The sequence below is a fragment of the Misgurnus anguillicaudatus genome, chromosome 21 (assembly GCF_027580225.2).
Source record: "Misgurnus anguillicaudatus chromosome 21, ASM2758022v2, whole genome shotgun sequence".
Lineage (NCBI taxonomy): Eukaryota > Metazoa > Chordata > Actinopteri > Cypriniformes > Cobitidae > Misgurnus > Misgurnus anguillicaudatus.
The window spans coordinates 61,625,786-61,914,143 of NC_073357.2; the positions used below are offsets into that span (position 1 = coordinate 61,625,786).

At 37.8% G+C, this 288,358-nt stretch overlaps 7 protein-coding genes across 18 annotated transcripts in view; 3 read left to right on the forward strand and 4 right to left on the reverse strand.

Moving 5' to 3' along the window:
• The first annotated feature begins 8,669 nt into the window (after positions 1-8,669).
• On the forward strand, positions 8,670-107,290 carry LOC129438701 (macrophage mannose receptor 1). Its single transcript, XM_073858848.1, is given in 46 exon segments — positions 8,670-8,893; positions 9,206-9,607; positions 10,468-10,641; positions 11,578-11,733; positions 11,816-11,929; positions 15,773-15,913; positions 18,219-18,401; positions 23,844-24,001; positions 24,107-24,220; positions 24,323-24,424; positions 24,641-24,756; positions 33,421-33,502; positions 33,591-33,735; positions 37,325-37,363; positions 38,159-38,322; positions 39,558-39,628; positions 43,848-43,948; positions 44,281-44,420; positions 45,100-45,202; positions 45,527-45,669; positions 54,472-54,577; positions 54,672-54,904; positions 55,018-55,183; positions 56,736-56,888; positions 59,156-59,266; positions 59,542-59,703; positions 59,790-59,822; positions 67,234-67,325; positions 67,542-67,657; positions 70,506-70,686; positions 70,812-70,956; positions 74,549-74,587; positions 79,203-79,387; positions 82,088-82,128; positions 88,055-88,155; positions 88,489-88,628; positions 94,122-94,224; positions 94,525-94,667; positions 100,570-100,675; positions 100,821-101,053; positions 101,167-101,332; positions 102,030-102,182; positions 103,717-103,833; positions 103,913-104,074; positions 104,161-104,193; positions 106,640-107,290. Coding segments are annotated over 46 exon segments (5,949 nt in total). The 5' UTR covers positions 8,670-8,820; the 3' UTR covers positions 106,648-107,290.
• Positions 107,291-119,839: 12,549 nt separating this feature from the next.
• Positions 119,840-178,409, forward strand: cacnb2a (calcium channel, voltage-dependent, beta 2a). Of its 5 annotated transcripts, none has more exons than XM_055217701.2 (14): positions 119,840-120,104; positions 121,523-121,606; positions 152,333-152,452; positions 158,405-158,527; positions 158,947-159,083; positions 159,343-159,419; positions 161,885-162,018; positions 163,819-163,899; positions 165,741-165,799; positions 166,323-166,432; positions 169,042-169,193; positions 169,370-169,465; positions 172,246-172,437; positions 177,229-178,409. In XM_055217701.2, the coding sequence occupies exons 1-14, from the start codon at positions 120,039-120,041 to the stop codon at positions 177,733-177,735; spliced, it is 1,938 nt and encodes a 645-aa protein (XP_055073676.2). In that variant the 5' UTR covers positions 119,840-120,038; the 3' UTR covers positions 177,736-178,409. The 5 variants fall into 5 exon arrangements, with proteins under 5 accessions (XP_055073676.2, XP_055073696.2, XP_055073690.2 ...); XM_055217721.2 differs by lacking the exon at positions 161,885-162,018 and adding an exon at positions 162,268-162,287; XM_055217715.2 differs by lacking the exons at positions 119,840-120,104; positions 121,523-121,606 and adding an exon at positions 137,176-137,321.
• A 228-nt stretch (positions 178,410-178,637) lies between these two features.
• Positions 178,638-185,807, reverse strand: LOC129453537 (fucolectin-4). The gene is made up of 5 exons (XM_055217820.2): positions 184,315-185,807; positions 184,084-184,223; positions 183,323-183,405; positions 180,686-180,785; positions 178,638-179,960 (listed from the first exon to the last, which is right to left on the reverse strand). Exons 1-5 carry the CDS (start codon positions 184,479-184,481, stop codon positions 179,935-179,937), a joined length of 516 nt encoding a protein of 171 aa, XP_055073795.2. The 5' UTR covers positions 184,482-185,807; the 3' UTR covers positions 178,638-179,934.
• Positions 185,808-200,808: 15,001 nt separating this feature from the next.
• Positions 200,809-208,674, reverse strand: nsun6 (NOP2/Sun RNA methyltransferase 6). Of its 2 annotated transcripts, none has more exons than XM_073859597.1 (12): positions 208,524-208,674; positions 208,017-208,095; positions 207,770-207,925; positions 207,604-207,695; positions 205,954-206,060; positions 205,347-205,500; positions 204,573-204,654; positions 204,305-204,432; positions 204,021-204,160; positions 201,493-201,641; positions 201,286-201,411; positions 200,809-201,211 (listed from the first exon to the last, which is right to left on the reverse strand). In XM_073859597.1, exons 2-12 carry the CDS (start codon positions 208,089-208,091, stop codon positions 201,023-201,025), a joined length of 1,398 nt encoding a protein of 465 aa, XP_073715698.1. In that variant the 5' UTR covers positions 208,092-208,095; positions 208,524-208,674; the 3' UTR covers positions 200,809-201,022. The 2 variants fall into 2 exon arrangements, with proteins under 2 accessions (XP_073715698.1, XP_073715697.1); XM_073859596.1 differs by having other exon boundaries at positions 207,604-207,698.
• Positions 208,675-208,678: 4 nt separating this feature from the next.
• LOC129453431 (C-myc promoter-binding protein-like) lies at positions 208,679-234,526 on the forward strand. Of its 4 annotated transcripts, none has more exons than XM_055217677.2 (32): positions 208,679-208,787; positions 209,040-209,473; positions 211,096-211,415; positions 211,818-212,058; positions 212,139-212,205; positions 213,190-213,359; positions 213,490-213,764; positions 213,866-213,932; positions 214,001-214,059; positions 214,244-214,388; positions 217,055-217,230; positions 217,304-217,404; positions 217,615-217,824; positions 217,900-218,045; positions 218,151-218,186; positions 221,308-221,441; positions 221,818-221,950; positions 222,059-222,265; positions 224,713-224,841; positions 225,277-225,421; positions 226,297-226,350; positions 229,001-229,791; positions 230,812-230,998; positions 231,065-231,144; positions 231,352-231,527; positions 231,699-231,788; positions 232,009-232,165; positions 232,414-232,668; positions 233,594-233,711; positions 233,923-234,076; positions 234,150-234,214; positions 234,305-234,526. In XM_055217677.2, the coding sequence occupies exons 3-32, from the start codon at positions 211,105-211,107 to the stop codon at positions 234,445-234,447; spliced, it is 5,022 nt and encodes a 1,673-aa protein (XP_055073652.2). In that variant the 5' UTR covers positions 208,679-208,787; positions 209,040-209,473; positions 211,096-211,104; the 3' UTR covers positions 234,448-234,526. The 4 variants fall into 4 exon arrangements, with proteins under 4 accessions (XP_055073652.2, XP_073715692.1, XP_073715693.1 ...); XM_073859591.1 differs by having other exon boundaries at positions 230,812-230,986; XM_073859592.1 differs by lacking the exons at positions 208,679-208,787; positions 209,040-209,473 and adding an exon at positions 211,505-211,623 and having other exon boundaries at positions 211,279-211,415.
• A 977-nt stretch (positions 234,527-235,503) lies between these two features.
• On the reverse strand, positions 235,504-241,160 carry LOC129453469 (sodium/potassium/calcium exchanger 1). The gene is made up of 8 exons (XM_055217744.2): positions 241,107-241,160; positions 239,935-240,980; positions 237,964-238,072; positions 237,791-237,873; positions 237,430-237,675; positions 237,090-237,179; positions 235,799-235,965; positions 235,504-235,723 (listed from the first exon to the last, which is right to left on the reverse strand). Exons 2-8 carry the CDS (start codon positions 240,910-240,912, stop codon positions 235,504-235,506), a joined length of 1,893 nt encoding a protein of 630 aa, XP_055073719.2. The 5' UTR covers positions 240,913-240,980; positions 241,107-241,160.
• A 1,729-nt stretch (positions 241,161-242,889) lies between these two features.
• Positions 242,890-288,358, reverse strand: part of lrp4 (low density lipoprotein receptor-related protein 4) — a 117,806-nt gene continuing 72,337 nt past the window's right edge. The window contains exons 6-39 of one of the 4 annotated variants that reach the window (XM_073859590.1): positions 285,868-285,996; positions 285,398-285,517; positions 283,146-283,271; positions 282,940-283,065; positions 282,670-282,804; positions 282,289-282,414; positions 279,924-280,154; positions 279,233-279,389; positions 277,273-277,490; positions 268,018-268,194; positions 266,495-266,620; positions 265,844-266,052; positions 265,673-265,754; positions 265,485-265,590; positions 265,203-265,404; positions 264,896-265,085; positions 263,312-263,444; positions 262,047-262,186; positions 260,966-261,052; positions 260,684-260,855; positions 260,042-260,204; positions 257,537-257,762; positions 256,972-257,275; positions 256,595-256,813; positions 253,499-253,633; positions 253,170-253,278; positions 252,812-253,004; positions 251,310-251,423; positions 250,486-250,591; positions 250,295-250,353; positions 250,116-250,203; positions 249,884-250,028; positions 249,606-249,687; positions 245,780-245,916 (exon numbers count right to left, since the gene is read on the reverse strand). In XM_073859590.1, the coding sequence (XP_073715691.1) occupies positions 249,643-249,687; positions 249,884-250,028; positions 250,116-250,203; positions 250,295-250,353; positions 250,486-250,591; positions 251,310-251,423; positions 252,812-253,004; positions 253,170-253,278; positions 253,499-253,633; positions 256,595-256,813; positions 256,972-257,275; positions 257,537-257,762; positions 260,042-260,204; positions 260,684-260,855; positions 260,966-261,052; positions 262,047-262,186; positions 263,312-263,444; positions 264,896-265,085; positions 265,203-265,404; positions 265,485-265,590; positions 265,673-265,754; positions 265,844-266,052; positions 266,495-266,620; positions 268,018-268,194; positions 277,273-277,490; positions 279,233-279,389; positions 279,924-280,154; positions 282,289-282,414; positions 282,670-282,804; positions 282,940-283,065; positions 283,146-283,271; positions 285,398-285,517; positions 285,868-285,996 (4,898 nt within the window). In that variant the 3' untranslated portion in view covers positions 245,780-245,916; positions 249,606-249,642. Of the gene's footprint in view, positions 245,917-249,605; positions 249,688-249,883; positions 250,029-250,115; positions 250,204-250,294; positions 250,354-250,485; positions 250,592-251,309; positions 251,424-252,811; positions 253,005-253,169; positions 253,279-253,498; positions 253,634-256,594; positions 256,814-256,971; positions 257,276-257,536; positions 257,763-260,041; positions 260,205-260,683; positions 260,856-260,965; positions 261,053-262,046; positions 262,187-263,311; positions 263,445-264,895; positions 265,086-265,202; positions 265,405-265,484; positions 265,591-265,672; positions 265,755-265,843; positions 266,053-266,494; positions 266,621-268,017; positions 268,195-277,272; positions 277,491-279,232; positions 279,390-279,923; positions 280,155-282,288; positions 282,415-282,669; positions 282,805-282,939; positions 283,066-283,145; positions 283,272-285,397; positions 285,518-285,867; positions 285,997-288,358 lie in introns of those variants that run through there. The other 3 variants (XM_073859589.1, XM_073859588.1, XR_012360143.1) reach the window with 3 other exon arrangements.

A 288,358-nucleotide genomic window follows, 5' to 3' on the forward strand; every position in this document is an offset into this window, starting at 1 on the left:
AATAACCAGTATAAGTTTCCCGTATCCGTAATTGTAACTCCTCTGTGTTATAGTCACCAGTCGACAGCGAGTGAGAACCTGAGTACAATACCTGTGAAGTACTTACCTGTATGTCGTCACGAGCCAACTAGGTGAGAGTGAAAGTCCCAGTGTCTCCCAAGTAATCCTCTGTGTTACAGCTAAAAGCCTGCAGAAGGAGAGAGCCTGAATTCAATACCTGTGAGATACTTACCGTTGGAAGTCTGTAGAAGGAGAGAGCCCGAGCCTGCAGAAGGAGAGAACCTGAGTACAATACCTGTGAAGTACTTACCGTATGTCGTCACGAGCCAACTAGGTGAGAGTGAAAGTCCCAGTGTCTGCCAAGTAATCCTCTGTGTTACAGCTAAAAGCCTGCAGAAGGAGAGAACCTAAGTACAATACCTGTGAAGTACTTACCTGTATGTCGTCACGAGCCAACTAGGGGAGAGTGAAAGTCCCAGTGTCTGCCAAGTAATCCTCTGTGTTACAGCTAAACGCCTGCAGAAGGAGAGAGCCTGAATTCAATACCTGTGAGATACTTACCGTTGGAAGTCTGTAGAAGGAGAGAGCCCGAGTCCGACGTCGGTGGTGAGCTGGAGGTGCACACTGCCACGGGTACCTGGTTGAGAGCAAGAGCCTTGGTTATTGACAAGAAATACTCTGTGTTTACAGTGGAGAGTCTGAGGACGAAGAGGGTGCGAGCCTAGCTGTCAGAGAGAAACCTACCTGATACCACCCTAGGGTAGCGTCAAGGAACATACCATCCTGTTACCGGAAAGACCCCCAGGTATTCACGACACTGAGCTACCACTTACTGCACTTGTTTTAATCTGCCTCCAGGAGAAGAGGAGGGCGCCACGGGATCAAGAGAACAAGGCATAGGAGCCTTGCCATGTTGTCTTCCCCCTGCCCTCAGTGGTGCCTTGGATCCCCGGCACCTGGTCTCTTTTTCCCCCTCCCCCCTCTGGCACGGCCCACCTGGAGAGCAGACAGATCTTTTTTAACTTACCCTTGCCCCTTTCCCTATACATTTTAAATAAATTAAATAAAGTTCATTTTAAATTATACGTACGCTTGTGTTGTCTGGTCACTGGGTTGACTTTGGGACCTCCTCGAGGTGGAAACTAGGAAGGGGCATGGCTTGTTTACATCTGTGGTCCGCCCCGACCTGTGACAATGACATCTTCATGAAAATTTATCACATATCCTCAAGAAAGAGTGTGTGTATTTTGCTTAAAGGAAAATACCGGTATTTAGCACTTTGAGTCTCTTCTGGTTTGTTTTGGATGAACTAGAGTGGTGGACACCAACATTTTGATAATAGGTCATGTCTTGAGACTCAAAGTGCTAAATATCACAATTTTCTTTTAAAACCAAAATATGTAAAGGTATGACAAGACTTTTGTCAGTGACTGTACATGTAGGCAGTGTATGCAAAGCTGTCTGGATATCCACCCTTCATTTATCCACTACTGTAAATGCCAACCTACAATGAGGTTAGAAAGAGTGTGCCATGGTTGTACAATCCCATTATTTGCTGATCTGCTGATTTTTGCAGAAGAAAATCAAGAGAACTGAAACTACAAAAGAGGATCTTCTAGAGAAATCTTCTGATTCAGATGCAGCACCTGCTGACTCAGTCCAGGCAACTCATGAAAGCATAAGCTGCTACCTGCCCAGACATGACATCTTCATAAAAATGTACCATCAAACTCCAAAAGTGTGTGTATTTTGCTTAAAGGAAAATACAGATATTTAGCACTTTGAGTCTCTATTGGTTTGTTTTGGATGAACTAGAGCGGTGGACACGACATTTTGACAATAGGTTCTGTCTCGAGACTCAAAATGCTAAATAACATAATTTTTAAAAAAAAACAAAATATCTAAAGGGATGACACCCATCGATTTATCCACTACTGAAAATGTCAACCCACAATGAGGTTAGAAAGAGTGTGCCATGGTTGTACAATCCCATTATTTGCTGATTTTTGCAGAAGAAAACCAAAAGGACTGAAACTACAAAAGATAAATCTTTTGATTCATATGCAGCACTTACTGACTCAGTCCAGGCAACTCCTGAAAGCTTAAGCTCCAGTAGATATAAGCAAGCCTACATTTTTACTGACCCAATCTGAGATATGTTGTGCAGTCTTCAACAAATGCAGTGTCAGGCTTTGCCTCCCCCTCATTCATTAATACTGTTTAACAGGACACCTCGGCAGCCATTATCACTTACTTAAATATCTTGCCACCATTGACGAGTTATCTCATCAATTATGAGTTAAAGGTGGAAAAGGGGATGTTTGTTTTATACATTTTTGCAATATTACTTGAAACTGTCATTACTAAATGATAAAAGACTATTTATTAGGTGCACTGAAAGTAATAATATTAATATACGTCATCTGTGCACAAGATAAGGCCTTAAAAACATCAGCCAATTGCTCTTGCGGTCATCGCAATCATCATTGGCCCTCTGGCTTGTCAATCACTGCCATTACGATCCTTGTGAGATACGTGCGCGCTCCAGTAACTTTACACAGGCGACGCATGCGCATAGCGCATGAAACTCCGTCTTAAGTTTCGTTTTGTTTTCATTGTCGATCCTGCTTTCCTCCTCGAATTATCACCATGGAAGAGAAAAAACTTTTTTAAAGCCGCTGAGAATAGGAGAAAATTGTCAGAAGAACGTAACTTAATGTAACCAGAGTCGTTAATGGAGAAACATTTAAACGCTGGAGAGCAATGAAGGTACAGAGAGGTGTCAAGCCAGACGCGCAGTTTGCAAAAAATCTTCTCAACAGGTAACAGTGATTATTCTTTCTTTGTGGATGTAATTATTGTTGTACTGTTATTCAGGTATATTGACGTTGTTATTGTACTGTAGTTGTAAGGCAGTGACCAGTCTCTGCTACATGCTAGTTGAAATGAGAGTAAGTTAGCGTCGACTGATCTAACGTTTTAACGTCTTATGTGTTTATTATCATATCATTTCACATAATGAATTCACTGACGCGACACAGCATATGCCTATGGCAAACAAACACTCGTTCGTGCACGAGTTTTGGAAGGCGTTAAATGTGTGAAGGCGGGAGGCTGTTCTTATGCATGCGCTCATTTAAAAAACTCAGTAACCGTTTTTGGATTCTCGGTCGGCGAAAAACATCCTCTTTTGCGCCTTTAATATTTACCTGATTATAGCAGTATTACGGCTCTTTAGCGGCTCCCTGGCTTTCTCTACAAATGGCAGTTTTAAAATGTTTTTAACAATTTCATAGAGTCGTTAAAGCGATTGTATTGTGATTCACTATTGTAATTAATGACTCACCCTCATTTCGTTCCAAACTCATAAGACCTCCATTCATCTTTAGAAACACAGTTTAAGATATTTTAGATTTAGTCTGAGATATTTCTGACCCTCCATTGAAAATGTATGTACGGTATACTGTTCATGTCTAGAATAATAAAAACATCATCAAGTAGTCCATGTGGCATCAGTGGGTCAGTTATAATGTTTTGAACTTTATTCAGCATTGTCTTCTCTTCCGGTCTGTTTTGAATCTCGTGTTCCCAAGACTGCAGTGACGCTGATGACGTAGACCTGCTGACGTGTTATCTGGTGTGCCCGAGCTTCGTTTACTGTCTGATGGAGACACATGCTGTATTCAAGCTGTTCTACATTGTTTTTGTTTAGTATTGCTCTATTTTATTAAAATTGTGGATATGTGTGCATGTCGCGGATGTCCTAATCCCTCAATAATTTGTGTGGTTGAAGTCGCAGGCCTTTTGCACACACTTGTGGAATTACCAGAGGTGGGGACAAGTCACACATGGTCAAGTCCAAGCAAGTCTCAAGTCTTAAACCATCAAGTCAAAGTCACAGTTCAGATAAATCAAGCAAGTCAAGTCAAGGGTTCACCCTAAGCAAGTCAATTCGAGTCCTGAAAAGTCACAGTACTAAAACAAATAGGGGTACATTTTTAGATGGGTCTAAAATTAGCATTAGGTAAAGAAATTGAATTAAATGAATAATAACACTGTCTTTATTGCATTAATTAAATATAATTATGTTTTTTTTAGAGCTACAGAATTTATTTGATTTTGTTTGATTAACTGACTTGAGGAGGTTAATTGAGGTCACTGTCTCTTTAGCACAGGCTGCTTTCTGCCTCTAATCTATACATACATTTAAGGATTAATTAAAAAATTATTAGAAAAAGAATACTGTAGATATAATATTTTTGTGCACTGTCAAGAACCGAAAGATTTTATGTTCGCTTGTTTTTTGAAATGTTTCTCTCTCACAAACGGAGGACGAATTGCAAACATCGCAGCAAATGATAATGGTTACATTTCTAATAAGAAAACCCATATTAATATGCAACCAAGGCCAAATTATGACAAACAGGAAAGATTAACGTTAATTTATTGCATTAGTAATCGTTACAGAGTAAAACTGACTATAAAGAGATGACTTTCTTACCTTATGGTTCTTGACGTTCTGGTTGTCCTGTCGGATATTCTTGAGTTGCAAATTTTTTTTATTGGCACGGTCCAGTTCAAAGTCTTTATAGCCAAACGAGACTATTTGTGGACTAACTACTGTCTGCCATGTTGGCGCGGTTTAAGTACCGTCAAAGGAACGGACGCTGACGTCACAATTATATTTTTTATTTAAAAAAAATAAATTTTATTGCTGTTTGTTTATTGTTTTTAAGTTCAAGTCATTGTCAAGTCTTCCCAGTCAAGTCAAGTCATTTTCAAGTAACTTGTTCTCAAGTCAAAGTCAAGTCATTTTCATACTTTAATCAACCAAGTTCCAATTCCTGAAAATTGTGACTCGAGACAGACTCGAGTCAAGTCACGTGACTCGAGTCCCCCACCTCTGGGAATTACCATGCACCTACAGCACATACCCCGAATTTCGAACAGAATTTGACTGTGTGTTGTCTGGTGATTGTTTCACAATGGATTTGGATGAAGTTACTTTTCACTTTTCTGCTAATAACAATCAATAGTTTCTCATTCACACATAAATGTTAATCTTAAAAGTGAATCTTAAAAAGAAGTTAAAACATGAGATAGCTGTTGCCAATCAATGTTTGTTGTTGTAATTGATGTAAGAAATGTCACACTTACTTCTTTATTAATAAGCACCAATGCCTGTTTTGTAATGTATTGACACATGAGATTTTGCAGATTTGCATGTAACTGTTCATGAAAAGGTTTGGACAGTAATGATGTCTAGAGAAGTCTGCTGTCCTGTTGTGTTTTTGTAATGGAAGTAATCTATAGCAGAATAAAAGTTTTTGTTTATTTCATATGTGTGTGAACTATAACTGTATAGATAAATGCACACACAATATATTTAAGAAATGTTTACATGTGTATATACATTTGTATATTTATGTATAATTAATATATAAATTCTTAAAATATACATTTTTTTCTTAAAATTATACATGCATGTGTGCATATTTATATAAACATAATTATTATAATTATACACAGTTCACACACATATATGATGTAAAAAAAAACCTTTTGTTCTGCTATAAATTAATCGCGATGAATCGTCCTTAAATGAAAGTAAAATTGTTAAACTTTTACTTATTTGTTATTAAGCATCAATGCTTGTTCTGTAATATGAGTTTTTGCAGATTTGCATGTAGCACTTAAATGCTGTTCATGAGAACGTTTGGACAGTGATTATTAAGATACATTTTTGTTATATTTATGTTATGCCTTTTCAGGGAAGCTTTTTTTACTGTACAATACTGCAGAATATTGCATTTCACATGTAGTGGGATTGCCCCTTTAATAATAGTTGGTGTAGCCCTTTAAAAGAGCGGACCGATGGCACCAGGTGCGTGGTTACGTACGTCAGGTAATCACATAGCTATAGGCACAGGTGAGTTCGCTTTCTTCATGACATTGAACCGATGTGACCTGTTGCAACCCATACTTGACTTTATATATAAAAATATCATAACTGCAGGGAAACAGATCAAATCCCACTCCATATTTCAAGGTGATATTTCAAGGACAGACAGACTGTTTTAAAAATCCAACAGTTGTAATTTTAAAACATCTCTTTTTCTCTTCTCTCTTTTTCTGTCTCTCATACATGTTGTACAGTGCTAAATAGAAATGATCAAGGTACAATACAACAAGCACAAATGTATTTGTGAGATTGTAAGCGTAAACTAGAGTAAATTATAATATTAATTGATGAAAAACACATGATTTTGAAATATCTGTTCCTGTTCCTTTTTGTTTTAGAAATCAGGAACCAAAACTGTTCACGTGCAGAATTATGCTGTTGGTATTACCAAAAAGTTCCTCGAAGAAATTTGCTGACTTATCAAAATCACAACATCGAGTATACACTGCAAAAAATAATTTTCAAGAAAAAATATTCTTAGTATTTTTGTCTTGTTTTCAGTAAAAATATCTAAAAATCCTTAATCTAAGATGCTTTTTCTTGCATAAAACAAGCAAAAAAATCTGCCAATGGGGTAAGCCAATTTTGCCAAAATGTTCAAGATTTTTTTGCTTACCCATTGGCAGATCTTATGCTTGTTTTATGCACCAAAGCTCTTAAATGTGATATTTTTGGTCTAAAAACTCAACCCAGTCTCACGGCAAGTCGTGTTATAGTAACGAAAATTTTGATTAATTTATTCGTGTTTGATGACACGAATTTCCACTGTTTTTCGTGTCTCTGGAGACGAATGTCTTTTTCGTCCTTCCCAGCACGAATTTCTATCAATGGCTGTTCGTGTCTGTGGCACGACTTTCTTTATCGCGTCATTTTGTGTTTTGTTTTCTCATCGTTGTTTTCTATTTTTTGACCATTGTCGCTTGGGGTTTGGGTTAGAATCACTTTCTGCGACTTCCTAACCCAAACCCCAGCTCTAACCCCAACTCCAGGCGAGAATAGTTTTAAAAGTGGACGAAAAACATGTAGAAACCAATGCAAAAAATAACATCCTAACGCAAACCCCGGATCTAACCCTAACCCCAAGCGACAATGATTTAAAAATAGGAAACAACGATGAGAAAACAAAATATAAAATGACGCGATAAAGAAAGTCGTGCCACAGACACGAACAGCCATTGATAGAAATTCGTGCTGGGAAGGACGAAAAAGACATTCGTCTCCAGAGACACGAAAAACAGCGGAGATTCGTGTCATCAAACACGAATAAATTGATCAAAAATTTTCGTTGCCATAACACGACTTCCTGTGAGACTGTGTTGAAAAACTAGACTTATTTTCCTAGGTCATTTTGCACATCAAGAAAATACATCTTAATTTAAGAATTTTTAGATATTTGTACTGAAAACAAGACAACAATACTAAGAAATATGTTTTCTTGGTTAGTATTTTTGTTTTGTTTTCAGCAAAAATATCTAAAAATTTTTAAATTAAGATGTATTTTCTTGATGTGCAAAATGACCCAGGACAGTAAGTCTAGTTTTTAGACATTAAATATAACATTGAAGCGAATTTGTGCTTAAAACAAGCAAAAAAAAAGTGTTTATGATAAGGTAACCTTATTTAAAGAAACCTTTTCTAATTCCATTGGCAGATTCTTTTAATAAATTGGCACTCTTACCCAATTTATAAAAACTGAAGCTAATTCTGAGCTGAACTCAACAACATTGTAAACTCTGTGTATGTTTGATCATTAATCTGAATCTGATCTCTAACAAAAGTCCTTTACAAAAATGCTATTTTTTCCACTTTGTTTGTTTGAAAGCAGAGGACCTGTTCTTTCATTTGATATGTTGTATTTTTATATATGTATAGAAGAGAATTTTCCTGGAAGGCATTTTGTGAAACTTGTGAAAATCACAAAAAAATACTTTTTAAAAAAAGTCTGGCGGGAATGAGTTCAATTATTTTTTGGTTTTAAGGATATTTTAGTAATAATTTATTAAAGCATTATTAGTTTATTTTATTATTATATTGTAGTCTAATAATGCCGTACATTTTCTGATTTATATTCTAAAGATGTGTTATATAAAGTTACCATTGTAGGGTTCAGTGGTGTTGTTCCTGTGAGCAAAATACTGCTAAAGAGAGCTTTTACTTGCATAAGTAAATGACCAAATTCACAGAGCAGATATTTTGTCTTAAATAATAAGATCACCCAATCACCATACAATTGGGAGGGGGGAGTGCTGCCCCCTAAAACCCCTCCTTACGACGGGCCAAAGGGTATTGGTATTGATCAAGGTATTGATGCAATGTAAAAAATGCAGCATGAAGTTAAAACTTGGTTTTGCAAGTCAATTCAATTTGCTAAGTTTTGGCTTGTAAAAATTTTACATAACTTAAAAAAACTATTTGAAATTGAAATATTGAATTGTTAATTTGTTAAGTTAAGGTAACATAAAAATAAATGTTGATTTGACAAAAATGCTGCATATTCTTTACAGTGTGTGTGAATGATATCTTAGTGGAAAAAACTAATGTAGTTGCATGTGTGAACAGCACATTTTTTTTATTTACTTGCAAAGTAATTTTGATAATTTACTGAAATAACTGTGTGAAAGAGGCTGTGCCACTGAATCATCTACTTAAATATCATGTTTGGAGAAACCACTAAAGGCATTTAGATGCATGTAAGGAAAAAGGAATAAGTCCCTAAGATAAGGAAGAAACTTTGGACACTTGTAAGCCAGAACCCTTCAAACACATGACTGTATAGAAACTTTAGCAGGAGTGTATATAAGTGTCTCACTCCTCAAACACACGCTGGATTTCTTCATGTGTGGATCACAAGTTCAGATATGAAGATGTTTTGTGTTCAACTGTTTGTTTTGATTTGTTTGTATGCTGCAGTACAGCCGTCCAGTCAAACAGGTACATTGGTTTATTTTCAACATTTATTTTGAATGTAAGATATTACTATTGTATAATGGACACTTAAATATTTAATATCTTTTTTCACTTTTCATTACAGTAACATTAAAAAATGACAAATATCCATCTATCTGTCTATCTAGATGTGATGTTAAAGGTTGAGCATCATTCTAAACCAAATACAGTAGATATAAATAATGTAGATGCTTTATGAGTTCTGCATGTCAGTGACACTTCAGGTTTAGTAAATGACTTAAATAACTTGGTCAGTGTAATTGAATATCATTAACATTGTCTAATATTAATTTTTAGACACCAGCTCTTTTCTCATCTACAATGAGGATCACAACAGATGTGTGAATGTTATTAATGCCAGTGTTATACAGACGGCACCGTGTGATGTATCTTCTGATGCTCAGCGTTTCCGATGGGTTTCTTCTTCAAGAATTATCAGCGTCTCTCTTAAACTCTGTTTGGGAGCTCAAAGACTTAAAGACTGGCAGAAAGTGATTCTTCTGCCCTGTAAAGAGCTCAATCGTCTACAGACCTGGGAATGTAAGAATGAGACCTTGTTTGGCTTAAAGGGAAAACCGTTACATCTGAACTACGGCAATAATGAAGAGACAAATGTGGTGCTGTTTAAGGGAAATGGATCTTGGAGTCGCTGGCAGATTTATGGGACTACAGACAATCTGTGTTCTCATGGATATCAAGGTACATCTACAATATGAAGTAATAAATACAAAATTTGGATAGCAACTAAGAACTGAGTAAATGCAAACACAAATATTATTATTGTGCATTTTATTTATATGTGTCTTTCTAGACACTCAAGGACATCGTACAATAAAATAATACTAGGTTTCTTAGGTATTGGAGTAATTACAGCAGTTTTGTAATCATAAAGAACCAATTTTAGTGCCATATAGCACCTGTGTAGCACCTGTGTAGAACCATATAGGGGCCATGTGGCACCACATATGGTTCTGCATGGCACCATATGGTTCTGCACGGGTGCTATATGGCACAAAAATGGTTCTTCTATGATTACGAGCAAAGAACCACTTTTGGTGAACTTAAAAGACCCCACATCTAAAGTGCCAATCTGCTGATGGATATGTTTTATTTTTCTATATAAAATTATACAAAATCCTCACAGAGACTGATTGAGCACAGATGTGAGGAGAAAATATCAGGTGGTCTTAAGATGTCATTTATCACAGAAAATTGGTTTTTTTTGTATTGCAATCACTAGAGCTGGTTGATCTTGCAAAGTGATCTGTTCTTGCTACACAAAGAGTATGTTTATAAGTCTGTATGTGTTCAGCATACAAGTCTTTATGTGCTGTGAGCCCAGTTTTAAAACACAGATGACGACCCTTGCCACATTTTTTTTACTTGACTTTTAGGTTATAGTAAAAACATAGTTGCATTATAAATTTAGCATTGTTTATTGCCCTGCTGCCCACATCAGAAAAAAAACTTCTGATCCAGTTTTGAGTCACAACCCATCAGATTCACTCGTTCACTACATCAATATTTCTCTGTCTTTCCTCTAATTTTGTGTCCTGTAGAGATTTATACTCTGGATGGGAATTCATTTGGAAAGCCATGTCAGTTTCCCTTTAAGTTTAATGACAAGTGGTACGCTGAGTGCATCACGGAGGGAAGATCAGACAGCAAACTGTGGTGTTCAACTGAGACAGATTATGATACAAAGAAGAAGTGGGGCTTCTGTCCAGACGAACGTAAGACCATAAATATAATACAGCAAATATAATGATAAAATGCATGCAAAAGCACATAAAGCTTTTAACTTTTTCCCTGCCAGCATTTTTTTTATTTGCCAACCAGCGCAGATTTCTGCTTTCAAACAAAAAAAGTTTCATCCTACCTTCATTAGTTCTCTTTTTATCACCTCTTTAATATGGGTAGGTTTCTTCAAAAACACCAAATTAAGATAATTCCATTTTTGTGAAGGACTTTTGATGGAGATCAGATGCAGAGCGATCCTCAAAACTTTTACAGACATACAGCTGTTTGCCCTAGGGTGATACTTCTGGGTTTTATAATTTGGGTTAGAGCAGAGGTGGACACTACTCGAGTACTTTGAGTAAATTTTTTCAAACATCTGTGCTTTATCAGAGTGTTTGTCTTGGGAAAACATTTACTTTACTTTACTAAAAATGTTCACTACATTCTAAAGCACAGAATTATACTGTTTATTCCTTTTATATTGCATTAAAATTGATTTAATACCTAATTACATAAAAAATTTTTACTTTTACTTTCTTGAGTAAAAGTACAAAAGTACTTTTTAATTAAGTAAAATAAAAAATACTAGATGTTTAATGTACTTAAATATTAAATATAAACCAAAAACTTGAAATTATGTAGTGGAGTAAAAATTATGATAATATGCTTTAGAATGTATGTTTTCCAAAGAAAAACACTAATAAAACTAGAATACATGAAAATGTACTTTTATGTAGAAAGTAAAAATACTTAAGTAGTGTCCGCCTCTGGGTTAGAGTATTATAGTTGGGATAATAGCGGTATTGCGGAAAGTCGGAAATACTCGTCATTGGGAGGGAAGCGTTTTCTCTTAATTGATAAGTTAATTCGTCAATGGCGGGAAAAAAGTGAAGGCTGATAATAATTTAAATTATTGTTTGACTTAATAGGCGTCTCAGGATGGGACAGTGATCCAGTAACTGGTGTATTATATCAGAGAAACACACAATCGGCACTGACCTGGCATCAAGCTCGAGCCAGCTGCCAACAACAAGATGCAGATCTTCTCAGTATATCAGAACTACATGAACAGTCTTATATATCAGGTACAAAGATCCCACTATTATCATAAACTAAAATGATTTCATCCACTAAACAACGTAACATTTCATGAACTTTATATATCAGGCTTGACAGATCTCTTGGGTTCAGCTTTATGGATCGGACTCAACAGTCTTGACTTTGAGAGTGGATGGCAATGGAGTAATGGAAACCCCTTCAGATATCTCAACTGGGCTCCTGGTAACTAACATTCATGATGACACAGCAAAATCCCCAGTGTTAAATTAACAATGCTCGGTGTTTATATAAGTCCACACTACAGAGTGTTATAAAGCAATCTGTGACTTTATCATCTCTATCGCCATCTCTGTTTGAAACCAAAAATTGCATTTTACACCTTACTTGTAGAGTTATTTGTTAACTTAGATTATTTGGCTTTGTTTTATTTCAAGTCACCATTATGGTGATCAGTGTTTGTTTTAAGTGTAATCTTGATTCTTGGGCCCCTATTTTAATGATCTAAGCGCATGGTCTAAAGAGCACAGCGCACGGCCTAAGTGGGCATGTCCGAATCCTCTTATGCTAATTTAACGATAGGAAAAATGGTTTGTGCACCGAGCGCATGGTCGAAAAGGGTTGTTCCTATTCTTGTAATGAGTAATGGGTGTGTTTTGGGCGTAACGTGCAATAAACCAATGAGAGTCTCAGCTCTCATCTCCTTTACAAGCCAGTTGCGCTGGCACTATGTCTAATCCCTACTTAGATGATGGACTTTGTAAATTGAAAAACTAAGCGAAGGAAGAAGACCCTCAGTTTAAGATTAATGTTAAAAAAATTGTTTTTTACTTGTATTGAAATTTTTATTTTTTGGATTAAAACCTTTAAAACCTGTTTTCTTTTAGTCATGGAAGTAAAAATAGCAAAAATTTAATTGCTGTAAATTTATGGCTGTCCAATAGCATAAAAAGTTGTTTACAAGTATGTAAGAAAAGGTTTGCACTCTAAAAATATTTTATTTGTAACAAACAGGAGATAAAGAATTTACAAATGTGCGAAGAGCATATTTCTAACGTGCTCATTAAATAGCAAAAACATATTGCGCTATTGACTTTAGACCAGGTTTTTGTTGGTCAATGGCGTAGTCTATTTTAGTTGCCTCCAAATAGCAAAGCGCCAACAATGCGCCTGAACACACCTCGTTTTTAGATCCGAAGACCCATGGGCGCAAAATTGGGCGCAAATGCATTTGCTATTTAAACAACTTGGTGCTAAACGTGAAAATAATCATTGCGCCTGGTTGAAACTAGCAAAAGACACTTGCGTCGCGGGTATGATAGAGCCCTTTGCGTGTTTAAAACATGTTTGTTGTTGCAAAAAATGAGACAGTAGTGCAATTCTATGGTGGTGGTTAGAATATAATGTTAAACATCATCATCTAAAAAACATATTTATTATTTTAGTGTTTGCTTACCCACCAGAAGTATTTTTTTCTCTTAATAATGTGATACTAAAGTATGAGATCTGGCACTCTCATATCAGTTTGAAACAGTGACCATTAAAAATTAACTGTTGTCTAAATTTGACACACAAGCATTAGGAATCAAAACATGGATCTCAACAATGGTGACAATAAAATGCTTCATGCTGCAATGCATGTTGAGTATCAACAAATAATACATCTTTTCCAGAACTCCCAGAATGCACCCAGAATGTCGGGGAAAACAGAAAACACTTTTATTTTAACACTTAACAAAACAAAGACCCACGAGGGGGTGCAGAACATGAAACATAAAACTGACAGATAACACTGAGACTGAGACTATGACTATGACTATGACTATGACTATGACTATGACTATGACTATGACTATGACTATGACTATGACTATGACTATGACTATGACTATGACTATGACTAGATAACTTGAGTAGACTGCACACGAAACACGAGCACACAACACAATGATCCTGCACAGAACAAAAGAAACACTGACATTAAATAGAGAAAACCAAACAAGATAACGAGCAGGGAACAGGTGAAGGGAATAAGTGATAATTAACAATAAGCAGGAGGACGAGGGAGCGGGGACAAATGACAAGACACCGGAGGTACATGCCCAAACACAAAAACAAGGCATGAACCTCCACACAAGGCCAGGGACTGCCAGAACTCTGCCACCATGACAAAATACAAATTTAACAAGACTTCAAGGCAGAGTCCTGACAGTAGCCCTCTCTCAAAGGACGCCACCTGGCGTCCAAAAAGGGAACACACAAGACAAGAACACATGACAGATAATATACAAGACTAGACTAAGAACATATCAGAATAAGACATAACAAAAGGTGCCAAAAACAGGATAAAAAAACCAAACTAAATCATACACACATAAGTCCACGAGATACTAAACAGGACAGTCCACGGGGGTTTGGGGCGAGGACGCAGCTGGGACTGCGCGGGCTGAATCGACCGCGCGGGATGGGTCGGCGGCACGGGCTCTGTCGCCGGCACCGGCAGTGGCTGCGCGGAATGCGCGGGCTCAGTCTCTGGCTGCGCGGACTGCGCGGGCTCCGGCTCTGGCTTCGCGGACTGCGCGGGCTCCGGCTCTGGCTGCGCGGACTGCGCGGGCTCCGGCTCTGGCTGCGCGGACTGCGCGGGCTCGTTGGGCAGCGCGGACTCGGCCAGCCCAAGAGGAAACCACACAGCGGCCAAGCCGGAGATTGGGCCAAAAGAGGCCGCCAACTCCACAAGGTCCGGATCCGAATCTACGGCAGCCCTCCACAGCTCGGAGAAGAACCGGTCACGGACCCCTCTGGTAAGCCACTCCGGGAGAGGACGCACCACGACCGGCAACAAAACAAAAACGGGGGCTGCAGCTGCAGCTGACCCCGACACCGTCGCTGGGTTCAATGTTGGCAGGATCATTCTGTGAGGATTAGCTGAACAGATGAACCCAAATGCAGACGATGTCGGGGAAAACAGAAAACACTTTTATTTTAACACTTAACAAAACAAAGACCCACGAGGGGGTGCAGAACATGAAACATAAAACTGACAGATAACACTGAGACTGAGACTGAGACTATGACTATGACTATGACTATGACTATGACTATGACTATGACTATGACTATGACTATGACTATGACTATGACTATGACTAGATAACTTGAGTAGACCGCACACGAAACACGAGCACACAACACAATGATCCTGCACAGAACAAAAGAAACACTGACATTAAATAGAGAAAACCAAACAAGATAACGAGCAGGGAACAGGTGAAGGGAATAAGTGATAATTAACAATAAGCAGGAGGACGAGGGAGCGGGGACAAATGACAAGACACCGGAGGTACATGCCAAACACAAAAACTAGGCATGAACCTCCACACAAGGCCAGGGACTGCCAGAACTCTGCCACCATGACAAAATACAAATTTAACAAGACTTCAAGGCAGAGTCCTGACAAAAATCATGCTAGTATCACATCACTGAGAGAGAAGATACTTATGATGAATGAGCAAACACTTTCTAGATGATGATCACTTATGTATTGCTGTTTTAGTGTTGCTCTACTTGCTTCTATTGTTACCTCATTTGTAAGTGGCTTTGCAGAAAATGTAAATTATGATGTTTGACATTATGCATCAACCACCATTATAGGATTGCAACATGGTCTCTTTTTCACCATAACAAATATGCTTTAAACATACAAAGTTATAGCAGCCAGAAAAAAATTATTAAGATAAAAATCCAAACTCAAACTAATACAAACACGGATCACCATAATGGTTTTAAATAAAACAAAGCCAACATCTAAACCTAAGTTCACAAATAACTCTACAAGTAAGATGTAAAATGCAATTTTAGATTTCAAAAAGAAAAGGGGATAATGAGTATAAAGTCACAGATTGAAGACTGCTTCAGTGTTACTTATGAGTCTGTAGTGTGGACCCATATAAACACTGAGATTTTGTAAGGAAACACAGTGAACTTTACCCATGATTCAGTTGAAAAACAGCTGAATGGTTTACATTTAAATGCTTTTATTGTTTGAATGTCATCTTTATATTCCTGTAGGTAATCCCTCTCTGGAGCCGGGCCTTAACTGTGCTGCATTAAACGCTGGTAAAGCATCCAAGTGGGAAAGTTTGGCCTGCAGTAAGAAGTTAGGTTACATTTGCCGCAAGGGAAATTCAACAGATATCACACCTTCAACAGGTACATAGATTGACCTTTTGTGGTTTCATGGTTCCAAAAAAACCCAACACCTTTGTAAAGGTACAACTTTACTCAAAGAGTGCATATAAGTACCTCACAGTTACATAATGGTTCAAAATGAATACATCAATTGTTTAAAGACCTATAAAAAAGACACCGTCCCAGTAACAGCTTTTGAAAAAATTCTTCTGAGTGGTATTATATTATATATAGATATGATTAAAGGTGCAATTTGTAAGATATTTGCAGTAAAATCTCCAAAAACCCCTAGGCCAGTGTTATATATTTTGTCCAGCTGATTACTATCAATATCTGTAATGTTTTCAACTACTTGTAAATCGTGAGAAAATTTCCATTAAAAACATTGACACGGGGCAGTCCAGTCTCCTGTCAATGACGTTAATATCCATGTGACCCTTTGTCACCGCCTTTACTGACGTAACCCACATGAGAACACTGGTCGAGTTCGAAAAAATAAAATGGCGGCCAAGGAAGTGGCTGGAGCACAAATTTAGTGAAAATAAACGTATATTTTCACTTTTTAAGCATTTTAATTTCATTTCTAGCGAGAAATTAGTATTGTAGTTTTCAAATATGTGATTAGTTATCACAAAGGCGCTCTCTGTTCATATTTCAAACACGCTGCCTTTGAAGTGCGTCAGAGAGCCTTTCTCTGAGCGGCCTTCAGAAGTCATGTCCTCATGAGGCAGCGAGGCCACAAGTCCTCACAGTCCTCACAGTCTTGAGGTTTCGGACGCAGCCAGTGTTGTGGACAAATGCGGAACTATGCGCTTGCTTATGGACTTATGGATATCTCTGTACCGTCTGCCGCTGGTTGTGTCAGCTCCTGTAAGCGTACGGGCCAACCAAACGACCCAAGAAAAGTTTGGAACAAAACGAGGGAGGATCAATTTGGTGTTGCATTATCTGGATAGAGAGAGCTTCACGACAACATTTAACTAGACCGAGATTTTGATCCTGCTTGTGTTTTACGCGATGGGTGAGTTGTTTTGATTCGTAACCCTTCAAAAAACGTATGCTATTATATTAATCACAACATTAGTGTGTAGATTGTAATCAGCGCGTCTTCCCGCGGAGGATATGCACATCAAAAGGTATTGTACAGCAATATAAATGGTCATTTTAAGACACTTAACAATAAGATTTGTACTGTCAATACATTATGTGAAAAATAATTGTAGATTGTAAGTTGAAAACTTAATTCTGAGCTGTGTTTACCATCGAATTTGGACTAATACTGTAATATCAATATGACTAACAATTTCGTTTTGAACATCACATATAAACTTACATAATGAAATAAACGATGTCATCAAACGCAACATTTATAAGACTTGATTACCTTATCCATCAACGTGATTTCTCGTTCTCGTCTGATATGGCTAAAGTTAAAGACTACAAATCCCATAATTCCACGCTGCTCCAGAGCGTCAGTAAACAACATCATTGTTTTTGTTTGATCTGGCGCCATCTTTCGGCGCATTTTACAAATTGTATCTTTAACTGATTGTATGTCTAAATATTTTCCCCAATATTACATTGTACATTATGAAGTGCACTTGCACATGCTGATAAATTTTAAATGTTGATAAAAAAGCATGTCATCTGCAACTCTTAATGTAGGGCGTCTTTAACAAGAGAGAAACAACGGGCACACACAATTTCAGGTTTCCTAAATTTAGTGTTTTTGGGGCCATATAGAAATATATTGAACTAAAAGATCATCACAATAATTACCTGAGCATGAAGTTGAACGTTGTGTTGGTGTGCTGCTCATTTTTCTTTAATGGTTGTTTGTATCTCACAGTCTGTATCTGTACTGTTGTCCACCTGTTGAATACATATGCATGCCATCACCATGAAGAAACATTTAATTTAGCACTTTTTAAAGAGTGTATTGTGTTGTTCTAGTTAATAATACAGCACAATTTTAACATTTATAGCAATATAGTTTGCGACCCCCTGGGTATGGATCACGGACAACCAGGGGTCTCTCCACTTTGAAAACCCCTTGCCTAGAAAACGGGTTGGTTTCAACAGGTTCAGGGGAAATTTAAAACTGGGCATTGTCAGCATACTGTAACAATGAAAGCTGATGTTATGTTTTCTAATAATGTTTAGAGGTAGCATGCATAAAAAAAGAGGGTCGTGCCTAGAACTGATCCCTGTGGTATACCATACCTTGAATACCTCTTTCATTAGTTTTGTGGAAACACACACAGAGCCCATATTTGGTCAATGTTATATGTTTCTCTCTCTCTCTCTCTCTCTCTCTCTCTCTCAGGTGTAGATCAGCCTAACTTCTGTCCAGTGCCGTGGGTGCTGTACGCTGGTCACTGTTATTATCTGCAGCGCACAAATAAGACGTGGAGTGATGCTTTGACTGCATGTCACAGAGAAGGATCAGATCTGGCCAGCATTCACAATATTGAAGAACACAGTTTCATCATATCTCAGACTGGATACAGTACGTCTGCACAACTAAATAGTTTTAGTAACACACAAAAAAACTACACATTGTTGTCTGACAAAATAAATAAAAATATATAAATGGGAATAGCTGAGCATGGAAAGTAAATCTGATGCAATGACCTGTCCCACAACCCACTTTTGGCACCATATTGGACAGGACAGGACTGTCCTAAAACACAAACGTTGGAGCTGAGGCATTTCTAGATAGAAAGCACAATAATGTTAATATTTCCAAACCAGTGCTTGATGTAACAGGAAATATGATTATAGAAATCCCACAGCTCTTCTATTACTTCGGTTTGCTTGTTCAATTCAATTCAATTCAATTTTATTTATATAGCGCTTTTCACAAGTGTTAATTGTTGCAAAGCAGCTTTACATGAGAAGATGTAGAGGAGAACACAGAAAATCAATAGATAATATAAGAAGTAGAGAAAGCGGTTAAACCGTACAAGCGAGCATATTAATAAAGTAACGTATACTGTAAAGTGCTAAATTAAGCCAAAGTTGGCTGACTCTCCCTGGGATTAAAAACCCTCTAGGAAAAAAAAACCCAATGGGAAAAAGTCCTAGAAGGACAAAAACCCTTGGGAGGAATTAATATATATTTATATATATATATATATATAGAAACGGTAGGGATAGGAGGCGAGTAAGCGAATTAAACTGGTTTAGCCGGTGGTCGTTGGTCGGGCATCGGCTGGTCATCACGTTGAAGGACAGCCTGTGGATCAGTGATGCAATGATCTTCACAGCAACCGGAACTGGGTCTGTTTGTCTCATGGTCCTCGTGGTTGAGGACGAGACAGGGAGAGAAAAACAGAATTCTATTAGCGTAGGGGCCGTTCGCATGCAATGCAAGTGTCAAACATTATAGTGGTTCAAGTCGGCTCGGTTCCAGACAGGCTAACTATTGCGGCATAAGTATATTACCCATATGAGGTATGTGAGTGCTTTGTTCTGGACAAACTAACTACTGCGGGAAATGTACATTTACTGGACATTTTATGTGAATGCTTTGTTAAAGAAGAATGTCTTAAGTTTAGATTTAAATTGATCGACTGTGTCTGATACTCGAACATTGTTTGGTAAATCATTCCAGAGCTTAGGGGCTAAGTAGGAAAAGGATCTACCACCTTTAGACACTTTTGATATTCTAGGGATAATTAAGTGACCAGAATTTTGTGAGCGCAGTTTACGTGATGGATTGTATTCTGATAGTAGTTCTTTAATATACGAAGGCGCTAGGTCATTTAAGGCTTTGTAGGTGATTAGTAATATTTTAAATTGTATACGATATTTAACTGGTAGCCAGTGTAAAGATGCCAGAATTGGACTGATGCGGTCATACTTTTTAGATCGAGTAAGCACTCTTGCGGCGGCGTTTTGAACCAGCTGTAGCTTGTTTACCTGATTTGCATGGCATCCCCCGAGCAGTGATGCCGGTAACGCGTTACTTAGTAACGCGTTACTCTAATTTTACCACTTTTTTTAGTAACGAGTAATCTAACGCGTTAATATTTCCAAACCAGTAATCAGATTAAAGTTACTTATCCAAGTCACTGTGCGTTACTATTTTTGAAATTTTCCTTAGTAAAATATATATTTTCTTGTATATTTCTTCTTGCGTCTCGGGAAGTGAAGTCAGGTGTGCGACAAGTCACGTTTTCAGCACGAGGACAATTCAGGTCACGTGTAAGCGACACAAACGTAAACAACGTACAATGAAGAGAGAAGAGAGTTGCAGCTACAAAAACACTACGTCAAATTAAAAAAAAAAACCTTTGGAGTCGCAGCACGGCGCAGACAGTCAAACTAAGAGCAAGTCCCACATAGTCCCACCCGGTGATGCGAAGCAGTGAGCAGGAGTTCATCCACTAACCCAAACAACAAAAGCTGGACTTCAGTGCAAAACTAGTAAGTGTGGGAGAGTTGAAGAACGAAAGTAACAAAGCGATTTTCTCCGAGCCCTGATAACATCTAAATCTCACTATGACCGCATATTAGCACATAACCTCTGAAAGAGTTGACAAATATCGCGTTATTTACTCACCGATTTCCACGTGTAGATCCAGAACTGTGTTTTCAACCATGATAAGTACATTCCAAAAGCGGTCTTTTTTTCTTACAACGCGTTGTGTTTCTCGTTTCATGTGTTACAATACTGATAAATCTACAAGGTATTTAGTATATAACATCCTGAAGACTTCTCCGTTTTTCAAAATAAAAGTAAGTCGAGTTTATAGAGTAAGTAGATCCTGTCGGGTCAAAAGTAACACTTGTTAGTTTTGTCCAGCTGCTAATACTGTGTATAATATGGTAAAAAATTGATATTATTCTAATTTGATTTAATTTTATTTTCATAGTGTTTAAACTATTGAATATTTTTAGTCTCAGCAATTTAAGTTTGTACTGTTGGTTGCTTTTGAAACATTTGATAAAACTGAAATTTAAAATAAAAATGTAATTTAATTATTTTTTACAAAGATAAATGACAAAATAAGTTTGCAGTTACATATTAAAGAGGTCATAGTAATATATATTTAATAAAAACAAGTGTAACACAAAAATCTATCATGTTTTGTTGTGTTACTTTTGACCCACCTGTGTGTTACTTTCGTCCCTGCTGCCAAGGTCAAAAGTAACAATTCAGTACTCTTGTTTAAAGTGAAATTATACAGAAGTCGTTTTACATTTGTTCAAAATTCCAGCTGGTTTTGATAGACCACACTTGTGAGTTATTGACCACAACAAAAATATATCTCTGTCTAAAACATTAACTTTTAAAATTAAGTTTTTCTGAAAATGGCCCCTGCTCACCCCTATTTATGTTAAGTGAAGTCAAGAAAGACTCATATATATATATTTTAGTTTTTTAAAACACAACAGTTCAACTTAAAATGTCAGGAGATACATTGTTGACGTTACTGTTAAAAATGCACTTCCAATAAAGTGAGTGTTGGCAAAACCGGTTGTCATTTTTAATGTTGAGGCAGTGGGGGTGTTGGCAGCTACTGGAATGTAACTAACAAAGTAACTTGTAATCTAACTTAGTTACTTTTAAAATCAAGTAATCTGTAAAGTAACTTAGTTACTTTTTAAATGAGTAATCAGTAATCAGTAATCAGATTACTTTTTCAAAGTAACTGTGGCATCACTGCCCCCGAGTAACGAGTTACAATAGTCTATTCTAGAGGTCATAAAAGCATGTATAAGCTTTTCTGCGTCTGATGCAGACAGCATATGGCGTATTTTTGAGATATTTCTAAGATGGAAGAATGCTGTGCGGCAGATGTTGGCGATATGACTATCAAAAGATAGATTGCTGTTAGTGATGCACCGATGCATCGGCCGCCGATATTTATCGGCCGATTTTTGATGAATTTGAAACCATCGGCATATCGGCAATAGCACGAGAAAGGCCGATACCGATTGTTTATTAATTAACCGCATAAAGTCAATGAATTGCATGTTCAATTAAAATGATTTAATGTTTGGGTGTGCACTAGGGCTGTTCCGAATACCATTTTTTGAGCTTCAAAGCTCTAGTAGAAATCAAATCAAATATTCAAAGCTTCGGAAGTAGGGGCTGAACATATTTTTCTCTTTAATAAAGGCAGGAATCTGTGTGCGTATGTAGCGGCGTGCCTGTCACGCGTGCTGCGAGAACAGCATTAGTGAAACAAAACACGAGCAATACTTTTAATAAGGTAACGTTAGCCTAACATTTTTCTAACAAACAAACACTCCCGTATAAGAAATTAGAAGCATAGTAATTACTGATAACGTAAAGGGTAACTTAGCCCATTTAAATAAAACAACGTAAATAAATGAACGAATGAAGTTCAACAAACTGTAATAAAACGGTAGCATGCTTTTAAAATCAAGTTTATTTACTAACACTTACACCATCCAATATGTTTCTCATCAGTAGAACAATAAAGAAGATATTTTGCAGAAACCCCAGTGCTCCGTCATGCAAGTCAACCGATCCGCCACTTTAAACATGTATATCTAATACAAAAGTAATCCCCCATAACTCCGTGTGACATATTGATGTCTTGTAAAGCAAATCAATCAGTTTTTGCAAAAAACTGAACGTTATTTACAACACTATTAGTGTGAATGCCAAAGCAGGAAGCCCGCTTTGAGGCGATCTCTTTCTGATCTCTTCTACTGGTGCAGCTTGGTGCTGTTGGCTATGGATGTTGGTCTTTCTGCGCCACCTATAGAGCTGGAGCGTGAAGCGCACTTCCTGCTTGGCAAAAGCTCTGCATTAACGCTGTAAAATAATATATATTCGAATCTCAAAACTGAAAATCGAATGTCAACCAACGGAACGAATATTCGAACATTCTGGTCCAGCCCTAGTGTGCACTATACTTAAGCACCGACAGAAAACCTTTGTTGAGCTGGCTCAAATGTCTTGGACAATAAAAGAAACAGACTGCACTTTAGTGGGGCAAGAAGTCCAACTTTTTTGAAGTAGCAATATTTATACTCTGTTTAAAGCAATAGCACTGGCATTATTTATGTTTATTAAAGAAATCCATTATATGTAAAAAAAAAATTAGTTAATGTTGTTAATAAAAGAAATGCTGAATAGCAAAAACCACATTTGAAGGTTGTCATGTTGTCTTATTATATTTGTTTTAGCTTAATTTGTGCCTCTTATTATGTTGGTCAGTTGAATGTTAATTAGATACAATCCATGTTCAGTAAAAATAATTTGATGCAGAAATAAACTAGCTAATAGACCAACTGTATAGTGTTGTATAGTGTTTAATATCGGTATCGGCATCGGTATCGGCCAGAAGTTGTCTGCTTAAATCGGTATCGGTATCGGCCCAAAAAAATCCTATCGGTGCATCCCTAATTGCTGTCGAACATTACGCCTAAATTCTTAACCGTGGAAGATGGCACCACCGTGCAGCCATCTATGGGCAACTTGTAATCTGACATATTATGTTTGTAGCGATTCGGTTCAATAATAAGTATCTCTGTTTTATTGGAGTTTAGCATAAGAAAGGTTTGTGCCATCCAGTCCCTAATATCACTAATGCAGTCTGTTAGCTTAGAAAACTGGTGGGTTTCGCTAGGATGCGACGAGATGTAAAGCTGGGTATCATCCGCATAGCAGTGAAAACTTATGTTATGTTTCCTGATAATGTCTCCTAGAGGTAACATATATAACGAGAATAGGATAGGGCCTAAAACTGATCCCTGAGTTGTAGATCACTCTTGCCAGGTCCAATATGGTGGTGACCTTGACGATAAACTACATCATATGGCACCTGTTTAAAGGAGATTTTTGACAACATACAAATAAAGTAATCATTGATTGTTAGATTATTAAAATCTTTGTTATTGTTGCACCTCTAATATTTAAATATCAGTTGGTGGTATAAAATTGAATGTTGTTGTTGTTGTTGTGTAGTGTCAACTGATGAGCTCTGGATTGGTCTTAATGATCAAAGGATTCAGAATCTGTTTGAGTGGTCAGATAGATCACACGTCACCTTCACTAAATGGTTTGTTGGAGAACCTTCACACATCACAAATCGAATGGAGGATTGTGTTCTCATCAGAGGACAGGTGGGTGGTTTTTATTTTCTTTTTGCATCTTGTTCCCAATAGTTTCTTTCTGATTGTTTTATGATCATAATTCTTCATTAGTGATGTTTTACATTTGTGTAATAGGAGGGAAAGTGGTCAGATCATCTGTGTGAGTCAGCTCATGGTTTCATCTGTAAGAAGAAAGCTTCCATTAAACCTGAAGGATCTCCAGAGGTCATCAGTCCTGGATTTCCATCTGTGAGTCTGCATCACCTCATACTCTTTATTTTACTTCAATAAACAAACATTTAATAATAAAGATCCACTAATAAACATTACATCCACAAATACATCTGTAAGAAAATGGCAGAAGGACTCACTACAACCCGAGAGCCTCCGACCACACAACCTCCCAGCTGCCCGGATAATTGGATTAAAAAAGGTCCAGGAAGTTGTATTGGGGTAAATGTGAAGACACACGATTCTTCTGAAACACTGAGTGTCTGTAACAGCATTAACACACTTTTAAAAATGTCACAGAAAGCACCGAAAGAACACAAATGATAGAAATGTAACATTATAAGAATGCAACATTAATATTAATATAATTATTAACAAATAAAACACATCATATTATTTGTGTTGTGGACTATCATAGTTTTTATATGTATTTCTTAGATCTACAGAAATAAGAAGGAGAAGAAGAAGACGTGGTTTGAAGCGCGTGATTTCTGTCGAGCTATTGGTGGTGATTTAGCGAGCTTTCATTCAGAAGATGAAATGAATGTATTACCGTAAGTACTTACATGTTCTAACACACAGAATATATTCTTTATTATCATTATTATTATTTTGTAGGGTGATGCAAGCAGGGTTACATACAATTTTAAATCAGTTTATGGGTTAGGGTTAGGTTAGGCTGCGTCTGCAACACTGTTATTTCTACTGAAACTCAGACTTACAATTACGTCAAAGTCTTAACCTAATTCTTTAAGGAGCCAATCCCATGGAAAAAGATCGGCTTGGTTCATTTTAATCAAAAGGTTTTTTATTATTCTTAAAACTGTCTGATTGGTGGATCTCACGAATTGTTATATCTACAATGATTTGATAAATAAGCTAAATAAATGGCGGTTGACATTTCACATCTAACCCATACGGCAAAAAATACATTTGTAATATAATTTTAAATATATTTCAAAATATACATAAAAATGGCCAAAATGTGCTGAAATATATTTTGCAATATATTTACAAAAATGTAGTTTTACCAATATATTTTTTGACATTTTTTTGTATATTTTGAAATATATAAAAAATTATTTTAAAGCAGTTACATTCACGTCGCATTGGAAGAAAAACTTTGTATTTTACAAACCTGTAAACATAACAGGTTTGAAAAGGTTAAAAAAGGCCAGGAAAAATATAGTTTTAGCTGTTTGAGTTTTAAAATTAGAAATATATCTGTTGCCCCTCAAATAAATTTTTAAATATGTGTTAATATATGAAGATTAAAACTAAATATATTTAATTAAGCTTCACTTTCTACAAAATATTTTAGCATATGTTTAAGTATTTGCCATATATTTAAACATATTTTTGGCCAGAGAAATATATTTTTTGCTGAATGGAAAAATGTCTCGGTTATGACGGTAAACAAGACATTGCGTCACGAAATGACACTTTGGGGAGAAGAGCATGCAGTGTTCGCACATCTGAATAAACTTGTGAAACTAGTCCGTTTTATAGGCAGCGAGATGATGACATCACGAGCGTGATGGACCCCTAAAGGGTTAAAGGGGAAGTGCAAACAGCGCTTCTAAAAAAGTGAAGTAAGCGCTACAGCATCAATGAGTTATGGCAATGACACGCAGCGCTTTGTTCCCTATCTTAGTGAACAGAGGTTACAGTCATTATTGCATAATGAATTAACACTTTGGGGAATTAATGCCTTTGTATCCCTGAACAAGTGCCTTGGGAAAGAGTTGTGTCTGTCCTATTTTGAAAGGTGTCATGCACATATCCTGGTTACCAGGGGTCTTATTTATAAAACGTAGGATGTGCATAGGATCCCAACTAAAAGTTTATGTGGGCCCAAAACGCCAAAAATGACGTACGCCAAAAAATATTCTAATTTACAAAACCATGCGTATGCACACCTGTAGGAAATGTTTCCTTTATAAATCACAAAACAAGAGTGCGTACGTGAACCAGCCTTATGTCCCGTTCTGTACACGCCCATTTTTAACCATAAATAGTCAAAGCAAATCACCTCCTGAATGCTGATCCCCAAAGTTATGAGATGGTATGCACTCTGCCAATATAAGCCATTGTTGTAATCCTCCAGCATTATAATCACACAGTACTACACACAGGGCTCACCGCAGCATTTATATGTTTATCTTAATAACTTGCACATGTGTAAGTACATTTATTTTTTCAGTGTTATAGGCGAACACATGTTTTTTCATGCTGGTTTTGTTATGAACACTATAGTTAGCACGATTACAATGAGGACATAGAGAGTAGCCTAGCATTTGTTTGAGAGTTTAATGGCTGTATCTCCAGACTTTGAGATTTGGTAATAAAAGGCACATAATTAAGTTAAATATTCAATTCAATTTTATTTATTTTATATATATAGCGCTTTTCACAATTTGGTAATTGTATCAAAGCAGCTTTACATTAAAGGTGGAAAAGAGGATGTTTGTTTTATACATTTTTGCAATATTACTTGAAACTGTCTTTACTAAATGATAAAGACAATTTATTAGGTGCACTGAAAGTAATAATATTAATATACGTCATCTGTGCACAAGATAAGGCCTTAAAAACATCAGCCAATTGCTCTTGCGGTCATCGCAATCATCATTGGCCCTCTGGCTTGTCAATCACTGCCATTATGTTCCTTGTGAGAGATGTGCACGCTCCAGTAACTTTACACAGGCGACGCATGCGCATAGCGCATGAAACTCCGTCTTTAGCTTTGGTTTGTTTTCATTGTCGCTCCTGCTTTCTTCCTCGAATTTGCACCATGGAAGAAAAAAAAACCCGATGGAGGACGCAAAAGAAAGACTTTTTTAAAGTCGCTGGGAATAGGAGAAAATTGTCAAAATAACGTAACTTAATGTAACCAGAGTCGTTAATGGAGAAACATTTAAAAGCGGGAGAGCAATGAAGGAACAGAGAGGTGTCAAGACAGACGCGCAGTTCGCAAAAAATCTTCTCAACAGGTAACAGTGATTATTCTTTCTTTGTGGATGTAATTATTGTTGTACTGTTATTCAGGTATATTGACGTTGTTATTGTACTGTAGTTGTAAGGCTGTGACCAGTCTGCTACATGCTAACGTTAGTTGAAATGGGAGTAAGTTAGCATCGACTGATCTAACGTTTTAACGTCTTATGTGTTTATTATCATATCATTTCACATAATGAATCCACTGACGCAACAAAGCATATGCCAGTGGTAAACAAACACTCGTTCGTGCACGAGTTTTGGAAGGCGTTCCCTAGAAATGTTACCGTTTTTGGATTCTCGGTCGGCGAAAAACATCCTCTTTTGCGCCTTTAATAGGAGCAGTGAAAAGCACAGAAAATCGACAGATAGCACAACATAATACACGATAGCACAAGCAGCTAAATTTGCTGCGGCTATAAATCAACATTATAAGCAAGCGTGTTACTAATTTAACGTATAGAAGTTAAGCCCAAGAAGGCTGCCTCCCCAGGTTGAAAAACCCCCTAGGAGGAAAAAAACGTACTTTTTAGCCAGGGAAGTAAAAAAAAGTCCTAGGGAAAAACCCTTGGGATATATACAGTCTTGTTCAAAATAATAGCAGTACAATGTGACTAACCAGAATAATCAAGGTTTTTAGTATATTTTTTTATTGCTACGTGGCAAACAAGTTACCAGTAGGTTCAGTAGATTCTCAGAAAACAAATGAGACCCAGCATTCATGATATGCACGCTCTTAAGGCTGTGCAATTGGGCAATTAGTTGAATTAGTTGAAAGGGGTGTGTTCAAAAAAATAGCAGTGTGGCATTCAATCACTGAGGTCATCAATTTTGTGAAGAAACAGGTGTGAATCAGGTGGCCCCTATTTAAGGATGAAGCCAACACTTGTTTAACATGCATTTGAAAGCTGAGGAAAATGGGTCGTTCAAGACATTGTTCAGAAGAACAGCGTACTTTGATTAAAAAGTTGATTGGAGAGGGGGAAACCTATAAAGAGGTGCAAAAAATGATAGGCTGTTCAGCTACAATGATCTCCAATGCCTTAAAATGGAGAGCAAAATCAGAGAGACGTGGAAGAAAACGGAAGACAACCATCAAAATGGATAGAAGAATAACCAGAATGGCAAAGGCTCAGCCAATGATCACCTCCAGGATGATCAAAGACAGTCTGGAGTTACCTGTAAGTACTGTGACAGTTAGAAGACGTCTGTGTGAAGCTAATCTATTTTCAAGAATCCCCCGCAAAGTCCCTCTGTTAAAAAAAAGGCATGTGCAGAAGAGGTTACAATTTGCCAAAGAACACATCAACTGGCCTAAAGAGAAATGGAGGAACATTTTGTAGACTGATGAGAGTAAAATTGTTCTTTTGGGGTCCAAGGGCCACAGGCAGTTTGTGAGACGACCCCCAAACTCTGAATTCAAGCCACAGTACACAGTGAAGACAGTGAAGCATGGAGCATGATATGGGCATGTTTCTCCTACTATGGTGTTGGGCCTATTTATCGCATACCAGGGATCATGGATCAGTTTGCATATGTTAAAATACTTGAAGAGGTCATGTTTCCCTATGCTGAAGAGGACATGCCCTTGAAATGGTTGTTTCAACAAGACAATGACCCAAAATACACTAGTAAACGGGCAAAGTCTTGGTTCCAAACCAACAAAATGAATGTTATGGAGTGGCCAGCCCAATCTCCAGACCTTAATCCAATTGAGAACTTGTGGGGTGATATCAAAAATGCTGTAAAACCAAGAAATGTGAATGAATTGTGGAATGTTGTTAAAGAATCATGGAGTGGAATAACAGCTGAGAGGTGCTACAAGTTGGTTGACTCCATGCCACACAGATGTCAAGCAGTTTTAAAAAACTGTGGTCATACAACTAAATATTAGTTTAGTGATTCACAGGATTGCTAAATCCCAGAATTTTTTTTTTTGTACAAAATAGTTTTGAGTTTGTACAGTCAAAGGCAGACACTGCTATTTTTTTGAACACACCCCTTTCAACTAATTGCCCAATTGCACAGCCTTAAGAGCGTGCATATCATGAATGCTGGGTCTTGTTTGTTTTCTGAGAATCTACTGAACCTACTGGTAACTTGTTTGCCACCTAGCAATAAAAAATATACTAAAAACCTTGATTATTCTGGTTAGTCACATTGTACTGCTATTATTTTGAACAAGACTGTATATATACATTGTTATTTACACTGTTCTGTAGTTATTTAATGGTAGAGTGTTTGATGCCATCTTGTATTTAATTCAATCAGGCCATCTTCCCCTCTTTAAATTCACAACCTCACCATCTGTGTCACCAATTCCCGCCAAGTTTGCGTTGGAACTGGCGTACGCACGTTTCCAGACCCATTTTGTGCACGTTTCATAAATGAGGCCCCAGTTAAGGATGAGATGTCCAAACTATAGTACCTCATAAAAGTGTACGGGGTGAATTTCCCAGCAACATCGCACACATATTGCATGGAGGCCCCAGATTGAAGGGCCTGAGTAAATGCCATACTCCTAGTAAAATGTGCCCTGACTAGCAGAGGGGAAGACAATCTGCACACCTCATATACTAGCAAAAGAACTTCCACAATCAATTTACTAATGTCTGCTTGGAGGCGGGATGGCCCTTGTTAAAGACTCCAAAACAAACCAAAAATAATCAGATCTTCTTCATAGAAAAGACCTTCTCACATATTCTTCTAAGAATAATCTTGTTGATCCGCTGACTCGTAAGAAAAGAAAAAAGAAAGAGACATTCATAAGAAACTGCTCCACTTGATTACTGCTTGTACAGTAAAGTATCCAAGGTCAACACATTTCCACATTAAAATCTAATGCAATCATTTGATATGTTATATTTGAGGTAGATAGACAGGTGCTGCTCCAGAAATGCGACCATTTAGCTTTAACCTCACTGTAAATGCACTGCTTGCGCATCCAGTGTCCAAGCACAATAAACGCATGAACTAATGAACAACAGTTTGTTTTTATATATTTTATACAGCCAAGCCAGGTGCTTTGCACGTCCCACCTTATTTCCCTGTGGTGACTTGCATATTTTGCTAGAAATGCAATCTCTCATACTCAATTAAATATCTATTGTAGGACAAAAAATTTAAACGTTAAAAGTGAATGAATTGTGTTTATCCTACAGAATACAAATATGGAAACATTTCATAATTTATTTGTATTGGTATTTTAACTGTTGTTAAGTAGAGGGACATGACTTGCCACCACAAATAAAGAATGACCCATCTCATAATGCAACAAAGAACCTATTGCATAGAGTGAAAAACACAGTTTGGAAAATACGCCTAGAAAAAGTATTCCTGTATTAATATGCTCTTTTTTAATATGCGTTCATCAGCGATCTTGCGTCCTCAAAGACCCCTCAATAGGAGGGGAGCAAAAAACAGCTAAGGTTGCAATATATGCTCTTACCGTAGGAGGCGCAAGCCCTGACGGAAACCAATCTTGTAGAAATTCCACAACTGAAGCCAATGGGCAGTTACCTGGGTCAATATGCATTTCATTACACATGAATTGAAAACTTTCCACTTTGATGTATACAGTTTTCTGGGGGAGGTAGCTCTAGAGTTAAGTATGGTCTCAACAACCTCGGTTGAGAGACAGTGGTTCACAAACTAAAGGAGCCCAACCAACAATTTCCATATTCTCTGCAATATGTCACCCCCGGCCCGCATAAGAAGGTGCCTCCTCAGACAAACCTCCTATGGTTGACCTGCTAGGACAGGGGTGGGCATCGAGGGCCACAGTCCTGCAGAGTTTGGCTTCAACCTTAATCGAACACACCTGAATGTCATTTCCAAACAGTCCTGAAGACTTCAATTACATTTTTCAGCTGTGTTTGATTGGGGTTGGAGCGGAACTCTGCAGGGACACTGGCCTTCAGGACCAGGAGTTGCCCATCCCTGTGCTAGGAGAGCTAGAAAGTCTGAAATCCAAACTCGGGCCACAAAAGATGGGGCTATCAATTCTATAGAGCTTCCAGGAGCAGAACGATTGAGGAAGAAAGTGTATAGGCGTCGCCTCAGCCATTTATGGTACACACACGCACACACACACACACACACACACACACACACACACACACACACACACACACACACACACACACAAAATAATATGCTTTTATATGCCATTTAACTCAATGTACAAGCAGAAATTAAGATCTGTTTTGCACAGGCCTAGAAAAATCACATGGTCATCAACATTAAAAATGACACATTTTCCCACTTTGCAAAAGGGAAAACCACTAACAATCAAGAATGCATGATTATATGATGCCATGGCTTTGGAATAATTTTTTTTTTATAATGAAAGTCAATGGGGCATAAACAGTAAATGAGGGAGAAAAAAATTAAATCTGATGCTGTAAAAAAACTAAAAATAAATCAAAGCCAATGTTTTTGCTAATCTTTGACATTCCCAAGACTGTAAAAAATGTTTATAAAATCTAGTCCACAATCACTTTATATATTGGAAATCTCATTGCATCACTTATGAACTTGGTAATTAAAGAGTTAAAATCATGGAATATTTGGTAGTTTTGATCAGATTTATGCAAAAAAAAATATATATATATATTCATCTGATACATTTATCTGATTAATCTGACAACCTCCATTAATTCCTCATATCCGTGTGTGCATGTCTCTTTGAGTGTGATTTGTGTACACTAGTGTTGTAGTTCTCGAGACTGGTCTCAAGACCACCTTTTAAAGGTCTTGGTCTCGTCTCGGAATCTACTGCATTTTTACTCGGTCTCGTCTCGGTCTCAGACAAAGAGGACTCAGAATTCTATTTCAAGACCGGTCAAGACCACAACTGATGGCACATCATGAATTTATTTATCATTAATTTTATGCACTTTATTCAAGTTTGGCATATGATGTTGGCATTATTTAAGAATTGTTTAAGTTTCTCCCAATGACAATTTTTCTAATTTTATTACTAAAAATACCTGCATTGTTTTAAGGGGGACAGAGAATGAAAACCCATTTTTACCTTGTCTTTGTTAAATAATGGTAGTCTACCCCCATTCACGAACATACAAAAAGTGCTAAACGTGCTAAACATCTCAGTCTCATAGAAATTCCTCTTTTAGAAATGTCAGCCAGAAAACAGCCCAATCTGAAAAACTGATGCTTATGACATCACAGGCATCTAACTGCCCCTCCACTTTAAAATAATTGGCTACATTTTTTGAGTGGCAGCAAAGTCAGCCAATCAGTAATGAGATTGCAAGTTAAGCCAGTAGGGGGAGCCAAATAGATGCAAAACCACTTGTTTAAAATCCCCCACCAGAGCTATCAGAGAGAGGTTTTTAGGAAGCTTCTATGGCATTACAGACCCAAACTAAAAAAAATGTTGTCTACATGTCACATCACAGAACAAGGATAAATACTCCGTTCAATCATTCTATGTCACCTTTAAGTGAATGGCAAGCCATGGAAAGACAGATCAGAATAAATGGTTAAGTTGATTTCAGCTCTTTAGTGTTTGTTCACTTGTATTTGTTTAGACAAAGATAAATTAGCACATATCTGCAATGCCTTTGATTATTTTATCAACTTTACTGATGACATACACACACACACGCACGCACACACACAGACAATAAGTGCCTAATCATATGCATATTCCACATTTTATCATAAGTGTTTTAATGCAGTGACTTGCACTGGTCTTGGTCTTGTCTCTGTCTGTCTTGGTCATGACTTGTTCTCGGTTTAGGTGGTCTTGACACCAACACTAGTGTACACTCACAACATCCAACTCCTAAAAGGCGGCATAAAAAGACGCTCTGCAGGCTTTTAAACCCCTCCTGGGCGCAAAGAGACTAGACAGCGAGGGCTGAGAAAGAGCCAAAGCCATCTCAGACACCACAGCTAGCTCCATTTGCGATCCCCACAATGTGAGACACCGCACTACCTCAGTAAACACATGCCCTGCACTGCAAGGGGTGCTTGTATTGCCCTTATCATATAACAGAGCAGCCCGGGAACATAGCAACTTCAGCGAGAGATTCTCGCAATGGCGACAGGTATTTCCCCAAAGAGCAAATATGAAGTATATGCCCTCTGAGTGAAAAAACAACCCTGGTCGCAACTCGCAAAATTGGAAATACATAATGCAGACCATTAGCAAAGAGAGAAGAATTTCAGTTTTGTCACATGATATTTTTTTTCAGGTTTTTCACATCAGACCCAGCGTGGATCGGCTTCACTTCATTGGACAGTAATTCTGGTTTTGTGTGGTCAGATCAAACTCCTGTGAGTGATTTCTCATTATTTTCTGTCTATTTGTGTTGATTTGTTGAGGCTTTTCCTTCTAACATTATTTTTTTTGTTTCTGTTTTAGTCCGATTATCAGAACTGGTCCTATGGTGAACCAAACAATGTCAACAATAATGAGAACTGTGCTGAATTTGGCAGTAATTATGGACGCAAGTGGAATGATCGTGATTGTGATACTTATATGGACTGGATCTGTCAGATTCCAATAGGCACACATGCAGATATAAGCAAGTATATACAGTACAGAGTAAACAAAAAATATGTTAGTGAATGAATTGTCTTGATGAATATTAAAATTTATTACACGGCTCTCTGTAATGTGGGATTCTGATTGGTCAGCCGCAATATTTCAAAGTCGGTACATTGTAAAAAATTCGTTTCTGCCTTAAATTTTTTAGTTCACCTCAGATTTAAAAGTCTTCTTTCAACTACATTTTATCATTTATAACAACTCATCTCCAGTCAAGATAAATAATAGTTAAAGTTAAAATTACTTAAAAATTTTGAATTTAGTTGATTCAAGTAAAATAAAATTTTAAGGCAGCAAAGAATTTTCTACAGTAGTTTCAGTCCTAAATTCTGATCTTTATGATAAAACACAGCTGTGGCCGCTGCTCCCAGTGGTTTTGTGTATCACAGAACACAATGTAAACATTATGTGAAACACTGTGTGTCCCCCGTCTCTTTCAATGAGACATTTCTAAATCTGGTTATCTTAATCGGACGGGATTAGTTTTACATAGGGAGGTGAGGTAAAGCAATTTTTATCTGAGCTTCTCAATGAATTTAGTCCCTACTGAATGCTCCATGTCAGTAAAGATTACAGCGACTTTTACCTTCTGTAAAAAGGTCCGGAGAAAATAGCTCAGGTAATACTAATCCAGTGCGAATAGACCAGCTGTAAAAATGCTGATAATTTTCGTCATTTCCTGTTATTTTTTGTGTTTCTTTCTAATATAAAAGCACTTAAAGAAGCAATTACTTGCATTCTAGGCATACAAACAAGTCAGTGGCAAGTCAGTTCATGAATACAACTACACAGACTTTCTAAAAAAAAAAGTTTTTCTCGTTTGTGTCATGTTGTTTGCAAATGTGATATCAGGAAGCAAGATAATGTCCAGGGTGACGACAAGAGAGGTGACGCGCTGCGTAATTGAGTTATCCCTCCCACTTCTGAATGTTTTACTGAGATTTCTAATCCCGTCCGAATTGACCATCAATATTACAGACGTCCTGCTGTAAAATTCCATTACGCTATCTATCTCCATAAAACTAATCTCGTCCGAATAGGACTATAAACAAATGAGTACTGTCTACTCCAGTAACTGACGGTAGAAGGATGACAAGAACTCTGTTGCTTCGCTCCCTTTGGTAGTCACTGCTGAAAATCGCTCCCGAAAATTGCTCATCATTTGAAGAGTTTGGTACCAAGACGCAATAAATCCATTTTGACTCATTTCGGCTTTTTATGCAGTAGGCCTACCAAGAAAGTGACAAGATGAAAACCTCTATTTTCTATTACAATCTTTCACATAGCACCTTTAGGTTATAAAAAGTAATTCAAATCCATGATTAGATTTTTAAAGATTTATTATAAAAAATGATTATTTTTCCACAAAATGCAATAAATCCATGACGTTTTTTTCCAAAATGCTATAAATCTATTGAATCAATATATAAATGTGCATTCATCTTTGCCATGTTATATTCATTATGTTGACTAGTGGTATACACTGATTAAAAAAAATAAATGGCATTAATCAAAACACTTACTTTGTCATATTCATAACACTGTAATTGCTGCTGTCATCTTGGACGTCGTTGCTGAACTTTTTAACAGATATCAGCTGTAAAATGTTTTAGTTCTGCTCGATTTTCGTTAGCTTCGCGTAAAATAATGTAAAGTTTTTCATAAGATCCTCTGGGGTCAATGTGTTAGCATTACAGAAGCTTGATGCTGTCGGGAGAACAAGCAACCCAGTCCGAGTGCCTCTCGCGTAAATTATTACATGTTGATGGCTTACGTTTCTTGATGATGAGGTACAAGATGAGGAAAACTAGGATTCTGTGTGTATTCCGTGCCGCCATTGTTGTTTACAATGCATGGAATGGTGCGCTGTGATTTGTTGAGCGGATTTATTTCATTCTGCAGAAAAGGAGGACTGGCGTTTATTGCGTCTTGGAATAAAAGGGAGAAAAGATGACAGATAACACGGCGGATATTGTATTTTGCGTAAAATTAAGAATTAACTTTTTAATACTGACCTGGGCTGGGTTTCCCGATAACGATTGAACTTAGCACTTAAGAGCGCTTTCTACGAGCTACTTAGCGAACATTCGTTGTTCATTTACGTGCGTTTCCCAAAGATGCACTTGAAACGATCGCTCGCAGCTGGGTTTTAAGTGCTACTTACGAGTCGCTATCCATTTGTCAAGTGCTGAAATGTCACCAATAGAATGACTCGAATTTGTAGCAAAAGCTTGTTTAGGCTAAAGATCTTCAGCCGATGTGCACTAATATTTTTAATAATATATTTTCATTATTGTTCAATGACTTTTTAAATGTTTTAATAATTTATTAAATATTCTTTTCCGTATTTAGTTAGGACTCGTCCCACTGCGAAATGCCTTCTGCGTTTCTATTATAGTTTAGATTATTTTTATTATTATTTGTTGTTTATTATATATGTTTATTTATTATTATGGATTATTTGTAAATATTTATTTGGTTTCTTTAATTAGATGCTATTTTCCTTCAAAACAATGTTTAGATGAATTATAGCAGCAATCGGTATGAACCATTTATCAATTTGCTATACCAACTTTTACCAAAATACAAAAAACTTTTACCAATTTGTACAAAATACGTTTTCCTTCTTTATTAATTTATGCTTAGTCATTTAAATTTGATTTCTCATTTTAATTTTAAATATATTATATTATATATTTAATATAAAATAAACAAAGAAGAACCCAATAAATAAATAAACATTTAAAACATTACATTATCGTCATTGCAGGAGTGCAATTTGCTGGTTGTCCTGCAGGTGACCTTGTAACTTTGTTGTCTTACGATGCACTTATGAATGAACGATTACTCCAGAGCACTCGTAGATGTACGATGATTTTCAAGTGCAACTTAAGTTACGAAGCTTTTGGGAAACAGCCCGTAATTCTAAGATGATTCGTACAATCGTTTTTACGATCTACTTAGCTTTACGATGCTTTTGGGAAACCCGGCCCTGATACAATACTGATTTTGACAGTAACTATTTTTTTTTCTTTTAAATGGCGTTTATTGCGCTTTGGAACCAAACTCTTAATTTGCATAAAGTTCAACTTTTCTTAACTTTCCCCTGTTGCTGGACACACCCATTCGGTTGCCAACGGTCGTTCACTTTAACACGTGTCGCCAGAAGTCGCCAAGTTACCACTGAAATGAATCGCTCTGCTACTGCTAGTCACTGGCCGTCTGAATGGGGCGTTACCAGTCACAGTCGCTCAGGGAATATTTGTTCCAACAGAAGGAATTTATAAGGGATTTAAAAATATTTACGGCCAGTTATGCATTAATTTGGCTAGTAGCTGTATAATAAGTGGGATAATGTGTTGTTATTTCAGGACAAACACATTTAGATTGTAAGTCTTGATTTCCCTGCGTTAGTTTTATGATAACCTTTTCAGTCGCTTTGGATAAAAGCATCTGCATATACATTATCCTTAACAAACCTCTTTCAGATGCACGCAAGGACTTTGAAAAAACACCACAGAAAAAATATTAACTTTTTATTTTTACAGGCATAACTCCAAAATCTCCACCGACATCAGTCATTAAAGGTAAAGATTCACTTGTGTACAGTATTTGTTATACAACAGCATTCATCTGTTACTCGTGTTGCTCAACTTTGATCTATACGTAGCTCTCTAGTAGATTCATGTTTTAATGTGAGTTTCTGTGATATGGAGTGATACATTGTCCATATAACCTTATCTAACAGTTTACTAAACAACTAAAAAAACATTTAAGCATTTCAAGCTTGCAATTTCATGATCAAACATGTTAAAACTTATAAATCTTTTAAAGATTATGATTTTTAAATTATCAGTGCACAAACTTTAAGCAGCACTCTTAAAAATAAACGCGGAAGAATCATATTTGGCTTTACGGTCGAGTTGTTAAAGGGGTCATGACGTGAGAAATCAAGATTTCCATCAAACTGAAACTTTTATTACGCCACCAGGGGGAGAAAGACAATATAAGAGTTTTTTTTTCTGTTTATATATATTTTACTTGAGAGTAGGCCTACCCAATTGATGCTTAATATTTATTTTTCTTGAAAAAGTCTTTCACCCCTTTTTTATGCACCCCCTATGTAGCACGCCTCACTGGTTGAGAACTATTGTTCTAATCTAGACATTTTTGCATATGAAGAGTTCAGATGCAAAACCCGCTTAAGTGTATCTGGCATGATTTTTTTTTGTTAATTAGCTTTTTTATCAGATTTTTATCTTAGTGGATTCTATTATCGTATATTGTTGTATTATTGACATCACGTATGTTGAACAGAAATGTTTTGCAGCTATAGATCCAAAAAATGAAGATTTTTTTTCCCCATTTTCTTCTCACTATAGAATATAACAAGACGTCTGATGGCTGGATTCAGTATAATGGCAGTCAGTATTTCATCAATCTTGATTTTTACTCTATGGGAGAAGCTCGTGCCTTCTGTAAGAAGAATCATGCTGATCTTGTTGTCGTCACTGGTAATACTGAGAGGAGGTTTATATGGAAGCAGGTAAAATAAAATACTGACAATGTTTTCTAGTTTGACTTGTACTCTGCTGCTAAATGCTTTAAATTAAAATGCATGCTGGTGGATGACATGCATCCCTTTACAGTTCCATTTGCTTAGAAGAATCCTCAGGCGATATGCGAGACACACACGTCAACATCGGTTCCGAAGAACAGAAACTAAATAAAAACGCCTTTTGGCCTCCGTTTTATACCCGGATTCCCGGGTGGAGTCATGATTTGTAAATTCAATTCATATTTCCTTTGCCAATTTTCATTAGTCCATATATAGTGGTCTCCCAAGGTCGAACCCGTAGTGTCAATTCATCAACACAATATTGAGTGAGTGACAGAAAGGGGAACCCCTTTACAGTGACGTGACTCTGAATGCTTCTGTCTTCTGTTTTATCACCAAAAAAACACCAGCGACCCAGTGCCTTAGGAAAGCAAACATGGAAATGCAATCACACTGCCTGAACACTATTTTACTGAAGATGTTGTCTGCTCATATCATGAGATGTTCATAGCCTTCTCCATCACTTTTATTCTCATACATATTAGTTTTATTTCTCCAAAAGAAACCTTTATATCTTCTCTTTATTGTTTTGATTGACAATGCCATCTTTACCTCCTGGAAAGCCTTTTTCATTTGTCTGGCCATTGTTTAGAGGTTTTTCTTTATCATGTAGAGGATAATGCCCACCATTGGTATCTTATATAGAATTCCAGGATTTTTGTTGTTGCTGAGCTCACTAGTGCATTTTTATCTTCTGACTGATGGATTTTTTAAGATTTTGAAACTTAAATATGGTCTGGTGATGATCCATTTGTTCCATTTGCTTTGTTTGGTAATTGATAAATGACTGCCAGATACTTTAATTGTGGCCTCATGTTGCATCTATAAAGATATCGAGATGATTCTCACCATTGATGTCCTTTGAAAAAACAGCCACTAGGCCTCTCTTTGACACATGAGTATGTAGGATGTCCATCAGGGTGTTTATTCCTGCGGCCAGCATATGTTTGAAAGTTAGATGATTAGATTGATTATTGTTTTTTATAAAAAAAAAAAAACAGAATTTGCTCCTTGTGTTTGAGGTTCTTTTGTTTGGGCTTCACAATATTTAAGCTCACTCCTCAGTAGACTGAAGACACAGTTTATAGTTCAGAGGAGAGATAAACACTGAAGTCTTTTATTCACAAGCATTTGAGGAGGACTAAACTGATGCTGTTTCATAGATATCGAGACTTGGAGAATCACAAACTCAGTTCTACATCGGGATGACTGTAGCGTTGGACCAATCCTTTAGGTGAGTATGAAAGACTACAACATGGGGTGGATGCTAAACTAAGACCAAATAAACAAACCATTTAAACTTTTAAGTAAAAGATAATGTACAACAAAACCAGTTGTTTTCACAGAAAAAAACCCAGGTGATCGGGATCACATTTAAAGGATTTATTTGTGATGATAATCATCTGGGTGTACATACAGCTAATTGGCGGCACACAAGTAAATATATGGAAACGTTTACATAAAAAATATCATATTTAATTAGTTATGCAAATGTATATTAAATGCATTGGAAAGTATTAAACTGCATTTGTCAAGATGACTCTCAGTAACGCTTAGGTTACTCACGTAACCCCGGTTCCCTGAAACTTTATTTGAGGGAACTGGGGTTATGTGAGTAACCTAAGCGTTCCCTTTCAATACAGTTCACTTCGCATTGCGTCAGTTGCTGACGCTACGGGGGAATGTAATCCCATTACGCCGTGCATACACAACGGACTGAAGTGCCTTACCGGAGAGACACTGTATGTGCCCCTATATCCAGTATATTCACAGCTTTGAAGCAAAAGTGTAAGCACCATATAAAATGTTAACGCGCATAAGGTGGGGTATTAAACGCACCGGGAAGCACATAACATAGCACAAGATGGCGAGATACAGAGCGCGCCGCTGGTGTGCGAGAATAAGTAAGTCTAGAGTCACATTGGTGAGCTCGCTGAGCGCACCGCGGTGTACATATAAAGCGCATGAATGCACGTGCATGGTTAAGCCGAGAGAACCTGCGCTCGTAGGGCAGGGACATCTAAGCTGTAAAATCTGACAAACGTAGACCGCGAAGACCAACCGGCCACGTTGCAGATATCAAGAATAGATACTCCTGTAAACCAAGCCCATGATGAAGCCAACTTCGCAGAGAGTGGGCTCTAACATCATAGCTTATTGAGGAAGGCGTGAGCCAGCGCGATCCATCAACGATGAGGCTTCAACGATCCATCCAAATAGCCACTGTAGTAACCGGCATACTTAGTGAGTGATCTGCGAGGCTCACGAACGGCCGATCTGACTATAATATGCGGCAGAACGGTTCGTAGCATGGGATTATACAGATACCACAATAGTGTGAACCCAAGTGAGCCCTCGAGCGCATCGGAGATGCATATACAGTAGGTAATATTATAGTGCACAGGTCGGTGAGCTTCCAAGCACGCCGTAAATGTGTACTGACCATAAATTGCACAGACACAGGTGAACACTTGAATACATCGTGAATGCATATAGATGAATCAGAGTGTTATAGTGCACAGGCCGGCAAGATTCTTGAGCGCGCCGTCATGTGTTCTGATTATTAATTGTGCGCACACAGGTGAACCCTTCAGTGCACCGTGAATGCGCATAAATAAATCAGTGCACAGAACGCGCCGTGAATGTGTATGTACAGATATGATTGATGAACGTAACGGTGGGTACCCAGCGCACCGTGAACGTACACAGATAAACAACAATGTATGTGTCACAAAAGGATAACACAGCCGTGTATACAGGTGAGCTTCTCCAAGCGCATCTGTAGTGTAAACCGAAATCGTATAGCGTGCATAGGTGAGCTTCTGTAAGCGCACGGTGGACGCATATAATGTAAAACCATATCGTGCATACAGGTAAGCTTACGGGCGCACCTTTAATGCAACAAACCCCAGTAGTGCGCAAGGCAGCTCTACTAGCTTATAAAAGCTAAGCTAATAGCTTATAAAAGCGATGCAATGAGTTTATAAAGGAGATCACTCGTCAGCTTGTACAGGGGGCGAGATTTCAACCTGGCTCGGTGAATAATGAAAACCACCGTAATTTACTCGACTGCATTATCACAATAACACGGTCAAGAGTGCTGCAGTGCTAAAATCATCCCCTTAAATGGACTGTATGTACAGTACAAGGTGATGAGACAAGCGGGCGTTTCCAACCCACAGCAGATGCTGGGCGAGTTTGTAACGATAGCACTTCATGCAGCCGTGTGGGACCTTTGCTTAGTCAAACTGAAGTGGTCGTATGAACAGAATGCCACAATATTCAGCTTTTTCTAGGGGGGTACGTGAGCCCGCCTTAAACGAGATGCAGTGCGTCTGACTGTGAGCGCACTCTGGTGTTAGGCTCGCTTCCGAGCTTCATAAACGAAACTCATTGTGGCGGGTAGCAAGCTCACTTGAGGTTGATATTAACCTTAATTTCTACGAGTATTGGAGCGGAGCGGAGGTGTGAGCGTCTTCGGATCCACTGATATAAACCACCCATATGGCCGAAAAACGTCATAAACCGCTTGGTTGTAAGCTTTTGAGTGGCCGTCCAGAGAGGGCGCGATTCAAACGCTTGGAGCCATGAAAAAGTCTGAGGCTGCTGTCCCTCTAGGAAGAGAAAATAACAGCCGGAAGACTGCACCATCAGTATCGTAGCGGAAAAATTAGGTGGGCTGCGAGCGAATTTCAGCGAGAAAACGTCTGAATTATTGTTTAGAATCCAGCCCGGTGTCCCGGGAGTGGATCGCCAAACCAGGGTTTTTCGGCGAGCGTCAATACAATTATGGACGGGGGCCGTGTGTGCGTATATTGACTGTTTGTCGGTAGTCAAAAAAGTGTTTAGAGACACCGTACAGCCGTGGGGTGTCAATACACAGTATAGTAAGCACGGAAATTGCTCTTAGAGAGGAATTCAATACCGTTTGCCACTACAGTGAGGTTGCATAACCGACAGTATTACATGTGAATGTTTCTGGATAAACAGAGCACACAAAAAACATTTCAGGGCAGTCCGGCCGAGGCGCAACTTAACCCTTCCTCTCCCAGACAGTCTGCTCTCTGTCGACGCAGCTATGCTGTGAGTAAGACCAGAGCTTGGCCGTTCAGGTGCACGAGCCTCTGTAGTGACGGTGACCAGAGCGGCTCACAGCAGAGCAGTATGTCTAGGTGGTTTGATGTCAGACTGAACTCATACACAGAGAGGAAGTCTGCCGTGAGGCCCACGGTTTTGCCGTTTATTAAAAGGGCAGAAAAACCGGGTATGTAAGAATGTGCCAATATTCAGCGCACTGATATAGGACGGGACTGAATAAGGGAAGGTGTTCAGGCCTCAGCATATTATCAAACAAATTTGTTCTGCCTCTGACTCCGTCTAAGCCAGAGAGAAATGACCGGGCAGACAAACATAGTGAGCTCTACCGAAGTGAGACAGACTCAAGCCGGTTAGGATCTTATAATAAGTGTTCTTGGTGCTCCAATAGTGGCGTGTTTGCCCTATCGAGCAGACGAATGAGATTGCGCCACTCCAGAAGGAGAGGAGCATGAAGCTCTGTAATTGTTGAACACTAGACAGCTGCACTTTAGAGGCAAGGAGCCATAAGACCACGCACTGACTCTAAGAAGCCGCTAAGAGACCTCACTACTGCGGGGAAAGGAGTGAGGGACTCCGTGAGCGTAGAGCACGAGTGGCTGTGTTATGACAGAAAACAGGGGCCAGACCTGCCCGTGTTTGCTTGTCCTATGCATCTATTTTAGTTCTACGGCTCCGCCACTTGTTCATCTCAGCAAGAGAGGAACAGCAGAGGGGGGCATGTAACACAGATAGAACAGCCATGCATCGTATGAGCGGTCTTCACCCGGGGATGCACTTGGGGAATTCATATGAGGGTGCCAGAGATCTTGTGGCTGACTGTGTGAAGAGCAAGGGACTCTGTGAGTGTAAAGCATGAACGGTTGCGTTGTGACAGAACACAGGGGGGGGTAGCCTGTGTGCACTAGTCTATGCATCCATCTTAGTCTCACGGCTCGCCGTTTGAGGTTCTGTTATTATTGATATTTGTAAATAACACTCCAATGACCAATTAGAATCAAGCATCCCAGAGAATAGAAGTTTGGGTTCACTCTAAAAAACATTGTGTTAAAACAGCCCAAATATTAACCTTACTGATTGGGTTTCACAAAACTACCAAAAAAAGACCCACGACTCAGAAAATAACCGTATGTGACCCAAAAGGCTCAACCCAGCGTTTGGGTAGAAAATAACCCAGCATTTTGGGGAATTGTGATTGGGAAAAGAGTATGACCTGAGATTATGGGGGAGAGTTTAACATTTTAATGGCTGTTGGGAAAAGGTAATTCTGGTGATAATATTAGTTATTGGGTAACAGTGACCGTCCATTGAATTTGCAGGGCAAATAAAACATGTGACATTTTTTTGTCTGTTTGTAGTTGGGTGGACGGTTCACCTGTTGTATACACTGCATGGGAACAAAATGAACCAAATTTCGCTAACAATGATGAGAACTGTGTGACCGTTTTGAAAAGCTCAGGTAAGAACTTCTCATCACAGCTGTATATGATATAGCAAATAAATGAAGAACAACAGCCACTAATGCTGAGGCATCTATTCAGTCCTGCTCCAGAGACATCACATCTAGATTATAATCTATTGATTCAGATTGTATTAGTGTTGAAGCTGACCTCTGAGAAAGTTTTCTCATTTGCATTAAAACATAATGTTTACCATTAGGTTTAAAATTTCAAAAGCTTGTCATTGTACAGCAATATTATATGACACATATATAGTATACTCTATGTCTTATCTTATTGCTTTTTTAATGGTGCACATGATCTGATGGATAACATGTTTATGTTTCTGTAGGATTCTGGAATGATGTTAATTGTGGTTTATCGTTACCCTCTATCTGTAAAAGAAGTGCTGATTTTGTCAACACCACCATGTCTCCAACCACTGTAGCACCAGGCAGCTGCGCTCCTGAATGGACTCTGTTCAGAGGAAAAGTAAGAACCATTACTGTCCAAATACATTTGGGGACCAACATAAGCATTAACAGATGCCATGAGTCCCTAAAAACACCTGGGAATTCCTTGGTTTTCCATTAAAACTAGGACTATGTTTGTTAAATTATTGAAAGCAACACATTAGCTATGTTTACATGCACAAAATGTTGTCAATACGACTGAATTTTATCCGATTGCAGGTTAAGACATTACAGTTTACATGCACCCTAAACATCGCTTTGGTACGGATTACCAATTCGTCAGTCACGATGTGACGTCGTAGTGACTGACTGAAAGGAAACGTCTCGTGTCGTTTGTAACCCTTGTCCCCTGAAGGAAAAGAACGGAGGTCGGTCGGGCACTTGATGCTCGGCTTTCTTGGCGAAAATAGCTGATTTGGTATTACACTTGCTGCTCGTTTTATACTCGCAGGGCGGTGTCAGCAGATGCAAATACCTGCATGCCAAGTTCATTGGCATTTTATACGTTTCTCGAAGTTGATTGGTACCGCGAAGCGTGTTTCCAATTCGTTGATCACGACGTGATATCTTTATTCCGTTCCTTCAGGGAAAGAAGGTTAGATACATAACTGAGACATTTTTCTGCTATTTCCCTGACCAAGATACGTTGATAATCAAAGCTGCACACCTTAATTCTGAGCGTTTGTGTTTCCAAATAGTGTTACAAGTTTTTTGATGATAAGATGTATTGGGAACAAGCACGAGATCACTGCATTTCTAATGAAGGCAATCTGGTGTCTATTTGGAGTCGCACAGAGCAATGTAAGTAAGACACAAATATTGTTATCTGTTCATCCTTTACACCTGAATTTATTTATTTTTTATAAGAAATGAAACCTGCTGATATCATTGTGATGTTTAAAGAATTCAACATGAATTCGCTACTATTGAAGCTAGTTAACATGTTTGCAATTAAAAGTATTACTTTATTTAAATTTGTGACCTAGTGCTAAACCAGCACAGACAGTGGCTGTACTTTAAGTGGAGTGTGAAGTTTAACTAAATATATATTATATGTTAAATGTTAAATGAATATATATATATATATGCATTGCATTACAAAAAAACCTTTGTTTGCATTTTCAGTTTTTCTCACAACTTTAATGCTAAGTGCTGTTGATGACGTGTGGATCGGTGCAAATGACATTGCCTTGGATAAAAAATTTGTGTGGGCTGAACATCGAGCTGTCAAATACACAAATTGGCTCAAAGATGAACCTTCATCAATGGTAGGGTCAAGATACTTACAATCATCACTAGCACAATCATCAAAGCAAAGTTGTTCCTTATCTATGTCTAGATGTTCGTAGTACCGATAAACATAGTCCCTGTATGATAATCTTGGTCTACCCCGCCGGTTCAATGCGACTTCTGACTTGTAAATAACATATATCTGTGCTGGTTCATAGTTTCCCATGCGAAGGCAGTGTCCATGAACTGGTGCTGCCCTCTCCTGATGATATCACTAATTGGCTGTTGACCTGTTGTGCTGTATAATTGTTGATTTGTCATGTGAGATTCTGCTTGATTGATTCCCAACATGATTTGGTAGCATTTTCTAGCAAAGATGTTTATCTTTTCTTCAAGGGATTGAGTAAGCACCCATAATTCGCATCCATAGAGAAGCACTGATATACACGATGCATTGAATAGGCGCGTTTTAAACTTTCCATGTGGCTTGGGTGATCTCAGGATGGTCTTGAGTTTCGTAAATGCGACCCAAGCCAAAGCTATATGGTTGTTGACATCTTTTTTGGTCGACACTATGTATGATCCCAAGTACTTAAACTCATCCACAGTTGCAATCGGCTTTCCATCATTTGACAGGTTCGTTTTTATTTGGGACTTTTCATTTAATTGGATTTGGACAGTTTTCAATGATTATCTCAAGGCCGACAGTAGAGGCATTTTGCTGCATTGCTGTTAGCTGCTGTTGTGCCCGGTTTGGATCATTCTTGAGAAGTGCTATATCGTCTGCAAATGCAAGGTCGTTGAGTTTTCGTTCGATTGTTATCTCTTTTCAATTTTTAGCACAAGATCAATGTGGCCATGCATTTTCCGATCGTGCTGGGGTACCCTAGTGTGTTAGGTAACCAACATCGCCCGCAGATTGCTTTGAAACATAGTCAATGACAATTATAAATAGGTACGGTGCAAGTACGTCTCTCTGTAAAACTCCTATTGTGATTGCAAAGGGCTTTGAACACTCTCCTTCAATGTATACTTGGCTTGTCGACTTGTCATACATAATTCTGATTGCGTTTACAATTTCCGATGGAATTCCATAATGACGTAAGATGGCAAACATCATCTCTCGGTCAATTGAGTCAAACGCTTTCTTGAAGTCGATAAAGGAAGTATACATTGGGATGTCTTGTGTGCGTGCTACATCCATAATCCTACGGAGGATTTGAATTTGTTGAACACATCCTCGGCCTATTCTAAAGCCTGCTTGATTGCTTCTGAGCAGTTTATCGACCGGGCCTCTTATGCGATTGAGAATTACTCTGTTGTAGACTTTGGCTGCTATGGACATTAGGCTGATTCCTCGATAGTTGGTCATCAAAGTTGTGGGTTACCTTTCTTCGGTATTGGCTTTATCAAGCTTGATGTTCATTGTGTTGGTGCTATAAGATGATCATAGACCAACTGGCAGATGTTGTGAAGTTGATTTACCACAAATTTACCACCTCCATCTTTTAGTACTTTAGCTGTCATGGCATAATCTGGACCGGGTGCTTTATTATGGTTGAGTGTAATGATGGTATCGTCCCTTTCTGTTCTTGTTATTTTTCCACTTTTATACCTGGAATGTCTGTTGTTGGGAGTGGGCGGTTATTCTGATTTATTTTGGGACTCTTGTTGTTTAAGAGTATTGAGAAGTATTTGGCCCATTCTTTTAAAAGATCTTCGCTTGAATTTGGGATGTCGCCAATAAGTATTCTCGTTTTGATAGAGGAGGCATCTTTGGGCTTTTCACTGTTGTCATGAATAAATTTCCAAACTTGGTGATGTTCGTGTTTGTTAACTGCTCGCTCTAGTGCATCAAGTTTAGAGTTGATATGTGCTTCATTGTCCATATCGAATGCTTTCGAAACTTCTCTTTGTTTTTTTTTTGTTTGTTTTTTTTTGTTTATGCATCAAAAACAGTACACACATAATGCACGTACAGGACAAAACAAAGCCATGGTTGGGTCTGCCTCCTCCAAAGGCAGCACTTGCAAGTTCACCACCTGATCTCTGAAAGGACGTAGCCGGGCCGGGGTCTCAGTGTTATGCTGGATTCAGTGGGCCAGAATTGAAAGCACCAATCGTCAACCGAAAATGCATGAAGGTCCCCTGTCCTCTTATTGAAAGCCAATTTAAAGAGTGTTAAAGTTCTTATTGTGAGAAGTTTGATACTTACAGAATGCAGAGGCTCAAAGGAAATGTCCTGTAAGGCTTTCAGCACCACGGAGGAATAGAGGGAGGGCGCAAAGGATATAGCCTTCGAGCACCTCTGAGAAATCTAATGACCAGGTCGTGCTGACCCACAGATTTACCGTTTTACGGGTGTGTGGTGAACGGATATCGCAGTGATATCGACTTTAATAGTAGAAGGTGACAGCCTCCTCTCCAAACGATGCTGGAGATACGAGAGCACGATGCTAAGTGGGTATTCTCGGGGGTCTTCTTGTTGCATTGAGCTAGTAAGCCTGTCTTGTAGACGCAACTGCACTGCAACAGGGCGCTACACTAACGGGATAACAGTATACCCCTTGGCAGCTCCACCCCCGAGAGAGGTAAGCAGTGAGGGCTGATACAGGCGGTTCCAGATGGAAAATGGGGTTTTCTACGCCTGCATCAACTCCTCATGCACCTCGGGGAAGAAGGACACAGGGTAAGGACTAAGAAGCTTGAGCACCCCTGAAATACCAATCATCGAGGCAGGACAGGTCGGGTGGGGGAGGTTCAGTCCACTCCAAGCCAACCGCTGTCGCCAGAGCGAGTATGGCTGCCATCTTGGGGTTGAAAACAGGCTCACAACCCTAGCCAAAAGAGGGAGCAGATCTGCATCGGCGTCCGAGGTTGACAGCCAATGCTACGGAGGATATTGTCTATAGAGGAGGCCCAGTGGAAAGCGAGGACACTGTAGAACACAGGCCACTCATCTCCATCTGAATCTCCAGTGGAGCAGTTCAGCACTGTTATACGGAGATCGTCCTTCGCAAGTTTTGCACCCTTGGCAGCACTTGTCTTGAAAGGAGCGTGCTGGAGAAACTGCACCCGTCTCTAGAGATCCACCAAAGCCATGCCCTCACATATGGAGCATGAACTATCATGAAATGCAGCCTCAGGGTGTTGGAGACCCAAACACGAGAGACAGAGATCGTGGCCATCCCAAGGACCAATGAACACACCACATCCAGAAACGGAGCACAGATGAAATGCCATCTTTAAAAAGACACACCTCGTCGTGACATGAGTCAGTGGCTGTCTTCAGTAAGACACACAGCTCAAACGTGCTGCTCTTTTAGGGAAATCACTCTTTGTTTGCTCAGCTGATAAACCACGCATGGGAGAGGAAACGCACACACTCAAAGAAAATAAAGAGGTGGAAAAACCATGAGCCTCCGCTGTAGTGCCATCTGTTCCAACCAACTTCTCGCAAGCAGTGAACTTTCAGAGCAAAAAGAAATAGCTTCTCGTGAGCAGATGTCTGCTGGCTTTCGAAGCAAATAAAGCTGATTTTTTTATGTACCTGCTCCACATTAATTACCTGTGGGGCAAGGCGGCACCAGCAGATGCAAATACCTGCATGCCAAGTTCATTGCCCTTTTTTTAGTTTCCCTAAGTAGATTGGTCTCCACAACGTGACATTGTAGTGACCGTTTAAAAGGGAACTGATTTTGTTTTTGTGATTTATTCCTCTGTTATTTTATTTTAAGATATTTCATAAGTGTGCACTTACATCACTCCTCCTAGGCATTCCCCAGGGTCTTAATGCCTATAAGTTTACACGCATGCACACTTTTCAAAAACAGTGTTTTAAATCTGTTTACAAATTAAAAGAAGTATATTGGATTCTGTGTAATCTTACACTAAAAGCTTTGTGTTTGATCACAGCAGTTAACTCTTTCGCCGCCAGCGTTTTAAAAAAAAAAGTTGCCAGCGCCAGCGTTTTTCATGATTTTCACAAAAGTTTAATGCCTTCCAGAAAATGTTCTTCTTTAAATATATAAACATACCAAATGAAAGAACAGACCCTCTGCTTTCAATCAAAAAAAGCCGTTTCATCCTACCTTCAGTAGTTCTTTTGTAATCAGCTTTTGAAGCTTATGGTTAGATTTCTGCAAAAACACCACATTTTGAGCAAAAAGCAGAGATAATTCCATTTTTGTGATGGACTTTTTATAGAGATAATTTTTGCGGAAAGCTGGAAATACTCGTCATTGGCAAGGACGCGTTTTCTTTTGATTGACGAGATTTCGCCGCCATTGACGAGAAAGTTAATATAAGCATCTCATTATATTTTCTTCTCACTGACAGTGTGTTTCAGTTTAACTTCTGTTATGAGGTTTTGATTTTAGTTGTAAATGTTTGACCATTGCATAAACTCAATGCATCCTAAAGCTACAGTAGCCACCAAAGGACAAATATGCCAACGTCTGAGACAACTTAGGGATGAAATGCACTCTGTAGGAGGGGTGCACAAACTCAGTCCTGGAGGGCTGGTATCCTGCAGAGTTCAGCTCCAACTTGCCTCATCATACTGCCTAGAAGTGTTTAGTGCTTAGTAACACCCCACTCAGCCAGCCAGCGCAACCAGCAGTAGCAGAGCGACGCGATCTCATCCATTTCAATGGAAGCTTGGCGACTTCCGGCGACATGAGCGAAAGTGACCATTGGCGACAGTATGGGCGTGTCCAGCAATGTGCAAAAGTTAAGAAAAGTTTAACTCTATGCAAATGATGAACGAATTTCGGGAGCGACAACCAATGAGGGCAAAGCAGTGGAGTTCACGTCATCCTTTTCTCTGGAGTAGACAGTACTCATATGTTTATGACAACCAGATTTAGAAACGCCTCATTTAAAGAGACGAGCGACACACAGCGAGGAAATTGCTGGCTGTCTGTATGATGCTTAAAGGTCACGTTTTTCCTGATCCTATCAAACTATAGTTAGTGTGTAATGTTTCTGTTAGATCAGGGGTGTCCAGACTTTTTTGGGTGGCGATCTACTTTTAAAATGATAAAGCAGACAAGACCTACCTGCTAAAAAACACAGTTAAATCTTTTAATAACACTTTAAATGTGTGTTAGGACTATACTGCATGTATCTCTACTTTCAATTTAGGGCTGTCACCATTACTCCATTCTTTTTGTGGAGTTTAAAAAAAATCCTTGAGTACATGTTGAGTACTCCTTAAAATAAACAAACTAGAAAATGACAACAGTATCAGAAGCATATCTCTCTCTTTCTGTCTCTCTCTCTCTCTGTCTCTCTCTCTCTCTCTCGTTCGGTTGCGCACACATACACCATGCGTGTGGATCAGCTCCTGCATGAAGGCAAGAATGTTTATCCAAATTTCAGAAGTTAGACGACTGAGCTGCAGCGGGCAGGCATAAGACTTATAAAAACACACTTGAGAAGAAATGCACAGCAACACAAAATGACTGGTTTCTAAGACCATAATGCCAATTTCGTGCTTTTTCCGAAGCTCGTGGAGGCATGGAGCAGCATACACAGTTATTAACTTATGTGCTATCTACCGGCATTGCCTTTGCGATCGACTGGTCGCTTTTCAAAGCCTACAGCAAATGGACGGTTTGGACTACAGCCCTCTTTAACTAAACTTCGCCCTTAGGAATATGTTAGTCGCCAGCTACGGCTCAAATATCTGCTAAGTTGCTGTTGAATCACAACACACTAAAAAAACTACACAATCAGAACACGTTACGCATTTCTGAAGGAGGGACTTCATAGAACAAGGAAGACATCAGACCGTTTTTAGGACAGTAAAAACAGCGGTATACAGATAAGTAAATTGTGTAAAAATTACTGATTTTTTTTTACATGTGAAACATGAACACATGTTATAATGCGCACTGTAAACACAATCAAAGCTTTACAAACACAGAAAGAACGGGACCTTTAAGACTGTAGCTGCTTCAGGTGTGTTTTATTGGGGTTGGAGCTAAACTCTGCAGGACACCAGCCTCCAGGACTGTAGTTTAGGGCTACTATAGAAACATGGCAGCGGCTTCCATGTAAGGGGACCTGCGGTGTATGTAGATAAAAATGTCTCATTCTAAGGTAGCAATATACTTCATTATGTAAGGTCTTTATACACCTTTATACACCTTTATATACAGTGATGCTCTAATTTGACCACTTTTTTTAGTAACAAGTAATCTAACGCGTTAATATTTCCAAACCAGTAATCAGATTAAAGTTACTTATCCAAGTCACTGTGCGTTACTATTTTTGAAATTTTCCTTAGTAAAATATACATTTTCTTGTATATTTCTTCTTGCGTCTCGGGAAGTGAAGTGTGCGACAAGTCACGTTTTCAGCACGAGGACAACTCAGGTCACGTGTAAGCAACACAAACGTAAACAACGTACAATGGAGAGAGAAGAGAGATGCAGCTACAAAAACACTACGTCAAATAAAAAAAAAAACATTTGGAGTCGCAGCACGGCACAGACAGTCAAACTAAGAGCAAGTCCCACCCGGTGGTGAGAAGCAGTGAGCAGGAGGTCATCCACTACCCAAACAACAAAAGCTGGACTTCAGTGCAAAACCAGTAAGTGTGGGAGAGTTGAAGAACGAAAGTAACAAAGCGATTTTCTCAGAGCCTGATAACATCTGCATCTCACTATGACAGCATATTAGCACATTACCTCTGAAAGAGTTGACTAATATCGCGTTATTTACTCACCGATTTCCACGTGTAGATCCAGAACTGTGTTTTCAACCATGATAAGTACATTCCAAAAGCGGTCTTTTTTCTTACAACGCGTTGTGTTTCTCGTTTCATGTGTTACAATACTGATAAATCTACAAGGTATATAACATCCTGAAGACTCAGTTTTTCAAACTAAAAGTAAATCGAATTTTAAACTATATTTAAACTTATTTTGTGAGTAGATCCTGTCGGGTCAAAAGTAACACTTGTTAGTTTTGTCCCGCTGCTAATACTGTGTATAATATGTTAAAAAAAATTATATTATTCTAATTTTATTTAATTTTATTTTCATAGTGTTCAAAACTATTGCATTTTTTTTCTCAGCAATTTAAGTTTGTACTGTTGGTTGCTTTTGAAACATTTGATAAAACTGAAATTTAAAATAAAAATGTAATTTAATTATTTTTTACAAAGATAAATGACAAAATAAGTTTGCAGTTACATATTAAAGAGGTCATAGTGATATATATTTAATAAAAACAAGTGTAACACAAAAATCTATCATGTTTTGTTGTGTTACTTTTGACCCACCTGTGTGTTACTTTTGTCCCTGCTTGCAAGGTCAAAAGTAACAATTCACTTCTCTTGTTTAAAGTGAAATTATACAGAAGTCGTTTTACATTTGTTCAAAATTCCAGCTGGTTTTGATAGACCACACTTGTGAGTTATTGACCACAGCAAAAATATACAAATAATACAAAGCTGAATGCTAAATCGGTGAAGTATCCCTTTAAGTGAAGTGAAGAAAGACTCATATATATATATATTAGTTTTTTAAAACACAACAGTTCAACTTAAAATGTCAGGGGATACATTGTTGACGTTACTGTTAAAAATGCACTTCAAATAAAGTGAGTGTTGGCAAAACCGGTTGTCATTTTCAATGTTGAGGCAGTGTTGGCAGCTACTGGAATGTAACTAACAAAGTAACTTGTAATCTAACTTAGTTACTTTTTAAAGGAGTAATCAGTAATCAGTAATCAGATTACTTTTTCAAAGTAACTGTGGCATCACTGTTTATATATGATAATATAGTTGCATTTCTGTCAAGAGATCCTTCTAAAAGTTACACAATGAACCTTCAAGCTGACTTGATGCTCTTGTTAAGTGTCTGTGTTTTTAACCCTTATGGGTTGTTTTTGGCATTTTGGCCATTTGTATACCGCAGGCAAATTTATTACCTTTTTTGGGTTGTTTGTGTACAAAAAGGCCAACAAATTAAACGGCTGTAAAAAATGTATCAGATTAATATTCGTTTCATTTTTTTGCATAAACCTGTTAATCAGCCTCAGTACTGATCAAAACTAAATGATTACTATATATTCCAAACAACCTTATTTATTCCGTTTTTTAGATGATTTAGATTTAGATTTAGATTTATTTTCACAATATCACAATATCACAAATTACATATGTTGCATTGCAATCACTACATTTCAATGCAGCAGATACAAATAATACTATTGTGAAAAATGGACTCCCAAGAAGCAGTAGCTTATAAATAGGGGTCCATCCCACCACCAGACACCATCCCCCTAACCAAAAGTAAATAACAGTATCTATACCTTGCATCATGATTTACATTGATCCATGCACCAATATGAGAAGTTTAATCCTCAGCCGCAGATCCCTCAAGTCTGTATTTCTCCAGTAGTTGTTGCTTTAATTTCTTTTTAAATTTAGAAAATGTTTCAGATTGTTTTAAATTAGTATCCAGTTCATTCCATAATTTAGGACCTCTATAGCATACACTAAACCTAGCACTTGCTAAGTTCCTCCATTTCCCTTTTATAAGTAGTTTGTGTCTAGTGTGATGTGTGTGAGACGGTGTATATAATGGAATGAGTTCACATAATCTAGTATTTAACCTGTTGACCACCTTCTACATTATGCAAGCATTATGATAAAAGTTACATTCAGGAAGCTTTAATAGACCATATCCATGGAAGAGAGCATTTGTATGAGCATTGTATGTGGACCGAGAAATCATTGTAAAAATTGAAAAAAAATGATGTAAAAATTAACCCTTTTGGTTGTTTTTGTCCCAGTTTACAAATAATCTGAACTCTTTTCCATGTAGGGCAATGACTGTGTTGTGATGGTTAAACACCCAGAGAAGTCCACTGGTATGTGGAAAGTTGAAGACTGTGGAGATAAGAAAGGTTTCATTTGCAAGAGGAACACAGGTTAGATGAAGAAAATACCTCACTGCGTAAATGTTATAACTGATACTCAATCTAATCACACTGACTGAAGTAATCACATGAGTTTGTGTTTAAGACTCTCAGCTGTCCGCTCCCGTGACCACAGCAGTACCACAGAAATACTTCAGTCTGGGCAATGATTCATATAAGGTCCAGCTGGAGAAGATGAGCTGGGATGAAGCGAGAAGACAGTGTAAAGCTGATGATGCTGATCTTGCGAGTGTACTGAACTCCATCAGTCAGGCGTACACCAGCCTACAAGTCGACAAACTCAAAGAACCTTTGTGGATCGGACTCAACAGTAACCTGGTAATAAATTCATCTCTCTTCACAATAAACACATTCATGTAATATCATATACTGTATACACACTGCAGAAATGATTTGACTAACATATGAGTGTGGTAATGTGTTTTCTTCAGCCAGGTGGACGCTATCGCTGGGTGGATAACTGGTTTCAAAGATACAGTAAATGGGCTACAGGAGAACCCAAAAACAATTTAGCTTGTGTTTATATTGACACGGATGGAGACTGGAAAACTGCAGCGTGTAACAACAAATATTATTCCCTCTGTAAACGATCAACAGGTATTTCATTCTACATATAATCATTTATATTTAGATAATGTTTAGTTGTTTTGCTTCCAGAAATATTTCCCCATTTATTTTTACCATTTTAAGAAATTCCTTTACAGTCTCAATACAGTCCTTAAAAGATAAACTCCAGTAGCACAAACTTTGTCTTTTTTGATGATTTGAAAGATTTTAAAATCAAAGATACTTTAATGACATAAACTATATTTTTGTCTATAAAAGTAGTTTCACACATTAAAACATAAACCTTCAGATTAACTCTTTCCCCACCAGCATTTAAAAAAAGTTGCCAGCCAGCGCCACCATTTTTTATGATTCATCACAAAAATGTAATACCTTACAGAAAATGTTCTCCTTTAAATATATAAACATAAAATATATCAAATGAAAAAAAGTTTCATCCTACCTTCATTTGTTCACATCTCAAATATGGGAAGGTTCAAAAACACAAACTTTTGAGCAAAAACTCATCATTAGCAGGAAAGCGTTTTATCGCATTTGACGAGTTAACTTTTCAGTGGTGGGGAAAGAGTAACAAGATTTAAAATTCTGAGGTTTTAGGCTCGAATTTTGAGCCTCAATTTATATTTACAGTTTTTCTGAAATGCTAAAACACATTTTTAGAAACCATCACTCATTTTCTCAAAACCTTAAACACAAATCCCAATTTCAAACACAATTTACAGAATCCCTGACTCTTCCAGCAAAATCAAACAATTCCTTCAAACCCATTTCACTTGTACTCAAAATCAAACTAAGCTTTCAAATCATACACACATAAGTCTATAATATAAAACACTACAGAGCATCCATTAGACACTACCTTAAAAAATTGAAAACACAACATTCAGACATCTGCTTACAGAAAAATACATATTTATTGTACATAACAACACACTTGACAAATACTGTTAAAAATCTCTATTACTGTAATCACAAGTTTAGTTCAGTGAATATAGTGAATACTTTACTGTAAGTACTGCGAGTAATAGTAAGTTTTCAATATTACTGTAAGCAGCACTTGTATTTTGTAAAAAGTCAGCAATCCAACTGCAAATTTTGCCAATTGCATTATCTCTGGTGTCCTTTTCTTCCTCATACTCTTCATCTGGCTCTCAGAATGTTTTCAATCCACACAATTGGTAAAAAATACCATTAGATAAAAGTGTGTAGAATTTTGAGTTGTTGTGTTTACTCGATGATAACTGTGTTGTAGTTGTGTTCAACTTTTGCCTGCCTGTGTTTAGCATTTATAAAACAAGTGCATTGGAGTGTAAAATATGTGTTTTAGTGAGAAGTTTGTGTTTAGTGTTTTGCAAAAAGAGTGCATAATTTGACAGAAGTGTTTAGGCCACTATGAATTTGGTTCAGAGATTGGGGTTTAGTGTTTTAGCAATTCAGAAAAACTGTAAATTAGGAATATTTCAATTTGAAGCAGAATATGTCTATTGTTTACTAATATATTTAAAGTTTATCATATTTGGTTTTAATTGACAGTTTCAGTTTAAGAGAGATCTGATATACTAACCCCTCACACGGTCTACAGTTTTTGCCCCTACAGATCCTCCTCAGCTGCCGGGTAACTGCCCCGAATCAGATCAGAGAAACAGTTGGATCCCGTTTAGAGGACACTGCTATACATTCATGACCTCCGTAAAAGACATCTGGGTTCATGCCGCAGTAGAATGTATAAGAATGGGTAAGACACTTCATCCTCCTCCCAATGAGATTATTAAATTGCCGTAGGATGTAAAACTGTATTTATATAGACATAGATAATTAATAAAAGGTCTGTACATGGTTATGATGTATAGTGACCCTCAAACACGATTGTTTCCTCCTTCTTATGTAAATCTTGTGCATGAAAAAACTGCTGGAAAACATCACATAACACAGAGTGTAATTGAGATTGGAAGCCCCAACATTAAAAAAAACACATTAAATTAAAAACTAAGTTGTTACAATGCTAAACACAAAGTTGTGACTGCTGAGTCAGCGCTATATGCTAGTTCATGCTATATGCTAGCATTTAGGCTACTATTTACAGTTACGTTTTGCAGGTCCATACTGAAAAAAAACCACACAAACTTACCACTCAGAAACGTCCCTTAACAATATTCCAAAAATGTGTTGTGAATTTTTATGTGTGTGTGTGGATCTCCTGTCATGATTCTGCCATTTTATCCTTGTGTAATCTAGTCTTGTGGTAGGATCATGACAGGCCCATGTTTTGTGTGGGATCACGTGGTCTTAGTATTGGTTTTACTAAACCACGTGTTCCCAATGTCTTGTCACTTTTACCTCGCTCCCTTGTCACCCTCATTGTATTCATTAGTCCATGTCCATGTCACCGGCTGTATTCATTAGTTCTCCCCTATTTGTGTTTGTTACTCTGTGCCTGTTCATTGTTGTTTCATGTCTTGTTTTATGCTTCGTTACATCCGTGAGTACTTTGTCAGTTTAGTCTAGTTATCCCGTGTATTGTGTTCTATTAGTTTATTGTTCAGTGTTACCTAGCTTAGTGTCTCATCATATTCTGTTATCCTGTTTATGTTATTTTGCCCCCTCATGGGTTGTTTATGTGTTTCAATAAATCCTTATTTTGGTACCCACGAATGGTAATTTTTGGTCTTACGAATCGTGACATATCCTGCACGCATTTGTGAATTACCGTGCGTGCATCTGGATTTATTGTGTGTGTTTGTGAACTATGGTACTTTTGTGTGCATTTGTGAGAGGTTTTGATACTGTTTTCACTCCATATGATACATCCTCAACTATATAAGGCTTGTTTACTTAATGTGAGTTACTGACATGAGCCTCGCTGTGAAACAGCGAATTAGAGCAAATCTCAACATAATTATTCATGACTCTTCCTAATAAGGTAATATTAGACCATTTTATTCCACGGGCAAATCTTAGGATTGTAAATGGGCATGTAGAACTGTCTCTGGATCATTTTTGCCCTTAATAAAGTTACATGCCTTCTATATCAGAGAACAATTTAATAAATTAATGAAATGCATTCTTTGGCAAAAGATCACATGTTTTCCAAATATTTACATACATTTAAATCAGACACACACAGATTGAATTCACTCATTTTGAGATCAAGCTTTACTCACATCTGAATGTGTAGTGCAGTAAATGGACAAATGTTTTAATGTTACTGTGTTGTTGTTGTTTCTCATCTTTGGCAGCTGTAACATTCAGAACTTAAGGCTCTGTTTACACGTACATGGTTATTTTTAAATAAGATTTACCTTCGTTTGTGCCCTCGTTTACACGCAAATCTCTGGTTGCACTGTTGCATGTAAACTGAGACAAACGGATGTTTAATCAGGCAACGTCACAGAGTATGTGCCAGAGCTCGCACCTTCGTCAAAAGTGCGACTTATGTTTACATGTGACTGCTACTCTGAACGCTTCCAAGATCACATTTATGTTCGTCCAAACTTGTTTCGTGTGTTTGTATTTGCAAATACAGCTGCTCCATTATGTCGAGGAGCAGAGACGAGTGCTCGGAGGTCAGCAATTTTACACGTGTTTGACTTGCGGCGCTCCAAGAACCGACAGAAGGATGATGTCAAAGTACCGCGAGAGCGATTCGAAATTAGACCTCTACGTGTGATTCCTCAACTCGCTCTCGCGGTACTTTGACGTCATCGATCACCTACTGCAACAACTCCTCCCTCCAACATGAAGAACCAGTTCGCGTCACCACCAGTGCTGCCGGTGATTGGCTTACGTGGGCTTGAGCCTCTTTTATGACGGCATATATGTACGGGTATGTGTAAATAAACACTTTTCTAAAAAACTGACATGTGTGCACGATATTATTATTGAAACCGGAGAGGTTGAAATGTCCGTTTATGAAAATAACCGCCCACGTGTAAACATAGCCTTAGTTTAACATTTGAAGGATTGGTTTTAAAAGCAGATACAGTGAGTTATCTGTCATTTCAGGTGCATCTTTAGTGAGTGTTGAGGATCCAATAGAATCACAGTTTATCCGACAAAACCTGGAGATCCTGCAAGTCAAGTCCGCCTGGATTGGACTTCACCCCAGTAATAAGGGTTAGAATGAGCCTTCATCTAAACCAGGGGTGGGGAACCCTGGTCCTGGAGGGCCTGCAAAGTTTTGTTCCAACCCTAATTAAACACACCTAAAAAATCTAATTCAAGTCTTCACGATCACTTGGAAATGAAATTCAGGTGTGTTTGATTAGGGTTGGAACTAAACTCTGCAGGACAGTGGCCCTCCTGGACCCAGGGTTCCCCACTCCTGAATCTAAACGAATACAATACATTTAAAATCACAGAGATATTGAAGTGATGTTTGTGTGTGACAGGTAATTGGATGTGGATTGATAATACGGTTGTGGATTACATGAACTGGGAACCGCAGATGCCGGATAATGTTAGAATTTGTGTTGAAGTTCAGTCAGAGACTGGGATGTGGAGCACCACCAGCTGTATTAATCACAGAGGTTATATCTGCAAGACTGCTAAAGGTCTGACAAATACACTTACAAACAATCTGCATTAATATCACATCACCTTACTGTATGTTAATATCTACATGTGTCTTTATTAACAGTTATACCACCAACAGAGAAGCCATCAGTCTCAGGTATGATGAACTACATCTGCAGCGTTTCATTAAAACCTGTGAAAAGTGTTCATGAGTCACAGTTTTTTCAGTTGCTAACAAGTATTGTTCAGTACTGAAACCACATTTTCAAAACTCTTCACACAGTATGCACTACCAGAATGAATGTTGGCCAAACAGTTAATCTCACCTCCAAAACTCAGACCAGCATAACACTAGCAACAATTCTCATTCAAAAAACACAAATTCCCTTTCAGTCAGTCATTACAACTAGGAATGTCCCGATCCGATATGCTGGTTCGGTATCGGGGCCGATCCGGGCTTTTTGGCTGGATCGGACATCGGATTGACAACTGACAAAAGGACCGATCCAATTCAGATATGTGTGTTAGCCATGGTTGTTACTGACAAGCTTTTAAAAGGACAACATTTTATAAAAGCACCATAAACGTTTTATGCACTATATTCAAAGTCTTTTAATACACTCAATAGCTTCATGTGAAGGAACAAACGCATATTTGTGACCCGTCACGGAAAGTAGGGACACAAGTCGGCAGCACAAGTTCCGAGAAAATGAGAAACAAAGTTTTTTTTTCAAAATTTGTGATTTTCGTTTTATTGCAGAATCTGTTAGTTGAGATCACGAAGAAGCCTCTCCATGTTTGAGATAGCAGTTTGTGTATATTTAAAAGCGTACATTTTGCGGTTAAAATAGGCTTGTTTTTCCAGAGATTCTAGCATGCAGCGGGGGGCGTCATTGTCTGTGTGTATATTTACATACTGTATAAGCTTGTGTTTTCGCCTCCGCCCCCAAAGGGAACAGCGTGACTACTAAATAAGGATAGTTCGCCCAAAAAATGAAAATAATGTAATTAATGACTTACCCTTATGTCGTTCTAAACTCAAAAGACAGTTTAAGATGTTTTAACGTTAGATTTAGTCCGAGAGCTTTCTGCCCCATTCATTCAAAATCTATGTACGGTTTCCATGTCCAGAAAGGTAATAAAAACCTCATCAAAGTAGTCCATGTGACATCAGTGGGTAAGTTAGATTGTGTTGAAGCATCGAAAATACAGTTTGGTCCAAAAATAGCAGAATTACGACTTTATTCAGCATTGTCTTCTCTTCCGGCTCGAGCGTGAAGTCACGTGACTGCGGCTGCCCTGTTCCTCAGATATGTTTGCTAAGTTGTTGGTTTTTTCAAGCTTATAGCGTGCGTCTCCCCAGACTGTAAAACTCGTGCGCACAAAACAAAGGAAAAATAAAAGAAGCTGGGGCGGAACAAATAACAGTCAGCCGCATCGTACGTCAGCCGCGTCACTGACTTTATGCGGCGCCGCAGTCGGATGACGTCAAAGTACCGCGAGAGCTCTTCAAGAAATCTTACGGAGTAGTTTAATTTCGACTCGCTCTCGCGGTACTTTGTCGTCATCTCTTTGTCAGTTCCTGCAGCGCAGCATGAGTCCAAACACACAGAAGTTACACAGAGATTGTTGAATTCGTTATATAATTGGCTACATGTTTTGTCTATCAATATTTTCCATGAAGTCATTGGCTGATGGAGGAACGAGCGAGCGATTGGTAACATCTCTAAAGGACGTCACTTTTCGACGGCGCTGTTTGGATGATCTGTTATACTACCTATTTTAAATAAAAACTTTGAAGGCGGGTTCATGTGTTTAACGGAGTGTAATCATATACCCTTACATGTTACGATGTAAATAGTCCTCAGATTGTATATTATGTTGTATTACTAGACATTCATGCGAAATCTGATGAAAACAATATAGACTATACATCTATATTTCACGGATTATACGCATTTGTGGACAATATGGTCATTGGATAATCTGAAACAGACTGAATTCGACTTGTGATCAACACAAAGGTAAAAAGTCATGTTTATTTTTGCATGTTGTCATTTGGACTTCTGTCATAAAATACTACATATGATGCTACATCTGTATCTCAAAACGGCTTTACAGAGGGTATGGCTTAGCTTAATGAGATGTAAATGAGCCCTATTGTCTCCCCCAGTTGGAAAGAAGAGTCCCTTTCGTCACGATTTTCTCGGTTTGAGTATTTCTGAGTTCCTATATTCAAATGGTCACAACTTCTCCATATGTTATCAGATTTCCATGTGAATCTGCACTTTCAGAATCTGTGAATAACTCAAAATGGCCCAGATCCGACTTGTGTCCCTACTTTCCGTGACTGGTCACATTTAAAGATATTTCCGTTCACAGAAACACTCCGTATAACAGTGCTGATTCGGCTGTTGGCACTGACCAGTAACTCTCAGCATCCTGATCCACAGCCAGTTGGGTTGTTGCTGGAGACGGGTGGCGCGTGTTCTACATTGCCCTTGACCTCTTTTGGTCCTCACCATGATCTGTCTATTTCGAACGCCGACACGGACATGCTCCCTCCTTAAGGGAGGGTTTCGGAACCCATGTTCAACCCCGGGATGGTGGCCATGTTTGCTCGGGCTGCGGAGACGGTCAGCTGGAGTGCAGAACTCCTCATCCCGCCTCTTTGATTGGTACTTTGGGACTGCAAGTTCAGCGCACTCCTAACCACCCTTTCCTTTCTATCCTGAGGTTCATGATTTTTTCCTCCCGGAACAGACCGTTCAGCCATCACCTCTCACCTCTCCTGATGGTGGAGCCACTAAATGGTTACACTGGCATCCCAAGTGACCAGCAACTCTTCCCTCACGGGCCCACCGAGCCTGTGGGGAGGTACCTGCAGCAATGAACAATGATCGCTCAGAACATGCCGCGTTGTAAGCCAAAAGCTGGCTCCTTGACATCTGCCCCACAGTCTCCCTCTTTCCGAGACCGCACATTCTCTCTTGTCTTGTGTCCTTACGATAGTTGCCGAGGGGGTATTAAAACCCCTCAGAGAGAGCACTGTGTGCATTCTAGCGTATCTCGACGATTGGCTCATAATAGCCCAGTCTCGTCAGATGCTTTGCGATCACACAGATTGTGTGCTCAAACACCTTGCCCGTTTAGGTCTTCAGATCAACTGAGGAAAGAGAAAACTTTGCCCTACGCAGAGGATTTCTTTTCATGGCATGGAACTGGACTGTGTGGAACAGAAGAGCGTGTACAGTCGATTCTGACTTGTCTGAATACATTCAAAGACAAGAGCGCTGTCCTGCTGAAACAATTTCAGAAGCTCCTAGGTCATATGGCTGCAGCAGCAGCTGTGACACTGCTCGGTCTGCTCCATATAAGACTGCTTCAGCGTTGGCTTCACGACAGAGTCCCAAAGAAAGCGTGGCTCACTGTCTTGCACTGGGTAACAATCACACCAACGTGTCATCTCGCTTTTACTCTGTGGTCAGACGCCTCCATCACACAGTGGGGAGCCATGTACGAAGGGCTTGCAGTTGCGGATGTCTAAACGACATGATAGATGTGCTGGCATATAAACTGCCTCGAGTTGTATATCTTGCTCTCCTCCGTTTCAACAACAACTGCCTCGAGTTGTATATCTTGCTCTCCTCCGTTTCAACAACAACACTGACAATATTGTGACTGTTGCGTATTACAAATGGCCAAGGCGGTTTACGTTCTCGTCACCTGTCGCACCTCGCTCATTGCCTCCTCAGAAACATTTAGGCAGAGCACAGATAGATCTGTTTACTTCTCCAGAGATAACACATTATTCAATTCAATTCAATTTCAATTCAATTTTATTTATATAGCGCTTTTCACAATACTCAATTGTTTCAAAGCAGCTTTACATTAATAGAAGCAGTAAAAGCACAGAAAAACGGCAGATAGCACAACATAATACACAATAGCATAAGCAGTCAAATTTGCTGTGGCTATGACTCGACATTATGAGGGAGCGTATTACTAATGTAACGTCTAGGAGAAGAAGCTAAATTAAGCCCAAGCAGGCTACCTCCCCGGGGTAAAAAACCCCCTAGGAGAAAAAAAACAAAAACCCCGGGTTGTTTAGCCGAGGAAATAAAAAATAAAAAGTCCTAGGAGGGAAAAACCCTTGGGAGATATACTTGTATATAAACACATATAAACGGATAAGGAGATTAAGCGGGATTAAGCGGGTACTGCCGGTTATCGTTGGGCAGGCATCAGCTGGGCATCACATTGAGGGACGACCAGTAGATCAGAGGTGTGCCGACTTTCACATCTACCGGAACTGGGTCTGTTTGTCCCATTGTCCTCAGGGTCGAGGACAAGACAGGGAGAGAAAACAAAATCATATTAGCGTAGGGGCCGTTCACATGTAATGCAAGTGTCACAAAGTGATGTGGTTTAATCAGCTTAGTTTCAGACAGACTATCTATTGCGGCATAATTATATTATCCACAGTTGAGGATTTTGCAAATTGGGGGCCCACTGCAACGGTATATACTGTAACTAAGGGTCACCTTCCGATTTTAAGAGAAAATGAAACCTGTCGACCCGTTTGACTAAGGCCTGTAACCCCACTGTCGGCGTTATTGCAGGTTCAGTGGCAAACGGGTCTATATTGCATACTATTTACAAGATCACGAGAAAACACCAACATCGCAACCTGACCATACGTGTCAACCCGTTTGACTAAGGCTGGAGGCCCCACTGTCGTCGTTAATGCAGGTTCAGTGGCAAACGGGTTTGTATGGCATACTATTTACAAGACACACGAAAATTCCAAAATCACAACCCAACCATACGTGACAACCCGTTTGACTAAGGCTGGAGGCCCCACTGTCGTCGTTAATGCAGGTTCAGTGGCAAACGGGTTTGTATGGCATACTATTCACAAGAACACGAAAGTTCCAAAATCGCAATCCGACTATAGGTTAAGATAAGGTTTTTATTTATTTATTTGGTTGGTCTGTGTTATGACCGCGAGTGCTTTGTTCCGTACAAATAACTATTTCGAGTTAAGTACTTTTACTAGACAAATTATGCGAATGCTTTGTTGAAGAGAAAAGTTTTAAGTCTAGATTTAAAATTATCGGCTGTGTCTGATTCTCGGACATCGGTTGGTAAATCATTCCAGAGCTTAGGGGCTAAGTAGGAAAATGACCTTCCACTTTTAGACACTTTTGATAGTCTAGGGATAATAAAGAGACCAGAATTTTGCGACTGTAGTATGCGTGATGGATTGTATTCTGATAGTAATTCTCTAAGATATGAGGGTGCTAGGCCATTTAAAGCTTTGTAGGTGATTAGTGATATTTTAAATTGTATGCGATATTTAACTGGTAGCCAGTGTAAAGATGCCAGAATTGGGCTTATGTGGTCGTACTTTTTAGATCGAGTAAGTACCCTTGTGGAAGCGTTTTGAACTAGCTGAAGCTTGTTTACTTGATTTGCATGGCATCCCCCGAGTACCGAGTTACAATAGTCTATTCTAGAGGTCATAAAAGCATGGATAAGCTTCTCTGCGTCAGATGTAGACAGTATATGGCGTATTTTCGAGATATTTCTAAGATGGAAGAATGCTGTGCGGCAGACGTTGGCGATATGACTATCGAAGGATAAGTTGCTGTCGAACATCACACCTAAGTTCCTAACCGTGGAAGATGGCACCACAGTGCAGCCATCTATGTGCAACTTGTAATCTGACATATTATGTTTGTAGCGATTCGGTTCAATAATAAGTATCTCTGTCTTATTGGAGTTGAGCTTAAGAAAGTTATGTGCCATCCAGTCACTAACATCGCTAAGGCAGTCTGTTAGCTTAGAAAACGTGTGTGTTTCGCTGGGATGTGAGGAGATGTAAAGCTGGGTATCATCCGCATAGCAGTGAAAACTTATGTTATGTTTCCTGATAATGTCTCCTAGAGGTAACATGTATAACGAGAACAGGATAGGACCTAAAACCGATCCCTGCGGTACACCGTATTTAACCAGGGAGTGATATGACTCTTCCTCGTTTACATAAACAAAGTGATAGCGATTGGTTAGATACGACCTAAACCAGGCTAGCGCCTGACCACTGATACCAACATAGTTTTCTAGTCTATTGAGTAAGATTGTATGATCTATTGTGTCAAAGGCTGCACTAAGGTCTAATAATATAAGAATTGAGATTGCACCACGATCGGATGTTAATAGGAGGTCATTTGTAACTCTAAGCAACGCTGTCTCTGTGCTATGGTGGGGCCTGAATCCTGTTTGGAACTTTTCATATGTACTATTAATTGTCAAGAATGTGCGTAACTGGCTTGCCACTACCTTTTCTAATATTTTCAAAAGAAAATGGAGATTTGAGATTGGTCTAAAGTTATTAAGCTCTCCCTGATCAAGCTGTGGTTTTGCCTGTTTTGCGCTCCTGAGTCCTGACCTGTGGAACCTCCATGTGTTGTCTTTGAACAGGAGGCGGAGGCGATATCCACGCACCATGTGCCAGTAAACGGTAGATCAGTGGGTGACCACGACCTGGTCATTAGGTTTTTAAGATGTAAACGAAGGCTGAATCCTTTGCGCCCTCTCTCTATTCCTCCTTGGGACCTGTCTTTTGTGCTGAAAGCTCTTCAGGACCCCCCCCCCTTTGAGCCACTGCATACTGTATCAAGTTTCTTGCAATGAAAACTTTAACGCTCCTCGCATTGGCCTCTGTGAAGAGGATATGGGACCTATATGCATTTTCAGTCAATGATTTATTTTGGGCCTGCTGACTCCAGTATGACACTGAGACGCAGGCCCGGCTACCTGCCCAAGGTTCCCACCACTCCTTTTAGAGATCAGGTGGTGAACCTGCAAGCGCTGCCACCAGAGGAGTCAGACCCAACCATGGCTTTGTTATTTCCTGTGTTCTCATTGCAAAGATATGTGTACCAAACTCAAAGCATTAGGACCTCAGATCAGCTCTTTGTCTGCTGTAAGCCCAGGTTCTGCCTCTTTAAGATAGAAGTTGGAGGGCTTTACACAGGCACTGGAAGGGTCAGCTTCAGTGGCGCTTTGGTAGGGATTCCCAATTTGTCTGAAAGGGAACATCTCAGTTATGTATGTAACCCTAATTCCCTGGAGGAAGGGAACGTAGACGTTGCGTTCCCACGCCACAGTTTGCTGTTCCACTGCTGATATGGGCCGGGCACTGATGCTTGGCTTTCTTAGCGAAAACAGTGATTTGGTAACGCACCTGCCTTTCATTAAATACTTTTCTGAATTTTGTGTGGTCACTGAATGCATTTTGTCTGAAAGCAATGATAAATGGTTCACAGTTTGGTCTGCACTGACTTCTTTTTCCACTGACTATGTGAAGAGTTTTGAAAATGTGGTTCAAGTATTGAACAATGCTTGTTAGCAACTGAAAAAAACTGTAACAGTGCTGCAGAGGCATCATGCCCCCTTGATTTTTTGAAAAAAGTAATAATGTTTCCTAGAGGTAGCATGCAAAACAAAAAAGGATTGTGCCTAGAACTGATCCCTGTGGTATACCATACCTCTCTCAATGGCAGAAGGAGTCACTACAACCCGAGAGCCTCCGACCACACGACCTCTCAGCTGCCCGGATAATTGGATTAAAAAAGACCCAGGAAGTTGTGTTCGGGTAAATGTGAAGACACTTGATTCTCCTGAAACACTGAGTGTCTGTAACAGCATTGACTCACTTTTAAAAATGTCACAGAAAGCACAGAAAGAACACAAATGATAGAAATGTAACATTATAAGAATGCAACATTAATATTAATATAATTATTAACAAATAAAATACATCATATTATTTGTGTTGTGGACAATCACAGTTTTTATATGTATTTCTTAGATCTACAGAAAGGAGGAGGATGACAAGAAGACCTGGTTTGAAGCGCGTGACTTCTGTCGAGCTATTGGTGGTGATTTAGCGAGCTTTCATTCAGAAGATGAAATGAATGTGTTACCGTAAGTACTTACATGTTCTAACACACAGAATATATTCTTTATTATCATTATTATTAGTTTGTAGGGTGATGCAAGCAGGGTTACATACAATTTTAAATCAGTTTATGGGTTAGGGTTAGGTTAGGCTGCGTCTGCAACTCTGTTATTTCTACTGAAACTTCGCAGAAATATTTTTGTGAACTTCTCAGAATTACAGTTACGTCTAAGTCTTAACTTAATTCTTTATGGCAAACCATAGGAGCCGATCCCATAGGTGCTTCCATGCTTGAGCACCCACCAAATGGCTGAGCACACATGGAAAAAGATTGGCTTGGTTCATTTTAATCAAAATGTTTTTTTTTTTATTCTGTAACTGTTTGATTGGTGGATCTCGCGAGTTGTTACATCTACAATGATTTGATAAATAAGCTAAATAAATGGCGGTTGACATTTCACATCTATCCCACACGGCAAAAATATATTTGTAATATAATTTTAGATATATGTCAAAATAAACAAAAAAATTTGCAAAATGTGCTGAAATATATCTTGCAGTATATTTACAAAAATTTAGTTTTTACGAATATATTTTTTGACAATTTTTTATATATTTTGAAATATATTAAAAAAAATGGATTTTAAAGCAGTTACATTCATGTGGCATTGGAAGAAAAACTTTGTATTTTACAAACCTGTAAACATAACAGGTTTGAAAAGGTTAAAATTAAATATATTTTCAACAGCAAAAATATACTTATAATTTAATATTTTATACATATTTATACATTTTATAGTTATACTCTATACGTTTTATACCAACTTTAATATTTTGGCCAGGAAAATATAGTTTTAGCTGTTTGGGTTGTAAAATTAGAAATATATCTGTTGCCCCTGAAATACATTTTGAAATATGTGTTAAAATATGAAGATTAAAACTAAATATATTTAATTAAGCTTCACTTCAAAATATTTTAGCATATGTTTAAGTATTTGCCATATATTTTTGGCCAGAGAAATATATTTTTTGCTGAATGGGAAAACGTCTCGGTTATGACGGTAAACTCTGTTCCCTGACACAGGGAACGAGGCATTGCGTCATAAAATGACACTTGGGGGAGAAGAGCATGCAGTGTTTGCACATCTGAATAAACTTGTGAAACTAGTCCGTTTTATAGGCAGCAAGATGATGACATCACAAGCGTGATGGACCCCTAAAGTGTTAAAAGGGAAGTGCAACAGCGCTTCCGAAAATGTGAAGTGAGCGCTACAGCCTCAATGTGTTATGGCAATGAACTCATCTGTTCTTATGGAACAGAGATTACAGTCGTTATTGCATAATGAAATGACACTTTGAGGAACGAATGCCTTTGTATCCCTGAACAAGTGTCTTGGGAAAGAGTTATGTCTGTCCTATTTTAAAAGGTGTCATGCACATATCCTGGTTACCAGGGGTCTCATTTATAAAATGTAGGATGTGTGTAGGATCCCTACTAAAAGTTTATGTTTGCCCAAAAGCAAAAAATATTCCAATTTATAAAACCATGCGTACGCACACCTGAAATGTTTCCTTTATAAATCACAAAACAAGAGTGCGTACGTCACCAGCCTTAAGTCCCGTTCTGTACACGCCCATTTTTAACCATAAATAGTCAAAGCAAATCACCTCCTGAATGCTGATCCACAAAGTTATGAGACTGGCATCCAATTATGTTTGCAAGATGGTATGCGCTCTGCCAATAAATGTAAGCCATTGTTGTAATCCTCCAGCATTATAATCACACAGTATTACACACAGGGCTTAGCATTTATATGTTTATCCTAATAACTTGCACATGTGTAAGTAAATGTATTTTTTCAGTGTAATAGGCAAACGCATGTTTTTTCATTCCGGTTTTGTTATGAACATCATAGTTAGCACATAATTAAGGTAAATGAGGATATGAGGATGTGATGACCCTTGTTAAAAACTCCAAAACAAAATAGAGAAGAAGTTCTCACATATTTTTCTAACAATAATCTTGTTGATCCGTTGACTCGTGAGAAAAGAAAAAAGAAAGAGACATTCATAAGAAACTGCTCCACTTGATTACTGCTTGTATGGTAAAGTATCCAAGGTCAACACATTTCCACATTAAAATCTAATGCAATCATTTGATACGTTATATTTGAGGTAGACAGACAGGCGCTGCTCCAGAAATGCAGCCATTAAGCTTTAACCTGCTTGCGCATCCAGTGTCCAAGCACAATAAACGCATGAACTAATGAACAACAGTTTGTTTATTTTATATATGTAATGCACAGCCAAGCCAGGTGCTTTGCACGACCCACCTTATTTCCCTGTGCATATTTAGCTACAAATGCAATCTTTCATACTCAATTAAATATCTATTTTAAAACAAAAAATAATTTTTAAATTAAATGTTGTTTTATGGTCTTGGTCTTGACCCTTCAAAGACTCGGTCTTGACTCGGACTCGGCATCAGAATTTTCATTTTAAGGTGAACTATCCCTTTAAGAATGATAATAATAATATGAATAATTATACTTTTTAACCTTGTTTTTTTCTTGTTGACAAAAAGAAACTTGAATCAAATTCTGTCTTTCCCATCAACAATGCCTCATAACTTTCAGACACTGTGCACCAGAATACAAGAAATCCCATCTGAATTAAAAAAAATTGGGAGGATTTGGGACCTCACTTCACTTTTTTGCCTAGGGCCCCAAATATCTTGAAATGGCCCTGTGCTCAATACAGTCAAGTAGTCACACAAGATTTTAGAGATTTCTGTCTTTCTCGTCTCTCCACACTCAAGTAGACAGAACTTTAGTCTTATGTGACAAATATGAAGTATATGCCCTCTGAGTGAAGAAACAACCCTGGTCACAACTCGCAAAATGGGAAACACATACTGCAGACCATTAGCAAAGAGAGAAGAATTTCAGTTTTGTCACATGACATTTTTTTCAGGTATTACAAATCAGACCCAGCATGGATCGGCTTCACTTCATTGGACAGTAATTCTGGTTTTGTGTGGTCAGATCAAACTCCTGTGAGTGATTTCTCATTACTCTCTCTCTCTATTTGTGTTGATTCGTTGAGGCTTTTCCTTCTAACATTATTTTACATTTGTATCATGTTCTTCTGTCCGTGATTGTGTGTTTGTTTCTGTTTTAGTCCGATTATCAGAACTGGGCCTCTGGTGAACCAAACAACGTCAACAATAATGAGAACTGTGCTGAATATGGCACTACTTATAACCGCAGGTGGAATGATCGTGATTGTGATACTTATATGGACTGGATCTGTCAGATTCCAATAGGTACACATGCAGAGAGTAAACAAAAAAATGTGTTAGTGAATGAATTGTTTTGATGAAATATTTAGATTTATTACACGGCTCTCTGGAATGTGTGATTCTGATTGGTCAGCCGCAACATTTCGAAGTCGGTACATTGTAAAAAATTATTTGCTGCCTTAAATGTTTTAGTTCAACTCAGATTTACAAGTCTTCTTTTAACTTTTTATAAGTTATAACAACTCATCTCCAGTCAAGTTAAATAATAGTTAAAGTAAAATTACTTAAAAATCTGAGTTGATTCAACTAAAATAAAATTTTACGGAAGCAAAGAATTTTCTACAGTGTAGGCTAATCTCCTGTTATAAAACTGTTAGTTTCAGTCCTAAATTCTGATATTTACGATAAAACACAGCTGTGACCGCTGCTCCCAGTGATTGTGTGCTGTGTTCAGTGATACACAAAATGTAAACATTATGTGAAACACTGTGTGTCCCCCGTCTCTTTCAATGAGACATTTCTAAATCTGGTTAATTTATTCGGACGGGATTAGATTTACTGGGGTAGATGGCGTAATGTAATTTTACCGCAGGATATCTGTAATATTAATGGTCAATTCGGACGGGATTAGAAATCTCAGTAAAACATTCAAAAGTGGGAGGGGTAACTCAATTACGCAGCACGTCACCTCTCGTCATCACGTGCACTTTACCTTGCTTCCTGATATCACATGTGCAAACAACATGACACAGACGAAAAAACGCGAAACACAGTGATTAATTTCAGTTCGGGTGAGAATGTCAGTTTCAGAAACAGTTCCGTGCCTCTGAGAAGTAAGGTTTTTTTTTTTTTTAAAGAAAGTTTGTGTCGTGTTATTCAGGAGCTGACTTGCCACTGACTTGTTTTTATGCCTAGAATGCAAGTAATTACTTCTTTAAGCGCTTTTATATTTAAAAGAAACCCGCAAATGAAAAGGAAATGATGCAAATTATGTGTATTTTCCAGCTAGTCTATTCGCACTGGATTAGTATTACCTGAGGTAATTTCTTCGGACCTTTTTACAGAAGGTAAAAGTTGCCATAATCTTTACTGACATGGAGCCAGTGTTAATTTTAGCAGCAAATTCTGATTTAGTCTTAGTCTTAGTCTTTTGAATAACACACCATTTAGTTTTAGTCTTATTTTAGTCATCTGAAATCTTTTAGTCTTAGTCTAGTTTTAGTCGACGAAATATCATAAGAGTTTTAGTCTTAGTCTAGTCTTATGTTTTTTAGTCTGTTATGGAATGGTATTAAGGTTTGAATATGCAATACAGACACAGATTTAATGGTTGTTATAGAATACACTCATTTTATTTTATTCTTAATGTCAGAAAAACTGACCGTGGCTTTTTCTTACAAAAGATAATATCATATAAAATAAGCATAAGGCCCGCCCTACCTAAAAATATACATGGTCCGTGAAAAAGATATGCATTGTCCCTAAATGACATGCACACACAGACACACACGCACGCAGACACACAGACAGAGACACACACACGCACTTACGCATGCACTTTGTCCAGTCATGTAAAACCACAAGATCTACTATAATAGTAACGTTACACATTTCATTCAATTTGAGGACACTGAATATTTATACTCAGTAATAATTCAGACAATCCAATACAGTCAATACAGTTCAGATGTGTATTCCTATCGTTTCTATGTTATACCAAGTTTAGTGAAAACACAGTGGTTTATCTGATAAAATAACCTTAGCGTGTATGCTTACCTTCGCATGTATTTCTGGATGAGTCGTCTTTACAGGCTGTCCTCTTGTCATATTTGAAGTGTGACCAGATTAGACGGTAGCTCTGACATTTGTGTTGTTAATGAGACATGTCTTCGGACCGGGTGCACCGCAAAACGTTAGCGCGTTGCTAACGAGCGAAGTCAACTGAAATCATCCAAAGCTGGGTGACGAGGACTGTACAACTACATATAATGTAAACAACCTGTTGTGAAAACGAACTTTGCCGTGGGTTTTTGAAATGCCTCTACTGCCTGCTGCCTGCGTAGATCAACCTACCCTCAAAGATTCGCTCTGATTGGATTTCTTCCCAAATGTCCCACAAAATGAGAAAGCTCTGATTGGATCTCTTCGCCATTCGTCCCTCCCAAACATTGTCGTCTTATTTTTATTCGTTGACTAAAGTGTCAGTTATATTTCGTTACAGTCTTCGTCATCAAATATGATTTTATTTAGTTTTCGTCCGTGAAAAAGGTTCATTGACGAATATTTTTCGTCATCGTCTTCGTTAACGAAATTAACACTGCATGGAGCATTCAGAAAGGACTAAAATCACTGGGAAGCTCAGATAAAAATTGCTTTACCCCACCTCCCATGTAAAACGAATCCCGTCCGAATAGTACTAATGTCAGTTAAGATTACGGCAACTTTTACCTTCTGTCAAAAGGTCCGGAGAAATTACCTCAGGTAATAGTAATCCAGTGCGAATAGACCAGCTGTAAATATACACGTAAATTTGGTTATTTCTGTTATTTTGCGTGTTTCTTTCAAATATAAAAGCGCTTAAAGAAGCAATTACTTGCGTTCTAAAACAAGTCAGTGACAAGTCAGTTCATGAATAAAACTACACAGACTTTCTAAGAAAAAGTCAAATTCACTTCTCAGAAGCACAGAACTGTTTCTGAAACTGAAATTAAAGGTGCAGTGTGTAATTTTTTAGAAGGATCTCTTGACATAAATGCAAAATATTATACAAAACTATTTGAATAGGGGCGTATAAAGACCTTTCATAAATCACGGTTATGTTTTTATTACCTTAGAATGAGATGTTTATCTACATACAACGAGGGTCGCCTTACATGGAAGTCGCCATTTTGTGCTGCCATGTTTCTACAGAAGCCCTTAATGGACAAACTTTTTTTACCGGTGGCCGGTTTTGCGTTTTTTTTGTCTGTGTCATGTTGTTTGCACATGTGATATCAGGAAGCAAGATAATGTGCACGTGACGACAAAAGAGGTGACGCACTGCGTAATTTGCGAGTTACCCCTCCCACTTCTGAATGTTTTACTGAGATTTCTAATCCCGTCTGAATTGACCATCAATATTACAGATGTCCTGCTGTAAGTTTACATTACGCTATCTATCCCCGTAAAACTAAAAATATCGCTCCCGAAAATTGCTCATCATTTGAAGAGTTCCAAAACGCAATAAATCCATTTTGACTAATTTCAGCTTTCTATACCAAGAAAGTGACAAGATGAAAACCCCTATTTTCTATTACAATCTTTCACATAGCACCTTAGGTTATAAAAACATAAAAAATTCAAATTCATAATTTGATTTTAAAAGATTTATTATAAAAACTGATTCTTTTTTCCACAAAATGCAAAGGTTTTTTTCAAAATGCTATAAATCTATTGAATCAATATATAAATATGCATTCATCTTTGCCATATTATATTCATTTAGTTGACTAGTGGTATACACGGATTAAACATTAATGTCATTAATCAAAACACTTACTTTGTCAAATTAAGAACACTGTCATTGCTGCGGTTATACTTGGGACGTCGTCACTCAACTTTAAACATTTTTTTACAGGCATGACTCCAAAATCCCCACCGACATCAGTCATTCAAGGTAAAGATTCACTTGTGTACAGTATGTGTTATACAACAGCATTCATCTGTTTCTCGTGTTGCTCAACTTTAGATCTATACGAAGCTTTCTGACAGATTCATATGTGAGTTTTAATGTGAGTTTCTGTGATATGGAGTGATACATCTTTAATCTTTATTGTTGACCAGCTGAATATAGTGTGCAAACACGTCAATGGAATTGACCCGGAGGTATATAGCCTCGGTTGATGACAACATCACAGCGCACCCGATGCGAGGCTATAAAATAGATGAGTACCAGCTGTGTCATCAGGTCTTTTTTTTCTGACCAACTACTGAATGTGTGTGTGCTACACTGAAATGCAAATCTCTCTCTTACCTTTTGAACTTCACCTGAGATCTTTGTTAGGAGTTAGATTCCAACAAGAGTGCAGATTTTCTCTCATTCCGATTTTAAAAGAATTTAAGTTAAAAGGAAAATATGAGTAAGAAGAGTCACGAGCAGTCTAAGTCCTGTGTTTGTTTTCGCTTCATGGCGAAGCAGGACACACACACACTTACTGTTTTGTGTGTTTGGGGGAGGAGCATGCGGTCATGGCTTTACAGTCTGATGAGTGCGAGCATTGGGAATCATTCACAATAAAAATGCTTCGTGCTCGCTGTGATTATCCGCACCGTCAAATTTAAGATAGATTTCTTCGCGTGATTCCGAAGCGCACTCTGGTGTTTCTTCAGTTCATGTGGGGGATAATTATAATAATGACATTGATGATATCTCTCTCGGTTCTGCGGAGTTTGATAAACCAGCTTCCGAGCGTTCCTCGCACGATAAAAAGGAGGAGCTTCTCAGGGTGGTAACACGCGTGGTGGCAAGGTTGCAGATTGACTGGCCTCGCGAGTCAGAGAATCCCAAACAAAGCAAACTAGCAGATAGGTTTCTATCTAGTGACAAAAGGGAGAGGACGAAACATGAGCCTCTCCCCTTCTTTGAGGATCTCCATGGTGATTTAAATAAATCATGGGAGAGACCATACTCATCACGTGTTTTCATGCCCACAGGGTCAATTTATTTGACTATCATGGGTGCGAAGACGCGCGGAAATACCGAAATGCCACAGGTGGAAGAGGCGCCCGCGAGTCATCTCTCGCCTGGCTCTGCATCCTCATTAAAGAAGCCTTCCCTGCCCACGAAGCTGTGTAAAATCACTTCAGCTCTCATGGGCAAAGCTTATCAAGCTGCAGGTCAGGCTGGTACTGCGCTGCCTACTATGGCGATAATACAGGCATACCAGACTGATCTGTTAAAGGATTTGAGTGCAGGCGAGACGATAGAAAAAGAGACATTTGACGAGTTGCGTAGGGCTATAGATCTGTCTCTCCGTGTCATTAAACAAACGGCTCGCGCTATCGGCCTATCTATGTCTGCTCTGGTAAGCACAGAGAGGCATTTATGGCTATATCTGTCAGGCATAAATGAGAAGGATAAAACTTTTCTTTTAGATGCCCCTGTTTCCCCATTGGGTTTATTTGGTGATGCGCTTGACTCCATTGTCACGAAATTCACTGAAGTTAAAAGCATGAGGGAATATTCACACAGTTTTTGCCTCGCCGCACGCAAGGGGAGGAGCTGTCACTCACGGTCACCCGACCTCTTCCCGGTCTTTCAAAGCCGAGGAACAATAAAAAGGATAGCGTAGCGAATCGCGTTTCCCCGCTGCGGGCTTCGTACACTAACTATATGGATAAGACCCCGGTTTGTTGTCTTGGTTCCCACAATATGAGCAACTTGTCATCGCAGACTGCTAATGACAGAAACCTCCCTTATGGGCTGGGGTGTGACCTTAGATGGTTGTCCAGCTCAAGGAGAATGGTAGGGTCAATAGTAGGGAACCTGTATGTAGGACCGAATTTACTGTCCAGGCAGACACAGGGAATGGAAACTCCACCCAGACATAGTGTCTCAGATATGGACCTGATTTTACAGAGAGGAAGTGGACCTTTTAGCCTCTTTTCAGATAGCGCAATGTCTCCTTTACTTCTTTCTGAGTCCCCCAGTCCCCCTGGGTTTGGAGGCAATGGCACACACATGGCCGGGCAAGCGCCTATATGCGTTTCGTCCAGTGGTGCGGCTCCCACAGGTTCTAGCTAGAGTTCGCCAGCAAGGCTCTTGCCTCTTACTGATAGCACCGCGTTGGCCGAACAGAGTGTGGTTCTCATAGATAATATCTCTCCTGAGAGGAGTCCGGAGAAGAGGGACCTTCTGTCTCATATGATAATGCATCCCAGGCCCGACCTGTGGACTCTTCATGTTTGGCTCCTGAAGGATACCAACTGAGGGACACAGGTTTGTCGCCTGATGTTATTGACACTATTTTGAGTGCTAGGGCTCCTTCCACTAGTAAGAATTATGCCTTTGAACCTCTAGAGTCAGCGTCTGATAGACTTCTGACACTAAATATGTTTTTTCTAATGGCAATAACTTCTTTAAAAAGAATTGGGGATATGCAGGCTCTGGCGGTTTCGCCATCCTGTCTAGAGTTTGCCCCAGGAATGGTGAAGGTGATTTTGCATCCTTATCCTGATTACCTGCCTAAGGTTCCCTTTTCGACTGCACATCCGGTCGTTCTTGAGACTTTCTGCCCTCTGCCATTCACCACGCTGGAGCAGGAGTTATACCACAGATTGTGTCCAGACCGTGCTCTTCAGACTTATGTCCACCGCACTAGCCAGTGGCGTAAGCCAGATCAATTGTTGTCTGTTTTGGGGGCCGCAACAGAAGTGCTGCGGCCACCAGGCAGTCCATATCACATTGGGTGAGGGATGACATTGCTCTTGCCAATGAGGCGCGTGGTCAAGTCTCGCCAGCAGGTCTGAGAGCTCACTCCACCAGGGGATTAGCCTATTCTACTGCTTTAGTAAAAAGGGCCTCCTTGCATACATCCGCATACATTCATAAGATTTTATAGCTTGGATGCTCATGTCACTTCAGGATCTCATGTCCTCGAGTCAACATCTCAAGCTGATGTCTAAACCATTTGTTCCACAAAGGGGTATCCCCCACTGCTACTATTAGTGAGGGGTGCCTACTTATAGGTGTTTGTGAGGAAGCAAGAGCATCCTTTCCGCACACATCTACTATTTTTAGGTTGATTGTTTATGTCGGAGATTTCCTTGCGGTCCTTGTGCGCAAACTTACACATCCGTAAGGTGTCCAAACATCTCCAAGCACGGCAGCGTGGGTATTGTCGTTCCCCATAGCACATAACAGCACAGCATCGAGTATAGATTTTGATAGGAAACGGAGAGGTTACTTGAGTGTAACCTTGTTCCCTGAAAAAGCGGAACAAAATGCTGCGATGTCTTGCCGTACAGTAGATGTCCCAGGACTGGTCTTCAAACAAAAGATCTGATGACATAGCTGGTGCTCATCTATTTTATAGCCTCGCATCGGGTGCGCTGTGATGTCGTCATCAACCGAGGTTATATACCTCCGGCTCAATTCCATTGACGTATTTGCACACTATATTCAGCTGGTCAACAATAAAGACGTTTCTCCATAGCGTTTAGCAGCGCAGCATCTCGTTCCGCTTTCTCAGGGAACAAGGTTACACTCAAGTAACCCCTCCGATTTCCATCAAAAAACTTTATTACAACTGCCACTAGGGGTAGATTTAGAAAGACAATATAAGAGAGTTTTTTCAATTTCTGTATATTTTACTTGAGAGTACCTAATTGATGCTCTTTATCTCTTTTTCTTGAAAAAGTCTTTCATCTCTTTTTTTACTCACCCCCCCCCCCCCCCCCATGTAGCACGCCTCACTGATTGAGAACTACTGTTCTATTCTAGACATTTTTGCATATGAAGAGTTCAGATGCAAAGCCCGCTTAAGTGCATCTGGCATGTTTTTTTTGTTAATTAACATTATTTCAGACTCTTAGTGGATTCTGCCTAAAAAACTGTATTTCTGAATGGCCTGAGGGCGGAATTTAGCGAATTTGACATGAAAGTATTTGATGAACATTTAACTTATTAATGGGTGTGGCTGGTTTAGCGGCTTTTACATCTGAACTCTTCATAGATCAACAATATCACTTGCAGATTAAGGCATGGGTGGCAGCCGCCCAGGGTGGTATTTAGCTAGGGGCGACACGAGGCGCTTGCAAAAAAATGAAATATGCAGAAGGGAGTTTTACCGCTCGTTTCATGTCACCATGCTGTCAGTTATCGTGTTTGGGACTAAGAGCATGCACCCTGCTGCCCGGAATCCTGAGGCGGTGTGAAAATCAAAACACATTTTATAACAAATTTATTTATAAAACTATAAAACTTCAAAAGGTTCACATCCTTTTTTTTGCCACTGCACATGTGGATAAAGGGATAATTCAACCAAAAATTTGTGTTAATTGTATTCGTATTTGCCCCCCCCCCTGCAATACTGTTGTGGCCTATATGTTGAAAACATCTCTATAGCATTGCTGTGAAGAATCCTTACTAAACGTCTCCATAAATTATAATGGCTAATATCTTATAATGTTGTATTATTGACATCACGTATGTTGAACAGAAACATTTCAGAAATGTTTGGCAGCTATAGATCACATAAATTAACATTTTTCCCATTTTTTTCACACTATAGAATATAACAAGACATCTGATGGCTGGATTCAATACAATGGCAGTCAATATTTCATAAATCTTGATTTTTACTCTATGGGAGAAGCTCGTTACTTCTGTAAGAAGAATCATGCTGATCTTGTTGTCGTCACTGGTAATACTGAGAGGAGGTTCATATGGAAGCAGGTAAAATAAAATACTGACAATGTTTTCTAGTTTGACTTGTACTCTGCTGCTAAATGCTTTACATTAAAATGCATGCTGGTGGCTGACATCATAGTGTCATGCAGGTACGAGGCAGAGTTCATATCTGCAGCATAATGTACAGTCAGCTCGATAAATATTGGTGAGCTCAGCAACAAAAAAAATCATGAACGTCCATGTTATGGTTTACTGCACACAAAGACGACGAAGGACAACAGGATACAAAAACACAGAAATCTTTAATGATGATGATGATACACAACAAACACAGGATGAGATCTGAAGCACACGGGGGAAATATATTCACAGACTAACAATGAGGGAACAGGTGAGGACTGTGATACTGATTACAAGACACGGGTGACAATGACTAAACAACAATGACAATGATAATGAACATAATGAAAACTTAGACAATGATGAAAACACAATAAAAACTAAGACAATGTTAACAAAACCCTAACCGTACATCCTCCCACCGTAACCAAAACAACATCGAAGTGGTGAGGGGGGGGGGTGACGACAACCAAAAAGTCAATACACAGAAGGTGACAACGATGGGAGGAACCAGGGATCTTGGTAGTCCAGAGACCAGCAAGAGCGAAACCCCAGTGTGGAGTCGCTGGCGGAAAGAGCCAGGATGGTGGAACATCTTTCCCCACCCTGGGGATGGACGACGGGGAGCGATGCTATGCTGAGCCGAGCGGTCAGAGAGCAGTCCGGGGGAGCTGAGGGTCTTGAGGGCCGGGGAGGAGCCGGTGGGTCAGCCGACCGAGGTGAAGAAGGGGCTCCGGAAGACCAGAGTCCAGAGGGGAGTGTGTGACAAAGAGAGACCAGGGCGGAGCCAAAGGGAGCCTGGTGGAGCTGGTGGAGAGATGGGACCTGACGGAGAGGGTGGAGGAGAGAGGGAAGGCCACTGGATCAGAGGACCGAGCTGACCTCATGATCCTGGGGGACATTGGTGGAGAACAGAAGAACTCCGAGATAGCACACCTTGGCTCAACTGATCCAGTGATGCCAATGTGTTGAGGATGAGCTGGGGGGTGGCTGTTTGCCAGTTGTTCTGTGGCTGATGGACTGGTAACTGGAGAGGAGGGGAGGCTGGCCGGGACCAGCAGAGAGGCAGGAGGACTGGGCGGGACCAGCGGGATGAGGGGGAGCTGGATGGGACCCAGGATGGGACCAGTGGAGATGATGGGGAGAATAAAAGGTCAATTGCACAGTCCAGGAACAGGTGTATGCTCACCCTCAGCGGCGGGAGTGTGGATGGGGCTTTCCTTAATATCCACTTAGACTCCCACGACAATATACCTCGTTGCCGGCTCACGTACATGGTCAGGACAGGGGGCTTCCAGGTTGCCAGGTTGTCGCTGGGCTCGGGGGTTCCCTCTGGCTCGCAGGTGGCTGTTCCGGGCTCAGGCTCTGCTACACTGGGTGATGACAGGCCAGTCTCTGGCTTGGGAGTGGGGCTGGCAACGTTCTCCGAGATGGTGGTTGAGTCACAGCAAGCCAGTACCCACAAAGGCAGCAAAGTTTCCCTGAAGACCGTCTACTGGTAGCCATGCCTGACACATATTATTCAGGCTTCCACTATTAAGAAACACAGAGCAAGACATCCTTATAATGTATCCAACATGCCACGCTAACAAAATCTCTGTTGTGAAAAACCAGCGGACGTCCCTCTGCTCCAAGGTTAGGAAAAGGACGGCAGAGATGTCCATGGGGCAAACGTTAAACGAAAACTACTAATGAAACTGGTGAATGAAAAACAACAAACACTATATAGGAACAACCAGGAAACGAGACGCCGCCAAAACTTTTTGGTCAGATCTTATGCTGCGTTCCAGGCAGGCTTTTAATCCTGTGAGTTACGACTTCAAAACCACGACTCACGACCCTATGTGTTCCAGGCAGCCTGTATCTCGTGTTTTTACAACCTTCTACCGGTGAAAGTGCACTGGAACGGCAGTCAAACCCGTGACTTCCCACCCGTGAACTCGTACTAGATCGATGTACTCCCAGTTCAGAGTCGTGAGTCGTGGTTTTGAACTCGTGAGTTACGAGTTGAAGAGTTGCAAACTTGTATACTTTATTAAAGAGGTTCTTATTTATCATAGAGAGGATAATGCCATCATCCACCATTGGTATCTTATATGAAAGTCCATGATTTTTTTGTTGTTGCTGAGCTCACCAGTAAATTTTTACCTTCTGACTGATGGATTTGTTATGATTTTGAAACTTAAATATTGTCTGGTGAAGATGCATTTACAGTTTCATTTTGTTTGGCTATTGATATATGACTGCCAGGAACTTTATCTGTGGCCACATGTTGCATCTAATAAAGATGTCCAGATGATTCTAACCATTGATGTCCTTTGATAAGACAGTCACTAGGCCTCTCTTTGACACATGAGTATGTAGGATGTCCACAAGGGTGTTTATTCCTGCGGCCAGCATATGTTTTGGAAGTTAGATGATTAGATTGATTATTGTTTTTTTTTACAAAAACAGAATTTGCTCCTTGTATTTGAGGTTCTTTTGTTTGGGCTTCACAATATTTAAGCTCACTTCTCAGTAGACTGAAGACACAGTGTATAATTCAGAGGAGAGATAAACTCTTAAGTCTTTTATTCACAAGCATTTGAGGAGGACTAAACTGATGCTGTTTCATGGATATCTAGAAGTGGAGTATTACTAACTCAGTTCTACATCGGGATGACTGTAGAGTTGGACAAATCCTTTAGGTGAGTATGAAAGACTACAAAACGGGGTGGATGCTAAACTAAGACCAAATAAACAAACCATTTAAACTTTAAGTAAAAGATAATGTACAGCAAAACCAGTTGTTTTCACAGAATAAAACACAACAGGGTGATCTGGATCACATTAAGGGATTTATTTGTGATGATAATCATCTGGCAATATGTACAGCTAATTGGCGGCACATGAGTAAATATATGGAAATTAAATATTGATCATTTGTAAGAAAAAATACAAAAGTATACATGAAAAAATTGAATATTTTGTTAGTCATGCAAATGTATATTGAATGTATTTGAAAGTATTAAACTGCATTTGTCAAGATGACTCTCAGTACCCGGATGAGATTTTGTTATTATTGATATCTGTAAATAAGAAAGTTTGGGTACACTCTGAAAAACATTGTCTTAAAACAACCCGAGAGCAGAGTACACAGTTGAGGTGCAGGATAAGCAACTTTTAACCAGGAAGTATTGAGAGAGCTGCTTAAGCAGTTTATTCAACTTGTTTTATCTTGTTTTAAAAACTTTATTTGAAATTATCTGAAAAAAGCAGATTATGTGTGTTTACGGGCCTTTAATAATGTCATACGTCACTTATCTTGTTTTATTACATAATGCAATTTACTTAGGTTTTTCATAGGCTATGGAGTAAAAACCTCATTGAAGTCATATATTTATGATGAAAATGTCAGATTTTTATTAAAGGATTTAAACATCCAAAATGTTTTTGATCCAAAAAACCCCAGTGACCAACAAATTTACGATCCCGTGGGCACAACTTATCGCGTTATGTTCCCTTGCGTAGTAGTAAGACTGGGGGTAGTGGGTAGGTTAGGGATCAGGAAATTTCCTGTATTTTCAAATCCTAATGTTGACATATATGACTTCAGCTGCTTTCATAATATTGTAGAATTTAATATGAGTGGTTTGTACCTTGGACCAATCGAAATGTCCTCTTCTTCTCCGCTTTGACCCTGATGTTGGCCATAAAAGATGTCCGAGCAGCCTCTTATTTGCCTCGAACTGGACACCTGTTTGTGTTAACCCACCCCAATCCAGTCCAAATGTAGCAGTTGGGGAGTTGTCTTGAATGCTTGTTATCTGCTGTTCCTACAGATGATTGCCTGGAAATTTGACCCAGCATTTGGGTTGATGCGCCACGGGTGCATTCATTCAACTGTCAGTGAAAATTCAATTCAATTCAATTTTATTTATATAGCGCTTTTCACAATATTTAATTGTTTCAAAGCAGCTTTACATTAATAGAAGCAGTGAAAAGCACAGAAAAACGACAGATAGTACAACAAAATACACGATAGCATACACTCTAAAAATGGCTGGGTTATTTTTTAACCCAAAATGCTGGGTTAAGTCTGTTGGGTTGTTTTGCTGGGTTATTTTTTTACATTTTAAACACTTTTTGGGTAGTTTCAGTTTTCTAGGTGTTGGGTTAAAACTGCTGGGTTATTATGTTGGGTTGTTTGAAGAGGCTCATGTGCTTCGCGCCTTTGATGTTTGAATGTGTCGTCGTGAAAGGACAGAGTCTGGAAGCAGTTGTTTCAAGGTAAGTTTATATGTTTTTGTGAACATTTCATGAATATAAACAAGATTATAACATTTTGCGAGACAGCAACGTGTTAATTTATAGAGACTAAGACGACGGGTGTAATTTGGAGGAATGACGACTGTTACCACAGATCGCCATTTACACAAATTAACTCGAATAATCGTTCTAAGATGTTTGATATGGCATATTAATAAAATTAATAAAATAGATGTTACAAAATCCCCGTCACACGGTTGATTACGTTTACTCATGACAATTTCTGTAAGCCTTTAACAAAGCGAGTCAAAACCGGTACCGAGTCGACCTCCGCAACCCCACTTCGGCTTTTTGTGTCACACACGCGCAGTTTTCCCTTACCCAGCTTAACAAGCGATAGCGAAGCTGTTAAATTAAATTTAACGACAAACGAGTTGCTTTCTTGTCATTCAATATGTAAAGACAGACCGCGAGGCGCGAGCACATGTTAACCGGCTGCGGAGGATCACGGAGCCGGCGTCTCTGTCACTGAGGCAGGGTCAGGACAAGCAGCAAATTTACTTCACCGTCGGTACGGCAGATAATGCGTCGATAAATTAAAACGAAACAGCGTTTCCAAGAACCGGTGTCTTATATGTATTATTGGTCCTCTCTTTTAAAATGAAACAATAATTTAAGTGTTTGTACATGAACTTGAAAACATAAACGTATTTGTTACCAAGACGGAGGCTGCGTGGAAGTGACTATCAGTCAACAAACATGTAGCCTATATATGTTATATGAATTTAGATGTGTTATTGAGTCGTATTTAGTTACTATTTTATATTAATTTCATAATATTTTTGGTTTGTCTCCTGTGATTTCAAATTTATATTGACCAACCCTCTGATCTGTGGCTGATACTGTATCAGAGATGTTATGTTTTTAGCAAAGATTAGATGTGATGTTGTTTTCCAATTCTTTTTTTTAGAGTGTGCAGAGTTTTTATGTCCATCCATTGATGAGGCTAGCAAGACCTTCATACAACTTCAGCCAGTAAGTATAACATTTAATAATTCCTATTTAAAATATATTGAGAATGTCTTAATTATCTGCTACATTTTAGTTCTGCAGTACTTTATTCTGTATAGTCAGATCATCCTATTTGTCAGTCTGTGTGGTTTGCAGCCTTTGTTGTTGGCACAACAGTTAAAGGAGTGTAACACCAAAGTCTTATGCAAACCGACAACAGGCCATTGCATTTTTGGAAAAAAATCTCACACGTGGTGGTAATGCAGCCAGGGATGCAAAAGAAAGCCTTATAATTTTTATAAAATGTATAATTCACTTGGCACACATGGTTTTCTGAATACTTAAATCTGATAATTCAGTTCAGACCACTAAACGTTTTTTCCTCTTTTGTAGATTGCAACAAATGTGGTGGAATTTCTTCTCTGGACAGAATCCTCGAAACCCTTTCCTTTCGTCCTGGTCATGGGAAACATGCAGCAGATCTCTCAATCTTTTTTCTCAATCAGTCTCTCTGAATACGGAAGTGACTTAAACTGCAATTCGGCCAAGATGGCGACGGCACGCACCGCCTACTTTAAGCTTCAAAAATGCTCTTCACAAACCAATGGGTGACGTCACAGACACTACTTGCATATTTTTTACAGTCTCTGGTTTAAAGGCATTTTAAGTGCTTGAAAATAAATACCACAGTGCTTCTATGGGAATTCCTGTAGTCTGTCATTTTTCAAATGGATAAATCCTCTCCTGTTCGTTTCCTTTGTACATCTTTGTTCGCGACGAGTAACTTTAATAAATGAAGTATTTTTAGTCAAATACATTCCATTCTGTGAAACTTAAAACATTTGTTCTGTAAAAAACTTTACACATCTATGAATGATTTTACTTTTAATTTAACAATTACATTGTTTCTTTTCTTACACTGCTGTAGTTTTGTTTATGTACATTTCAGTATTTCATATACTGTAAAATTACAAATTCTGTCTTAAATTCAAACGAATTGATTCAACCTGTTACATTGTTACTTCAATGTGCATAATTTATGATATTTTATAAATATATTTATACTTGGGTCAGTAAGCAGTACTTTAAATGATTTTGCAACTTACAACTGTAAAAATGTAAGAGTTTGTAGTTATTTTGCAGTCAAATAAACATTTATTTGCTGTTAACAATGGTCTTGATTTACAATAAAGCACATGATAAAAATAACCCAGCAAGAATAACCCAAAACCCAGAATATTAATCCCATAAATGGTTAAAATGACTACATGTTGGGTTTTCTCAACAACCCAACCTGCTGGGTTAAAATGTGTTACCCAACGTGTTGGGTTACTTTAACCCAGCATGTGTTCTGTCCAATATTTACCCAGCGCTGGGTTGCCAATTGGGTTGTTTTTAACCCAACCATTTTTAGAGTGTAAGCAGTTAAATTTGCTGCGGCTATGACTCAACATTATAAGCGAGCGTATTACTAATGTAACGTCTATAAGAGGAGGCTAAGTTAAGCCCAAGAAGGCTGCCTCCCCGGGAAAAAAAACCCGGGCTTAGCCGAGGAAATAAAACAAGTCCTGGGAGGGAAAAATCCTTGGGAGATATATAATATATATATATATATATATATATATATATATATATATATATATATATATATATAATATATATATATATATATATATATATATATATATATATATATATATATATATATATATATATATATATATATATATATATATATACACACATATAAATGAATAAGGAGATTAAGTGGAGATTAAGCGGGTTCTGCCGGTGATCATTGGTCAGGCATCAGATGGGCATCAGGTTGAAGGACGGCCTGTAGATCAGAGGTGTGCCATCTTTCACATCTACCGGAACTGGGTCTGTTTGTCTCATGGTCCTCGGGGTCGAGGACGAGACAGGGAGAGAAAAACAAAATCATATTAGCGTAGGGGCCATTCACATGTAATGATGAAGTGTCACACAGTGATGTGATTTAAATCAGCTTAGTTCCAGACAGACTGACTAATTATGCTCGGCATAATTATGTTATCCACAGTTGAGAATTTTGCAAATTGGGGGCCCAATGCGAAGGTATATATGGTAACTAAGGGTCACCTTCCGATCTTTGAGAGAAAATGAAACTGAAACCTGTGGACCCGTTTGACTATGGCCTGAAGCCCCACTGTCGTCGTTAATGCAGGTTCAGTGGCAAACGGGGCTGTATGGCATACTATTCACAAGACACATGAAAGCGCCAAAATCGCAACCCGACTATAAGTGCCAACCCGTTTGACTAATGCGGCTTTCACATAGGATGCGGTGTGCGCTGCGCTATGAAACCCATTCATTTCAATGGCTTGCGCCGCGCGAGGGCGGTTTTTTGTTGCGCCGAGCAAAGTTCAAAATAGTTTAACTTTTGCGTTGCGCTCTGTGTCGATTACCCGCGCGGCCAATAGAAACAGGGCATCCAAACAAGCAAAATGGACGAAAGCTTATACTCGGGATTCTCAGAGCTTTATAATACAAGTTTATGCTCCTACAGAGACATCGGAAGGAAAGCCGTCTCATGGAAACACGTAGCAATTCAAGTTGGCATGTCAGGTGTGTTTTAAGTCAAGCAGCTTGTTGTGGTATGCTTAAAGTTGCGTGAAATGGAGACGAGCAACATCAGTCTCTGTATTCCTCGTCGACTTTTTAACGCAAATATAAACGCTGTAGTAATTTATTGAAAACCCCACCTACTTTGGTCTGGCCATCAGAGCACAAATCGCTTGGCTGCGCCGAACCCCGCGGCGAGCGCAGCGCACACTGCATCCTATGTGAAAGCCGCATAAGGCTGGAGGCCCCACTGTCGTCGTTAATGCAGGTTCAGTGGCAAACGAGTCTGTATGGCATACTTATTCACAAGACACATGAAAGCACCAAAATCGCAACCCGACCATACGTGCCAACCCGTTTGAATATGGCTGGAGGCCCCACTGTTGGTGTTAATGCAGGTTTAGTGGCAAACGGGTTTGTATGGCATAACTTGAACTTGTTGAAAACAGCCCAAATATTAACCTTACTGATTGGGTTACACCAAACTACCAAAAAAAGACCCAATACTGAGAAAATAACCCAATTATATGACCCAAAAGGCTTAACCCAGGGTTTGGGTAGAAAAATAACCCAGCATTTTTTAGAGTGTTATTGGGAAAAGAGTATGACCTGAGATTATGGGGAGAGTTTAAAATCTTTATGGCTGATGGGAAAAAGTAATTCTGGTGATAATATTAGTTGTTGGGTAACAGTGACCGTCCACTGAATTTGCAGGGCAAATAAAACATGTGACATGTTTTTGTCTGTTTGTAGTTGGGTGGACGGTTCACCTGTTGTATACACTGCATGGGAACAAGATGAACCAAATTTCGCCAACAATAATGAGAACTGTGTGACCGTTTTGAGAAGCTCAGGTAAGAACTTCTCATTACAGCTGTATATGATATAGCAAATAGATGAAGAACAACATCCACTAATGCTGAGGCAGCTATGCAGTCCTGCTTCAGAGACATCACATCTAGATTATAATCTATTGATTCAGATTAAATTAGTGTTGAAGCTGACCTCTGAGAAAGTTTTCTCATTTGCATTAAAACATAACGTTTACCATTAGGTTTAAAATTTCAAAAGCTTGTTATTGTTCAGCAATATTATATGACACATATATAGTATACTGTATGTCTTATCTAATTGCTTTTTTTAATGGTGCACATGATCTGATGCATAACATGTTTATGTTTCTGTAGGATTCTGGAATGATGTTAATTGTGGTTTATCGTTACCCTCGATCTGTAAAAGAAGTGCTGATTTTGTCAACACCACCGTGTCTCCAACCACTGTACCACCGGGGGGCTGCGCTCCTGAATGGACTCTGTTCAGAGGAAAAGTAAGAACCAATACTGTCCAAATACATTTGGGGACCCACATAAGCATTAAGAGATGCCATGAGTCCCCTCCCCCCAAAAAACTTGGGGATTCCTTGGTTTTCCATTAAAACTAGGACTATTTTTGTTAAATTATTGAAAGCAACACATTAGCTATGTTTACATGCACAAAATGTTGTCAATACGACTGAATTTAATCATATTGCAGGTTACGACATTACAGTTTACGTGCACTCTAAACATTGCAATCTGATTAAAATATTTGTTAACATGTACAATCTATATTATCCAAACCAAATGTCTGTGCAAGCGAGGTTGCCAGATTTGCGTATCAAACTCATCCCAATAGGCATTCAAAACCAGCCCTAAAGCATCTCAAAGACAATTCAAAGCCCAAATTTTAATAACTAATGAACAAAAGATGCGGACAACATCTCTCATCAAATAATAATAATAATAATTCGTTACATTTATATAGCGCTTTTCTCAGTGCTCAAAGCGCTTTACATATGAATGGGTGAATCTCCTCAACCACCACCAATGTGCAGCATCCACCTGGATGATGCGACGGCAGCCATATTGCGCCAGAACACCCACCACACACCAGCTTATTAGTGGAGAGGAGACAGAGTGATATAGCCAATTAGTATGAGGGATTATTAGTAGGCCAATGGGCAAGTTTGGCCAGGATGCCGGGCCACACCCCTACTCTTTGACAAGCAAATGACAAGCAAATGTCATTGAAATGAAATGAAATGAAATGAAATGAAATGAAATGAAAGCTTGCAATGAAAATACAATTTTCAGAAGGCATGACGCTATTTTATTGCTTTATGCAATGTTATGATAGACATGAGAATTATGTACAGCATGTGACCCCAATACCTTTATAATGCGTGTTGCCATCAGTGTTGGGGGTAAAGCATTACAAGTAACGTGCATTACGTAATAATATTACTTTTCTAAAGTAACGAGTAAAGTAACGCATTACTTTAAAAATGCACACATTATTATTTGAGTTACTTTTAAAAAAAGTAGTGCAAGTTACTTTTCAGTTAAATTAATATGATATAAAAGATATATAATGTACTGAATTAGAATTATGCACACTATGCGTGTGCGCCCGAGCGGGAATAGTTTAAAGGAACAGTATGTAGGATTGTGGTCAAAACTGGTACTGCAATCACAAAACTGAACATTAAATTGAACATTGAACAACATCAGTGAACATCAGTTGAGGGCTGCAACTCCACTTTTTAAATGATAATATCCTGGCCAGACCACTGTTGTCAGTGATATAAGTATTTGAAATGAAAATGATTTCGTAATGTCCAGTGAAATATCAGGGCCATTTTATGATTAATTAATATACATTTCTTACATACTGTTCATTTAAGTCAGAAAACAGAGATGGCAGGCCAGAGCTTGACATTTTTTGCGATGGAAAATGCAATTTCTGAATGCAAAACTTCTCAGTCATAAAAAACACCTGCAATGCCTGAAAGAGATCTAGCCTCAGCCAAGTAAGAAAAAGTAACGCAAAAGTAACTATAAAGTAATGTTAGCATTACTTTCCATTAAAGGTAACTAAGTAACACCACAATTAGTTACTTTTTTGGGGAGTAACTTAATATTGTAATGCATTACTTTTAAAAGTAACTATCCCCAACACTGGTTGCCATTGCCTTGCTATTGCATGTTTCTGTGACAAAAATCATGTGATCTGTTAATATGAGGTAAACATAAGATGTGAATTTAAAGCGTCCATAACACACGCTGTTTCTGCGTATCTGATGTTAATCTGGAGTAGCTATAGAGTAGTATTACATCCTTTTTTAACCATCGCACCATGACCTTTAAAATGACACCAAGCATGAAGCTGAAAACTTTGTAGCATCACAACACAGAATGTATATGACATTACATCAATTAATTAGACCTTCTGTGAACTGGAATTTGGGACAGGAAGACAGAGAGGTTGAGTCTTGGTTATCAGCACCTAGGAATTTTATTTCTTTATGGGTATCTCCACAAGCAAACCCAACGCTGATCTCTTGAACAGCTGTACTACATTTCTTATACGCCATCCAGTGTAAACCTTCTTAGGGTGTGGCTTCCCCAGCATTCCTAGTTCTGCCCAGACAAGATTGCTTCCCAGTTTTGCCTAGTTTCACTATTGTGGGTTAAGGAACAAGTAGTGACCGGCCTTCTGCAGTAAGCCCAGGTTCTGCTTCTTCAGATCTAGAGACAGGTGGTTTATGCAGACTCTGGAAGGGTCAGCTTCAGTGGCGCTTTGGTACAGATTCCCAATTCGTCAGTCACGATGTGACGTCGTAGTGACTGACTGAAAGGGAATGTCTCGTTGCGTATGTAACCCTCATTCCCTGAAGGAAAGGAACGGAGATGTCACGTCCCGTCACCACACTTTGCTGTACCATTGCTGAGGTCGGCCGTGCACTGGATGCTCGGCTTTCTTAGCAAAGTTAGCTGATTTGGTATTACACTTGCTGCTTGTTTTATGCTCGCATGCTAAATTCATTGGCATTTTACAAGTTTCTCAAAGTTGATTGGTCCCGCGAAGCATGTTTCCAATTCGTCGGTCACAACGTGATATCTTTATTCCCTTCCTTCAGGGAAAGAGGGTTGGATTCATAACTGAGACAGTGTTGCCAGATAGAGTTGATGGTTTCCAGCCCAAAACTGTTCCAAAACCAGCCCAAACGCACAAAAAATGCCCAAAATATTTAAATCTACATTTTGGTTTAGTTTGATCAGCATTTCGTTACTTTAACTTCCAAAATTAATGCACCATACTATAGCTAGCGACACCAGAACAGAACCACACACTAAAATGACAACTTGTCCACAAAAGCTACATTATGCCCCCTCGCCCACACGCACAATGCAATTTTACAGCGTATATTTAAGTGGTTTTATGATTATTCAAATACCCAATTTTTTAATAACAATTTCAACAATGTCTGTTTTTTATCTCTTTATATTATTATTAATAATGTATTTTTACTCCTGATAAATAGGTGTGTGTGAGAGAGAGATCGTAAATAGGCTTACCTTATGCAGTAAATGCAGAACAAAAATAGGATGTTGGCTGAACTTGCAAGGATGCTGAACACACTTTACATCTGAACTTTTCAGAACTATGTACAGTCTGGCTAGGGTTGCCAACTTTCTGAAATGGAAATAAGGAACGCCGGGGGGGGGGGGGATTTTGAAAAAAAAATAACCCCTTAAATGAAGACTTCTGGTGAAAATAGTGGAAACTAATTAATAAATTTAGATACATATATTTCATACAACTTCTTAGGCCTAAATATTTAATGAATAGCAAAGTATGCCTAATAAGTATACAAGACTGAACCACAGATGTGAAATATAAAGGCTATCATGATCATTTTGCCAACAATGAACCATGGTTTTGTTAAGTTTATAATACACCCTCTTCAAAGACCCCACCCCTTTTTAAACCTTGAGCTAAATCCATAATTATTTAATAAGAAACCCATCAGAAATGATTGACACATTATGAGACGAGGGGGAGCGGGACACAGGAAAGAGGGAGAGCACTGGAGAGATAGTACAGGTTTAGCCTATCACTTTCTTATCAACTATATTTGAGTTTTAAAAATCCACATAATTACATACCATATGAGCCTCTGGAGACGACTGACGGACAATGAACCTTGACATAGCTCCATCCTGTGCCCACAGCCTCTCGCTCCTCTTGCGTGCTGCTTAATATCACACACTCCGCCGTGACAAACAGAAAAAACGCGGCGGCATATGATACAATTGGCCTTGTATTCATTGCCCCTCACGCATCCCAGCCACAGGTAATCATTTTCCCATTCAATTTTATATTTTTGTGCTCGTTTCTTTTTCGCCGGCTGCTCGGATGCAGTCATTTTTACATTACCGCTGTTGTCACTTGTCGTCATCGTTGCTATGATACGTGACATCACAATGACTGAAACGACCAATTAAAAGGGCATTCCCTGATGGGGCTGCAAGATGTTAAAAGCGCTACGCTGATCATAGACAAACAGAGGGAGAAATGACCGCACCGTCAGGGTTTTCTTATACAAATGACGCGGTCTTCGTTCATGGCTGACATATTAGAAGCTATGTGTCTGTCATGTATTTGCACTGAATTAATTTTCATAAAATACGGAACAAACTGCGTTCCGTATCAGTTCAATATGGAACAAGAATTTTATGTGTCAAATACGGGACGATTCCGTATTATACGGAACGGTTGGCAACCCTAAGTCTGGCTGAAGTTCATGGTGCCAGAATTGACTTAATGACAGCCGAACATTTGGTTTTGTTCACCTGAAATGCTCCGATAATTCAGCCACGACTCAACCACATGTAATTGATGTCCATTTCTCACTCCGGCTGCAGCCTGCGGAGGTCGCATATGCAGGGTGCATACGTCATCAAGCCTAGTTTATTTTTGTTAACTGAGCATTACATTCGCAAGTTATAAGCATATTACAACAATTTACTATTAACTAAGAATAAAAGTCAACTTTATAATTGTTAAAGGGATACTTCACCGATTTAGCATTCAGCTTTGTATCTGTAGAAACCTGGCAGTATTACTGAATGACCATGTTTCCCTCCATCATTTCCCCCTGAGAGGAGAGATATCTGCATTTTGGTTCTGCAAAAAAGTCCTCCGATGATGCAAAAATCGTCATATTACATCATCGGAGGACTTTTTTGCAGAACCAAAATGCAGATATCTCTCCTCTCAGGGGGAAATGAGGGAGGGAAACATGGTCATTCAGTAATACTGCCGGGTTTCTACAGATACAAAGCTGAATGCTAAATCGGTGAAGTATCCCTTTAATATTCTGAAACAAGACAGTTAATGCGACCTCCGGAGGCTGCAGCATTCGCATTGAGACACGGCTGATGTGTGAGACAAGCAACGTATAAGTTGCAATCCGGAGTCCGTGTTGCAGAATTTGCAGTGCTATTTACCGATTTTAAAAGGCATTATCCATTGCTTCAGGCCCGGGTCACTCTCCCACTCCTAACTTTTTATATATTTTCCCACATCGACATCTTGATTTCCCGCTGAGACTGACAGAGCTGGCTGGCTGCTATCACTTGTGATTGGCTAAACGCGGACTCGTCATCGGCGTGGCGTTGACACAAACACATACAGTGGGCGTCTATTTAGTAACGTGAGATGAAATACATGCACACTTGGGTTTTTTGCTAAATAATTAGCCTATAAAATGCACGTTTCAAACCCGCCCAACTGATCCCAAACCAGCCCAATTTTTGCACACCCGCCCAAGCCATTTTTTACCCGCACAATCAAATTCAAAACCGCCCAATTGGGCGGGAACCCGCCCAATCTGGCAACACTGAACTGAGACTTTTTTTCTGCTATTTCCCTGAACAAGATAATTTGATAATCAAAGCTGCACACCTTAAATCTGAGCGTTTGTGTTTCCAAATAGTGTTACAAGTTTTTCGATATTAAGATGTATTGGGAACAAGCACGAGATCACTGCATTTCTAATAAAGGCAATCTGGTGTCTATTTGGAGTCGCACAGAGCAATGTAAGTATGACACAAATACTGTTATCTGTTTATCCTTTACACCTGAATTTATTTATTTTTATAAGAAATGAAACCTGCTGATATCATTGTGATGCTTAAAGAATTCAACATGTATTTGCTACTATTAAAGCTAGTTTACATGTTTGCAATTAAAAGTATTACATTGACTTTATTTAAATTTGTGACCTAGTGCTAAACCAGCACAGATAGTGGCTGTACTTTAGGTGGAGTGTGAAGTTTAACTGATGTTAAATGAATATATGCATTGCATTACATAAATACCTTTGTTTGCATTTTCAGCTTTTCTCACAACTTTAATGCTAAGTGCTGTTGATGACGTGTGGATCGGTGCAAGGGACATTACCTTAAAAAAAAAATTTGTGTGGGCTGAACGTCGAGCTGTCAAATACACAAACTGGCTCAAAGGTGAACCTTCATCAATGGTAGGGTCAAGATACTTACAATCATTACTAGCACAATAATCAAAGCTAATATTTTGTTTGTTGTGTATTTGTTTCACAAGTCAGTTTTCTGTGTTATCTTACATAAAAAACTTTGGGTTTGATCATAGCAGTAAATATAAGCATCTAATTATATTTTCATCTCAGTGGGAGCGTGTTTCAGTTTAACTGATCCTAGTTGTTAATTTGAATGTTTTACGATTTTATTAACTCAATGGAAGTCTTTTTTTGTATCCAGAATTAAATCTTGCACAGTTAAAGAGTGTTATGTATGGTTTCTTTAATGCATATGTAATGGGTGGAGTCACATAGCGATGACGTAGTATGTGGAAGTGTATTTTGCCATGTTTGTGCAAGTGCAATGTGAGCATTAAAAGACACAAGTTCTCTTCTTCCTGAATGGTTATCCCTGGCTCTTCTTTAATGTCGTCTGTCTAACAGGAAAGACATGACAAAGTGACGACGAGGATGTTTTGAAAGAACCTCTGCGTGTGTGAAGTGCTGATAACAGCCGCGGGCGGCATGAGTTTGTCTGTGATTAGTGACGGAAAGTCGATATGGCTGGCGTTATAGGAAATATCGTACATTTCGACGAAAATGTTGAACAATGGAGCTCATATACGTAGCGATTTGGATATTTCCTGAAGGCAAACCCCATTGAGGATGAGAAGCTTGTGCCTACATTTCTCAGTTTGATGGGTGCAAAGATTTTCACTTTGTTACGCAGCCTAGTACAGCCCGCAAAACCAGGTGAGAAAACTTATGCACAAATTGTGGCGCACATTTTTCACCTAAACCGTTGGTCATAGCGGAAAGATTCCGATTTCACAAGAGAAATCAGGAGGAGGGAGAGACTGTAACTATGTTTGTGGCTGCACTGAAGAAACTTTCCGAACACTGTGAATTCTATGATGTTTTAAATTATACAATCAGGGACAGGCTCGTATGTGGATTGAGAAGCGAAGCCACTCAAAAAAGACTGTTAAGTGAAAGTAATCTCACATTGCAAAAAGCCACTGAAATAAGTGTAAGCATGGAACTAGCGGCTAAAGAAGCTCACCAATTCAGTAACTCAGATAAAGTTCATAAACTGTCTACTAAAATGAACACATTCCAAAATTTCCCTTGTAAAGCACCTAATAATGCAACATGTTATAGATGTGGCAAAGTCTGACATCTGGCATCTGAGTGTTGGTGTAAAGAATTTGTGTGCCGTGGTTGTGGATAAAAAGGCCACGTAGAATGTGCTTGCAGAGGAAAACAAAAGACTGCCAAACAAAAATTCAATAAAACGCCTGGCACATTAAAGAAAAAGAAGAATGTGTGTACAATGCAATCAAGTTACAAGGATTACACAGAAGACACTGACTCCTCTTTGGAAGAAGTTCCTTTAAAAATTCTGGCAGTGGAAAGAGAATCCAAAGGATATTGGGTGACACCCGTCATTGAAGGAGAGCCGGTGCGTATGGAGATAGATACTGGCGCTGCTGTGTCAATCGTGTCATATGCTGTGTACCATAAAACACTTAAGCATGTCTGCCTAAAGCCCTCAAATATAGTTTTGAAAACGTATACAGGGGAGCCTGTGGCCATTCGAGGTGAAATGGATGTGGAAGTGGAGTTAAATGGTCAGTCAGCAACGCTGCCACTGTATGTGGTTAAAGGGGACAACCCAGCTTTGCTTGGACGAGAATCGCTGGAAACCATGAAACTGGATTGGCCGATGGTGCAGATGGTGTCAAAAGGAAACACTGAGCTCAGTGCTGTTCTGGAAAAGCATGCTGATGTTTTCAAGGACGAACTTAGTATGATGAAGGACATTACAGCTAAACTCGACATCAAATCTGATAGTAAGCCCAAGTGTTACAAAGCCCGTTCTGTGCCATATTCCCTCAGATCTAAAGTTGAGACAGCTTTGGAAGAGCTGGAAACCAGCGGAGTCATTGTACCAGTGAATAATAGTGAATGGGCTACGCTTATTGCACCTGTGCTTAAAAAGGATGGGTCTATTAGAATTTGTGGTGACTTTAAAGTGACAGTAAACCCGGTCTGTCTTCCGACCAATATCCACTTCCCTCATTGATGATCTGTTTGCTGGTTTGGCTGGGGGAAAGCGGTTCAGCAAACTTGATTTCAGTCAAGCCTACCTACAAATGAAAGTCAATGAAAGCTCTAAAGAGTTACTGACAATTGTCATGCACAAAGGACTATATAGATACCAACTTCTTCCATTTGTTATTACTTCAGCTCCTTCGGTTTTCCAGAGGGCTATGGATCAGGTGTTGAGTGGCCTGTCGGGGGTGCAGTGCTACTTAGATGACATATTAGTGACAGGAAAAACGGAAGCGGAACACCTGAGTAATCTGGATAATACACTCCAGTGCCTAAAGGAATATGGCTTAAGAGTGAGAAAAGACAAATGTGAGTTTTTCAAGCAGTCTGTGGAATATCTTGGACATGTGATTGATTCTGATGGATTGCACAAGGCACCTTCAAAAGTAAGAGCTAGAGTTAGAGGCTCCAGCACCACAGACGTCAGCCAGCTCCACTCATTCATTGGTCTTCTAAATTACTATGGTCGATTCATCAATGGTTTGGCCACACTGCTGAAACACCAACTTCTGTGTAGCAACCAGTCATGGGAGTGGACACAGCAATTTGAGACACTTTTCAAGAAGCCAAGAAAGCTCTGGTAAAATCTGGTGTGCTGACCCATTTTGATCCGAAGCTTCCCCTGCAGTTATCCTGTGATGCATCACCCTATGGTGTGGGGGCCATGATTTCTCATATCATGCCTTCAGGAGAAGAGAGGCCAATAGCATTCGGCTTGCGCACCTTGAACAAAGCAGAGTGCAGGTATGCACAAATCGAGCGGGAAGCTTTGGGAATAATTTTTGGTATTCGGAAATTTCACCAATACTTGTATGGCAGGCAGTTTATCTAGTCTGCTTACTGATCATCGGCCTTTAACCACCATTCTTGGGCCACACACCGGTATCCCCTCCCTGGCAGCGAGCCGAATGCAGAGAAGGGCCCTGTTGTTATCATCACATATCTATGAAATTAGATATCAGTAGCCAGAACTGCATGGTAATGCAGACGGTCTATCCAGACTACCATTAACTGTGACATGTCCAGAGAGCAAGCAGAGAGACATTTTCTACTTTGAGCAAGTCAATATGGTTCCAGTCACGTCCACACAAGTGAGGAGATGTACACGTAATGATCCAATTCTGTCAGCAGTCATGGAAATGGTAAAAGATGGACATATCCCTGCGGACACCACCAACTTAAAGCCATACCTATCTAGACAAAACGAACTGTCGGTACATTCTGGATGTCTTCTCTGGGGACAAAGTTGTCATAATTCCCCCATCACTGAGGAAGCTGGTCCTTCAGCAGCTCCATGTCGTCCATTGTGGTACCGTGCGAATGAAGGAAATGGCACAAAGTTATTGGTGGCCGGGTCTTGAGAGCGACATTGAAGGTAAAGCAAAGTCATGTTCATCCTGCCAGCAAGTGAGAAATTAACCTCAATTGGCTCCCTTACACCCGTGGGACTGGCCAGAAACACCTTGGCAGCGTATACACATGGATTTTGCGATCTGATTGAAGGAAAGATGTTGTTTATTGTGGTGGATGCCCACAGCAAGTGGCCTGAATTTGCTTTAATACACTCTACAACTGCTGAAAAAACAGTAGTAAAACTGGGAGAGATGTTTAGCCATTTTGGCTACCCTGAACAAATAATCAGTGACAATGGGCCACAATTTACATCCCAAGAATTTGCTGTGTTTTTACAATGTTGTGGTGTTCAACATATTAAATCAGCACCGTACCACACAGCTACGAACGGTCTCGCAGAGAGAATGGTTCAAACCATCAAACACGCCTTGAAAACGTCACAAGGAAAAGGGAGCCTTCATCAACGCCTGCATGATTTTTTGTCATTATACCGAAACGCCTGCCATGGGACAACAAAGGTTTCTCCAGCTTCTCTGATGTTGAAGTGTTCGCTGCTCTCTGGTTTTGATTTGCTGAAGCCTTCCAATGTCAAAGAGGTAGTAACTCGCCAACAACAGAAGCAAGTTTACAGGAAAAACATGAAGGCTAAAAACAGACTGTTCTATCCAGGACAACATGTTCTAGCTCGCAACTATACTTCGGGACCAAAGTGGGTACCAGCGACTGTTCTAGGTCAGACTGGCCCAGTGTCATACACTGTTCTAACATCTGACAAGCTTATCTGGAGGCGACATTTGGACCAGCTGTTGCTGGGATCTTCCACTGAGGTCGAGTCTGCGTTCCCATGCCCGTTGCTGACTTCCCAAGGTCTCCAGAAGTGATAGTGGACTCTCCACTCTCCACCTTTTTCAGCTGAGGGTCCTGCTCCGCCTGAGTCTGAAAGCTTTCCAAAGTTGCAAAACTCTGACATCCAACATGCTCCAGATTCCAGAGTTTCTGTTTCAGAGCCTGTGTCTTGCATGGAATGCCGTTACTCCACTAGAGAGAGGCGGCCGCCTAAGAGGCTTGATTTATAGTAGGTTAAGATATAAAGGATGCTGACAATGTGCAAATGTGTTTTCTGAAAGTTTTTTTGGTTACTTTTTTTCTATTTTCAGGAACAAAAGAATGAAATAAAAGAAAGGACTTTCTGTTTTGGGGGGAGGAGTGTTATGTATGGTTTTTTTAATGCATATGTAATGGGTGGAGTCACGTAGCGATGACATAGTATGTCGAAGTGTATTTTGCCATGTTTGTACAAGTGCAATGTGAGCATTAAAAGACGCAAGTTCTCTTGTTCCTGAATGGTTATCCATGGCTATTCTTTAATGTCCTCTGTCTAACGGGAAAGACATGACAAAGAGTCTGATCACGATTCTTGTTTATGCATCAAAAACAGTACACACATAGTGCACGTACAAGACATAATAGAGCCATGGTTGGGTCTGCCTCCTCCAAAGGCAGCACTTGCAAGTTCACCACCTGATCTCTGAGAGGAGTGGTGGCAACTTTGGGCACTTAGCCGGGCCGGGGTCTCAGTGTTATGCTAGATTCGGCGGGCCAGAACTTAAAGCACAAATCGTCAACCGAAAATGCATAAAGGTCCCCTGTCCTCTTATTGAAAGCCAATTTAAAGAGTGTTAGAGTTCTTATTGTGAGAAGTTTGATACTTACAGAATGCAGATGCTCAAAGGGAATGTCCTGTAAGGCTTTAAGCATCACGGAGGAATAGAGGGAGGGCGCAAAGGATATAGCCTTCGGGCACCTCTGAGAAATCTAATGACCAGGTCGTGCTGACCCACAGATATACCATTTACGTATGTGGTGAGCGGATATCACAGTGATATCGACTTTAATAGTAAAAGGTGACAGCCTCCTCTCCAAACGATGCTGGAGATACGAGAGCATGATGCTGAGCGGGTTTTCTCGGGGGTCTTCTCGTTGCATTCAGCGAGTAAGCCTGTCTTGTAGACACAACTGCATTGCAACCGGGTGCTACACTAACGGGATACCAGTATACCCCTTGGCAGCTCCACCCCCGAGAGAAGTGAGGGCTGATACGGCCAGTTCCAGTTGGAAAATGGGGTTTTCCACACCCTCATTAACTCCTCATGCAACTCGGGGAAGAAGGGCACAGGGTAAGGACTGAGAGGCTCGAGCACCCCCGAAGTAACAATCATCAAGGCGGGACAGTTTGGGTAGGGGAAGGTTCATTCCACTCCAAGCCAACCACCACCGCCGCTGGCTGCCATCTCGGGGCAGAGTCCGGCAACCTTATTCCAAACAACCTTATTTATTCCATTTTCAGATGATATAAAAATTAACCCTCATGGTTGTTTTTGTCCCAGTTTACAAATAATCTGAACTCTTTTCCATGTAGGGCAATGAGTGTGTTGTGATGGTTAAACACCCAGAGAAGTCCACTGGTATGTGGAAAGTTGAAGACTGTGGAGATAAGAAAGGTTTCATCTGCAAGAGGAACACAGGTTAGATGAAGAAAAGACCTCAATGCGTAAATGTTATAACTGTAACTCAATACAATCACATTGACTGAAGTAAACACACAAGTTTATTGGTTACTTGTTAATCTCTTACTGTAGATAATCTGTATGTATTTTGATTGTGTTTTAGACTCTCAGCTGTCCGCTCCCGTGACCACAGCAGTACCACAGAAATACTTCAGTCTGCGCAATGATTCATATAAGGTCCAGCTGGAGAAAATGAGCTGGGATGAAGCGAGAAGACAGTGTAAAGCTGATGATGCTGATCTTGCGAGTGTACTGGACTCCATCAGTCAGGCGTACACCAGCCTACAAGTCGACAAACTTAAAGAACCTTTGTGGATCGGACTCAACAGTAACCTGGTAATAAATTAATCTCTCTTCACAATAAACACATTCATGTAATATCATATACTGTATACACACTGCAGAAATGATTTTACTAACATATGAGTGTGGTAATGTGGTTTCTTCAGACAGGTGGACGCTATCGCTGGGTGGATAACTGGTTTCAAAGATACAGTAAATGGGCTACAGGAGAACCCAAAAACAATTTACCTTGTGTTTATATTGACACGGATGGAGACTGGAAAACTGCAGCGTGTAACAACACATATTATTCCCTCTGTAAACGATCAACAGGTATTTCATTCTACATATAATCATTTATATTTAGATAATGTTTAGTTGCTTTGCTTCCAGAAATATTTCCCCAATCATTTTACCATTTTAAGAAATTCCTTTACAGTCTCAATACAGTCCTTAAAAGATAAACTCCAGTAGCACAAACTTTGTCTTTTTTGATCATTTAAAAGATTTTTAAATCAAAGATACTTTAATGACATAAACTATATTTTTGTCTACAAACGTAGTTTCACACATTAAAAAATAAACCTTCAGATTAACTCTTTCCCCGCCAGCGTTTTATAAAAGAAGTTGCCAGCCAGCGCCAGCATTTTTTATGATTATTAATCACAAAAATGTAATACCTTACAGAAAATGTTCTTCTTTAAATATATAAACATGCAATATATAAAATGAAAGGACAGATCCTGTGCTTTAAAAAAAAAATTGAGCAAAAACTCGTCATTGGCAGGGAAGTGTTTTCTCTCATTTGACGAGTTAACTTTTCAGTGGTGGGAAAGAGTTACAAGATTTTAAATTCTGAGGTTTTAGGCTCGAATTTTGAGCCTCAATTTATATTTGAATTAGGAATATTTCAATTTGAAGCAGCATATGTCTGTTGTTTACTAATATATTTAAAGTTTATCATATGGTTTTAATTGACAGTTTCAGATTTAGAGAGATTTGATATACTAACCCCTCACACGGTCTACAGTTTTTGCCCCTACAGATCCTCCTCAGCTGCCAGGTAACTGCCCCGAATCAGATCACAGAAATAGTTGGATTCCGTTTAGAGGACACTGCTATACATTCATGACCTCCATAAAAGACATCTGGGCTAAAGCCACAGTGGAATGTATAAGAATGGGTAAGACGCTTCATCCTCCTCTCAATGAGATTAAATTGATTCATTAAAATGGTCTGTACATGGTTATGATTTATAGTGACCCTCAAACACGATTGTTTCCTCCTTCTTGTGTAAATCTTGTGCATGAAAAAACTGCTGGAAAACAGACCAATCTCAACATAACACCGAGTGTGACGTTACAATTGAGATTGGAAGCCCCAACATTAAAAAACACATTAAATTAAAAACTAAGTTGTTACAATGCTAAACACAAAGTTTTGACTGCTGAGTCAGCACCATATGCTAGTTCATGCTATATGCTAGTGTTAAGGCTACTATTTACGCTTTGCAGGTCCATACTGAAAAAAAACACAAATTTACCACTCAGAAACGTCCATTAACAATTTTCAAAAAAATTGTTGTTTCTCAAAATATCTATCTTCGTCTGATAATATGGAGTGAAAACAGTATCAAAACCTTCCAAAAATACACACAAAAAAATTCACACACTGAAATCCACAAATGCACACAAAAAAAAATCACACACTCGGTTGAAGACTCGAGGAGGATTGATTTGAATTTTTACATATCTTCTGTGTGGATTTCAGCATGTGAATTTTTTGTGTGAATTTGGGGATTTCAGTGTGTGAATTTTTTGTGTGAATTTGGGGATTTCAGTGTGTGAATTTTTTGTGTGCATTTGCTGATTTCAGTGTGTGAATTTTTGTGTGCATTTGCTGATTTCAGTGTGTGAATTTTTGTTTGCATTTGTTAATTCTCATGAGTGCATGTGGATCTCCTGCGAATTAGAGCAAATCTCAACATAATTATTCATGACCCTTCCAAATAAGGTAATAATAGACCATTTTATTCCAAGGGGGCAAATCCTAGGATTGTAAATGGACATGTAGAACTGTCTCTGGATCATTTTTGCACTGTTACATGCCTTCTATAGACAGTTTCAGCAGTAACAACATAAACAAGCGGCTGTCGCGGTACGCACGTAACTTCTGGTAAACTCCGCTAATAATAAATAACCACAAAGTACTTTAAACGTAGTTTATTTATATAACAAGCAAAAAACCAACACATAGATTACAGAGGAAACCAAAACATCTGTTATTTTCAATGAGGCATTTGTTTAAGAGATCAGTTTAGCGGTTTAGCAACTAGTCAGACCATTACAAAAACGAAACCAGAAGTAAAGTTCAAATCCAGACGTGTATCACGTGCGTCCGATGAAACCGTCTATATCACAGAACAATTTAACAGATTATTGCAATGCATTCTTTGGCACCTTTAAAAATGATCACATGTTTTAGAAATATTAAAAACATTTACATACATTTAAATTGGACACACACTGATTGAATTCACTCATTTTGAGGTCAAGCTTTACTCCTCACATCTGAATGTGTAGTGCAGTAAATGGACAAATGTTTTAATGTTACTTTGTTGTTGTTGTTTCTCATCTTTGGCAGCTGTAACATTCAGAACTTTAACGGCTGAATGATTGTTTTTAAAAGTAGATACAGTGAGTTATCTGTCATTTCAGGTGCATCTTTAGTGAGTATTGAGGATCCAATAGAATCACAGTTTATCCGACAAAACCTGGAGATCCTGCAGGATGAAGTCAAGTCAGTCTGGATTGGACTTCACCGCAGTCATATGGGTCAGAACGAGCCTTCATCTAAACCAATACAACACATTTAAAATCACAGAGATATTGAAGTGATGTTTGTGTATGACAGGTGATTGGATGTGGATTGATAATACGGTTGTGGATTACATGAACTGGAAACCGCGGATGCCGGATGATGTTAACGTTTGTGTTGAAGTTCAGTCAGACACTGGGACGTGGAGCACCATCAACTGTAATGATCAGAGAGGTTATATCTGCAAGACTGCTAAAGGTCTGACATATAAACTAACAAATAATCTGCATTAATATCACATCACCTTACTGTTTGTAAATATCTACATGTGTCTTTATTAACAGTTATACCACCAACAGAGAAGCCATCAGTCTCAGGTATGATAAACTACATCTGCAGGGTTTAATTATAACCTGTGAAAAGTGTTCAGGAGTTACATTTTTTTTTTTTAGTTTCTAACAGGTATTGTTAAGTACTGGAACCACATTTACAGAGCTCTTCACACGGTCTGCACTACCAGCAGGAATGTTGGCCAAACAGTTATTCTCACAGCCAAAACTCGCTCAGACCAACATAACACTGGCAACAATTCTCATTCAAAAAACACAGTTTCTTTCATTACTACGTAATGTCCCAATCCCAAACTTTGCCCTACACAGAGGATTTATTTTCACGGTATGGAACTGGACTGTATGGAACAGAAGTACGTGTACAGTCGATCCTGACTTGTCTGAATAAATTCAAAGACAAGAGCGCTGTCCTGCTGAAACAATTTCAGAAGCTCTTGGGTCATATGGCTGCACCAGCGGCTGTGACACCGCTCGGTCTGCTCCATATGAAACTGCATTAGCGTTGGCTTCACGACAGAGCCCCGAGGAAAGCGTCATTCCTCAGAGCAGGGGTATCACTGATACAGGTCTCCAGGCATGCCATTGTGTGCACAGACGCCTCCATCACGCGGTGAGGAGCCATGTACGACGGGCTTGCAGTTGCGGATGTCTGAATGACATCTCAGATGTGCTGGCATATAAACTGCCTCGAGTTGTATGTCTTGCTCTCCTCCATTTCAAAAACAACACTGACAGTATTGTGACCGTTGCATATATCAATCGCCAAGGCAGTTTACGCTCTCGTCACATGTCGCACCTTGCTCATCGCCTCCTCAGAAACATTTAGACAGAGCACAGATAGATCTGTTTGCTTCTCCAGAGATAACACATTGTTGCCTGCTTTACGCACTCACCGGAGGAACACGGTGAACGTGATTTCATCAAGTAAGATGTGATCCTGGATCAACACCATTGTTAGTCCTGGATCAACATTTTCATTACCCAATCAGATTGCAGGATTAAGCTTAGTGTGCAGGTTAGATTTAGGTTTAGGATTGGGTTAGGGGTTTTTAAGAAATACTCCTCAAACTATTATTTCACACTAATTTGAGGGTTTAAAAATGGTTAGGGTTTGAGTTAAGGGTAGGTTGGGGTATCTTTGATTAGAACGTTGATCCAGGATCAACAAAAAAATTTGATCCAGGATCACATCTTACTTGGTGAAATCACGGCGACCGGAGGGACACTCAGTGTGGATGCACTATTGTGTTTCCCCCAGTAAGTCTTATTGCACAAACATTGTGCAAAGAACTGGTTTCCAGAACTCTTGTGACAGCCCCTCCATGGAGGATTTCCCTGAGGAAGGACCTTCTTTCTCAAGGAGGGGGCACATTATGGCACCCTCTCCTGACCTGTGGAACCTCCATGTGTGGTCTTTGAACAGGACGAGGAGGCGATATCCATGTGCCGGTAAACGGTAGATCAGTGGGCAATCACGACCTGGTAATTAGGTTTTTAAGAGGTAAACAAAGGCTGAATCCTCCGCGCCCTCTCTCTCTATTCCTCCTTGGGACCTGTCTGTTGTGCTGAAAGCTCTCCAGGACCCCCCCCCTCCCTTTGAGCCTCTGCATACTGTGAGTATCAAATTTCTTACAATGAAAATTTTAACGCTCCTCGCATTGGCCTCCGTGAAGAGGATAGGGGACCTCTATGCATTTTCAGTCAATGATTTGTGCTTTCAGTGTGACACTGAGACCCAGGCCCAGCTACCTGCCCAAGGTTCCCACCACTCCTTTTAGAGATGAGGTGGTGAACCTGCAAGCACTGCCACCAGAGGAGTCAGACCCAGCCATGGCTTTGTTATTTCCTGTGTGCTCATTGCATAGAAATGTGGACCAAACTCAAAGCTTTAGGACCCTTAGAGCAGCTCTTTGTCTGCTGTAAGCCCAGGTTCTGGAAGGGTCAGCTTCAGTGGCGCTTTGGTAGAGATTCCCAATTTGCCTGAAAGGGAACGTCTCGGTTACGTATGTAACCCACATTCCCTGAAGGAAGGGAACGTAGACATTGCACGCCCTTCACCACAGTTTGCTGTTCCACTGCTGATATGGGCCGGGCACTGATGCTTGGCTTTCTCAGCGAAAATAGTGATTTGGTAACGCACCTGCCTTTCATTAAATACTTTTCTGAATTTTGTGGGGTCACAGAATGCATTTTGTCTGAAAGCACTGAAAAATGGTTTACAGTTTGGTCTGCACTGAATTCTTTTTCCACAGACTATGTGAAGAGTTTGGAAAATGTGGTTCAAGTATTAAACAATGCTTGTTAGCAACTGAAAAAAATTTAACAGTGCCGCAGAGGCATCATGCCCCCTTGATTTTTTGAAAAAAGTGAATTGAGTATCTATTTTCCTTTGGTGACAGCTAAATATATGTCATTTATAAAGTAAGAAATATATATATTTGGTTCATGTTATGTGTTTAATGTTGTATTGCAGATGATTGACAGGTAGATCAGAGGTGTCATGGATGGCTGGCATCGCTGTGGTGGTCGTGTTGGTCATAATCGCTGTCGCAGGTCTTGCTGGGTTTCTGTTCTTTAACACCTACCCTTCATACTGTAATCAATATTAACGTCAATTAAACATGGAATCCTCGTCATATTCTTATAGAGTACACTGACAAAACGAGAAACATTTATGAATGATTTTATTGCTATTTTACACATTAAATGCCTTAAAGTTCCAATAAGAAACACTGAATTTTTGACAGAAAACTTCATGACATACAACAACTTAAACCAAAAAGCTAAACATGTCACATATATTTGGAAAGCTGAGATTGTTGTGATTAGAATGATCTAAACTCTTTTATACAATCAACACAACTAGGTACAACCTTTTTTTCAAGAATGCAAAAATTGCATGCACATAACTAACAAGATTTGAGGTTTTTACTTTTTGTAATGAAACATTTATATTCTTCTTTTGAATTAATGTGATCTTTTTTGTAACACGTGTTGTGTAAGATGCAAACTATACAACCTTTATAAACCAAGTATTATAACCAATTTTATATGTAATCCTTGGGAACAATAGAAACCTGTGGTTTGTTATTTTATACTCCAAGTGTTGTTTTTACTCAAAGTGTTGCTTTAATGCAAAATCTTATAATCAGTGAGTTGGGAATATATGCATGACAACTCTTAAATTGCATCATTAACAAAAAGAAGACATATATATGATTTTAAATTGATTTATTAAGAGTAGAGAGATTGATGCATGTATTAGATAAGAGATAGATTACGCTTTGATGCATGATTTGCAGACCTGTGAAAGTGCAGAAGAGCTCGGAGAAGAAGAACAAAGAAACTCGGTCATATTATATATAACATGATAAATGTCAGATCTAAGGCATCTCATGGGGCTCCATGTATAAAGAACTTGGACTTGAAACCTTGTCTATAAATTGATGCCGCTGAAGAGCTTATTCAGATCTGGACGCCGCAGCCAGCATCTCCGTTGTCTGATAGCCTGAAATCTTGTCTGCTCTAGACTTAGTATTTTTTAGAATCTGTATTTTTGTTTCTGTTCTTTTTTTATCTAATTCAGAAAAAACTTGTAGTCGTAAACAAACAAATTATTTTAATAAATTTTATTAAAGACAAGAAGAAGTCTGCATGCTTGATCTTAGCTCAGTGAAAATAACCATGAGGGAAGTCTTCTGCCAGTTTTGTATGAGTATGATCTACAATGCAAAAAATGATTTTCAAGAAAAAGTTTCTTAGTATTTTTGTCTTGTTCTTAGTAAAAATATCTTAAAAATCTTGAAAATCTACCCAAGAAAATAAGTCTAGTTTTGAGACCAAAAATATCAAATTTAAGTGATTTTGTGCATAAAAAATGCAAAAAATTGCCAATTGGGCTAAGCAAATTTTTCTAGAATTTTTCTTGAATTTAGTGTTTAAGAAAAATGTTCAAGATTTTTTGCTTACCCCATTGGCAGATTTGTTTGCTTGTTTTATGCACAAAATCACTTAAATTTAGAGTGATACTTTAATTTGAGTAATTTAATTGGTACTTATAAGAACAAGATTGCTGATTCGATTATCCTTGCCTACCCTAGAAAGAATAGGCAAAAGGTACTTTATTTCCGTACCATAAAATACACTTTACAACAGTGGTTCTCAACCAGCGGCCCGCGGGCCGTATGCGGCCCGTGACGCATGTACATGCGGCCCAGCATATGCCAGCCTCATTAAAAAATAACTTAACTTTTCATTAAAATTTTTTTGTTTTTAAATAATTTAAAAAAATGTATTTAATTAATATACATTTGAACCATACTGTTTTTGTCACATAAAATCATTTTGGCAGTCAAATATATTTATTAGACATGCGCAGGCAGACATGCGTAGCTTAGTTTACGAGCACATGTAAGCGCGCTTTGGTAAAATTCTAACAGTCGTAAGCAGGATTAGTCGAGATCAAGATGGACAAATTTGTTATTAGGGGAGAAAAACGAGGTGATGTTTCTAACGAAGGAACACATGCCAACGAAGGAACACATGCAAACAAAAAAAGTCGAAGCATCAGCAGCGAAGGTAGGCGAGTGCTGGAGGAATGGAAAAACCAGTTCGCCGTCACTGATCGAGACGGGCAGCCTTTCTGTTTACTTTGTTGTAAAGTACTGGGCGTATGCAAAACCTACAATGTCAAAAGACATTTTGATACCACCCATGCAACATTTGACCAAAAATACCCACCTGGATCTCAAGACAGAGCTCTCAAAATAACAAATCTTGAAAAAAATGCAGGTGCTGAACAGAATATAATGCGAGCTAGTTTAAAAGTGTCCCAGGCCGTGACATTAGCAACGTTTAAAATTTCATGGCTCCTTGCCAAACACGGCAAACCGTTTAGCGATGGGGAACTAGTTAAAAACTGTTTTTTGGAATCACAATGTCTATTTGATGATCTGAGCAACAAGAGCGAAATAATCCGCAGAATTAAAAGTTTACAGCTTAGTACTGACACAGTTACACTTTGAATTTCAGAAATGTCTGAGAACTTGACGGAACAACTAAAAACTAAGCTAAGCACTGCGTCAGCACTTAGTTTGGCAGCAGATGAATCTACGGATATCGGAGACATTGCTCAGCTTTGCATTTGGGTGAGATGCGTAAATTCAGAAACATTTGAGGTCACTGAAGACTTGTTGGCTTTAAAATCGCTTCATGAACGAACAAGGGGCGAGGATATTCATAAAGCACTTAGTGAAGCATGCAAAGATATGAACATACCTCCTTCTTCAATTGTCTCCATCACTACTGATGGTGCACCCTCAAGGATGGGAAAACACATGGGTCGAATTCGCCCCCTAAATTGTTGGTGTTTGACTCTATTTTGCACCAGCAAGCACTATGCAGCAAGTTAGCTGATGGATACCTTATGAATGTAATGGACACTGTGGTCAAGGTGGTCAACTTTATTCGAACACGCCCTCTGCTGCACCGCCGGTTTGTTGCGTTACTGGACGAAGTGGACGGTGCTTACGGGGATGTCGTTCTGCACAGCGAAGTGAGATGGCTAAGTCGGGGCAAGGTCTTAAGTCGCTTTCTGGCTGTACTCCCGGAGATAGAACACTTTCTTGATGACATTGGCGAAAGTGAGAGATTTTCAGTTTTAAAAGACAAAGAGTGGAGAACCAATCTTGCTTTTCTTGCAGACATCACAGTTCACTTAAACAAGCTGAACCTGCAACTCCAAGGTGACGGAAAACATGTTGATGACTTGTTGTGTTGTATTGAAAGTTTCAAACTGAAGCTAGGGCTATATATTGCACAACTTAATGATGGTGATTTAACTCATTTCCCACTACTACATGATATGTGCGAGGATGTGTTGGACACGAAACAAAAAGAAAGATTTGTTGCAACAGTCAGCCAAATGCAAGAGAAATTCACTGCTCGTTTCTCAGATTTTGAGAAACTTAAGTATGCTGGACAGTTAATCAGAGAGCCATTCACTTTTCCTGTGGACAAAATCAAAGACTTGGCTGCGAGCTTCGGTTTGCCCCGACAGCCACTGGAAGATGAACTTATGGATGTTCAGGGAAGAAGACACACATACACAGTGCTGCAAGGATCGTCAGTTACAGAAATGTGGCGAAACATCCCCGGACAGAACCTCAGATTATTAAGTTCAAAGGTTCTTTCCATATTTGGATCCACATACATTTGCGAACGGACATTTTCGGCAATGTCGCGCATCAAGTCACGGTTCCGTGCGCGTCTAACAGACTACAACTTACAGTCGCAACTTCATTGTGCTGTGACTCCTTTCGAGCCAAATTTCACAAAATTAATCAGCTCCCGACAACATCAGTGTTCCCATTAATGGTGAGTAGCATTTCAATCTTTATTTTCAATGTATTTGTTGTATAATCATCACAGTATTCATAAACTCCATTAATACCATAGTATTTTCTATTGGTTTGCGTTGATTGCGTTGATTACGTCAATGTTTAAATAACATGCGGCCCGCAAGACTTGGGCTTGGTCCAAATGTGGCCCAGTGTAAAAAAAGGTTGAGAACCACTGCTTTACAATATGGTCGCATGTTTTAACATTGGTTACTACATCAGTTAACATAAACATAGATAAAAAATGCTGTAGAAGTATTGTTTATTGTTAGTTTATTTCAACATTTACCAAAACATTTTAAAGGCCCACTGAAGTGCCTTGGAACGTGCAGAATTATTTGATGTGGTGACATAATTTCCATGTCAGTGTGGAACTATTGAGAAGCCCTCCCCCTTTTTAGAATAACCAATAGCGTTTTGTTTATGACACAGTGCAGCAAAGCTTTTGAGCACCACAGTTGTATTGAAATAAAGTCAAATAGACGTCCCGATATAGATCTAATATTTGTAATAACAGAATAAGAAACAATGATAACATGGATGTGCAATATGTTTGTGTGTGCAGTAGTGTTTGTCTTCTCTTTTACTCTGTTTTTCTGTTTATAATGTTGATGCTGTCTAACCGCTGTGATGTTTGATCTCCTTCACAGCGCTTTATAATAATTCTGTGTAGAATCTAAATGAGTCAGATACTTTATTCACCGTAATGGAAAGCATATTTACACTGTCTGAATTCTTATACCTTATGCACTGTGCCATTCCACATACTTCCATATAGTGAATGGAGCTCATGTTTGATTATGAACATTACTCAAAATATCTTTATTCATGTTCATCAGAACAAAGAAATGTATACAGGTTCCCCAGACAGCACACATACATCTGGCCGACGTTGTGCCGACTTTCAAAGTTCCATCGGCAAGATGTCGCTCAGGGAGCGTTTGCTCATTGGGAAGATGTCGTCTAGATGTCGGCATCTCGTCGCAAATGCCCTCGGGCCGATGTTTAAACGATGCAATTTCAGCCGCTCTGCACGGGCTTTACCGGGCATTTATTTATTAATTTAAACCTTTATTCATTCACACTTATTCAGAATAATGTGCTTCTGTGCAATAACAACTAAAAACAAGTACACCACTGTCAATAACCGTTGCAAATTTATTCATTTGACAAATATAACACATAAACAACTTGGATAAATCAGTAACATAATATTTAGATGTCACACATAAATTACATATTCTGTAACTATTATACACTGCTATACTACTGTGTAAACGTTTTTAAACACTTAACTAAAATATTTCTTATAACCTTCAAAATAATATACTCTTAAGGTATATGATTCAATTACGTTTGTCGACAAAAATGTCTCAACATATACATTTATTTCAATTGAGAACTACAATTTAATTTAAAACTTTTTTTTTTTCAAATTACTTGGACAAAATGATAAAATAAGTAATTCAAGCCCATAATACATGGAAATTTCTTTACAAATATCTCAGGGTGAGATCTAAAAAAATTACTGAAAAAAAACTCAAGGGTATACATTTCAAATTCTAGGCAAAGGGTGGCTGCATTTGAAATGCTAAAATATAACAGTTTGGATTTCAGAAGTTTTAGTCTCAAGATAATTCACATATGTTGTACAAATGGGACACAGCCTGTGAAAACCCAGTAAAGTATTTCTTTGTGACTTACTGTTTTCTACATAAAATCATCCTACACAATACAGAAAACATTCTCTGAAAATATAATCTTGACATCTTCAATATTGACTGAGTAAGGTCATGCCAAAGACTGAACTCAATGTTAAATCAGTAAATTCAAACTTTAGATGTCATTAGATGTTAAGACAGTAGCCTGGATTTCATATACAAGGTCACATACTTATGTATCTTAGAAATATATTGTAAATAATAACGTGCATGTACATAACAAAAACATTTAATCATAAAACATTCTCGTCAGGTCTTCTGTCTTTGTTTCCTACACTCGTCTCTGCAAGCAGTGCCTTTAAACCTTAGAGGTTCCTCTTTGTTGCCTTTGTTTCCTGTCCCGAACACCGCCTTTTAAACATCTGGACACCACTTCTTCCTCTCCATGGTTCCTCTTTGTTGCTTTTGGATCACCTAAATGGAAACATCCAAAAAAATGATTAATCATACGATCACATTTTTTATATTTAAATTTAGGTGCCTATGGCAAACATGAACAATCGTGTATATTGGATAGATAATCAAAAAGTGGACCCACAAAGCATACAGTACTTTACGTAAGCATATAAAACATCTGGTCTACTGTGTTGTTGCATTCCTGAATGTCTGGCTGTGCATTATAAACAGAGTTAATTCTTCTTTGCATCCTCAGCTATACTTAAAATGAGTGCTATAGGAGGAATGAATGCAAATGTCTTGAAAATTATACATTTTATTGTTAGAGATATCTAAAGATAACAGTCACCCACTTGCTTACCACCAAACTGTGTTGAACAAGTGCTTGCATCAGTGTTCGTGTAATTGAGTAAAATATAACCTTATTCACACAGCACGTTGGTCCCAGAAAATATCCATAACATTGGCAGACAGGCATTTGTGTGAACACAAACATGTGCCGTAGATGTTCTGGGATTGTTCCAGGAAAGAGGACCTAGAACCATTACCGTAACATACCTGGAAAGCCCTCTTTGTGAATGAGACGCAGAAACAATGGCGTAGTTTTTAAGTTATGGTTCAGCTCTTTAAAACAAGGGTTTTACAAAGGTTGGCAAACTGTACTGAAGCAGAGATCAGGGAGCTCGTCACTATCCACGCTGAAGCAGAGATCATTTAGCAGCATAACAGTTCTAGCGTGTCAGGCGCTCACATGAGCTTATATTAAACAAAATACATGTGCGTCATCGCAACAAGATATACCGTTCAGCTCTATAAAACGGGGGTTTAAATGAACATTTAAATTCACGATGAGAAATGTCTGCAAACTGGACTAGGACAGAGTTCAGGGAGTTTCAAATACCCACTTTGAAATTGGGTTAATTCAAATCATGTGCATACTAGAACAGCGCATAACGCCTTCCATTATAGTCTTATCATAAACAAAAATGCAGTCTTCTGCCGAGAGAAATAACCAATAATAACAAACCTTCAGACACTGTGGATAAAACCTATCAAGTGCAGGACTTTAAAGACATCATGTGTCTTTACGGCATAAACACAGATTCCAGAAAATCATTGACAGTGTGAATGAACCAAAAATCAAATGGTCCTGGACCAAGTTTAAGTATAATATGAATGGGCCCTTCTTCAATGTATTGTGTCTAACAGATACCAAGTTGCAAAGTTTGTCTCACCTGTGGGCCACAACACTTAGTTCTGTCCTAGTATACGCCTTAGTCCTCGGTCTAGATCTCACCCAAACGCTGTAAACGGAGCAGAACAGAAATGTTAATTTGTAAGTAGAAATGATAAGTGGACCCAGATTTGTTCAAGAATGTATTAAATGAAATTAACATGGTCTGCTTTGTCTAAGATAAAGGATAAAATGCACCGTTAAATAAAAGACATTTTAAAAGGGTTGAGTTGTCTGAACCAAGTCATCTTGTTGCTTTGACGTTTTTGTTTTAGTTTATCTTTACCCTTCTGATTGTTAACAGCACACATCATCAGTAATGTTCAATTATCACTTTAGGCATTACTTCATTATTTTATTAATGTTAAACACACCTTCAGGATCGTCAGTGTACTTAAATAGATAAGACTGAGCAATGTTGATTGACCACCAGGGATTTTGATCTGTAACTGAATTCAGTCAAAGCAACAAGATGCTTGTCTGATGACTCGAATGAGTTAAAGGATTACTCCTCCCACTAAAATGAAAATTGACTGATTATTTACCATCATCCCATCCAAGAAGTTATCTATTACTTTTTTAACAGAACACAAACACAATCAGAGTTATACTAAATAATCTCCTGGTTCTTTACATTTATATATTGTATTTATATTTTTGCTTTATAATGGCATTGACTGGGATCAATGTTTTTCAAAGCTCAAAAGTACATCCATCCATCACCAAAGTAATCCATCCACAACCCAATGGATTAATAAATGTCTTCCGAAACGAAACCATACGTTTGTGAGAAAAACTATTCATATTTATAGCTTTTTGTGATAGAGACAAGACATTTACAAAGTTAAAAAGACAATTTAAATATGGCGGCATGTGTTTTCGCATTGGATGTTATGTATCTCATGACTAGTCGTAATATGAATTGTGATGAAACACAGTAGAGACACATGAGAAACAATGCGATTGAGTTGTTGTAGTCTGTTTACATTGCATATGCATCATAACTCGCTTAAAGCTTAAAATATAAAGTTTTTCTCACAAGCCTATCATTTTGAATCAGAAGACCCACTAGGTTATATATGGATCACCCCAACGATGGATGGATGCACCCCTGGAACTCCAAAACACCGATGCCCAGTAAATGCCATTATTAAGCATTGAAGAACCAGGACCAGTGGCGGACAATGACTTGATCTTCCGAGACAATGCAATGCGAAGCTCATCCCAACATGTATGTAGCCCGTCATGTGTGTTGTTCGTCATTTCAAAATATGTGTTATGCCTATCGCACAAACCCATGTGAATCACATGTCATGACAAAACAAGTGCCTGCTGCACACACGCCTGAATGGTCCATGATAAAACATACCTGCATTCTCTCATTCGTAATCAGAGTTTAATGTTAAGTGAATGTGTTGTGTGTATTTTGTGAACGTGAGCATCTCTTTTATCATAAACGGTTTTGACGCGTGTGCAGCAGGCACTCCCCCTGACAAGACACGTGATGCACATGGTCTACATGACGCAACAAACACATATTTTTGAAAACACGAGCAACACACATGACACTCTGAACACTTATTTTGAATTCGCACCCCTCAGAAGAGCAGTCACGTGCCGCCACTGGCCAGGACAGTATTTAATATAACTCTAATTGTGTTTGGCTAAAAAAAGAAAGACAAACATCTTGGGTGACATGGGGTTGAGTAAATAATCCTTAAAAGCTAAAAGTTTATGTAAAAATTATAATTGTATCATTTACTCACCTTCCATGTTGTTATAAACTTGCCAAAAATTCTTTAATCTGATAAATGATATCATACAGTTGATGGTACCCATTGACTTCCATAATAGGAAAAATAAATTTTATTGAAGTAAATGAGCAGCTGTGTACTTAACATCATTTATCAAAATATCTTGTTTTGTGTATATCACAATAAATAAAGTCATGCCGGTTAAGAACATAAACAGGGCCTGTGTGATCACTAAAGCACAATGAAAGACATGTAAAGCTATCTTACCTTGAAATAAAATTTGACACAGACTACTGAAAATCTAATGAATCCAAAAGACAAAAAATAATATATCACGCACAAACGTTAAAAACAACATTGCAGTATAGTGCTTAGTATAATGTGTTTTAAATAAGTAAATTCAACTTACATTATTTGTATAGTATATATCAGTACAGTGATATGCACAAGTTTGGGCACCCCTGGTAAAAAATTCTGTTAATGTAAACATTTAAGCGAGGGGAACATGAAATGATCTCCAGAAGGCATAAAGTTAAACATGAAACGCACATGATTACCACTGTATGTAGTCCAGTGCTGGCATCGTCTGAAGTCCTTGCAAGGGCCGATGTCATCTTTCCATTTGTGTTAGGTCATCTGACAAAGGCAGGATCCAGACTGCAGCTCACATAATTGCTAGTAGACATAGAAAAGCAAATTGAGAAAATTTGCATGACTGCTGTTCATAGCTTTTTAGGTAGTGGATAGTTGTGATTATTAAGTTATTTATAACCTGAGGCAAAGGTTAGTGAATGCAATTATGTGTATGCTAGACAGAGCTGTTGCGTTTGGTCGATAGAATCGGCGGTGTCAATTTCAACGTCGATAATTAGTCAACATAAATATTGTGTCATCACGACAAAAATATAGCCTTTTCCCCTTTGACATGGCAGATTTAAATGCAGATTAACATTCACAATGAGAAATATCTGCAGACTGGACTGAAGAAGAAATCATGGGGCTCGGCACTATCAGCTATGAACATTCACCAGCATAACAAAACAGCGTGTAACTCAGTGCTTCCCAATCCTGGTCCTCGAGCACCCCCTCCCAAAAACTTATTTAAAACACCTGATTCAAGTTATCAGCCTCTTTCCAAAATGGTAAACATGTCTCCCTAACAAGCTGATGAGTTAAATAAGGAGACATCTAAAACTTTTTTGGAGGGGGTGCTCGAGGACCAGGATTGGGAAGCACTGGTGTAACGCACTCCTTTATGATCTTATCACAAACAAAAACATACACGTGTGGTTTCTCGAGAGAGAAATCACGGATAAGCAAACTACAGATGCTACAAAAAAAAAACAATCCAAGTGCAAGACTTTAAATATGTCATGTCTTTATGGCATGTGTGTGAAAGCACAAACAAATTCAGAAAACTATTGGCAGCGTGAATTAACCAAAATCAAATAATCCCGAACAACTCCCGGATGTGTTCTCTGTATTTTTTCCATAATGTGTGTGTGTGAAAAGGGCTACAGACATTAACCATTCATTGAAAGCAAGTTGTCCATTGAACCTTAAATGTCCTTGTCAGTATCGGGAAAGCGGTCCTGACACAAATATCCTCGTCATAAGAGATGTACGGTGTACTGTCTCGACTAAACATATGGAGTCCTTCTTTAGGATCTCTGACTGCCGCACTCTGATGTTGTTCACCTGGCGTGTAACACAACAACCCAAATTGTCTTCATTATCCCAGGCACCTGCACAGAAACATTGAGAACACAAGCTCCAGGGAAGCAGTGAGTGTGCGTCTTACCTACACCTGATGTAGTGTGTACATGCCGGGCGATGGAGGCCCCGGTGATCCCAACATAGCATCCGGTCTCATGAAGGGGGAGCAGTTATAAGTGGTTATCTGAAAAGCCTGAGGCAATGTGGGGGGAGAAGTGCTGGCTCGTGTCTTCCACTGTCGGTTTGCTGGCATTGGAGTGAATCTCATCTGGATAGGCCGCATCCTAGATGTACATGCCCTGCACAGAGAAACAGATGGCTTAGAGGTGGCATGTCCTTTCTCCGATAAAACTAATATGACAGTATGGTTAAGATCAAAAACACTTAGGGTTAAAGTCAAATAATAAAAATGTCTGTAACAGCTGGTTAAAAACAACTTACAGCAAATTATGTTGTGATCTGTTTTGCAAAGACATAAAACATAACAATTGAATATTACAGATTTACATAAAAGATTTCCAGTTACACCCACTAAAATGTCTTGAGGTGTCTGTCAGTGAAATACTTACACAGCAGTGCCAATTACCTGTTTACACACAAGAGAGGAAACATATAGGAGGGAAATATTAGCCAAGGAAAAAGGCAAGAAATGTATTCAGTCATTTCCAGCCCTTGATGTGTTTAAAATACACAGTATGGCAAATGACTATGATATGAAACACCTGTTCATAAAATCACTGTACATTTCATACATCTGACATACAATAACGTAAATCAGATTGCACTGTGCATAACAAAATGGTTGTCAAAGAATCTGAACTAACTTACATAATGTCTATATTAAGTTCATCGTTTATATAGCAACAAAAACACAATACTGAACAAGTGAAAGGTATTTAGATTGATTTCAAGTACCACATTTTTGTCATAGTTAGACGAGAAATGACATTTCTGTCCTCAACGCTAACATTACCTCTAGTCGGTCAGACTATACATAACAACAAGCTGACACGTATTGTTTTACAGAAACATTTTAGAACAACAAAAATTAATGGAAATTATAATAATACACAAACATGTTTGCAAAAATGCCAAGTCTGAATAGCGCTGCAAGTACTACAAATGTTACTATGACTTTATTTGCTGTGCTGTAGTAGACGGAGTGCCTTATACTAACTTTTAAGAGTCACAGACATTTAATATAAGATTTTTGTCGAAAACTTACCTGAACCACGGACGCTTGTGAAGTCAGCTCCCGCACTTTTTCCTTGTTCATGGCAAGACGAGACTGGAGTGACTTCTCTGGGTTAAGGAATATATCGCCATCTGTTGGTTTGGCATGCTCATGACAATGCTTCATACCGGGGTTTTGCGTGTTTGAGTTGACGTGGAATTGTTTGGTTGATGAAGGAGGGGAACACAAAACAATGATACGTGTAAAACAAGCCAATAATCCGTTATTTTTCCTCACTTTCCCCAATTGCATTTTCTCTAACTTACTTGAGTATTAACGGCGGCTGGCAACCAGCGTATGTACATTACTGCCCCCTTCTGCTTCGGAATAATGGAACTTAGCAGCTGTGTGTCATCAAAAGCAAAGAAGGCGCTGCTATTTTATTTATTTTACTTGTATATTATATTAAAACATTTACATTTACTTAACGGATTCCATTTTTCTTCACTTATTATCATTTACTTAGTTCTTGTACATACTTACACCCATAATGTCGCCTTTGCTCTGGTGGTTGCAAAGGGTGGAATAACTGGGCACACACCAACAGAGAGAAGGAAACAAGCGCGGCATCGGCCTCCGGTATAGTTATCCGACCCAAAGCCGACGTAACAGACAAGCTTGATGAGCGGGAAATACCGTTGACTTGACTGAAGATTTGGCCGATGCCTGGCCGATACTTATTAGATGTTTCAAATAATGAGGCCGACGTACGCTCTTGAGCCGACGTCGGGCAGACGTACGTGTGCTGTCTGGGTCGTAACAACATGAGAGTGAGTAGCCTAAATGATGACAGAATTTTCATTTTTGTGTGAACTAACTAACATCTCTACAACAAAATTTATAATTGTAAAACAATAACCTTTAATTTGAAAAAAGTAGCCTACACTTTTATTTAACTATACAGTTCTGAATGTTTATTTCAAAATACCCAGAGGCGCGCATTGAATCTTGGGATAGTCAAGGCTGTGAAGGGTCCATCTATGGATCCTTGTTTCATGGGAAACGAATACCGCATTTGGAGGCTGCATGTGAAGGAGCCTTCAAATTGAGACAGCCTTCGACGCGGCCCGGTGACGTCATTGGCCTTCAAAGACGGTCTTCGAAGGATGCAACCCCTGAATTATTTACACGTATCCTACCTGGATTATCGGGACGTTTCTCTGCGTAAATAAATGTAGCTGTATCTGTTGTGTTGTGGTAGTCTGTGTGTTTGTGTGTGTGTGCGCGCGCGTGTGGGCTCGTTCACTGACTTTAGTGGTTCAGTGTACAGTCAGAAGAATATGTGAGGATTTTATTCAGATAAAAATTTGAGAAAATAAGTGAGTGTTAACCGAGAAGTTTGTCTTTTAAACTTTCTGATGGAGCGCATGCGCAGTGCTGATCGCGGCACTTCGTCTCTTCAGTGCGAATCGTCCAGAAATGTTTAAAACTCCCTGCAGCTCCATAGAGAAACACCTGGACACGTGCGACAATTCTGCTTCACAGGTATGTGTTTACCTCACGTTACTGAATTATTATTATTACAGGATGTTTTTTTAACATGTCTCACAGGAGTGTAACGTTAATGTAGCTATGATTCTTCACAAATATCCGTCACCACATGATTTTAAAACTAAGTTAAAGATTAACCTTAATAATGTGCCATTTGAATCGTCATAAAAATTAAGGTTTTAATTATTATATGTACGGTGTTAATGGTCTGTTGTGTGTTTTATAAATAACTTGAATAATAGGCGAAAAAAATATGATTAAAACCAACACACAATACAAAATCATTTGACTCGACGACAAACATTTTATAAACTTTAATGTGTTTGTATAGGCTACGTGTAATAAAATTATAGTGTAGCCTAACTCTTCTTTGTAATCCTTAACACAAAATCAATTGCATTATTATTAATAGGCCTATCTGAAATATGCACGCTTCATTATATTACATACTGTAACTTTGTCTACTGTGCTTATGTTGATTGTTGCTCACTTTGGAAAGCATAATCTAGATGATTAAATGTAAATAATGTAGTTAAACAGTTACTGTATGTTGGTCTGTGTTAGGATGATATAATAATCCTTTAGTAATGTTCTCCTGGATAACACATGCTGTACTGTAAGAGTAATCTTAAAGAGAAACATTTAAAAGCAAGATGAACTAAACATGTTTTACTTCTGACTATAGCAGAACAACCAACAGAAAAAATATACACTGCAAAAACATGACTTTTTACTTAGTAGTTATGTCTTGTTTTCAATTCAAATATCTAAAAATTCTTAAACCAAGATGCAAAATGATCTAAGAAAATAAGTCTAGTTTTTAGACAAAAATATAAAATGTGAGTGAATTTGTGCTTAAAACAATTTTTTAAAAATCTGCCAAGGGGGAAAGACATTTTTTCTTGAATTTTTCTTGAATTAAGTGTTTAAGAAAAAGTAAACGTATTTCAAGATATTTTTTCTTACTCCGTTAGCAGATTTATTTTGCTACTTAAATGTGATATTTTTTCTAAAAACTATTTTTATTTTCTTCAAAAAAAATCTTGTACATTTTTCTTAAACACTAAATTCAAGAAAAAAAAATAGCTTACCCCATTGGCAGATTTTTTTGCTTGTTTTTTGCTTGTTTTATGCACAAAATCAGTTAAATTTTATATTTTTGGTCTAAAAACTAGACTTTTTTATTGGGTCGTTTTGCTCATCAAGAAAAAGCATCTTGATTTAAGAATTTTTAGATATTTACTGATATTTTTTTTCTTGAAAATCATTTTTTGCAGTGCAGTCATTTTAGACATGGAGCTTATAATTGATCAATATACTTTTGTTTTTCTTTCACAGTATTTTAAGAAGCTTTTTTGAGCTTGAGTTGATCAGTCTAATTGTTTGTATGCATTATTTGTACTGCATTTCAGTCTCATTGGAGAAGAATCCAGAGAAAAGGGCGATTGAAGAGTTCAGATGGAAGCACATGTTCAGACAACAGTTTTATACGGCAGGTGAGACGGTCAGATAGCTGTTTGTGTGTGTTATAAAGCAGATGTGTTATATAAGAACACAGTGTTTGTGTCTGTTCTGTGTTTTGTGCTGCTTGACTTCATGTAGAGATATTTCAGCCTTATTAGGGCATTCAGATCTCGGAGGTCACGTCCTTATACCTCACAACTGTGTTTGTTTGATACTAACTCTGTAAAGACTAGAGGTGTTTCAACATTTACCTGTTTAGTTACTTTATTTAAAGCAGCATTAAACTTCATTACCTTGAAAAGAATAAATATATGTTTAACAATTTTTGATTAATCACTTTATATGACTATCACAATAAATCATATGTTTACTATTAGCCCTAATTCACATATTTAAGTCTGTTCGTTTACACAGTTCGTTATTCAAGTTAAAAACATAAATGCTAACTAAACCTACAAGTCTTTTTCTGACTTCTTAAAAAAACTAAATATTTCAAAAATAAATCTTATAATCTTAGAAAATATCTATCAATCTTCATCTTGCTAAGAAGCGTGTGTATTGTTTAAACAGCACCTAATAAATTAAAAATCATTTTTAGAAACCAAACCGAATGCAGATTCAAGTGAATGTTTCTTTGAGAAAGTATTGAAATGCAGGAGTTTAGTAGTTAAGCACGATGTGTTTGCACTTTTCTGGATCTCAGTTTCGCTCATTTGTCATATGAGATAAATATGCACTAATGTATACACATCAACATTAGAAATCATTTCAAACAGCCACTAGAGGGCGCACTCTTCTTTTCTATAAGCACAGACTGTGTCCACAATAAAGGTGTGCTATTTATTATACGGTTTCATCTTGTTTTGTTAAAGAGTCCAGTAATTATCTCAAAGTTTCTAGATAGAGAAGTTTGTAATTTATGCCTCACAGTAACAATATGCTATGCTTTAAATATCAGAATTTCACATACTGGTAGACACAAGTGCTTCCTGAAACTGAAATAAATAAATGCAAGATCAATTTTCTTTGAGAACTGCATGCAGATGTTTGATACCTATGAATAATTGAATAATTAAGCAAAGCAATAAAGTCTGTGTGTCTATGTGTGTGCGCATGCGTGCGTGCGTGCGTGTGTGTGTGTGAGAGAGAGAGAGAGAGAGAGAGAGAGAGAGAGAGAGAGAGAGAGAGAGAGAGAGAGAGAGAGAGAGAAAGAGAGAGAAGCTGGGTTTCCAAACGTGAAGCGAATCTTTTAAAAATTTGCAAAAAAAAGAAAAACAAACAAATGCGAATTGGGTGCGTTTCCATCGAGTTGTTCAAGCAAATGACGTTGGTATTGGTAATCTAGTAACAGAAAAATAAAACAAGGCACACTAGGAAAATGGAGACAGGACTGCATTTAGTTATGATTTGGCAAGTTATAAATTTACTAGCAGTGCAGCTTGTTATTGTTAAACTGAATGCTGTGCACAGAAAAAGAAATGCATAATTTTTGATACAGGCACTAACAGCAGGGGCATTGCTAGGATGTGGAACCACATGATAAAGACAACGTCAAATGGGGCACATTCAAGTTCAAACCGGTGCGCAACGTTTTGCTACGGTTTCCGGGTTGAAGGACATTTACACGCACACACAAATCTAAGCTAATTAAATACAGATGTTTTCTCTTTTAAAACGAGCTGAATGTATGTTTCCTATAAAGCTTAATACATGACAGAATATAGAGCACTTAAAGGGATAGTTCACCCAAAAATGAAAATTCTGTCATCATTTACTCACTCTCATGTTGTTAAAAACCTGAATAAATTTCTTTGTTGTGATAAACACGAAGGAAGATATTTTGAGAAATGTTTGTAATCAAACCGTCCGTGAGCCCCATTCACTTCCATATTAGGAAAAAGAATACTATGAAAATGAATGGGGCTCACAAACCAAACATTTATCAAAATCTCTTCCTTCAGGTTCATCAGAACAAAAAAAAAATGTATTATAATTATTTACTCACTATGTGCAATAATAATTCTAGTACATATAATTTTATGTTTGCAACATAACATTTGCAATATTTTTGTCCTTTGCCATCGTTTTTACAGTTCTTTAATTTAGTCTTTATTCTATCTATCATCTATTTCCCAACATGCGTGCTGTGTTTTCTGTGGAACCCAATAGGAGATCTTCAGTATCTTCACCCAGTGGGGTTCTTTATTGCAGGTTATGAATCTCATTCCTCATTATGGATATTTAAACTGTCAGGTCTGTCATTGGTTGTGACTTGTTAGAATCAATACACTTGGACGTCAATGATGTCACACTCAGCTGGTAAAAGTATGATTGTTATTTGTAAAAGCCTAAATTGACAAAGTCACATAAAGCAATCATGCAACATCTGAAGACTTGCACTTCAGGTGATTTTCATTTACTAATTTTTCACTGAAGAACTCGGTTTCAGACATCTGATGTGTGTGTGAGAGAAAGAGAGAGAGAGAGAGAGAGAGAGAGAGAGAGAGAGAGAGAGAGAGAGAGAGAGAGAGAGATTGGGTCTCTTTGCCAGTATTAACACATTCTTGTCAATACCCAAAGGGATGAAAGACTCACAGAGACTTCCGGATGATGACATCAGAGTCTAATGATTGCGTTGTGTCTGACCTGTGTGACGCACTTCAAGTAGATTTGTCTACACAATATTTTTGTTGATGCACAGGAATTACTGTATGATTGTGAAAATGCAGGAGAAATGTATGTTGATTCTTTTCTATTCAATGTGAACCATGTTCTTTACATTATGAGAAATGCAAAGAGTTGATGTAGATCTTTGGCAGGCTTTAAGACAACATTTGGTTTGTCATTTGTTTAAGGACATGTTGAGAACCGGACAGAACCGAAGAGAACATTTGCTGTGAGAGACGCACAGATGAAGTGAGGTGTTATATGAATATAAAAGTGGTGTTATGAAAAGAGGTGTTATGAATATAAAAGTGCAAAACAGTGTTTGAATGAATGACACATAAGCGTGTGTGTAATATCTGAAGAGAGCCTTTCTGTGATAATATTTATTCATCTGGGCCGGTTGCACCATCTAGGCGTAGTGCATGTCTGAGACAAAATTTTACGTCTAGTCAAGGGTAGGCATAAGTACAAAGTCTTGACTTTTTTATATGTCAAAAATAGAAATGAAATATGACGAGACCTTATCGCTGCAGTGGCGCAGATTGAAAGATCTTTCTGACCTCTGTCTCTATCGGTCTCTTCTTGTCTCCTTCTCCACGGATGTCTCCTCTGCTAAGACCCTATACTATCATTCAAAGATAAACAACTCACCTGACTCTCACACTCACTTCAAGACCTTCTCTACTCTTCTTTGTCTCTTCTTTGTCCCCCTGCCCCCCCCATCTTCATCCGACTTAACGGCTGATGATTTTGCTTCCTTCTTTGTGAAAAAAATGAATACTATCAGCAGTCAGTTCTCCGAGCCACCGCTTCTTGCGCATGCTCAAACCTCTGAGACATTCCCCTCCTTCTCTCTCCTATCTAAAGTGGATGTTACCAAGGTCTTTGCTTCTAACCATCCGACTACCTGCCCGCTAGATTCCATACCCACCCATCTCCTTCAGGCCATCCCTCAGTCACTTATCCCTGATCTCACCCACATTATCATTTCATCCCTTTCCACTGGTACCTTCCCCGTAGCATTTAAAGAGGCTCGGATTACCCCGCAGCTGAAGAAACCCACACTCAAAAATCCTGCTTTGCTAGATAACTACAGACGCATTTCTCTTCTTCCCTTCATTGCCAAGACTCTTGAATGTGTGGTGTCCAATGAGCTCTCCTCATTCTTCACACAAAATAACCTCCTAGATATCAATCAGTCTGGTTTAGAAGCGGTCACTCCACTGAGACTGGGCTGCTCTCGGCCATTAACGCCCTAAGGCATGAAAGGGCAGCCTCCAAATCATCTGTGCTTATCTTACTGGATCTATCTGTCATTCACCGCATCCTCCTGTCAACCCTCATGGCTATGGGTGTCTCTGACACAGTGCTTCTATGGTTCAAGTCATACCTCTCAGGTAGGTCATTTCGGGTGTCCTGTAGAGGTGACATCTCCGAACCCCAATGTCTCAATACCGGGGTGACTCAAGGCTCAGTGCTTGGACCGCTGCTCTTTTCGATATACATGACATCCCTGGGTTCTGTCATTCGAAAACATGGCTTTTCCTACCACTGCTTTGCGGACGACACTCAACTCCACGTATTGTTTCACCCTGATGATCCCACGGTTTCTGCCCGCATCTTGGCATGCCTGAGGGACATCTCACTCTGGATAAAGGATCACCATCTCCAGCTTAACCTTGCGAAGAACAAAATGCTTGTCATATTATCTGAACTAAAGATTCAGCACAACCTTTCCATTCAGTTAGATTTTTAGATGGTGCAACAGGCGTAAAATATTTCACATGTCGGATGTAGCTAAGCCGTAGGGCTTACAACCAACTTTTTTACATCTGGCTGGTGCAACCAACCCCTGAGGGCCACGTGCAGGAGATATCTGCTATCAGAGTTACAGAGATGTGTGAGCCGTACTGTACTGTACTGACATATTGATAAACAAAATGTAGGCAAACATTCAAATGCAATGTTAAGCCATGGTCAAACTTTCGGCTTGCAAAATTTCTACGTAGACCCTTGCAGTTGCAGCAACCGGATATGATATCATGGGCTAAATTATTTTTATTATTATTCATATACACATCATGGATTTTTATAACCGTTATGCTTGCATTTATTATTGGTGTACAAAATTTGATTATTTACTGATTGCTATCACGTGATACAAATTTGCAGGTCAAAGTTTACCAAACTTGAACTTTGAAATGCAGGGAATAAATACTTTATTCTGATAAGATGAATGCATTACTAAGGACTGTGAGTCTGCTATAGGATTTTTAAAATAAAGAAACAAAATTTATTTATTTATTTATTTATTTTTTGCTGCTACACGACTATGTTACATGTACACCAATAATGTGATTATTTTCAATAATCAAAGTAAGAACTTAATGGCAACTCAAGATGTTTACATGACTGGAGTTAACCTCTCTTACATTATTTTATCGAAGTATTGTATTTACATGAGGTAAAACATAATCACAATATTGCCCAAATTTATTTTATAATCGCATTATGAGAGTGCATGTTAACATGGTCATTGTAATGTGTTTGAGGCCTTGCATTAATAAAAATGAATATAGATCAATACATAAAGTGATAAATAAAGAATACGTTTTTCAAAACTTTTTAATGGTATTGCAGGTTATGAAAAATGTGAACATATAGGTCAAATATAAAGAATGTTAAGAGAGTCAAATTTTCTCTCTGTCTTTACTGTTGTACTGCATCAAACCTCAGGAGCAAAACAAGTGAGATCACAGAGACCCTGGAGGATAAACCAGAGCAGAGGGGAGGTCTGAATGATAAATAACGTGTGTTCAACATGACAACAAAAGGTTGATCTGTGTTTGTGTGTGTGTGTGTGAGAGAGAGAGAGAGAGAGAGAGAGAGAGTGAAGCAGTAACCATCCTCTCCCTCAGTATGTTAACCCAACCCTACAGAATTACAATCACTATAAACTCACCTGTGGGCGTGTCCATCAAACACCTGCCGTCTGATTGGTGGCTTTCAATGGTATATTCATATTAAGTGTGAAAATCTTCCAGGTTGACGCTTATTGTCAATGAGAAGCAAAAGAGTGAGAGAGAAAATTGTGTTCATCTTTTCTTCACATTTAAACTGAATATATGGGGATGATGTTTTCTTTGGAGAAGAGCGTGCTGACAGCAGGACTTCTTTCATTTGTGATTTTCTTCTTCTTTGATACTTTTCTTTACATATGCTGAGATTTTCAGTTTAGTCTTCTTGGTGAACCGCTGTACAGATTAACGGTCAGGTGTGGTACGGATCGCTCATTTCTGATCATCTTTACTTTATTGATGATCCTTCATCAGTGGAGCGAGCGTGAGGTTGAACATCTCTGCTCCATGCTGTCATGAATAAATCACCCAAGAGTAAGAGCGTGTCCTGGGTGAGTCCATGTTGTTGTTTTATATATATCCTGGGGAATTAAGTCATTGTGATCACTGTGTGTTTGTTGTGCCAGCTCTTCTCACTATTTAACATTTTGTTACTGTGTAATACTGATGTCAGGGGAAATTCATTCATTTTTGGTTGCAACTGAAGAGCTCAGATGCAAAAATCTCTAAGTGCAGTTGACGTTTTCTTGTAAATTAGCATATTTTAAGACTTAAAGCGATACTGCAGTACAAATATTAAAAAAGAGCCCATGATGTACTCACCTTCAAGCAATCTGAGAAACATATGTCGATCATCTTTCAGACGAGCATATTTGGAGTTATTTTAGTAAATGTCCTTGCTTTTCCAAGCTTATAATTCACAGAGGTAATCCACATGGCCCCAATGGGTTAATAAAGGTTTTCTGCAGTTAATCGATGCAATTTTGTAAGAAGAACATCAAAATTTTAAATTTATAACTAATAACTATACTGTAAAAAAAATTCCGTAGAAATTGCAGCTGGGTTGCCGGTAACTTACCGTAGATTTAAATTTATGTTATTACTGGCAACATTTTGTTCAAAGTTAAATGAACATTTAACATTTACAAGTCTTTGTCTTTACAGAGTAAAACTAAAAAAAAAACAGCATCAAGCAAAACATTCTGGGAAACAAAATCTGAAGCAAAAAACAGAAAAAGTTTGATGATGATTTCTGGTTCCCAGAATGCTTTGCATGAGGCTGTTATTGTATAGTTTTATTCTGTAAAGATAAAGACTTGTTAATATTTAAAATATATTCAACTTTGAACAAACTCTTGCCACTAAATAACATAAATTTAAATCTACGGTAATTTACCGGCAACCCAGCTGCAATAACATTGTAATTTCTACAGATTTTTTTTACAGTGTATCTTCTGGTAATGGCGCCATCTTGGACAGAGTTTTAGCGTAGTGAGCGGTGGTTGCAATGGCAACGTTGTGCAGTGACTCTCAAGAATTGCGTGAGTCCAAGATGGCATTGTTACTAGAAGCTATTATTAGTTTATAAAGTTTAAAATATGGATATTTTTCTTACAAAATCACATCGATTACTCACAAAGGACCTTTAGTAACTCTTTCCCAGCCATTGACGAGTTATCTTGTCAATTAAGAGAAAACATTTGCATAATTTTTTTTTTATGTTAATCTGCAATTACACGTACCCAACTTATGAAAAAAAATGAAGCCAAAATGTTATTTACTGATTTTAAACTCTGTGTATCATTTTGATAATCGTTGTGAATTTGATCTCTAACAAAATTCCTTCACAAAAATGCAATTTTTTCAGCCTTTGCTAAACAATTTGTTTTTTTTTTTTAAAGAAAAATGTCCATAATTACAGTAAGAGTTTTTAAGCAGAGAAAAAATATAGATTGAAAGTTTTTTTCCCCTGTTTTTGTTTGTTTGTTTGTTTATTGTTTGTTTGAAAGCAGAGGGTCTGTTTTTTTATTTGATATATTTGTATGTTTATATATTTATAGAAGGCATTTTGTGAAACTTTTGGGAAAATCTCAAAAAATGCTGGCGGTCAACTTTTCAAAAAATGGCTGGCGGGGAATGAGCAGACCTGCAAACTTGTCGCTTTTCGGCGACAATCGCCGTTTTCTTGGTCAATTGGGTCATTCACGTGAATCGCGTAGAACCGGAGAGTTTTTTTTTTGAGGTGGTGAGGGGGGGTCGGGAGGCTGCCCTTTATCTGAATGCCATGCGGGCTAGAATTGCCAAACATTATTGGATAATTCTTATAATTGACACTTCTCTGGGCCAATCGGAATCTTGGCATTTGCTTTTCTCTGGGCCAATCGTAATCTTAGCACCAGTGATGCCGGTAACGCGTTACTTAGTAACGCGTTACTCTAATTTTACCACTTTTTTTAGTAACGAGTAATCTAACGCGTTAATATTTCCAAACCAGTAATCAGATTAAAGTTACTTATCCAAGTCACTGTGCGTTACTATTTTTGAAATTTTCCTTAGTAAAATATATATTTTCTTGTATATTTCTTGTTGCGTCTCGGGAAGTGAAGTCAGGTGCGTGACAAGTCACGTTTTCAGCACAAGGATAATTCCGGTCATGTGTAAGCGACACAAACGTAAACAACGTACAATGGAGAGAGAAGAGAGATGCAGCTACAAAAACAAAAAGCTGGACTTCAGTGCAAAATCAGTAAGTGTGGGAGAGTTGAAGAACGAAAGTAACAAAGCGATTTTCTCCGAGCCCTGATTACATCTAAATCTCACTATGACAGCATATTAGCACATAACCTCTGAAAGAGTTGACAAATATCGCGTTATTTACTCACCGATTTCCACGTGTAGATCCAGAACTGTGTTTTCAACCATGATAAGTACATTCCAAAAGCGGTCTTTTTTTCTTACAACGCGTTGTGTTTCTCGTTTCATGTGTTACAATACTGATAAATCTACAAGGTATATAACATCCTGAAGACTTCTCAGTTTTTCAAAATAAAAGTAAGTCGAGTTTATAGAGTAAGTAGATCCTGTCGGGTCAAAAGTAACACTTGTTAGTTTTGTCCCGCTGCTAATACTGTGTATAATATGGTAAAAAAATGATATTATTCTAATTTGATTTAATTTATTTTCATAGTGTTCAAACTATTGAATTTTTTTTTGTCTCAGCAATTTAAGTTTGTACTGTTGGTTGCTTTTGAAACATTTGATAAAACTGAAATTTAAAATAAAAATGTAATTTAATTATTTTTTACAAAGATAAATGACAAAATAAGTTTGCAGTTACATATTAAAGAGATCATAGTAATATATATTTAATAAAAACAAGTGTAACACAAAAATCTATCATGTTTTGTTGTGTTACTTTTGACCCACCTGTGTGTTACTTTCGTCCCTGCTGTCAAGGTCAAAAGTAACAATTCACTACTCTTGTTTAAAGTGAAATTATACAGAAGTCGTTTTACATTTGTTCAAAATTTCAGCTGGTTTTGATAGACCACACTTGTGAGTTATTGACCACAACAAAAATATATCTCTGTCTAAAACATTAACTTTTAAAATTAAGTTTTTCTGAAAATGGCCCCTGCTCACCCCTATTTATGTTTAGTGAAGTCAAGAAAGACTCATATATATATATATATATATATATATATATATATATATATATATATATATATATATATATATATATATATATATATATATATATATATATATATATATATATATATATATATATATATATATATTTTAGTTTTTTAAAACACAACAGTTCAACTAAAAATGTCAGGAGATACATTGTTGACGTTACTTTTAAAAATGCACTTCCAATAAAGTGAGTGTTGGCAAAACCGGTTGTCATTTTTAATGTTGAGGCAGTGGGGGTGTTGGCAGCTACTGGAATGTAACTAACAAAGTAACTTGTAATCTAACTTAGTTACTTTTAAAATCAAGTAATCTGTAAAGTAACTTAGTTACTTTTTAAAGGAGTAATCAGTAATCAGTAATCAGATTACTTTTTCAAAGTAACTGTGGCATCACTGCTTAGCACTTCCTTCAGAATCTTGAAGACAGCGCGAGCGCGGTCCTTTGGATGAGAGACACACCTGGCTACCACGCGAGTCTGATGGACACTTTTAACGTGAAGGAACCATCTTATTCAAGGTAAGTCAACTTTTTTGGACCAAAAACAACAACTATTTGTTTGCTTGATTTAAATTAGCGTTAGCTACCGCTTATATTGTATTTTTAGGAACGAGTCTACGCCGAGTAATGCACAAACGTAGACCTTGCATAAAGTTTGCCTATGCTTCGAGCAAAATGACTAATGTTAGCTAACTTAGCAGGACGATTGTTAGCTAGGCTTATCGTTACCCGGGTGCTCTGCCCTGAGTTCCGAGATATGCGGCTACTACTCGAATTCTGAGCTAACGTTACCCTGAATAACTTCATTACGGTGGCTGGCGTGCGCGCTTGCACAGGCCAGGCAGTCATTCGTGATGTGGGTAAATGTTTACACAATAGCTGATGCGAGAGTAATGTTAAAGGAAAACCCACCGTTTTTCAATATTTTACTATGTTCTTACCTCAACTTAAACTAATTAATACATACCTATCTTTTTTAAATGCATGCACTTAATCTTTGTACATCGCGTTGTGAATGTGATTTAGCCTAGCCCCGTTCATTCCTGGTGGCTGTATACCTGGTAAACAGTAATTTTTAACAACATAGGGCTGTTTAGATAACACGCTCGCCAGATTGTTTTGTCCTAGGCTAATACACCAACAGCAAATTTCTGTATAATAAAGGGCTACATTTTGCATCAAAGTCTGTCAATGAAATCTTTACATTGTGTTGTAAGTTGAATTTACATCATGAACACTAGGACTTTGAGATTGTTTATTCAATGTAAAGAGCCCTACATATAAAATGCATTATTATTATAATTATTGAACAGAAATGTATGTTGATATTCACTGCATATCAGCCATACAGTATGGAGACACGTTGTTTTATCATATTAGTCCTATGTATGATAGTTTGCAAGGTTATATTTTAATGATTTTAATTTACTTTCAGGCAATGGTTCTGGGCACTTTGGTGGAGCACTCACTGCCATTCACAATGGCCCATCATCGTCATCCTTGCACAGATGCCGGCTGAGGACAAAGTGGCTCTGTCGCACCAACATCGGCAAAATATATATATTTTTATTTTTATTTCTGTCTGTCTCTTGTTATTTTTTATTTTAGTGTCATGCTTCACAACACTTCCAGGCGTTCCGTGAGTAGTAAATAAAAACATTTGTAAAATTTTAAATGTGTCATTCTCCTTAAGCTTCAAGGAAGTTTTAACATTGATTTTTGATTAAAGTATGGTGATTTTTGTTAAGTCACGTCCAGAATCATATTAAAATCACACAAAAAATAGAGCTGGGGTAACCGCCCCAAAAGTAAGGATTTAATGGATATTCTGAATGACTTGAGGCCGGGATTAAGCAGATTTAAGGTGAAAGTATTTCATGAACGTATACCGTGCCAAGAGCATTTGGTTAATATCTTTATATCTATTTTTTTGATGGAGGTGTTGTTTAGCAGCTTTTTTCTGAGTTCTTCAATTGTCATCATTTATCTCTTCTATTCACATGATCATCATTATGTTGCTTTTAGTTTGAGAAAATGAGAAAAAACTGTTTTCTTTAAATCATGAGACAGCTGTATTTGTAACATTATGCATGACATCAAATAGTTGGAATAAAACCTGTTCTGTTAACGCTACAGCGAGGTTAACGTGATGAACAAGTCTTCAATCAGTTGATATAAAATAATGTGAAACAGAAAATGAGAGCTATAAACACACACAGACAGTATATGGTGCTATTTGGTTCGCATTTTATTTAAAGCAAATATAACTCTTAAACATGGAAAAAGTCACATTTCATCATATGTCCCCTTTAATAAAAGGCATCAGGTCACCTGTTCAACCCTTTCATGGAGAGTAACATAAATGGAAAAATAATAGAGAAACATACTAATGAAAGAAGTTTAAAATAAAGACGATCAGAGACGTAACAATGTCTGAATGTGAAATACAAAATGCTCAACTGAAAAACTGGAGAAGATAAACTCTAGTAATATATCTCAACAATCATTACATGCCATTTATTTCAGAACGCGAAACATAATGGCAGCCTCCATCGGTTAAAATGAGTATTACATGTTGGGTTTTATGAAGTAATGAAAATATTTAATGTGTTTCTATCAATTTATTTTAGTAGTTGAATGCAAGTAAAGTTTTAAAGCATACAATTCTTCATAGTCGGTGTACCTTTTAACAAACCTGAGATCTGTAATAGAAACTACCTGTGTTCATTCAATCCAACACCTGCATTATTCATCAGAGTCAAGCTGTAATATAACTCATCTTCTGTTTACACTATGAGACGCGCTAAGCATGTCTAAGAAAGTTAAGGTAAGACGCTGTTGTCTTTTACAGTTGTGATGTTTGTAGGTTTTGTGTCTTTTTCTGAATGTGTGTATGCATGACAGTAAATAACCACGAATGTCATGAATGTGAATGTGTTTGGTTTGTTTAAAGCCTTGAGTAGATACTGTAGTGTTGTTATTGTTTCTCCTCCAAAGGGCTTTAAGGTATTTCTGCATTATCTGAATAATAATGTGAATTAAAAATATTATAATGTTACACTAATCATGAGAATCTGTGTTAAAAGTGTTTACATATTAATATTATTGGGTTATAATTAGGGATGCACTGATACAAAATTTCTGTGCCGATACCAATATTCAATTAGGGGAGAGCAGGAGCGAAAGCACCATTTTAAGAAAAAACGCCATTTTAAAAGCTAATGTTTTAGAAAGATATAGGCTATGTTAGCTGTGATCAATTACTCATAGGTGTGGTCTAGGTTGAAATTTGAACAACTTAAGTAAATTTATACTGTAAGTAATGCATTGTTACTTTTGGGATGAAAGTAACACAACTGAACAAGATAGATTTTTGTGTTACACTTGTTTTTAGTAAATATACATGACTATGACCTTGTTAATATGGAACTGCAAAACCAAAACATATTTTGTTGTTTATCTTTGCAAAAAATAATTAAATGACAATATCCTGACAGTACAAATTTGAATTATTGATAAAAAAAATTAACAGTATGAACACTATGAAACTTAAATTAAATTAGAATAATATAAATATTTAACATAATGCAACAGTTTTAGCAGCGGGACAAAAGTAACAAGTGCTACTTTCGTCTTGACAGGAACTCCTGATATTTAAACTTGATTTACTTTTATTTTGGAAAAACTCTGAGAAGGCAAACTTCAGAATGTGTTAGGGGTGTGCACTAGAGGTCTTCACGGGTCCACTTAGATCCGAAAACCCGAGGTCCGACCCAAGACCCGATCGGAGTCAGGTCTAAAAGTTTCACGTGTGCCTCGGACACGGGTCGGGAATAATAATAGCGGCATCGGACCTCGGGGATAATTTTAAATGAATGTGTTTTTGCCGAACAAACCCGAACTCTCTCGCGTGTGTGCGCCAATGTCCTTTTTAAACCTCTCATCTGTTTGCCAAGAGCGCTTGCGACATTGTGTGGCTGGCGGTAGGTTAATTTTTGTTGAGACAGACCTGTCAATGAATTTTAAATGTACATTTTAGCGGTAACCTTGGTGTCGTCGTCAGATAACAAAGTAAAACAAATGGAGCAGCTCACCAAATTGGTTGTGAGGCCACCAGAGTTTTGTTCTGTCTGCAGAATGCACACACTTCGCGTTAAAAAAGTCACTAGTTCAGGTCGGGTCTAATTTTCTCGGATTTGTCTCGTGTTGGGTCTTTCTTTTTAAAAAAATTATTCATGCACGTCGGGTTGGGTATTACTATAAAGTGATTCGGGTTATTTCGGGTTGGGTCCATTTCTTTGGACCTGAGAAGACCTCTAGTGTGCACACCAAAGCTTTTACCCGCCGCTGAAACGCCAGGCGGACGCCAACTGCCAGCTTTTTTCAGCTGAGCGCTTTGATTGCTAAGATACTTCTGCTTTGTTTATCAGTCGTTGAACGATGCGCCGGTTGGTTGTTGTGATATTTGTCCCGCCCCTCCTTCACTGTGACTGGACGGCCGAGTGAGTGACATTGACGAGCTGAGCTTTTCACTCAAAGTTTAATATTTTTTAAGTCTCAACGCTCAGCGCTGTAAGTACCGTAACACATGAAATGCATTATAAGAAAACAATGACCAGATTAGAAAATTTACTGAAATCATGTTTGAAAACCACTTTCTGGACCTACACGCGCAAAACAATGACGAAATAACGCAATATTTGTCAGCTCTGTCAAGGGTTGCGTGCTAAAGATGCTTTCATAGTTTGGAATGCAAATGTAGTCAGGGCTCTTTGTTACTTTTGCCCCGGTTCTCCCCTATGGCGTCTTCCGATAGTTTTGCTTTTACTCCTTATTTCAAATTATGATATCGTGAAATCCCAAAAGTGCTGTAAAGGGGGCGTAATAGAGGGTATGCAATTGACATCACTATCGGAGAAAGGGACTGCGGTTACGCCCACTGAGTGGCAAAAGACAGAGCGGCAGCATTTGAGTACAGCGTGATATCGACGAAAACACGGTGAAAACGGTTCGAAATGGGAAAAAGCTGTTGTGTGATAGACTGTACTAACAGATTAACAAAATTTCGGACCTATCGTTTTACAGACTGACAAAAAACACCGAAAGGAGAAATAAATTGATCGTGCATGCCAACGTCCACAGACCACAGGTGGGTTGATAAGTTGCTAGGGTCACTATCAAGCAGAGGTTTTACTTTCTACTTAAAAGGTTTTTTCAAGTATTTGTATTTTATCTGTGTTTTTCTTTGGAAAACATACATTCCAAACCATATTATCATAATTTTTATTCTATTACATTTCATAAATACACGTGTTTGTTTTACATTTAATATTGAAGTACATTAACAATTTTAATGTAATTAGGTATTAAATAAATTTTAATATGCAATATTAAAGAATACACAGTATGATTATATGCTTTGGAATGTAGTGAAATAACATTTTTCCCCAATACAAATATCCTAATAAAGCACAGATGCTTGGAAAATGTAACTAATGTAACTAATAATGTAACTAAGTATTGTCCACCTCTTCTATCAAGTCCAACTAAATTTAATTTAAGCTGATAATAGTCAGTTTTACTGGCATTTTCGCAGCAGCCCCTATGAAAACCAGCCATTTTTTTGAACGTTTGCCACTCAACAAGGCAAGCTCTCGTGTGGTCACGTGGAAAAGTGACGTCAATGCATACCCTCTATAAGCATCCACACTTCCATACGATAACAATAACTTTGTATTAATTCACTTAATTTGCAGTACTCGTGCAAATAATTTACCTTTAATGGTATTAAGGAATATTATAGATATCCTTTGATTAAAAACTATGCAATTGTTTAAATGTCATTGACCGTTTAAGTACGCAGTTCATGTTGAATTACACAAGTGATGAAGAACAAACTGAGTCCCAGACTCAACAATAGATGCTCTTGCATAATGAGTTTTGTTTCCATGATTGTGTGTTGTTGTGTCTTTAGAGTCTAACAGAAGTGAATTGACAGGGCTTAGATCAATACATACATCATACACAGCTGAATGAACAAAACTCGAATGTCAGTACAATATTGAATGATGACAACTCTTTTAAACAGACATCAGGACAACAAATGTTACAATCGGTGTAACATCACAATTTTATGTAAATACAAAGAAATATTTCTGACTGTGCCGGTACCAGGAAGGAAGTGTGTGTGTTACAGATGTGTTTGTGTGGATGTCTGTTGATGGTATGGCCTGAAGGGGAAAGGTTTTTTCTCCAAGCGTGGGAAAGACAGAGAGAATTGTGGGTAAAGAGGAGTGACTTGCATTAGGAAGAGAGGGAATGCAAAATGTCATCAAGCCGTTGACTTTAAAGTTTGAGCCCCTGAGTACAGGAAACACCCCATCACAGAGAGAGTGTGTGTTTATAGAGTAACTGGGTGGAGTGACGCTCGCTCGGTCTCTCTCTCTCTCTCTCTCTCTCACACACACACACACACACACACATGTTTATAGACATGTACCTCTCAACCAGCGAGGAATCTGATGTGGTAAGTTCTGCATATATTTATATCACTTTTAGCTGCGTGTCCAGACTTCCTTTCTACTCTTTTGAAATGACGAAGAAAAGGTTTAGGAAAAAAAGTTATGGCTGCTTTCTGGAATTTTTCTGAGTGGAAAAACGTTTCCTGAAGTTTCCAGACCTTCTCAGAGAATCTAGCGTACTGTAAGTGATCTGAACTAATGTAACATCTGTGTTAACATCTGGAAAAGACTGGATAGTGAATACTTACTTTCTCAGTACACAGATATGATGAAGAGTGAATGTTGAGCGTTTGAATCCGAGCACATACTTTACTAACAGTACGTCACGTAGATTTCATAAAAAGTGTGTTTTTCTAAAGCACTTCTTTGTTATAGAAAGAGTTCAACCAGAAATGAACACAGTGTCATGATTTGGTCAGACATGTTCACACAAAGAAAAATCATTTAATGTATTTGGGTAAATTAATCCTGACATGAAAACAAAGTGATCAGAATAACTCAAATAGTTCTAGATATACAAGAAAGATGTACGTTCAATTCAAATGATTTTATAAAAAGTGTGCAGTATATTTTGTGATCTATCATGTGGAAAGGCATGTCAGAAGTCATTTTTTTTAGTTTTATGTGTATTTTTAAAGACTTTAGGTTTACAGTTTGTGCAAAGTTGTTCTGTGAGTGTTTTAATTAAATGTGCTGAAGAGAATGTGAGGATGTCCTTACTGTTACCAGACAGATAACATGATGATAGATATATAGATCAATCTTAAAGCATCGACCCTGCAGCTTTGTGTTGTGTTTACTGTGTTGTGTATCACAGACAGATTCTGTATTTGTACTTTATGTAAGAGGATTGCTGGTAAACACTTTTAACAGTGAATATACTGTAGATACTGAGTCACATCTCTGCAGAAAAATAAAACAGTTTCATACATGAAGTGAGTCAGAGGAAAAACAGAAACACGTATGAATCACTTATATAAACCTGGCTGGGACATTTGTGATGTATTCATTGATGTCTGTCGTTTTCATCCAAACCACAAAATCACTATGTGTGTGCGTGTGTGTGTGTGTGTGTGTGTGTGTGTGTGTGTGTGTGTGTGTGTGTGTGTGTGTGTGTGTGTGTGTGTGGTCCACCAGTTCTCTGTGATCTGTCAGATAATTGTGTTGCCTATGGGCACTGTTGTTCAGTATGTGTGTTTTATAATCATTACATGTTGTCAAATTGAAATCCTGTGATTCTGTCTTTGAAATCCTCTTTCACAATGTTCACAAAATGTTCTGGTGTCATCAAGAACATCAGGGCACATTGAGATCTCAGCTGTCACTATAACACAACAAACCTCATTTAGAGAAACCAGTGAGTGACATTTGATGATAACCAATCACAGTCAAGATATAAAGGTCACATTTTTCTTGTGTTTATAAGCTTTGACTGTTTTTACGGTGCGCAATATAACGTGTTCAATTTATTTGTCTGTATAGGGCTGTTTTTACTGTCCTAAAAACGGTCTGATGTCTTCCTTGTGCCTCCTTCAGAAATACGTAATGAGTTCTGATTGTGTAGTTTGTTTAGTGTGTTGTGAAGCAGCTTAGCAGAGCCGTTTGAGCTAGCTGGTGACTGATGTATTCCTGTGGGCGGAGTTAGGGCTGTATTCCATACCGGCTGTTCACTGTAGGCTTTGAAAAGTGATGTTGAAGAAAATATATTGCTTTATCATTTTGCAATTACTTGCTCTAACAGCAACATTACACTAGCCTGGGTTTCCCCATGCTGTCTTGCACGCAAATTTATTCATGCTAGAAGTCTAGCATGAAAACTGGACCTTTTTTGCCCCTGAAATAAGGAACCAATCACAGAACGGGGAGGGCAGCAAAACAATGACGACGTCTATGCGACACACCAATTGGCTATGAGCTACATAAAGACGCATTTGATAGACATTCGTAGCACCCAATAAACGCCATAGGAAACCAATCACAGAATGGGGAGGGGGCAGCAAGAGGATGGCGACGTCAATGCGACGTACCGAAGCAGTTTTGTTTATCCATCACGGCAGCAGACGCAAAGTTACTTTTCCATGCAGCCTTAGATAGTGTTCTAAGTAGTTTTGAATGCAAGTTTATTTAAAAAAAGAGCAACTTTTGCTTTTAAACAATTTCATAGCCAAGAAGGATGTTTGGATATGGCAAGACATGATAGCCACGGAATTTTATAGGACCAACATGCTAGACATCGTCGTCGACGAAGTACAATTAAGTTATAAATGGTAAGTGGTATTTATTAATATCATATTGTCATTATGCCTGTACTGTGGTTGCCACAGTTCCACTAAAATGTGTTGCTACCGGTTTAGTTGTATAGCTTTCCGCTGTGTGCACACGTACCTATAAAAGTTGTTTATGTTTGAATTCATGTCGCTTTAAATACGTCATCTGGTATAATTGAAACGATTGGCTATGAGCTACGTACAGATGCATTTGATAGACATTCGTAGCGCCCAATAAACAGCTCTGGGCATTCGTAAACCACGCCTCAAATACGAGAAAATGAGCATATGGTTCCCAGACCACGTCTCATTCGTCTGGTGTTAGCCATGCTAACGTTACACACTAACTAAAGTCTGAAAAATGCGATTAAAAAAACGTGACCTTTAATATTTTCGAATAATCTTTTAGTGTAGAATCTGATTTGTCCCTTAAAAAAGTTCTTGAATGAACATTAAAGTGCACTTATTTCATTTGAGGTTTATTCAAGGTTATTTTGTGTATTTGGTATAATTCAATGTGTTTGCGTGGTTTATGGTTCAAAAAACACTAAACACATTATTTACTGTACATTTTTGTAGCTCCAGATATCCCTGTTTTTCTCAAACGCTTTACGAGTTCACCTCACTGACAATAAAGTGGGACTGCTGATATGCGTGTTTGGCGTGCTGTCCCGGGGCGAGGGTTCCGAGCTCGGGAAATACTCCCCAAAGTTCCGAACGTTCGTCCCTTCACCGGGGAAGAAGCGGCCTGCGGCGTGCCCTGACCCGGGTTATCCCCGGTGCTGAGCTGAATGTACGTAGTGAGGCGAATGGGGTGGAGGTTGGTTTGCGATAATTCTGGAGAATGAGGGTAAAGAGTCTTGATTATTTATAGAGCTGGTGCTGAGTTGTTATGTTAATTAGTGATCGAGAGCCAGCCGTGTTTATTGACTGATCGGCTCCACACAAACCTTGTTTATTAAACATCATTTTAATTTTGTACAAAACTCTTTGGCTGCGTCCGAAACCGCATACTGTATAGTATGTACTGAATGAGATGAAGTACCTATTTACTTACCATTAAAACAGTAGGTACTGTATAGTATGAATCCTGGTAGTATGAATGAGATTCTGACATAGTACATCCGCCATGTTGCTACATCACGTGACATATGTCGACATCACATCATGTCATTCCAGCGCGAATTCAGCCTACGCGTCGTCTTCTTCGTTGGATAACTCCTCTCCCGGGGCATCATGGGATAGTGAAATATCCATCGTATGCACACTGCAAAATCTAACCGGAAGTAGTACGTCATCCGGGTACTATGTATTCGGACATACTACTTGCCTCGCCTACTGCTTTTCGCGTACTATATAGTATGGAAGTAGGCGGTTTCGGACGCAGCAATTGATCCGGAAATGTGATGCTCCTTACCATGTTTGAAAGATTCGCTTACAGTGCAATGCTAACAGGAGTTCATTTACAGGCTGTGAGTCTGGGGGAGGAATTATGATAATGTTTGTCTTGTCTACATCACCAATCCCAGGAAGTAAACTGTTGCCTACAATCTGTGTGTTTGTTGTAGTCCAAGAAAAGAGATTCATGTTGGAGACGATAACTCGTGTCATTGTTTACTTTGGGGTTTGTACCTTTTGTACTCTTAGTCTGTCTGTCTGTGTATGTGTCTGTCTGTCTGTGTGTATGTGTTTCTATCTGTCTGTCCATTTATCTTATGATTTATGATTTTTTGTGACAGTGTCTGTGAGTCAGATTGTGTCCAATATCCTTTAGTTTTTTTCTGTGTTTCTTTATTGTGAGTGATGGATGGCTGTAGAGTAGAGTATTGCTGTTTATCCACTGCAGTGTCTGTGTATTTGTGTGTGTTTGAATGTAAGAAAGTCTTTAGAGCAGTGTTTGGCAAAAGACGGCCCATTGGCCACTAGTGGTCCACCAGCAATAATATCTGGCCTGCGCCCGCAGACAGATTATTTTTATAGCGGTTGGTTCTGAAATAAATCTGTCATGACAACAACAATTTACTCACAAATGTTTCTCGCGGTAGGGGAAAGCGGAGCACAACTTAACGCTTTTTGGTTTTGGCTCAATCATTCAAAAAATATTTGAGTTTGATTAATTATATTGTTACACAAGCAACACACACATCTTCTACAAATGAAAATTTGAAGTTTGTTTCTAGTACTTACCATTCTTTTACACCAAATGTGACAGAAGTGCAAACGTTATAACTTACCCCATAAGTGGGGTTAATTGTAATAGGCAGGTGGTTAGTTGTAACACTTGATAAAAATTAAGTTTGCAGGCAAATATTTCCATACTATTTTGTCTATATACTTGAAGTGGATATTGTTTATATATCTGTCTATAATATATACAGTCTTGTTCAAAATAATAGCAGTACAATGTGACTAACCAGAATAATCAAGGTTTGTAGTATATTTTTTATTGCTACGTGGCAAACAAGTTACCAGTAGGTTCAGTAGATTCTCAGAAAACAAATGCGACCCAGCATTCATGATATGCACGCTCTTAAGGCTGTGCAATTGGGCAATTAGTTGAATTAGTTGAAAGGGGTGTGTTCAAAAAAACAGCAGTGTGGCATTCAATCACTGAGGTCATCAATTTTGTGAAGAAACAGGTGTGAATCAGGTGGCCCCTATTTAAGGATGAAGCCAACACTTGTTGAACATGCATTTGAAAGCTGAGGAAAATGGGTCGTTCAAGACATTGTTCAGGAGAACAGCGTACTTTGATTAAAAAGTTGATTGGAGAGGGGAAAACCTATAAAGAGGTACAAAAAATTATAGGCTGTTCAGCTAAAATGATCTCCAATGCCTTAAAATGGAGAGCAAAACCAGAGAGACGTGGAAGAAAACGGAAGACAACCATCAAAATGGATAGAAGAATAACCAGAATGGCAAAGGCTCAGCCAATGATCACCTCCAGGATGATGAAAGACAGTCTGGAGTTACCTGTAAGTACTGTGACAGTTAGAAGACGTCTGTGTGAAGCTAATCTATTTTTAAGAATCCCCCGCAAAGTCCCTCTGTTAAAAAAAAGGGATGTGCAGAAGAGGTTACAATTTGCCCCAAAGAACACATCAACTGGCCTAAAGAGAAATGGAGGAACATTTTGTGGACTGATGAGAGTAAAATTGTTATTTTTGGGTCCAAGGGCCACAGGCAGTTTGTGAGACGACCCCCAAACTCTGAATTCAAGCCACAGTACACAGTGAAGACAGTGAAGCATGGAGGTGCAAGCATCATGATATGGGCATGTTTCTCCTACTATGGTGTTGGGCCTATTTATCGCATACCAGAGATCATGGATCAGTTTGCATATGTTAAAATACTTGAAGAGGTCATGTTGCCCTATGCTGAAGAGGACATGCCCTTGAAATGGTTGTTTCAACAAGACCCAAAACACACTAGTAAACGGGCAAAGTCTTGGTTCCAAATCAACAAAATTAATGTTATGGAGTGGCCAGTCAAAGGTAGACACTGCTATTTTTTTTAACACACCCCTTTCAACTAATTGCCCAATTGCACAGCCTTAAGAGCGTGCATATCATGAATGCTGGGTCGCATTTGTTTTCTGAGAATCTACTGAACCTACTGGTAACTTGTTTGCCACGTAGCAATAAAAAATATACTAAAAACCTTGATTATTCTGGTTAGTCACATTGTACTGCTATTATTTTGAACAATACTGTACATTCACCCAGCCCTTTTCTAACAATAGTTCAATTATAAATGGATAAATTTGTGAGAAAAAGCAGCACAATTATGACAAAACATTTTAATATGTGACCCAGTCTGTAATAATCATATTACAGTTTCAAAAATCAAATTCTGAGATAATGAGCACCAAAGTCTGATTTTAGCCATTCATTTCATTATGATTTCAATCTTTGATGTGACCTTATTCAATCAATATTAAAGATATGAACAAAAATAAATTTGACACATGATTTTTGATAAGACAGGCACATTTTTTTTTTGGCAGCCAGCAATCATTTGTGTGTACAAGAATTGCGCTACATTAGCGTTACACAGCAGCGTTACAATTAACCCCGCTGGGTCAAAATATATTTAAGCCCACCAAAAAAGTTGCTAAGAGCTGCAGACATATTTCAAAATGATGCTATGTTTTAGTCAACAAGACACATAATATGACACACCACTGGATTTGGTATCTTAAGGCCCGGGTATACTTTTTTTCCGCGTTCGCGTCCGGCTCGCGCGCGCACGCGTCCGCGCAGCTTTCCGAGTATAGTCCCCGCGGCTACACGCGGATGGCCGCGTTCGACACTATTCGCAATACAAATGATTTCTTATTCAAATTATTAGTCTAACAGGCTGTCAGGGCAGCACTGATTTGGAGACATTTACAGTACATTAAAACATTAAGATAGGTGAAGAAAAGTAACTGATCCAACATTGCAAACACAGTTTAGAACAAACAACAAGATAACAAAGAACAGGAATCAAACAAACATGCTCCACAGCTTTCTGTTCTTAAAAGAAGTAAAAGTTAAAGAAGAAAAACGATAGTGTGTGTGCAAATGCTGTCTATTTCCTTTGTATAATTGTTTATAGTGGAGTGTCCTGTCTAAATATTTTGACGCGCATGCGCTGTCGTACGCGGACTGTACGCGCACTGTCCGCGCGGTCTCAAATTTTGGGCTGCACCCGGACGGTCCGCGCGGCCGGCCGCGGACCCTCCTGATGACGAAAATGACGTCATGCGGACGGCGCGCATACGCGGACGTCCCTAGTATACTTTCGGCTTTACACACCCAACTTAGAAACCGAAAAAAAAACATATGATGAAAAATGTACTTACATGCCACCAAAACACTCTTTCATCAATAATTCTATGGAAAAACATTATACATTTACAATAATTTGCGGGAGATCATCTTTTTGCAGTGTGTAAAAAAAGGAAAAACAAAACGTTCAACCTTGTGCAACAATGTAAACAGTCTGTGTTACAACTACCCCCGTGTTTTTGCCCCGCGCAGCGCCACGTAAAAGTTGAGCACACCTAATAACTTTGTTCTTAGTGATATTGCTTTCTAGATTAAAGTGCAATAACCCTGTTGCAGTAATGTTTAATTGAGCACTATTCATTTGTAAAGTTCTGAATAGGTTTGTTTGAGATGCACCTCGCCTAAAATTTAGATGAGAGCAGGCAGCTGCAGTGAGGGTGAGGGTGAGGGTGAGGGGGGAGTGAAAGAACTTTTACGTCGGACACTTCACCAATCCGGCAGTCCAGTCGACCACAAACGTCAGCAGAGACAGAGATTGCATTTGCGTATTTTATCGTGAATGAAACAGATGCAACTGAAATGCCAATAAATGCATTTACATGAAGATGTTTATGAGGAGAATCATCAAAGGTGAACTGTTCATTACTGGAAAAGGTTAATTAGTAAATGTTGGGATGTATAAATCTAAGTCTACAGTGGTAATTCATACAACTTTCATACAAACTTTCTGTTTTGTGCAATATAAACAGCCTACAGCACCAATAAAAAGATAAGGAATTTATTCAAATATAAATAACGTCATTTAAAAATAAGGGAAATTCCCCGAGCCAACCTCCCTTGACTATGTTGTGGCCCGCCATGTAGTGGCGACATTTTTGGCCCGATGCCAAACTTACTTGCTGACCCGCTTTAGAGCTAGAAGACTAAGGCCCAATTTATACTTCTGTGCTGAGTGTATGGCATAGCCAATGCAAAGACTTATACCCTACGTCATAGCCTGACCTGCACCTTTCTCCCGTCAGAAAATCAGCAATATAGATCTGCTATTTGATACTGTAGGTTACACCAGTTACATGCCTGTCGATCTTGCCAACTAGCGGTCTACATCCAAACAGAAGTATAAATAAAAAGGTGATTCGTAGAAGGAATGTTGTACGTCCGCCACAGAAGTATAAATGGAAAAGTGATGCTTAGAGGTAATAGCGTAGGCCTGACAAAAAAGTATAAATCAGGCTAAAGTCACATTCAGCTGTATTAACAGATAAGTTCTTAGAGTCTGACTGAAGAACATCAGCTGATGGATTATAATGTGACTCAAAATATTGCTGCTGTCAGCACTTCACTATTACAAATCCTGCAGAGTGTCTGTCACAGCAACATTACCTGTGTGTGCCCATGTGCGTGTCCGTGTGTGTGTGTGCGTGCCCATGTGTGCCTTTGTGCATGCATGTATGTATGTTTGTGTGCATGTGTGTGTGCATGCGTGTGTGTGTGTGTGTGTGTGTGTGTGTGTGTGTGTGTGTGTGTGTGTGTGTGTGCGTGTGCGTGTGTGTTTGTGTGCATGCGTGTGTGTTTGTGTGCATACATGCATTTATGTGTGCGTGCGGGCCCATGTATGCCCGTGTGGATGCATGTATGTGTGCATGCATGCGTGGGTGTTTGTGTGTCTGTGTGTGTGTCTGTGTGTGTTTTTGTGCATACGTGCATGCATGCGTGTGTGTTTGTGTGCATGCGTGTGTTTGTGTGCATGCATGCATGTATGTGTGCGTGTGTGTCCGCATGTGTGTGTGTGTGTGTGTGTGTGTGTGTGTGTGCATGCATGCCCATGTGTGCATGCATGTATGTGTGCGTGTGTGTATGTGTGTGTGTGTGTGTGTGTGTGTTCAGCTCATTGTAGAATTAAGTATTTCTTGGCAAATTCACAAATCGTAACAAACCAAAAGACGGTTACTTCCATTCCATTTCATGTCTTATTTTGTTTTTGTTTGTCTGTGGTATTTGATATTTCTTAAATTATATTTGTATTTGTTCTCTTTTTGTTCTTTAGTTCTTTAATAATTTATTCTTTATCTTCTTTCATGTATTCTTTATTTTATTCTTTATCTTTTGTTCTTTCTTCTGCACAAACACAAGCATAAAGACATTAATCATACATACAGAGAGACGAAAGGGAGGAAGAGGGCTGAGGGGGGCTCAGAGAGATAGAGAGAGAGAGAGAGAGAGAGAGAGAGGTGTGGAGAAAAAGCAGAACAGAAGCTGACACACACACACAAGGAGAGAGAGAGAGAGAGACTGCAGAGCTCACCGACAGCTCGCTGCTGATATTCACGAGCGTGATGTTTACACAGATGAGCAGAAGAACAGAAACTGTCGAATAGAGAGAACGCATGAGCGAATCACTGCAGCAGCGTCTTCATCATCATCATCTCTGCGCTGGTGTCTGAAGAGCAGTGAGCATGGCAGCCCGGCTCACTGCGGTGGGCTTTACCGAAGCCGGATTTACTAGAACATAACACACAAGCTTCAGTATCCACGCTGTTCGCCGCAGCCGTCATCGTCCACTATGCGCAGGGGTCAAGCACGTGCACGTGGAATTACACTCCATCATCAGCGACGCAGCAGCGGACCTCTCCGTCCCCACAGCAACCGCAGCATCAGCAGCAGTCACACAGCTACGGCTGTTAACATCATTAGCTCCAGCAATAACAGTGACATTAGGTAGCAGTTTACAGAGATTAAACTCTACTTCTTTTACAAGATATTTTAAATTTACGCTTCAGTAGCTCAGCCACTGTGACTCTGTTTGCTGTATGATAACCAACACAGACTTTTCATTGAAGTTGTAGCTCTTTAATGATAATGTTCTTCTTCACACGAGCAGCTCTCAGGTGCGTGCCGCTGTAGACCGGCTGTAACTTTCACGTGTGCTCCGGTAGATGCCGTTGTTTGGTGTTTGATTGTTGATAGAGTTTATCGAAGCAGTTGGTATGGTGAAAAGAGCACATGCTCTAACCTGATTGGCTGATGAAGGCCTCCTGGATTCGGCTGCTGAAACGAGCAACAGGGAGTCGAGTCAAGAACAACATCGCTGTAAGATGCTGTAAACTTCACTTACTGCATGTGTGTGTGAGAAGGTGACTGTGTGTTCATTCATTCATTTATTGTGTGTTAAAAATTAAAGGGGACATATCATGAACATCTGACTTATTCCATGTTTAAGTGCTATAATTGGGTCCCCAGTGCTTCTATCAATCTAGAAAGTGTGAAAAAATCAACCCAGTAACTTAGTTTTGGAAAACCATTCTCTGCAAGCATTTGCAAAAATAGGGCATTCAAATGTGTCTCCCCGTGTGATGTCAGAAGGGGAACTTAGTATAATAATACCACCCCTTAATCTGCACTGTGGAACCACGGCACTGCCATTTAGGGTTGTGCAATTAATCGTTTTTCAATTTTTGCACATCTTGATTCCAAAAACAAGATAATCGAGGTAGATTGATTAGTGTGTCGCATTCAGTTTGTGTCATTTCATTTTTGAGTTATAAACCAAGCGTGTCATTAGCAGCTGCACCTCTCTGTGTCTCTCTCTCTCTCTCTCTCTCTCTCTCTCTCTCTCTCACATGGTCTGTCCGAAGTCAGATCACTAGGTAGTAATCCTGTTTATGTTTGTAAAGTTATATGCATCACTATTATGGTGATCAGTGTTTGCATTTCATCAGCTCATTTGCATTTAAAAAGACTAGGGATGCACCGAATCCAGATTTTTTGGTATTCGGGATTCGGCCGAATCTTAAACAGTGGATTCGGTATTCGGCCGAAACCGAATACTGAATCCTACTCGCATCCTTATTCCATTAACACAGTAAAACACATTAATGAAGTAAACAACGTCCACAGCAGTGTATTTTTCATTTTATTTAATTTTAACTGTAAAAAAAGGATAGGCAACATTATGCCAGGATGACAAGTGGGAAAAACTATTTTGACAATTATGCATAATGAAATAAATTTTTGCTCCCGCTAAACAAAGTGCCAATGTTAACATTTTATAATAAATGATCTATATGGGATTTTGAGCTAGAACTTCACATACATACTCATGGGGACACCAAATATTTTTTTTATTTAAGATTTATCTTGTGAAATGTCCTCTTTAAAAGGAATATGCAGATGTGTACTGGAGTAACGTCACGTGTGGTTATCTGTAGTATGTGTTCCTCATTCATAAAAATTAAATGACCTTAGCTGACCTTGAAACTTTGTTAACCAGTGTATTTAATTTCTATACACTGAATCTCTTTCTATAAGGGAGTCGCACACCGGACGCGCAGCTCAGCACACTGCCGTGCTGTTCTTAAAAAATCGAACACATTGTTTTCTATGAGTATACGCACACCGGCGCCGACAGGTGGCCCCCTTGCCCATGGCGCCCAGCTTTGATTCAGGAAGTTGCACAAATCCATGTGTTGCGCCACTCACATGTTTTAACATTAAATAACATCATATTTGTCCCAAATCATGAAGGATTAACATTGGCTGCTAACGTATGTTTTGCATTTTGAAGTAGACACTATCTGACTAAGCTCACGCTACTTAATGTGTACTTCCGGTTTACGATACTTCTGAGTACTCTACGCGGCGCTTAGCAGCGTGTCCGGTGTGCGACCCCCTTTAGCCTTTCATGTGAAGGACACAGTGTAGGGTACTTACTGACTAACTGCACATGTTTAGTGTACTTGTATTTGTATTACCTATGGTATAAAACATGGAGTTATATTCTTGAATCAGCAACAATACCACAGTAGTACAGTGTGTATATTTATTGTAATTTTATGTGATAACATACAACATTGATATTTTTCTGTATATACAGTGTCCTGTACTGTATATGTGTGTGCGGGTTTTTAATTTATAAGGAGCTACAAGGTGAACCTCAAGTGATGTTAAAATCACATCGCAGCAGATGTATAGTACAGTGTGTGTTTATGCCAAATCTGTGTGTGCGTGCGTGTGTGTGTGTGTGCGTGCAGGCGGGCGTTAGTGAGTGATTGATAGTCAGGTTGTGTATGTTTTATTGGGATCAATACTGCACGACACAAGACATCTTGACATTTCCTGAGCATCTGTCCTTTCTTCTGTCTGTCACGAATCATGATCAGTTTTTTACACATTCATGCACGTTTAGACTACTGGTGAACAGAAGAGCATGTGTGAATTATTTGTGCTACATTAATATCACATTTGATGTGCTTAAAGACATACAGCAGTGCTTTTTTCATGTCTGTTAAAGGATTTATTAATGTTTTATGAAAACTTAACTTTTGTAGATTCTTAAAAATGAAAGTACATATTTACATTAGTACATATTTAGTACAACAGTACATATTTTAATTTAGTGTTTAATCTGCATAAAATACAAAAGACATTATTGTAACAATGAAGTATGTATCAAGTGACAGAAATATATGGTTAATCATTTAACAGCTTATTTACAGCTATATTAACAGTTCTTTATTTACAGTGATACTTGTATAACAGAAAAGTGCAGGTTTATTACAGTACAGAAAGTTTTTTTACAGTACAGTAAATTTTCACATACAGTTCTGTATACAGGTTTACTTACAGGACATTTACATACAGAACAGTAAATTGTTATGTAAGGGATAATGTCGAGGCAGCCGGTAGTTATCGGGAAATAAGCCCCGACAGTGTGATCAGGACCCAGCGCGAAGCGGAGGGTCTTGTATCACACTGAAGGGGCTTATTTACCCGATAACTACCGGCTGCCTCGACATTATCCCGCTTATTACACGGCTACTTGCCACATAAGAAAAAAAAATTGACATGAATATGAATTTGAAACATTTTATTGGCATATTTGTTTTAAATTAACATTTTTATCCTTCCGCGAAACTTTGCACAGATGCATAAAATGATCGTAATACCTTATTAAGATTCTCTGCTTCATACTTGTCTGTCTCCATTTTATTTCTCTTTTAGCCAGTCTTTGAGAAGTTTTAATGCCCATTCTGTATTTTATTGTGTGTTGGCTTCGTAGCTGTCATGCTCTATTTTGTCAAGTTCAGTCTCAGTAAGCTCTCTGTGTCTTGTCATTGTTCGTTCTTCTATCCACTGTTTAAATGTTTTGTTTTTTCTGTACATGTTAAAATGAATGTCAAAATGTTCCATTCTTAATTGTGGTTGTTCAGTGTTTGTCACAAGATGGCGCCAAACAGTAATCTTTGTTGGCGCGGAGGGATTTAAAACAGACAAGTAGCACCGGCTATGCGTTATTACTTTGGAGCGGTTATTATTTGAAAAGAACGAACCTGCAAATGTCTCAACTGACCAATCAGAATCAAGCATTCCAGAGAGCCGTGTAATAAGTACATTTAGTACATTTTTCTAGTGCGATACTGGTTTACTTACAGTACTTTGTTTATATGCTGTACAGGACATGTTTGCGTACAGTACAGTACAGTACGTATTACTTACAGGACAAATTAAAAGTAGATGATAAAACACTACACACTTCAGTTTTGATAGGATAGCTGTTTTATTAAATTCACTATAAAAAAAATATGCTGCAAAGCTGCATGCAAGTTTAATCAAAAAGTTTTTGTTTTTGACTAGTGATGAGTTGACTTGACTTCTGTTGACAACATATTGAGTTGACAATTTATCAAACAAGTTAAAATTATATAAACTTAATTGTGACCTTGGACCACAAAAGCAGTCATAAGGGTCAATCTTTTAAAATAGAGATTTATAAATGATCTGAAAGCTAAATAAATTTCCATTGATTTTGGTTTGTTAGGCAGAGATAAAACTATTTGAAATCTGAAATCTGAGGGTACAAAAAAAATCTAAATATTGAGTAAAAAAGTCCACACCTATAAAAAGTAACACGTATAATGATTAATCATTTTTGTTATATTCGTGTAGGAAATGTATAATGGTACATGATCTTTCATTAATATCTTAATGATTTTTGGCAATTAACTCATTCACCGCCATTGACGAGTTATCTCGTCATTTATGAGTTCATATTTAACTAATAAATATGCCTTTTTGGAAGAATTTCAAAGTGAAAGTGTAATACCGCTTTTATCCACATCGAATTTATCAAAAACGGAAGTTAAAAAGAGTTAATGATTTTTTTTAACTGCCTTTATGTTTGATAGTCATTCTGAGTCTGATCTCTAACATAAATTCCTTTACAAAAACGCAATTTTTAAGCTTTTTGCTCAAAATGTTGTATTTTTGAAGAGAAATATCCATATTTCAGTGGTTAAATTAAGTAGAAAAAGTAAATATATAATGAAACGTTTTTTCCCCATTTTGTTTGTTTGTTTGTTTGTTTATTGTTTGTTTGAAAGCAGTGTTCTTTAATTTGATATAATTTGTATGTTTATATATTTATAGAAAATGATTTTTCCTGCAAGGAATTTTGTGAAAATTTTGTTAAAATCACAAAAATGCAGGTGGGCAACTTTTCTCAAAAAGGCTGGCGGTGAATGAGTTAATATAATAATGTCATAATTAATAATTTTATAATTAATAATTTTGACCCATACAATGTATTGTATGACTTATGACTAGTTTTGTGGTCCAGAATCACAATTTATTAAGTTAAACAAAAACTTATATTGATATAATTTTTACACAGTGTACATGCTGGTAAATTTAGGAAGAGGTTTGATGTATAAATTAAAAGTTTCGTTGCAAACTGAGATTTTTAAATTTTTCAGAAATCTCGTTTCCAATTCCAATTAATATCAATTCAACTGCAGTTGGTTTGTTTTGATTTAAACCTTCATAACTTAAAAAATACAGCTAAGTAGCACCATAAAACAAAATAATAACATGATAACATAATAATACTCATGTTTTGACAAAAAGAGTTATCTCGTTTTGCAACAAAACTCAATGTTCTCAGAATGTAATTTTAATAAAGTTTCTGTGTGTTTGCCGTAGGGCTCAGCAGACTCGTATACCAGCCGACCGTCAGATTCTGATGCTTCTCTGGAGGAAGATAAAGAGACTTTACGTAGAGAAGCTGAGAGACGTGCGCTGAGCCAGCTAGAGAATGCTAAGGTACTGCTACACATCTGTCTGTCTGTCTGTCTGTCTGTCTGTCTGTTTAAGGGTGTAATGTTTCAAGCACCTGTCACATCAGAAGAAACTGATAGAGGAAATTTCATCCTGCTGTTAAAGGATTACTCCACTTTCATTAAAAAAATTCTGATATTTACTCACCCCCATATCATCCAAGATTCTTCTTCTTCTTTCTTTGATTAGTCGAGAAGAAATTAAGTTTTTTTTTTTTAAGAAAACATTCCAGGAGTTTTCTATAAAGATTTTTGGACTTTAGTGGACCTCAACAGTTTACAGTTTCATTACAGCTTCAAAGCTAACTAAACGATCCCAACCAAGACATGATGTTCTTATCTAACAGAAAAATCGTCATTTTCATCAAAACGATAAAAAATAAGTACTTTTTAACCACAACTTCTCATCTTGCACTAGCCATGTGACGTGTCAGAGTGACCTTACGTATTACATAATCATGTCAAAAGGTCACGCATGACGTATGCAAAACTGCTGCTCCAGTGTGAACGACGATTTCGAAGCAGTGCTTAATGAAGCCTCGAAACATTTACGAATCTTTGTTTCGAAAGCAGTGGTTCGGAGCGCGTTTTAAACTGGCCAAGTTTTTTAGCAAATAAGGCTTCAATAAGTTTCAAAAATCTGATGGTTCACCACTAGGGGGAGTTGATCACAAAGTGAACTCATTGGCCAGTGTCTAATATGGTTAGGTGAACTAGGGTCAGTTTTATTATGCAAGTTCATAAAAAAATGTCATCCTTCTGACTGATACCATTTTGCCTACTTTTTGTTAATAGACAATTTTAATGACAAACATGTGCATAATTAAAAGGGGGGTTAAAGTGTTTGCCCTAAATAAAACTTAACACACAGAATACACTTTTACTTAATAGCTTTAAGTTAAATAATTAATTTTTCCTAAAAACTTATTTTTAGAAAAATCTTGCATTTGCTGTATAAAATGTTTGGACTGAAACCTTGTTGCTTTTACAATGTTTTTAGCAGGTGGCGCCATATTTAGGTAACAGTGAATCATTTTATTGAAGCAATTTATTCAAAGCTTCGAAAAGCTTTGTTTGTCCCATCATTAGTGTTTATAATTGTGGAAAAAGAGGACCTTTCTGACGGTGGAATGATGAATGTCTTTATTAGTTTAATGTAAGTTTATTGTTTAATGGTTTCACATATGTAACCTGTGACCTTTCGATGTGATTATATGGTTTTTTTTTGGGGGGGGGGGGGGTTGCCGCAAATGACGATGGTTTTGCTAGTTAAGACCTTTATGTCTCGGTTGGGATATTTTAGAGCCTTTGAAGCTGCATTGAAACTGTAAACTGTTGAGGTCCACTATATGGAGAGAGATCCTGGTGTGTTTTCCTCGAAAAACTTCCCCAGATAGCATGCAAACCATTGAAACAATGTTAAAAATGGTTGATTTGTCAAGGTTAACTGCATTGAATCAATATCAGGTTTGCACCCTCCATTAATATTGAAAAAATATTGAAATTTCAACAAACCACCATTATCGTGATCAGTATTTGCTTTAATTGGGTCCTTGACTTTTGACATTCACTAAGTTAAATCTTTCTTTTCTTTTTTAGTATTTGTGTGTGTTTATGTAGAAACAAATGTGCACTGGAAAAGAAAGATGTGTTTCAAAGTTAAGTTGACACTGATTGCTTTTTGTGAAGATGTCAAGGTGATATAAAATTAAGCAGCTTTACATGATTATGTTGATCCATTTTTGACCATTATAATTGTTCTGGTTTGTAAATCCACTGTGACAAGATAAAAAAAATGCTGACACATTCATATATCATTACTCATCTTACAAATCTCAACAATGGTGACAATCATCAAACAAATTCAGATAAAACGATCAACTGCAATGCATGCTGGGAGTTATAAAGTAGTTTAGTACTACGATGATACCCAGCATGCATTGCAGCATGAAGCTTTCTTTTGTTGATCGTCACCATTGATGAGATTCATAGACCGATTCATGATGTCAGAGATAGATTCAGTAGTCTAACCTTTAATGTGTTTTTATGTTTTTATATATATTTTAACACCTAAATGTGTTTTTATAATCCTCAAAATAACAGACTTGACACTGTCTCCAACTAGTACTGTAATATCCATTTCCTGCACAACTTTAACAGTATTTCATTAATAATATTTAGGTATATCTACAATAATTAAACTGTTTGATAACATTAGATCTTTGTTTTCTTTGCAATAGCAGATGTATTTTAAAACACTGTTTCAACAGGCAAAGAAAACTTACCATTAAAACACAAGAGTAAAGGGCCCAACTAAAGCAAACACTGATCACGATAATGGTGATTTGTTAAAATTTCTATATTTTTTCAATATTAATGGAGGGTGCAAACCTGATATTGATTCAATGGTATTAACATCAACGATTTTTAACATTGTTTCAATGGTTGCATGCTATCTGGGTCATTTCTTCTTGACTGAACAAAGAAAGACATAAACATCTTGAATAAGATGGGTGTGAGTAAATTATCAGTTTTTATGAAAGTGGAGTAATCATTTAAGAGGTCACATGTCTGTTTCTTACCTGACTGATGTGTTTATCTGTAGATGAGTAACTGGTGATCAGTAAGTGGGTGGTTGCCTTCTGGACTGAAGCAGAAGAAACCTTAATGCTTAACGTGATGAACATTAAAGTTTTGTAATGATGAGAGATGTCTGATTGCCGTCTGTCTTTGAAATGATCACACGTGAAAACATCTTCTAGGGATCTAGAGATGTGTGTTTGTTAGGTGCACGCAAACTCAAGCTGTGCTCACATTTGTCAGGGTTCACCTTCATACAGAATGATGTGTGGATATTTTAAGATGAATATATTTTCCTTCTGTCAGTTTACTGCAGGACATCTGGACCTTTTACAAATATTCATGAGCAAAATGAATTAATTATAAAATCTGATTGATGTCGAATGCTAAAAATAGCCATCGGCCCTGAAGACGGAAACAGATGATAAAAGAGGAATTGTGATTTTGAGCTTTATAGATCAGATTGATTCAAACAGCTGCTTTGAATCCCATCAGACAAACTAAACACGTTTGCAAAATGAGCTAAAATAAAGGATGAGATTCATAACCAGACAAGTCTTAACCGAGCTCGATGTGTTTAACACATTTATTATTAGACAGTGTGAAAGATGGGCGGTTATGTCAGTGACAGCAGATTTATCAAGCTTGTAAAGGAGTACAGTAACATGGCTTTGGGTAATATACTGCTTCTTGTCTTTTAAGATAAAAATATTAAATGCTCTCTCAATTGTAAGGCATTTTGAATAAAAGTGTCTGCTATATAATACATATAAGTGTAAGGAGGGGATTTGCTCTCTTTTTAGATAAATGTGTGACAGAAAAATGCTGTTGATTCGGTAAAAAAGCTGAGAACAAAATATGAAGAGTTTCATTACAAAACGAGATAACCACCATTTTTTTTATTGTTCAGAAATCTTGTTTTTTGGTTGTGCATTCCAATTAATTTCAATGCAACTGTAGTTGGTTTGTTTTGATTTAAACCTTCATAACTTAAAACAGTGGTTCTCAAACTGGGGGCCGCGAGATGGTGCCAGGGGGGCCCCAGTTTTATGACATTTCATAAAATACAGTAATTTATCATGAATTCTGTGTAATTAAACCTAAAAAAATAAGGCTACTAACCAACAGCACTACTTTGTATTCTTTAATATGTTTTGTCTTATTAAAATGTTACGTTTTAGAACAAATTTGTTATAAAAAAATTTGGGGGGCCGCGAAGGAATTCACCATATACAAGGGGGGGCCGCAGGCTGAAAAAGTTTGAGAACCACTGACTTAAAAAATACAGCTAAGTAGCACCATAAAACAAAATAATAACATGATAACATAATAATAAACATGTTTTGACAAAAATGTTAAAAGGATTTATCTCGTTTTGCAACGAAACTCTTCAAATATTGATCTGACGTACATTAAATGAAATGTAACGTCATGTGTTGTCTGTTGGATGATGTAAATAAAGTCATACCGCTTGCTCAAGGTTAGTTTATTCTGTCACTGCCTGTAGATCTCATCAATACTTTACTTATTCAACAGACGACTGTACTGCATAAGGGCAGATGAAGGTTTTGCAAACAAAATATGCATTTAAAAACAGTAACAAACTGATTATAACTATAGAAAACAAGTTGCAATTGTTTGGATGATAACAAATAGCTCCAACCCAACATCATGTCATTGATTGATGCGCTGGTATTTAAACACTTTGTTTTTTTATATCACCTGTGTCATAGCTATAATAATCTATACTGTAACGCATGTCTCATTTTGTATATTATCTCAGGAACACGACTGGATGACACTGTTGTGTATCTCTCAGTCACTCAAATTGTGTGTGTACGTGCATGCATGTGAGCAGTCACCCATCCTCAGTTTCTTTAAAGGACACTGTGCCCTCTATTTGGCATACCCATAATTCATTGTGTCAGTGAGGTCATTAATGATATATGACAGCCGTATGTAAAGACGTCATGGCTCACGGGACCACAGTGCTACATGTTGTCAATGATACAGTACATACACTACAATTGCTTTACATCCAAGGGAATTTAAAGGCACAGTATGTATCCAAAAATCACTTGCACAGTGTTATATTTTTCACATGTGTATTTACATTTAAATTTTCAGTTTCAAAAATTGAAAGTCGTAACAGTTCTTTAGGCTTTCAATTCCCGAAATTTAAAGTCCGAAAGTCCTAGCATTATCCCAAATGTTTTCAGTATTACTATGAAGATGTATTGCCAGTGGGCACCAGCCATTAGCTTGGCTTATTTTATGAATGTTAACATTTTAAACAATGATAAAACATATCAACAAACAAAGTAAATTAAATAAAATTAAAAATGAAATGAAATATGACAAATAAAATAACAAATATATATAACATAAAATAAATACAAAATATAAAAAATATAAAATAACATAAATATTTAAATAAAATAGACTATAGACTAGTAGACTAAATCAAAGAAGTAGCCCATTTTAAACAATGATAACACATATCACGTATAAAATATTTTTTAATAAAATAAAAAAAGAAATAAATAACCATATATAATATTAATTTAAATAAAATAGACTATAGACTAGTAGACTATATCAAAGAAGTAGCCCAGTTTAATGTTATCAATGATACAGTACATACACTACAATTGCTTAACATCCAAGGGAATTTAAAGGCACACTATCTATCCAAAAATCACTAGCACATTATATTCTTCACATGTGTATTAACATTTTAATTTTCAGTTTCAAAAATTGAAAGTCCTAACATTATCCCAAATGTTTTCAGTATTACTATGAAGATGTATTGCCGGTAGGCACCAGCCATTAGCTTGGCTTATTTTATGTATGTTAACATTTTAAACAATAATTAAACATATCAACAAACAAACAAAATTAAATAAAATTAAATAAAATAAAAAATGAAAGGAAATGAAATATGAAATGAAATATGGAAAAAAAATATATAAAAAATAACAACGTATATAATATAAAATAAAATAAATATTTAAATAAAATAGACTATAGACTAGTAGACTATATCAAAGAAGTAGCCCATTTTAAACGATAATAAAACATATCACGTATAAAATATATATTTTTTAATAAAAAAAAAAATTAAATAAGGTAAAATAAAAAAAATAAAAAATTAAACTAAATAAAAATAGATTAGACTAGTAGATTATATCAAAGAAGTAGCCCTCCAGATTGCTTTATCCATGGTTCACAAAAAGGTTGGCGACCCCATGTATCGATTTTAGCGTATAGTTGTACTTAATTGTTTGACTTTTTATAGAGATGTTTGTGTTGTTCTGTTGTTTGAATGTTTTCTCTTCATTCCTTTAATTCTGAACAGACCAAACCGGTGGCATTCGCAGTACGCACTAATGTCAGCTACAGCGCTTCTCATGAAGACGACGTCCCTGTGCCCGGAACGGGCGTTTCATTTGAGGCTAAAGATTTTCTTCATGTTAAAGAAGTATGAACACACACACACAATACTGCATAACAAATCTGGGTTCAAAAGAGTAATTTTAGAACAAATTTGATTTTGAAAAAGTTGGGGCGGAACTATCCCCTTCTGACATCACAAGGAAAGCCAAATTTCAATGAGCAGTTTTTTCACATGCTTGCAGAGAATGATTTACCAAAACTAAGTTGATCTTTTTCAAATTTTCTAGGTTGATAGAAGTACTGAGGACCCAATTATAGCACTTAAACATGGAAAAGTCAGATTTTCATGATATGTCCCCTTTAACTCAAATAAATATTTTAGATGCCTTTCTTACATTCCAAAAAATGAACCTGGGTTGATTTAAGAAATTGAATATCTTATTTGTTGTTATTATTATGTAGACAATACTTCAGTGATGATTGCCTTTGTGTGTTTTAATACAGAAGTTTAATAATGACTGGTGGATCGGGCGTTTGGTGAAAGAAGGCTGTGACATCGGCTTCATTCCGAGTCCATTGAAACTGGAAAACACTCGCATCCATCAGGATCATCGTTCCAAACCAGGAAAATTCTATTCAAGGTTACACAAAACCTCCTTATCCGCATATCAACTGAAATGAGTGCTTTAATGTGCTTTAGTTTGATCATGTGTTACAAAACTAAACTTTTATTTTAATTCTTAACTTCCTATTATTTAGCATTGTTAACAATATTTTAAATGCCATGTCTGTAATGTACTGTATGTCAACAGATCAATTTGAATTAAATTTTTACAAACGTTTTAATATTTTGTTTTCCTATGAACATAACTTTCTTCTAAACATTGCTTTCCTTCACAGTAAATCCGGAGCAAACTCAATATCTAGTTTGGGAGACATTGTTTCAAACTCTCGTAAATCAACTCCACCTTCATCAGGTAGGAGAAAACATTTTTATTTTCAACATTTATAACATTTCACATTGTGCTTTCCATGCATACACAGCGTCTTTGAGTACATAATATACCCACAGGGATGCCAGGTCTGCGTAAACAAACCCAATTCGCTTATTAAAGGTGCCAAAGAATGCATTGTAATAATCTGTTAATTTTTTCTCTGATATCTACACAAAAGGTTTGTGGCTTTATTAAACACAAAAATGATAATTTACAACCCTAGGATTTGTCTTTATAATGAAACGGTCTATTATTACCTCATTTGAAAGGGTCATGAATAATAATGTTGAGCTCTGCTCTGATTGGCTGTTTCTCCTTCAGTAGCTCTGTGTGTGTGTAAACAGATCTTATGTCTGGATCAGATAAAAATACAGATTTTGAGGAATAATTAATTGTTTGGAGATTGTTAATGGGCGTTTCTGAGTGGTAAGTTTGTGTTTTTTTCAGTATGGACCTGCAAAACCTAACTGTAACGTCAAGAGTAGAACTTCAGCCTAAACGTTAGCATATAGCATTAACTAGCATATAGCGCTAACTTAGCAGTCACAACTTTGTTTTTAGCCTTGTAACAACATTGTTCTTAATTTAATGTGTAATTTAATGTTGGGGGTGTACATCTTGACTGTAACGTCACAGTTGGGGTAGTGTTGAGCGGTCTTTTGCATGCATGAGTTTTACATAAGAAGGAGGAAACAATTGTCTTTGAGGCTCATGATATGTTATTACCATGTACACCCAGTTTGAAAGTATCCCAGTTCAGCAGGAAAACCACAGACTTGGCAACCCTGTATACCATTACTTGATCATGTGGTGTTGTGTCAGTGTAAACCACAGTACTGTAGGGGGCGCTAAAGATTATTTGTTAGTAGTGACGACAGCTTCGAATCAATTGAACCAGTTGCTTCGCCAAATGATTCACTATTTCGAAGTGTTCAAAACACTACACACGCTGACGACACCTGCTGGTCAACATAGCTTTTATAAACAACAACTGCAAATATCTTTACTACGTTTTCAGTATAAACTAGGTTTTCATTAAATACTAATACATATTGTTATTGTGATGTCAGGTGTTGATCACATAGCATAGGCTACACCTTACTAGATTGTTTTCTCAAAATGTTTCTATACAATTTTATTCCACTCTTTAAACAAAAACTTTCAATACCAAATTATCCGCTTTTCCACCAACTCGATAAACCATAACATCTGACCTAGGCTGGTTTGAATGGGATTTCACATCAGGTGGTTATGAACAGGGTTCCCACGGGTCCTTGAAATCCTTGAAAGTTTTTGAATCTGGGGGAAATAATTCAAGGCCCTGGGAAGTTGTTGAAAATATACATACATACATACAGGTCATTGAAAGTGCTTGAATCTATTTTAAGCAAGAAGTTTTCTGGAAAATAAATCCATATTATTCCCTGTGTAGTGTAGGATAATATCATAAAAATTCTAGACTTTTTAAGCACACGTACTAAACTGTTCGCTTTAACTGTTTATATCTTCTGTATTTGAATGTTGATTCATACCAAAATGCTTTTTTGCATAATTGTGTTTGACACATGAAAATGTCTCGGGTTACGTATGTAACAGTTGTTCCCTGAGAAGGGAACGAGACGCTGCGTCTCTCTTGCCTACTTCCTGCGTCCCTGTAACGCCATCTTTGGCAATATTTCAGATAGTGATATACTTCCTGGCTCCTGCGTCACCCTGTCTTTGTCGTTAAGCCTCATCATTGGTTGAATTTGATATACACATTCAGACACACTTACCCCTGAACTGTAACAATGTATCTTAAAAGGTAACACGATGTAACCTTGCTCTCACTTGAAATGTGTCTCCACATTTAGTCCTTAAATTTGAGGGTATTGCACCTGGAAAGTCCTTGAAAGATCCTTGAATTTGAAGTTAACTAAGGTGTGGGAACCCTGTACAAAGCATCCTAAGAGAGCAATGATTATAAATTGTAGATAAACATAATTGACACATTTCATTTTTATTTCATTTTATTAGTGGCAGTCATCAGAGTTTTGAAACGTTTTGAAACGTTTTGAAACAGTAATAACATAATGAAGCTTTGTTTGCTGCAATCACGTGATTTACCGAATTTGATACACGGTCCAAATGAATGATTCGAAACAAACGATTCAAAAAAGGATTCGAAGCTTTATGTAGCAGTGTTTTGAAAGCAGCCATCACTATACGTTAGACCTTAAATCTTTTTTATCATTGCTTATCGTTTGCTTACATATTGTAGATCTGCACATCCATTGATTTGTTGTTTTGCTAAAATGCTTCAAGTTTTTATTTTGTTGTGGCACACGAAAGTTTAACATTACAATGCCAATGTATTATTTACAATAATTTATATTACAGTAGCTTGTTTTAAACTGTACAGTGTTGTTAAATGATTGCACTGTGTATGTATATATGTGTGTGTGTAGCTGTGGATTTAGAAGCTGCTGGATTAGATGCAGAGGAGAACGACCCTCCTCTTCCTCAGCGTTCTCCTAAAGCCAGTCCAAACGCAGTCATAACCACTTTAGCTCGTGAGAAACGAATGCCTTTCTTTAAGAAGGTAAAACACACCGGCGGCAGGCGCTTCATCCTTCTGTTTGGCTGCGTCTCACCTGCTGCACAACATCATGCAAAACCTCTGACGCTTATCATTGTCTGAATGTCCAGTAGCTTATTCTCTGTCTCTCTCTCTCTCTCTCTCTCTCTGTCTCTCTCTCTCTCTCTCTCTCTCTCTCTCTCTCTCTCTCTTCCTCGCTCACACCCTTTTGCTTCCTCTCGTTTGATCTTGATTCCCTCTAATGTTCCTCAGCTAAACAGAGGCAGAAGTCGGTGAGTTGAGTCTCAGAGAGTCATGTGGGGTCATTCCTGTTCTGCAGTATCATTTCAACACTTTTATTTAAAACCGGAAAAACAACATATTTTTTCTAAGTTTTACTTGAAACCTCTTGTTTATAGAAACATAAAAGCACTGAATATTTCAGTTTTATATAAAGTACTTGATAAACATAAATACTCAATCTATGAGGTGATTTTTTGATGTGGTCATATAGCAGGAATGACTCTCAGGCTCTGACAGATAAACTGCTCATTGTGTTTCTCTACATTGACCTGATATTCTGCTTTAATGCTTTTGTGTTTGTTTGTTTGTTTGTTTGTTTGTTTGTTTGTGTTTCTGTTTGACACAAAGAATGGAGTGTCTAGATTTGAAAAGTAATTTGCTCATTTGCTTTAAAATGAGATGTTATCTGTTCATAATATAAACATTTGTATTTATGGATTGGGAAGACTTTTTTGGGCATTCAGTCCATACTTTATATATCATTATCATTATGGGATTTAAACCCATGACCTTTGTGTTGCTAAAGCAATGCTATACCAGTTGTACTACAAAAACACAAATTGTAGGACTACACTTAGCATGTGTTTTCTGCAATATCACGTTATTAACAATTACGTTTTAGACACACCCATTCTGTGTGTCTGCATGTGTGTAAATCAACACTTTTTATTAAAAATGTTTTTCAAGATTTTAATTTCTTATTATGCATTACGTTGTTTTAAATGTGACCCAGGACCACAAAACCAGTCATTAGTCGCATGGGTATATTTGTAGGAATAGCCAACAATACATTGTTTTTATGACAAAAATCATTATGATATTAAGTAAAGATCATGTTGCATGAATTTCTTTTACATTTCCTACCGTAAATATATCAAAAAACTAATATGTGTTATTGTGTTGCTAATATGTGACTTTATTTAGTCAACTTTAAAAAGTGATTTTATCAATATTTAGATTTTTTTGCGCCCTCAGATTCCAGATTTTCTATTAGTATCTCAGCAAATATTGTCCTGTCCTAACAAACCATACATTAATGTAAAGCTTATTTATTCAGCCCTTATGTATAAATCTTAATTAAAAACGTTACCCTTATGACTGTTTTTTTGGTCCAGGTAACAAATGAGTACTCAAAATGCATTTAATCAGAAAGGAATATTAAATTGGTAATGTGTAATTCAGATGAACTGATCATGTGCCAAACTTAATCTGAACTCAGGCAAACATGAGATTAAACATAACATTAAAAAATGCATACTTCATTCAGCTGTCAATAACCTCATGAAAAATACATGCAGACACACCATCATTTCATTTACTGTAAATCTGAGATTTTAAAGCATGCATGAAAAAACACAAGACAACCTTAACCTGATGATATTAAGTTTGACACTTGAAATCAAGATAGTAACAAATCTAAAGAAGAAGTCCTTTCTAGATGATGTTGATGGTGTTGGTATTGTTTGCATACAGTATATGTGTATACAGAATCCTAACTTTATGTTTTATGCTGGTCTATAGACAGAACACGTTCCTCCGTATGATGTGGTGCCATCAATGAGACCGGTGGTGTTAGTGGGACCTTCACTTAAAGGCTATGAGGTCAGATCCTCTAAAGTTACATCATAACCCAAAAATCATCATTCTCACCCTCACATCACCCATACGACTCAAACAACAAAAGACTTTATGGCACGATTAAATGTTTATATGACTCCTGTATACCGTATTTCAGCTTATATGAGGATCATTCAAGTATGTACAGTACAGTGCTGTCAACAGCGTATAAGAAATGAATGGATAAGTGCATAAATGTTAACAGGTTTTTCATAAACTACTGTGAATCATGACAGAATAAAAGCATGAACGAAAAGTATTTTTTACTGGACTAAATATGTTCAGCAAGTATCTAACTACACAATAAATGTGACCTGTGCTGGCAAAATCGTCTAATTTTGAGCTAGAAGGAAAAGAAAGTATAAATGTTGATTTTGGTTGAAATTAAAAGTTTTTTATAAACATAATTACATTAAAGGGGCCATGGCATGAAAATCTGACTTTTTCCATGTTTACGTGCTATAATATCAACCTAGAAAATGTGAAAAAGATCAACCCAGTAACTTAGTTTTGCTAAACAATTTTCTACAAGCACATGAAAAAATTGGTCGTTAAAATTTGGCTCTCCTTATGATGTCATAAGGAGCTCTTATTATAATAATACCGCCCCTTAATCTGCACTATCCAACCACAACACTGCCATTTAGTGCAGAGAAAAGCACAATTGAGTTTTAATTGCAACAAACCACCATCATTTTGCTTTGAATTTCATCAGCTCATTTGCATTTTAAAGGACACACCCAAAACGCCACATTTTCGCACACACCTACAAAGTGGAAATTTTAACATGCTATAATATTTATATGGTATTTTGAGCTTAAACTTCACATATGTGCTCTGGGGACACCAAAGATTTATTTGACATCTTAAGTCTTGTGCAATATGGCCCCTTTAAGTTCTCATCTAGCGACCTCGATGCTCTAAATATTCATTAAACATCTAAAATTATCTATCCATATACACATGTGCATCTGACATTTTGGTTTCAGTTTTAAAACATGCAGGAATGAGAAAATAAAGGACTTGCAGGATGCAGGACTTGCTTGATGTTAAAATAATTTATTAAGAGAAATAAAGTTTGGGATCTGATTTATATTAAAATAATTTAGAGCGATAAGAAAATCTAAAATTATCTTTCTCATGATGACTGACAGATCTGATGCGTGCACAGACGTGCGAGCCTAATATATAAACATATAGACAGAATTACAGATTAAAAAATGTCTGTTTTGACAAGAATTCACGCAGATATAATCTGTTATGTCTTAACTGTTGAGGTAAAATCTGATTTGTAAGATTATATAAGATGCTTGCATTACAGGAGATCTTAAATGTCAGTCAAACAATAACAGAAAGATAAAAGTTGAACATATATTTTTCCTTTAGATCTTGTTTTTGAACTTGTTTGTGCTAAATCTTTTAGTTTTGGTATGGATGCTGTGTTTTGCTTTTGAACTCTCAAAAATCTTTAACTGGATTTTTCTCAAAATTGACTTTGCTGACTCGATCAACTTCAAACAGTTTTAGCTCTGTCATTTTTGTCGGCTTCTAACAAATCATACATCGTTTTGAAGTTTGAAGAGATGTCAAAATATAAATAACTCATTTTTTATTTGGCTCATTCTGACATATTTTGCCAGCACGGGTCACAAATTCTCTTAATGGTCATTTTTCATTCTGCCCATGAATGTTTACTTAAGTCTTTGAGCAACATCCGTATAGTCTAAACATTTCCCATAAATCCTGCATGCACTCATAAAACTTACAGATTTATGTTGATATTTTTAGACAGTAAATTACACACAAATGTCTTTTATTTGAAACAGGTTACAGATATGATGCAGAAAGCACTGTTTGACTTTCTAAAGCATCGCTTTGAGGGGAGGTAAGACTGTCTGTGTGTCTCTCTCTCTCTCTCTCTGTCTCTCTGTCCCCCCCCCCCATATATGGTTTATATATTTTGTGTGTGTCACGTGAGTCTGCAAAGTCTCTTTAAATAGTCACATCTCATTGCCATAATTGGTCATGCTGATCCACAAACACAAAACTGTGCATCACATGACTCTTCCTGCTCCTGACTGCACAAAAATCACTGTGTGTTAACTGTGTGATAAATGTGTGTATGTGTGTGTTTAATATGTCACATATACTTGAGTACTAGTGACAGTTTAAGTAACAAAACAATCAAAAATTATTACAAAGTTAATTTAAAATAAACTGACCCATTAAAAACGTGTACAAGATTTTGGGAATGCATTATAACATGTTTCAAACTAAACCAAAAATAGTTGTGTAAAGTCATTTAATCAGATCAACGCTGACAGATCTTCTGCAGTTACTGTAAGACTCAATCATTGTGTTTTCTCAGAACTTTCAGAAATGTTCTCTTGTGTTTTTCTCTCATTCAGGATATCAATCACAAGAGTGACGGCTGATATTTCTCTTGCCAAACGCTCTGTGCTGAACAATCCAAGCAAACACGCCATCATCGAGCGCTCCAACACTCGATCTAACTTAGGTGAGAGAGAGAGAGAGAGAGAGAGAGAGAGAGAGAGAGAGAGAGAGAGAGAGAGAGGTGTTAAGATGAGATAATCTGCTGACATTTCTACACCAAACGCTCTGAATTACTCTTATAATTAATTCTGTACTGCTGGCTGTTACACAGACACACTAAAGCTATATGGCCACACGAGAAGATGTTTTAACCCTTGATCATTGTTCAGATTCACTACCCTTTCGTGTTGCTCAGGATGAAAACATCCACTACATTAAACGGCTGTAAAAATATTTTTTCTTTTTTTGCATAAACCTGTTGATCAAGCTCAGTCCTGATCAAAACTAGTAAATGTTTACAAGCATTCCATGATTTTAGCTCTTTAATTGCCAAAGTTCATAAATGATGTCACTCATAGAAATGTTTAAAGGCTAGATGTCTCACCCGCGCTGCTGGCCAATTGAGTGGAACGTCCGCATTTGGCGGCCATCTTGCCGCGGGGCGCTCGCTCACTCGTAGCATTGAGTTTTAGTGGTGCAGGTACTTTTAAATGACCATAACTTAATTTTCTACCGATTTTCAAACGGTTTCGTTTGTTATAAACGTCAAAGATGTACCTACGACACTGCATAATTAGGGGAGACCGGGGCTGGTTGTCTCATGGGTTGGTTGTCACATTGCTTATTCCAGACATACTACATGGTGCTGTAGTACAATTTTGATATCAATTTGTTAGCCTTTAATAGCTTACTCATTTGCACTTGTAATTTTGCTGAGCAGACACAAAGCATTGAGGTGAGGAGACAATTTTTTATTTTTATGGTTCAGAGTAAATTTTTATGTTGGTGTTGTTTTTGTGTTGAGATATTAGTTATTCAAAAACAAAACACTCATTAAAAAGCCAAAAGTAGTAGCTTTATTTTGAGTCATATTTTAGCTATCAAGTTAAAGCCGTGTGGCAGCTAGCTTAGCATGTTTGTCAAGAAGTCAGTTGGGGATGGTTGTTTCATAGCTTGCGGAGTTGGTTGTCACATGTAAGTATTGGACATGTAGACCTTTTAAAACTGTTGGTCTGTTTGTTTTTGTTTGCTGTTAAAATAAAATAAATAAAGCATTAAATAAAGAGGTTTTAACTAAAATTATTAACACTAAAACACTATTTCATTTTATTTCTCAACACAGTAGACAATTCAAGTAATTGATCACCGACTTTAATCCCACTGTTTAAACATAATGGGCATTAATGACAACTATCATAGGGGTGGTATTCATATTAAAACTTATTTGCAGTTTCTAGCTTAAAAAACTAAAAAGTTACACATTATCTTTTCAGATCTCAATTTATCACTAAAATCCTATTGAACCTCTATAGGGACAACCAACCCCATACCCCGTGACAACCAACCATTTCATGTAGGAATTACTGCTGAAAGATTTTTTGAAGATGAGCAATTCATGCATTGTAAAAATTGTGACAACCAACCCCGGTCTCCCCTAAAAAAAATTAATGAAACATGTTAAAGCATCCAGAACTATATCCATGTTAATAACGCTTGTAAGAAACCAAACTGTTTTAGGGTTGGTGGAATATTTAGCAAGTTATGGTCATTTAAAATACCTGCACCATTAAAACCCAATGCTACAAGTGAGCGAGCTGCCTGTGGTGGGATGGCCGCCAGGTGATGACGTTAGAGACTCCCACGTAACACATCTAGCCTTTATACATATCTATGATGTCACTTATTTGGGGAAAACCACAAATGATTGTGGACTGGATTTATTTTACAGTCTTGGACATGTCAAAGATTAGTAAAACATTGCCTTTGATGCATTGTTAGTTTTTGTGCAGCATCAGATTTTTTCTGCCTCATTTACTGTTTTTGCCCCATTAACTTCCATTTTAACAACATTTTTTTGATTGCAAAGCCATGACTCCTTATAATCATGCATTCTTGATTGTTGGTGGTTTTTCCTTTTGCAAAGATGTACAATTTGTAATTTTAACTGTTGATCACTAGGTGGCACCATTAACCCTTTAGTAGGCCTGTGCAAAAACAAAGCTTAATTTCTGGCTTGTATATCGATAAAGCATTCAACAGGCCCATGTTATAAATCAAATTAATAGACTGCACTTAAAACATAGAAAAAGTCAGATTTTCATTATGTGTCCCCTTTAAAATACAATTCTGGATTAATTTATTTGGTTCTTGATTGCCTGAAGACCTTTAACTCTTTCCCCGCCAGCGTTTTTAAAAATAATCACCTCTCAAATATGTGTTGGTTTCTTCAAAAACATCAAATTTTGAGCAAAAAGCAGAAATAATTGCATTTTTTTAAGGATTTTTGATAAAGATCAGATTCAGAGCACTCTGAACATACACGGAGTTCTTTCTCTTTCACGCGAGTCGTTTCTTCGGGGGTTGTATAAGTTGCGAAAGTGCATAAAGTGCGGAATCCACCTGGTGGATAATAGCGGTATTGCAGAAAGCCAGAAATTCTCGTCATTTGCAAGGAAGCGTTTTCTCTTAATTGACGAGTTAACTCATTAATGGCGGGGAAAGAGTTAAGGAGGAGAGTCTGAAAAAATTGTTGAGATAAACACACTGTGGTATAACTGAGTTGTGTGTTTTTAGCGGAGGTACAGAGTGAGGTGGAGAGGATCTTTGAACTTGCTCGGACATTACAGCTGGTTGTTCTTGATGCAGACACAATAAACCATCCGGCCCAGCTGGGGAAGACATCTCTGGCTCCTATTATTGTCTATGTTAAGATCACATCTCCTAAGGTACACATTGTGCTTCATGACTCTGATCTGCTGAATGATGAACAGATTGATTCTCTCTGTTTGGGTGTCATTCACTGATCATGTGACATTCGTACAGAAATCTTGAATCAGCAGTACGTTTGTCGTTGTCGTGATTTTGAGGATCACTGATGATATCTGCTGTGTAAATCTTTCAGGTTCTGCAGAGGTTAATTAAATCTAGAGGAAAATCTCAGGCCAAACATCTCAATGTACAGATGGTCGCAGCTGACAAACTGGCCCAGTGTCCATCAGTGAGTAAACCTGTACACACAAACACCTTTACATATTTATCAAAATGAGGACTTTCAATATACTTATTGTTTATCTGCTTGTTAAGTCTGACATCACGTACAAGCAACCTTCAGATCCCTCTTATGAAACCAATACACAGAAAACTTAAACTGCATTTCATCGACTGTCCGATAGCGTCTGGCTCCAAAAGGGAGTCAATCTCATAGACCTCCATGTTAAAATGCCCAAGTTTAAAGTAGAAAATAATATGTTTACAGCCTGGTACAAAAGTGTTTTTGGTCTATATAGCAAATTTTGATATTAAGCCGTAAAGTTCAGCATAATTAAGGGTGTGATTACCTGAGTGACGGGTGATCAGTCACTGCTGTCACTACTGTCGAGCTAGGCAGGCGTGGTTTCAGCAATCAGCCACCTCAGCTGCACCCGCATCCCACCTCTACCCAGTTTTGGCTATCCGTGAGGGATGCATAGTGATGCACGGCCAAGATGGCGACACAGGCACCGCCCAGAATTGGTTTCAAAAAAGCTCTTCACAAACCTATGGGTTTCCAGATCCAAACCCTTGCCATAGGGAAATAACAAAAAGAAAATGCTAATATACACTCGAACCACAGTGTAAAACTACCAAAAACCCCTGATACTAATTTTTATCTCCATAACAAAACTCAAGATGATCAGATATATATTTGTTGTAAATAAAAATATGTAAATTGTTATATATATATTTTAGGAAGGGGGGTTCATCATATTTAGGGGTCCTTGGCATCATACATTTTGAAAACCCCTTTTATAACCTAACTGTACACACCAAATGCGAATTTAACTATTTCAGGGAGTCGATTACATACAAAGTCAATGCATAGACACAAATAGATGCGAACTCACTTGGGCTAATGCAAGTGACTTGAATGGGGCGGTGCGATTGCCGTGAAAACAAGCGTTATTCACCTCAAATGCGTCTTTGCGCACGTTGAAAATATTCAACTCAAGCGAACAATTTGCATGACACGAAGTTAAATATCATGAATAATCTAGAACGAGAAATGCGATTCTATGCGTTTGGTAAGTACGCAGCATAATAGTAAAATTTGCTGCATTTGTACAATTACAAAAAAAAAATGTATACGATTTTTATAGTATATTTACAAATGAGAACGTCCTCAATGGGAGGGTTTTGCTCACTGTTGGGTACATTTTTCCCCCCGCAAAATATAGTTAGATAGGTACTACTTCCATTTTGACTGATTTGGGTAAAAACGTGTTTTCTATAGCAAGAAATTGACAAGATGAAAACTCTTTTCTGTTACAAACTTTCACATAGCATCTTTGGGTTATAATAACATAAAAAATAATTTGATTTTCAAAGATTTATTATAAATACTAATTGTTTTTTCAATGCAATAAATCCATGACAAGTTTTTTTTTCAAAATGCTATAAATCTATTGAATCAATATATAAATGTGCATTCATCTTTGCCATGTTATATTCATTTAGTTGACTAGTGGTATACACTGATAAAAAATAAACATTAATGGCATTAACCAAAACATTTTGTCATACTAAGATCACTGTCATTGCTGCGGTTATACTTGGGACGTCATCATTTAACATTTTTCACAGCGATCAGCTGTAAAATGTTTTGGTCCTGCTCGAAGTTTTTCATAAGATCCTCTGGGGTCAATGTGTTAGCATGACAGAAACTTGATGCTGTCGGGAGAACAAGCAACCGTCTCCCGAGTGCCTCTAGCGGAAATTATTAGATGTTGATGGCTTACGTTTCTTTCCCGTCACAGAAAACCATCACAGGTTTATCAGTGCAATCAAACGTATTATTTTGCTTTTGTTTGTTTGTTGATCACGAAGTACAAAGTAGATGAGGAAAACTAGGATTCTGTGTACTGTGCGCTGTAATTTGTGGAGTGGATTTATTGCATTCTGCAGAAAAGAAGGAGTGGCGTTTATTGCGTTCTGGGAAATAAGGGAGAAAAGATGACAGAATAACACGGCAGATATTGGATTTTGGGTAAAATTAAGAATTTACTTTTAAATACTGACCTGATATAATACTGATGTTGGCAGTAACACGTTTTTTTTTTTTTTTTTTTTAAGGCATTTATCGCGTTTTGGAACCAAACTCTTCATTTTTTATAAAAGAAAACATTGAGTTTTTGAATTAAATAAAGAAATAAATGAAGTCATGAATTCAGTAAAACTGTTTTATATTTACATTAACACACAACAAATATTCACACATATGGGCAGATTTACTAAACGGGGCGAAGTAGCTCGATAACGCAATTCTAAAAAAGCACAGATTGGAGTGGTGATATCTGCGTGTTATTTACTAAAAAAATTTGTGGATTATTTCCTTTCACACGCACAAACATTATAAACACGAAATTTTGTGTCTAAAAGGGAAACTCCTAGAAATGCATATGCAATGAGATCAATTGCAAAAATAACTACACCACACCTTTTCAGCGCTAATGATCCACTGTGCGTCTTTAGTAAATCCTGACAGTCGTTATTTAACGCCAAAATGATGGTTTGCCCTCACGCAAGCTGTTAGTAAATCTGGCAATCCAGATGAAATGCAATCCACTGTGCAGAAAGTGTTGACATTAATAATGTGTGAATATTGCGAGATGAATCAATAACCCTAAGATCCCACGACAGAAAGCATCAACATTTATTTTCAATCCTTATGATATTAATATTGTCTACTTACTCAGCTGTCCATGTTTAGTGTGATATTAATGGATGATCTTGTCTTTGCAGGAGCTGTTTGACATTATTTTAGATGAGAATCAGTTGGAGGACGCCTGCGAGCACATGGCAGATTATCTGGAGGCGTACTGGAAATCCACTCATCCTCCCAGCGTCCCACAGAGTCATCTACTGTTAGAGGAACAAAACACAGAGACTGAAACTACTGATGGACCACAACCTTCATCCAACCTGAAACTAAAGGTACAACTTCCAGAATATCAGAGTTTACAATCACCTGTAGAATATCTATCAGCAAACGATCAATCCTCATACTGTAGCATAAAACTCTACAAGAGTACACACAACACAAACACAATGGGCCCTATTTTAACGATCTAAGCGCATTGTCTAAAGCGCACAGCGCAACGTCTAAATGGGCGTGTCCGAATCCACTTTTGCTAATTTAACGACGGGAAAAATCGTTTTTGCGCCGAGCGCATGGTCGAAAAGGGTAGGTCCTATTGTAATGGGAGTATTTTGGGCGTAACGTGCAGTAAACCAATGAGAGTCACAGCTCTCATTCCCTTTAAAAGCAAGTTGCGCTGGCGCTATGTCTAATCCCTATTTAGATGACGGACTTTGTAAACTGAAAAACTAAGCGGAGGAAGAAGATCCCCAGTTTAAGATTAATGTTAAATAATTGTGTTGTTTTTCCCTTATATTTAAATTGTTATTTTTTTATTAAAACCTTTAAAACCCGTTTTCTTTTAGTCATGGAAGTAAAAAGCAGGCTTGTAATTGCTTTAAATGTATGGATATCCAATATCATCAAAACATAATTTACAAGTATGTAAGATAAGGTTTGTACTCTAAAAATACTTTATTTGTAACAAACAGGAGATAAAGAAATTACAAACGGCTCTCCGCACGTTTCAGCACTTTGGACAGCGTTTTTTAGCAAAGAGTTTTTTTAAGCATTACTTACAAATGTTTCTCATCTCGCCATATCCACAGGTACATCATATACAATAAATCCGTGAGGTAGCATTAAAAAAAAAAACATTTAAAAACAGACGCATTTGTTTAAAGCAAAGCATTTATTTACTTATCAGGCTGCAGGTAAAGCAGCTCTTTGTGCCTTCTAACGTCTCATAATCAGTCCTCATTTATGAATATGTCCAAGAGACTCAATAATAATCTCTTAAATTCAATCCTTTAATCTTTCATATTTAAAAGCATTTTTGTGCTGCTGCGCATTTATGTACTTTGTGATAAGCAAACCCGCGTTGTCCTCCCGTTTATAGGCGCATATTAATGCGCTCTTTAAATAACATAAAACATACTGCGTAGTCTATTTTAGTTGCCTCAAAATAGCAACGCGCCAACAATGCGCCTGAACACACCTCGTTTTTCAGACCAGAACGCCCATGGGCGCAAAGGGGGCGCAAATGCATTTGCTATTTAAACAACGCGGCGCTAAACGTGAAAATTAGGGTGGAAACTAGCGAAAGACACTTGCGTCGCGCATTGCGCTGCATTGCGCCGGGTGTAAGATAGAGCCCAATGTTGTGATTCTAACAGTGTCTGTGTGTAATAAAACTGATGTGCTTATCCCTCTGTAACATTACTGCTTATCAGACCAATGAGTCTGATCCTCTTACAGATGAATAACATCAGTCACGGTGAGACTTGAACAAACTTGCACTTCAGAAATACTTTAGCTTTAAAATGCACTGTATGACATTATAAGATTTGTGTGTTTTGTAGTGAATTGCAGTGATCTGTGTGGTGTAAACTGAGCATTGTGTGTGTTTGGTGTTTTTACAGTAATGCATTTAATATATTCCACTTTTTCAGATGGGATTAGCTTTAAGAGTTATAAACGTACCGTAAGTGATCAGGTGCTGATTTAGACGGGTTGTTTTCATTACTTAAGTGTTTATGTTATATGTTTATATTATCTGTATATTGTATATATCTATTGTTAGTGTCTGGATGTAGACATTAAAGAAGGTTGCATGGAGTAAAATAAACCAGACATATGTGTGATATAATAATGACTGACTTACTTAGTATTTTTGCCTTGTTTTCAATAAAAATATCAATATATTTTTCTTGAATTTAGTGTTTAAAAAAAACGATCAAGATTTTTTTACTCACCCCATTGGCAGATTTTTGTGCTTGTTTTATGCACAAAATCACTTAAATTTGATATTTTTTGTCTAAAAACTAGACTTATTTTAATAAGAAAAAGCATCTTAATTTTTAGATATTTTTACTGATAACAAGACAAAAATACTAACAAATTTTTTTCTTATAAATATTTTTAGCAGTGCACTCGCTCATTTCGTTCATTACTTTCTTACTTAGTGTTTTTGTCTTGTTTTCACTAAAAATATCTAAAAATTCTTGAAATTAAGATGTAATTTCTTTGATGAGCAAAATGACCCAAGGAAAATATGTCGAGTTTGTAGACAAAAAATATAAAATTTAAGCGAATTTGTGCTTAAAACAAGAAAAAAAAATCTGCAAATGGAATAAGAAAATTTTTCTGAATTAAGTGTTTATGAAAAAAGTAAATTTATTTTAAGAAAAAAAGTTTTAAGCACTAATTCACTTAAATTTTATATATATGAAGAGTTTGGTTCCAAAACGCAATAAATCCATTTTGACAAATTTTGGTAAAAACGTGTTTTCTATACCAAGAAAGTGACAAGATGAAAACAACTATTTTCTGTTACAAACTTTCACATAGCATCTTTAGGTTATAAAAACATAAAAAATTCAAATCCATAAGTTGATTTTCAAAGATTTATTATAAAAACGGATTATTTTTTCCACAAAATGCAATAAATCGATGACAAGTTTTTATTCAAAATGCTATAAATCTATTGAATCAATAGCCTATATAAATGTGCACTCATCTTTGCCATGTTATATTCATTTAGTTGACTAGTTGTACACACTAATTAAAAATATAAACATTAATGTCATTAATCAAAACACTTACTTTGTCATATTAAGATCACTGTCATTGCGGTTACTTGACGTCCTCGCTTAACGTCTTTCACAGCGATCAGCTGTAAAATGTTTTTAGTCCTGCTCGATTTTCGTTGACTTTGAGTAAAATAATGGAAAGTTTTTCATAAGATCCTCTGGGGTCAATGTGTTAGCATGAGAAGCTTGATGCTGTTGGGAGAACAAGCACCCGTCTCCCGAGTGCCTCTCAGGGAAAATATTAGATGCTGATGGCTTACGTTTCTTTCCCGTCACAGAAAACCATCACAGGTTTATCAATGCAATTAAAGTATTATTTTGTTTTGTTTGTTGATCACGTAGTACAAAGTAGATGATGAAAACTAGGACTCCGTGGACTCAGCGCGTCCGCCATTGTTTGTTTACATTGCGTGACTGGTGGGCTGTAATATCAGGAATGGATTTATTGCGTTCTGTAAAAAAGGAGGAGTGGCGTTTATCGCATTTTGGGAAAAAAGGGAGAAAAGATGACAGAATAACACGGCGGATATTGGATTTTGCGTAAAATTAAGAATTTACTTTTAACTACTGACCTGATATAATACTGATTTTGGCAGTAACTCATTTTTTTCAAAAATGGCGTTTATCGCGTTTTGGAACCAAACTCTTCATATATTTTTTTGTCTAAAAACTATTTTCCTATGTCATTTTGCTCATCAAGAAAATCTTGATTTAAGAATTTTTAGATATTTTTTACTTAAAAGAAGACAAAAATACTAAGAAAGTCATTTTTTGCAGTGAAATGTTTCCACACCAAATTTGGAGTCTCTGTCAAACTCAATAGCGCCACCAAAAGTCCAAAATTTCACTTACGTTTTTGCTTATAACTTCTGATGCGCAGGTTGTAGAAACAAAATAATTTTTCCTCTGAATCCTTGGCTCGATTGTTCCGCACGCTATGATGTCTTTTTCCGTCATGACAAATTCTCCGCCATTTTGAATTTAACAAAAAAAATTCTTTTTCATACTCCTAGAGATGTTGTCCAATTTGTGTGAAAATGGGTATTTAGAATCTAAAGACACCCATGGCAAAAAGTTATGGAATTTGTGTTGATTGGCTTATCCGTTTTTGTATATCCTGGTAACAAATTTGGCGCAGAGCACGCAAAAACAGATTTAAGGCTGTATCTTTTTTGTCACAGCATCACCTTGTGGTGTCGAGATATGAAAAATGGCTATTTTTGCTGATATCTACTGCCAATATAAGTCTAAAATCATGATCGTGGACTTATTCATGCATACCAAGTCAAACAATAGGCTACTAAATGTTTTTCATTCTGCCATTTTGAAATATTTGAAAACCATACTTTTTCAAACTCCTCCTACAGTTTTTGCCCGATTTGCACAAAAATTGGTTTGTAGCATCTAGAAGCACTCACAGCAAAAAAAGGTATACAATTTGTGGTGATTGGCCAAACCGATTTAAGTCTGTGTCTTCAATGAACTTCCACGTATTCACACGACACTTGGTACATGTAATCAGAGTCATGTAATCAGTGCCACCCAGTGGTCATGAGATATAAAAAAGGTGTTTATTTTTGCTTATATCTACTGCAAATAAGTCATGAGAGTGATCTGGTTACTTTCCCTGAATCTAAAGAGATTTTGTTCTGCCATTTTGGGTGTCAGCCATTTTTAATTTTAAGACCTTCTTCCTATCCGTCAGATTTAAAAAAAAAAAACTGGCAATTTTTGCATATATCGTTGGAAAATGAGGCCTAATAATGACTTTCCTAACTGCTTTCCCAAACTCAACTTTATTTCCTTTTGTGCCCCTGTTGGCTTGACCCCGTTATTGCAGCTATATTTTAAATGTGAATCTGTTTTTACTATTTTAACCATGAACTGTTGCCAGTCCAGAAAGCTAACAAAAGGTCTTAATCCATAATGAAGTCAATGCAATTAGAAATGTCTGTCATTTGCAGCATTTAATTAAGCTTAACAAAAACAAGGCTTGCAATCACGTTCCCACATTTATTGATTCATTATTTTATCATTCTTATGTTGCTGAACCAGGATGCAGGGGGAGATCAGAGACCGCTGAATGACAGGAGGGGTTTACATGAAGACCACCACCACCATCATCATCATCATCACCAGACTCAGAAATCAGGAAGTTTAGAAAGTCCAGATGACAACATAGAGGAACCTCAAAACAACACAGAGCAGCAACCTGCACAGAGCGAATGGAGGACACAACACATCCATCATTGCTCTTCATCCACACGAACTGAACGTCACAATCATCACCGCCATCATCACCGCCGGACCACGTGGACGCTTTCTCGACAAGAGACGGTGGAGAGCAATGAACCTCATCAAACAGAGGAGGAGGAGCTTCAAACCAATCGCCATCATCATCACCATCATCATCATCGCGGAGACAAAGAGAAAGAATTCGACCACAACGAGAAGAACAGCAGACATAGAGGACAACAGAGATCACAACGAGAACATGAGCGTATGAGGGACAGGAGACGAGATGAGACGGAGTGGACAAATGAGCATTACATAGAACAGTGACACAAACTCACAAGAATACAACTGTGACACGTAACAGGGTTGAACAAAATGAACACTTTAAATTCATTCTGTTAATTAGATTTGAGTAGGCTAAATTAGTATTTGGGATTTGGCATTGCCCCACAAAACAAATTAAATGTGGCCCTGGACCATCCTGGTCATAAGGGTAATTTTTTTGAAATTGAGATTTTGAAAGTCGAATAATATGCTTTCCATTGATGTATGGTTTGTTAGGATAGGACTATATTTGAAAATCTAAAATCTGAGGGAGCAAAAAAATCAAAATATTGAGAACACATATTACTAATGATTTTTTTATATATATATATTCACGGTAGAAAATTTACAATGGAACTTATTCTTTACCTAATAATGATTTTTGGCATTTAAAATATCGATAATTTTGACCCATACAATGTATTTTCGGCTATTGCTACAAATATGACTGGTAAGTGCGACTTATGACTGGTTTTATGGTCCAGGGTCAGAAATGACTTTTGATTGACCTTTTCCACCACGTAGAAACTTTAAATGTATTGATATTTATCAATTGATGATAGTTATTAATTGAACACTGATTATTAATATGTAAATGTTAAGATGAGATGTATAGCAGCAGTAATTTATTTTCATAACATTAAATGTATTATTATTAAAATTGTCACAAACAGCAATATGAATTTCTTGAAATTTCATTTCACCCCCTAAATTCAAATAGTTTAACTTAATCTCTTTAATCATTCATTGAAATTCAGTCATGTTATAAAGGCATTATTCTTATGTCAATTTTGTTTCTCATACACATGATTACTGACCTCTGTAATGGATCATTGACACGTTCTTCACATTATTCTTCTAGGTGTTTTAAAGGACTGCGTAATGTACAGTCTATGACACACAAGTCGATCCATACATACCGTATTAGCTCGGCTTCAAACACTTAGTGAGCTGTCTTCAGGTCTATAGGTACAGTATTGACCTTTTTTATGGGGATGAGGGCTGATTTTTGCTGCTGTTATTGCTGCAAAAGGTGGACATACCAAATATTAAAGTTATAAGTGGATAAAAAACAATACGACTCACATCATCCACTGTTTGTTGTGCTCAGAGCAACCATCATTATGAAATAAAATCATGTTTTGGAAGCAAAGAAGTGGCAGGTTTTAGTCACCAGTCACTAAAGTGATCACAACTCATATTCAAAACAAATGACCGGTTCATTACCAGTTGCAAAATAGTATTTAAATGACATATGTTACTTACAGTTTGCTGGATTGTTGTTTGGCTGGATACACAATTAGGATATATAAATGTCATTTTTGTACATTTACTAGTCATTATTTATTATGCTGTGTGAGGGAAACAGTCCATATAAAGAGGAAGAGCGACATACAGCTGTTTGCAAGTAACTTACTGTAGTTGTATGTTAATTTAATGGCAAAGTTAAATGAACATTAAACATTAACAAGTCTTTGTTTTTACAGAATAAAACTAAAATAACAGCTTCATGCATGAGCAAAAAGCGAAGAAATATGTTTTCAACACGAATGATGATAGAATTGAGGGACAGAGAGGCACATTGGAGGGACAAAAACACATCATGTCCAGTATGACCGCAGTTACAATTACAATGATGGTAACTCATTTACATAATATGCAATACAAGTCATCTGTAGTGAAACATATTCATTTTTCCAAAATATATTAGTAATTTTATAATGATTAGATGTAAATCATACACAAGTGGATGAGTCGTTCAGACACTGACATTCATGGCTCTCCATCAGATTTATAGCAAGTCTTGTATTATATTATTGATATATTATAGAAGAGAGAACAATTTACACCGAGGTCTAAATAAAATCTATGGTGATTATTAGTTATGTGTACTGTACGTTAACAATTTATCTGAAAATAAATGTAAGGATGTCCATTGGTTTGCTAAATATATAAAAGTACAGAGTAGGTTTGACTGATTGTGTCTATTATATAAAATCATTTCATGACATAATATATTGTGTAATTTAATTCATCCTACTAGTAAATAAAGTGCGTATTGTATGTGATTTAAACCTATCCACAGTCATATTCACAGTCAAGTTTAAACATGTTACATTTCAGCTAGACACTTCAAATGAAACACAGCAAGAACAATAATGTACTGTAAATAAGTCAATAAAAAGACATCATCTGTATCTCTCAGGTAAGTATCTTAGCACAAGAACCTGTGGATGAAATATAAAGATTAAGTAATTAAAGTATGCATTTATTTTATATATCCTTTCTTGTAGACAATTTCCATGATTTTCATTTATAACTATTTGGGTGTTTGGATCAGTAATTTTATTTTAATCTACCAGTCAATATTTCAGCAGTGAAGTGAGGTTTATTGGATTAACAGAAAATGTTTAATATGTATCAAAACGAAATTAGACAGGTGCATACATTTGGGAACACCATTGTCATTTTGTCATTATTTTTAAATAAGAATTTGGCAGAAATGTTGTCAATAGTTTTTTTTTAAAGTTGATCCTCAATTTTTTCCCACTAGCGCATACTGTATTATTTACCCTGGCATAAAGGTCACTAGCCCTACAACTATCTTGGACCCCTAGAAACTCAATAAATAAGGTAATGACACCAAAAATTATTAGCCTCTATCAGATATGTTTCAAGTATTGTTAAAGTAAACAGTTAGTAATAAAATCCGAACAAATAATTAAATTACAAACAAAATCACAAGTAAATACAATACAAGACTTTTGGTTGGTCTACCTGTAATTTTCAGGTGCAAAAATGAAATGATCAAATGTAAAGTAAAACTTCTCAAACAGAACATGAGTACACATTGACTTCTATTTTGCATCTTCTTGCATTTGAATATTTTTATTCTCATTGTAATAAAAAGCCGGGAAAAAACAAAACATGTTTTAAAGCTTTATGTACTTGCCTGTGTTCTTCTGTTGTTTCACCTTCACCTTCTCTTTATAAGGAAGTTGTTTCCAGGACAGTTTAAAATCAGAGATGTGTAGAGACAGAGCAGACTGCAGCTAAAATACATCAATAAACACATTGAATCACTTACATAAAACATACTGTCAATTCTTTTTCTCTCATATCTGATGTCATCAGTTTCTAAATGATTTACAGAGATGCAATTGCACAAAATGAAACACTGCCATATGTGGCTTCTTTCTTAAACAGGTCATCATGAACTAAGGAATTAAATTTGCCTTGACCTTTTAACATACACTCACCTAAAGGATTACACCTGTTCAATTTCTCATTTATGCAATTATCTAATCAACCAATCACATGTCAGTTGCTTCAATGCATTTTGGGGTGTGGTCCTGGTCAAGACAATCTCCTGAACTCCAAACTGAATGTCAGAATGGGAAAGAAAGGTAATTTAAGTAATTTTTAGCGTGGCATGGTTGTTGGTGCCAGACGGGCCAGTCTGAGTATTTCACAATCTGCTCAGTTACTGGGATTTTCATGCACAACCATTTCTAGGGTTTACAAAGAATGGAGTGAAAAGGGAAAAACATCCAGTATGCGGCAGTCCTGTGAGTGAAAATCCCTAGAGGTCAGAGGAGAATGAGCCGACTGATTCAAGCTGATAGAAAAGCAACTTTGACTGAAATTACCACTCATTACAACCGAGGTATGCAGCAAAGCATTTGTGAAGCCACAACACGCACAACCTTGAGGCGGATGAGCTACAACAGCAAAAGACCCCACCGGGTACCACTCATCTCCACTACAAATAGGAAAAAGAAGCTACAATTTGCACGAGCTCACCAAAATTGGACAGTTGAAGACTGGAAAAATGTTGCCTGGTCTGATGAGTCTCGGTTTCTTTTGAGACATTCAGATGATAGAGTCAGAATTTGGCGTAAACAGAATGAGAACATGGATCCATCATGCCTTGTTACCACTGTGCAGGCTGGTGGCGGTGTAACGGGTGGGGAATGTTTTCTTGGCACACTTCAGGCCCCTTAGTGCCAATTGGGCATCATTTAAATGCCACTGCCTACCTGAGCATTGTTTCTGACACAAAGCTCGAATCATTTCAAATTGGTTTCTTGAACATAACAATGAGTTCACTGTACTAAAATGGCCCCCACAGTCACCAGATTTAAACCCAATAGAGCATCTTTGGAATGTGGTGGAACGGGAGCTTCGTGCCCTAGATGTGCATCCCACAAATCTACATCAACTGCAAGATGCTATCCTATCAATATGAGCCACACTGCAAAAAATTTGCTGTAATTTTGCAGCTGGTTGCCAGTAACTTACTGTAGAAGATAAAGTCTAAAAAAATTTCATGTTCATTTAACTTTGAACAAAATGTTGCGAAAGAGGGTCAAATACAGTATTAGTATTGTGTTCCTAATAATCCTTTAGGTGAGTGTATAACAATTCTTGATATCATTAATACATCCTGCAAGTATTGCAACTTAAAACGGTTTCCCAAAGAACCCAATATTATGAAAACAATGGATGTAGTTTGTTTATCTTATATAGAAGTAGAGTTCTGCGTATTTATTTGTTTAATGCTGGATTTTGTTGAAAAGTCCCAACCGGGTAATAAGTCGCAGGCTGTAAGTCATCAAATGTCTGTGTTTTTAGTGCATATAATGTAAACGACATGAACATGTAGTGAATCATAAGTTATCCAGAGATAGTGGGATAATGATTTTTGTGTTGTGGTGCCGCGTGATTCGCTCCTCCCATGGTACGCCTTAAGGGGGTCGAGTTTATTTGGAGTTTATTTAGCTGATCTGTCTATTATAAATCTGATAAAACTCTTCTAAAGAAAGTAGTTGTTTACAATCATGATAAGATTATAATAACAGTAAGATTGTGATAACAGACAAATGCTGCTGGTTATGGAAAATGAGCATCTTTACAGGGCTTCTGAAGGGTCCAGAAGGACTGTTTATTTTTATAAGGATGTAGTGTCATATCAGCGCTAACCTACACTGTAAAAAATGTCTGTAGAAATTATAGTATTAATGGGTATTACTGGCAACTAGCTGCCAGTAACTTATTGTAGATTTTACATTTATGTTATTTACTGGCAACATTTTGTTCAAAGTTAAATGAACATGAAACATTTTTTGACTTTATCTTTTACAGTAAGTTACTGGCAACCAGCTGCAAAATTACAGCAACTTTTTTAGAGTGTATGTGCCAACTTGTTATCGCCATAGAAACCGGAGGCAGACTTGAAACTGCACATGAGCTTTAGCGCTAACTGCATCTGATCACAGCCGTATTTCGATCGACTCAGATTTTGCATCGTACCCAATTCATCAAGATACAGAGAGCATGCGAATGCACACCGGACTCATCGTGAGAGACACAACGTGTTCGCACGCAAAATATTTAAAGAGTGTCATTATCACGGGAGAACAAAAAATCTGATGCCAGATATACTTGATCGGCTGTTAATATTAATAAACATTAACAATATTACAAGTACACTTTTATTATAAAATAAAAAATTTTTTAAAAAAGTTAACCACAGAGTTCATTACCCCTTTAAATAACATTTACTTATTTTTAAAGATCTTTTTCGAACCTGCTTGAGGATTTGATCACTCACAGCCGCTGCATTTACACTGGAGACCAATTTCAGTCTCAAAAGTTGTTTTTTCATATGACCTGAATCACAGAAAACACAATCTCAACAATCATATACAAACAAAAATACTGATATTTGAGAAAAATATTACAAGTGATCAAAAAAAAAAATCAGAGCAGAAAGAAAGTTCAATAATGAGCACAAGAGGTATTACTGAAGACTAAACTAATAATGTGTAAGTGTAAAGCGCATGTTTCTCGTGGTCCTATTTTCAAACTTTAGTTAGTGTGTAATGTTGCTGTTAGAACATAAATAATACCTGCAAACTTATAAAGCTCAAAGTTCAATGCCAAACGATAGATTTTCTTTAACAGAATTCCCTTTTCAAATCTGCCCTCTACTTCCCGCTTGAATGACGTCAATATACGAGTTTTTGACTAGTTTTTGTGTAAACACAAAGCTTTGAAAATACAAGGAAAATGGCCACTTTAACAGTTTTAGCTAACCCAACATTTTTTACACAACCTTTTTGAGTAAACTAATATTTTTAAGTTGAATTAACTCGAAATTTTGAGGCAATCAGGTTACTTACTTTTTGTTGAGCCACCTAATCTTTTTAACAGTCTAATAAAGTACACATGAATCTTAATTTTAAAGCTTTGGAGTCATCATTATCACACCTATTCAATCAGCAATTTACAGAATCTCAAATTTCCCAACTCTACCAAAATATAAAAAACTTTGGTTTAAGAAATTACGTTTTCCATAGATCTCAACTTCACATAGAGAGAGATAATCCACAAGTCCAGTCCTGACCACATTCACATAGCGTCCCTCCATCCCATTACACGAGTAACTGAGAGTTTGACCAGATAGAAATCCAGAAGTTACAGCACATCTAGAAAAAGAGAAAATCAATTTATCAATCTCTACATCAATGTGTTTAAATAAGTACGTTTTTGTTAAACTGATTTTATGAATAACTTTACATGGGATTGTTGTTTCCATTGTTTTCCAGGGAGTTTCCAATGCGAATCTCTGCTCCATTGGCTAGATCATAACGGTCTGATCTAACAGAGATGATTACTGTGCCAATATCATATTTATTCTGAAGATCCAACCTCCACCATGGGTCACTTTGATATACTGTAAGCATGCAGTTTGCAGCTTGACCATCTATGGCATTTTGAGCTACCCAATATGTGGATGACTGTATAACTGTTCCACTGAAAGCCAAATTCTCTACAAATGTGATCAAAGACAGCAGATCAGTCAGTCTTAATGATTCATTCAATTCAATAGTTTCAAAAGTTTGATCAAATCAAGTATATTTCCTCAGAATTACATTTACTTAGTTACATTTACTTGAGTACAAGTTCTTTTTAGAGTATATTTAAAAATGAGTATTTTACTCTTACTCAAGGGCATTTCTAATGAAAACACTGTACTTTTACTTCGCTAAATTTGGTGGCGTTACTACAACGCTACTGTCAAATGGTAATAATTAATGAATATAAATATATATGTAAAAAAGTCTATATAGCATGTTCGAAAGTCTCGCGAGACGTTGGAGAGGCTGCGTGTGTTGCTAGAGGTGGCTACGCATCATCCTTTTTAGCGCGTGTAGATGAAAGCAGATGGCCGTAGCATGTGCGAGTTATTGGAGGCAGATCACGCGTGGCCTCAAGTTCGCTTTATGTTTTCACTTCAAGTGGTGAAAAAGAAAAGTTTCATAATGCGATTCACGCTGTGTGCACCAAACGAACCGACATCTCAGCGTACAGGAATCCAAGCTCCAACCTGAAAAAACATGTAGTGGAAAGTGTCACAGTGATTTGAACACTATTAATGGTCATTTGGGAACTATGGGCACTTTTACCATATTTTAATACTATTTCACACATTGTCCAAGTTGTTTTTGTCATATGCGCACTTGTGCAAGCAGTGACACATCCTGTAAACCTTACAAACAACAGGCATTCACATCTGTACATTTCCATATCATTTCCTCACAAAACTAAACAAACTGATTAGCATAATGTGACATCTTGCATTTATACACATGTAGAAATTACATACAAATAAAAACGGGATTGTATTTTAATTAAATCCTTTCAAAAAAATGTATATACTTATAAAAATAAAAGAAAAAGGTATGTTTTTAAAGGAGCATCTATTATATATTATAATAAATGTAGAGTTGATTTGCAAAAACAGATTAAATCCATATGAAATTCTAAAATTAGCATTTTTATCAAGCTCCTATGTTATTTAGTTCAGCAATCGCACTTTAATGGCATTGAAAATAACCTATTCATACATAATAACAAACAGACACACTTTAAACACACACAATCTTTTTTGTGAAAACTCTCCAAGTAGTCTGAAATTTTGTGTTTTTACGCTTCTTCTCTATCTGATTAGAAGTAACGTCTCGGTAACCCTCGTTCTCTGAAGGAAGGGAACGGAGACGTCATGTTGTGATCTACCAATTGGGAACTCGCTTAGAGAGACCAATCTACTTTGAGAAGCTACTAAAACGCCAATGAACTTGGCATGCAGGTATTTGCATCTGCCGGCATCGCCCCGCCAGTGGAGTATTTAACAAGAGGCAGGTGCAATACCAAATCAGCTATTTTCGCTGAGAAAGCCAAGCATCAGTGCCCGGCTTAACTCAGCAGTGGAACAGCAAACTGTGGCGACGGGACGTGGCATCTCCATTTCCTTCCCTCAGGGAACGAGGGTTACATCCGTAACCGAGATGTTCCCTTTCAGTCAGTCACTACGACATCATGTCGTGACTGACAAATTGGAAATCCCTACCAAAGCGCCACTGAAGCTGACCCTTCCAGTGTCTGCATAATCCTCCCGAATCAACTAAGGAGACGGAAAAAGGGGTTTACTGCAGAAGGCCTGACACTATTGTTCCACAACCCACAATAGTAAACTAGCAAACTGACAGCAGGTCCAAACTGATGGCATGAAACGTCAACTGAAAATGCATGGAGGTCCCCTATCCTCTTAAAAGAGGCCAATGCTAACAGGGTTAGCGTTTTTATAGTGAGAAACTGCAAAGGTTCGAAAGGAGTGGCCTAGAGTGCCAAGAGTGAGCTATTATAAGCCATTTGTTGAGATAAGCTAGAATGTGAACGTGTGCGTGTGTTTGTGACTAGAAGTCTGTGCTGTTTGCTGTGATACATTTGATATGTAAAACTTGAAAGACGTTAAGGAGATCTCAATCGTCTCTGTTGCTACGTGACGTGACAATCATTTATTATTTAAATCCATTTACAAGATAAGAATATATATATACATTGTGTTGTAACACTGATTAAATAATCTTGATATACGCTACATTCATTATGAGACGCCTTTTCTTTTAATATTACACTGTAGACAGTAATATATGTATTTTATATAAAACTCTATGGTTGTGACAGCACATTATCTGTTGGTTCTCTGGAGAATAAAGGGGAATGCACTCTTTTTGTGAGTTTTTGTGGGTGTTTCAGAACAGAAACAAACTGAAACAAAAGATTCTCCACCCGGCCCTCCTCCGGGGGAGGGAGTGGTGCGATCACCACCTCCTGAAGAGTGATTCCCTCTATCTCCATGTCGCCCGTCTCAGGGCTGCTTGGACTTCTTTTACCTTCACAAGCGGCGGGCTGAGTAGGCGGGGCGGGCTGCTGACAACTAGATCGCTTGCGTCGCCGTGATGTAGTCCGAGGTGGGGAACGAAGGCGGCCACTGCAGGACGTCCTTGGCAAGAAGCAGACTGAGGAGTCGATGTTGACAAACCTGGGGCAACTTTCTTCCAGCGAGGCATGATCTGTGCAATCTCCTCAGTCTGCTTTTGAGTGGCCGAGAACCGCTGGGCAAAGTTCTCTACTGACTCACCGATGAGGCCGGCCTGGGAAACCGGAGCATTCAGGAACTTGTTCTTATCAAGGTCCTTCATGTCCCCCAAGCACAGCCAGAGATGCCGTTCTTGGACCACCAAGGTGGACATTGCATGCCCGACTGCCTGAGCAGTCACCTTAGTCATACGGAGCGCTAAGTGGACACCCGTAGGTCTTTAATGGCACCCGGTCGTGACCTCCCTCATACAGATCCCTCAAAAATGTTGCTTGATGGACCTGCAGCATTGTCATCGCATGAATGGCCAAGGCCGCTTCCCAACATGCCTGATACGCAGCAGCCGTGAGACCAGATGACTGCTTACAGGCACGTGAGGGAAGGGTTGGCCGGTTCCTCCAGGAGGAAGCGGTGGCCAGACACAGCTGCATAGCGACCGCACGGTCCACTCTCGGGATCCCAGTGTAGCCCTTAGCTGCCCCGTCAATGGGAGAGGTGAGGGTTGAAGCCCGAGCAGCTCCCAATATCAATCATCTAGGCGGGACGTTCTGGGAAGAGGGGGTTGAGACCACTCCAGCCCTACCGTCTCCACCGCCCGAGCGAGCATGGTTGCTATCTCCGGATCAAACTTGGGCTGCGCTGCCTGACTCAAAGGTGGGAGCAGATCTGAATCATGATCGGAGACAGACACCCCCCTCCGATGCAGCGACAGATACCAAAGAATCCAAAGGAGGACCAACAGATACAGAGGGTGCCATAGAACACGGGCTCACCGACTACATCGGCACCTCTGCCGGCTGTGGATGACAATGCTGAGAGCCAGTGGAGGAACCAGCCGACTGGTTCAGCACCGTGATGCGGAGGTCGTCCTTCTGGGCTTAACACCCGCACCCTGGCGGTGCCCACACCAGAAGAAGAGGGGAGACGTTCTCAAAGGAACGAAACTCACCTCCGCAGATTCACGAGGGTCATACTCTCGCAGTGAGAGCACAAACCCCCTACGAACGCCGCATCGGCCCAAGCCGAGAGACAGAGATCGTGACCGTCCTTGGGTCCAATGTATTTGCGCACCCAGAACCACACGGTCGAAATGCCATCTATAAAAAGACGCAAAGCTCTGCGACACGAGAGAATGGCTGTCTTTAAAAAGACACAAATTCAACTTGCGTTGCTCTTTTAGAAAAAACACTCTCTAAATGCTCGTTGATGATGCACACAGAGGAGAGGCAACGCACACACTCAACTCAGGAAAAACCAAAAGAAAGAGGTGGAAACTGCAAACGTCCGCTGTGGAACTGCTTGTCCAACCAACTGCTTGTCCAACCAGTGTACTTCCGTAGAGCAGGAGGCTTCTCAAATGCAGCTTAACTGCAGGCTTTTGAAGCGAAAAAGCTGATTTGGTATCACACCTGGCTCTCATTAATACTCAGCCGGTGGGCGGCACCGGCAGATGCAAATACATGCATGCCAAGGTCATTGGCATTTTAGTAGCTTCTTGAAGTAGATTGGTCTCTCTAAGCGAGTTCCCAATTCGTCTGTCACAATGTAACATCTCCATGACTGCTTGAAAAGGAACTAGTAACTAACTATTTGATTATTTTTTCATCTAATACTTTTTTACTCTTATATTAAAAAATACGAATTAGATTGTTACTTTTCTTGAGTAATTTTTTGTATAAGTACTTGTACTCTACCCACCTCTGTTCCTCAGTGCAAAATGAGGTGTGAGAAATCACCTGTATCATAGACCTCAACCTCACAGAGAGCGAGATTAGATGTACGTCCAGTCATGACCAGATTTATATAACGTCCCACCATTACACCACATGAGTAACTGATAGTTTGACCAAGTTGAAAACCTGAAGTTACAGCACATCTAGAATGAGAGATAATCAGTTAATCTCTAGAAGTGTTTAAAATGATATCTATAAACTGATGTCATGAATAACTTTACATGGGATTGTTGTTTCCATTGTTTTCAGTGGAGTTTCCAATGCGAATCTCTGCTCCATTGGTTTGATCAAAATAAACATCTGATCTAGCAGTGATGATGACTGTACTAATCACATAATAATCCAAGAGATCCAATCTCCACCATGGACTCAATTCATATCCAGTAACTGCGCAGTGTGCAGCTTCACCTGATCCATATCTTAAACCATCTATAGCATTTTGAGCTACAAAGGTGGAATATGTGGATGACTGTGTAACTTTTCCTCCAAGTGCTAAATTATCTAAAAAATAAATCATCAAAGACAGTTGATCAGTTTGATACTTCATGACAAACTTGACAATCTTTATGACATACGTTTAATATGAACTTTTCATAAACAATGTATGAAGTTCTTCTAATATTTAAAGTTTTTAACATACCGAAGAGCAATTTTGACTGATGATTCAAATCATGAATGTTTTTGAATGATTCGATAAGTTTCAAGAAATCAATATTTATCAAATAATAATAAAAACATAGCATTCACAAAAAAATTCAATAAACTCTCAGTGGAAGTCTTCTTAAATGACTGAACGCAATGATGAATGATTATTTAAAAACTCAATAACAAAATTCAATTTAAATTAAGATGCACCTGATTCATTTGTGTGTCAAATATGAAAAGGTTACCTTCAAAACTACCCGGAATGGAAACAAGAACTGTTAAAACAAAAATAAACAATTTTAACAATGATTTTTTAAAGTAATTTAAATTAAGATGAACACAAAAGTATTTTATTCTTTAACTTGGTAGTGTTTTGAAATGATTATCTTGTGTCTTCTCATGTGTTAGCTGTACTCACCAGAAAGTAAAATCAGATGAATGAGTTTCTCCATCTCTGAATGTTTAAAGATCATTAAACAGATAACAGAGAGAGATAACTGAACAAAAGAAATATGATTGAGAGAGAGAGAGAGAGAGAGAGAGAGAGAGAGAGAGAGATCTTTATCTTATGGATTATTATGATGATAACATACCTGTGTGAATATAGATATGAAGATTTATCTCAGTCACTTATCACTTTGTCTGCTTGGATTTCAGTTTCCTCCCTCCTCACAAACTCACTGATAGTTTCATGAAAGTATTTGACCTCTAGGAAAAATTTGCATAACATCAGCTGTCATTTACAAATCAAATCAGGTACGAATGCAGACTTTTGTGTATTTGAAAGCTTTTGGGAAAAACCAAGTGTGATTTGTATTTAAATACATTAAAATATATGTATTTTCAAAATACATCAATTACCTTTTACCAGTCAACCTCTTTATTAAGTCCAAAATTGATTTCTATTAATGACAAATGTGCTGATTTGATCCATTCATGTCCTGACCACCAGGCTAGAGATTTTAAACATCCTTAATCCACAGTCTATCAAATAGTCTATCCGCTTGATGGATCCGACCGCATATGTACTGCATGCAGGTATTCAGTGGCTTTTACATCAAAGGCCGGCCACAGACAGGCTATGCCATTTGGGGAGGGGCCGTTCACTGATCCCCCTATATTTAAAAAAAATCCTAGACAAGGTTGGACCTGCCGAACAGGTTGAGCACTTTCATATACTGTGTTGAGCAAAGAGGCTGCACAGTTTGACCAGCGGGAAGCGGCCGCACATCAGGCCGCCAGACGGGGTTGCTTTATAACTTGAATGTATAAGACCGGCCCTCGCAGCCTCAAAACACTACCGGCCCACCGGGAAATGTCCCGACTCTCCCGATGGCCACTCCGCTACTGCGATCAAATATGGTGGCACAAAATAAAACGTGGGGCTTTTAAAAGTGTGTTAAAAAGGGTAACAATAATGTATGGCAGAATGGCACTTTTGGGAGTACTTCCACTCGGCGCAGTAAAACTCTCATAATAAGAGTGAGAAGGGGAGCGGATTTTTCAGGTGTGACTTTTTACTGCGCCGAGTCGAATTACTCCCAAAAGTGCTATTCCACCATACATTATAGTTACCCTTTTTAGAAAAGCGCCAGGTTTTATTTTGTGCCACCATATTTGATTGTATAACTACTCGTTTTAAATGATGTGTTTGGTCATTTCTAACTTCATCTCTGTTTGGTACCATTGAATGAACTGAGCTAAGCTAAGTGTTACCAAAGTGTCGCCGCGCGCCACAGTGCTTAAGTAAACACACTAAGATGATAGAGGTATGTAATAACATAGTTTAATATGACAAAACGATGGAGTATCCCTTTAAAACACCTGATTTAACTCATTTGGCAATGCAGACCGACTGGTAAATGACATCAAATTAATGCGAGAATCACTCTGAGCAGCGCGGGGTCAAATCAAGCACATAGCCCTTTTCACGCAGGCACTTGTTAGGTTTTTTTCTTTGAAACGTCTGAAGTTTTCTAATAATCTGTGTGCATTTTGTTTATGATAACCAGTGGTGGGAATAACGGCGTTACTTTTTTCAGTAATTAGTAATCAAATAAATTACTTGATTTTGACATGAAAATGCTGCGTGTTAATATAATTAATCTGATGAAGCGATTTTCACCCGTGAAGGCTCTCTCTCTCTCTCTCTCCTCTCTCTCTGCGCAACAGGTAATGTTTTTCTGTGTGTGTATGTTGGGGGGTGGGATATAGGGCTGTCAAATTTGAACGGATATCAAATATCATACAATGTATTTGAATATATTCAAATATCTAGCTGCCCCCGGCGCGCATAATTTTTTTTACATATAACTATATATATATATAACCAGTGGTGGACAGTAACGAAGTAAATGTAATTCGTTACTGTACTTAAGTAGTTTTTTCGCGTATCTGTACTTTACTCAAGTACTTTTATTTTGGGAGACTTTTACTTTTACTTTACTACATTTTAAAGTCAAATATCTTACTTTTTACTCCACTACATTTTAAAAAATCGGTCGTTCCTTTTTATTTATCAGTGGATAAAAAAAGTAACTGGGCAAACTAAAGCTGCACAAAAAAACCTAAGATGCACACGTGATGCGTCAAACCACCAATCAGGGTACAGCATGCGCTTCGTTTTGAACTTGTTTTGGTTGCCGCGCTGTTTCACGTAAGCTACGCGAGTCACGCGAGTGCAGCAGCCAGCCAATGCATCGTTTGGAGAATGAAACTGCATTCAAAAACAACGGAGGAGATAACTGACCCGTCACAACAACAATGGCCTTATTTACGCGCGTTTTTTTAAGTCCTTGAATAAAAGAACGAGTCCTTCGTGTCTTCTCTGCCTGCCTTGAAACTGTGCTATTTCGTTTTAAAAGAATACTCTTTCAAATCTAAGGAAACGCGTAGAGGTAAGCCATTTTTATTCTGGTTATATTTTTAAATGAGCAATCTTAACAGTAGCTTGCAGAAAACTGTTAATTGTGTTGCTAAAATATATACGACGTTATCATGAATGAACTTTAAGCTATGCAGGCTGAAGCTATTTTTAGCCGTATAGTTAGCTGTTTCACTTAAGTTCATTGTATTTGAAGCTCAGTTATTTTGAAATGACAATTAACTGTTAATCACTATCAACACTGTTGTAAAATATAAATGACATTTTGACTAGCCATGCAGTGTATGATGCTTAAACAGGCAGGTGGATTGGAGTGCTCCCTATTAACTGAGATTGTTATTAATATTTTCATATAATAGTTTTGCTTCCAAAATATATAAATGCATTTAATTATGTATTACAATATACATATGACATGCTAAAGCACATGAAACGTTTCTGAAATTATATTCTGTAAGGCTTGTTTTAATTTTTAAAGAAAGGGAGATTTCTAGATAACGTTATGTATTTAATGTTTTGAAAACTATTGTGAACCTGTGCTTAAGTCAAGTTTTTATTACACTTAAACTGATAAATTATTTAACAAATAAATCTTGAAATGAGACTTACTGTTCTCAATCCTGTTATTTCATTTGATGCTAAAGGAAATTTTTTGTTTTTAAGGTTTTAGGCTTATGATCATTTTAATAGACATCAGTGTCTGATTTATTAATGTCCTTTTATTAATTGATTGGTTAGCCAAGTGAGTTATTTCACATTATTTGAGTTTTGTGACAAAAATGATACGGCCATAATAAATCACAGTACTTTTGTACTTAAGTACATTTTGAGGCAGATACTTTTGTACTTTTACTCAAGTAAAAATTTTAAGCAAGTACTTCTACTTTCACTTGAGTAATATTTTACCCTGGGTATCTTTACTTTTACTCAAGTACACGATTTGTGTAATTCGTCCACCACTGTATATAACTATATACATGAGCTTAACCAAGAACTCTCTTCTACACGTTACAGTATTAATCCGCTCGCTAGTAAAGGTTAATGTTAGCCCCTGTACTCTGCTACTTTTGTTGTCCCTGATTTTTCTGTATTTTCTTCTGCTTTTATTCATGTAAAGCTGCTTTGAAACAATTAATCAATTGTGAAAAGCGTTATATAAATAAAATTGAATGGATTGAAAAGGAAAAGTTTGTTTAAAGTGTCGAGATGTTGCTATGGGCTTTTCTGAAAAGTTCTGAAAAGTTTTCTGAAAACTGTCAACACTGAATTGTGCGCTCCCGTAAGTAAACCTTTAGTGAGTAAATAAAACAAAAGTTGGCAGCAGGTCAATTTATTAGGACCGTAATACTTATTTTTTGTTAAGACATCGTAGAATTGATACTTTTACCCTTGATGCTGTAAGTGAGGTGAGCAATTTAAATTAAAAGACATGCAAATTGTCTGGAAAAGATGTCACGGCTCACAGGTATTCTAAGAACTTTTACTTTATATTTTACTACAGGTGTGTCCAATTGACCTTAAAGAGAAAATTAAGCAGCCAGAAAACATTTGTTTAATTTAAAAAGGCTTTAAAAGTTGGATATGAAAGACTTGTGTATGTTTAGACCCTTAGTTTTGTATGTATTTATATTATTTCATAGTCTTTTTTTTTAATACCGGCACAACACTGTGAAAGCCCATGCAAATGAACTCGTCCTTTGTAGAAGTCACAGTATCAAACTGCAAAAAAAAGTGTTTTAAAATGCCCAAAAATGAATATGAGGTAAATTGGATGGCTTAATAAAATATCACAAAATACTTAAAGTGAACATTGCATTATTTTATACATTAAGAGCCTGTCAAAATCCGTCATCAATTCATGTCAAATCCGTCAGATATTTTTTAAATTTGAAATAAATCAGGCATATTTTGGTCAGCTTTAAGACTTTTTTTTGTTGATGGATGCAGCAGTCCAACACATGAGCTGTGTCCCAATTCAGGGGCTGCGACCTTCTAAGCATGCGACCTTAAATATGAGCACTCGGTCTTTCAAGGTGGCAGCCTCAGAAATCCGCGAAGAGAACTGAAATGAGACGGTCTAACCTTCGGACGACCCATAATTGCCGTCACCTGCTGCGCCTGTCAGCAGGACATAGCGGAAACGTTTCTGATTAAAATAAATATGAAATCAGAAAAATATTAATTTAGTTTAGAAAATATGACACCTTGATGTAGATTAAACTATTCAACAGTATATTAAATTAAATTAATCAACCTTAGAAATATATGCATCATAAAAATAATAATATTAACACAAAACATAACTTATAACACTAAAACAGTGACAAAGTTTTTTTCATAAATACACACTTTTATTTAATGAAGGTTTTAATTGTTTATTTTAGAATATCCAGCCGCCGTTGCAGGCGCGCAATGAATCTTGGGATATCCTCGGCTGTTAAGGATCCATTCGTTCTATCCTTAAAGGAATATTCAATTTTCTTAAAAGAAAAATCCAGATAATTTACTCACCACCATGTCATCCAAAATGTTGATGTCTTTCTTTGTTCAGTGCAGAAGAAATTATGTTTTTTGAAGAAAACATTGCAGAATTTTTCTCATTTTAATGGACTTTAATAGAACCCAACATTTAATACTTAACACTTAACAGTTTTTTTCAACGGAGTTTCAAAGGACTATAACCAATCCCAAACAAGGCATAAGGGTCTTATCTAGCAAAACGATCGTCATTTTTGACAATAAAAATAAAAAATATAGCTGCAAGCAGCAATTGCGGGGTCAAGCACCTTCAGCGCAATGAGGACCCAAAGCACAGCAAAAACACACGACGCAGCAAATGCGCAAAACGCAGAAAGCGCGCAATACAGAGCCCGAACCCGAAGCAAAGCAAATGCAGAGCAGAACCACTGCACGGCGGAGCAACAACAGAAAAGATGGCAAAAATATAACACGTGTGCAAAACCAGACAGGTCGAGAAGAACGTGTTAAAGGGAACACAAAAGGAAATCTCAATAAGTGAAAGTAAGAGCTGGGATTCAAACCCATGACCTCAGGTTCCCAAAGCACAGCACTAACCACATGCGCCACGCAAGTAAACGATTAAACTGCTGAGTTGGTGTGTCCAAACTATAGAATACAGCTTTAAAGCTATTAACATTGATATCCAGCAATTACCAAAAGTGTAGAAATGACAACAGAGAGCACAAATAACTGAAATACAATGTATAGTATGAGAATCACAAAACAAAGTACCACTGCACATGGGCTTCGAACCCATGACCTCAGAATCTCATGGCATGTGATTAACCAGATGCGCAACTCAGTTAACACTGCTCAATGGGCAGCAAAAAAACAGCTCAGGTGCTTCAAGGATTGACATGTGCCAATCAACACAGATGCAGAACTGACAGTGCAGAGCAGAACTATCAGAAATACAATGTATATGAGAATCAAAAAGCTCAAATGAGATTGAAGACAAGAACATCATTCTGTATAGTAATGCTATACAATGTAATATACAGTCACATTCATTTACTATGACAAATAGACAACGTCACAGGCACGGTCAACTTTGGAGTGGTATTTCTAAGAAAGAGAACAGAATATCAAAAATCTGTTCGGTCATTTCTGTGCGGATTGCTCCAAACATTATACGAGCAGTACCTGGCATAAAATAAACAACATTTGTAAAAGGAGTAGCGAAAAAATCATTTACCATATGCCTTACAATAACACATGAACAGAATGTTGGAAAATGACAAACGAGGCATCGTTGCAATCGGCATAAACCAGTGAATACAACTTCACAAAGAAATTCATATCAGACAAAGTATTCAGAAGTAATAAGCAGTTCCATGAGAACTGTTATAGTTTATAACCCCTAGGTGGCGCTGTACTCTGACTTCCCAGGTACCTTCAGGACATCATGTCGAAGCTCCTTACTAATTTTTGCGCGGATATGTCCAATAGTTCAAAAAATATAACAAATTATGTGAAATTTCAAAATGTCGGACAGGCAGTTCGATCAAACCCGGCATAATACACATCGACAGATGCGGCATGAGGTAAGCAATCCATAGACATCAAGATCATAATTTTCTGACAAACAGTTCAGAAGTTATGGGCAAAAATAGCCTATTTTGTTATCTCATGACCCATAGGTGGCGCTGTCACCAAATTTGGCATGGACCCCAAGTTCATGGTCCACATGAAGTGTATCAAATTTCATTTCAATTGATCAAAGAATGACTGAGCTACAGCTTCAGAACCATTTTTGCGTCAACCTCGTTAAGTTTGCGCATTTATTACTTTTGGACAAAGATAAATATAAAAATTCTGTTTGGTCATTTCTGTGCGGCTCACTCCAAAGATCACCTGTGCCAAATCTCATAAGAATTGAACCACATTTGAAGGAGGAGTAGCGAAAAAACGAAATACTGTATATTTTAAAATGGCCGCTACTGTAATAGGTGGAGTTTTACTGTAAAGTATCAAATTCAATAAGCGGGATGAGAGCAATCACGTGTACTAAGTAGAATTTTGATAGATCAAGCGGATCAGCAGTTATAACCATTTGAACATTGTATTTTTGCACTGCTGGTGGCGCTATAGAGTTAGTGCTAGAGACCCCATTTTTGGTCACTTGACTTTTCAGGACCACCTCTACAACTGTGCCAAATTTCATCATTTTCCTATGTACGGTTCATAGGGCTGCCATAGACGCCTATGGCTAAGAAGAAGAAGACGCAGAATAATAATAATAATACTAACAATTCCAATAGGTGTCACAGCACCTTCGGTGCTTGACCCCTAAATATGTACTTAAACCACAACTTTTCGTCAAGGTCCGGTCCAGCGCGACCTAACGTAAATGCGTAGTATCGTAGGGAGGTCACGTGTTACATATATAAAATGCACATTTGCGGACCATTTTAAACAATAAACTGCCACAAAGACATTAATTAGTATCAGTTGACATACAACAACGTAGGAACGGTCCTCTTTCAAGACGCTTGTAAACACTGGGGCGGAGTTTCGCGTTCGTCCTCTGTGACCTCTTGACGTGATGACGTATTGCGGTGACGTAGTGGGGTCAGCTGGCGCATCAAGACCGAATCTACACGACGAGAAGTTGTGCTTTAAAAGTGTATATTTGTTATTTTTATTGCCAAAAATGACAATCGTTTCGCTAGATAACACCCTTATGCCTCGTTTAGGATTGTGTATAGTCCTTTGAAACTCTGTTGAAAAAAACTGTTAAGTGTTGAATTAAGTATTAAATGTTGGGTTCTATTAAAGTCCATTAAAATTAGAAAAATTCTGCAATGTTTTCTTCAAAAAACATAATTTCTTCTCGACTGAACAAAGAAAGACATCAACATTTTGGATGACATGGTGGTGAGTAAATTATCTGGATTTTTCTTTAAAGAAAATGGACTAATCCTTTAACAGCGCGGAGAAATGAGGACGCATTTTGAGGCTTCATTCTAAGCATCCTTCGAATTGGGACGGCCTTACCTTGCCTGAAGTCGCGCTGCTCTGACGCAATCGGTCTTAAAATACGTCCTTAGAAGGTCGCAGCCCCTGAATTGGGACACAGCTATGGTCTCGTAAGTTTTACACATTTTTTTTTTAATATTCAGCAAACAAGTTGAAATCCCTGTCACAGATTTTATGTGTCAACACTGTCTTCAAAGTATTTTAATCAAGAATTTTGAAGTAAAAGTTGGTATTTTGGTTTAGTTTAGTTGCAACTAGCAACTGAGGAAAATCAAAATGGCTACCATTTATTAGAAAAATGTTTAAGTTGAAAAAACATGTTGTTTTGTCAACTCAGATATTTTGTCTGACAGAGTGGAAAAGTGCTAGCCTGGTAATACCATCCTCTGCTATTTTGCTTCGCTTCATAGACAGAGTCTGGCTGGGCATAATTGACAATCGTTTTCCTTCTCGTGGGAGGGGCTTGTCTGAAGTTTAAAATCATTGGTCTAAACGTAAGCCAATCACACATAACATTTGGATATGATGTGCTTTATGCGCCGGATCAGCCGCATCGAATCTCTGCTGTAAAATACACGTATAAACCCATCGAGCGAAATACCGAAGTTAACATGGCTATGAACGACTTTTGCAGATTATGTAAAGTAAATCGTGCCAGAGCTAGTTGAACACTATCCTTACGGTGGCTTTCCACTCACGTCTAACGGGAGGAATGCCCCTCTCTCCTCTCAAACTCTTCCACCAGACAACCATAACCATATGTAAATTAAATCTTCTTACCTTATTTTCTGGTTAATCAGGAATGTCACCAAAGAATGCTTGCCCACGCGTCCTCCACCATTAACTGTGAACAATATAATTCCCTTCCATGATTTCTCGATCGTTGTGCACGTCAAGCTGTGCTGCACACAGTTTCTCGCTGACGATCGGTAAAGTTGATAAATTAAACTTTTCCAAAAACTTGTCGGGAGCAGGGCAACAACATAATCTCCATTCAAATGTTTAACAAACACTTTTCTTGTTCGGGTTTAAGTTGGCAAGTGCCGGTTCTCCACAACAGAGCAAATAGCTTTCTGTGTCTCCATGTCCACAACAAACTACAACCGTGATTCGGCGTTTAGCGTCTACGTCACGGCTCTCAGCCCGCCCTCTGTTCGTTGATTGGACGGCCGTTTTGAGACCGGAGGAAAACCATAGACATTATATACGTAGACACCTCATGACGTGCTGGAACGCATCCAGCGCCATATTGGATGGGTCTCCTCACTGCACGCTAGCATCAGAGTCAACGGGAGTTAACGGAAAGAAAGCATACTATGGCCGTATTTTGTGCAGCTTACGGTTGCAATAACTGGCGCAGTATTGATTCCAGATCACATGGGATTACATTTCACAAGTAATATTGAACAATCATTTTGGTTATTTTACGTTATTATTCATAATATTATGTCAATGTTCAGCAGGAACTGGTACTCTCTCTCATGATCTCTCACAGTTTTTTCTTCACATTTGAAGGTTTCCCAGTGATACAGGCATGAGGAGGCAATGGGAAGTTGCTATAAAACGGGAGGGTTTTGTTGTGACAGAGTCGTCAAAGCTCTGTAGCAATGAGTATATAAACTCTGATTCGTTTTTAGCAACAGCCACTAGATGGCGCTTCAGTAGCGCGGCCGCTATTTGGAATGAAAATTCTCACAGCCAATTCATTCTCAATTCATTCATATTAAAATTAATTTAATACCTAATTACATAAAATACATAATTACGTAAACATACATAAAAATTGTGTACTAAAGTACTTTTTAAGTAAAAGTAAAAAAGTAGATGTTTAATGTACTTAAATATAAACCAAAAACTTGAAATTATGAAATGTAGTGGAGTAAAAATGATGATCCTATGCTTTGGATTATAAGTTTTCCAAAGAAAAACACTGATAAAATACAGATATTTGAAAATTTACTTTTATGTACAAGATTAAAACACTTAAGTAGTGTCTGCCTCTGTCAATATGCCATACTTAAAGAGCATAATACAAAGTATTTTAGGATAAAAGCAGTATTTTTCAATGTGTGGCAGCGTCCTGTATCATAACTAAATCTCTGCCGCTTATAACAACTCAAACCGTGTGAAAATCCGGTAAAAATTAGGGGAGTTATGATTATTCCTCATTAGAAATGAATGCAAGGGAGCGCACTGGAGACCCATCCAAGATGGCGGCCGCCCGTTACGTCAGCTCCAATAGACAGCTCAGTCTACGAGGTGTCTACGTATATAATGTCTATGAGGAAAACGGTTTTAATGGGAGGTATCTTAGACTGAGTACAGAAGCGTAATGAAATTTAGCGGAAGTACGAAGTCTGACGTAGTCAGGCTAGAAAAGTGCTTCCAAATACTCATTAAGTAATTTATAACAACTACATAACATGATAATATGATCCAAGTATACATGTTGATTGACTTAAAGGACAAGTTCGGTATTTTACACCCAAAGCCCTGTTTTCAGACTGTCCACGATGAAATAGAACGGCCTTGACTGAAATTTGGACATATGATGCTGGCCCGAGAATTTTCAGGTGTTTCTTGTATCACCTCCCACCTCTATAATGTGTGTGTATAGGTGCACTAGAACATGTACATGTTTATAATCTAAAAATAAAACAAAAAATGTTACATTTTAGAAAATGTTTAATTAGAAATATGAGCATCCGCATCAATGACGTTTATCCTTTTTGCTTATTTCACGTGGCATGACGAGTCAAATTAAAGATCATTGCAGACCAACTTTGGCCCTAATTTGGGCACCTCTGTTATATACCATAAAAAAGTTTGTATCTTTCATAATATTCATGAAAATCTTGTGGCTTCCAGCAGCTAATGAAGTTTTATTTTTGTGTTAAAATTGAAGATTTACAGTGTAACAGTATGATGCACTTCATGACATCAATACATAAGTCTTCATGAAACATGTATTAAACACGTGTGGAGGATGTCATCATCACTGTTGTCATGGCAACAGACAACCACATGCATCATGTCTTTTCTTATACAGCTCAGCCCAATAAACAATTATTTGCTCTATCACTATCGTTTCATGAACTTTGCGATAAAAAACCCAATAGTGTCACTGCTGGCGTGATGCTGAAGACTCTCAGAGGAAAGTGTGTGACTTTTCTCAGCCCAAAATAACTCTGGACGAAACCTCTGTAGTAGTTTTCGATGATCATGTGACAGTCCTGCCCCACGCATGCCCCCCGACCCCAAATGAGGCACCTAAAGAATGACAAAACATCTCTATCATCAGTGTAGATCTCATATCTGTCATGTAGTGTACAGTAAGTGTTTACCTGTGGTTCCAGTGTTAAACAGGGGAAAGTTTTAAGAGCCCAGGCCACCTGTTCTTCATTCTCAGCAAGTGTCACAGTACAGGTGCTATACACCAAAACACCTCCTTTCTTTAACAAACGCACCGCCTACAACATCACAAACAGCACCGGTGACTGACAGAGACATTCATAAAGAAATGAAATGAATATGCTGTTGTGTTATCTTACCGTTGTGAAGAGTTTTCTCTGCAGAGGTTGATATGAACAGACTTCTTTTAGACTCCAGCCGCAGCTCATGTTCGGTCTTTGACCCAATCCACTGCAGGGAGCGTCTAACAATATCCGGTCAAAACTCTCCTCAGGGAATGGGGGACCGTCAACAAATATACACAAATGCAAAATTAGTACACTGTAGAATCATGTGCTGTAAGAGTGTTTAAAGGATTACTCCACTTTCATAAATAAATTCAGATAATTTATTCACTACCATGTCATCCAAGATGGTTATGTCTTTGTTCAGTCGAGAAGAAATTAAGTTTTTTGAGGATTTTTCTCCATATAGTGGACTTCAGTGGACCTCAACATTTTACAGTTTCAATGCAGCTTTAAAGAGCTCTAAACGATCCCAAACCAAGACATAATGCTGCGTTCAGACCAGCCGCGGTAGAGGCGTCAAGCGCAAGTGATTTTAATGTTAAGTCAATGTAAAGATGTGTTGATGGGCGTCTGGAGGTCTCGCGGCACGGTTGACGCGATTCCGCCTCATTCGCGCGAATTGAGCGTTGGCGTGGGAAACGTGCGAGTTGAAAAATTTTAACTTTGGCGGAAAAACGCGCCACGTTAACCAATCAGGAGCTTGCTCTAGTAGTGATCTGATTACAGGAAGCGAGCGGAGTCGCAGAAGCCCCTCCCATGACGCAAATTTACACGTGAATGTCTCGATGGCTAGAATTTTCACGCACAAATGAAGCGAGTAAACTCAAAATGTTCAAGGGGCAAACTAGACACGTTAGACGCGAATTTGACACCTCAAACGTGGCTGGTGTGAACCCATGGTAAGGGTCTTATCTAGTGAAACCATTGGCTTTTCGCCAAAAAAATCGGTACTTCTAAACCACAACTTCTCGTCTTGCACTAGCCGTGTGATGCGACAGTGTGGCCTTATGTATTATGTAATCCCCGAGTGGCAACCTTCTGATCTTTCTAATGAAGCCAATACGAAAGTGACTTAAACTGCAATTCATCGACTGGCCACTACAGGCTCCAAAAGGGAGTCAATTTCCATAGACCTTCGTGTTAAAATGCCCAACTTTACAGTAGAAAATAATATGTTTACAGCCTGATACAAAAAGTGTTTTTGGTCTGTATAGCTAATTTTGCCCTTCATGACAACTGTAAGGGGGGTACATTTTTTTTAACTCCTCCGTTTAAATTATATTAACCTTTAAAGTTCTGCATAATTAAGGCCGTGGCCACTTTAGTGACAGCCACTGCTGTCACTAGAATCGAGCTAGGCGGGAGTGGTTTCAGCAACCAGTCACCTCAGCTTTACCCACATCCTGCCTCTTTACACATGTTCGGATATCCACGAGTGATGCGCAAGGTGGCAACGGCAGGCAACGTCTACTTTAAGCTTCAAAAACAATCTTCAGAAACCAATGGGTGACATCACGGACACTACGTCCATCTTTTTTTACACTCTATGGTAATCACATGAAAAGGTCACGCGTTACATATGTGAAACACACACTTGCGGATAATTTTAAACAATAAACGGACATTAAAGGTACAATTTGTAAGATATTTGCAGTAAAGTAGCCAGTGTTATATATTTTAATCTCTAATGTTTTCAACTACTTGTAAATCAGAAATTTGCCATTCTAAACAGTGACACGGGGCAGCGCCGTCGCCTGTCAATGACGTTAATATCCACGTAATATCCACGATTACTCTTTACCGCCTGCCACTGGCTGACGGCTCCCGTAAGCATACGAGCCAACCAAACGACCCAAGAAAAGTTTGGGACAAGAAGATCGAGGATCAGAGCTTCACAACAACCTTCAACTAAGCAGAGATGCCAATCTTGTTTGTGTTCTACTCGTCAGGTTAGTTGTTTTGATTCGTAACCCTACAAAAAAACTTTTGCTATTATGCTATTATATCAATCACAAGATAAGTTTGTAACATCTATGACTAACAATTTAGTTTTAACTAATAAAATAAAACAATATCAACACTTATAAAACTTGATTACTTCATCCGTTAACATGATTTCTTGTTCACATCTGATTGATGGTCATCAGCGATTAAGGTTAAAGACAACAAATCCCATCATTCCACACTGCTTTAAAGCATCATTAATATACGTCATTTTTATTATTTGAATCGTGGCGAGATGTGGTACATTTTTATTTATTGAAAATGCCTATGGTTTCACTTGATAAGACCCTTATGTCTGTTGGGATCATCTAGAGTCCTTTGAAGCTGCACTGAAACTGCAAACCGCCGAGGAGCACTAAAGTTCACCATATGGAGAAAAATCCTGGAATGTTTTCCTCAAAAAACTTAATTTCTTCTCGACTGAACAAAGAAAGACAAAAACATCCTGGATGACATGGGGGTGAACAAACCATCAGGATTGTTCTATAAAAGTGGAGTAATCCATTAAAGGCAGAAATGTGGAGGTAATTTTGTGTATAAGCCCAGTAAAATGCATTTATTTGATCTCAGGTTTCAGTATAAGTTTGGAGGTTTACCTGCACTGCACTCGTGTGTGATGTTCGAGCTCACCGCCTGTATGCTGTTATAGCAGTAAGCTTTAATACAATCCAACTTCAGACTCTTTGCATTCTGAATGATCTTCTCCATTTTGGATTTGATCTTTTCCAAAGCCACTACAGTCCCCTTTTGGGAAAAAAAATGATAAATGATAAAACTGATGTTTCTCATCAGTCACGTTGCTTTTGATCTCACAAATGTAATAATAAAATCATGGTTACATAAAGAATGAGTAAGAACTATTTGCTTAACACATGCAAACACAGTCCCCTGGTTTCTCATAAGAGATGCGATGTGTGTGGTTTTTCCTCCAGGAGCAGCACACATGTCCAGGATTCGTTCACCGGGTCGAGGTCCTAAAACATGACCCACGACCACAGACGGCAGGTTCTGCATGAACACATTCAGCAAAACTTATATAAACCTTCTTTTAAACAAAAACAGCCTTTCTTTGACCTCAGATGGTTGTTAAGCTCTCCTGACTTTATGTCTGCATGTCTGCTATACAACATGTGTTGATCTCATCTTACCTGCAGAAAAACGTCCTCTGTTAAAACTCCATCAAAGGAAGGACTTTGATAGAGAGGTTCAGTCATTCTGATCGCCAGACCCCTGAGAGAGACACAGAGAGAGACTGAATTTAATCTGATTGAAGGTTACGACAGTATCATTTACATGCACCCTAAACATTGTAATTTAATTAAAATGTTTATTTACATGTACATTCTATACAATCCCAACCAAACATCTGCGCAAGAGCACAGCCAGGGTTGCCAGATTGGTTAATCAAAACCAACCCAACAGCATCCCAATGACTATTCACAGCCCAAATAACAATAATAAACAAAATCTTTTCATCTTTAACCCGCAGAAAAAAAATCAACTCGCTGAAACAGTTTAATCTAAAGTCTGCAAAAAAGCAGAGGACTTGGCAACGCAGCACACAACATCTCTCATCAAGTTCAAGCTTTATCTCTGGATAAATGTAAAAAAGTTGAATTGGAGAAAGTTGTTCTTAAGACGTTTTCAGATCTAGGCAATGAAAACACACTGAAAGCACAATGCTATTTTATTGCTTTATGTAATGTTATGAAAGACATAAATGCTGCAGAATACAGCGCGTGACTCCATTACCTTAATAATGTGTGTTGCCATTGCCTTGCTATTGAATGTTTCTGTGATGAGAGTCATGTGATACATAAATAAGAGGTAAATATAAGATGTGAACTTGCACAATTCTTCAATATGATTACAAACAGATTATTTGGCTGCATGTAAATGTACGTACTGAGAATTGAACTCACTTGTTTGGTCCGTCTGAGCAGAATATTTCTGAGCGCTCCACCTGTGAAACTCCATTACCCAGAAACACTTTCTTTCCCTGAAACTCTTTGGCTCCTCGTGTGCATTTCCCATCAATGTCAGAAAACACAGACACCACATCACCTGCCTTCATGACTGAAAACACACAAACACACACAAATGGTTCTTTTTGTTAAGATGGTGTATAATAATGTTTCATCAGAATGATCCTAAACACTTATGTGTTATGTCTGTTTGCACATTGTACATTTTCAGCAAACAACCCCTCATTTCTGTTTCTACAACTGTGCAGATTATAAAGCATAGATTCAGCCATGTGGATTACTTCTGCAGAGGATGGATGCACTTTTTTCTACCATTATAAGTTTGGAAACTAATTTACTAAAATAATTCCAAATGTGTTTGTCTGAAAGATGATGGATATATGTATCTTGGATTACTTGAGGATGAGTAAATCATGGGGTTATTTTAATATTTGGCTGGATCCGATATTTTCGTAGATCCATCAGAATCGTTTCAGAAAGAGTCACAATACATTAATAAATCAATCGGTTTCCCCATCATGTGACATGAATGTGTGCTGCTCACATTTTGGGGCGCTCAGGACACCAGGAGTGAAGACATGAGCACCTCTGAGTACAGCATTACCACACTGAGCACCAACAATCACCTCAGAGTCCAGTGAATCAACACACCTGTACACAAACACACACTATCATCATCACACAACTGTACACACACAAACACTTCAACAGTTGTGCACTGAGAGCTATAGCATACTTTACAGGGTAAAACATGAACAACAGCCCGTTTATTATTTCACATTAGGTCAAACTACTATAGTTATCTAGAGTTGCAAAATTCTGGGAATTTTAAGGCTGGAAACTTTCCATGGGAATAAACTGGGAATTAAAAAAAATCCCAAATTAATTAAAACAACAGAGTTGCCTATAACAGGGAACTGTTGAATAATTTAGTTTAAAACAACAAGATTTAATGCAATTTCAGTTGAATTTGGTTGAACCGTGCACATTCCTCAGTCACATGCACACAGCACACTGCTTACTGAAGGGCCATTGAGGCCACACCCCCTGCATGTACCTGCATTCTCCCATAACATGCACGTAAAATCATCATTTATTGAATCCTGCACATAAAATAATCTCCATCTTTGCATGTTTTTACGTAATTTAATTACATTAATTTGTTTAAAACATCCTTGTGCTGTGTAAGCTAGTGTGCAACAACAGTATATAATTGTAAAGAAGATAAATACACTGAATGAGAAAACTGCAATTTTAAACTGCAACTGTAAACTGTTGGGGTCCAATAAAGTCTTAAAATCCTGGAATGTTTTCCTCAAACAACTTAATTATTTCTCGACTAAAGAGAAAGACATCACAGGGTTCCCACACCTTAGTTCAGTGGTTCCCAAACTTTTTCAACATGCGGCCCCCTTGTGTACGGTGCATTCCTTCGCTGCCCCCCAAAGAAAATTTGTGACAAAAAAACTGTTCTGAAACTCAACATTTTAATAAAAAAAAACATTAAATTATACAAAAATAGTGCTTTTGGTTAGTAGCCTATTTTTTTAGGTTTAATTACACAGAATTCATGATAAATTAATGGGTCAGGGAACAACAGTTACATACGTAACCCGAGACGTTTTCATGTGTCAAACACAACTATGCATATAAGCATTTTGGTATGAATCAACATTCGCATACAGAAGATAAAAGCATTTAAAGTGAACAGTTTAGTAGTGTGCTTAAAAAGTCTAGATTTTTATGATATTATCCTACACTACACAGGAAAAAAATATGGATTTGTTCTATGTATGTATACTTTCAAAAACTTCCCATGCCCTTGAATTTTTCCCCCACAGATTCACGAACGTTCAAGGAATTCAAGGACCCGTGGGAACCCTGACACCAACATTTTGGATGAAAATGGGGGTGAGTAAATTATCAGGATTTTTTTTTTTTTTTTAAGAAAATTTAGTATTCCTTTAATTTCCCTAAATTTCCAAATAATTAAGTTTCCAATTTGGAACATTTTTAAAATTCCCCAGATTAATTTCCCATGAAAAGTTTCTGGAAATTTATCGGAAACATTCCACCCCTTTGTAATGTAATAATATTAAAAGTAAAGAGTCAGTCAAATACTGAACAAAGATTAAAAATATGCTTAGAGATGAAGTAAAAACAACAGAAATCTGAGCTGTTGTGAAGATCTTACCTCGGGCCATGAACTGGAACCAGCAGAACATCTGGAAGATGTGAGTGAGTATGAATGACTGCAGGAGAACCACGGCCTTCATGAGAACTTATCTGCTACCAAACAAATCAAGTTTAAAGTTTCAATCCCACACTACAGATAACACTTAATGCACATACATACACACCTGAGTGATGTGTTGTTGTAGTTTGTGTTGAATATCACGCAGCGGATGCAGGTGTGTGCTCGCCCTCACACAGGTGAACATGGGTGGATGAGAGAGACATGACAGCAGAGCCTCGAACGCCCGCTCGGCTTCATCTTTACCAACCTCACTCACTACCTACAGATACAAGACATCAAAAACCATATCAACAAACTACTTACTTCATCTTATATTACTACATGAACAAGTATTAGAATAAAGTGTAAACCTCATGGTGGGTATAAACACTGTGTAGATGATCTCGTACTTCTGGCTTTAGGGCAAGCTGAGGGAAAACTGACATTCCTCTGTCGAAAAACACATAGATTAAATATCAAATGACAGCATAATTTAATGCTATAGTGATAAAACCAAGACTTAAAATCAGTGTAGTGGCAGATTCAATACCATAGTAGACTGATGACGTCAGATGGTAAATAAACAGGGGGCACACATGGGAGTAATAATATCGGAATGTAAATGATGCTAGAGCATGTTATTACTTCACATAGCTGTCAAAGTCAACCAGAACACGTGACGATACTTTTGTAACATCTATTGTTTTATTATATAAAAACTAACAGACCGACAGTGTTTGCACAATTCCTTAAAACACAAAAGCACTTGTTTTAAAATATTCAAATATTTCCTATGAACACCATAGTATTTTCACCGTAGTCCTTCGATAATACCATGGTATTCTTAGGGCACTTGATACTTGCAGACATTTACTTACATTGTAAAGGTTGAAAGTCTGAAATGTTTTTAACCGGGTCCTACGTGTTTATTTCTTTAAACGGCCACATGCGTGTAACGATCAGCGCTTCCGTATACAGGGTGACCCCGCCCACTGCAATGACGCGATTCAATCACGTGATTGTGACATGCGCAGTTCGATATCATGCGACGCCGCAGGCAGGATCTGACAGGAGGATTCGAAATTAGACTTTAAATTAGTTAATATTTAGTTTTAACCTTTTCAACCATGTTTAGTTTACAGGTTTGTAACATTGAAAGTTTTTCTTATAATATAAATGCTTTAAAATATATTTATTTATTTCAAAATATACAAAATGGCCAAAAATATATTGTTAAAAATACATTTTTGTAAACATATTTCAAAGTATATTTTTGGCCATTTTTGTATATTTTGAAATGTATTTAAAATTATATTTGATTATTATTTTTTCCCAAATGGCATAAACAAAACACAGGTTGAGTCGACTGACAGTGTTTTTGTTTTGGCACATAGGTTGACCCACCCACTTTCCTCCAATGACCATTCCTCTCTTGTCCGACTCCCACCCCATAATTGGCAGTGCAAAGCTCATGGGTTCGATTCCCATAAGGAACACAACACACATACTAGGCTACAGATACAATGTATAACTTGAATGCACTGTAAGCCACTTTGGATAACAGTGTCTGCCAAAATATAATTGTAAATGTAAAAGTATCAGGGCATTCAAATCTAGTGGGCAACTTTGGGTCAGACCCTAAAATATAATGGCCACCTGTTACAGACACAGACACGCTGTAGATTTGTGTTGGACATGTTTAGCTGTGTGCTATTTATTCCTCACAGCAGTATTACTGTTACGTTGCTCAAGGCAAAGCTTGTTTAAGTTCATTTATGGAGTTTATCACATTATAGATCTGGAGTTTCTATAGAAGTTTATAGAAGATGTGAGTACATGTTTAATTACTTTATTAGACCATCTCTGTTGATGTTTTCTCTTTGAAAGCTGTGTTTTGCTAACAGTAGTGTTGATGGATAGGCCGGAGCAGTTTCTGATCTCTGTGGAGTTTGTGCTATGCTGCCTGCAGGACTACTGTACTTTATTCATTTGTGAAGAGTTGGGAACAAGAAATTAAACAATCTTTCAAAAGTTTATTTGTTGTAAAGGTCAAATCCATTTCACAACAACTGAAAGAAGGATTCCATATAAAGCTTGTTGATGTGAATGATATGAGTATGAATCTGAATGGAGAGACAGCTAAATAAGATTTTCTTTGTCAAATATCTTTATTATTCAATTTAATGTGAATTGATCACCTGTTTGGATTTCTGTAGAGTTACTTTGTTACAAACATTTTGTTAATAACACACATCAGCTTGCCTATAACCTATAGTTTATTATTTACTTCCTGAATTTATCACTAATTAATCATCAAAATCAGATAATGATAATGTAGTAGATATTTTTAGACAAACTTCAGATTTTTTTGTGATGTGTTTTATTCAGGACAACATTTTTAATTGGTATAACAGTAATCCCATAGGCATATTTTGAAATATGTTTACAAAAATGTATTTTTCACCAATATATTTTAACCAATTATTATCCAATTATTATATATTTTGAAATATATTTTAAAGCATTTATATTCATTTTGCATTGGAAGAAAAACTTTGTATACAAATCTGCAAACATAACAGGTTTGAAAAGATTAAATATATTTTCAACTGCAAAAAAATATACTTTTACTTTAATATTTTATACATACTTATACATTTATACAAACTTATATACTTTGGCAAGGAAATACATTTTTGTAAAATAAAAAAATTATTTGTTTCCCAAAAAAATACATTTTGAAATATATGTTAAAATATGAAGGTTAAAACTAAATATATTTTTAAATAAAAAAATATTTTTAATTAAGCTTTACTTTCTACAAAATGTATTTAGCATATTTTTAAAATATATTTTTGGCCAGAAAATAAAAATATATATTTTTTGCCATATGGGATGATCACAAAAAAAGAAAACTTTATGCTTATTGTTTCTCATGACACTTTTAAGAGTTACTGTGATACTAATGAAAGAAATGAGTTTAATATGACTGTAGACAATGACAAAGACATGTTAGCATAATCACTTCCATATTATAGCATAAATCAGATCTTATTACAAACTTTACCCTTGTAGTGATATTAAGGAGATTGTGAAGACTAAAAGAATGTCTGGGTTTAGTAAGGCTGTTTTTAAAATAAATGTAAAATAACATAAACGTGAGATGAATAAAGCATTCTTACAGGGAAATAAATTAATGCAGTGATGTATAAATACAACAGCACAACACAGACAGAATAAAAGCAGAACTAAATAAACAACTTTACATTTTACTAAAAATCTTTATGCCAATTTTGTAAATGTAATATACTCTAAATCTACAAAAATGTATGTGTAGTAACCAACTTTGCAAAAGAATACCCAGGTCCCAGGATGAATGCGTCCCTATCATGATTGTATTTAAAATATTAATCAGTGATGATGTAAAGAGTTTTCTTCTCTCTTGTGCAGGGTTAAGAGATGATGGAGGACAGGGCTCCACGTGTTGCCGACTACTTTGTGGTTGCCGGTCTGACCGAAGCATCTACACCTTTAGAGAAAGAGATTGTTTTTGATGACGCTTGTCATAAAGCAGCTCAACCCAAACTACCAATCACAGATGTTGTGGTATTGATGCAATCTATAGGTGAGGATGTACCGTCAGGTTACAAGTGTATCAAGACCACACCAACGGGACTATCTGCTGATCTCAACAACGGCAGCCTGATGGCACCTGAATTTTACATTTGCTACAGAAGAGGAAGAGACAGACCACCAATCATAGACCTGGGGTAAATGTGTTTGTATATTTGTGTAAGCTGAAGATGATTTTGACATGTTTACATTAATATGACATGATGCCATTTTACTTTGAGTTTAGTGCTTGTTGTTGAAGGAGAAAATGTTGTTGAAGGAGAAAACTAAAACATTAAGGACTGGATAGGACAAAAATGCAAGATGATGTCACCAATATTTTTGGTCACAGAAGACAGACATACAGTATGCACGGTTTCAAAGATATCAGACATTAAGTAAAGGCCACAACGAATCATTTTTAATATAATGTATTTAAAATAATAGTCAATTCTGAAGACTCAGATTGGGAAAATAAAATTAATTACAGTATAAAAACTTTTTGCATGTGTTTTTTTACTTTGTACTGTATGATATTGGCTGATCTGTTGTTGTCATAGAGTTCTTTATGAATGGAAAGAGAGATTAAAGAAAGGACATCATATAATTCAGAGGACACCCTACGGCCGTCCGGCTAACCTGAGCGGCACTTCTTCTCAACCCATCTATATAACTTACCAGCGAGCAGCGGAGAGCCAAGCATCGGTCTGTGTCACGGATATCTGCATCATTTTACCCGGAAAAGGAGAAACGCCACCTCATACATTCTGTAAAATAGACAAGAACCTCAGCAGCAGCATGGTAAACATAAACCAACATGATATATTATCAACTTTCATTTCTTTTGTTGCGGTAACACAGTGTTGTCTGTTTTTATATAGTGGGGTTCAGCTGTTTATCTTTGCTACAAGAAGTCTGTGGTCTCAAACTCCATTGCTTTTAAAGCAGGTTTGTTCACTTTCATTTCACTAAACTTACATGATGCACTAAACATGAAAAAAAGTCCCCATGAAATCAAAACTGCCAATTTTTATTTTTAAGTAATATATTGCAGTGTTTATTATAAACAGTAAATCTGCGTAAGTCATTATTGTTTTTTTAAAATTCATGTTCTTCATAAATTTGAATTAAAATCTGAAAATGTACTTCTGATGACATCAGCTAGACCGCTTGGGCGGGGCATCTGTTAACTCCGCCCCCTCCAGCTGTCAGTTCCATTTTCTATATCCAATCAAAGCACAGTGGAAAACAGAAGACACGCCCACTATTTTCAGGAAATACATCACAACATGGATGTAAAGTCGATTGTGACTTCACAGGGACTTTAAAGGTGAGATAGAATGATTGAACGGGGTATTTATCCTTGTTCTGTGATGTGACATGTAGACAAAAAATTTTTTGTTTGGGTCTGTAATGCCTTACAAGCTTCCTAAAAACCTCTCTCAGATAGCTCTATTAGGGTGGGGGATTTTAAACAAGTGGTTTTGCACATATTTGGCTCCCCCTACTGGCTTAACTTGCAATCTCATTACTGATTGGCTGACTTTGCTGCCACTCAAAAAATGTAGCCAATTATTTTAAAGTGAAGGGGCAGTTAGATGCCTGTGATGTCATAAGCATCAATTTTTCAGATTGGGCTGTTTTCTGGCTGACATTTCTAAAAGAGGAATTTCTATGTGACAGAGATGTTTAGCATGTTTAGCACTTTTTGTATGTTTGTGAATGTGGGTAGACTACCATTATTCAACAAAGACAAGGTAAAAATGTTTTTTCATTCTATGTCCCCTTTAAGATATAAAATAAACAAATAAATAATCTCTGTGCAATAGATAATCTTCTATTTAGACAATCGGTTCTTGCAGCATTCATTCATTTACCAATAACCCCATCAAGTGATGGTAAACACACAGGTTTCATTGTGTTTGTGTTTAGAAATGCTCAGTCGATATCCTAAAGGAGATTATGAATCATTTCCTCTGCCTGAATCTGTTCCTATGTTCTGTATGCCGATGGGAGTCTCAGTGGAGCGCTGGTCACCGCATGTCAAATATCCGCTCCCTACATACTCCACCTTTGTATTAACTGGGGCATCAGGAGAAAAGGTGACGTCATTGATCTCAGATGCTTTTTATTACAAAATTATTCATTCTCAGATCCTGTAGTCACACATTTAAACCGAGAGATTGGGAATAAAACTTTACATTTTCATTATTGTGTTTTGTGTTCATGCAGGTGTATGGTGGAGCGTTGCAGTTTTATGAACCTCATCCAGAAGAGCGTTTAACAGAGAAACAGATAAAACAGCTCAACATGATGGAGACTAAAGTCAGAAAGATGAAATCCTCTTACAAAAATGACATCCAGTCACCTGTAACATCAGGAATCATTCACGCTAACAAATCCATCTGTGTTCTGTCTCATTGGCCTTTCTTTGATGCTTTCAAGAAGTTTCTGACCTTCCTGTACCGCTACTCCATATCCGGACCTCATGCCCTGCCCATTGAAAAGTCAGTGTGTTTTTCTCATCTGATATTTCACTGGAATGATCTGATTATAGAAAACTAAAGAAGTGAATGAGAGCTGGCATCATTTCCTCTCTGTCCCACAGACACATCTCACACTTCATGCACAAAGTTCCCTTTCCTACGTCTCAAAGACCACGCATTCTTCTGCAGGTACTGTTCGTGATCATCAGTATAGCAGTCGTATCATTATAATAACATGTGTTTGTGTTATTTTACAGCTGTCTCCTCATGACAGCGTGCTGTTCAGTCGACCCGTCCTCTGTCCATTACCACTGAGGTACAACAAACCTGAAACTCCAGCATCATCTGTTTGTGGATGACATCTGACCAAAAGACATCTTATGATTTGGACATAATTCTCTTAAGTTGCATTTTAGAGATAAAATAAGTAGCCTAATATTAAATCACTTATAGTAGTTTATGAGATGACTAATGTATGGATGTGTGTGTGTTTGTTTTAGTGGTGGTCGTTTCTTTGCTCTTCTGAAACACTTGGGCCCTGAGAATTCAGTCGCTGTGTTACTGTTCGCTCTGACAGAACAGAAGATCATGATGAACTCGACACGAGCATCCGTCCTCACCAGTGTCGCTGAAGCTCTCCTCTCTGTGAGTAATACTTTTTTTAATAATTAAAAGTCTAACTACCCCTGTTGATTATTGATCACTTAAAACTCATCTTGGACCATCATAACTATACTTTCACACACAAAGAAGCTCAGGCCGCCCGGTCAAGGACGCTTGTCAAATAGTACGGAGAAGCTTGTTGAGACGCTTTGGCGTCTGTTTTCTCTGAACTAATATTTTGGTAGGAACAAAAAAGTTTTTACATCATATGTTTCTCCGGAATCAGCCAGCGAAGATCGTCTAGGCTATATTCCGATTGGTTGCTGGCGTTTTGCTGCATCATAGTTCATTACCATAAAGTTGAGCTTCTTTTAACTTTCTGATTAATGCTCTGGACGCTTAAAATGCTCAAAATGTCACGCCGATGGATTTGAAGCTCCTTGCAACTGAGAGAAGCCAGCTTCCATTGTAAATGAATGACTTCCGGTAACTTTGAAAGCTCAAGTCTGCGGCGGTGTGAACGTAGAGTAATAGCATACTGTATGTAAATGTTTATCCGTGACAGTAATTTGAAGAGTTTCGTTGCAAAACGAGATAACCCCGTTTTTTTAATTGTTCAGAAATCTTGTTTTTTGGTTGTGCATTCCAATTGATTTCAATGCAACTGCAGTTGGTTTGTTTTGATTTAAACCTTTATAACTTTAACCCTTTAACTGGCGCAGCCCTTTTTGAGTGAGGGGATGGTGAAAATGTGATATACACCTTTAAATTAATATAACTCTGGCATTTTTTTTTTTTTTTTTTTGGTCTAGAAGCCTAATTTTGGTTTTAATTTTGGTAATTTTTTGTTTTAAAGAAGACACTTCAACGTTTTTTAGGGAAGTGTCTGGAGGTGAAAATATTCCTTTTTTTTAAAGCAGTTTAAATTTATTTGTAATAAATAAAAATGCAATATAGTATTATTTTTAATACATAAAATTGTAAAGAAACCTGAGGTTTGTGCTGGTTTGCTTTGAGGTTTGCTGCCTACTTGTGTCACAAATGAATAAATTACAGTTACTGCATTATTATTACTGCTAAAAGGTTTTGAAATATGAAAACTACATTCTTAGACCTTTCCAACAATATATATTTTGTTGTGATTGATTAACATTTACATAGAAAATATTGAAATAAACGTAGGTGTCCCGCGGGTTAAAAATACAGCTAAGTAGCACCATAAAACAAAATAATAACATCATAAAATAATAATAAACATGTTTTGACAAAAATGTTAAAAAATGGATTTATCTCGTTTTCCAACGAAACTCTTCATTTCTTCATTTGAATGTGTGCACAGTTTGACTGTTCCTTTACACCCTTCCCTCATTTAGTATATTCAGATCTGTGAATATGCAAATGAGTCCCTGCCTCTACTCAATCGCACCAACTCAGACCATAGATATAGTTGTACATAGATGCTACATTTGGCAGTTTCAGCACCAAGTCTATGCGGCATCTATACATAATATCTATGACACAAACTACTGATCCACTCTTTCATCTGTGTTGATGTGATTGTTTAAAGATCACATTAACCAATTATCCAATTTACGATTTCAATATGCAAAATCCCAAAGTAAACGATGACGTGAGTTATTGTTTCCAACGCAAATCTCTTTTCTTGGACTACAACGAACAAACAGATTATAGGCAACTTTACTTAACTTGTGGACACAACGTTTTGTTTTTTCCATACATGTTAAAATTAATAGCCGGTACTACTTGTACGATTAAAATCGCTCCGCGCCAATAAAGACCAATAAAGATTACTGTTTGGTGCCATCTTGTGACAAACACTGGACAACCACAATTAAGATTGGAAAATTTTGACATTAATTTTAACATAATAAAACATTTAAACAGTGGATAGAAGAACGAACAACGACAAGACACAGAGAGCTTACTGAGACTGAACTTGACAAAAATAGAGCATGACAGCTACGAAGCCAACACACAAAAAATACAGAATGGGCAATAACACTTCTCAAAGACTGGCTAAAACAGAAAAAATGGAGACAGACAAGTATGAAGCAGAGGATCTTAATAAGGTATTACGATCATTTTATGCATCTGTGCAAAGTTTCGCGGAAGGATAAAAATGTTCATTTAAAACAAATATGACAATAAAATGTTTCAAATTCATATTCATGTCCGTTTTTTTTTCTTATGTGGCAAGTAGCCGTGTAATAAGCGGGATAATGTAGAGGCAGCCGGTAGTTATTGGGAAATAAGCCCCTTCAGTGTGATACAAGACCCTCCGCTTCACGTCCTGATCACACTGTCGGGGCTTATTTCCCGATAACTACCGGCTGTCTCTACATTATCCCTTACATAAACTAGTCTAATCCCTGACCTGGAAACCTGGTTACCCAGACAGGGCTTATCCTAGTCCCAGACTAAAATGCAAGGTTAAGCTGCCTTAATTAAAAAACATATTGCAGTAAAATATCTTAACATATATCAGTGTCGTTGTTTTGTCTTAAGATGCACACCAGTAATGTTTTTTGCAAGGTATGTTTGTAAAAACTACTTGTATGTCCTAATATATAACTAAGGCCTAGTCCTGGATTAATCTAAACCCTGTCCAGGAAACTGCACCTTAAACACTGTGTGATAAGTATTTTCTTAATCGTTCCTGTAAGTTGTCCGTATTGTCTTTATTTCAGATGATATTCCCGTTGCATTGGCAGTGTCCGTATATCCCGCTGTGTCCTCTGCCGATGACCGGTGTTCTCAGTGCACCCTGTCCATTCATTATAGGTGTGGACTCACGATACTTTGACATCTATGAACCCCCACCTGATGTTATATGTGTGGATTTAGATGCCAACAACATCTTTCGGTGAGTTTGATGAATGATTTGATCGGAGCCGAGCTGTGATCTCACTGTATGTTAATGATCTGTGTGTGTTTAGTACGGAGGAAACACAAACTCTAACACTGAAGATTCTGCCCAAGAAAGCCAGGAAAAAACTTCTGAAAGCCCTCAAAGATCTTTATTTGGAGATAGCTGATGGTACGGTACTCGTTACATATTTTTAGAAATGCATATCCGACATGCCGATAATGTCAACTCATTTTAGTTGATACCGATATAAGTCAGCCAAAACTGAACAAAAACTTGAACTTCTTTCATTTTCAGAGTTCCAGAGGTTTTTTAAGAATAATAAAATGAAACTAAAATACTGTTTATATTGGTCGATAAAACTGTGCATCCCATCCCCAGGACACAGAGATGATGGGTTGTTAGATTTATCATCGTGGGATTTGGAGCTCAGCAGTGGACGGAGTTTACAGACAGTAGAGCTGGCCGTTCAAGAGGCGTTTCTCTGCTTCATGGCCGATATTTTAAAGGGTTATCGAAACTATTTGAGACCCATCATCAATGTCCCTTCGGAAACAACTACAGACTCCAAATCTCTGTTTGACCTACAGGGTGAGAGACGTTGTGTTTGTGATGTATCGTATTGTGTGTTTGTATTGTGTGTTTGAATATTTAATTCTTTCACAGGGTTTGTGAGAGATCAGGATTCCTCCAAACAAAAGTTTTACTCATTAATGACAAAAACTCAGATGTTCACGCAGTTTATTGAGGAACGTTCATTTGTCAGTGACAGAGATGCCAGTCTGGCTTTCTTTGATGAATGTGTTGAGAAGGTTTGTCACGGTTCATACTTCAGGTCTTCTGACTAAAACTCAATAGTGTTCAATATTTTCCTGTTTTTTTTTTTCTTAATCTGTGTGTGATTTCTTTTCTAAAAGCTTCACAGTACCGAAAAAAATATTGATGGAGCTCAGGTGAGATTGTGAAGAAAAACCCTGTATTTCTCCTCATCCTCCTCATATTGTATTTGGAGAGTGGAAGTGTCTGAGTTTGCCTAAACTCCACTTTCATTAAAAAATCCTGATAATTTACTCACCCCATGTCATCCAAGATGTGTTTGTTTTTCCTTTTTCAGTCGAGAAGAAATTAAGTTTTCTGAGTAAAACATCTCAGGATTTTTCTCCATACAGTGGACCTCAACAGTTTACAGTTTCAATGCAGCTTTAAAGAGCTCTAACGGTGCATTCATATGCGGCGTAAGCGGTAACGCTTCCCATTCACTTTTAATGGGTGATGTCATGCGTTGCCGAACTGAATTGTGGATCCGTCAGCGCTGCGTCAGTGGCAGAAATTGAACATTTCTTAACTTTTCAAGCGCCAACGCGCACGTCAGCCAATCAGATCGCCTTATGCAAATAACCTAGGCAGAGCCAGCCAATTACGTTTATGGAAGACCGGAGCATAGGTTGCGGCCACTGTGATTGGCTGTTGGCCACACTTCATTCAAGCCTTCTGTCAAGCGTTGACACTTTCGCCGCATGTGAGTGTACCATAAACGATCCCAACCGAGACATGGGGGTCTTATAGCGAAGCTGTCCTCATTTTCGCCAAAATAAATTCAAAATATGTGCTTTTGGACCACAACTTCTTGTCTTGCACTGGCCGTATGAGGCGCCAGCACGACCTTACGTATTACGTTACATATGTGAAGCGCACACTTGCAGACCATTGTAAACAATAAACTGACACAAAGACATTAATTAGTAGCATTACACATACAACAACATCTGGACGCTCCTCTTTCTCCACACTTGTAAACACCGGAGCGGTAGTTTCACATACGTCATGCTGGTGCATCACACGACTAGTGCAAGAAAATAAGTTGTGGATTAAAAGTACATATTTTTGTTTTCTGGCGAAAAAGCAGATTGTTTTACTAGACCCTCAGATGTCTCGGTTGGGATCGTTTAGAGCTCTTTGAAGCTGCATTGAAACTGTAAACTGTTGAGGTCTACTAAAGCCCAGTATATGGAGAAAAAAACTCGACTGAACAAAGAAAAACATAAACATCTTGTATGACATGGGGGTGAGTAAATTATCGGGATTTTTGTATGAAAGTGGAGTAATCCTTCAAGATCCCAAACAGCAGACAACTCCGGGCCGAATTCTGATTTCGGCGTGGACCTGGCTCGGAGTCGTCTGAGATAGAAATTCAGTTTGAGATTGCAATTCTGTAGCTTTTATTCTGTGTTGTTAGTCATCTCTGTGTTACTGACAGTGTTGGGTTAACGCATTACAAGTAACCTGCATTATGTAATAATATTACTTTTCTGAAGTAACGAGTAAAGTAACGCATTAATTTTTAAATATACACATTAATATTTGAGTTACTTTTTTTTTTAAAAGTAATGCAAGTTACTATTTAAGTTTAATTTATTTGATTTTAAAAAATTATGTACTGAATTAAACTAAACGTAGTCACATTGTTAAATGCCTGTGTGGGAACAGTTTGAGTCAGAAACTAAGATTTTTATGTTGAAATATGCAATTTCTGAATGCAAAACTTTTCAATTATAAAACACCTGCAAGGCCTGAAAGAGATCAAGCCTCAGCCAAGAAAAAGTAACGCAAAAGTAACTAAAAAGTAACACAAGCATTACTTTCCATGAAAAGTAACCAAGTAACGCAATTAGTTACTTTGTTTTTTGTCTGAGGGGCTGTCCACGCGGAGACGCGTATCACTGTATGCGTATAAATTTGTTATCGTATTGGCGTTTCATCCACACGGATCCGGCGTTTTGGGAGACTGAATCCGCTATTTTTTGAAACCGGGTCCTAAAGTGGATAAATCTGAAACCGACACCCTTGCGGTTTCGTCTGTACAGCCAATCCGTATATTTTGTGAAGCGAAAACGTCATCCCATCACGTGTCGGAAGCGTCACACGTAACAGCAACAACAACAATAACGGCGGACTACGTGAATGTGTTCATGCTACAGAAGCTACTAAAGCCTACTAGCTTTATTACAGCAAAATCTATTGCTTCTATGCAATTGTGGTGACCAACAAGCGATAATGGACAACACCATACGTTGGTTATGCGCATGCTCAAAGTCTTCTTCTCTGTGTAAAGTGTATATATGTGGCAGAATTACAGCGCCCCATACTGGTCCGGCATATATACTACACCGCTTTCAGTCGGTTTCAGGGGTTTTGTGTTTACGGATTATTTTTTTAGAGCAAGGGAAAAAAAAGATCGGATAGGGAATGCACCGGCTTCGTGTGGACATAGCCTGAATGATTGGCAAAACTCTTTAGCAGATATATACACTCACCTAAAGGATTATTAGGAACACCTGTTCAATTTCTCATTAATGCAATGGTGTAATAGTTTTGTGGATGTTTTCTTGGCACACTTTTGGCCCCTTTAGTGCCAATTTTGCATCATTTAAATGCCACGGCCGACCTGAGCATTGTTTCTGACCATGTCCATCCCTTTATGACCACCATGTACCCATCCTCTGATGGCTACTTGAAGCAGGATAATGCAACATGGCACAAAGCTCGAATCATTTCAAATTGGTTTCTTGAACATGACAATGAGTTCACTGTACTAAAATGGTCCCCACAGTCACCAGATCTCAACCCAATAGAGCATCTTTGAGATGTGGTGGAACGGGAGCTTCGTGCCCTGGATGTGCATCCCACAAATCTCCCCACATAGAATTAAGGCAGTTCTGAAGGCGAAAGGGGGTCAAACACAGTATTAGTATGGTGTTCCTAATAATCCTTTAGGTGAGTGTATATTAGTCTTTATCTACCTGCAAATGAGTAAAAACAAAACAATCTTCTTTTGACTTGCAGTAGCGAATAGCAAATGCATGGAGTTCTGCTGCTGAATTGATCAGGTTGTGATGTAAAGTACAGGTGAGGGGTTTGATTCACATCTTAACTAACATCCACCCCTTAACCAGAGTAAAACACATTAAAACACAGCCTCTTGTGCCTTACTAAAGCATCTTCATACTTAATAATAAAACAGACAAAGCATCAGAACTACACATCAGAAGTTAAATGATTTGTTTGTGTGTACAGATGGAAGGAAGCATTAGAGATGAATGCAGACTTATTGAACCGGAGAAATCTTATTCTAGTGAACACACGGTCTTCATCAGTCCACCTGAACTTCCCTCTTCATCTGATGAAGATGAACATCAGCCGTGCTACAGGTACAGCAAGCAATTCTGCATCTAAAAGACGTCAAATAACCGTCCAAACACAGTTCAGACATCTAGACCAAAACAAGTCAAAATTTGGGCTGTTGGTGAAACTTAATGGATGTTTAGCCGTAGCCCAAAAATAAATGAACTTTGACTAAATTGACTTTGCTTACATAATAGCATACCAGACATCTCAAAAGTTTTTTTTATGCAAAAAGTACATGTACCCAAAACCAAAAGTTTATTTTGGCTAGAAGTGGGTAACTCATAGCCGGACTATATCGAGTGAAATGACGGCTGGGACAAGACTTTTCGTCAATTTAAAGTTTAAGGTTTTACATTTATTTTGTTAAACATTGTAGGATGTTGTTTGTCTGTGTTTCAGTTATAATGGATTCCCTCTATTAACAAATGAATTGTTTGATGATGTGGTCGGCTTTCCAACCAGCACTAAACAGTCAGTTATTCAGCAAAACACTCCAACACGACCCGATTCAACACTCAGACGGACTAAACCGGTATATACTGCTAACATCTTCAACATATTCACAGTGATGAGATCCTCTGCATTTATCTGACAGATGCACTAAGCATCGTTTCATTTTTCAACCGTTTTTTTCCTCTAGGAAATAAAGTGGGCACAGAAGATGGCACATAAATATATCTCTGAACCTGAGCTGTGGTCCAAACGTCTGCTGTGTTGTTCATACGGCCTGTGGTTCATCTGTCTGCCAGCGTACATCAAAGTGTGTCAGTCGAAAACACAAACCCTGTGTGCTGCGTATGACCTGCTGAGAAAGATGAGAGCGAGAACACTGCAGGCACCTGATGAGGTGAAATACAACACAAATATAACCAATAAAGAGCTTCACAAGATACTAAAACATCATCAATAGCATGTAGTCAACAGTGTTAAAGACGCATGACAACAGCTTTCACAGAGACAACTGAGGTGCCACGTAACTTAATGTTGACGTGAACAAATCCCATGGCAAAATATATTTTAAAATATACAAAAAATGGCCAAAAAATATATTTGTTGAAATATATTTTGGAATATTTTTCACCAATATATTTTTGGCCATTTTTTATATTTTGAAATATATTTAGCCCTCCATATGTTTCAAACCAAAGATATATATTAACGTTGCATTGAAAGAAAACTTTATGTTACAAAACTTAAAAAACAGGTTTAAGTGAAATATATTTTCAACTACAAACTATATAATATAAAATGATAAGATTAACTTGAATTTAGCGTATATTTAAAAATATATATTTGGCCAGGAATACAGTTCTTGCCACAAGGGTTGTAAAAGGAAAAAATGTATTTGCTTGCCCTTGAAATATATTTTGAAATATATGTTGATGAAGGTTAAAACTAAATATATTTTCAAATTCAAAAATATATTTATTTAGTCTACAAATAAAAATGTATTTCTACAAAATCTATTTAGCGTATATTAATATATTATATTTAATTAATATTATTTTATAATATTTTTTGGCCAGATAATTTTTTTTGCAGTATGGGATATTTAAATACATTTACACTTATTTATAACATTTGGTTTTGTTTTAGTATAAGCAGTATTTTCACAAAATTGCCGGAATTTTTTTTTTTTTTTGTATCACGGAAAATTTCTGTAATTTATTGTGCCCGTTATTTTACGGGATTTTAACGGCGCCCCAGCTGTTGGAATTTTACTGTTTTTTTCTTTCAAAATTTTTTAACAATGATATAAAAACATATATACAGAGCCCCTAAGGGGACATGAAGCAAAAATTAAATAAAGTTTAGTTTTGCGTGCGCACGTGAAACTATTGAGTGCGCACATTTCCCGTGCACACAAAACTAAACTTTAAAAAAATTCTACACACAGTAGCGGAGTGGCCATCGGGAGAGTCGGGACATTTCCCGGTGGGCCGGTAGTGTTTTGAGGCTGCGAGGGCCGGTCTGATACATTGCAAGTTATATAGCAACCCCGTCTGGCGGCCTGATGTGCGGCCGCTTTCCCTCTGGTCAAACTGTGCAGCCTCTATTCTCAACACAGTAGGCTATAAAAGTGCTCAACCTGTTCGGCAGGTCCAACCATGTTTAGGATTTTTTTTTAAATATAGGGGGATTATTGAACGGCCCCTCTCCAAATAGCCTGTCGGCCTTTGATGTGAAAAGCCGCGTCGCCGAATGCCTGTTTATTTCAGTACGCGGTCGGATTGATCCATCAAGCAGAGACTATTTGATAGAAAGTGTGGATTAAGGATGTTTAAAATCTCTAGCCTGGTGGTCAGTACTTGAATGGATAAAATCAGCACATTTGCAAAGGTTTATCTCCATATGGCTATGTATAATAAATACAATTTAGAAGGGTAACTTTGCAGTATCACATTTTATATTTCCTACTATTAGATTTCTATTAGATTTCCATATTAATAGACGAGAGTATTCAACTTGAATATATAAATATCCTCACAACATTATTTCTCAAAACTTTGACAAAAATTATTTTCAAATGAATCTGTATTCTAGATGCACACATTATTTCGGATATGATTTGAATATTAGACGAGATAATATAACGGCAATGAACGTCTCATATGCCATTAAAAATCCACATATAAATTAACATTACAGCATAATGAAATTAATAAAAAGACAAGGAAGCAGGATTGGCATGTAAATTGTATTATTATTAGCAGGAAAAAAGCAATATTACTGAAATAATCTCTGAGGTAATGCGCCAAACATGTTAAAATAAATAAGCAATAACCGTGGAAAAAACATTATTATCTCTCAAAACTTTATATGACAAAAATTATATTTAAAGGAAATATTCTTACAGTTATTCAAAGATGCACAAATTATTCCATACTACTCCCGTTTATGAGCACATTCATCTCTGGTCTCGCTCTGTTATTTAATAGCTGATTGAGGTGCGCATCTCCGTCTTTCAACCAGGTATCATTTTGTATAGTTACTCATTTAGGAAAATTAGCCATGATTTAATGATTTTATTATTATGAAAATGTTTTTTTTTTTTTGGGCAAATTGATAACGATTTGTATTACCCTAGTTTTACTACAAATAGGCTACGAGACATTTTTTTTTCCACGGAGGGCCGGTGGTATATGAAATTTCCCGGTAGATTTTTTGGTCCCACTCCGCCCCTGTCTACACATGAAGGTTTCGAGTGAGCACATGAAACTAAACTTTTGATTTTTTTTACTCCAATGTCACCTTAGGGGCTCGGTACATGTAAGAGTATGTTGTGTTTTGTAGGTGTGTTATCGTATCTTAATGAAGTTGTGTGGTGAATACGGTCAGCCTGTTCTGGCTGTCAGAGTTTTGTCTCAGATGAGAAAAGCTGGACTTCATCCAAATGCCATCACTTATGGATATTATAACAAGGTATGTTGACATTTTGTGCCGTCATGTTTCTACAGTAGCCCAAACTGCTCTACAGATGTGTTTTGTTGTCACTATGTTGTCAAAACGATGACGTGTTTGTCCTGTGTTGGCTACCGTAGCTTCTCTATGCATTTTGAAACGGAGGGGTGAGATTTGGACTGAGCCGTTGATTGCAATTCGCAATCTTACAACTAGAAGCCGCTAAAAATCTACACAGTGCACATTTAATTCAGAGTTTGTAATGTTCATCTAGCAGTTAATTGATGTGGTTCATGTTAAGATCTTTGTGGGAAATCCACATGGCCATCACAAATGCTCATTTTGTCATAAACACCTCCTCATACTTTAATCCTGCTTAAAAACCAGTTGTGATGTATGCTGAACACCTGTGTGTGTGTATATACAGTACTGTAGATGTGTTTGTGTGTTTTATAGGCTGTGTTGGAGAGCGTCTGGCCGTCCAGCACGAGAGGAGGATTTTTCCTTTGGTCTAAACTCAGAAATGTTCTTCTGGCCGTTGCTCAGTTTAAAAGCGGCCTGAAGAAACAAAAGCACTTTATAACCCACACCTCTTTATCAGGTAGAGTACAGATGACAGACAGACAAATGTGATTATTATTATTATTGAGTAAAACTAAATATTCAAAAACAAATGTACAGGAACACGACTTAATTTCATCTCTCAGGAATTTGTCTTGACAGCTGGGCTTTTACTGTATCACTTTTGTCAAAATCATTTGGAGAGATTATTGTTTCTTACATGCTGTAATTCTTAAAATGTATTATCATATGTGGGATGTGGGAATTTTGACACATAATAATTTGATTGTGTGATCTCTCTCACCATGGCTGGTATTTCTGCAAGCTGTCTGCACTGCAAAACATGACTTTCTTAATTCTTACTTAGTATTTTGGTCGTGTTTTTAATATCTAAACTTCTAAAAATATCTCAAAAATTCTTAAAGTAGTCTACCCTAAAATTGGGGCCCATTGACTTTTCAAAGTACACTGTAAAAATGTCTTTGCTGCTATTTGTTGAATCAGCTCTAGACTAGACTAGACACGACTAGAGATGAGTTGTTACAACTACAGATAGGTTGTTATAACTTATAGGGGCAGTTTCCCGGACAGGGATTAGATTAGTCCTAGACTAAAATAAATGTAAGAGCTGTCCAAACTGAAAAGAACTTGCACTGACATATCTTAAAATAAATCAATGACCTTCGTTTTGCTTTAAAATGCACACAAGTATCGTTTTTAGTAAGGCGTGTTTTTTAAAACTAGTAATATTTCTTAATCTTTTTGCTCATTAAGGAAATACGTCTTAAGAATTTTTTGATATTTGTACTAAAAAAAGAAAAAATACTAAGAAAGGCATTTTTTGCAGTGTGTCCTTTATTTATGAATGCTGGGAATTCTTTTCTCTTTCTGATGGTCATGCATTTCTCATCATAGAGACGGTCAGTGATCGCACAAAACCCATTTCTGCATCGCCAAGTCTTTTCCCAGGTATGAATAAATTATACCTAGATGTACTAAAAAAGTCATATTTTGTAATAAATAAATGCACTAAAAAAAATTATTCATTCAATTTACTTAATTTTTTTAAGGTAAGTGGTCGCAATCAATTTATTTAAGCTACATTTAAACCAAAAAATTTGAAAAAAAAACTAAATGTAGCTTAAATAAATTGATTGCAACCACTTACCTTAAAAAAATTAAGTGAATTGAATGAATAATTTTTTCAGTGTGTGTAAATGTTATAAACAACAAATAAACTCATTAAAAAGTATATTTCTACTTCAGTAGTACCTAAGTGCACTTAAAAAAGTATACTTCAATACCCGCAGATTTTTTTGTGTATTAAAATAAATACTGTCTGAAAATAGCACAGTTGAATACATTTAGCTTTGTTAAAGGATTACTCCACTTTCTTTTTTTTTTTTGATAATTTACTCACCCCCATGTCATCCAAAATGTTTATGTTTTTTTTTGTTCAGTCGAAAATAAGTTTTTTGAGGTAAACATTCCAGGATTTTTCAACAGTTTACAGTTTCAATGCAGCTTCAAAGGACTTTAAACGATACCAACCGAGCCGTAAGGGTCTTATCTAATGAAAAGATTGTCATTTTTTACAAAAAAAAATGAAAATACAAAATAAGCACTTTTAACTCTTTCACCGCCAGCGTTTTTTAAAAAAGTTGCCAGCCAGCGCCAGCGTTTTTCATGATTTTCACCAAAGTTTAATGCCTTCCAGAAAATGTTCTTCTTTAAATATATAAACATACCTTCAGTGGTTCTTTTGTAATCAGCTTTTGAATATGGGTAGGTTTCTGCAAAAACACCACATTTTGAGCAAAAAGCAGAGATAATTCCATTTTCATAGAGATCCCATTCAGAGCGATCTTTAAATCAGACACAGACATGCAGCAGCTTGCCTTTTAAAAAGTTGCCACCTAGTGGATAATAGCGGTATTGCGGAAAGACGGAAAATCTCGTCATTGGCGGGGAAGCGTTTTCTCTTAATTGACGAGATATCTCGTCAATGGCGGTGAAAGAGTTAAACCACAATTTCTCATCTTGCACTACTAATTTGACGCACCAGCGTGACCTTACGTATTACGTAATCACGTTGAAAGGTCACGTGTTACATCTGTGAAACGCACATTTGCGGAGCATTTTAAACAATAAACTGACACAAAGACATTAATTAGTATCATTCCAATAACAACGTCTGAACGCTCCTCTTTCTCCACACTTGTAAACACTGGAGCGGTAGTTTCATATACATCATGCGTGACCTTTCCACGCGAAAGCGTAACACGCAAGGTCACGCTGGCACACCACACCGCCAGTGCAAGACGAGAAGCTGCGGTGTAAAGGTGCACATTTTAAATTTTTTGCCGAAAATGAAAATGGTTTCACTAGATAAGGCTCTTATGTCTCGGTTGGGATCATTTAAAGTCCTTTGAAGCTGCAATGAAACTGTAAACTGTTGAGCTCCACTAAAGTCCACTATATGGATAAAAATCCTGGAATGTTTTCTTCAAAAAACTTAATGTCTTATCAACTGAACAAAGAAAAACATAAACATCTTGGATGACATGGGGGTTGAGTAAATTATCAGAATATTTTTTATAAAAATTGAGTAATCTTTTAAGTTTATCTCAAACTTTTTTGTATATTAAGTACAAAATTAATGTATAAAAATAGTACATTTATGGCGCTTTTCTATTGCATAGTACCTCACGGTTTGGTTTAGTTTGGGTCGGGTCAGCTTACTTTTGGGAGCTTTTCCATTGGGTGCAGTACGTAGTACCCGATACTTTTTTTCGAACCACCTCGGTTGGGGTTCCAAGCGACGCGAACTGATACCAAACGTGACGCGAAAACACTGTTGATCACTGATTGGTCTGAGAGAATCGTCACGTCATCACTATAATGTAAAAGATTAGCTTTACCTGTGCTAGGCTGGCTTGCGCTGTCTCGATTGAGCAAACATGTTGTCATCTGTGCTCTGCTATAAGTTCCCAAACTCCCTTTTAGCGAAGACAAACATCCACAGGTTGAGAATCAGTAACACCAAACCATTTTTTTCCAAACTTGCAGTTTGTGGCGGAACATTCGCGACTAGCACGTCAGCATTGCTTAAATGCAACTTCAATGAGGCTCAGCTGAGCGCCGTCGACTGACGCCGCGGTGTTTGAAATGAAACTGTCACGCGAGACAGCGATAATGTTAGTGATAAACGCGATGTGAAAACATCTATTTGTGGTGGCCAATTTTAATATTGTGGCGAACTGAGAAATAAATAAATGTACTGGAATGTACAAGGACGCTCTCACTTGTATGATGTCACAGCAGTATGCAGCGCAAATATAACGACACACCTATAATTCCTCCCACTGTGAAGTGATACCAAACTCAATGGAAAAGGTAACCACGCCAAAGTAAGGTGAGCTGACACGACCCGGACTGGACTAAACCGTGGGGTACTATGCAATGGAAAAGCGCCATTAGTAAGTGTACTTAAATAAAGTGCACTTTTTAACCTGAGAATCCACACTGTAAGTGTGAAACATTTTCCTCCACAAATGAGATGTATTTGTGCTTTTAAAAGTATAGGATTAACTCTCTGTAGTTTTATATTCTCTGACAGTAAATCGGGATGCAGGATTGCTTTTCTCCTCATCATTAGAAGACATCGGTGTGATAAACAGCAGCTTTCATCGATGCCATCACAGATCTGACAAACCACTGGATGATCTGATGTTCAGACCTGATGACAACACTCATTATTCACCTGAGCTGGTATCAAAATCAAAACACAACAAGATTAACTATCAGAATAACGGTTCTGCCCAAGACATCAAGACGCATGAACGTTTCTCATCCAGGAACTCGAGATATCCTGACACGATACCCATCTTTGCCTTTGAAGATCTTGACTTAGAGACAGAGAGCAGAATAGATGAAGATGTACAGAAGATGTGGAGGGACAGCGATAGAGCCGATACCCGACGTGCTTCGAAACGAATAGGAGTTGAAACTGGTTGTGATCCTCTTTCCCTGCTGGCTTCAGAGGTCAAGGAGGACGAAGCTTTGGTTCACGACACCATCTGCGGTCCATCTGTCAGTCGACACCTGGCAGAAGAGATCGAGACATACATGAAGTACTCCTCTAGTCCACGGAGGAGCCGAGCATTGAACATTGACCTCAGTGTCTCTTCAGACCACAGCTCGCTCGGATCCTGTACTGAACTCAACTCCAATGATTCACCTCAACGCTTCAGTTCACATCTGACCTCTGCTTCTCCAAACTCATCTTTGGGACCAGATTCTCTCCTCCCTCCATCACTGGATGTTCTCAGGAGCAGTGTTATGTCTGCAGGACGAGGAGTGGCTCAGAAAGCTACTCGCTGGTATTCACAGTTTGCCTCTTCGCCCAAAGTAAGTTACGCTGTGTACGGTGATTGTCTATAAAAGAGTCATTCATTACGGTACCTTCACACAGGGCATCAGCATTAGCACTTGACAGAGAGAGTGTTTAAAGCGAGGCCAACAGCCAATCACAATCATAAACGTAATTGGCTGGCTCCTCACTAGGGCTGTTTCTCAATATGCGTTCTTGTCTGTACTTGTGTTCTTGTGGACTTGTAAAACGTCATCAGTCGCGGCTCAAGTACTGTTCCAAATCAAAGTTTGCATCAAGCCAAGTTCACATAACATCCCCGGATGTGTTCCTGATCCGCCCATTTTATCGAGGATGCATCAGGAGGTGACTTGTGTGGACTTCTGACAGCCAAGTTTCCCAGAATGCATTTCGCGTCAACGGCAATGAATTAGAAATGTTCGAAATATTACTCTTTCTGTGTCATAAAATGTAGTTTTAAATCAGGGCTGCACGTATTGGTTAGACTGAATGATGACCTCAAGTACTCTGCTGTTCCATTTGCAATATAACCGGACTTGCGTCCTCCCATCCTCAGAAGTTCGTTCTTCCGAGTCTGAACTTGCAAGTCCGAATTTGGCGTACTTGGTATTGAGAAATGGCTTAGTTTATTTGTATAAGGCAATCTGATTGGCTGACGCACACGTTGGCACTTGAAAAGTTCAGAAATTCTTAACTTCTTCCGCAAGCAAAAGTTCATTATGTAGACCAGGCATGGGCAACTTCGGTCCTGGAGGGCCGGTGTCCTGCAGAGTTTAGCTCCAACTTGTCTCAGCACACCTGCCTAAAAGTTTCTAGTATGCCTAGTAAGACCTTAATTGGCTGTTTCAGGTGTGTTTAATTATGGTTGGAGCTAAACTCTGCAGGACACCGGCCCTCCAGGAGCAAAGTTGCCCATCCCTGATGTAGACAATCATTATCAAAAGACTAGACCCTATGTAAAGACCATTATATCGTTCATATTGCGCAAGCTGAATTGAACAAATCAAACCAAATCTATATTTTTTCATTGTGTCTAGGACAGTCATTCAGACAAACTGAGTGAGTTTTCATCTGAAGAAGAAACCGATGGTGCTCTTCATGAGGAAGACATGTTTTTACTCAACGAAAGAGACCGTCTGACATCAGCATCAGATAGCCGTGTGACTGACAGATTGGAGAACTTCAACAGCACCATCAATTCAACATCACAACGTGAACACTCATGTACGCTGATAAAACTAAAATATGATGAAATTATGATATATATTTGACCGATTGCTTTTTCATCAGGTTGTATTTTTACACGACGGGATTGGACCATTGCAGATCATTCTGATAACAGAGACAGCGTGCAGAACATTGCTGTGGAGGTGGGCTGTGATTAACCCTTTATAAACTCAATCTGTAATGTAAATAAAAGTCATGCTGCTTTCTCATGCTGGCCAAATCCTAAAGATTTCAACCTTAATCTAAAACTGATATTTACTGTACCTGGCTAATATATCCAAAATCTATGTTTAAAAATATTATATTACTGTATTATGTTTTTAATCTGAATCGTGTCGTGTGTGCGTCAGGTTCTGATAGCGAGCTGTTCACGCTGTAAGACCTGTGACTGTCTCGTGTACGATGAAGAGATCATGGCCGGCTGGACAGCAGATGACTCGAATCTCAACACTACATGTCCATTCTGTGGACACCCTTTCCTTCCTTTCCTCAATATAGAGATCAGAGACCTCCGTCAGCCAGGAAGGTCCTCAAACAACATTATTCTTTACTGTACATCACATTTACTGCCCTACCATTTATCATGTTCTCAATAAGGTTCCTTATCAACTTTAGTCATTTACAAACCTCATACATACAGTAAGATCTTTATCATAATCTATTTCAAGATTTGTTCTTCTGGTGAATCTTCTCACAGGTTGTTCTTAAAAAGCAGTCCAACAGAGAAGATGCTGGAAGCCTCTACAGAAACATCATCATCATCATCAGGTCTTTATGACAGATACAGGTGATCATATATACTGAAGCTAGGAAACTTCTGAATGTAGAGCTGCTTGTGAGATTATTTATATATAAACACACTTACAGTATATCTGATTTTACCTGCTCTCAGTAGATTAGTAGTTTGGTGAGTTGTGTTGCTTGAAGCTCAACTAAGGCTTTATTTAAAACATGAAGCCGGATCTTCAAGATATATGTGTTCATTTTACTGTTACTCTTCACTGAAGCTCCAGCTCACAGAGATTAGATGGGGAGATTCCTTCAAACCTCAGACAGAGGAACTCAGAGGACTCACGGACAGACAACAGCAGAACCTTTGGACCTTTAGAGGAATCAATGAGATCTGATGTTTCTACTACATCAAACTACCTCAGAGTCACTACAGTAAAACACACACTGTATACACAGACACACACACACAATTACTCTAAGATTCATATGATCATCTTTAGTCTTTGATCATCTGTCCATAGTGCAAACAAATACAAGTAGAGAAATATTTGTCATACTGTTTGAATTTAAGAAGATAGGACATCTTTGTTGATTCAAGAAGCGTTCTAGGCACAGCTTTTATATCTCAGTGTGTTCTTGACCTTAAAGAATGTGTAGATGATGTAGTCTGTTTTCTTCAGGATCCTCTGAGTTTATCGTGGCGTCTTCATCATCCAGAGCCTGTGACAGTACCATATCTGAGCCCACTGGTACTGTGGAAAGAACTGGAGACTTTAATAGAAAACGAGGGCAGTGAAATCATCCGTCGCTCTACTGTTGTGGATCATCATCCCATCATCTTCTGGAACCTCATCTGCTACTTCACAAGACTTAGTTTACCAAGCAATCTGCCAGGTCTCATTCTGACATCGGAGCACTGCAACAGAGGATCACCTGTACTAACACACCCATTTGATATCCATTCACTCACAACCCAATTCATAAATCCATCGATCCAACCAACCACTCATCCATCCACCAATCCTTCCATCCATCAATTAATTCAACAATTCATTCATCCATCCAACCTTTTATCCAACCAACCAAGCATCCACTAATCTATCCACCAATCCTTCCATCCACCCATCCAATCATCCATCCATCCAGCAGTCATTCCATCCATCCATTTATTCAACCATCCAATTATATATTCATCCAACTGTCCACCCCACCCACACACTCATTCATCCTCCTACCATCCATCCTTTTATCCATCCATCCAACTATCCATCCACCAGTCCTTCCATCCATCAATTTATTCAACCATTCATTCATTCATCCATCCTTCTGTACTTCCACCTACCCATCCAACCAACCAACCATCCACTCACTCATCCATCCACCCACCAGTTCTTCTATTCATTCACTCATCCAAACAACCATCCATACATTTAACCATCCATTCTTCCAACTATCCATCCACCCACACACACACTCATCCACCTACCCATCCATCCATCCATCCATTTATTTATTCATCCACCCACCCAACCAACCAAGCATCCACTCATCTATCCACCAATCCTTCCATCCACCCATTTAACCATCCATCCATACACTTATACACCTATTTGTCCACACACTCATCCACCCATCCAACCATCTATCCACCCACCTATCCATCCACCAGTCCTTCCTTTCATCCATTCACTCATCCATCCAACCAATCACTCATCAATTCATCCATTCACTCACACACTCATCCACCTCCCCATCCATCCACTAATCCATACATCCATTCTTCCACCCACTCATCTACCCACCCACCCATCCATCCATATGTATTAAAATAATTTCATGAAGCTTTATGTTTTCTCATAGATTCCTCGTGAGTGGATGTCTGAGGACAGTAAACATGTTCAGGTTCAGCTGCTGTGGGACAATATTAAACTGCACAGAGATCAGGTTCAACCTCTGTATGTTCTCTGGAATACACACAGTAAGTAGATAAGTGAGTCTCTCTAAACTCACAGTACAATTACACTGCGTTTCATAGGATGACATAACTTGTTTAAAACTCCTACTAGTGCTGGCACCTACTTTAGGATTAACTCCTGAAGTTTTCACCTGCATTGTTACTCTAAGCACCTACATAAAACACCATCCATGACTTACTGATGTGTGAGAATCTAAATGATCTGCACCTGTAGGTCTCGGGTATGGGGTAACTCGGGGTTTGAATAAACAGGACATCATGTTTGGCGAAGATCTACTGCAGAACATCATTGAATGCATTGAGAAGAATGATGTTTATACAGCGCTGTGTCAAGTGTTGAAACAATCGGCCAGACCTAACAGAGAGAGGTACAGTAACATACAGTATACTTAATACTGTAACCGTACACACAACACAAACATTATTCCTCTCTCCTGACAGAGGTTTATACAGAGAGCTTCTCTTTCTCTCTCGAGTTGCTCTTGGTGAAGGTAACATTGATGTTGGTGAGTTTGTGGTCAGTTTTATTTGTGAAATGAATCCTGGTTAAATATAAGCTCTGTATTTCAGCTCCACATTTATTTCTTCATCCTCAGATGCATTTGATCGAGAATACAAATCAGCATACGATCGACTGAATCCAGAACAGATCAGATCGACTCATCATTGTGATCGACCGCCCAGCAGCGCAGTCACAGAGTGCAGAAGGATTTTTGGAGATTCGTACCTGCGTCTATAAACCTGCATTCCTCTGTTTGTCTTTTATCAAACTACCTGAATGTCCTGCAATATAACAAACAATCTCACAGCATTTGTTGACAAGCGGGTGAATTTGTTCTTGTCAGTTTTGCAGTAAATTACAATCTAACACAACAGCAGATGAGCAAAAGTCTGATCAATAAACTTAACCATTAGATTTTTTACTTTATGCTGACAATCGTAAACTTTAAAGTTGCAATTACGTTAATTGTTGACTATTGTATGCAGTGAACAAAATATTTTTTCATTTGTTTACAATCCTTTGAATCTTTTTCAGAAGTTGAGAATGAGGCTGAAGTGTTTTAGCATTATTAATAAAGCACAAAGTGAAACCAGACAGCAGATGACTTCGGGCCAGATCCGTGCCAAAGTCAGCAGCTCCAGTGAAGATCTGGCCCGCAATCGTCTGCTGTTTGGTATTGTATAAAGATACACCGAATGTACAAATTTGTAGTTGAAATGAAAAGATTTGAATGAATATAATTGTATGTGTGTATAATGATGTTTTATAATGGATTACTTGTGTAGTTATAAAAGTAACTGAAACTGTAACGGTACATTTACACGGGGCATCAGCGTTAACGCTTGATGTGGGCGTGTTTGAAGCGTGGCCAACAGCCAATCACAGTGGCCGTAACGCATGCTCCTCTGTTCTCCGGTCTTTGCACTAGGTTATTTGCATAAGGCAATCTAATTGGCTGACGTCTGCATTGGCTCTTGAAAAGTTGAGAAATGTTTAACTTCAATTTTAGTTTGGCAACGCATGCTGTCATCCATTCAAAGTAAATGAGAAGCGTTAACACAGACGTGTGAATATTGTGGGCTCTGATATTTACCCCACAATGTTTTATTGCAGTTATAAAATGATTTATTCAACTGTGTGATGTCACAAAATGAAAGAAGTTTAGTTTTACATATCAAGCGTCTCATTTCAACTGTTTTATGTTCTGATGTTACAGTACAGTGATACATAAACTCATGTGAAAGATCAAGGACATGATAGAGTTTCATTACAGAACATAAAGAAAAAACTCATTCATACTAACATCACACTCAGAAACAGGAAGAGGAAATATGACATCAGCATAACACAACCCAAACGTTTGTTCATCCTCCAGTGAAAAGCAGCAATGCAGGATACTCCAGAAATCAACATGAAGATCATCAGAAGAATGATAAAGAAGATCCCATTACTGTTTACCCTCAACACAGACTCTCTACTGAACACAGATAACATCAGCCACGACACCGGCAGTCTGGAGAAAATCAAAGACATATTCATATATCTGAAACACATTAGATCAAGAGTTTGTGGAAACTACATTTCTCACCCGACAGTGACGTCAAACACGTTGGTACCCACAGAGTAAGACACAGCTGTGCCACCCAAACCCTTGTGTGCCATTATAACAGCAGTGAGGAGATTGGGTACCGAGACACCTGCTGCCAGGACGGTCAGAGCCATCGAATCCTCAGATAAACCAAGAGTTTCACACACCTTACAAACAGAGATGTTAGACTGTAAGTTCACTTCCTGAAAGCACGTTATGACAAATGATGTGCAGGCTGTATAATACACTAGGGGTTTGCATTCAAATGTGAAGTGAATGTTTTCAAAATTCACAAAAGATGAAAACAAACAAATGTAAATTCAGTGCGTTTCCATCAAGTTGTTTGAGCGAATGACGGTGGTAGTGTAAAATAAAATAAAACAAGACATGCTTAGAAAATAGAGACAGGTCTGCATTTAGTTATAAATTTACTAGCATTGCAGCTTGTAGTTGCCAAACTGAATGCTGTGCACAGAAGAAGGAATGCAGCATTTTTAATGCAGGTACTAACAGAAAGGGCATTGCGACGACTTCGAGCCCCATATATGGGAAAGACAACGTCAGCCGATACAACTAGACGAGTTTTTGCTATTTTTTTCAAAATTTGGCTTTTCCATCCCTTGTTTCTCATGCGATACTTCAAAGTGTGCAAAAATAGTGTGATGGAGCTCTTTTGGTGTTGGGGATCTTACTGAAATGATTTGAACCTCTTCACAATTTGATTCTGAAATAATGGGATCAGTCTAAATGTTTGGTCTCATATCTATGTATGTGTGTCGATGCAACTCATTCACCGCCAGCCATTTTTTAAAAGTTGCCCGCTGGCATTTTTGTGATTTTCTTCTAAAAATATATAAACATACAAATATATCAAATGAAAGAACAGACCCTCTGCTTTCAAATAAACAAACAAAACAGGGGGAAAAGTATTTCATCCAATCTATAATTTTTCTCTGCTTATAAACTATGTTTTGTTTTATTTCAAAAATATTTTTTTTTTGCAAAAAGCTGAAATAACTGCATTTTTGTAAAGGAATTTTGTTCAGATTTGATCAGATTCAAACGATTATCAAGACATAAACAAAGTTTAAAATTAATAAATAATTTTTTGCTTCAGTTTTTTTATAAATTAAGGAAGTATGCCATCTTCGTATTACAGAAAACATTAAAACCTCATCAGTAACACGTTTTTTTATACAAATGTTTTCTCATAAATGCCGAGATATCTCGTCAATGGTGGGGAAAGAGTTAAGTTTTATATGATCGGATGAATAAACTCAATAATACAGACCCGATGAGACAAACACAGCAAGAAATATGAGAACAGTCCAATCCACAGGAAAGATCCAAACAATGTGCCCATAAAATACTGCTTTGAAGCCTAAAAACAGAAGCACATACATAAAACGGCACGACTGCATCCGTCATCGAAACTCAGGACTGGTTTTTCAAAAATTTATGAATGTATTTGCACTGCAGTTTTCAAAATGTTACATCCATTGGTTTATTTACATGATATTCATGCTGAAGGGAAATAAATCTTCTCAGCAATAAAACATAATGCACAGTGTGTGTGTGTGTGTGTGTGTGTGTGAGAGAGAGAGAGAGAGAGACAGATTGATACTGCTGACCTGTCTGTGGGGATCAGGAAGGGTTAACCACAGACAGCCTGTGATGGGCAACAAAACAACATATGGAGCCTGTTTACGTTTCTCGTCCGGCCATTTGAGAGACAGTGCCAAATCAGTGGCACATTCATCATCATCATCACCACTACTGTCTTCTTCATCACTGGAGAAATCACTGTCATCGTCACCACTGTTATTGTCATCATCATCTTCTTCTTCATCCTCCTCACTGCTCTCAGACTCTGTGGTCTTTTAACAAAACAAGAAGTATAAACTGTGTACTGTGTCTCAAAAACCAAGTGAACATTGTGTCTAGAAAGCATCTTAATAAATCAAACTACACACACAAGTGTGAATACTGTACCTGCTGTTCTTCATTGTCGTGTCTGGAAGCCTCTGTTAGGTTTGACGGCACAGATTTAACATCATGTTTCTTCTTGCTGACACCTGACAAATTCAGTCAGACACTCAGAAAACATCACTATGAATTCACAATTGTGTTCATGTGTGTGTGTGCGTGTGCGTGTGTGTGTGTACCTTCTCTAAGTGGATTGGTGGCATCTATAATAAGCTGATAAACGGTCTTACGTGAGGTGCAGTTACGCAGAGAGTCTGATCCTCGTCCCCTGAACACATCACACCTTAACTGGACGTGCATAAAAGATTTCATAAAACATTTATTTTTCTGCTTAAAGATGCAATGTGGAATTTTTAGCAGAATCTAGTGGTGAGGTTGCAAATTGTATCTAATTGCTCAGTCCACCTCTCACCCCTGGATTTCGAACGCATAAACAAGCTACGATAGCATCTGAGATAACATAGGGTCTGTTTACACTTGGTATTAAGATGTGTTTTTATCGATCGGATCACAAGTGGACGAGAGCGACACATCACATTTACACCTGGTATTTAAATCCGTCTCTTTTGTCCACTTTCGTCGGCTTCTGTCTTGAATACTGTGAGGAGGTGGTCTGTCGAGACGTTGGGCGATCATTCAAATGCGAGCGGGAGTAATGATGAGTTTATATGGACGCGAACTAATATTATGACAGAGTCCACTGCTTGTGTTGTAAGTAAACATGCTGCAAAGTGTTTTGTAAATGTATATGTTAAAGCTTTCTCTGAATTTTCAGCTTAATTGAGGTAATAGGATCGCGCAACTTTCACACGCTTGCAAAACTGAAAATGAAACTGCAGAAATCAGCCGCTTTAGTTTTATCAATGAAAGGCTAAAAATAGCTCTGTTCACCGTATGTTCATGCCAGAAGTCAGAAAAGACGTAAAACATTGTTTTCAGTACCTCAGATTAGATAAATGGGCGGAGAGAAGGCGGTCCGTGTGGTTGTTCGAACACATTCAACCACATGCGCGTCCACACTACAAAAGCAACCCGATCGAAAGTGGCCTCGACCACCCCCGAACGCGGCCGAAAGTGGACGAAAGTGGGCGAGCCCAAAACGAACTGAACACCATTTACACCTGGCATTATTAACGTCGTCCACTTTTGATCCGATCGATAAAAACGCATGTTAATGCCAAGTGTAAACAGCCTCATAGTGACGAAACACACCCCACAAAGCAGTTTGTCAATTCAGGGCCACTGCAGAAACATGGGGACCCGCGGTGCACGGAGACAAAAACCTCACATTCTCATTCCAAGGCCACAAAAACAATACACTTACAACACAGTTATGTTGCATTTCTGTCCTCCTAAAACTTACACAATGCACCTTTAATAAAGATCAAATTTTATGCATGTTTGTTGTAAATGATAAGGTTGACCAGTATCATAGCTCATAATGAATTATTTGTAATACTGTATAACGGTTTCCCAGATTGTGTGGTTTATTAAAGAACAATTTTCTAAAGCTGTTTTGAACTGATTACATCTTTCAGATGATTAAAGACATTATTAGACTACAGGCCACCTAGTAGCAACAACCAGAAATAACTATATCATTTTTATTTGAAATGACATGTGCCATTCAAACAGCTTATGATGCATCTATAAATATAACAGGATGAGAGAAATCCAGGAATATACCTTCTGCTTGTAACTTGTAACATTTATGAAGATAAAATTTGGTTTCATCTTTCCTCATTTCTGCTCAAAACACATGAAAACATTTAGCAATGCTTTTATAGTGAATACAGGTATATTATCAATGACATGAGTGTTTGTGTTATACATTATCTGCTTTTGTTTTCAGTAAAGGGATAATTATATTTGCGCGTAGGTCTCGAGGCATCAGTTTTCATATATACTTCTGAGTCGCCATCCTTGTTCTTACCATCGCAAGCGAAAATGCCTATGAACAAATACAACGCAGATTTTTTTGACATGCCAGGAGGGGTTTGAGCGGTCCAATCACAGCACTTGCGAACGGACGCGTTGTTACATTTTTGGCGAGGTGCGCGTCAGGATATGCATAACCTACGGCGTAGAACCTACGCATGACTATAAATTACACTTAACTGCGAATAAAGTTGCTGATTCAGCTCCCTCACCTTCTCAGGTTCATCAATGGCCAGAACTTTAGCAATGTTGTTGTGTTTCTGAAGGTAAAATGTGACAATCTCTTCTAGAAGTTCATTGTATTTTATGACGGTCACATACACCAAACACCCGAGCAAAAGCAACACAATTTCCCACCATGTGATGATGTCATCTAGGAAAACCCCAAGCAGGATGAACAGGTCACACGTGTAGAAGGTCACATCTCTAAATAGTGGCCACCAGGTCAAACTGAGACTCTCATCTGAGAACACGGCAAACGCACCCATAACAGCGAGGATGTTAAAAAATCCCGAACCCACGACGACTCCGATACCAACGTTACTGCTGGAGAGAAAGAGCCCGACGAGTGAGATGAAGAACCCGGGTGCAAAACCTCCAGCGGCCATGAAGTTCACACCTGCGAGATCTTCTGGGATGTGGAGTTTTTCTGTCAGGATCCCAAGAGCTGGAACAAGGAACTCCTCACATACGATGACTAAAGCCAAGAACATATAAATCATAGCAGAGATATGAAGAAGGACCCAGCCGTGTCTGCGCTCTTCTAACGTAAAGAGATCTTCTGGGTAGTACGCTGTCCTGTGAGGGGCTTCTCCAGGTCTTGGTGGGCTTTCTTGTTCTGTAGGGGCTTTGGTGGAAGTGGAGGTTTGGGTGGAGTTGGCTGTAGTGTTGGGGTTTGGCTCTATGTAAATGCATCTTGAATAATCCTTGTGTATTCTGATGGAGGGACTCATGGCTAAATCAGTTCTGGACTCATAAGAGGACTTCTGTATGTGAGGAGAATGAAGATCTGTTTCTTCTTCTTTAATGGTTCTCTTCCAGACCTCATGATTCATGCTCACTGAAACCCAACAGATCCAACAAACAAGAGTCACCAAGATAACACTGAGGGTTTTGCAGGACCTCAATCTTCTCCTGTTGGACTGATTCATACCGTTTACTGTATTGTTATAAACCCGGTGTCTGATCATTTGTTGTGTTCTAGCATCTTCCAAATCGGAAAGTAGAAACAAGACATCATTGTGCAGTCAAAACAAACCTGGGATAAACACAAATATAGATGGTCATATAGTTTTAAATATAAAATGCCAAACTCTTTTTAGTGTAGTTTACGGATATATGTTTGCTGTATAAAGACTAACAGTTTAAATGAAATCATACATACCAGAACGTTGAGTATTTTACACCTGACCGCATCTGAGAGCTCTGTCTGAGATCTGACACACGTTTAAGAAGATCAGAAAAAATAATCTGATAAATCTATATCATCCTGGAGAGGGTGAAGCCTTTAAATAGCCTCCTTTATATTATGTGCTGCTTTAATTATATAATAATAGTTTACCATTGGCATTTGTGTGATGAATAAAATGTTCCTGGGGCAATAAAGTCTAAGCTTTAAGGTTTTTAAGATATTTTAGGTTGCATGTATTAGACATACAGTAGACAGAAACACACTGCTGTGCAAAGAATTAATGTTTTTTATCATTTACATTTATGCATTTGGCAGATGCTTTTATCCAAACATCTTACAGTGCATTACAAAATAAACATACCAGTATGCATGTTCCCTGGGTTTAAACCCATGACCTTTTGCGCTGTTAATGCAATGCTCTACCATAGAGCTATACAAGAATATTTTAAAGGAGTCATATGAGACTTTAAGATGTCAAATAAATCTTTGGTGTCCTCAGAGTACATATTAAGAGTTTTAGTTCAAAATACTCGACAGATAATGAATTATAGCATGTTGAAATTGCCACTTTTTTGAGCAAAAATGAAATTTCTGTGTGTGTCCTTTAAAATGCAAATGAACTGATGCTAATGCAAACACTGATCACCATAATGGTGGTTTATTGACATTAAAACTCAATTGTGCTATCAAAAAGAAATCTCTCTCTCTCTGCACTAAATGGCATGGAAAGCAGAGATTAAGGGGCGGTATTATTGTAATTATTGTACTTACCTACACCACAAAACAGGCGAAATCTGAACAACCTATTTTTTTCCACATGCTTGCAGAGAATGGTTTACCAAAACCAAGTTACTGGGTTTTTAACATTATAGACCCAATTATAGCACTTAGAGTAAAACAACTGACGTTTCCATATTTATGACCCCTTTAAATATCTTTAATCTCATGGTCATATTAATACTACATGGTCAGATGTTGTTGCTAACAGCAGCAGGTTTAAACAACATTTAATCTTGTTTTGAGGAGTTCATAGTAATGTAATAGGACTTTTTGTAATGAATACTGAATGAGTATGTTCTTAAAAACGATTAAAAACTTGAAATTAAAAATATCTAAGAATTTAAAATAACTCTGAAACAACTTTACACTTTTCTAACTGCTTTAAACAGACTTTTGTTAATTATTGAGTAATGCAGTTTTTCTCTATACATTCAGATTTTCATCTCTTTGACACATTTTGAATCTCGACAACTGTTGAACTCATTTTTGCAGAGTAAATGACATGTAAGGTATAATGCACAGGCAGAGGGTTGTCATCAAAGAAATAATCTCTCACAGTGTTTTGTATTTCGCGATAACAAACGGTTTGCCTGTACATTATCCTGCATATTACACGCCTTTTATCTCATAAGGCAAGGAACATTAAATATTGATTAACTGTAAAATATTTTATTTGCTCATTTTAAATGAATGCAGATCTTCCACAAGAAAAAACTTTTACTTTCGACGTTTAAATGTCACAACACACTATTTGGTTTAATCATTTGTAAATATAATGTCAAAATAATTTGCAGCATCCAGATTATTGTGTGTTATTAGTTTTGAGCAGTTGCTATTTGGGAAAAACAATATTTGGAATTTTGTGACTGGCCAATCAGAATCAAACATTTCAGAGAGCTGTGTAAAGAGGTAAATGAAGACATTATTTAATACAAATATGCATCTATAAAACAGAGTGACTCAAAAAGTCTAGTAATTAAAAGCAAATGCAGTTTTATATTAAAGATAGAAAAACAGCAGAATACATCACTGTCAGACAGCTGGTTAGTATTGCAAAAGTGAACTACATATACAGCATCTTCATATTTACATACAAATTACAACCAAACACAGAAATTATAAATATCTCAGTTAACTTACAGCAGTTATACACATGACTGATATTTCTGGAACAATAAAGCACTCTGTTAAATAACTGGCAGCGACCCTATCGTTCTCTAGAAACGACTGAAGTGGTTATATCATTAAAAACAATCAAATTAATGCAAAAGACATCCTGTACACTACATCAACCGTTGTTTACTCCATTGCAAAATCTTTTTTCTGAAAGAATAAAAAGGAGCGGTTGGCTAAAAGTTAACTACTGTAGACTAAACAGCACTAAACTCTGGTTGACTTGAGCCGTCCAGAGCAATAAAACACCTGTGGCGTGTTATAGCAGCAGATCATAAACCTGGAGGATTATTGAAACTTCAACATGCATGTGAGAAGTCAAACACACAAATCTCTAACACAAAACAAACATTTGAAGACATCACTCGATACATCCAAAAAAATAAAAAGAATGCCGTGATCGGCTGAATCTCAGGAAAACATGTGCAGGTCTATTTTCTCATCCCAAAATTAGATTTTAAGCAAATATCAAGAAATACCATGTTTTTATTATTAACAGCATACGGGCAGAACAATAAATAATATTTTTTGCATTACAATTTCGAGGACAGATTTTTTGTTAAAACTCCCGGACAGGGCTTAAGTCTAGTCCCAGACTAAAATGCAAGTCTTAAAGGGGATAATTCAAGACTATTTTAAGATGACTATTTTAGCTCAAAATACCCCACAGATAATTTATTAAAAGATGTTAAAATTGCCACTTTGTAGGTGTGAGCAAAAATGTGCCGTTTTTGGGTGTGTCTTTTTAAATGCAAATGAGCTGATGATATGCAAATACAGATCACCATAATGAGCTGATGATATGCAAACACAGATCACCATAATGAGCTGATTATATGCAAACACAGATCACCATAATGAGCTGATTATATGCAAACACGGATCACCATAATGAGCTGATGATATGCAAATACAGATCACCATAATGAGCTGATGATATGCAAACACAGATCACCATAATGAGCTGATGATATGCAAACACAGATCACCATAATGAGCTGATGATATGCAAACACAGATCACCATAATGAGCTGATTATATGCAAACACAGATCACCATAATGAGCTGATGATATGCAAATACAGATCACCATAATGAGCTGATGATATGCAAACACAGATCACCATAATGAGCTGATGATATGCAAACACAGATCACCATAATGAGCTGATTATATGCAAACACTGATCACCATAATGGTGGTTTATTGAAATTGAATCTCAATTGTGCTATTAATTATTTTCTCTCTCTCTTTCTTTATCTGCACTAAATGGCAGTGCCGTGGTTCGCTAGTTCAGATTAAGGGGTGGTATTACTACAATAAGATCCTCTTCTGACATCACAAGGGGAGACAAATTTCAATAAGCTATTTTTTCACATGGAGAATGTTTTACCAAAACTAAGTAACTGGTTTGAACTTTTTCACATTTTCAAGTTTGATAGAAGCACAGAGGACCCAATTATAGCACTTAAACATGCTATAAAAAGTCAGATTTTCATGATATGTCCCCTTTAACTGAAAACATCTTGCACTGACGCATCTTAAAATGTATCACTAAAAATGTTTTGTCTGAAGATGCACAGCAGTAGTGTTTTTGTAAGGTTTGTTTGTAAAAGCTGTTTAAATAACTAATCCTAGTCCTGGATTAATCTAAACCCTGTCCGGGAAACCTCCCCATAATGTTTAACATCAACAAATCCTAACAGCACTTAAAATAGGCTTCATTATCTCTATGCAAATATGTTTGTACAGATATAGAGATGAATAATGAGCGGATGTGTTGTTGATGTGAGATTCTCACAGCCAGTGGTTGATTTTAAAGAAAATGGTTGTATGTGTAAAGTGCTGTACAGAGTCCGTTCATTTATTTAACTGTGAAACGCCTGCACCAAATCATTACAAAGATCCAAACACTGACTTCAACATTACTGTAACGCTCTAGAAATGTGGACCGTCGTTTATTAGAAATAAAACAGATTCTTCAGGTGTGTGTAAACTCTGTCCTTTGGCACCATCACAAAATCCAATACATCACTGAATCATTTAACAGTCCAAACACTTTAAAAAACTACTTAAAACCGAACAATAAAAACATTTAAACCCGATGAAATGTACAAAAGTTTATAAATACAAAGGTTTGATGATGACAGAGATGACTGCTGGATGCTGAACTGATAATATTGTAATAAGCGTTGCATTAGCGAACGTTTCACTTGTGTACAAAAAGGCTCAAAATATCCGTCAGTGTTTATTTCTTCAGTTCTTTGACTCCAGCAGGCTTCAGCTTGTTTCATAAATTAAAAATGTATGATGATCAGGAGATGATGTACAGTATGTGACATCCGTCATGAGTCTGTATGTGTGGTTTAGTCTCTATTAAAGTACGTATGGCACGTTCATTTCTAAAGGTCGCGCGGATCCGGACAGATCTGTAAATAAGCATCCAACAGAGTTTATGTCTATCAGAAGTCTGTATGTTATGTACATATTCACACTTCGCTCTCAGTGGAGGCTTTGCGGTTGGGAACCCAGCCGGTGTCGGGATGCGCTCCGTGACGTTGAGGCGTCACGGCGGGAGCGGTGTTGAGACTCGAGCACTCCGATTGGTCGCCCTGCAAGAGTTGCTCCGTCTCCCCGTCGTTCAGAGAGGCGGAGCTCGCCTGCAGAGATACGGTATCTGTACGTATACAGGTGTGAAGCCCCGCCCCCCGACACATCTTCAGCTGTCTTAAATCTTCCCAGTAAAGATCTTCTCCTGAGAGCAGACACACTCCTTCCACGATCCGGATCTTCTCTTTAGTGTAACCCCCGTCCCCGACACCCTGGACCTGTGAACGTCACCCAAAAACATGATGAGTTTATTCTGTATCATCATACAGGTGCAGTAGGACTGAATATACACTGATACTGTTAGTTAAGGCCGCACAATATATCACTTCAGCATCGACATCGTAATGTGCACGTCTGCAAGAATCACATCAAGAACATGCAGATCATTTTTTCCAAAAGAAAAACTTTTGTTTAAAAAAATCTCCACGTCCACACAAACACGCGAAAACCCGGTATGAAACACTGTTAAGAGCATGCCAAACCAACAGATGGCGATATATCTCTAACTGTAAAGCCATGTTGGCCAATCAGACTCTCAACTCCTTACGAACCATAACATCACAAGCCAAAAACTCCTACATGACAACGCAGCAACCGCATGAACGAATGGCCAAACCGCATAGAAAAAGCTATTGTTTGAAAATGCCCTTGTACGTGTGGACAGGGCCTCAATATTACTGTTGATTGAGCAATACCTTCATGAAAAAGTGCTTCAAATATGTTGAGTCTCATCATCGGAGCCGTGTTGTTGTTGTGTGTTAGACGTATACGTTATGCAATTCAAGAGCAAAAAAGAGGGCTAAGAGATGAAATCTCCTACGACAAATTGTAGTGTTATATATCGTTGAGGCTGAGAAAATAACATTTACGTATGTTTGTGTATGTTTATCATAAGTGTACACGTTTGACACATTCCAACAAAATGCAATGCATCTCCTGTGCTACATACTATGTTCTACTGTCTGCGCATGCGCGACCTACGCGTATAATCTATGCAGGGTTACGTACGCGTGCACTCTTCTGATGACGGAAATTGCATCACATGCACTGTACGCGTAAAAAGTGGACCATACGTTGGCCTTTACGTCAGAAATAGTTTGCATTGTGCTGGTTAGACCATTCTCTGGAGTAGGAGCTAATTTAGTTCGGTAGTCTCACAAATAGTGTGGGTAATAAAGGCTCCCATGGTGCGAAAGGCCTTAGGGGCGGCTCACATTATAATGATAACGTTAACTATAAAAAACATAGTATTAAAAAAGTTATATTAAAGGCAGAGTAGGGAGGTTTAAGTCTAAAACACTTTTTTCCAAATTTGTTTAAACTGTCTTTATATACCAATACATATAGTAAAATGTAAGTACTCTGAAAAAGAGAGTATAAAAATCGAGTGTCTGTAGACCTCTCACCACTGTTTTAAACACAGCTCATTTTTCCATTCACTCCACCCCCTCCCTTCGGGGTTTCTTCTAAAGCCACGCCCCCAAAACACATGAACGAGTGACGTCGACCGCTCTGCTGGGAGAAGGATTTACCTCAGACGAGCGGAGAGGAAGGAGCACGGTGCATGTAGTAACATCATGTCACAATCACATGCAATAATAAACCTAACTTTATCACTATGAATATAAACAAATAGGATGGCTTTAAGTACTTACTCTTAAGCTAGCATATTGATAATGGTAAAGTTTAAAATATATTTTTGTTTGATTCGGTAACAAACGAGCTAGTTATATTTATAAGACAAAGCTAAAAACAGATTGCATTGATACAAGTTTTTTTATTACCATCAGTTACGCTGTGATGAAGGTGAATTTCGAAGATTCATAAGATATATATAGATATATATCTTTCTCTGCTGTACTTTTGCTCTTCCCAGAGTGCCTCTTGCACGTTCAAATCAATCGGGTGTGCGCATGTGTGGGCAGGTCCCGTAGCAACAGGGGTGGTGCCATGGTCGCAAGAGAGAGTGATAGTCGCGCAAGCCAATCATTTTTCAGAGTACTTACATTTTAATTATGTATTGCAGGGCTCAAAATTTACTTTTTTATTTGGTAGCACTGGTGCTCCCAAGTTTAAAGAGTTAGGAGCACCAGCAAAAATGTAGGCGCATCCATCCAAAAATTAAAAACCACCACAACTACAATGTTAATAGATTTATTTTATTAAAAATAAAACACCACCACCGGGCTTTACACTTCCTATGGCCAGCATTTAAAAGTTGGTCTTCTATTTTATTTTATTTTATTTTTTGCTGCATAAATTCCTAAATTAATACCCAAATGCTATTGAAATAGTATAGCAGCAATAATAATTTAACAATTACAGGTAACATGATTAAGATTACATAGAAAATCTAGCAAACAAGTAAAACACTGATTAATTGTGACATTACAAAAGTGACCCTAATATAGAAGGCTAATATATATTGGTATTGATAACTGCATTACCAGGATGCTATTACTACTAAATAGGCAATGTTTTAAAAAATACTCATATTAGCCAATCTGCGTTCTTCATTAAACGCAAGAACTTAATGGTGAAATTTGATTGGTTATGTATCGTTGGAGAGAACACTGAACCCGGGACAGCGCCAGCACGCAGGATCACAATCAACTCGCGTCACAACAAAATGGGCAGTCGCACAAATGCTCCCAAATATATTTTAAGGTCGCACAGATTAAATTTCGGTCGCATATGCGACCAAAATGGTTGCAATTTCGAGCCCTGTATTGGTATATAAAGACAGTTTAAACAAATTTGTAAACAAGTTTTTTTAGATAATTCCTGCCTATCCTGCCTTTAAAGAGAATAGCGGAGTTATAAAGATATAATGAACGATAACGTTGGGGTCACTCTCTGAGCGTTTTTTTCCAACTGATATATGATAAACCCACTGACAGCCAATCAAATCTATTTGAACTTCAAATGCATGTGCATCTAAAATAACAGATGACACTGTGGAGAAGCTCATTGCTAAGGTCCATAACAAAAAAATTATCTCAGGTCCTCAGCGCTGATGCAGTTGCTTTGAAATTGACTACGTAGCGCTTTGACTATGCCAAAAGGTAAGATATTAGAAATTAACACACAATGCAAATATTTAACGATATAAAAAATAAATATAAATATAAAAAAAAAGTTTCAACACAATTTTCACAATAGTTTCTCATCTCATTGCAATGATTTCAGATCACCACAATGATTGCACAACTCTTTAAAAACACAAGGGGGAGCTGCAGCGCCTGTATAAGAAGAGACCGTATCAGAAAGCGCTCCTTAATTGACAGTGTAACGCAACACATTACAAAGCCATTTAATACAGTTGAAAAAAACAAAACTTTGATAAGCAAAATGAACTACCAGGTAAAACATTCATTTCCAAAACAGCAATTCCAAATTTAGGAAAGTTAAGGATGCTATTCTTAAAGATCTGTAAGGAATTAATTTTTTGCAGGCACTACAGACATGTGGTCCAGTACTAATATGACCTTAATAGGATTTGCTAATATTTAAGGCCTGTTCTGCTATAGTCTGTTTATTTTGATGGCATTTTTATTTTCAGTTATTTTTCAGACACTTTATTTATTTCTTATGAAGAATTTTCGGATTTTGAAAGATTATTATTTCATGCACAAACAAATAAATTTAGGAGAATTACACTTCAAAGCAATAAAACAAACAATTAATCGCACAATAAAATAATCGGCACTTTTCTAAATCTCTACAGAACTGCATAAACATTTTAAATCAAATAAACACTGCACTCCCATGCTGAGAAATAACTCTCACTTTACGATCAACCTAACAAACGTTTAGTAAAACTGTGTTTTGCTTTCATGCACAAACTGGCAGTCTCAAAGCTTCATCATGCAGTAAAGCGTAGAAGAGATTCTGATGTCTGAACTACCTTAACTGTTATTGAGAGAGGAAAATAAAAGCGTCTGTCAGAAGATGTATGGAGAGAGAGAGCTGTAGGGTTGACTGAGTTGCTAGAGGAACATGAAATGACAAAACCATCAGAGACTCGCTCTTAACCCCAAATCTCACCATAAGACCTCAGTGAGATCTTGGGTACAGGTTGAGACAGATCTCACAACATTTAACGCTCATTTACTGTAAATCAGACAGCCTCTGCCGTAAAAACACGCTAGCATCTGTATGATTCTTTTGTGAAATGAGACGCACCTCTTTTTTATATCGCAGCGTGTTGTTTATCATTGGTTTCTGGGCGCTGGTCTCTATTTTCACCTCCTGTGTTGAGGTTCTGTATGATGGGTTACTGTAGGTCAGGTTACTCACTCCTGGATCGGCAAACTTTAACTTTTTGTGTCTGAAAATGAGAAGTAAATGAATTAATAATGATCGACAGATTCATTTAGATCTAAAATAAATGCTTAAAAAGAATCTGCACGCTCACCTGTAAATAATAAACGCTATGATCAGTATAAGAATAGCTAAGATCGTCAAAGCTCCACCAATCACATAGCTGATATGAGGCCCGGCATCTATAGAAAACAACATTTTTTTTAGGTTAATTCCTCAGTTATTTTATTACACAAACAGTAAAAGAAAATAAGATATTTGTACAGTATTTACCGCGTGGGGCAGACACAACATTGTTTTGAATACAGTCATGAAGACTCGAATCTGTGCAACTGTGAGGAGAAACCATGAATGATTTTTTACAGATGTCAATCAACATTCAAATCAATGAAAATCATCTCACTTCAATCTTAATAACAGAATTTGGTTAAAAGTGAGAAAAAGGCAAAGATTAATAGACTTACTTGACCACTGGATGAACAGATTTCTGCGTAGGGCCCTTGGGCAGCTTGTTAGGAGCTTGAGTCGCTGCTGTTCCCTTATCAGCTGGAGTTGGAACGTAACCAGAGACTGGAACAACAAAAAACTAGTTATTAACTCATTAACTAAACACTATCAGTACTGTTGCCTTCTGAACAACAGGGCTTTATCAGTGTGACATCACATTAACAAGAGATAACCAAAAAGCTGAGATATTTGCATTTTTGTTAAAGATCAGATGAATAAACATTGACACGGAGTATTTACTGTTTGTGGATGTTCAGTGTCTTATAAGTTTGGTAAGAGCGCCACCTGGTGGATAATAGCGGAAATATGGATTGCCGTAAAACTTGTCATTGGCAGGGAAGCGTTTTCTCTTAATTGACGAGATAACTTGTCAATGGCGTGGAAAGAGATAAGGGGACAGCCATTTTGTAGTTGTGTCCAAAATTATACAATCCCATAATGCACAGCAATAATGAGTGCACAACTGATTTACACTAAACAGCTAGCCGATATACCCCTTTACTATAAATTAACACGACACATGATGGCGCTCGCAGCACTTTTTGTCCAAATTCACCCACTCACTTTGATAACTAATGTAGTGAATAGGGGGCTATTTTGGACACAGCCAGGGCCTAAATGTAGACCACTGGGCCTAGATGTTTTTTAAAAATGCTTTCATGACACATAACACAAATGAATATATCACATACCATGGTCATATAAATGAACATTCATGTGTGAAACATCACAGTATGCAGTACAGTATCTGAGTTCGATCAATAAGAGATGTGAGACTCACTGGTTGAACAGGGCCGACCGTCAGGTTCATCTGGACACGCACATACAAAACTGTTACTCCTCGCCAGACACAGATGTGTGCAACCACCGTTATTCACAGCACAATAATTCGTACCTACAATGAGTCTGATGGTTACTCATATGTTGACTATAGAAGAACTACAATCATTTTCATTAGCCAATTACAACTGAGCGCTCACACCAGATGCAAATGAAGTGAATAAATAGTGAAATTTGCGAGTTGTTGGATGCTTGAACATTTCGAGTTAACTTGCTTTATTTGCACATGAAATTCAGACGCAAATACGCTTAATTTGCCGGCTTTAGCTAGCTTGTAGTTTCAATATGTATATATATGCACTTTAAAAATGACTTTCTTAACGTATTTTTTTCTTGATTTCAGTAGAAATATAAAAAAAATCTTAAATCAAATCAAAATGGATTTTCTTGATGAGCAAAATGGCCTAAGAAAATCTAGTTTTAAGACAACCAATATACAATTTAAGTGAATTTTTGCCGAAAACAAGCAAAAATATCTGCCAATGGGGTGAGAAAAAAATCTTGAAATTAGTTAAATGTTTTCTTAAAAACCTAATTCAAAAATTATTTTCTTGATATTTTCGCATGTTTTAAGCACAAATTCACTTACATTTTATGTTTTTAATCTAAAACCTAGACCCACTTTTCTAAGTCATTCTGTTCATCAAGAAAATACATCTTAACCCAAGAATCCTTAGACATTTCTACTGAAAACAAGACAAAATTGCTAAGTAAGAAGACATTTTTTGTCCAACCTCCTTACTCACACTGCAAAAAAAAATATTTTCAAGGAAAAAATTTAGTATTTTTGTCTTGTTTTCAGTAAAAATATCCAAAAATTCTTAAATGAAGATGCTTTTTTGATGAGCAAAACGACCCAAGAAAATAAGTCTAGTTTTTAGACCAAAAATATCAATTTAAGTCATTTTGTGCATAAAACAAGCCAAAAATCTGCAAAAAGGGTTTTTTTGCAGTGCACTTTCTTCCAAGCAAGATTGGTTTTATTCACGTTTCTATAAAAGTAGGAATGTGTGTCGTACAGCTCCGGGTGTCCACATACAGCGACAATGATTTTGTCCTTGTTTGTTTGTGGCTTAGTATTTCTGCCTTCTCTCGCTTTGTCGTAATCACGTCACTATTAGAGCAAGCTTCTGATTGGTTAACGCGGCGCGGATATCTGGCAAAGTTCAACGCCCAAAACGCTTCATTTGCGCGAATCGCGCTGCAGTATGTCTATCGCATCTTTGCATTGACTTACCATGAAAATAACTCGCGCTTTACGCTTCATTCGTGTCTGGTGTGAACGCACCATAAGAATAATTTAAAGCATTTACATACTAGCATCTATAGTTACAATGCTATAACACAATTATTGCCTTTATAACCAGGATAACACACAATAACAAACTCTTCCATGTCCAGTTTTAAATACTCGTCCATTTACCCCTAAGAGTCAATCCTTACCCGTCTGGCGTTGTGGCGACACCACTATGATGTCCATGAGACCCTCAACATTAGCCAGCACGGTCTCTTTACTACGACCTGTGTGCTTATCTACACGCTGAATTGACTTGGTCTGCCAGTCCGTCCAGTAAATCCAGCGGTCTTGCTGTGAGATTCGGGAAAAAGGAGTTAATGGAGAGGAGACCGGTTTGAACTGGGGACAAAGAAAGAGGTAAAGAGAGAGGAGAGAAAGAAGAATGTGAAGAAACAGGGACCAGAAGATGAGAAGACGTCAAAGATGTTCATGCAGAGCGAGGACACTGAGGGGATGATTATGGGGAGATGAAGAGTCAGGTGATCAGTGAGGACTGTAAAGTACCTGCGTGAGAGCAAACGGGTGTGAGACAGGGTTGACCAGGACCTGACGCAGTTTGCCGTTCAAGTCAGAGCTTTCAATGCGGTCCAGGTGAGCGTCCACCCAGAAGATCCTACACATAAAACCATGTGATGCATCAGTTCATCTGCTGGACTTCATCAAGAGTCTAAGCCAGTGTTTGTTAGTACTACAGTGCCAATGAAAACAAACTACAGTGAGCAGCAGCAACAACAACAACAGTGTGATGAGATCACGAGGTTAAGATGACACAGACAGAGAATAAACAGTGTTGAGATGACTTTATTTTTCTTCAATAGTCTCGTATGTTTTACCTGCGTGTGTCGTAGTCCAGCGTCAGTCCGTTCGGCCAGCCCAGATCCGTGTTGATGAGAACCTTCCTGTCAGAACCGTCCAGATGAGCTCGCTCGATCTTTGCGATGTGACCCCAATCCGTCCAGAACAAGAACCTTGACAAAACCAATTAAAAATGCATTTGACTTTACTTCTGTACAACAGAAATGCTTCAAAATCATACATTTATGGTTTCCATACAACTAAAATTCACACGAAATATCATAGATGAGGTCTAACACTACTCATGGAAGACTCAACTCACAACTTTGATGCATTACTATCTAACAAACCATCTTTTTTAACATTTTAATGCAATGGAAATGCCTTTGCATTTACAGCTACTTGCAATGATGCCTTTGGACTGATCAAAATCGAGGTTTCTAATAAGACAGGGAAATCTCTGTGAGGTTTGTTACTTATAAGTCATGTTTCCATCCAAAGCATTTTTGCAAGGTTTAGTGCATCAAAAGGTTGACTGATATAGCTGATGGAAATGCTTATTGTTGATTCAATTTAGCAAATTTTGACAAAACGATTTACTGTTTACTTTAAGCACATCCGTAAATGTAATGTTGATACCTCAAATGAAGCAAAATCTAGTTTGGATTTTTTTTTTTTATTAAAGCTTTAAGACAAATAAATGTGGGGTCGTGTGATTTTCATCAACCTTATGCAACCTCTTAAGGGCACAAAAGCATCTCAAACGTTGGCGGCTCTTAAATGTTGCAGTCGGAGAAAGCACATTTATTTTAAATTACCTAAGGCCACAAATATATACCGACCTGGTCAAAGCCCAAAATTTACACCCAAACAAACTCAGGTTTGACATTAGCTGCATGTCCATTACCATTCAAATTGCGCAAACTGAAATAGCGAATTCAAAATGCACCCAATGGAAAACAGCAATTTCGCATAAACTCCCAAAAAGTTTTTATGCTTGGATGAGGTGTTTTTTTAGGTAATTTGAAAAAGCATATATAGCAAACCTCAATGGAAACACTGATTTACAGGTCACATGATCATTCTTTAAATATGGTGCTCTATATTTGGTTGGTAGAAAATCATCAAAATACCACAATAGCGATTTAGTAGTCGACTCATCTGCATGCTCTCGTGGTATTTCAATGTCATCCACACGTCGTTCTACACGGCACCATACAAAGTTGAACACACCAGTTGTTATTGTTTTTGGATTGACTTACCACGAGACATGAAAATTGTGTTTTAGTCGCACAACATCGATTAATAAAAACACTGTCATTTCGCAATTTTTTGTAGACATTTAAAAAAATAACGTTAAAGTTTTTAATGGAAACGCAGCTACTGGGTTTTCAGATCTAAGTGGACCCATGAATTTACTTTATACAACGGGTCTGTTGAATGCTGTATTCTGATTGATTGAGAAATGTTCTGTGGGTATGCATTATTTTTTTAATAACCGCACACTTAACTTGTCAAATGTCTTAAAAATAGGCACCAGAGCAATGTTTGTAGTAACCGTGGTATAAGAGGAATAAATAACTCCGGTCCTTTGAATTATTTGAAAATAATGCACGACGCGGTGTGCATTATTTTCTTATAATTCAATGGCCCGTCGTCAATTATTCCTTACTTATATTAACATTTTCACATTTTCAACGTCATATATTTCACACATTTGTGATTTTTCAAAAAATTTTATAGACAGCTGGCAATTTTCAATAAGCTGTCTGAATACACAACATCGGTTAATAAAAACGTTGTCACTGCGCAATTTTTGTAGACATTTAGAAAATAACACTAAAGTTATTAATGGAAATGCAGCTACTGGGTTTTCAAATTTGCTCTCGTGATATTGCGATGTCATCCGCACATTGTTCTGCACTGCACCGTACGAAGTCGAACACACCAGTTGTTATTGTTTTTGGATTGACTTATCGCGAGACAAGAAAATTGTGTTTTAGTCGTACAACATCTATTAATAAAAACGCTGTCATTTCAAAAAAAAAATTTAGACATTTTGAAAACAACGCTTAAGTTTTTAATGAAAATGCAGCTACTGCGTTTTCAGATCTAAGTGGACCCATGAATTTACTTTATATTAACAAGGTCAGATATTTCACACATTTGCAATTTTTCAAGAAATTTAAAATGACAGCTGGCACTTTTTAATAAACTGTCTGAGTACTGAGTACTATCTAATTTATCTTTAAAAAAACATTTGAAACAGAAAAGGTAGATCATTTGCAATATATACAAAAATATGTATGGAAACTGCTCAGGGTCAGATTTATTTTGCGATACACCAAAACATGCAATAATTCATTTTCATTCATTGATCATTCGTTACATCACAATGCAAACCATTATAGAGATGAAAGGCTTTTTATTCATATTCAGAAAGGTTGGGGGGTAAAGAAATTCTCACTTAGGCGGGTCATTACATAAAAAACTTTCATATTGTGTGCAATTTCCTTTAGCCTATATTAAATGTTTGGGAATATATATTTTCATATTTTACTACAGTTATTTGATAAAGTTATAATACGTAGGCCTACTGAGCAGTGTAACTTGCGTGATGTCCCCAAACCATTGGCCTTATGCCATGAAAAAGCACCAAGCAGCTACCGCCACCAGGCATAACAGCAAAACAAACGGGGATGGAAGACAAGGTGACGGAAAATTAAGGTCGGGAATTTACATCATCAAAAGAAAATAAGGTCAAGCTGCTAAATCTTACGTTTGGGACCGGTATTCAGACATAGTTGCAACAAACGTTGCTTTGTAAATGTTGAAAATGTTTATCATTATCCTATCTTGTTATGACCATGCTGGTTTCTATGGTTCATAAGCAAAAGTTGAGCCAGTTTACAGGGCGATGTAATCTAACGGCTGTTTCCAAGCTCTTTCGCTGTTTTTATTTACATTACAATGCCTAGTATGCTATTTAATGGTCGCGGGTGTGGGGCAGGTCGTAAAAATGGATACAGTGGTACAGGACGGGCTGGGGCGTCCCAATAAAGTGTTACATTCATATTTTTATATTTGTGTACTGTAGATTTATCACAGAGAAGAAATAACATTTGATGTCTCACCCTTTGCTCGGGAACACAGCGATAGCTCTCGGTTCATCCAGACTGTTGTTCACCAGAACTTTCCGGGACGTGCCATCTAAATGAGCCACTTCAATGGTGTTACGGCCCGTATCTGTCCAGTACATGTTACGAGCCACCCAGTCCACAGCGAGTCCATCGGTGGTCTTCAGACCCTGACTGATCACAGTCTCCATGCTGCTGCCATCTAAATTCACCCGTCTGTAAAAACCCAAAGAAACTGGAATTAAACACACTTTTGCTCGCAGAATAAATTCAAAAGTATAAAAATAACAGCATTTCCACTTAAACAGTATAACCTAAAATGTGTTTGCATGACAGCCAGCAACACAATACTTACATACGACATAATGTCATACCTGATAACATCTAGTGATACATCTGTGTAGTACAGCTTCCCATCAACGCTGTCATAATCCAGTGATATGACATTATGTAACTCAGGTACAGGGACGTGCACGTCTGTGTGGTCGTTCGTGTCCAGAGAGATTCTTCGAACGCTGACGCGGTTTGAAAAGAGCAGGTATGTTTCCGGGAGGGGATCGCAGGACCTCCTGTCACTCTTCAGCAGGATACCGGTGGGACACGCGCAGGACGACCCATTAGGACGAGGAAGACACAGGTGAGTACAGCCGCCGTTTCTCCGGCTACATTTATTTAAGCCTTCAAAAGAGCAAAAAGAAATTGAATCTCATGTATGTTGTGTGATTATAAATTAATGTCTTACAGCTGTACAACTAAACCAAATCCTGACCATTAGAGGGCAGCACATGACAAATTATATTTTTCTTAATCTTTCCTTCATTTCACAGTACAACCAAATGTGAATAACTAGTGCAGTCAACTTACTAAAGAAATAGAAATTACACAAAAAAATAAACCAACACAAACATTAAAAGCGTTGTATAGCGTTGTAAACCGTACCCAAAGGTCTGGAGCGGTCCACAGCTTGTATGTCCATGAGTCCGGGTAGGTTTGAGCGGATGATGATGGCATTTTCTCCGGTGTCTTTATCAGCTCGGTGAATACTTCTGCTTTGCCAGTCTGTCCAGTACATGTGAGGTCCCAGCAGTGTTAATCCATACGGATGCTGAACAGGAGATACCAGTGTCCTGCGGTTTAAACCACTCAGATCTGACGTTTCAATCCTCTGGAGAAAAACACAGGAGTTTTATACAGCAGCAATGTTTCCTTAAAATAAGAAAATCAAAAAAGTGGTTTTTGAATCAGGTGATCGCTAAATTTATACACAGGGCTCTTGTTTAACAAATAAATTCAGTAATGAATTCAAGTCCTAACAATGTACCGGTAAAGAAGTGAAGAAGGACTTATTGTTTTGTTGATTTTTCTGATCTTGTATGCTACTTTTGTTTATTATAAAAATGGTCCCGTACACACACAGTTCAGTAATTTACGTGACTGACAACTGCATTCTATAACAAAATTAACTCCCGCAAAATGATGGTAATGACAACGGCATTTACAGAAACTGTGTACATAACCGAACTGAACAACTAGTAGTTAATAAAGTGTTTAAACATGCATCATGGACATCTCTTCTAAAAATATCTGTATGCGCGGTGCAAAAAATGACAGAGGCACGAGCGTTTGCTGCCGAGTGTTGCCAGATCTTGCACAAAAAAATAAGCGAACAAGAAAAATCCAATAATAAACCCAAATAAATCCAAACGCTTTTTCTCAAAGATCAAAATATTGGGACCGGCACCTTCCCACTTTATTAACACCAAAATCTTGATCGCTTCATGAGCCAAAAGCCATAAACGGATAAACACCAAAACGGTATGTACGTACAAAAAAGACGAGGACCTGGCAACACTGCAAGATAGCCCGCTGTGGAGCAGCCTCAAAAATGCGTACAATGCACAACACCAAGACGGAGATTTATTGCAAAACATAACGCTGGTAAATTATTTTGGTCAAAGCTGTGAGTGATAAGCGCAAGAAGGCAGAAAGTTGCTATGGTTATCTACGTGTCAATCATCACATTTTCGGGAGTGAGTCTCGTTACTTAGTGGATTCACTCATGCATTTAAATGCGGTTGTCACTCCTGAAAGTTTGTAGTGTGTACGAGGCAAAAGTATACTTGAGAAATGTAAAACAAAAAGTGACTTCTCAAATGTTTAAAAAAATAAAAGAGAGTGATGTCGTCACAGTGTGCTAAACTGTGATAAAACACCACACATGTTGAGTGTCAAGATAAAGTGTCTCTAATGTACTATTTTATTAACACTAAACCTGTAAAGACTATTCACACTAATCTGACAAACAACAACACACTTGTTCATTTGAAATCCAACAACAACTAGAGTTTGTTTGCATTCATCAGATCGGTGTGAATTGATCTTTACCACTTCCACCAGGTTTTTGCAATTTTTTACCATCAAAAACTGATTTTGGGGTGGTAATTTCCAGATATTTTTCTAAGTAAGATATAATAAATGCTTAATATTAAATTAGTAAGTTCCCAAGTAAACAATCAAGTAAAAAGTCAGTAGTAAAATAGGAACAAAGAAACAAATAAAAATACGACAAGTAAGTACAAAGTCAACATGCATAATGCATGGATCTAATAACCACACATCCAAAACTACATTTTCCCTAAACTGTGCATTATATAATCATCTTTGTGTGCCTATTTTTGCCGATGGGCATTTTTACATTTTTGTATGTGAGCGTTGCAAAGCCTGAAAGGAGAAAGGACTTGTGCGGTGCCAGAGTCCTGCACACAGGCGGGTACCTGTTTGATTTAACGATGGATTAATATTAACGCATCATTCCGGTGTGGATGCGGGTCGGGAATCAGTAGGCACAGCTGGACTGCGGGTCTAAAACCCACGACCATTTCGAATTGATTCCATACACGCTGATAGGGTCGGTCTCAGTCTGCACGTTAATTACTTGCAGCCGCAGATGTTGTATTTTTTGTTTTTGAGATTCTGCATGAATCGCGAAACCTTAACGGAAAACCTCGTACGATTTTCACAGCCCACGACGTAAGTAGGCATTTTTGACGATACTGAATAATACGCATCTCAATCTGCTGTAATGACTTTTCTGACCCCGACATGCGCAGTGGGAACCGCCTGTGACGTGAACCGTGAAGGGGTCTATATAGTGGGGTGCGTGCTAGAAGAAGATGTGCGTTCGAAAAATAAAGCCAAAAATATTCACAAAATTGTCTACCCTGTATGATGACAGAACATTATATCATTTTATTTATTTTTCATGAGATTGAACATTTTTGCATTTATTTTGCAATGAAATGAGAATTTATGCAAGATCGCAAAACTCAAACAAACTTTACACTATTTCTTTCTTTCTTTGCTGTCTTAGAAGCGCACAGCTGTTTCAGAAACACAAATCTTGATCAATTTTAGTATTGAGCTCTACAGTATTAAGTCCCAAACCTCAGTATGTGCATCAGCCCACAGCAGCTGAGAAGACACTCGGTCTATAGCCAGTCCATTCGGCCAGCCCAAATTATTATTGATCAGTACCACACGCTCCGATCCGTCCATGGCCGAGCGCTCCAACTTGGCAGGTTCACCCCAGTCAGTCCAGAACATAAACCTTAAAGATGATAAACACGACATATGAAATAATACAAAAACAAAGAATGGCACCCTGCTGCTACTGCTCTCAAAATTTATTCATTAAAAGACAACGTTTCGACCCGTTTGTCTGACCTAACGAAGACCTGTTTGGTCGAAACGTTGTCTTTTAATTAATAATTTTTGAGAGCAGTAGCAGCAGGGTGCCGTTCTTTGTTTTTGTATTCCTTTATTTTTTGGTGATCGAGCACTTGCGTTTAAAAGTTTTTGGATGTGCACACATTCTACTTCTTATTTAAACACAACATATGAATCATGTCATACTTAGACAACCTTGGAAAATTGTTTCAGTACCATCAGCCATTTTTTAAATATATAAATTGGTTGTAGAGAAGCCCTTTTGCATCATTCATTACTTGCTTTTGACTGTCTTGTCTCTAATAGGCACACACTAAAAGCCACAAAACTTTAATGGGGTCTCGTGGATGAATCACTTACCCCATCTCATGGTACAGAGCAATAGCACGCGGACTGTCCAGGTTCTGCCACACAAGCACTTTTCTCATAGAGCCGTCAAGATTGGCCACCTCGATGCGATTCGTCCCGGTGTCCGTCCAGTAAATCTTCCTTCCCACCGAATCCACGGCCAGACCGTCAGTGGTTACCAGACCTGAAGATACACAAACAACTTCAGATTCATCTAAACATCAATGAGGGAGATGAACTGAAGTAAATACAGTAAGTTTCAGTGTAACTGTAGTTTGTGATGTGTTGTCTTACCGTTTGAGACGATTTCTTCATGTTCTGTACCATTAATATTGCTTCTGCTGATCTTCTTTAATGTGCTGTCTGACCAATACACTTTACCTGCAGGATCATGACAATACTGTATTCATCATAATCCTTTCTAATGATGTAATAGGTTACAAGAGTCAGTGCTTTATTATAAATCATGCATGAAGTCCACAACATGAAGTATATACACAATAAAGCCTTAAATACTTGATAATACAGTTCCTTGTGTCACAAACACACAAAATCTACTATACTGATCCACTCATGCGCTGAACATCAATGCGCTGACCAGATGTTTCACGTCAAGACTGTTAAAATCCTGTCAGTTCTAGACTGTGATTTTATGTATTAACCAATTAGCTTCAAGAAAAGCAATTATTTCTGAAGCTCAACCGGTATATGGTGCTCGTAAAGCCGAATTGCTTTAATCCCAGATTACAATTTATACTAGGGATGCTTTGATCGATGGCTATAGATCGGTCGATCATAGGATTAAATTACTCCATCGGTACTCGTTAAATTTGCAGATCTTATGAACCAATTTTTCAATTTACTTTTGTTATCATAGGGCTCCTGAATGCGACTGCAATTCGATACCATTTTTACGCAGTGCAAGCATTTTTACAACCAGTTGCTAATGTGCGACCTGCAAATTTGGATTTCTCCCTCAGCCTTTCCATAGAGATGCAGCGTGACGCACCTTCACAACCCTATCAAACAGCATATACTACATATATATATATCCTAGATTTTCATAATATCAAAACTTTAATTTTTTCTGGACTCAATGCTAAATACATGTCTGACTGTTGGAACGAACAAATAAAAAAACCTAGAGAATCGCATTCATGACGATTTATGGTGATTTTATTTCCGTTACACCACTGCCTACAATGACGCTGATGCGGAGTTCAAGATGGCGGCTCTATTTCAAGATGGCGTTCCAAGATGGCGGCTCTATTTGACGCATTCGTTCCAATGAACTGCCGTAGCCAAAGCGACATCTAGTGCACATATCTATGATATAACATATAAATGTGCATTACACGTGTGAATTTCCACAAACCTTCTACAGAATCCACTCCGATGGCAATCGTGTTTTTCATGGATGTACTGACTGACAGGACAACGTCAGCAAAGTAAGGTATGTCCAGAGAAATCATACGGATATCTGTCCGGCGGGCGAAGATGAGGAAACTGTTCATTCCGTGACAAGACAAAAAATGCTTTTTTATCTCTTTTATCGTGTCTGTGAAAATATCTTTCACTTGTATGTCAAAGAAATAAAAAATAAACAAAATAGCTTTATATACACAATGGTTCAAAATGAGCAAAAATATAATTGTGCCAACATATTTGCTTTATTAAAACTGTAGGGCCAGATTAACTAAACAGGACAATTTAGCACGAAGAACACAAAAAAGTAGGAGTGGAAATTTCGGCCAAACACAGGTGCAACATCTCATTTCCATAATGACCAACACAATTTAAAGACATCATTTGTTGGTCATTAAAATAATGGACCAAATAAAAACTGGTAAACTGACGAGAGCAAACTTAGTAAATCGTGTTGTGTGATTTATTTAAATACTCTCCTAATTTTTCATCAGAAGCTCCTACAAATGCATATCCAATAAGATCAGTTTCAAAAATAACTATGTCCACACCTTTTTACTGTGTTTTAGTAAATCCTGACAGTAGTTTTTAATGGCAAAAGAGGCATTTGCGCAAGCTGTTTGTAAATCTGGCCCTTAATTTTTATTCATAGAAAAGTGTGCATGATAATGCATAAGAAAATATAAGAAATAATAAGAAAAAGCAGTAAACTAAAGTCCAGAAAAGAGGCAAACTCCTTCAATAGGATCTACAAATCATCTGAGGTTGAGAACTCAAGAAGCGGATTAATAAAATGACAAGTGAAATTTTTTGCAAATTCTAGACATTCTAGAAGATGATCAAATATAGCAATAGTTACGCGTGTTATTCAATAGTTTAAGTGAGTCTAAATGTTTGAACAGAAGTGTTTCTTTAAAATATGAGAGGTGCATATGGAAGCCACTAACAGACTGAACTCAAGGTCAGTGAATATGAAGCTCATGAAGTCATGAGGACTGACGTGTCATTACTGTGACCCCTGAACTCCCTTCAGCAGCACAGATCCAGACTCAAGTTTCAAAGAAGATCGCCCACCTGCCATCCCTCCAGTAAATACCTGAGGCCGTTTTATTACATGTCACTGAATGCTGGAGTTATAGAGGTTTTCTTAGATCTCTGAGATGATCCAGGGGGGCACAGGGTGACACGTGATGACGTGAACTTAAAGTCACATTACCGTGAGTGCACGTCTTCCCGTCTGCCTGCAGGTTGATGCCGGTGGGACAGGCACAGCTCGAGGATTTAGGGGCAGGTGACAGAAGACACAAGTGACTGCAGCCTCCGTTATTCACCGAACACGGCGTCTGGACTTTAGACAGAGAGCAAACACGGGTGAGAGAGAGTAAGCTGTGACCGCCCAATCACATTTCAGGTTTCATAGGCCTCTGGGTGTTTCGGCAGATAATAATGCATCAATGAGAGTGAAGATCAGGTAATCTGATGTCTAAAACCTCAGACATTGGATACAGCACAGACGACATTCTTCCCTAACACCGCATCTGTCAGGAATGTGCGTTCGGTTACCAACAGAAAAAATATGGATGCCAAAACCTTACAAAGCTTTAAAGTAAGAATTAGTTTCATTCATGATCTGAAAAGAGAGTAAATATGAAGACAAACAGCAGAGATGTTAGAGTAAATCGTACTAAATTTACTTTAACTGGCGTTGTGCAGGACACCGGCTTACTTCAAAAATCTATCATAACAAACTATATACATTGTAGGAAAGGTCATATGCTGCGTTTACAACAGCCGCGGTAGAGGTGGCAAGCGCGGATGATTCACACACTAAGTCAATGCAAAGACGTTCTGTGCGAAATCGGAAAACTCGGAACTTCGGCGGATTCGTTAACCAATCAAGGACCTTGCTGTAGTAGTGACGTGATTACAGGAAGCGTGCGGAGTCTCAGCAGAGTCGCAGAAGCCCCTCCCATGACACGGATTTCCATGTGAATGTCTCGAATGACTAGAATTTCACGTGAATGAAGCGAGTAAACTTAAATGTTCAAGCGTCCAACTATGCGCGAATAGCGCGTTTTTGCCGCCTCTACAACGGCTGGGGTAAACGCAACATTAGAATGTATTTGAATTATAATGCAGTGACAGTAATTTATTAATTTGTGACAAGAGTATGCAGCAAACCGCTGACACCTAGTGGTGTTTGTTGGTAAAACCACTAAAAGTGTAGAGGTGGCAAAAATGCACATAGTTGGACGCTTGAACATTTGGGGTTTACTCGCTTCATTCGCCCATGAAATTCAAGTCATTCGAGATATTCACGCAGAAATTCGTGTCATGGTAGGGGCTTCTACGAATATCCGCCAAAGTTCAAATTTTTCAACTCGCGTTTTTCCGCGGCAACGCTCAATTTGCGCGGGCCGCACCTTCAAGGCATTCCGCGCCGCATGATGCCTATTTGCGTCTATGCATTGACTTAATGTAAATCACTCATGCTTGCCACCTCTTCCACGTCTGGTGTGAACGCACAGTAAAACAAATCCTTATTTTTTGTGATAATTTTATGCATAAAATATAAAATTTTCTTGTATTATTTTAATTTATTACAATAAATGTAAACTGCTAAAACAAATTTTTTATTTAATATTTTCACATCCAGACACTTCCGTGTCTTCTTTAAAACAAGACCAAGATTAGGCTTCTAGACAAAAAAAAGCCAGATTTATGTTAATTTGAGATGTACATCACCTTTTCACACCCGAATTCAAAAAGGGCTGCGCCAGTTAAGGGTTTAATATTTACCTGTAGTTCGATGATGGTGGAACATGTGAATATCCATAAGGTTCTCCAGGTTCTCAGCGAGTGTTTTTCGATCTAAACCCGTGAGCTTGTCTGCGCTTTGAATGCTCTTGGACTGCCAGTCCGTCCAGTAAATTCTGTCTTCATGTAGAGTCAAACCAAAGGGATGCGGCAGCTGACTGCCAATCAACACCTTAAATAAAAAGACAACCGTGAAACTACTGCAACCTATTTTATATTTAAGTGATTTAGTGAAGTAGGTCTGCAAGATAATCAGGGAAAATCCTGAAGACAGAAATGCAGTGTGTACCTGTCTGCCCGATCCATCAAAGTTGCCAAACTCAATGGTTTTGACGCTGGCATCGGCCCAGTAGAGTCTCTTTGTCTGATAGTCGATTGCTAAGCCGTTAGGCCAGGTCAGGTTGGTTGAGATGATAACGGTGCGGTCAGACGCGTCCATACCTGCACGCTCAATCTTTGGATTCGCACCCCAATCTGTCCAGTACATGAATCTATAAGGAAATAAAACTAAATATACTGTACGCTCTCAAAACGTCGTAACTTATTATTTTGACTACAATATCTGGCGTACCCTCCGATCGGGTCAACGACGATGTCCCGGGGACGGTCGAGATTTTCCCAGATGAGCACGGTGCGCATACTTCCATCTGTGTTTGAAACTTCGATCCGATCCGTGCCTGAAAGAGTCGAATCCATTTTCTTTAATGGAAGTGAACAATGGGAAGTATTGAAAGAGTAGATGAGGAAAACAGATCTCACCTGCATCCGTCCAGTAGAGTTTGTGTGTAAGCCAATCTATAGCAAGACCTGCGGGACTTTCCAGACTTGAGTCCACCACAACCTGTGATGACAAATACAGAACAGAGCAAGTACATCAGATCTGAGGTTGCAATCAGACACCGGCCGGGTCACGACTTAAACTCCCACAACCTCCTGTTTGCTTCCATCCCATTTTGCTCGGTTGATGGAGTCGGTGGTGACATCAGTCCAGTAAATGTAACGCTCGCTGGAGTCCCAGTCCAAAGCCACAGCGTTCCTGACGTCGGCCAGAGGAATGACATCGTCCATCTTTTCTTCAGTGTCGAAGCTGATTCGTCGGATGTCCGTCCTTCGGGCAAAAAGCAGGAACTTGTCAAGACCTGATCAAAGACCAAAGGTCTCCTGTCAGTCCTTCACGCTTCATTGGTGAATTAGATTCAGCAGTACAGATACACACTCAAGGCAAACAAACAAACACATCAACATTTACAAGCCCTCTCAGCATGCAAAACATTTTCATCTAAAACCTAAATGAAATAGCTCAGAGTTTAATTTGTTGTGTTGCCAAACTTCCTACTGATACAGAAATACATGCACATCTGCTACAAGATGAGCTCAAAAACTCCCAAAATATTTGTGCTTGATAAATTGCCCTTAAACATTTACAAAGTATAGATGCTTTTTTAATGAATTAATGATTGAACATTGCATTGTCATTAACCTCAAAAAATGCTAAACATGCATCAGGTGTGTAAATGAGCAGGATAATGATCCAGTAATAGTTAGTCTATAAATGATGATGTTGTATAGAGCTGGACTCACTCTCAGCACAGTTGTACTTGTCCACCTTCTTAAATCCTGTAGGACACATGCAGGTGAAGGTCTTATTGCTCGGCAGACACAGGTGACTGCAACCCCCATTATTGTTTCCACAGTGATTTCTTCCTCCTATAGACACCAAGAGAAGAAGAGAAAAAAACTTTTCTTAAACGTTTGCGAATTAAACACATACAGCCTACACTACAGGCCAATGTTTGGACACACTTGACTGAGTTTCTCTTGAGCTTTTGAGCTAAAAGCTTAAATGTTAGAAATAAGCTTCACATTTATGCATTTTCCAAACGTTTTATCCAAAGTGAATCACGGTGCATTCAAGGTATACAGTACTTATTTTATGAGCATGATTGATTTCCGGGAATCGAACCCACAACTGTTTGCAGAATGCTCTACCAACTGAGCTACAGTAAAACTTAATAAAACTGTAGCTACATATAAACCAATATTTATGAACAAAAGAAATCAAGTTGGAGGATGAAGCGATTGAGCAGAGCTCTTATCTAGATAAGAAGTGGATCATTTAAAAAAAAAACAAATATAAGAAAGATTTATCACAAATAAGTATATATTTATTTATTTTTTTAAATTCTGATTGTATTTATAGTAACTATTTTTCACATTTTAAATTAGTAAAACATTGTACGGTGGTATGCGGTATCTTGATCTGAGGTGTGCGGTATCTTGTGGTGTGGTGTATGGTATCTTGTGCGGCGGTACGAGGCATCTTGATCTGTACTATGCTGTATCTTGTACGGTGGTGTACGGTCGTTTATGGTATCTTGTACAAAGGTATAAAGTATCGTGTGCGTTGGTATACTACGTCTACTGCAGTGGTGTGCGGTGTCTAGTGCGCGCCCGTGTGCGGTGTCTAGTGCGCCATCTAATGCGGCCGTATGTGGTATCTAATGCGGCCGTATGTGGTATCTAGTGCGGCCGTATGCGGTATCTTGAGCGCTCGTATGCGGTATCTTGAGCGCCCGTATGCGGTATCTTGTTTGCCCGTATGCGGTATCTTGTGCGCCTGTATGCGGTATCTTGTGCATCCGTATGCGGTATCTAGTGCGGCCGTATGCTGTAACTAGAGTGGCCGTATGCGGTATCTTGTGCGCCCGTATGCGGTATCTTGTGCGCCTGTATGCGGTATCTTGTGCGCCTGTATGCGGTATCTTGTGTGCCATCTTGTGCGTCCGTATGCGGTATCTAGTGCGGCTGTATGCGGTATCTAGTGCGGCCGTATGCGGTATCTAGAGTGGCCGTATGCGGTATCTAGTGCGGCCGTATGCGGTATCTAGTGCGCCCGTATGTGGTATCTTGTGCGCCCGTATGCGGTATCTTGTGCGCCCGTATGCGGCATCTTGTGCGGCCGTATGCGGTATCTTGTGCGCCATCTAGTGCGTCCGTATGCGGTATCTAGTGCGTCCGTATGCGGTATCTTGTGCTTTGGTATAGGGTATGTTGTACGGTAGTATATGGAATCTTGTCTACAGTGTAAGATGTTGTCAGCTGACCTGCAGGTTGTCTCTGTGGGTGCAACGTGTGGATGTCCATGGGGAAATGCAGCTTATTTCGGATCACCTCCTGGTTCTTGCCAGTAAATTTGTTTGCACTGTTGATACTCTTGGTGTGCCAGTCTGTCCAGTACAGATTATCCTCAAACACAGTGATGGCAAACGGATGGGGGAGACCTGAGAGAGATGATAGAGAGATGAGGACAGGGTTCAGAGCGATAAAGTTGCAGGATTGTAATAGAAAACAACAACAACAGTGGAATAGAAACAGAATGTATGCTCACATAAGTGAACAAATCGGTAAAAAACAATATAAAAAATATTGCATTAGTAAATACAGCATTTTCACTCTTTGGGGGTCTCACATTGGTCTGGTAAGGATGATGTCTTACATAAATACAAAACATGACTTCTGCACGAGAGTATTTCAAGAGATTAAATGAATATAAAAGCTCAACTCAAATCAAAACCACATCAGTCACATCAGAGGATTACTGTATGAACAAGTTAAACAGTGATTTCTGCTTGCCTATTATTAATAATGTCTATAATCCAAACTGTAAATATAAAGAATCTCTTTGATTCGTTTTGGACGACTGCCACTGCACATACACAGATAACAATCATTTCTTCCAGAACATTCAGTCCGCTAACTATTCATGGTAAATATAAAAATATAAAGGGAGTACAGATGATCAAAGTGACTTGAAATCAAACATCTTTTTGAAATGGGTGTAATAATAAGACTACAGATGAATAAAGCATGCTGTCAATACTCTGCAAACATACTCTTATAGATTCACTTACTTTCATCTCTCATTTGGTATTGTCTATCGCTTACTGCTATTCACTTAATAAACTTTTAGTCTTGTAATAGTCACATTACCCTGCTGGATAGACCGGCACATATAGCTTTCTTTTTATAAATAAATCTGGTTAAGATTTCAAATGAAAATAAAAACTAGGGTTGCAAAATTCCAAACATTTTCAAGGCTAAAATTAAGGGTAATATAAATGGGAATTAACTGTAATATAGATATCCTGTATTTTGACAACATGTTCAACCATTTTGCATGTAAAGACTTATACTGTGAACTAATGCCTAAATGTTGTGGGGGGTGAGAATATTCAACAGAGACCCATTATAATACATTTTGATCAACATGACATAAGCAACTGAAAATGTAGGAAAAAGCAGAGAATTGTACATAATCATTTGCATGGATATACTAAAGCATTTGCAACTTGTTCAAAGAAATGAGAAACTGCTTTTTTGATGTGCAAAAGTGACACAATGATGTGAGAATTGAACAAGCAGTTTTGAGAATTTCAATTCTGATCTGAGAAATGTACCAAAGCGACTGAGAAAAACTGTAACGGGAATATATGGAAATTAACGGGAATATATGGGAATTAACGGAAATACATGGGAATTAACGGGAATATATGGGAATTAATGGGAATCAGTGATGCGCGGGTCAATGTATAAACAACCTGCACCCAACCAACGTTTTTAACAAACCTGCCCGCAACTCTGACAGCAAAACAAAAAGGCCCGCATTTTTTAAAAGTGCTTATTGTTTAAAATAGTTAATTTGCATCTTTATTTGAAACGACCGACCGCCTGCGACCCGAATATTTTAAAAATATTTTTGAATGACTCGTAACTGTGGGTGACCGCAGGCACCCGCTCATTTTGGATCAACCCGCGCATCACTGACGGAAATTAATAGGAATAAACTGGAAATTTAAGCTGTATGCATGTGAATAAGAAATGTGCAGGTTATAAATTCATCTAAAACTGCATTAAATCTTGTTGTTTAAAACAAAATTATGCTGTATTTTTAACTACATTTAAGTTTCCTGTTATAGGTAACACTGCAATTTTTTAAAAATGATTTTTGAAGGATTTTCAATCAAATAAATCCAGGCTTGATGAGCACAAGTATCAGGATTCTTTAATGAATAAAAAGTAAAAAAAATATTTAATTTAATTTACTTAACTTGATTTAATTTATTTAAAATAAAAGTTTGTGGTAACTCTACCCTTCAAAAGTTTTTGGTATTTTTTATTTTCTTCCATACATGACTGCTTATATGACCAAACAAAATGTTTATTTATGTTTGTATATGACATAATTTATATACATTTCCAAATAATTCCCATAAATTCAGGTAAATTCCTGTTAAGTTTCAAATTTGGAAAATTTCCAAAATTCCTCAGATTAAGTTCCGATGAAAGGGGTCCGAAAGCTTTCCGCCCTTTGCATCCCTAATAAAAACACATCTTTATTTCTTATGAAGTTTACAAAGTAAAAACAAAAGATTTTCGCGGTTTACCTTGACTGAAATGCAATAAGAGCTAAAGATGTTCAAGACAATAAAGTACAAGAAATGTAAAGAAGAGGACCTGGTTGAAGTATATTAAAAATCTCTCATCAACTTCTCTCTAATAAGTAAATACTGTAGGGGTGTAACACACGCTCCCCTCCCGCCCGGGCTCCAGGTGTACAGCCGGAGAGAGCAGGGCTCTTTGGTGATCTTATCAGTGAAGAGAAGCCGAGTTAGGCTGAAGTTTACCTCTTCACCTCACCACTCTTTTGTTTCCACCTCAGGTGTGTCATGTGCTCTTTCTGCTTGCTGGTATCTCTTTTCTCTGCACCATCATTCTCACCTCATGTGATGATTGTTTTATGTGTGTGCACCCTGATCGTGACGATGCTGGTGTCCCTAAAGCTGCAGGACCAGCTGCAGTTCTGCTGATCTTCTCAATGTGAGGAACGTTCTGTTAACTAAAAGCTCAATTTTCAGATATAAACCCTCCCACCTTACCCAGGTGCAGCTATTGTGTTCCTGCTCGCCCTGACACTTCATCTTTCCTTCTTGTGTGCAGAAAAGCAGAAAGTAAATAAAGCCACACACTGAGATGCCAGCATTTTTATTCCAGATGTGTGTGTGTGCGTGCGTGTGTGTGCATGTGTGTGCGTGTGTGTGCATGTGTGTGCGTGCGTGTTCACACATAAAAAGGAACATCAGGGGCCGGTTGCACAAACATAGCTGGTAAGTTAAGACTGTGTCTTTAGAACTAGTGTGACCAACTAGTAATCAGTTAGAGATAATCAGTCTTACATTGAAAAGAGGGCAGTCTACATTTTTATGTAACCAACTTAAAACAGTTATGATCAGTTCTGAAGGAAAAAAGTTGACTAACTTGAAATATTAGTCTAAATAGTTTATGCTACCGATCACAGAACTTCAGCTATGTAAAATATGTGCACAAGTTAATTTACATTTTAAATAAAAACTACCAACATGCTCAAAAAGCTACAGAACCATTACAGAAATTCTAATGGATTTAATGGTTATAATGGGAGTTGTATTGGTTTTAAAGGAAACTAAATGTCTCTACTGGTAATGTGTTGGGTTATATTGGTGTGATGTTATCTGATGAATGGGAACCATCAAAACAAAAGTTGTGGTTTAAAATGACAATCGTTTCTCTAGATAAGACCCTTATGCCTCGTTTGGGATCGTTTATAGTTCTTTGAAACTCCATTGAAAAAAACTGTTAAGTGTTGAGTTAAGTATTAATTGTTGGTGTCTATTAAAGTCCATTAAAATGAGAAAAATCCTGGAATGTTTTCCCCAAAAAACATAATTTATTCTCGACTGAACAAAGAAAGACGTCAACATTTTGGATGACATAGTGGTGAGTAAATTATCTGGATTTTTCTTTTAAGAAAATGGAATATTCCTTTAAATCCAACTGGAATAAAACCCAAAACACAATAAAGGAATTTTGTAATGGTTTTAATGGTAAATAATGGTTAATGGGTCATAATTGCATTGAAATGGAAGCCACTAGAATTTCTATTAGATCCATTAGAATTTGCGTAATTGTTTCTTTTGGGGGGGGGGGGTTTGCAGGCAAAGCAAGTTTTATTTACACACACCCGCACACACACGAATGATGCTGGAGATTATACTTATTTACTTTCTTGTCCATATTTGTATTGACTTAAGATATGTTTGTGTGGTTTAAATTTCCAGATGTTTTTGTTTCGGGCCACTATATCTATAGACAGGGTGCGATTTGTGAAAAAAACAGAAGGGGGGGAAGTTTTCATAGGCGTCGATTTCGGCGACGGTGGGTACCCACCATATTTCGTCATTTTGTACCCACCACTAGTTTTAACTTTTTTGACTGTTTTCAGTGGTTATGGAGAGCAATATGAGAAATTTGGTAATCATTGGCCGACCTAACAAAATTCCATTATAATATTATTATTTTTAATATATATTTCTAATTACAATATTTCTAATATTCAGAAACGCGCCCTCCGCTCACGAGCTCTGATCGGAACAAACCTGAACCTCACTGTCTGCTGAACTTGCGCAGAAACATAAAAATATAACCAGCTTTTCAAAATGGTTTTAAAACTAAAGATTTATACTATTTTAGCACAAATTATGAGCTTATTGAAGATTTTTTATAATTCTTGACATAATGCGTCTCTGTCCACAACACATTTCAAAACATTTTAATTCATAAAAATAAATCATGAGAACATGAACTCAGTCCTGCATTTGCAGGAATTGTAAAATCTTTTTTCTTATTAACTCATGAAGCAGCCTAACGCAATATTTTTACTCTAATAGCTTATATTTCCCCACACATATGAACTTTGATCATGCACAACGAAAAAACGAATTAAATCTTGAATGGCAAAACTATATGGCACAACGTAGTGTCAACTTAAACATAAATATGAACAATGTATTGATTGCAAAGTTAAACCATTACAGTAGAAACAGTTTTAATGCTGCTTTTAAAGTAATAACATTAACTTTACACCGCGATGCTGAGCTACAGTGAAATAATAGAGAAGTCAGATGCATTATGTGTTAGTCACTTAACTTAGCCTCATTTGAGCAAACTGGACACGCCCGCGCCTCGCTAAACGCCTCATCGGATTTATCATGTGTAACTTCAGCCATTCTCAGTGGTGTGACTGGGACACTAACTCCGCTTGTCATCATAAACAGATAATCAGAGTGTGATGTTTATTCCCGCTTTATTAATATGCGGCTGAATATGCTGCATTTCATCGTTTCGACACACAGCTCCATAACCATCTCGCAAGTGTTGATAGGCTATTACTCGGGAGGTGTAACCGGGTCTGTAACCAATCAGATAGCGCCGCGGGCGGGACATTGAGCAAGTCTGCAGAGTAGTGAATACAGAGAGGCTGCGCGGCAGCTATATCAGAGCCAGCCAAAGTAGTGCATTTTAAAACAAAAATGACTTTAATCAAACGATCCGTGATAAGTTTTGTGATCCGTCTCGCCACTAGTGTAGTAGCACTGATCACTTTGACGGGGGGATAAATTTATCCCCACCGGGGATAAAAATAATTAAGCAGAGGCAGGGATACATTGACCAGAAAGGGGGAAATCCCACGCATCCCCCCCGGCAAATCGCACTCTGTCTATAGATGAGAAACACACTAACAAGCCAACAAACAATATGAGGCATTTAAATAGCACCAATAAAATAATGGATGCACTACCAACAATTCAGCAGAATAGAAAAATCACAATGAATGTTCATTAGAGCTGTCAAACAATTAACTTTTCCTGCCAGCGTTTTAAAAAAAGTTGTCAGCAAAAGCTTAATGTCTTCCAGAAAATTTTCTTCTTTAAATTTATAAACATACAATATATGATGAAAAACAGACCCTCTGCTTGAAAAAACAACAACAACAACAAAAAAACTTTCATTCTATCTTCATTTGTTCTCTTTTTATCGCCTCTCAAATATGGGTAAGTTTCTTCAAAAATACCAAATGAAGAGTTTGGTTTCAAAACGCGATAAATGCCATTTTTGAAAAAATGAGTTATTGCCAAAATCAGTATTATATCAGGTCAGTATTTAAAAGTAAATTCTTAATTTTACACAAAATCCAATATCCGCAGTGTTATTCTGACATCTTTTCTCCCTTTTTCCCCAAAACGCGATATACGCCACTCCTCCTTTTCTACAGAACGCAATAAATACACTTCACAAATTACAGCGCACCATTCCACGCAATGTAAACAAACAATAGCGGCGCGTTGAGTACACGAAATCCTAGTTTTCCTCATCTACTTTGTACTTTGTGATAAACAAACAAACAAACAAACAAAAGCAAAATAATGCTTTAATGGCATTGATAAACCTGTGATGGTTTTCTGTGATGGGAAAGAAACGTAAGCCATCAACATCTAATAATTTTAGAGGCACTCGATCGGGAGACAGGTGCTTATCTCCCGACAGCATCTGTGAAGTTTATGTGATTCTAACACACCCCAGGGGATTCTAAGACCCCAGGGGATCTTATGAAACACTTTCCATTATTTTACTCAGTTAACAAAAATTGAGCAGGACCAAAACATTTTACAGCGGATCGCTTTGAAAAATGATAAGCGACGGCATCAAGTATAACCGCAGCAATGACAGTGTTCTTAATATGACAAAGTAAGTGTTTTGATTAATGACATTAATGTTTATTTTTTAATCAGTGTGTACAACTAGTCAACTAAATGAATATAACATGGCAAAGATGAATGCACATTTATATAGGCTATTGATTCAATAGATTTATAGCACTTTGAAAAAAAACTGTCATGGATTTATTGCATTTTGTGGAAAAACTTATTCGTTTTTATAATAAATCTTTGAAAATCAAGTTATGGATTTGAATTTTTTATGTTTTTATAACCTAAATATGCTATGGAAAAGTTTGTAACAGAAAATAGTGGTTTTCATGTTGTCACTTTCTTGGTATAGAAAACACATTTTTACAGAAATTTGTCAAAATGGATTTATTGATATATATGAGCAAAAGGCTGAGATAATTGCATTTCTCTGAAGGATTTTGAAAGAGATTAGATTCAGAACGTTTAACAAAACATACACAGAGTTTTTACTATTTTTGGATCAGTGGATGCTTCAGTATTTTATAAGTTGTGTAAGAGCACCACCTGGTGGATAATAGTGGAAATACGGATTGCCGGAAAAACTTGTCATTGGCAGGAAAGCGTTTTCTCTTAATTGACGTGTTTACTTCTCAATGGGAAAATAGTTAAAGGCGCTCTAAGCGAATCTGTGTGACGTCACTTTTTGTTGATGTTTGAACTGTTTCCAAACAAACGAAGCGTAGCTAACTCCTCCCACTCCCCCTACCTTCCGTGCTTTCATGAACGTGCCCGACCCCCACCCCCAAATCCTTCTTGTCTGGAACACTTTGTTATGGTTTCTGTTTGTAGGTTTGGCCACTTTGTTTGTATTGCAGTTTGTGGAGCCTGGGCTATCTACAGAGATTGCGTTTTTTTACAGTTTGATCAGCGGACAGGCAGCAAGCAGATGGTGAGATGTTTGCTGTATGTAACAAAAAATGTTTTATGGTCTAAAACGCGTAAATTCGCTTATAGCGCTTTTAACCGTGATTAATCGCATACAAAATAAACGTTTGTGTTTGCATAATATATTATTATGTATAATTATATAAATGCACAAAAATTATTGGAAATATATAGATTTATATTTTTATATACATTATATTATATATATTTAAAAAATATAAAACATTTAAAAAATTCTTAAGTTTATAGATGTTTGTGTGTGTATTTATCTATACACAATAATGACATAAAATGTTGTTATTTTGTAAGTATGTTATGCAATTAATCGTATGACAGCCAAATTTTCATGATAAAACACAATTGAGCAATTCCATTCAAATGTTAATCTTAACATGAAAGTAAAGTTTTTAGCTTAGGTTTAAACCATACTGACATCTCAGATATCAACATTTAATACCTATGCAAAGTCTCTGTTAACGTTTTTAAAGCATTTTTTCATTATTTTTTATAGCAAGTGCATTTTTCAGAATTGTCACGTCCATAACGGAGAATTGTCACATCTATAACATTCATTCCTCATAAACGCGCATACAAAAATTTGAATAAAATAAATACTAAATTTTTTTTGAAAAGCCATCCCTTCTTCATTTGTTGGGTATTATTGCTTCTGGTTTGTGCATTTTATTTCACAGAAATCCTACAAAGTATGTTGTCTCACTAAAACCTGTCTTTATTTGTCACATCCATAATGCATGTTTATTAATGCATATAATGCATGAGTATATGCAGATATTTTTCAGATGTCTGGACTTCATCATCAGGACTTTAGGAAAATATAAACAGATGGTTCAATATATCTCTCTGAGAATTTACATTTCAAGTTTTGTCTGCAAATGTCACTTTCACAACGCTGGAATTGCTCAATTTCTAAACTAAACTTCAATACAATGACAGGTTTGAATTGGTGTAAAATTGTGCTCCAGCAAAAAAACATTGTGAAATCTTTTCTAATGAATGCAGATCTCATTATCTGATGTCTACACTGCACTACAAACATGTTGGCAATAAAACAGGCCTGGGATCAGATCCAGCTGAGAACTGGACACTCACAAAATAAAAAAACACCTCAATTTGACTACTGTCCACAATTCAAAGGACACATCTAACAGGCAACCACATTTAAACAAGTGATAAATATTATAAAAGTTATATTTTAAATTCAACTTTATTGAATGATACTGTTGCATCTGTATTTTACAGTCTGCCGTATCGCATTTGATTACACAAAAGATCATGTAATACCACCAAGGACGGCTCCAATGTGACAGAGTCTGGGGTCGAATGTCACCTGATTATTAAAGGCTTTTGTGATGTCACTGAATTTACCAAAAGCCACTGAAACCAACAAGATGTTTATTTTCCTTAAGAAACTGTTTCGTTTTGCTAAAGCTGTGATTTTAAACATCTGACTTCCAAGTAACGGCACAACAGGATTCAAGTTAATCCCACTTTACTGTAAAATTAAAACCAGGATTAAATTGACGCTGTTGGCAGGAACGCTCAATTATCAGCCTAGCAAATGCTTGATCAAGTCAGATTATGAAGGAAAATCACACCAGACTGTTCAAACATTTCGACTGATCCAACAAAACCGACAACTGCTGGAAGAAGGAGACTGGGGTTGGCTGGAGACGTGACTATCATACTGTGATGAACTGGAAAATCTCAATGCCTTTAATTCTCCACTATCGTTTGATATATAGCTACTCATGAAACCACCATCATGGTTTTCATTAGAAGAATTGAAAAAGCTCACCTTTAATGTGATAAGGAACAAATGAAGTGTTTTACCCTGGCTAATGACGGCTTTTCTGTTCCTCCCGTCCAGATCGGCCCGTTCAATCACATGGTGTTTGGCATCAACCCAGTACATGCGGTTACTGGCGTAGTCTATGGTGAGTCCATTGGGCCAGAACAGGTGCGTGTCAGCTATTATTCTGCGACCGGAACCGTCCATGTTGGCGTATTCGATGCGTGGCATGTTCCCCCAGTCCGTCCAATAAATCTTGCTGTAAAACAGAAATAGTGAGACTAATGATTCATAAGCTTAAACTTACACTATCTTAATGCAAAGCAAATATATCAGACTTGATATGAATTTTAAACACATGTACACCCCTGTACACATTTCTAGAGTCACTAATCACCAATTACTGAATTGATATTTAATTGTACAATTGTAGTATAATCTTGTGTTTTAAAGCTTCATGAAACACTAAGGTTGTGTTGCACATCATAGAGGACAATGTAAGTTTCTGCTCATTTAAACAGTAAAAGAAAAAAGTTTATTTTTAGCTTTTCTGTGATATTTTTTCTTCTGGGTTTAAACTCAATTTTGTGTCAATGTCACATGCTGTGACGTTGCAAAGCATTAAAGTACAACGATGTTGCGTCGGTGTCTCATTATTATTTATGAGATTGTGTGTTCTTATCCAATGAGAAGACATTTTTCTTAATTATTCATAACATCACGTGGTGTATTCAAATGAGTGACGTTTCAAACTGTAATGGGGCATACAAACCAAACGATTTGCGCGAGTAGATTACATACAAAGTCAATGCAAAGATGTGATCAGACGCATCCTCGCACGGGGCGATGCGAATGACGCGAATTGTGCTGTGCGATTGTCGCAAAAACACACGCTATTCGCCTCAAACGCAAGTTGAAACTCAACTCAAGAGAAAAATTTGCATGACACAAAGTTAAATCCTGCGAGTAATCTAGAGCGAGCGACGCGATGCTACGCTTTGGTGTGTACGTAGCATAAAACTACGTAGCAATAGAGAGCTGTTCGTAGGTCATGGGTCACAAATTTTTTTTCGTGGTATAATGGGGTGTACACACCAAATGCGAATTCAAGTAGATTACAAACAAAGTCAATCAAGAGACGTGAATAGATGCGAACTTGTGCAAGACAATGCCAATGACGCAAATTGGGCGACATGATTGCCACAAAAACACACTATTCGTTTCAAACATGTGTTTACGCAAGTTGCAAATATTCAACGAGCAAAAAATTAGCATGACAAAGTTAAATCCCACAAGTAATCTAGTTTGAAGAATGCAATGCTTCGTGTTTGGTTCCCCATGATTCTGAATATGATCTGGCTCCGGGAAGTTGGTTGGCCATTAACTACCGACACGTCAAAACTCTTTGTTTGTGGCAACCATTTTTCCCGAGAAAGCTTCGAGAACTGGAGACAGGTGGACTTCAGACTTGCTCGGCATGGATGCTGTCGCTTTCCCGAGGACTTTTCCATCTCCCCCTTTTTTTAAACAACAGTGAGGTAGATTGTGGCTGGAAGACCGGGGGATTCATGACCCTTTCAGGCATAAATTTAAGGAACACGATAGATCTTACATATAAATAATCACCAGGGCTTGCAAAAATTTTAAATCCCTGGTAGCCCTTTGGGGAGGTACTCTTCAATTTTTGGTAACCCGAAATAAATATTAGTAGCCTGAAAAAAAATGTGCTGAGATACAGTTTGGTAGCCCGACAAGAATTCACAAAAGCCCCGAGACGTCGGGCTAGTGATTTTGAGAGCCCTGATCACCATCGACTCATACTTTATAATTGTCATATACTTTAACTAGACAGCTGTTAAACAGGATATAAAACACACATGAAATGCTATAAATGTGGAATTTGTTTCTAACACAAGATTCACTTCCTATTAGTGCTTAATGGACCTCTGCATGAGAGTCAAATGACAGATTATATATACTCTGTACAGTCCGGGCACGTACCCTTCAATAGGGTGCAGAGCAATGGCCCGTGGTTTCTCCATGCTCTGCCACAAAAGCACTTTCCGGTGTGTGCCGTCCAGGTTCGACACTTCGATACGAGAAGTGCCAGAGTCGGTCCAGTACAGCTTATCATGAATCCAGTCGATGGCAAGACCACCTGAGACCAAAAGAGCAATAAATCAACATGAGCTTGATGTCAGCACTTCGGAAACTCAAAACCATTTCCAATCTCTTTACAGCTGAATGCTGATGGAAAGACTGGGTTACAGACATAACTTATTTATACATGTACAGAGTCAAATATTTTTTATGGCAGTTTAGATTTATTGTAATAAACAAAAATAATGCAATTAAGTATGTTTTATATATAACATTATCACAAAAATGAGTTTTGTGTTGCACTTTTAGTGGTTTTACCAACAACAGCCACTAGGTGTCAACGGTTTGCTGCATACTCTTGTCACAAATTAATAAATTACTGGTCACTGCATTGTTATTATTCCTGTTAAAATTCTTAGAGCTTTTCAACAAGATATAGTTTTTTGTGACAGATTAAACTTTACATGCAAAATATTGAAGTGAATTCCGGTGTCCTGCTCACAGGACAGCGCCAGTTAAATCTGGAACCCACCGCAGTGGAAAAGAGGCAAATGTGTCTATTAATACAGCAGTTTATGATAAGTGATCGTACCTGGGCTTTCGAGACCGGTGGACACGACCTCCTCCACATTGCTGCCATTGAGACTGGCCCTCATAATCCGGTCCAGTGTTACATCAGACCAGTACACCATCTCTCTGTTGTGATGAAAGTCCAGTGCGATGGCATTCTCCAGATTATTCAGTAACAGCGTGTACTCCGAGCGGTGTGGCAGAACCTGACGGATATCAATCCGATTTGCGAATAACAGAACCGGTTCTGGACCTGGAAACAGATCATATGTGCAAGTTGGAAAACATTTCTGCTTGAAGATTCATGATATACAACTAAACCAGATGACCAGAAGACTTATCCTAGTCCCAGACTAAAATGCATGTTTCAGCTACTTTATTTTAAAACCATCTTGCCCTGACATATCTTAACATACTGCAATTGTTTTGTCTCAAGATGCACACCAGTATTGTTTTTGGTGTCCTCGACTAAGGATTTACAAATTCCAATCAGAATTGTCGAATCTTTCTATAGTCGACCGATAGTCGAATCATCTATGTGTGTGTGCATGGGTTGGGAGGGGGCCAGACCAGGTACACACTTTTATTATCTTTCACAAGCAGTACACACAAACAACTTTCTGATAAAGTGACCAAAATTGTCTTTCAAGTGATGAACAAAGACAAAACTGACGATGCATTTATATCGCTTTTTAAGGTAAAAAATAATGCAACATAAACATTTGTTAAATGATTCCTCATAACATTTTGAAGCCACGATCTACAGAACATCACACAAAGATATAACAAAAAACATTTTGATAACTAAACCTAAAAAACAACAAATGTGATCCTGCCTTGGAAACACTGGCTACAATTCAGCAATTTTATTTAATTTGGAGATTTGGCACGTCAAAGCAGTCATGACTAAAAACAAAACGACAAAATGACATATAATTTGTGATTGTTACCGTAAATTATAAAAACTAAGCTTTATATACAATTTATTAAACGTTCATTTATAACAAGAAAAACACTGAAATTAACAATTTTATAGACACTACGTGTTATTATTTAGCACAGAAATACCTGCTTGCTTACTTTGACTTTGATCATATCTATTCACTTTAGGCACAGAAACACCTGATGATTCTTATATTATTTATTTCAGGAATCTCTTTCTATCATTTGAAAGTAAACACCGACAATAATATTAAATCACAAGACAGTCGTGTCATGCATAAATATAGGTTCAGTGCAGATATTTTCCGTGTCATCATCGAAATTTTAAAAAACGGCTTACCTGTAGTTTAACTTTTGACAAGATAACCACCCTGTTTTAAATACATTTCAAAACTTATACCTGTCGAAAAACATCCAATTTTATGTTTAGTTTAATGAACTCCTAAATATGAGACGAAGAGCACCTAGCCCGTTTGGCTAAAATGCATACGCAAGCATGGCCAGCACGCAACAGCACAACATCGATACAACGAAAAGCAATCCAAAATGTACAGAGTTAAATTAGATCAGAATTTATGTATACAACATTTTTAAAATAAGGTCAAGAGTAACAAATACGTGAAAAATGCCTGAAGTACATGGAAACAAAACACAAGCCAAATAGTTAAATCAGATAACCCCGAGTGATTTATACATAAAATAAAGAAATTATTAAAAGAACGAAAGTATAATTTTTAATTTAGAAACAAAGAGGCAATGGTTTATTAACATAGAAACCTCTTATGGACGTGTAGCCCTGTCAAAGGGGTTGTTGGATTTATTAACGCATTTTAAAAATATTTATTGAAAAGCTACTTCTTCACATTTTATTTGCAGCATTATAATAATATGCTGTATATTAATATATTGGGAGAAAGCTGTTATATGTGAAATTAGATAATGTGCACCCACATACGGCCAAAATTAAATTATTCTGTGAGATTGGTAGTCGAATCGGGCTTCTCCTATCGATGCATCGAATCTTCGACTATTCGGGGTCACCCCTAGTTTTTTGTAAGTTATGTTTAAAAAAATAAACTTAAATGTCGTAATTGAACTAATGCCAAGTCCCGACTTAACCTAAACCCTGTCCGGGAAACTGTCCCAAAGATTTAGCCAAGGCAGGACATTTTCCTAAATCTTTTGTTGGTCCTGGAACACAAACATAATTGTAACCATACCCTTAAATCTACCCTACAACTGCAATCAGAGGGAAATGAGAGATTTATAATGTCAGAAATGACTGTAATTGAAAACACATCATTATTTAATGTGAAAATATGATTATAATAATAGCATAATAATAATTTAAACAATGCACATATCGTCATGAAGGCCCACTATCGTCTATATGTTGTATAGGTGGCATTGGATAAATGGGTAAATGTAAATGGTTGTATTCTTACCCAAAGCCTTGCAGCTGCGTTTGTCTGGCCGCAACTCGTAACCTTGTACGCACCAGCACTGGAAACCTCCTTCAGTGTTAGTACAGCCCTGACTACAATAACCTTCATCTGCACATTCATCCACATCTGACAGCAGAAACAAAAACATCCGTAAGATTGGGACATTTATAAACGAAAACAACTGTAACAAAAGCATCATCCTCAAACTGAAATGGAACACTTGTATTTAAAGCAAAGTCAAAAATACTCCATGTTATCCAGTTAAAACATGAAGTGTTTCATTTCTGTCATGAGTGCACATAATAATTTATTAAACATAAATAATTTATTTAACATCCATTCTGCCGTCATGTGATGTATGGCGTGATTGTGTTCTCTTACCGCGGCATGTCCTGCCGTCCTGTGCTAGCGTGTAGCCTGTATGACACGTACACTGAACCGAACCTCGTGACATGTGACACTTCTGTAAACAACCTCCATTGTTCACATTACAGTTTTCCTCATTAGATTTGGAACCTATAAACAGACACAGACATGCGTGTTAATTTTTATATTCGGTTATCTTCTATAGGTCACTGGGTGTCGAGTACTTGGCCCGTGACTTGTATATTTGTAAAAGTTCTGTTAGCGTGTGATATGTTGCTGACTCACGGCAGTCCTGATGCGGATGTTCATCAGTTCCATCTTCACAGTCAATGACACCATTACAGACCTTTCTCTGACCGATGCAGCGGCCGTGCTGGCACAAGAACTGATCCGCAGCACACAGAGGAGTTTCTACAAAGACAATAAAACACCACGGATAAGAATTTATGTGTGTATGATGTCAGTTGAGAGATGAAAGCGTGTGACCTCACCTGTCTTTTCACATCCCTCTTCATCACTGCCATCAGAACAATCATCGTCACCATCACAGCGCCATGACAACCGCACACATCGACCCGACATACAGCGGAACTGATCGGCCATGCACATCGATGTACCTAACACAGTTATAAATGCATCACACGTCACAGCGAAAATACACATTAGGGGTGTAACAATACATTGATGTACTAACGATACGATGCCACACAAAATATCGATACGAGATACCGCATTTTCCGGAGTATAAGTCGCATCAGTCAAAAAATGTGTCATGAAGAGGAAAAAACAAGTCGCACTGGACTGTAAGTCGCATTTATTTAGAAAATTATTATTCTTTTGGGGGGCATTTTGTTTGTTAAGTCTTTCTGTGTTGTCTTTAGGTTAATATTTCGGTTAATAGTTTTTTCAGGAGTAGCCTACAAGAGCAACATATAGCGCCCTCTCGTGGCGGTTTTCTTTTGGTTCATATTAGTCGGTATGAATTCATTTTGACATACAAGTCGCACCCGACTTTAAGTCGCAGGACCAGCCAAACTATGAAAAAAGTGTGACTTTTAGGGCTCTATCTTACACCCGGCGCAATGCGCGACGCAAGTGTCTTTCGCTAGTTTCCACCCTAATTTTCACGTTTAGCGCTGCATTGTTTAAATAGCAAATGAATTTGCGCCCCCTTTTGCGCCCATGGGCATTCTGGTCTAAAAACGAGGTGTGTTCAGGCGCATTGTTGGCGCGTTGCTATTTTGAGGCAACTAAAATAGACTACGCCATTGACCAACAAAAACCTGCTCTAAAGTCTAAAGTCAATAGCGCAATATGTTTTTTTGTTATTTAAAGAGCGCATTAGTAATATGCGCCAAAACGGGAGGACAACGCGGGTTTGCTTATCACATAGTACATGAATGTGCAGCAGCACAAAAATGCTTTTAAATATGAAAGATTAAAGGATTGAATGTAAAAGATTATTATTGAGTCTCTTGGACATAAATGAGGACTAATTATGAGACGTTAGAAGGCGCAAAGAGCTGCTTTACCTGCAGCCTGATAAGTAAATAAATGCTTTGCTTTAAACAAATGCATTTGTTTTTAAATGTGTTTTTAAATGCTACCTCACGGATTTATTGTATATGATGACTCTGTACATGCGGATATGGTGAGATGAGAAACATTTTTAAGTAATGCTTAAAAAAAACTTTTTAAGCATTACTTAAATGACTAAAAGAAAACAGGTTTTAAAGGTTTTAATAAAAAAATTACAATTTCAATACAAGTGAAAACAACACAATTATTTAACATTAATCTTAAACTGGGGATTTTGTTCCTCCGCTTAGTTTTTCAGTTTACAAAGTCCGCCATCTAAAGAGGGATTAGACATAACGCCAGCGCAACTTGCTTTTAAAGGGGATGAGAGCTGAGACTCTCATTGGTTTACTGCACGTTACGCCCAAAATACTCCCATTTCAATAGGACCTACCCTTTTCGACCATGCGCTCGGCGCAAAAAACATTTTTCCCGCCGTTAAATTAGCAAAAGTGGATTCGGACACGCCCATTTAGACGTTGCGCTGTGCGCTTTAGACAATGCGCTTAGATCGTTAAAATAGGGCCCATAGTCCGGAAAATATGGTACCTTAATTTGTTTGATATGACACTAACCTTGTCCATTTCTGCCAAAGCACACACTATGATTTGTTTATGTTTGCTAGTGTCAGCAAAACGGTTGTAGCAATGAAAACACAGCGAAAGAGGCAGAAGATGTTTTGTCTGATTTCAGATGCATATCGTGGTTTTGTAAATATTTTGTATTACAGATTTGCAAAAAACCTTTGCTTGCTGAAACACTAAAGACTTTGTCTGTTGCCACCATAAGCTTGATTTTGTGTGACTTTTTTCGCTCATTATTTATTTTATTTATAAAAAAGTGTATTTTTCTTAGTTTGTTGTAGATGACGCAATTGGGACAGAGATTGTGCCATTTTTAAAGAGTTTAATTAAACGTTTATGTTATTTATTTTGGTTGCATTCGTGAGTTATTAAAAATGTAACTGCATAACTAAGCTTGTAATAGAGTATCAATAAATTAATCAATTTATAATTGCATCTACAAAATATTTGATGTATCAGTATCAATCGCATCACTGGTGGAGATAACCCCTAACACACATTTAAATTTCTTAAGATACGAACACACCCCTAACACACACATTTATATCCTTGCATGGACGTACAACAATCATGTGACTTACTGCAGTTCCTTTCATCTGATTGGTCGTCACAGTCGAATTCTCCGTCACACCTCCAACCGGCATTTATACACATTCCACTGCTACACATGAACTCGCCCGAGCGGCACGGCTGGTGCGAGGCTGCAAGCGAACAAATCACAGCAATGCAAATAATGCTCTCGAAAAGTTAGTGCGTGCCAAAAATAAAACCGGTGTGGACCGTGGACAGGTGGAGAGAATACACCTCTATTAAAGTAATGCTTTATGACACACCGAAAACAAAACAGGTGTTGAACATCTGCTCTACGCTGGTGGTCCAATACTTGTGTGAAGTGCACACACAACGTACGCACACATGCACACAGCAGACAGCTTTCCTAAACAAAACCCATTTCACATAACGCACTGTTTAGACATGAACATCCATGTGTTTTATTCTCTCCTATAATCCTATAACGTCTTAAATAAAACCTGAAAGAGGCACAACTTACAGCAATCAGATTCATCGGACCAATCTCCACAGTCATCGTCTCCATCACAGTGGTAGATGTCCAGGATACATCGGCCGTATGCGCACTGAAACTCCTCGACGCTGCATGTGGCTGCCATCACCTCGGACGCTGCAGAGAGCCGTGATAGAACTTCATTAATCACACGTACATACACACACAGTCAAACATTAAATCCTGCTGAAGAAATAATGTAGCGCTACATTCAGCTCAAACCAGCAGTAACACCAACAAACCTGTGCACATTATTAGATTTAAAGACTAATGCCACAGTCACATGCAATGTTTCTACGCATGCCTGTGTATATGTGCAGCAACCGGATATTATGCATCATGCACTAAAATGTTGCATTGCAGGGCTTGAAATGAACTTTTAGGCAGCACTGGTGCTCCCAAATTTAAGTTAGGAGCACCAGTAAAATCCATTGAAAATTATAGGAGCACCACAATTTCACGCTTGACCTGTGCTTGGCCCATTTTTAAATAAGCTACGCTTAAAACGTGTAGATTCATGGGGTCCTATAAAAAAACATTCAATGTTATTTTAAATTATTTATTTTAAATTCATTTTTAACATTTATTTCCAATTTTTTTCTGTTTTCATTTTCTGGATTATCACACTTCATTTTATTTAATGTTAATTACATTTAACTTATCAAACAGCAAGTTTAGTAAACTTAATAAAAAGTAAATGAATTTTCATCAAAACATTGCATTTTTATTTTTTGTCAGAGAGCTGCATAACAAAACTTTGTTTAAATTAAAAATAAAAAGTACAAATCATTTGAGTGTGATTATATCACTTAAGAAATCATTATTTGGATTACTTAAAAAGTAGATTTTACTATACAATAGTAATAGATTTCTGTTAACATTACATTTAACAAACTTTAATTTTTATGGGTTGTCAGTGTGTACTTGACGATCACATTTCTCATTGAAATCTGTGTGAACTTTGAAAGCAGCTCTTTGAACTTCATGCATCCCTGGATGCTAAAAACAACATGAAACTGAGACGTTTGCTAAATATTCCACAGTATATACGAACATTTTGTAAAGAAATTAAAACGGGTCGCACCACCACACTCATTTTCAGTTGCACAAACGCTCCAAAATATACTTAGATTTTGCGCCTATTTTCCGGACTATAAGCCACACTGGAGTATAAGCCGCATCATTCAAAAATGCATCATTAAGACGAAATAACGTATATAAGTCACAGTGGACTGTATCGCATTTATTTAGAAAATGATTTCACAAAATCCAAGCCGAAGAACAGACATTTAATCTGGAAAGGCAAGTTATTCAACTAAACAATAGCAGACAGAACAGCAGGCTGAATAGATGTCTGTACGTTAAAGTAATGTTATCAGTTATGTAAGGGATAATCCACGGCTAGCCATGCATTAAAGGGCCCCAATGCACGACGTAGAGGCGAAGAACCACCCGACGCGTAGCGGATGGTGGTTGTTTCTGCGAAGTGCATTGAAGCCCTTTGATGCATGGCTAGCCGTGTATTATCCTGCTTATACCTTGGTTATTTGCCAAGTTAAAGCTGTAATGAATGTTTACAGTGTACATTTTTTAACAGACGGGTAAAAATGACAGTCATTTTCTTAAGTTAAGGCTTGCACTCCATCCGCTTTAAATAAAGTAGTGCTGAAATAAAACCTGCGCACTTTAAAGAGAGACGCACTTATGTCTCGCTCGCTCTCTCTGCAAGTGTAACTGTGTTACTATGGTTACCAATGTTTATAGTAGCAGATTATTTCTAACTGTAATTAAACTGACTGGAACTACCTGTGCATTAAACAGTTTTAATGCACACCTTCCAGCCAATCAGAATCGAGTATTTAAACAGACAGTGGTATAATTAAATGATAAACCATAACATACAGAACTTACCTGGAAGGTTGAATAGCCTAAATTAACCGAACAAGCCAACTAGCATGAAGTTCGCAGACTCGTCATTCCACATTACTGAATCCATTGAATTACATAAATACAGAAGCAGCATTTGGTGGACTCGCGCGCCTGTAGACGGTAATGTTGTCTCTTGCCTCATAAATGTCAAAATTAATTCATACTGACTTACAAGGCTCACCTGACTATAAGACGCAGCACCAGCCAAGATATGAAAAAAACGCGGCTTATAGACAGTTTCAGCAGTTTTAATGCATTAATTAATTAATGATTTATTTTTAATGAATTAATGATTTATTTCAGACTGACAGTCAACACAGTTGTAACAACAGTAACAACATAAACAAGCGGCTTTCATAGTCAACACGTAACTTCCAGTAAGCTCCGCTAAGAATAAATAACAACAAAGTACTTTAAACGTAGTTTATTTATATAACAAGCAAAATAAACAACACGTAGATTACCTAGGAAACCAAAACATTTGTTATTTTCGACGAGATATTTGTTGACCCTGCTGAAAAAAACAGCATCAATGCTGGTCTATGCAAAT

What these genes read in the sequence shown, in the direction of transcription:
- cacnb2a (XM_055217701.2), top strand. Translation starts at nt 120,039, where the DNA reads ATGTTTAAAACTCCCTGCAGCTCCATAGAGAAACACCTGGACACGTGC. An exon ending in ATTTTCTTCATGTTAAAGAA is followed by an intron (nt 158,528 to 158,946) that starts GTATGAACACAC and finishes GTTTTAATACAG; the next exon opens with AAGTTTAATAATGACTGGTG. An exon ending in CAACACTCGATCTAACTTAG is followed by an intron (nt 166,433 to 169,041) that starts GTGAGAGAGAGA and finishes GTGTGTTTTTAG; the next exon opens with CGGAGGTACAGAGTGAGGTG.
- LOC129453537 (XM_055217820.2), bottom strand. Translation starts at nt 184,481, where the DNA reads ATGCTTACAGTATATCAAAGTGACCCATGGTGGAGGTTGGATCTTCAG. An exon ending in AATGGAAACAACAATCCCAT is followed by an intron (nt 184,224 to 184,314) that starts GTAAAGTTATTC and finishes CTCTTTTTCTAG; the next exon opens with ATGTGCTGTAACTTCTGGAT. An exon ending in GAAACAACAGAAGAACACAG is followed by an intron (nt 179,961 to 180,685) that starts GCAAGTACATAA and finishes TTTCATCCACAG; the next exon opens with GTTCTTGTGCTAAGATACTT.
- nsun6 (XM_073859596.1), bottom strand. Translation starts at nt 208,091, where the DNA reads ATGTCAGTTTTCCCTCAGCTTGCCCTAAAGCCAGAAGTACGAGATCAT. An exon ending in GTTCCAGTTCATGGCCCGAG is followed by an intron (nt 206,061 to 207,603) that starts GTAAGATCTTCA and finishes GTTTGTGTACAG; the next exon opens with GTGTGTTGATTCACTGGACT. An exon ending in GTTTAACACTGGAACCACAG is followed by an intron (nt 201,212 to 201,285) that starts GTAAACACTTAC and finishes GTCATTCTTTAG; the next exon opens with GTGCCTCATTTGGGGTCGGG.
- LOC129453431 (XM_055217677.2), top strand. Translation starts at nt 211,105, where the DNA reads ATGATGGAGGACAGGGCTCCACGTGTTGCCGACTACTTTGTGGTTGCC. An exon ending in CTGGGGCATCAGGAGAAAAG is followed by an intron (nt 213,360 to 213,489) that starts GTGACGTCATTG and finishes GTGTTCATGCAG; the next exon opens with GTGTATGGTGGAGCGTTGCA. An exon ending in GACCTCCGTCAGCCAGGAAG is followed by an intron (nt 231,528 to 231,698) that starts GTCCTCAAACAA and finishes ATCTTCTCACAG; the next exon opens with GTTGTTCTTAAAAAGCAGTC.
- LOC129453469 (XM_055217744.2), bottom strand. Translation starts at nt 240,912, where the DNA reads ATGATCAGACACCGGGTTTATAACAATACAGTAAACGGTATGAATCAG. An exon ending in CACCAATCCACTTAGAGAAG is followed by an intron (nt 237,874 to 237,963) that starts GTACACACACAC and finishes TGAATTTGTCAG; the next exon opens with GTGTCAGCAAGAAGAAACAT. An exon ending in GTGTTTGACGTCACTGTCGG is followed by an intron (nt 235,724 to 235,798) that starts GTGAGAAATGTA and finishes GATTTTCTCCAG; the next exon opens with ACTGCCGGTGTCGTGGCTGA.